General features: G+C 37.2%; 19 protein-coding genes, 1 long non-coding RNA gene, 4 other non-coding genes and 3 pseudogenes across 26 annotated transcripts; 12 read left to right on the forward strand and 15 right to left on the reverse strand.

Moving 5' to 3' along the window:
* Positions 1-4,022: 4,022 nt before the first annotated feature.
* On the reverse strand, positions 4,023-6,086 carry LOC113760655 (U-box domain-containing protein 1-like). The gene has a single exon (XM_027303327.1). It carries the CDS (start codon positions 6,084-6,086, stop codon positions 4,023-4,025), a length of 2,064 nt encoding a protein of 687 aa, XP_027159128.1.
* An 8,523-nt stretch (positions 6,087-14,609) lies between these two features.
* On the reverse strand, positions 14,610-16,464 carry LOC113762660 (transcription factor bHLH51). Its single transcript, XM_027306208.1, has 2 exons — positions 16,094-16,464; positions 14,610-15,444 (listed from the first exon to the last, which is right to left on the reverse strand). The coding sequence occupies exons 1-2, from the start codon at positions 16,415-16,417 to the stop codon at positions 14,974-14,976; spliced, it is 795 nt and encodes a 264-aa protein (XP_027162009.1). The 5' UTR covers positions 16,418-16,464; the 3' UTR covers positions 14,610-14,973.
* Positions 16,465-20,437: 3,973 nt separating this feature from the next.
* Positions 20,438-20,511, reverse strand: TRNAI-AAU. Its single transcript has one exon. It is a non-coding gene; the product is annotated as a tRNA-Ile (tRNA).
* Positions 20,512-20,633: 122 nt separating this feature from the next.
* LOC113762823 (LOB domain-containing protein 21) lies at positions 20,634-21,429 on the forward strand. Its single transcript, XM_027306438.1, has one exon. The coding sequence runs from the start codon at positions 20,663-20,665 to the stop codon at positions 21,188-21,190; it is 528 nt and encodes a 175-aa protein (XP_027162239.1). The 5' UTR covers positions 20,634-20,662; the 3' UTR covers positions 21,191-21,429.
* Positions 21,430-38,593: 17,164 nt separating this feature from the next.
* On the forward strand, positions 38,594-40,323 carry LOC113762593 (omega-hydroxypalmitate O-feruloyl transferase). Its single transcript, XM_027306107.1, has one exon. It carries the CDS (start codon positions 38,651-38,653, stop codon positions 40,037-40,039), a length of 1,389 nt encoding a protein of 462 aa, XP_027161908.1. The 5' UTR covers positions 38,594-38,650; the 3' UTR covers positions 40,040-40,323.
* A 3,376-nt stretch (positions 40,324-43,699) lies between these two features.
* On the reverse strand, positions 43,700-47,286 carry LOC113755331. Its single transcript, XM_027299366.1, has 4 exons — positions 47,198-47,286; positions 44,848-45,161; positions 44,114-44,760; positions 43,700-43,717 (listed from the first exon to the last, which is right to left on the reverse strand). Exons 1-4 carry the CDS (start codon positions 47,284-47,286, stop codon positions 43,700-43,702), a joined length of 1,068 nt encoding a protein of 355 aa, XP_027155167.1.
* Positions 47,287-49,286: 2,000 nt separating this feature from the next.
* Positions 49,287-50,348, forward strand: LOC113755341 (ethylene-responsive transcription factor ABI4). The gene has a single exon (XM_027299372.1). It carries the CDS (start codon positions 49,287-49,289, stop codon positions 50,346-50,348), a length of 1,062 nt encoding a protein of 353 aa, XP_027155173.1.
* Positions 50,349-59,103: 8,755 nt separating this feature from the next.
* Positions 59,104-59,185, reverse strand: TRNAS-CGA. The gene has a single exon. It is a non-coding gene; the product is annotated as a tRNA-Ser (tRNA).
* A 79-nt stretch (positions 59,186-59,264) lies between these two features.
* On the reverse strand, positions 59,265-59,337 carry TRNAK-CUU. Its single transcript has one exon. It is a non-coding gene; the product is annotated as a tRNA-Lys (tRNA).
* A 1,699-nt stretch (positions 59,338-61,036) lies between these two features.
* Positions 61,037-73,684, reverse strand: LOC113760741 (clathrin heavy chain 1). Its single transcript, XM_027303438.1, has 30 exons — positions 73,410-73,684; positions 72,827-73,031; positions 71,587-71,675; positions 71,339-71,417; positions 71,110-71,237; positions 69,921-70,019; positions 69,718-69,826; positions 69,282-69,361; positions 68,956-69,183; positions 68,797-68,862; positions 68,515-68,631; positions 68,158-68,355; positions 67,930-68,046; positions 67,673-67,732; positions 67,342-67,428; positions 67,110-67,193; positions 66,890-67,024; positions 66,739-66,801; positions 66,555-66,659; positions 65,832-65,944; positions 65,476-65,728; positions 65,255-65,391; positions 64,902-65,180; positions 63,822-64,824; positions 63,087-63,572; positions 62,809-62,979; positions 62,542-62,727; positions 62,059-62,181; positions 61,789-61,899; positions 61,037-61,636 (listed from the first exon to the last, which is right to left on the reverse strand). The coding sequence occupies exons 1-30, from the start codon at positions 73,452-73,454 to the stop codon at positions 61,472-61,474; spliced, it is 5,121 nt and encodes a 1,706-aa protein (XP_027159239.1). The 5' UTR covers positions 73,455-73,684; the 3' UTR covers positions 61,037-61,471.
* Positions 73,685-84,504: 10,820 nt separating this feature from the next.
* Positions 84,505-84,588, forward strand: TRNAL-CAA. The gene has a single exon. It is a non-coding gene; the product is annotated as a tRNA-Leu (tRNA).
* Positions 84,589-86,315: 1,727 nt separating this feature from the next.
* LOC113760452 (probable protein phosphatase 2C 2) lies at positions 86,316-88,582 on the reverse strand. Its single transcript, XM_027303030.1, has 4 exons — positions 88,033-88,582; positions 87,205-87,543; positions 86,936-87,115; positions 86,316-86,821 (listed from the first exon to the last, which is right to left on the reverse strand). Exons 1-4 carry the CDS (start codon positions 88,501-88,503, stop codon positions 86,630-86,632), a joined length of 1,182 nt encoding a protein of 393 aa, XP_027158831.1. The 5' UTR covers positions 88,504-88,582; the 3' UTR covers positions 86,316-86,629.
* A 3,712-nt stretch (positions 88,583-92,294) lies between these two features.
* LOC113755362 (em-like protein GEA6) lies at positions 92,295-92,708 on the forward strand. The gene is given in 4 exon segments (XM_027299385.1): positions 92,295-92,409; positions 92,529-92,590; positions 92,593-92,611; positions 92,614-92,708. Coding segments are annotated over 4 exon segments (291 nt in total).
* Positions 92,709-95,349: 2,641 nt separating this feature from the next.
* Positions 95,350-117,668, forward strand: LOC113763731 (anaphase-promoting complex subunit 1). The gene is made up of 37 exons (XM_027307641.1): positions 95,350-95,591; positions 95,809-95,872; positions 96,658-96,742; positions 97,299-97,585; positions 97,749-97,854; positions 97,947-98,107; positions 99,242-99,429; positions 99,501-99,570; positions 100,236-100,403; positions 101,767-102,257; positions 103,266-103,725; positions 104,214-104,552; positions 105,315-105,398; positions 106,541-106,633; positions 106,791-106,850; positions 107,095-107,193; positions 107,427-107,567; positions 107,884-107,964; positions 108,522-108,593; positions 109,063-109,134; positions 110,005-110,098; positions 110,176-110,258; positions 110,352-110,408; positions 110,557-110,634; positions 110,725-110,846; positions 110,931-111,091; positions 112,225-112,301; positions 112,377-112,490; positions 112,576-112,677; positions 112,938-113,078; positions 113,707-113,880; positions 114,124-114,187; positions 114,264-114,403; positions 114,490-114,635; positions 115,804-115,882; positions 116,064-116,162; positions 116,936-117,668. The coding sequence occupies exons 1-37, from the start codon at positions 95,365-95,367 to the stop codon at positions 117,329-117,331; spliced, it is 5,475 nt and encodes a 1,824-aa protein (XP_027163442.1). The 5' UTR covers positions 95,350-95,364; the 3' UTR covers positions 117,332-117,668.
* Positions 117,669-120,668: 3,000 nt separating this feature from the next.
* On the forward strand, positions 120,669-122,296 carry LOC113762396 (vinorine synthase-like). The gene has a single exon (XM_027305841.1). It carries the CDS (start codon positions 120,704-120,706, stop codon positions 122,045-122,047), a length of 1,344 nt encoding a protein of 447 aa, XP_027161642.1. The 5' UTR covers positions 120,669-120,703; the 3' UTR covers positions 122,048-122,296.
* A 6,255-nt stretch (positions 122,297-128,551) lies between these two features.
* Positions 128,552-131,264, reverse strand: LOC113755369 (endoglucanase 14-like). The gene is made up of 6 exons (XM_027299395.1): positions 131,067-131,264; positions 130,387-130,800; positions 129,755-129,841; positions 129,460-129,612; positions 128,998-129,279; positions 128,552-128,869 (listed from the first exon to the last, which is right to left on the reverse strand). The coding sequence occupies exons 1-6, from the start codon at positions 131,262-131,264 to the stop codon at positions 128,552-128,554; spliced, it is 1,452 nt and encodes a 483-aa protein (XP_027155196.1).
* A 7,495-nt stretch (positions 131,265-138,759) lies between these two features.
* On the reverse strand, positions 138,760-142,056 carry LOC113762108 (protein ESKIMO 1-like). Its single transcript, XM_027305387.1, has 5 exons — positions 141,216-142,056; positions 140,958-141,129; positions 140,177-140,376; positions 139,875-140,033; positions 138,760-139,399 (listed from the first exon to the last, which is right to left on the reverse strand). Exons 1-5 carry the CDS (start codon positions 141,830-141,832, stop codon positions 139,051-139,053), a joined length of 1,497 nt encoding a protein of 498 aa, XP_027161188.1. The 5' UTR covers positions 141,833-142,056; the 3' UTR covers positions 138,760-139,050.
* Positions 142,057-145,148: 3,092 nt separating this feature from the next.
* On the reverse strand, positions 145,149-148,507 carry LOC113762014 (putative FBD-associated F-box protein At5g56700). 3 transcript variants are annotated; one of them, XM_027305245.1, is made up of 5 exons: positions 148,403-148,507; positions 148,111-148,199; positions 146,667-147,575; positions 146,427-146,570; positions 145,149-145,711 (listed from the first exon to the last, which is right to left on the reverse strand). In XM_027305245.1, the coding sequence occupies exons 2-5, from the start codon at positions 148,141-148,143 to the stop codon at positions 145,403-145,405; spliced, it is 1,395 nt and encodes a 464-aa protein (XP_027161046.1). In that variant the 5' UTR covers positions 148,144-148,199; positions 148,403-148,507; the 3' UTR covers positions 145,149-145,402. The 3 variants fall into 3 exon arrangements, with proteins under 3 accessions (XP_027161046.1, XP_027161045.1, XP_027161047.1); XM_027305244.1 differs by having other exon boundaries at positions 148,111-148,223; XM_027305246.1 differs by having other exon boundaries at positions 148,111-148,268.
* A 2,194-nt stretch (positions 148,508-150,701) lies between these two features.
* Positions 150,702-153,763, reverse strand: LOC113762161 (gibberellin 2-beta-dioxygenase 1). Its single transcript, XM_027305469.1, has 2 exons — positions 152,855-153,763; positions 150,702-151,370 (listed from the first exon to the last, which is right to left on the reverse strand). The coding sequence occupies exons 1-2, from the start codon at positions 153,671-153,673 to the stop codon at positions 151,020-151,022; spliced, it is 1,170 nt and encodes a 389-aa protein (XP_027161270.1). The 5' UTR covers positions 153,674-153,763; the 3' UTR covers positions 150,702-151,019.
* A 6,583-nt stretch (positions 153,764-160,346) lies between these two features.
* LOC113761843 (60S ribosomal protein L35a-1-like) lies at positions 160,347-162,648 on the forward strand. Its single transcript, XM_027304998.1, has 4 exons — positions 160,347-160,477; positions 160,564-160,828; positions 160,926-160,968; positions 162,350-162,648. Exons 1-3 carry the CDS (start codon positions 160,446-160,448, stop codon positions 160,965-160,967), a joined length of 339 nt encoding a protein of 112 aa, XP_027160799.1. The 5' UTR covers positions 160,347-160,445; the 3' UTR covers position 160,968; positions 162,350-162,648.
* A 6,203-nt stretch (positions 162,649-168,851) lies between these two features.
* On the forward strand, positions 168,852-169,400 carry LOC113763986 (annotated as a pseudogene).
* A 7,747-nt stretch (positions 169,401-177,147) lies between these two features.
* On the reverse strand, positions 177,148-179,286 carry LOC113755392. The gene has a single exon (XM_027299404.1). It carries the CDS (start codon positions 179,284-179,286, stop codon positions 177,148-177,150), a length of 2,139 nt encoding a protein of 712 aa, XP_027155205.1.
* A 979-nt stretch (positions 179,287-180,265) lies between these two features.
* Positions 180,266-192,866, forward strand: LOC113755403 (annotated as a pseudogene).
* A 2,522-nt stretch (positions 192,867-195,388) lies between these two features.
* LOC113762841 lies at positions 195,389-198,794 on the forward strand (annotated as a pseudogene).
* Positions 198,626-200,147, reverse strand: LOC113762845. The gene is made up of 3 exons (XR_003467271.1): positions 199,997-200,147; positions 198,841-199,722; positions 198,626-198,710 (listed from the first exon to the last, which is right to left on the reverse strand). It is a non-coding gene; the product is annotated as an uncharacterized LOC113762845 (long non-coding RNA).
* Positions 200,148-232,924: 32,777 nt separating this feature from the next.
* LOC113762843 lies at positions 232,925-235,150 on the forward strand. Its single transcript, XM_027306461.1, has 5 exons — positions 232,925-232,944; positions 233,219-233,255; positions 234,002-234,100; positions 234,231-234,290; positions 234,401-235,150. The coding sequence occupies exon 5, from the start codon at positions 234,511-234,513 to the stop codon at positions 234,952-234,954; it is 444 nt and encodes a 147-aa protein (XP_027162262.1). The 5' UTR covers positions 232,925-232,944; positions 233,219-233,255; positions 234,002-234,100; positions 234,231-234,290; positions 234,401-234,510; the 3' UTR covers positions 234,955-235,150.
* A 165-nt stretch (positions 235,151-235,315) lies between these two features.
* On the reverse strand, positions 235,316-246,010 carry LOC113762839 (syntaxin-binding protein 5-like). The gene is made up of 13 exons (XM_027306459.1): positions 245,740-246,010; positions 244,722-244,852; positions 243,197-243,281; positions 242,664-242,717; positions 242,398-242,489; positions 242,185-242,288; positions 240,522-240,597; positions 239,443-239,893; positions 237,862-238,200; positions 237,564-237,773; positions 237,364-237,462; positions 237,191-237,263; positions 235,316-235,601 (listed from the first exon to the last, which is right to left on the reverse strand). The coding sequence occupies exons 1-13, from the start codon at positions 245,785-245,787 to the stop codon at positions 235,585-235,587; spliced, it is 1,779 nt and encodes a 592-aa protein (XP_027162260.1). The 5' UTR covers positions 245,788-246,010; the 3' UTR covers positions 235,316-235,584.
* Between the last annotated feature and the right edge of the window lie 3,635 nt (positions 246,011-249,645).

The following is a 249,645-nucleotide window of genomic DNA, read 5'->3' on the forward strand; positions in this document are numbered from 1 at the left end:
GTTTTAATTTAAATTATATTTGGTTTGGGATAAAACACTTTTATGGTGTTTAATTTATTTTAGATTTGGTTTGAAATTATTTATTTAAATTTTTATTACTTGATGATGTAATTAATTTTGTGAAAAATTTGATTTTATTAGAAATTACAGTGATAAATTAATAAATTAAAATTAAGTTTCGGGTCATTTCGGGTCGACCCGCCAACCCGAAATTTTCGGGTTCGTGTCAGGTACCCTGACCCGTTTCGGGTTGGCGGGTCGGGTTCGGGTCAACGGGTTCTTTGTTATACTTAAGCCTCAACCCGACCCGCCAACCCGAACCCGACCCGTTTGCCACCCCTAGTGGCAGGGCTGAAGCATCAACTAGTTGGGGCCTATAAAGAGGAGGAGCAATACTGGAGCCAGAAAGCTAGATTGAGCTGGCTGCAGGAAGGAGATAAAAATACTAGATACTTCCATGAGGTAGTTAAAGGGAAAAGGAGAAGGAATAAAATAGGGAATTTGCAGAGGGAAGATGAGTCTTGGACCACAAATGATGAGGAGACAGTTCATGAGATAACAGGTTATTACGAGCAGCTTTTTAAGTCTTCTAGAACAGATTGTCTGGATGATATACTGGATGGTATTCCTAGAACCATTACTGACCAGATTAATAGGAAGCTAACCAGACCTGTGGAGGAAAATGAGATAAAGGTAGCAGTTTTCTCTATGAATCCCAACAAGGCCCCTGGGTCTGATGGGATGACACCCCTCTTTTTTCAAAAATTCTGGTCGATAATTAAAGGGGAGGTGGTAAAGGCTATCCAAACATTTTTTCATTCTGGGCATATGCTCAAGTCTCTAAACCATACCATCATTTCCCTCATCCCTAAGGTGAACATACCCACTGATCTGAAACATTACAGACCCATCAGTCTTTGTAATGTTCTATACAAAGTCATCTCCAAGATTCTAGCTAACAGACTCAAACCTGTACTTGACCTTTGCATCTGCAAAAACCAATCTGCTTTTATCCCCAATAGGCAGATATTGGACAACATTATTATATCGCATGAATGCCTTCATTTCCTCAAAAACAAGAGACGAGGCAAGGACGGATTTACTGCTTTAAAAATAGACATGTCCAAGGCTTATGATAGGGTTGAATGGGAATATCTGAAAGCTGTTATGGAGAAAATGGGGTTCAACCAGGTGTAGGTGGAATGGATAATGAGTTGTATCAATTCAGTCTCTTATTCCTTCAATATCAATGGAGAAATCAAGGGATATGTGATGCCATCTAGAGGGATCAGACAAGGTGACCCCTTGTCACCTTACCTCTTCTTGCTGTGTTCAGAGGGCCTATCAAATTTACTAAGGAAAGCAGCAGGTCAAGGGCTTTTAAGTGGACTTCAGATCAGCAAAAATGGACCAGCCATTACCCACCTATTTTTTGCAGATGACACATTAATCTTCTGTAAAGCTGTAAGGGAAGAAGCAAGGAAGTTGAAGGAAATACTGAAGCAGTATGAGAGAGGATCTGGGCAGGTGATTAATTTGGAGAAATCATCCATTTGTTTCAGCAAGAATACTAAGGAGAAGGACAAGGAGGAGACATGTAGGCCTCTTGCAGGGGTAAGGGTAGTGAATCAAGGCAAATATCTAGGCCTCCCCATGGTGATTACAAGAACAAAAAGCCAGGTTTTTGGATTCATAAAGGACAGTATCAAAGCTAGACTAAGCAGCTGGAAGAATAAATTCTTAAGTGCAGCAGGTAAGGAGGTGATGTTAAAGGCTATCATTATGGCCATGCCAACCTACACTATGTCTTGCTTCAAACTACCAACTAAGCTGTGTAAGAAAATTACAGGGTTGATGGCTAAATACTGGTGGGGGGACTCAGAAGGGAAAGTTAAGGTGCACTGGTGTTCATGGACAAAAATGATGAAGGCAAAATTGGATGGAGGACTGGGGTTTAGAAATCTGCAGTGTTTCAACTTAGCATTACTAGGAAAACAGATCTGGAGACTCTTAAGAAACCCAAACCTGCTAGTAAGCAGAATGCTCAAAGCTAAATATTACCCCAAGACATCCATACTACAATGTGAATGCCCCAAATATTCATCCTGGTTCTGGCAAAGCATTATGTCTGCGAGGGATGTAGTGAAGAAAGGCACACTGAAGAGAGTTGGATCAGGAAAGAGTATCAAAATCTGGATAGACCAATGGATCCCAAATAGTCCTAATGGGGTACCTACCACAAGGAAACCAAACGACTGGGAGGAACGCACAGTAGATGAGCTGATTACCAACTTCAGGTGGAACAGAAATAAAATATTCAGAGCATTTAACAAAGAAGATGCTGAGAACATTCTGAAGGTTCCTATCAGTTTGTCAAGAGTGGGTGACAGGCACTTTTGGATCCATAGCCAACAAGGGGAGTACTCAGTTAAGTCCTGTTATCAAGCTCTGCTAAAGGAAGAAAAAAGCAAGGAACTGGCTGTAAAAGGGGAATCCGGCTCTAGCTTTGATGATTCTAACACACAAATGTGGAAGTCTCTTTGGGGGCTGAACATCAAACATAAGATAAAACTGTTCATATAGAGGTGTATAACCAATACTCTAACAGCCAGGGAGACAATATTCAGGAGAACAAGACAAGGATCACCATTTTGTTTAAGATGTGGGGATAAGGTGGAAACAGTTGAACACATTTTGTTTCACTGCACTCAGGCTCAACATGTTTGGAAGTTAGCTCCTGTGCAATGGGATGGAATCCAGAATCTAACAGGATGTTTCAAACAATGGTGGGCAACATTAGTGCAAGCCAAGTCTAGGAGAGAAGGAAAGCAGCACATAGCTCTGACGGCAAACATTCTCTGGCAACTATGGAAAGACAGGAATGAGCTGGAATTCGAAGGAAAGGAAAGAGAAGGAGTAAGAGTTGTTCATAAGGCTAATTCAGAGTGGCTGGAGTTTGAGGAGGCTAGCATTGGAAAGGAAGACAGAAGCACACCAGAAACAGATGCAGCTAATTCAAGTCTGGAGGAGGAAGAGTTGGAGGATAATGGAATAACAGAAGTCCAGGTTGTGACAAAAAAGGTAGGGGAGGGTCATAAGCTAGGAATAGGAATTGTGGCTCAGCAGGAAGGTGGACGAAGCATAGTGGAGTGGGCGCTAGTAGATAGGAGCTCATCAGTGACTATCCAAGATGAAGCCATAGGAGTAAGATTGGCTCTTATAAAAGCAAGTCAGCTGAGATGGCCAAGGATCAAAGTTGTCACTGCCAACAAAAGGCTCACCTCCTTACTAAAATATGGGACAGGAGATCATCCAAATATGGTCACGCTGGTGGAAGATATTCTAGCATTAGCTAAGCTGTTTCAAGTGTGCTCCTTTGTTGTAAGGGATACTAGTAATATGAATCTATGTAATCAGATTAGTCTTTATGCTCTAAGCATATGTATGGATGAGGAGAGAACCTTAGTTCCTCCTTAAGTGTCATGGTACACTTGGTACAATTAGTCGAGCCGTTGCTCAAATATTGTAAAGTCTCAAATTTCTATGAAATATCATCTATCGTTTCCGGAAAAAAAAAAAGTATAGTCAGCTCAAAGGTCAATTTTTCTGAACTGTTGCTTTTTAACGTCAGGTTCTTGATATAATTTTTCTCGAGCATGGAATTTTTGCTGTGTGGCTGGCGTTGATTCATGTTAATTGGTGATTTTGATCCTTTTGCTCTCATACGTACCCTATGCTCTGCTTATTGACTTATCAGCTTCACTTTATTGGCAATTAGTAATGCGTAACATATTTTGCTTCAGGTATCTTGATCTCAATCTCTGTTTCTATATTAATTGCTTTCTCATGCAGACAGAACCACTAGAGTTTGCGTTGACAATTTTGTTGGTCTAATGAGAAAATTACGAGGAGATTCTTTATTGAAGCACAACTGTAGGATACCATGTGATGAAGTTAAGCCGCATGGCAGTTTCGAGTCAACACAATTTACATTTTTGTTTAGCAATCTAGTTAAATCTGTGTTACCCAACAGGATTCCGAGATTGAGAACAGCATCTATTCAGTATCCTAAGAAGAGCGTCGGCTTTTCTTCGAGCTTTTAAAGATCCATCTGCAGCCAAGCTTTGGAGCGATGGAATGCTTCGCGGATTCATTAACAGCTTTCTCGCAACATCCTCGCCACCATCCTTGCATAGCCCGACCAGCAGAGTTATCGAATTCTCCTTTCCCTTGGAAGATCCAAATCTCAGGAGATCGATAAGAAGAGGAACCAAGATCCTACTCTTCCTTAACTCTTCTAATCCTTCACTGCATCCAAGCAGGAGGGCAAGCACGCCTAATGCATCATCGGTGATCCCAGCCTTGTCATCTAACAACAGGTCAATGAGCAGTGGAACTGCTCCAGCGAGAACGACACTGACCTTATTAACATTGTAAACTGCAAGGTTAAAAAGTGCTATTGCTGCATCTCTTTTCCCAGCTGTAGTCCCTTCTCCTAGGAGCCGAACTAAGCCCGGAATGGCTCTAGGACGGGCTCCAATGAATATCTTGTAATCGTCTACTATGGACAAACTGAAGATTGCTGCTGCTGCATTTTCTCTTGCCTCCATTGTTTTTCCTGATTGTAAAACGTCAATTATGTTGTCAATTGCACCAGCAGACATAATCAACGTCTTGTTGTTATCATATATGGAAAGGTTGAGCAGAGCAGTCACTGCATTTTCCTGGATTCTTGGATCATGAGAATTCATCAGAGTTACAAGGAATGGAATAGCTCCTGCTTCTGCTATGATCCTGCGATTGTCCATGCCAGTTTTTGCAAGTAGCCGAATCTCGTATGCTGCCTGTCTCTGGATATCTGGTGATCCTGTCGCTAGCTTCCCCACTAAAAACTCAGCCGTCATTTTGACTGCATCTGCTGCAGCTTTACTGGCAGAAATATGATCTACTGCATTTGCACATAATTTTCTTTTACTACTACTTCTTCCCAAATCTGAAGAGGATAATGCAGATTCCACCATTGGAATATTATTCTCCTGGCACCATTGATGAATCAGACTTTTCAACACGTAATTGGGTATGAGGGCCATGTGTATCAAGCGTTGCCCACTTTTTGGGCATGTATGATGACCTGAATTAATCCACTGTGCGATTGAACTTCGATCATAAGTATGGCCAGATGCGACTATGACCGGGTCCCTCATCAAGTCAAGTGATATTGGGCAGCGGTATTCATCAGGGATGTTGAGAATCAGTGATTGGGAAGACGAGGGCTGATCGTAACGGCTAGTAAGATGAGCAGTGGGTAGCTTTTGATCCTCCTTGATCTTCTGATTTTTTTCTTCGCTGAAGATCACAGTTTTTGATAAGGAGACCAGGGATATCAGATTCTTGATGTTTGAGACCACGATGAGTCCACCTGTGCCTGCCTGCTTCTCAGCTTCTGCCTCTAGCTTTGAAATCTCTTCTTCATAATCTAAGGGGCTTCTCAGCCCAATGGTGCCTAATATCTCTTTGACTTTACCATAATCAGAGGAACCTTTATTCTTGATGTTCTTATCAGCTCTATTGGACATAAGTTGAAGAAGCTCATCTCCTCTCTGAATCTCTCGGCGGTCAAGGAACAATTCAACCCTTTTTGCCTGTTTGTGGAGAAGCTCGACTTGCTCCCTGGTGTCCATTGTAAGATTAAGCAAGCTGAGGGGAAGGATGTCCAGTGCTCTTCCCATCTCCTTGACTACTACATAGAATTGATTCGAAACAAACTCCGTTTGAACTAGATTCCATAGAGAACTTCCTTCCTTGCAACTCTCTATCAAGAATTTCACTCTTCGTATAACAGAGAAAAGCTCTGTAAGGCATAAGACTGAGGATGGAGGAAGGGTGCCACTTGTTTCTTGAATCTCTTCAAACAAGGAAGAAAGAAGTCTGATCCTGCTTATCATCGTCGATATGTTTTTAACCTGTACAGAAGGAAATTTTTCGATCGAAGTAACCTCGTTAGAGATGTGGATCAGTGATTCCAGCAAACCCCCAGCGGGAAAAAACCCTGAGGAGACCATGAGAGGAGGTAGCGACCCATCCATTGCTTTGCAATGTTCTGAGAGTCCTGTTCATTCTTATTTTGCGCGATCAACAAATTGTCAGGCTATAGAAAAACTGGACGGAACATTCCCCGTTTTGGAAAACAATTATAATAATGCTATGGGATTTTGGCCATTTCTGTTTGTACTCATTATGTAGCTAACAATAAGGTGGCTGGTGGGAGAAGAAAGCAGTCTCTCAATTTGCTGCCACTTGGAGGGGGAGGGAAAACTGGCCTGCCGTATTAGTCATATTCCTATCTAATCTTTTATTGGGGGTTCAAACATGCTGATCTATTCAAAACAGCTTTGTCAAGGCCTTCGTTCGGTAGTTGGCAGCCATGGAGTCTTTCCAATACATTGTCAAGTTACCATATTATTTAATTAGGGAATGTCTAATTCCAGCTGCTTAGGGGTAAAAGTCCTTGGACTGTAATGCTTGTACTCTACTGCGTAACCTCAACTTATGAGGTCATGACAAGAACATTAGATATGAGATCATGATAATCATAAGCTTATGATGATCTTGACGTAACAGCAAAGAGACAACAGGGTTGCACTATGACGAGGGATGAAAAGTTGATTCTCTTTGTTGCTCATTGTTGATTCTCTTTGTTGCTCATTCTTTCGCAATTACTACTTGCTAGTAGTGGGATGGCACCTGAAAATCAGAACATGTATGGCTTCATGAACTCAGGGTTTTTGCATGGTGATATTGCGCATCTCCTAGCAGATTGTCTTAGATGAGCTGATAAGAAACTTGACGCTTTTAGCTGCTAAGTGCCCATGTCACTAGAGTCCGCTAAAAACTTCACAGAATCGGCCAGAAGCAGATTAGGGACACATCAGAATGCCCGTTTTGCAGTATACAGCAAAATTAACCGCATTGCCGAATGGATCTGCAATATTATATATTTCGGAAACGTATCCCAGTCATGAAGTTGTACATTTTGTATCTTCTCAAGTCTCAAGTAAAAAGCTTAAAGAAAGGAAAACTCATTTGACTTTGAGTGCAGCCGAATAGCAGCAGCTCTGGCAGAAGATGAGACAGAAATGCATGCGGAGGTTAAAAGTCTTGGAAGAATAAATAGGTACGTACAGTAGTTAGTACGAGTCTCAAAGTATGAACTGGATGTGATGATTTATTAAGCTATTGCACGCGTGGAAGAAGTAAGCAGGTCGTCTCAAATAAATTCCTTGATTTTTTGTTTGATCACTAGCTGCTTTTTCAGTAGTTGATCGAGTCCACTTCAAAGGATATGAAAAATTTATTGTGGAAGTGGGGAGGCTAGTTGAATGATTTTCTGTTGTTTTTTCAGACCTGAAAACGAATAAGAAACGTCATTTAAGACAGGCCAATCTGGATAAGCTAGCTAGAGATCTTGTATGATATCAGGTTATCATCACCGCTCACCATTTGGCTTCTGTCTATTGGATTTCTTGGTTGCTTTAGAGTTCACCAAAAAGAGCATTCATGTTTTCTTCTTCGTTGATCGAGTCCGTCAAAACCCAAAAGCCACTGGTCAACTCTTGAGGGTGAAAATTCTGGAGGCGCAGCAGAAGAAAACGGCTTTTATTATTCTTCCTTTTGCTCCATACAAATACGCCTACCAATAGAGTAATTTTATGAAATACGTTTTTTGGGAAAAAAAACACCTAATCAAATAAAATAGAGTAATTTTTTATACACTGTAAGTATATACACGAGTTGGTTTAAATATATTTTACGTAATCTAATTTCAAATTTGATATTCACTTTTTGGTATAAGTGACATTCGTTTACATCTGTCAGTATAAAAAAATATCCACTACACTAAATTCTAATCAGTAGATAAAAATTTAATTTAGCAAAATAATAATGCATTCACAAATGTATCTTTTAAGGAAAGAACGAACTCATCAAATGCAATTTTTCACTATTCAGGAAGAAATTCAGAAAACACCATTTTTGAGAATCGATTTAAAAAATCCCACATTTTGAGAATTCACTCTAAAAAAACGCACATTATCAAATTTTCATGCTTTGTCATCACAATTCATTTGCATTTTGCGACCAATGATGTACTTACAAAGGCCCTCTGTCTGTATTCACTATTTAGTCAACTAAAGAAAGACTCTTAGTCGGTAATACCACTTTGGCACTCCAATATTTTGATATATTTTTGTGTTAGACAAATTATATTACGATTTTGTCTGTATTAATTGTTATAAATATCATTACAATTTTAAAATACCCTTATCCAATCGATTTAAAAGCGCACACTTATTGTTCTCGTCTATCATCAATCTTCCTTGCCATTTCTACTTTTGCCGCCGCTGTCCCCACCCCAGACCTACCACCGTCCGCCGCCGCCGCCACCGGATGGAATTGTCCAATCCTACTCGCGATTCGCGAACCTGCATAAAGCGACGTCAGTCTTTGCCTAATCTAAAACTTGAGAGTAATTAACAATATCTGAAATGGTCAAACGAATTGCATTTTTTTTTTTTTTTAACTCTCAAACGACAGGGCCACCTGGAAGTCCAAAGTTTTGGGCCTAACAGCGTAGATGGTTCATTGTTGAATTATGAGGTACCACATCTCAAAAACCTGTAATGGCCCAAAAGTTCCCCAGGTCTAATAGCCCACAAGGAAAATTATTTCTACCATTTCTGTTGGCCTTGCTTAGCCATCAGACCAGCTCCTTGTTGGTTAAAGCAATGATCATTGCAAGGTTTTAAAATTTTTTTTCCTTTTTTCAGGCCAAAATATGTATTGGAAGGAAAGTTTCTAAAAGCATTTGGCTTTTTAGTGGAGTGTTTTTGTCCCTATTCTCTAAGGTAGCTGGTGAAAATTGGACACTTGCAAAAGGGCCCTTAGATTTCAAAGCTGAAATGCAAATGGTGGAGGGAACAATAAAACACTTTGGACCGACGAAAATGAAATCCAAGATGGGTCATTCCCTTCCCTTCGTACAATTGTGGGTCGGCCTGCAGACGTGTGTCTTTCCACAACTTTACCCACGTTTAAGATTCAAAAAGCAACCATAATAACAAATGATGACTTCCTAAAAAAATAAATAATAAATAAAACATTTTACTGTTTAATACTACAAGCTTAGGCAGTTTTATCATTTATGAGAGACTTAGGTTCCGTTTGATAAAACTGAATCTGAATTCTGAAATCTGAATATTGAAACAATTAATTTGCTGAATTTTAAGCACTGAAAAAAAATATATGAATGTCTGAATTTTAATGCTAAACCTATTTATGCTGTTTGATAAATATTTATAACTGAATGCTTAATAAGTTTAATTTGACAATTTTGTCCTTATATCCTTTCATTCAAAAAAGAAATAGAATCTATGATTTAATTAGTTTAAAATTGTTAGGTATGAAAATGACAATATTTATTTTTAAATCAAATTAATATAAAATATGAAATATATTATATTAGGAGTATGAAGAAGATGTGAAAGTCATTAAAAAGGGAGAAAAGAGAAACTAAAAATCGTTAGATAGAGAATATTATGTTGTTTAATTAGATAAGAATTTTGAACATAATTAACAAACAAGGGTAGATTTGGTAGATAAGATAAGGTAGTTGAAGTAATTCTATTGATTCTTATCAGAATTAAGCATTCAGTTAGGATTCTTGTGCTGAAAAAAATACACACAGATTCAGCACTGCTTAACAAGTTCAGCAAATAGATTTTCATTTATCAAACACTCAAAACATCTGAATGTCTGAAAAAATTCAGATTCAGCACTTTTTTATGTTATCAAACAGACCCTTAATTGTCTGGTCCCTGGACGCTAAAAGTTGTTTAACAAGGATGCATACTTCCATATACACAAGCTTTCAAGAAAGAGTTGCGGGTTTTAACAACTAAAAGTTGTTTTTTTTTTTAACAAAAAAGTTTTGATGAATTTGAATCTGATTATCATTACAAGTCAAAAGTATATCCCTAATCATAAGTTGCTTGCAAGACTGTTCTTACAAATCACTCATTAAAAGAGTCCTCACATCGGGCAAGAAAATGATTTTCTTTGCTCATTTTCCTTAATAGAAGAGAAGGTGAACTAATGGATTTCACCATTAATATCTGCACTAAAAAGAAATTTTACTTCTTGCTCGCAGTAACGAGTGATTTGTAAGGAAAAAATTTATTTTTTATCGTGTTCTACACTACAATTTTGTCGAGATTTCTAGTTGTCTTAAACCCAATACAAGACTAAATATTATAAAGTGACGAGAAGTCTCTTTAATGTTACAACATTTCCTGATTACAAGACTAAACATTCCATTGATTACAACATTTCCTGCTAATGACCGTTAAAAGGGGCAAATCATACAAACTCTGGAAAACATATGATTTTGCAAATAAATAAATAAACGCCATGGGAGTAGATACCAATCAATCAGTCGTCAAAATAAAAAAAGGGTGTCGCTATCAAATTCGGGGATGAACACTGGTATAAAATAATTCTTGCTCAACTTTCAAACAAGTAACTAGTAGTAATAATCAAGTACATGGTGGATGTGGCGTGTGGTTGCTGGCCTCCCTTCCTCTGGTCGTGGCTTGGGAAACGACAAATGATTATTTAAACACTTTCTTCCCAAGTGGGGAGACTTGCGGGGACGACCATTATTATCATCTTCTTCTACTTCTTTTTTTTTTTTTTTTTTTTTTTCTTTTCTTGTGCTTTCCACCTTTTGAAGTGACAACAAATTCTTTTCTTTTCCACCATAGCCACAATTTTTTCCCGTGTTGCACTTTCTTCCAACTTGTATCTGGATCCTCCTTAATTTGTCGGTTAGGCAGTTCTGAAATGTAGTACTAACTTACTGCAGAAATCTCCAATTAAATTCCTTTGAAGAAAGTTCTACCATGCAAAAAGAAAAGACTGAGAACAAAAATTTTCAAATCAAACGTATCACCAATCGAGCCTTTTTCTAATTTGTTCCAAATATATCAATCAAGCCTTTTCAGTTTTTTTTTTTTTTGTTGAGAATTGTGAACTAAACATAATTGTATATACGAATCTATTACCATAAAAAACAATTATGTCATTTTAGAAGTTATAGACATATTAATAAACTTCTCCCATTACTTTATATTGTTCAGAATTTTAAATGTTGGTGAAAGTATCTACAAATCAAGATAGAAATACCTAAAATATAAAGATAAAAAAAAATACTTACATGAGCAGTGTAGGAGTAGTTCATAGAAACAAACAAGGTACAACACTCAACGACACCGCAAGTCCTTTCAATCAGCTTTTTAATGGGATTCCCATTTCACGTAACTTAGCGGAACTGAAGTGACGATTGTCTTCTATCTCCCAAGAGGGCCCCTAAATCTTTATATCCTAGCCACATTTCAACTTCTTTATGGTGGATTTTACCTTTAAAAGCAAAGGTTATATATTACCACCAATCTCCCAGATACTCCAGTTTTTTGTTGCTTGGGATTCCATTTCAGTCTGGAGATAGTCTCATCATATGACATTATGGATCATCATTTTGGTACCTAAACTTGCTCAGCTGCCTTTGTGGATTTTGAGGTTGCTCAATTTCTAGTGATCACTGACCAGTAGTGTATTTTCTCCATGGTGCAGGCAGTCAAAGTTTCTACACCTAACAAGGGAAAAAGTAAATCATATTTAAGGAGTTTTTTTTTTTTTATAAGGATATTTAAGGAGTTGAACTTTCTTGCTTAACAGGAAAATTCTAACAGGATAGATGTCAGTGCAATTTTGATGGTGAAGATTTGCGAGATTTTAGTTTCATCCGTTCAAAAGATCCTACATCATCTATGAAGGAATTGATGTGAACCCTACCAATCTAACAAGTCTTTTCTTGAGGTAAAAAAGGAGAAAACGGTGTCCTAGCTGAACACAAACACGAAAAAAAAGGGGTAACATGTGCAGTGAATTATACTAAACTTTTGGATATTTTTATTTCATCAACTTAACTATTTTTTGTGTCAAATGGTCTACCAAAGTCCTAAAAGTATTTCATGGGCCACTTGATACGAAAAGAAAGAGATACCCAAAAAAATTAATGAATGCAATGAGAATCTTAAACAGTGTAATAACATATACTGCACATTTTACTCCCAAAAAAACAAAAATCGGACCGAAAGTCTGAAATTTTAGTGGCAATCTTCAAAGATCGACTTGTATTTGGGTTGAACTTCTATCCTACAAAATTGAACAGTCCAACGAAATGATTCCGGTTGAATTGGTTGAACCGGAAATTAGTACTACTGTACATATATCACAGCTTAAGAATTTCGAGGCCGGGTAAAATTGTGGCGTCTAGTGTTGCAAATAGGACTGTCAATGGGGCTGGGCCAACCCGAACTCGGCTCGTTCAGTCAGACAAAAAGTCCGACCTTTTAGTGAGTCTGTTTGAATTTGAGCCTAAAAATTAAGTCCGAATTAAATATGAGCCGAGTCTGGGTCTTATCAGGTTTAAACTCGATATAGGCGCAGCCCTTTAATTATCTATATATATATCTCTCTATATATATATATATAATATTGAAAAATTTGTCAAATTGATCCCTAACATTTTCACAAAAACTTTTTTAGTCCCTAACATTTAAAATCAGCTAGAATAGTCCCTAACATATAAATTAGGAGCCAGTTTGGTCCTAATGCTCGTATTTGCTCATTTCTCCCACTAAAAATAGCACACCTTTCTCACGTGGATATAATTTTAAGGGCAAAATCGGAAGACATTCGTTAATCCATGGTTTTAGACTCTAAAAGAAAGAGAATATTCTTTTCAAAGCTCAAGTTCTCAATAGCTACTCTTCCATAACTCCACCCGCTCCTTCTAGAGTCAATCTTGAGTCATTTTCCCTGCACCTACTCCATCAGATGCATTCCACCATCACCACTAACCCAAAGCTTGATGATCTCAAGAGAACTAGAAAACTTGAAGTTTGAAGAAGGTGAAATTTTGCATTTTGCAATCCTTCACGAAATCCCAAATTGTTGAATCCTTCAGGAGCTGCAATTGTCCATCCTAGCATTCTCCATACCGTTCTTTCCATCATTGATGACATCCCATCCTACCGCAAGATTTTTATCAAAAGTCTATGGTTTTGTTACTTTCAAGAATGTTGAGTCTTTCTTGCTTGCCCTAGAAAACCCCAACAACAAAATTGATTGGTTTTTCAGCAATAAAATTGGTGAAGAATGTGCCGACCAACTGAGATGGAGTTCTGAGACTTTGTTGAATTATTTTAAGAGATATGGTGAAATTGAAGAAGGGCTTGGGGGTTTGATATGGGGATAGGGAAATCAAGGAAAGTGCAAATGCTGCTTTGACTTAGAATGTCAAATTTGTTGATGGTTATCGGCTAGTTTGCAAAATGGTGTCGAGGGAAAGAGAGAAAAGTAATAGGAATCCAAAGGGGGTTTTGACTGTAAAATCATGGATTAACGAATGTTTTCCGATTTTGCTCTTGAAATTTTATACCCATGTGAGAGAGGTGTGCTATTTTTAGTCGGAGAAATAAACAAATAAGAGCATTAGGACCAAACTGGCTCATAATTTATATGTTAGGGACTATTCTGGCTGATTTTAAATGTTAGGGACTAAAAAAGTTTTTTGTGAAAATGTTAGGGATCAATTTGACAAATTTTCCTATAATATTTATATTTTGATATTATATATAATTATATATCCAAATATATTATTATTAAATACTAAATATACATAAATTACAAAATATAAAATACATCTAAAGACTTTTCCATGAGCTTTTTTTGAGAGTCAATAGTAGTAATGCATAACTGAATCTCTAACTTTTCTTATTGGTTGAATAAATTTTTGTGTTGGCATAATATTAGTTGATTTCTTTTTGGTTTACAAACACAAATCATCAAGCATGTTTTGATTCAAATCACAAGATTATAAAAAAAGTTTCAACTTTTAAAAATGTATTGGCTTATGATCGCATGTTTTATTACTATTTTTCATGCATTTTGAACGAATTAAATATAAATATTGTTAACAAATTGTTGGTTCATATACTTTTTAAGAACTATTGTTTGTTCATGTTTAGTTTTAATATTATAGTCTTGTAAATGTTAAATTAGTTTTACAACTTCATAGTTATAGTAATTATATTAAGAAAATTAAGAAGTAATAAGTGAACTTGGGCTAAACCCGATTAAGACTCACAACTCGAATATTATGTGAGTTGAGTATGAACTTCACATTTATAAATCCGAAACTCATAGCCCGAAACCCTAAAATGTTCCAAATTAAATAAGTTGAGCTTGAACTCATGGAAGCCCGACTCATTAGACTCGATTGACAGGCCTAACTGCAAAACGACTTTTCGGACGAAACGTGTAGAGGACTACCGGTCAAGCGTCAAAAACCGACCAAAAAAACAAAAGAAACAAAAAAGAAATTCATGCTTGTGTATATTTCATTAAATTGCTTTTTAAAAATTAAAAAAAAAATCACTCATTCAGGAAGTAGTACTGGTACAGTTCATACATGTATCTAAATATCTTACTAGTATCAAAAGTATACTATTGCATCACAAGTACAACTTGGTCTCCTGTGACAATTATAACTTATGAGAGTTAGGAGACATTGCCGGTCGGAAATGAGTAAATAAAGCAAAGCAATTCTAGCCACCCCAGCTAATATTAGTACGATCAACATCAAATTCTAATACAAGTGCTATTTCTGGCTGAAAGCAAATCTACCCATATGCATAAATATTTATTAATTAGCACAGCAATGTTTACAATGTATAATATATACGTACTATATATAATCAGAAGAAGGAGCCGCAGCAAATGTTGAAGATCCAAAGGCTGTTTTTTTTTTTTATTTAAAAAAAAGAGATGTTTTGAAATTAATAACGAATTAAATTAATGAGAAGGCAAGAAGAACCTTTGTCTTCTACTTTTAATACGATAGTTTGATCCAGTACTAGTGGTGCATGAGGCAGCAATCCTACTCAACACTAGTTTTAGTGACTGCTTGAGTGTGTTTCTGCAAATCCCTCCTTCCACACTACTACTAATGGGGCAAAGGATGAAACTACTTTTGATTCTGCCCCCCAAGCTGATGACATTTGCTTCAACTGTGGTCAGCCGGAGGCTTTTCAGAGCCCGATTCAGCTCCGAAAAGAATTCTGGCCGATCATCGCAGCAAACACAAGCCTTGAGCAAGATTTTCCGATCCTTGGCTATGGAGCTGCAGTATTCATCATCCACATAATCGATTGTTACTTCGTCAACATCAGTTGGGATCATCATGCAATTGCTGATCTCCGTCGTCTTGTTCTTCATTTCCTTCACATGCTCAACCACACTGCCCAGTAGAGCTGCCTTGTCCATCTATGGCAAGATAATTTTATTTAAACAAAAATAAATTAAACACTTCGACAAAGCCTAACTAAAGCAAAGTACTTTTAATCTGTTTATATATTCAGGATCATCCGCACACTCTTGTTTGATCCTTCCATTGAAATTGAACATTCCCTCTCTCACTTGTGCTGAAAAGGGCATAATTTACATCTAACGCTTCTCGTTGTTGTATCTTTTGCTTCCAAGGCATCAAACCTATCGAAGGAGAGAATTAGCTTTTGAAATATTATCCAGTGTTTTGGCTGCCTTGGTTTTCAAGTTACCTCAACCTTCTGACTTCTGTGTATGGCAGATTATGCACCGGAAAAAATTAGACATTGTTTGTTGCGATAACTGTTAGTATATCCGTGTACTGATAGTATCTGAATTGATGGACATACTATTTTCTTGAGGCGAAAATTACGTGCGGGATCTTCCCGGCCATGATCTTGCAAGTTAATTTGGAGAACTTAATTAGCAACTTAATAGAAGATGACTAAAAGAAGAGCATCTTGAGCTAGTCGATTAATTAAGCTTCAGATCACAGGGAGAGAATCAGGTTTTTTTATTTTTTCTGGAAGGTGGTGGTGGCGGGCCGCCCCGGGGGTGGGGGGGGGGGGGTTGGGGTAGTGCTAATTACCTTTTCAGACTTCGGAATCAGTTTCCTCAGAGTAGCAAGCTGCGCGTTAATCCGGTCCCTACGCCTCTTCTCCGCTTCACTATGGCTTCTAGAGGCACTTGCAGCCCTTCCCTCGGCGAACCCTTCAGCGGGAATCGACCAGGGATGCAGGGAGAAAGGATAGCCATCGAAGTTGAAAGATGAAGCTTCATCTGGAGTACTATTATTATTGAGCTGTGGAGCTAGAAAGGGCAAGTCCATGCTGTTTTGTTCAACAGCAGCTTGGTGACAAACTTTCCAGGCTGCATCTTCTTGTAAATCAGCCGAAGAAAAACAATTTGCCATGTCCTGTGTATGTGGTGATAGAAAAAGGTCTAGCAAACAGGATAATCTCTTTGCTTTTTATCCCAAATCTAGAGCTGCTATTTATTTTTCAATACTAGAAATGAAGAGAAATGTGTGATCTTCGAGAATTGATTGTGACTGGCGTGACATATAGTGGCCTTTAATCTGTCACATGAAAATCATTTTTGGACCTATCTTCGGGAGTCACCTAAGCATCAGAACTTTTGTGCATTAGGAAACAAACAGTTTCAGCCGTAAAGGATCTTAAATGCTCCACAAAATAATATGCTCTGTCAGGGCATTAGCAATAGGTGAGGCCAATGCTCTCGGCAAATCCTCTCTCGTCTTTGCGCGTGTGATGGATTTGTCCGGTAAGGTCCAAATTTGCGACAGCGGAAGTCAATGAATTGCTATGTAGCGTTTTGGTTATGGAGTGAAAATCTTCTCAAGCGGGCCCTTGAATCTTGTAGTAGCTCCATTTATATCTTGTTGGATTTCTTTTTGGCTTTTCAAATGATGGATTTCACTAATGGATGGACATCCATTAAGCGGAGTTTAATTATCAATGTTTTGACAAAAATATTTTTAATTTGTGAAAGATCCAGATGCTGAGATACATTAAATATGAATGCATGTATTCATATGATATATTTAGTAAAATGTTAAGTGTATTAATTAGGACAACACCTGTTAAAAAAAAACCCCTTAGGTCCCGTCTCGTTCATGGACTGGATGAAATAGAATGACTCATTCTTGGATTATTAATCCTGAGTTGAGTCATTTTCACATAAATAATCCAAATTATCTAGTGTTTGATTGGTTCTGAATTGGATAGGATATGTTGGGAAATAATCCTATCCTGTATTTGGTTGAAAATTGGATGAAATAGTATTAATATTTTAATGACCAAAGCACCCCTTAATTGTAGAATCTTGTTAATAAAAATTTTAATATTTTTATAAAATATTAATAAAATAGTTTAATATTTTTTATAAAATAATTTAACAAAAATTTTAATATTTATAACTTTTATTCAAATAGAGTAGTTTGAAACTTTAGAATTATAAAGTAAACCAACGATTTTGATATATAAAAATTTGCATTCACTGAAACTCAACCCATTGGAGCCATTAAAAATAGATTTTGACCAAGTTTTTGAACCTAAATTTGAAATCCAATTAAATAATGGGCTGAATTTTGGCTAAATTAGGGTTAAATAGATTAAAACCTAACCCATTTAAGAACTTTAAATGAGCCAAAATCAAGCTAATATAGAAGTTTTTTTTGGGCCAAGTTTGAATTTATTATAATCCTCATTCACAAAGTCCAATTGATAAGGTTATGTATGTGATGGCCCCGCCTCCCCCTCAATGTATCCCCTCAATGTATATATACAGAGTTTGGTTTAGAAAATAAGCTAAGTAAGGGTAATTTGGTTCATGGAAAATATAGTCTTCCTATTACGATGTTAGTATGGCAAATTAGTCAAAAAATTTAAATTAATTAATAGGCGTAAATTAGTCAACTTTTTAAAAATAATGAATAGGAGCAAATTGGTCAAAAAAATTTAACATTAATATTAGTAGGGGCTAATTAGTCCCTTTATTATCATATTATTATGTGAGAGTATTGTTAGATAATAGTCAGTATGAATCTAAATCATTCATAAGTGCAAATTAGTCCAAATATTGTTAATACTGGTAGTAAGGGCAAATTAGTCAAACAAATTTAAAATTAATTAGTAACGGCAAATTAGTCCATTTATATTATATTATCATGTAAAAGCAAGGTTATATAATTATAAGAGTATAAATTTATATTTTTTGTAAGGATAAATTAATTTAAAATTTTTTCAGCTGATGCATCCCGCGATAACTAATATCACCTCTTCCATGGGATTATTTTATCCCATAAACAAAAGATTAATTCAGTTAGGTAGGATGTATGATTCCATCTATAAAATGCTATTAGGATGATACAGAATGATTAATCCAATCCAGTATCATCCCATCCCATGAATTAACGGACACTTGACGATTGCCATCAAACGAAGTAATATCTCTATTGGACGCATACTGGATCAAGCCATTCTTTTACTTTGTTTTCTCTCTCTTTCGGTGGCTTTGCATCAGAGCAGGGAAAAGAAATATGATCTGATGATTGATTGATCTGAGAGGTCGATGATTTTGCTCCGAAAGATTTTGGTCAACTATCGGAAAGTAAGGGACCAAATTAGAAACTGTAATGCTCGATCTCAGCCCGATTTGCGCAAATTGCAACTTGGATCAGTATTAATTGGCCGCATGTGCAGCATTGCTTTCTTTCTCCTTACTCCTGGGCCATATTCGTATTAATTTGCAATTTGGATTTTGGAGAATGTACTCTTTTTTTTTTTTTCCGGTAACGGTAATATTGGTATTACTTAATCTACTCCATTTTACAGAAAGGAGAGTTAAATAGACTGTGTAAAGAGTTAGAAGATATACAGATCTGACTAGATTAAAAGCATGCTCTGACACATTCTTTGAATTTTTATCACTGCAGGTGAGTTTGAATCTGCGACCTATAACCCCAAAAAAGATTTAGTCCATTTTTTGTACGACCAGTGATCCAAATCTCAGTAGTTGATTTTGGAGAATGTACACATACCCTATTCTTCATACAAACCTATATGTGAACGTCATTATCATGTCAAGGCAACCATTTTGCGACACCTGTAATGGCGTGTTAATTTCAACGCGTGCAATTTGATGGACATAAAGCCACGACTTGCCTCTCAGACGTACATGGGGGGATGCCCAAAAATTCTTCTTCAATAGGAGAAGCATACAGCCAATACTACTGTTTAAACATCAACACTAGTGCAATATATAGTTGACTATCACTAAAGATCCATTTAACATTTTCCTTCTGGGGATCTTAATGAGTTCTAATCGAGCACAAATTGATGTGCCTAGATGTGATCAAGTGCAGGCTTAACCACCTAATCCCGTGGTACTATACTAGGAGAGAAAACGGCTCGATGCAAACGGAATGAAGATCCGAATTTGACGGAAAGAGTGACAATGGAAAAAGAAAAAAAAAAACCCGGATTCGAGCCCGGCGGTGGGAAAAATAAAAAGGGTTTGGCTAGCATTCTAATCAAGAGGGGTCTGGAATGTTAAATTTTTCTTTTTTTTTTTTATAAAAATGAAATTAATTTTTTAGTTAAAAGTGTCTAAATGCAGAATGTGCATTAACTATGAGCAGGTGCGTGTATTTACGTGTTAAACTGGGAGTGAAAGTTAAAATAAATGAGAAAACGAAAGGTTGAAAGAAGTTGTGTAATTTGGTCGTCCAGTGCCATCATGCATGTGTGTGTGTCAAACGTGAAGCAATATAAGTGGTGGGAATTAAATGCGATTTCTCATTGAAGGATTGTAATTCAATATGACCTTGTAAAAAAGAAGAAATAAGGCATCTCATCCTCGTCTCTTCTTCTTCTTTTTTTTTTTTTTTTTTTTTATCGCCCTTCCCTCCCACCCAATATGTGTACTGCATCCGTTCAAATGCAAAATGAATTGCAGATTTTGATCTGTGTTTAGGCCTTTATAGGTTTCCTTCTCATAGATGAGTCCAAATATGAACTATCTCGAGGGTTTCTTCTTTTGTGAAACTGAGACCCTTTTTCTCCAATTGAATTGAAACCCACTTTTGTTGACGAATCATCATTTCCCTATAACCTCATGAGGCCACATTGTGTAGTCTACTTTGTCTGTTGAACTATCACGTCTATTATCTAGTGCTGCATATGTCCTGCACTTGAAGATGCACCCCATGTCTAATTATTTCCAACATGCTAATTTCCCAGTCCCTAGAATTTGTTAATATGAGGAGGAAGCAAAACGGTCAATTCCTTTCGGTTGCCAAGTCCTTTTCAAAGGTCTATGTAGAAATGGAGGATCAATGATGGTTTCGTCTCCTCCTAATTTTGAAGGATGTAAAAGATCAATTGAGCACAAAAAGGTATCCATCCATAAATGGCCCATGCAGGTCTCGAACCTGCGACCTTCGCGTTATTAGCACGACGCTCTGACCAACTGAGCTAATAGGCCGAGTTGTCGCTAGGTTGTCTAGCAAAAGTTCTGAATTCATACCAGTCCCAGACTCTTTGAGCCCTATAAATAACGCAGGCAGTGGCAGTAGTACTAACATATCTTTTAGAGTGAACGAACAAAGGAAGAAAGAAAGAAAGAAAGACGAGCCATGAAGAACCAAGAACCTCGTTCAAGCTCTTCTTGTGCCGCTTGCAAGTTCTTGAAAAGGCGGTGCATCCCCAACTGTCAATTTGCACCGTACTTTCGGTCGGACGAGCCCAATAAGTTCGCCAAAGTTCACAAGGTATTCGGAGCCAGCAATGTGAGCAAGATTCTGAATGAGGTCCCTGAGGAGCAAAGAGAGGACACCGTGAATTCACTCGTGTACGAGGCCGAGGTACGGCTGAGGGACCCGGTTTACGGTTGCATTGGTGCAATAGCTTCTCTGCAGAAGAAGATGGTAGAGCTTCAACATGATCTGCTTCTTGCTAAAGCTCGTCTTGCCTACTGTGCCACCACTAAGCCAGCGCCCACTTCAGCCATATTCTTGGAGGGTCCTTCCAATATCGCTTCCAACATTGATTTTCCGGCTTCTGCTGGCTTGGAGTTGGAGGAGGCTTTCTATCACAATTCCTCGGTCATGGGTCAAAATGCCAATGGATGGATGAATGAATTAGGCCAGTTCCCGCTTGTGTGATGTGACACGCTCACATTCCTATTTTTGCTTCTGATTCTGTAGGGGCTGCAAAAACAAACCTCATGTACTTTGCTCTTTGATGATGTACTACTATAATTTCTAATCTTCCATTGAAGAGAATTTATCCTCCTTGAAAAGGCAAAGTACTATCTATACCTTTTATCTACTCTCTCTCTCTCTCTCTCTCTCTCTCTCTCTGCATATATATATGTATGTAATGGTGTCTATTTCTTGTTTTAGATTTTCAGAACAGAAGGTCTCTACCATTTTAGACTTCCTCTTTTATTGTGTGAATCTTGCGCCTCTTCTGAAAGTATTACTACTAGCTTGCCACTATTTGACGTGCTGTGAATAAGAAAAGTTATAAATATGCTAGTCGTTCACTTAATTATGTGACATGTTGATACATTCCAAACAGCGACATGTTTTCTTTTCATCTTTTTTCCAGTTCCAACTTTATGAGGGGAAATTTAACAACATTTTATTAGTAAAATTTATATTCATCGGTGAGCATGAAATTTCTCGAAATTTCAACTGCTTCTCCTTTAAGCAAAACATATACCGTGTGGTTTTTTAGTGTTTCCGCGCAGACTAAAAGAGCCTCTGTTCCATTTCACCTGTTGCCAGGGTACGACGGACCAATGCAAACCTGTAGTTGCCTTGGGAGACCGGATTTTACAAATACCAAACCACCAACAGAGATGCCATCTTCAGGACGAAACCAGAGTCCGCAAACCTGCGCCGCAATGCACTCACCATCGTCCCATGTGGTGACTACTGCAATTGATCATTGTTCCAATTGCATTTCTAATGTTTTGCTAATATTTTCTTGAAGAATTCTGCATAAACTGATCGTGTTTGGACTGATATTTTGTCCAAATAATGACCTGCCTTGGGGGTGCTGTAGAAAATGAGGACACATCGCCACCAAATTATAGTTTGAGAGGGTAAACAGTAAAAAAGAAAAACAAATCAAGGGTGAAAATTCTCTGGTTAACAACTACCTAACTCACCCCGTGTCTATTCCTTCCCATTTTGATTTAGCTGAAGCAACGTTGTTTTATGCCCAAAACTTTCTTCAACCGAGCTTCTCACTTCAGGGAAGTTGAAATTCCCTGCCACAAAACTGAGGACTGCTCGCTAGAGATGCGGACAAGTCTGTCTGCATTGTGGAAGGAATCGGCTGTTCCCATAGCATTGAAGTGTAGGTTCCACAACCAGAACTTTACGAGTAACTGTTTCAAAAATAGGAGTTTTTTATTAGAATCATGTAGTAAAAACAAAAGGGTAAAGATGTTTCTTTGTGACTCTGTGTTCAGATTGGTCAAGAAATCCAAAAAATTACCGAATACCAAAAGGAGGACATTAGAGATTAAATTCAACTTACCTTCTCATTTCTTTTCTCTTGTTGGACTATTTTATTTTACATTTCCCCAGGAGCAATTTTGTGCGTATTTTTTTTTCATTCATATGATATTTGATATATATCACTGTGTATTGGCACGTTTTGTCCCATTTGATGATTTGCTATATCGTGAAGGCCAGCCGAATACGAGGGTTGAGGGCTAGATGGTAGGTACCCTGTATCTTTTGCTCACAGATAGGCAATCCTCTATGTCGGAAAGTACAAACCTATGTGACCAAATTTGTGAAAATGATTTTGAATTGTGCCAAACCTGGGCGTTATATCCCTCAGCTCATTGTGCATAACATCGTTTCTTAAATGAAAGAAACAGTTCATTAGACTTTAATCTAAGCATTCAGCAACCAAAATCAGGCTAGCAATTACACCTTCTACTGCTGCAGATTTGTTGAAAGTCACATGAACATACTAGAAGTAAATTGAGTAATGTACAACAACTAGAGCAACAACAAATATTGACAACAGCTAAGACTCTGTAAATTCAATTGATGTTCTCCTACAAGCGCTTAAGAACTAAGCACTACTTTGCCAGTCTTTGGGGTGGGCTTGTAATTGCTCTGACTTCCGAGAGTTACATGTTGATGGCATCTCGGCTACATCTTTTTTCCTGTAAATTGAGTAGATCACAAGAAAAAAGCTTTAGCCTCGTACAAAACAGCCTCAATGTGATAAGAAGCCAAAAGTTACATTTACGGATCAACATTTCTGCTGTCCAACAGAGAGGAATCCTTTTCCTCCCATTGTACTGTCCATGACAAGCAGCTCGAAATGAGCACAAGGTTGTACCATAGGAATACAAATTACTGTGAGATCATGAAGTGGCAAGTGTTCCACGGTATGCTACAACCACTACTTGTGCTTGGGCACTATCATTAAGACGAGCACATTCACTATGTACCACAAGCATTACTTAAGCAGGCGATTTTGCTAAAACCCAACCAAATAGTATAGCTAGTGAATGTGAACCATGTTTGGTCAGGATTATGCACAAAACTAATACAGATTACCAATTAAGCGTGAGAAGAAAAGGATGCTCAATGGGGGTAATACGTTATTTAGTGTTAGACCAATGCAAAGAACACACTAAACCTAGAGTTTTGTCAGTGTTCTCACTCAGCTAATAACATATTACATACACATAACCAGTGCATGACTAGTTTGGGAGATATATTTCACCTTATTCCAGTAGGTAAACTTCATAAAAAGCATGGCATAATATTCCCGCACAAGAGGCCACACTCAGTACCTCGTGGCTTGTGCTTGCATGATACATACTACAAGATCAGAAATCAGAACTACTCGTATATTGGATATGTGAAGTATTGTAATACCCATTGATGGAGATGTCATCAAAGGTTCCGAAGAACCCTAGTTAAGCAATTCTCAAAATATTTCTAATAATGCATGTATTGACAACATTTTCATGAATCAACAAATCATTCATGATGCTTAACTTCAGGGAGAAAACAAAACCATCATTACAGAAGAAGGAAAATTGATGCTGCTAGAACTTCATTAAAAGATTCCAATGAATTACATTCAACAGCATATGTAGACACATTAAATTGGGGCCGTATTGTCAAATTTCAAAGGACCAGAATCTTGAAAAGGATTACGCACCTTAACAGAATCTACAATATGGTTAAGGAACTAATGTGAGCAACTCATTTCAAAATGATATTTGCATAGACTGCAGGCAGTTCAATGAACTAGAACTGACAAAAAGCAACCACTGACCTTCAAATAATCAGATCATAGTTTGATCAACTAGTTGTGGACTTAAATCATCAGTAAATCCCTAGCAAGGGGAAGAAGATCAGGACACCCAGTTAATGTAAGCCCAATGGTGACAAGGCCATCAGCAATAAAATTTTTGGTTTTTGTTGGTTACAAACTAGCAAACAAAATCAAAGAAGACATCAAAACAACTACGCAAACTGTAGAAAATCATCATAGAGTGTATACATTGGAGACCGTCCCAAACATAATTCAAAACTTTATGAGCCACTATAAGAACCAACGGTATGTAGCACAAAAGGAAGGACACTTTTAAGGCATCTTCGCTGATACCTCTAGCATACCTTACAATAAATCATTTTCCTCTTTGTAAGATGCAAGTGAACTTAGATGACCAAATGCAGGAAAATCATGACCGCAGAACAACCGCCTAGTATTAATATAAAAAATGTAAACGATCAATCGAGCCAGTTCAGCCAACAAAAGGGAAAAACTTCCAATCATGCCAATGTAGAAATGAACAACCGCCTCTTTCCTCTTTCAACCTTCAAAAAGAAGTCCGATAAAAAACTCGAGAAACTCTGTTAGTGATTTTCTACAACTCAATCCTGGCCCCATCAACAGATTCAACATAACCAAAGAAAACTATACACAATAAGATCCTAATAGTAAATGATGACGAATGTTTGGAACCAACGTGACATCACATTCTCCATATTCCAACCGAAGGCAATGCAAATCCATTCAGCATCCTCATAACAATAACGAATAAAAAATTCCCCAAAATGCGAGAAGATAATATGCTGAAATGATAAATCCCTGACTCTCAATCATTTGCGCAACTAGTTAAATTTACGTGATCAGGAAGCACTTCCGGAAGGCCGCTTCAAGTTCTCAAGCTAAAGCAGAGCCTCCAGAAACATGTTCATTTTCTCAAACTCCAAATCCTTCAATAAACTCAGGCCTCTGCTTCCCCAACCCCCATCAACTGCTGCTGCTTGGCGCTCTCAATCCTCTCGTAAATCTCCCCAAACTTCAGTATCGCCCCCGCCAGCTAACGGATGCTGCTCCGTTCTTTGCTTCATTCCATTTCCACCGCTGTACCTCTTCTATCAACGAAACACTTGCTTTTTAACTTCTAGCACTACTGCGACATGGACGAAAGGAAAACTGGTTTCCTGTCAATTGCAGGCTTCCGCCTTCGTGAACTGTAGGACTCCTGAGAGCATTGGCCTGGGGGCCGTTTGAATCAGTATGGGCTTGTTTGCCATAGGCCCCATTTTCCCCAACACTAGGCTAACAGTCCATAAATGGGTATGAAGCCCATTTGACTCGGGTTTTTATGGACCCAACACAAGCTAACTCGGACGAATGTTAAACACGGGGCACTCAAACTTCCAACGGTTTGTATAATCGGGGTACTCGTTAAAATATATTTTAAGTGTTATATTTTTTTAAATATAAAATTAATTAGAGAAAATAAATAAATACAAGGAAAGATAGGCAAGATTAAATAGGAAAAGTATATAAATGCAAGAGAAAATAATAATTGTTATTATGTGTAATAATTATAAGAGATGGTAGGCAAGATTAAATAGGAAAAATATTAAATGTAAAAAAGGATAATAATTATTAGTATATGTGTATATTATAAGTTAGGTGAATATTAGGAATGTTAACGAGTTACCTAAGAGCATCTGTTATAAAAAAAAACCAACTTTGAATTATATAGTAGTCAACCAACGGCCCTTTGAGCTGTTAGCCACCACAAAAGACTTTAAATCTTGGTGGGGTGAAAGGTCAAGATCCCATTAATGTGTCACTGTATGTTACTTTTTCTAAATTCTTACGGGTGCGTAATGGACTCTTCTTATCTAATGGTAGTTTAGCCTCCGTCAATTTTTTTATGGAGCCTTCCCCTCTAGTGTAGGCTTTTTTTTTTGGATAATTTTTGGTATCTCCCCTGAAATTTCTCACAATGATTTTTTTTTTTGGGATAATTTTAGATACCTTCCCTGAAATTTCTAATAATTTCACCTACTTTTCTTGATATTTGAAAGGGAAAAATGCACTTTTCATCCTCAAAGTTTGGACTGTTGACCAATTTTATCCTCAAAGTTTCACCCAAAACACATTTCATCCTCAAAGTTATGTAATTTTGGCCAATTAAGGACAATTGACGGGAAATAGAGAAATTGGCGTTAGACCCAACTGTAAACCCAACAAAAAATGGGTTAAACCGAATGAAGCCTTTTTTTTAAAGGAACAAAAATTGTTGCAACGGACCAAAACCAACATTCTTCTCCTTCTTCCCTCTGCCTTTCTGCAACCCCAAAATTTTTTTCCCAAAAGCCAAACCTTACACCACCTTGAAGCAATCAAATACTAAATTTCTATATTTTCAGATTCACATAAAGAGAGTTGAGACGTGACTGAGGGGGATAGAGGGCTTCCAACCATGGAAGATGTGATAGTGGAAGTCCTTCTATCTAATGAACGGGAAGCTTAGATTTTAGCTGCCAGAGAACTTGGTAAACTTGCAACCAAACTAAGACAGAAGTTAGCAGAAAGAGGGATCATTTCTCAGCTCGTTACGATGCTTCGTAAGCAAGTTTATGAAGCCACTGAAGCGGCACTCTGCTCTGCTTTGTCTAGCTTTTCACAAAGGTATTGTTTGCATCAGTTAAAATTTGCAATTTTTGAAGTTGCATCCGAAGGCATTGGCTGTAGAATTATTCCCCATCTAATTTTGCTATGATTTTGCAGAAACAAGATCCAAATTGCAAATTCTGGTGCCATACCAGTATTGCTGGAGATCATTCAATGCCAAAAAGAGTCATTGATTGACCTTGCAGCAGCAGCCCTCTTGGTTCTTTCTTCTTGCTCCGCTAACAAGTTAGCAATCGCAGCATCTGGGGCTGTCCGAATCCTGGTTGGATCTCTGAATTCCCAATTGGCAGAAGAACGCGGTTTCTAGAATCTAAGCGTGCAGGCTATGCTCGATATCATATCCATATTTCACAATCTCTCCACCCATCCTCAGATAATCCCATCTATTGTTTTGGGGTGGGGGAGGAGGCGGTGGTTGGGGAAGTGAGAGTGGAAATGGTCAACATGCAAATGATGGGAATGTGATTGAGCACCATAACGGTACGAGTTCTGGAAGTAAATGGCAATCAGGTTGCGCACTATGGAGGTAGTGGAGGAGAAGGAGGGGGTGGCGGCGCAGTGGAGGTGGAGGTGGAGGCGGTGGAAGTGGTAGTGGTTAGTGCTGTTAATCGAACCGAGCAGCTCGCGAGCCGAGCTCGACCCGGCTCGATAAGAGCTCGGCTCGGCTCGTTAACAGAGAGAAACGAGCCGAGCTCGAGCTCTAATAGGTACTCGTTTAATATACGAGCCGAGCAGGCTCGGCTCGTGTAAGCTCGGTAGGCTCGAAAAATAAGGGCATTTTCGTCATTTTAATGTGTATGGGGTACTCTAGTCAAAGGCATCTCCCGTCCGTCTGTAGCCCTAATTCATGCTTTTCTTCTTTGGTCTTTCATTTTCTCCTCCCACAGCCGTCACCCCGCAGCCTCCATTTTCATGCCACCGTACGCCGCATCCCTCAGCCTCCATTCTCACCACCGCCATTCTCACGTTCCACAGCCCTAATTTTTTATTTCCCCTTTCTGTCATCTATTTTCCCGTTCCACAGCCGCAGCTGCCATTCTCACGCCGCCGCACCCCGCAGCCTTCATTCTCACGCCGCACCCTGCAGACTTCATTCTCACCGCCAGGCGCCATCCCTAATTTTTGATTTCCCCTTTCTGTCATCTCTTTCCCGTTTCACAGCCGCAGCCACCATATGGAGCAGCGCCATACGGAGCCACCTGGGATGTCATGTTTATTTGCAGAGAGTCAAGTAAATTAAAGCAGGTGTCCATTTTGCACCAATTGCGGTTTTTTTAATTTTTGAAATGCAGATGGTTGCTGTTGCTGCGTTGTGCGTGCAATATGAAGCTGATTTCCGACCCAACATGAGCATCGTAGTCAAAGCATTGCAACCTCTGTTAAATACCAGGCCTGGAAATGCTGGTGAAACTGGTCAGACGTAGATCTGTGGCCAATTTTTGAGTTGCTAATGCTCCTCAGGCGAAAAATACAGGAGCTTGAGCAAAAGTCTCTCTTTCACTTTCACACTGGACAAGTGTCAAGTGTATATGATATATATACATATATATATATATATATATGCAGCGAGAGAGATTTATTTCCAAGATTTTAAAGTAAATTTTGTACTCGAGAACATCCATCCGTGTTCCTTTCTTCTTCTTATCATTATTATTATGACCATCGTTGTTGTTGTTGCTGTTGCTACTGCTATTTTTGCCCCCTCCAGTCCCTGCTCTGCTCTGCTTACATTTGTTTGTTCATGTTCATAATAATGATAAAATGTAGCAGGATGTTGTACTCAAAATGTGGTTAATGACCCCCTCGACAAAGTGATTTACATAAAGCATATGTGGGTTTACTTTTTTTTTTTTTTGGCTTTTGTTTTAAATAAATAAATAATAATACTACTGCTGCTACTAGTACTAAAATAGATTGGAGTGGTGCCAAGCCAAATTAAGAAGTTGAATGGCGAGCTCGAGTTCGAGCTTCGAGCTCGGCGGCTCGATTTCAAAACTCGAGCTCGAGCCCGAGCTCGAGTTTTCTATCAGCACATCGAGTCGAGTTCGAGCGCCTTGTAGAGCTCGAATTACTAATCGAGCGAGCTCGAGCTAGCTCGATTAGAGGTTCGAGTCGAGCTCGATTGTCCTATGCTCGAGCTCGACTCGGCTCGTTTAACAGCTCTAGTAGTGGTGGAGGGAGAGGTGGTGGAAGGAGAAAAAGGAGAGGAAAACATACATGCGGTAGAAGGAGAGGTAGTGGTGGCGGAGGTGCTGGCAGTGGTGGTGGTGGAGATGGACGTGGAGGTGCGGGTGGGGGTGGGGGTAGGGGTGGAGGAGGAGGCGGTGGTGGTGGAAATGGTGGAGGCTATGGTTGGGGTAGTGGGAGTAGTGGTGGTGGCGGCGGCAGTAGTGGAGGAGGAAGAGGAGGTGGTGGTGGAGAGGGTGAAGGAGACAGTTGGGGATAGGGAGGTGGAGGAGGAAGAAACCAAGGTGGGTGTTAGGGATGGGGATGTGGTGGAAATCAACCTCCACCAAGTAAATGAGACCTAAAATTGGATTTGGCATTTGCAAGCGCCTAAGAAATCCAGAGATTGGGAAAAAAATTTTGGGGTTGCAAAAGGCAGAGGGAAGAAGGAGAAGAATGTTGGTTTTCATCCGTTGCAACAATTTTTGTTCTGTTAAAAAATGGCTCCATTCGGTTAAATCCATTTTTTGTTGGGTTTACAGTTGGGTCTAATACCAATTTTTTTATTTCCTGTCAATTGTCCTTAATTGGCCAAAATTACGTAACTTTGAGGATGAAATATGTTTTGGGTGAAACTTTGAGGATGAAATTAGTCAACAGCCCAAACTTTGAGGATGAAAAGTGCATTTTTCCCTATTTGAAAAATTACACTACCCCCGGTGGAATTGTGAGCCTGATTGCTTACATCACACAAGGACATCTAGGGACTGAAAAGAACGCAAGGATATTATGAAAGCAGAACCTCCTAAATGAGACCGTTTACCCGGCGACCGACGTCAACTGGTGCTCGCTGTACCCTCCATGACATTAAGAACCGCAGAATTTGGTGTTGGCTGTTTGCAAAATTTTCAAAGAAAGAGTCGGCAGTGCCCAGGAGAAGATTAAAAGTTACAGCCTGGGCAATTACTTTGTGATGTTTTATGCCGTCCAGCAATAATGCCCAAGAGAAGTACTGCTACAGAGTCTCTCAGACTTTTTGGATTCATGCGAAGGTGCGCTCTATCTCCGTCTCTATCCCGAAACTTTTCAATCCAAAGTTTCAGAAATCGCTGCTGGATTCTTATGCCGCCTTGATTTAATATTGCCTTCCTTCCTGTCATGCCAGAAGAAAACTGCTCCAGCAGCTCCAAGAAGTCCTGATAGGGGGACCAACAGTATGAATTTGACCACCATTTTCATACCAAGACACTTTGACCACCATTTCGCACACTTCGAAGGCAAAAATTATAGTACATTTTGATTTTATCTGTTCCAGTCTTTGATACAGTCTTCATACAAGTAAATGAGGCGTCATGGATGGTACTCATATTACATGTTAACCCATGGGTGTATACGTACCAATCATGAACCGACAAAATAAACTAAACTTGCCAGATCAATTTATCCTGACATTGCCATGATCACAACAAATCATTATCGGGAACTTAAAAAATCTGCTATATATATATATGGGAACTTCACAGAAATGCCACTCAGTCAGGGGGCAAGTCCCTCTGATTTATGATCCAACTCAACTTTTGCATGCACTAATTCTTCATGAAGATTCCGGATAATAAATCATATAAAACATCGCATGTACACAGCGAATTAACGAACAAATTTCAACCACTTCTTGCATCTACAAGAGTAGTATTAAATGCTGATCAAGTGCCAACACATTCCGGAAAATCAAGGGTTAATTTGCACCAGAATACTAAGGTCAAGCGTCCTAGAAAGGAGGAGGTCGTAGGAAGGGCGGGTCAACTGCTTGCTTTCGGGGGATGTTACGTTGATAATTAAAATTGTCCAATGCAGTTTGCTTTCGAAGAACAATTTGGCTTGCAAATGTTTAATTAAGCGAACTTCATGGATGTTGTTCTCTCCCAAATGGCGAAACAAAAAGAGATGTTTAACTAAATATTCTTTTAACATAACTTTTGAATTACCAATCACTTAAATACGTTTCTGAATTCCCAATCACCATTGCATGTCAGTCACGCACGTATATTGATTGCATCACACGCAAAATGCTAAAGTATTATTCAATAAAAGTTTTTTCAAATAATCTCCTATCCATTCCATAAGAGCTCAAAATAGAGCACAAGGGATTTTAAGAAACTCTACTAATGTTCATAATATTCTAAAGTTTTTGATCAAATCAAAATGACTTGAGAGTCCAACTTCTACTCAACTTTGACACGCATGTTTTTCAACCTTTGCATTTAATCAAAAACCGAACCACTCTAAATGTGGTTAGGAATGACGCTTTTGAGGTGCATAGATCATTAGGCTTTTTAAGATTCATGGGACCTTTTTTTTTTCTTTGGAAAAAACAAAAAACAAAAAAAAAGTTAGGGCCTGAATAGGAGACAGAATCGTTCATCCCAGATAATATTCCCGCTAGAAATAAAGATCCAAAATCTGTGAAGTACACATCTTTGCTTTTGTGCTTGCCTTTTGTGAAAAGACTCGAAGCGTTGAATCAATTCCAGCTGCTACAATTCTTAAAGTGAGGGAGGAAAGCAAGATAGCGGTCGCAGAGTAAAACATGCAGATCCATGCATATCCATACATAAAAAAGGCAAACTAACCATTAATCTCTCCATTTTCTTATCTTATCCCCATTCCACTCAAGCTTTATACCACATTGTCCAGCATCTTAATGTTTAGCAAAAGTGTGTATTATGCGTCACTTTTGGTCCCCGCACGGCTGGGCTCCTCGTTTGACCTCTATGCGAATAGGACGCCCTGCAGCTCCGAATCTCTTAGTACATGTCCCTCTTTTGTATTCCTGGTTTGTACCTCGGGCTCAAGACATATATATATATATACATACAGCTTTTTACGAAAAGATTTTGGGTGATTATTGCCCGTAAACAATTCCGCTTGCTTTATGATTATCATTGCCATCAACTGTACGTGGTCTCCATGTTATGTGGTGCTCATGTTCCACTCTAAATGTCACTAAACACTAGGCATGTATTAATTTAATACAGCGCAAATTAAAACCGACTTAACTTGTAGTCTTGCATCTAGTGTTTTGGACGTTACATTTGTTACTTGCACCTCTTCCTTTGCATCATCTACGAAAACCCTCGCCAACTTTTGGATGCTTATTTGCTAACCCTGAAGTTGGAGGGAAACTGCAAATTCGGGGACCTTCATTCCAAGAGAGGGGCATTCTAATTGACTATCAGTTTTTTAAAATATTTTTTAAGGAGGGGAGGAGGGGGGGGGGAATATTTCTAATCGCTAATGGCCACGACAGAATGGTGTGCAGGTCTGACTGCATAAGATGGCCATCAAATGAATCATAAGACCATGAAATGAAGAATAGAATGCAGGTATGGCTGCAAGTTAGGGGTTTAAATTTTAAACTCCGGCATATTTAGTAAAATCCAAAGGATATGCAGTAGTGCACCCTTTTAGTTTAGAGGTTGGAATCCTTTCCCTTTAGTTTAGAGGTTGACCCTGCCAACGCGAAATTTTTGGGTTCGGGTCGAGTTCGGTTCAGTGGATTTTCTGTTATACCCGGATCTCAACTTGACCCATCAATCCGATTTGGACCCGATTGCTACCTCTAGCTGCAAGTTAGGGGTTTAAACTCCAGCATATTTAGTAAAATCCAAAGGATGTGCGGTAGTGCAGCCTTTTAGTTTAGAGGTTGGATATATCCTTTCCCTTTAGTTTCCCTTGCCTCGGTTGAGTCCTCTCCTAAAATAAATTAGAGCAAGAATAGGAGTGAGAGTAAGAGTTGATGATTGATAAAGAATAAATAAAAATAAAAACCACAGAGTGTGCAGCGGATCACGGGCCTTACAGTTTTCATCTGAGACCAGTTTGAGGACAACTTGGTTCTTTTCTAATTTTTTACGTCACAATACTACCCATTTATACCTTGTATAAATTTATTCACGTCATGTCACGACTTATTTATACCTTAACGACAAATTGATTTGAACGGGAATTTGTGAGGCCCTAGATCCTTGTGCAGCATTATCAACCTGAAACCCCTGACGTTCCCAAGTTTAAATAAATCAATGATTCCTTTTTCTTGCTCATTTTCGGCGTTACAGTTCTCTATGATTAGCTAGAGAGAATAAGGTGTCTTTTTGGGGTCAACTAGGTGCGTTAGTTTTGAATCCTCAAGATATCCACTACGTTAGCTACCAGCTAACTAATAGCCAGCATATATGACTGTTGCAAATCTTCCTACTTGTTCACGACAAAAATTTAATATCCCGCTTTATTTAACTTTTGCCGAATGACGATGACGCTGGCAAATCTTCCTATTTCTTCGTGAGAAAATAACTGATCCAAAACAATTGACGAGCATAAATCCACAGTAATAATGATAAAAAATTCATACAATAGACAAAGAAATGTCACTCCATTTATAAATAAAGCTGCGACTACTGTTTAACCAATAGCCGTTGGGCTCTTGGCCAGGGCTTTATGTTCTGTCTGACATACTAGAATTCGAACTTGACTGTCAGATTTGAAAATAAGGAGGGATTAGAGGCGGCATTTTTGGCCAAGGCTTTATGTCTTGCCTAGCAGACCAAAGTTCGATTTTGACTGCTAGGTTTAGGGGCAGGGAGGCAGTAGAGGTGGGGGAGGCGAGGATTAAAGAAAAAAATTTCTACAGCTACTATTTACATACATGGCACAAAGAAGTTGGAGGCTACAAACTTATAAGCACTGAGCAAATTACTTGGGTAGTTATTGAATTTTTTGAATAGTTAAGATTTGACCACTTAATTATTAACAATATATTTTCACCCTCTGAACTATCAAACGTGTAAATTTTGGACCATTCCGTGTAATATTACCGTTAAATCTACCAGATTTAAAAGTCTACATAATTCACGAGAAATACTATTAATAGTTAGAATTGACAAAGTTAACGGTAAAATCAGATGAAATGGATCAAAATTCATACTTTTAATAATCGAGTGGATAAAAACATACTATTAATAATGTATTGATCAAAATTCTACTATTCGAAAAGCTTAGTGGTTATTCTTATTCGGGCAATTTACTCTATAAACGCTGTGCAGCTTTAATAATAAGGGCTGGCAGCAAATTATTACTACTACTGAGATGAGAATAATCCCACGTAGCTACACTATCAAACCAACTTTATAAACCAATAAACTTATGACACGTGGCCTGAGGTGACTAAAATAAACAAACACTCTAATGCATGAGTTAATTTTCTCACAGAAAACTCTTGAATACGCATATTCTACACAGAGAAGCGATTAGCCTATAAATTTACAATATCTTATCCCGAGAGGACAAGTTGAGGATAAGTTTTGGACCAAACTGTTTGCTTTGGATAGAGGGTCTAGTTCTGCCACCGGCTCATCACCCTTGGATATATGCCGAGCGATCATAGATGACTCTCCTACGTAAGGATACCAATTATATCAAGACATTCTGCAAATGCTACAAACTTCTCCTCAATTATATCAACCAATATAGTTGACAGTTTATCAAACAAGATCTTTTTTTTTTTTCTTTCTTTTTGGGTCAAGTTGTCTTCATTAAGATTAATCACCAAGGTTTTGTACTTGGTTAATCATGATATGATATTCACCCATTAGCTTCTTTTCGATGTTAACAAAAGTTTTGCACGCCGACTGCATTAGATTCCCCTTTATGGTTTTACATTTATCTCCAGAATGGTTGGCGTTCATTAATTTAACTAAAGCATGATTACCAAGCATTTTACTTCTTGTCCCCAAGGGAAGAGAAACAAAACAAAACAAAAAGGTAAGACCGGCGATAAAGATAATATTCTTTGCGCTGCTGTTCTTGATCTAGGATAACCCAAATTCCAGAAATATTCGTGCTGTCTATATCTAGTACAACAATGGCTGAGCAGGAATATATGTGACGCAAATTTAATCTTGTGTACGCACTAGAGTTGGCTACGACCGCAGCCTAGAGCCCGACAACTCGTATGTGCTTCGACAATTCCTTGCTAGGCTTGATTCCCTCAAATCAAAATCTAGAATTTACAGTCACCATATAGGATGGTCCATCTGGTAGCGGCAGGTCACTAGCTTTTGCATCCCACAGCTTATTGGCTACAAATTCGCAACGCATGCACATTCATCGTCAATCCAAGTTGATTCAATTGGAAACAACAAATACTTTCTCACAAAAACAAAAGAATGTGTATTCAAATTCGCTGTCGATGATATAAGAACTGCGTTTGGGGATGATTTATAAGAAATTTTATACGCAACTTATGATTTCAGAAGCAGATCTTGATTAATGATAGTGATCAGAATTCGACGCATCCAAAATCTTTATTTTAAAAAGAAATCCATTAATACGGGCAATGTATATGTCGTGCTTACTGGATCATAAGGATGGTTCGAATTTCAAAGCATGACATACGAAATTTTCATAGGATCCGGAGAGTTTGAAAACAAGCACAGTCAAATTCCCCAAATTTCATGACGGGACTGACATAACAATAATCAAACCTGATGCTGTTGAACTGCAACCGTTTTAATCTCTTGCTTTCCAGAAGGCGACGCCCAAGTGCAAATCGTTGCCGCTTTTTGATTCAAATAATAATAACTAGTTACCAAGGGCCTCAAATTCTTGGGTACTTGATTAACAAGGCTAAAAATTTCCGGGGTCACAGCAACAACTTTCAAAAGGCGAATCCATTTTCTGATACTCGTTAGGTATTATCACAAATAAAGTAGTAGTAGTACAAATTTTTTCTTTAGATTTCTTACGACCCATTGGGCAATAGAATTTTGACAACAGTTGGAAGTTTCCTAAAGCGACAAACAGGAAAAAGGAAAAACAAAAAAAAAACAAAAAACAGATAAGATTAGATGGGGCAAGAGGTGTATAGCGTGATCCATTACAAAGGTGAAGCGATCGAGCATGCTTTTCAAACTAGCACATTATTTTCTGGCCCAGAAAATCTTTTGTTTTCGGAAAGTATTTGTACAATAACGACCTCGTGGACTCACCCCAAAAAAAAAAGTTCTTTAATTGTTCAATCAATCAGGTCATTTCTGTCCACATGATCTTAATCTCAATTTGTTTGTTGAAGCGAACAAAACTTGTTCTTGAGCTTTGATGAGAGAAAGACGGTTACTTTTAAGGCGGTCATAAAAATTTAGAATTCAGGGTCATTTCATCACAATAATATCAATTGCCTTAGATTGAAAACTTTCCAGATCATCCGAATTGCATACCGAAGAAAAGATTTTAATGGATCAGTCCCCCAAACATCTAATCTAAGATTAAACAAACATAAAAAAAACAGGATCAAAACTTTTCACACGACGCTTATAGATTTTTCATGAAAATGTCGCTTCCATCAGAAGCCCCGACTAGACGGGAGGCTAATCCAGGACAAACAGGTCCACATGCGTCCTTGAGCATCTGCGCTGTTTGGTGAATATCAATTGCAGCATCACGCAGGCGCGCTGGGTCCAGTCCTCCTCATTTCACAATTAAGGGAGGATGCGATCTACAGTACTTCTCTCTCTCTTTGTTCTTGGTTGGTTCCTTCTTTGTTGTTAACTTGAGGGCCATCAAATTTCATGCATGGCTTTAGATTCAGCCTCTAAGTAGATCCCAAAATATATATATATATATTTTAGGAGACGATATCATATCATGGATAAACACTAACTAGGTGTAGAGTGGTGGTGGTGGAGCAGCACTTAATAAATATATGGTTTATAAGTCGAAAAGGGGGAACAACTGAATATATGGTCTACCGTATGAAATCAAATCAACAATGCAATGCGGTGCGGTGCGGATCATGTAAGTAAATGTACTTCTGGGATAAGACTCGGGACAGGTATCAGCAACCGATATTCAATCCCACTATTTCATGAAAGCAGCAGAGGGAAAGTGAAAGATGTTTTTGTGATAGCTTTCACTCCCGGGAGCAGACAGAAAGCAAAGCCAACCTGTTCTCATTTGTTTTGTATTTCAATTTTCTCCCATAAAGTGATGCCCTCAGAATCTCGCACAAATCTTTCACAGTGGAGAGAGAGAAGGAATTATGGCCATGCCCTACAACATACATACATATTTCGCGGCTCGCATACCAGATTGTAGCTTTTGCACCTTGACAAAATTGATGTCCCTAATTAATGCAGTAAACGATTGTATGTATGGTGGCCATGCCCTTGTACGTATGGTGTCCATGAAACAGTCATATTATTATTATTATTATACTCCAACATTTTTTTTTTCCAAATACGATAACTGTTGTATAATCTAATCTATCCTACACTAAGGGTAGGGGCGGACCTAAGGAGGTCCAACGGTAATTCGAAGGGGACTGAATCATCATCAGATCAAACGATTGCATTACACACCCCCTGAAATTTTTTTTAAGCATTGTCATTTTTAATGTGGCAATTGATGAATCCTTACCTCCTACCCCACCAAGCTTTAATGCTTCGGTGGCGGTTACTCCAACGCAACAACCTGTTTAAATGATTGAGAAAGCATTTACCATTTCGTTTGTGGACCGGACCATCCAATACTACTACTTAAAAGTCACTTAACTTTTGAACTCAAAAAAATAGAAATACTTAAAAGCCACTTACAAATTCCTTCCTTTTGCTCATCATCTTACACTGCTATTTGTCATCCCTCCCACGCTTCCACTTGCCAAATTTTTCCTCAATGTCGTGCGAGGATTTGAACCCTAAAAATTTAGAAAATAGGCGAACCCGAATTATTATTCTACATCACTTACCATTACTCAGTTTTAATCATCATGCACAACCATGACTACATGATTTTAAGTATATCACATGTTCTGTGAGGTCTGGTTCTAAAATATTGATCGACAAGGATAATAGAATTTTTGAAAAATTTAATAAAACCAATAACAAAGCAAAAAAATCACACAGAATTTTACGTGGTTTAATCGAATTGACTTACGTTCATGGACGAAAGGGCAGCAGATTTATTATAACAAAAATAGAGTACAAAATGTTCAACAGTCCAAAGGCTCACTAAGTTGCTCATGAGTCTCCCTAAAACTCACTTGAATTGGTGTTTGTGGCACCATTGCTTGTGGCACTTGGATAGCACATTTAAATTCATTTAAGTCTATCATATTCATAATCACTAAATAATCACTAAAAGAAGAGATTTCTTTATAAAACTCCGAACGTGAAGTGCAAAGGCAAAATCAATGTGTTCTTCAAAGTCTAGAAGTATGCACTCACCTCAGATGCACCAATTAGCAATTACATTCAAATGATTAAATATTTGTTCTCATTATCTCTCATATTCGTATATATATACAGACACTCCACTTGGCAACCCTTTATATCTATCTACACATCATATCACCTTCCCCTCACAGAAACAACAACAACGACATATAGTAGTACTGATAGAGCAGGCAGACACTCATGATCACTCATTCCAAACATCACCACTCCAGCGACAACCACATGCCCGCTTCAGTCCAAGTGAGGAAAGCTGATGTCGTCACCCCATCGGAACCGACCCCTACTCATGTCCTCCGCCTCTCCGCCTTGGACTCCCAGCTCTTCCTCCGCTTCCCCGTCGAATATTTGCTTGTCTACAAGGCCCCCGCCCACGGCTTGGACAGAGCCACAACCACAGCCCGCGTGAAGGCTGCACTAAGTCGAGCTTTGGTTCCATATTATCCTCTGGCAGGAAGAGTCCGTGCTGTGGCCGACGGCCCGGGCCTGGAGGTTGTTTGTAGTGCCCAAGGTGCCATATTCGTTGAAGCATTCTCGGATTGTACGGCGTCGGAGTTTGAGAGAGCTCCGAGGCATTGCAACCAGTGGAGAAAGCTCCTGTCGTCACACGTGGACGAGGTGCTCAAAGGGGCCCCGCCATTGGCCGTGCAGCTGACGTGGCTTTCAGATGGCGCTGCCACCTTGGGTGTGGGATTCAGTCATTGCTTGTGTGATGGCATCGGCAGCGGCGAGTTTCTCAATTCGTTTGCGGAGTTAGCGAGTCGTGCTAAGAGTACAACCGGAGCAAATGAGTTCAAGCCTACACCCGTCTGGGCTCGCCATCTTATGGACCCGAGTCCATTCAGGATCCTGCCTTGTACTGTAAACTCTGCGCTGAGTCACCCCGAGTTCAAGAAAGTCCCCGACTTATGCGGCTTTGCTTCTCGATTTAGTCAAGAACGACTCACCCCTACCTCAGTCACATTCGACAGGAAATGCTTAAACGAGTTAAAGAGATTAGCAATGCGCGCTGGTCGGCTCAGTGAGTCATCGTACACCGCGTTCGAAGTGCTTGCGGCTCATGTCTGGCGGAGTTGGGCCAAATCACTCAACTTGGCTTCCAAGCAGGTGGTAAAGCTTCTCTTCAGCGTCAACATTCGCAACCGAGTCAAGCCGAGTCTACCCAGTGGCTACTACGGCAATGCCTTCGTACTTGGCTGTGCCGAAGTTTGCGTTAAGGACTTGATCGAGAAGGGTCTGAGTCATGCAACGGAGTTGGTGAAAAGAGCTAAAGAGACAGTGGACGACGGGTACGTGAGGGATGTGGTGGAGACGGTGAGCACGAGTCGGGCATGTCCTGACTCGGTGGGGGTGCTGATTATGTCCCAATGGTCAAGGCTGGGGCTAGAGAGGGTTGACTTCGGAATGGGTAGGCCTGTTGAGGTGGGACCGGTCTGCTGTGACAAGTACTGCATATTGTTACCGGTTCATAATCAAAGGGATGCTGTGAAGGTCAATTTAGCGGTCCCCACAAATTCTGTTGACCAATACGTCCATCTTCTTAGGTTAGGAGCAAGAATGCCTGAGGAGTAAGGACCAACTAAGGAGGAAGGGCTGGATCACCGCCTTAGTTGACTATTTGAAGATTCTTTTTTCTTAGATTTCTTAGCGTCGAATCTTATTGATTCTGCCCAAGACGCTGACAGAGATTTCCTCCGATCAATTTAGCTAATAAGGTTAATGACGCGTGCTATCTTGTGCTTAATTGCTACCATGCTTCCTCTCCCTTTTGGGTGGAATGGATCAGAGAAGTCTCATTGACGAAAAATCTTTTAACTATTCCCTTGCCATTTTGATCTATCAATCCAGCTTTCTAGTTCGTCTATCTTGCACTAGTTATTATGTAGATATTAAAAATAAAAATACTGCATGCTGAATGCTTCTAGGTTAAGAATAATGAATAAGTCGGGAGCATGTATCATTAACTGCGAAACTTACAAAAAGGGAAAAGAAAAAAAAAAACTTTTAAATCGGAGCAGATTGTGAGAACATCGACGGTAATTCTGCATCCTACTCTCTATCGCTCCAGCTTGTAGGTTGCATTGCAGATAGAAACTACTTATTCATGGTCTCGTGTTATTCTCTTCCAATTGAATGTGTCAAGTGCCTTGTGTTACCGTCTTTAAGGGCAATTTTAAAATGGAATGCTAATGGCACTGAGAGTCCTTCGACAGTTGTACGTTGCCCATATTTAGCTGAGAGAGGATAGTCGTTTTACTGCTAAAGCTGAACTGTGTTGTTTGTAGTGATATGTACTAAAGCATAAATGTTTCTTGTCACAACTCAGAAGATGAAAGTTACGTCCTCGTTCCTATTCTCCGCCGCTGCCGTAGCCCCTACAGTTCCCGTCTCCTAAATTAAAATACAAGCTAAAGTTCTGCTTTTGTTTCAATCAAGAAAAAGCTTCCCTACATGAAAAGTATCATCCAGAGTTTTCTTTTACCAACATTTGTTGTCAGAAACGAACATCCATGCAACCACTTACAGCATCTTTTTTAACATGTAACGTTTACCAGTACGTGCGAAAGTTTATAACTTGGAGCTATGAAGATATCATGGGCTTTTATTTCCCCATATGATGAGCTTTGAGCTTTTGGAACTCATCGTGTGTATGAATTTCAATGTTTTTAATAATTGAATATCTATGTAGAAAATATAGAAGTAACAATTACCTTCACTCAATCTATCCTTTTCTTCCCCCCCTTGTTAGAGGGACATTTAACATGTATTGTGCAACCAAGAACCAAAATGTCGAGATGTGATGCCGAGTTGAACTTCAGACCAATACCTGCAATACAAAGGGGAGAATTCCTCCCAATGTCGTCATGTCACTCCGATGTTTAAGTCAGTGCTACTCTCGAGTGTAAGCGTGAGAATTATTGCATACCCTTGGGAGAGCAAAATGGCAAAATGGGAGGTATTCACACCGGTGGAGAGAGAGAAGGAGAAGCAAATGATAAAATCTGTAGACTAACTTCATAATTCGAGATAGTTCAGTAATATAAAAAAAAATTAGGTTTGAACTCTAATGTATCAGACAACAACGCCTATCACATCAATCAAATCAAGTCCTCCTATAAAAATCGGATTTAGGCTACAACTCGAAAGCTCAAGTAATCTTGAGGAGTTCATCAGTTGATCGGAGCATGCAATCTAGTGGGTCGGTAGCCGGTGTCTAAGGTTGGCAGTGGTCCCCACATGTATCATATACATGAAGATCATCAGAAAAATAAGCCGAAAGGATGAAATCCTATGTCAACGTAATTGCCCAATCAATTGCAAACCTTCTTTGTCGGTGACGAATAGAATTAATTTGTAATGAAAGTACATAATTAAGCAGTAGTTATTCTCGCTTTCATCATTATCCTCGACGAAGTCGGCCGCAGTACAGTCGGTGTCTCACAAAGTGCAGTTACATTACGAAATTGAGCGAAGGCCCGGCCCTGCTCGGTCCACTTGAAGGACTCTGCATCTCAGTCGTCCCGGAAACAATGTACTGCTGATTCACATGGGCCGTTTACTCATGGCATGGCCCAAGGGTAACATGCTTAAAAGAATGGATTTTGTATTCTGTTCACGAACAAAAGGTTACCCTTTCAAGTTTGCTTAGTTGTATACTTTGTATCTGTAGAGTGCATTCTTAAACGGTTCCACATGTCCTACCGTACCAGATACACAGAGGATTAGTTTTGGTGTCCTTAAAGCGGGCAGCAAAAGGAAAAAAAAAAAGAACCCAAGAATGCAAAATTATATGCAACATAAGCAAAAGTAACTTTTAATAAATTTAGTGGAACGTGTGCGCGTTAATACAAGGTAAAAGTTCACTTAAGACATCATTAACCTTATTAGTAGTCGCAAATTATACTATTCTAAATTAAAATTGACCAAAATCTAGTTAAAAGTAATACGAACGTGATAAAAAAATATTCCAAACTTTTTGTGAGCTCTTTCTTTTCTTTTCTTTTTTTTTTAAAAAACAACTTTAACCATTAGACCAAAGGAGCTCATTGTTTTATAACCTAATGAATTTGTTACTATGTGGAGGTTTTGGTACTAAGCTTTTGACTACTAAAGGATAGGTGGAATTGCGCAATGGATCTTCTGTCACACATCCTGTGCCACTTTTTATTATATTGCTATTTCTCCTACATAAACATCATGTTTTAATTCTTTTTTGTTTCCTTAAAATCCAATAACTATTAATTGAGTACTACACAAAATTTAACAAACTGAAAAAACCAAAATGCATAAAAAATGAGATTTTTTATGAATTTTCTGTTGTATTTTTTAATTTTCTATTATATATTGCTTTTTTGAAGCTACTATATTTATTTTTTACTCAATTAATAGTTATTGGATCTTAAGGAAACAAAAAAGAACTAAAACGTGATGTTTATGTAGGAGAAATAGCAATATAATAAAAAATGGGATAAAAAAGTAGCACAGAGTGTGGGACAGAAGATCCGTTGCGGTGTAATTATCTACCTCGGGCGTGATTGACGGAGCGTGGAAACCAGGTCTACTAGGATTATATTTCAGAAGGAGTAGTTGGGTGGGCGTTGGGCATATGGCGTATGGTCTTAATGTCTATTTGTCCGCATCTCATTCCAAAAGTGGCAACTTGTCACTTGTGTGACTAATAAATAATAATGCCCACCAAACTTCAATCCAAAAGTAGGACTATCATTACGATTTTATGGCCCGAAGATAGATTAGTTATCAATAAATGGTCAAGTCACCCCTAGACAATTAAAAACAAACGTAACGAATCTGTAAACGCTGTGATAATCGGATGTTGCTGAAACCAACATTCTTTGCACGGTCCAAACAATTCAACCCTAGAGATGGGCTGGATCAAGAAAGACGGATCCAGTTCCAATCTCTCAAACCCAAAGTTGGCCCGGGTACAAAAATTGATGAACGTCCATTAAGGGGACAAAAAATTTATTACAGATGCTTTTTTACAATGTCGCAAGGCAAACCCCTTCGCTTTTTTTTATGAGTTTTTCCTTTTCCTTTTGGGGAATAAAAAAGAAAGGAAATGTACATTATACCATTTGGCCAGTGACGGAGGCAGGATTTTTTTTTTGGGGGGGCCAAAATTTTTTCCTAATAAAATTATCTTAATTATTATGTTCAAAATAATTTTCTTCTATTTAAATATATAACATCTAAAACTATCAAATATTAAATTTAATTATAAAGGCATGTCTATTCATAAATATACCGTACAGTCATAACAAAAAAGATACCCTTTGATTAAATATCTTATAACATCACAAACCATCCAATTTGCACATTATGAGAAGATGCTCTCCAATATGTCACCTATGCAATATATATATATAACCTTGTAATATAAATGTAACTATTTTCAATTAAAAAAAGATAAAAGTTATGTTATCATACTTTGAAATTTCAACATCTTTTCTTAGAAGTAAATTGAGCTCTAAGCTCTTTCATAAAACTAAATTCATCTATGATTGAATCACTGCTAAATTTTTCAGCAACCTTCTTTTCTATATACACAGTTAGACAATCATTCAAGAAATTATCTTCCATCTTGTTTTGGAGCTTTGTCTTGATTATTTTCATAATTGAAAATGCCCGCTCTGAAGTTGCAGTTGATACAGGAAGAGTAAGAACAAGTCGAATCAATCTATCAATAACATGATATATCACTGATTTTCTTGTCTTCACCAAGCCTTGACATAACTCATTAATACCAGATAATTCTTGCAATTCAGGATGATTTGGAATGTCGAGCTCAAAATGTTGAAGTTCTATTCTTAGACGTACTAGTTCTTGCTCCATAAACTCATTTGGATAGAACTTCTCTGCAAGTTTACAAATATCATCAATCTTGAACAGCATAAATCCATTTCTAGGATCTAAAGCAGTGCTCAAAATAAGCAATTCCACGGTATGATCCTTAAACCTGCTATGTAACTCTTGCAATTGATAATCAATTGTTGCAAGAAATATATCCACTCGATAATAATGCCCCACACTAATCTCATCATGATGACTTCGAGATCTACCACGTCTTGCAATATATTGAGCATTCATACATGGGATATCAATTTGATGTTGCTCACAAAATAATTTAACTTTCACCAAGAAATCATCCCATCCCGAATCTCGAAAAGTCTTCAGTAGCTTTGTTGTGCTTGAGACAAGATGCATTGCATTCAAAATATCTTGAGATTTATGTTGTAATGCTATATAAAGAAGATGAGTAATTTCCATAATGTCTTTCATAAGATGCAAAGTGAAAACAAACTTAAAGGATAACAACTGATTCAAAGCAAAATTTGCATCTCTACGTTAAGAGTATGAACCTCCATCTACTGCAATGTTACTTAAAACCACACAAGTAGCATTGAACATTTTCAGTAAACTAGAAATAGAATCCAAATGAGAACCCCAACGAGTATCTCCAGTTCGTTTTAAAGTGCCAATTTGATTAAGCTCCCTTCCAGTTTCAAGTTCACCATTAGCAATCTTAGTAGCAACTTCAATTGCTTGAGCCTCCTTTAATTCATCATTACGTTTGTTAGATGCAGTAACAATGTTGATAATGAAAACTAAATTGGAGAAGAATTGGTGAACAGAAGCTACTTCTCTAGAAACTGCAACTAAAGCAAGTTGAAGCCTATGAGCCAAACAATGAATGTAATAGGCATATGGACATTCATGGCAAATTAAAGCTTGCAGGCCATTCCATTCAAAGATGACTAATTCATATATATATATATATATATCAACTCTCATAATATAAACTAAAATTGAAAAAATTTAGGGGGGGCCAATTTTATTTTACACACATATTTACATATTATGAATTAAAATTCTCAAAACTTAGGGGGGGCCATGGCCCCCCTCTGCCCCCTTTGGCTCCGTCATTGCTTTTGGCAGTTATTCATTATATCTATAGACTACTTTTTGTACTATGTTGACTTTTCATTTAAGTAATTGTGACCTTCACAAACAGTCTCATTAAACTTGCAAAATTGGTTCTTCTTCCTACTGTTGTTTCCTTCTCTTACTGTGGCACTATAGCGAACACATTTCATTTGAAAGAAAGGGTGCATCTTATGGAGTTTGGCAATCATCTCATACTTGAAAGAACTTCTCTGTATTTGGCTACATCTTGAAGTTATTGAATGTGATAATTTCATTAGCAAATAGCGGTGGTCTAATCTAGTATTAGCTAAAAATTATGGCCAAACTAATAATGATCAAGGCTCTTCCAAATGCGAGTAGTGAAAGTTTTCCCTTGAGTATATATATATATATATATATATATATATATATATATATATGAAAATCTGAAGCCGTAGACCTACTGCTACATGCTGCCTCATCCGCATACTACGCCTACTGAATAGAGAACTAGGGCGAAAGGTGGAAGGCTGTAGGTTTTACCAAAATCAGACCAAACTGATTTTTGCTGTTCTTTTTTTTTTCTTCTTCTTGTTTTTCTCCCATGGATTCTGGGGCCCAACAACTTCAATTGAACATTTACTGCCCTTATTAGTATTATTATTGCGAGTTCCAAGACAATTGCAGGCTTCCCCCACATGCTGTTTGCTGCCAACACTTCTTCTGCTTTTGTTTTGCCTGCGGACACGTCAGTCTCTCCCATGCAAAACGGCAAACTTGCCTTTTCTTTTGCCCACCGTCGAAATTTTTGAATCTCCAATGCCGGTTGCTGCTTTTGCTTAGCGCCGCGGGATATCGTTTTTGTTGATAACCAGATCTTGCATTTTTCATTCATATTTGTTATTACTATATACCCTTTAAGTTTATGGAATGTCACATATAAAGTTCTTAGCACTGCTTTAAGATATATTGTGGCAAAAAGAATATGGTTCCTTCGGGAGGTTTAACAAAATATCTACCACTTACTGAAAATACCTTTTTTGATTATCATAGACACTTGGTCTTTGCGGCATTCCATTCTTGGCCCAAAAATGTGTAATTTTGTTATGATGGTTCTTTTCAATGATTTTCACAATAGAGGCAACAACAGTTTGGGCTATCATCCTCCTAGCAAGTAGTAACCCTATTTCATATGCTTCGAATCTATTCACTTACTTTTAAAGGGAGTTTAAGGGTTCATCTTCAACATCATATTGGTAAACAGAAGTATTTTTTTATTGTATCTGTGGAGTGATACAGACGCTCTTTTTTTCTTTTTTTTTTTTTAAAAAAATACAGTTGGTTATATGAGGGTTTCAGTTCTCTAGCTAGGCACGCAGAACAAATCTTCGCAAGAATTGCCTTTTCATTTCAGATACTTTTGTGCTTGTATTTATGTTGCAGGATGAACTGGGTAGGGGTTGGTTTTCAGGTACTGACGTCTGGAACCAGAAAAAAAGGAAATGTGAACCAAAACACAACTGTGAAGCAACTGTCATTTAGGAGACCAGCTTGGATTTTTAAAGAAATGGTACGTTGATTCTTAGACTGCAGTTCGTGCAGAGGGAGAAGGAAAAAACCCATTTCTTCATTCTTTTGTTTCTTAACTCAAGAAAGAAATATCTGTGTATTCTTTAGTAAATGGCCTCCTAAAAATCCCAAAATTTCAATAATTTTTTGCACAGAGTTCAGTTATGATATCCCTGCCATAGTGCCACCGTACCGTATAAAAATAGCGAAGTTGAAGCAGTGCGGCTATTTTTGTACGGCACACCCGTGATCCTGCAGGAGCACTGCTGGAAGCTCAACGTTTTACAGGTATACACAGCAAAAAGGGCTTCCGGCATGATGACCATTCTCTGAACCTGATCAAAAAGGGGAAAAGAAAAAGAATCAAATTCCTTGATATTTGCTCTTTCATCTATTTGGGTCCAAACAACCAAGGGCAACTGTGCTTTGAGAATTTCAAAACATATAGACTTTAATTACACCACAGCAATTAGTAAAATTGCAGCTTCATACACCTACCGTATCAAGCAACCCAGAATACCCCTAGCGGGAACCCTCCAACCGACTCAAACTAAAAAGGAGCATCTGAATTCAGCTAGATCGTTTAACGAAGAATACTCGGTCGGCGCATTCCGAGGAAATTTAATGACGGAAAGAGAAAAGGTCGTGTTTGTTGTTCGTTTCCGATGTAGTTATGCATTCTTGGAACAAGACTCCTAGTCCTAAAGCAATTTTATTTCCATTTCCAAGTAATATGTTTTGGTCAAATTTCATTCTCTAAATGCCTGAAAGCATCATCAGGGTTAAAAAAAAAAAAAGATTTTAATCAAGACCCGGAACAAAAGAATTACTGTACATACTCTTTACTTATATCGAAGGCTACGGCATTCTGGCACTGAGTCAAGTACAAGTTTCCCAATCTTTTGACATCTATCCTTGATTACAAATTTGCACTTGCAATCATGGGCATAATAAGATATAAATTTCATGGCTTTCATCGTTTATCGGTTAAATTGAGAAAAATAATTGTCTCGCGGGTTTAGTTTCTTAATTCTTCACCGTCATTTCCTGGTAGCAGCCTCATTTTGTCACATTTCTTTTGAGTTTTGAACGCAGGGTGATAAGTATTCCACCATCCTTCGAATTATACATGCTGTTTTTCGAAATTGCATTGGATTCATATTTCATGTTTTTTTTTATTTACCTCTTTTTTTTAATTATTTTCTGGATTAACGTCTTCTTCTACATGCAGTACATGGGTATACCTGGTCGTGCAAAGGATCGTTTTAACTGTTAGCCTAGAGTTGGGGCGCAATGGAGTTGAATCAAGTTCGATTTTGTTTTGTATCATTCAAATTCGAACTTGAGGTCATGCAAATCAAACTCAATCAAGTTTAGTTTCAACTCAATCGAATTTAATCGAATCTAATCAAGTTTAAAATAGATAAATTTATATATATATAATTTTAAAGAAAGGACAAAATAGACATGTTATACTCATTAATTAAAAATTAAAAATCATATATGTGTGAAATTCAATTGAACTCAATTAGATTGGATGAATTTTCGAGTTCACATATTAGGTTCGAACTCATACAGCAGTTTGAATTGTTCGAACTCAATCAACATAAGTTCAAATTCAAGTTTTGATCAAACAGAATTGCAAACTATTAGATTAAATTCGATTCATTTGCACGTTAGACTAGACTAGAGTCGATTAATCACTTGTCTTCTAATCTTAGGATCACGAACTGGTCTTTTAAGTAGTCATATATCTACTTTACTACGATTCTGAAGAGCTGTCCTAATTCCAGAAGCTCTAGCTGCACGCCACAATTTACAAAGCATGCATGCCCACGGTAACATGCCTCAAAATTTAATACTAGGTAATATTGAATTGGACTTCATATTTTATTGTTTTACCAAAACTCTTTTTTTTTTTTCCATATACAAGATCCCAATATCGATTTCTTTTCCGACATTTCTTTCCTTCCAAAATTCTAGTGTATAAAGGTTCCTTAACGGTGCAGCAATCCCTCTCTTGCTTCATAAGGTACACGTATATAAAGACATTAGTGGCGTTGTATTGTAATACTAGTACCATTCGTTATACGTAGAAAATAGCACCGCCCGGATCCACCATTTGCAGAGGTGTGTGCTGTGGTTGAAAGTTGAAACCAAGCCATCGTAGTCTTCTCTTTCGACTAATTGGGTAAACAGAGCACGAGGTAGCTGGCCACCACAGCACACAGTAGAGACAGCCCACAACCACCACAAGTTTTCCAATCTTTCTTTTTTACTAAGCACTTAAAACTTAGCCCCTTCAGTCCTTAAAAAAGCTTAAACTATGAGCAACTCCACTGCAGACCACCTCACTAGTCACCTTTCACAAGACACAGACCCTACCCTCAATTACTCAATTTCTAACAACGACAACGCCACCGCAGCCGCAGCCAATGCCACCACCACCTCCAGCGGCAGTGACCTCTCTAGTGGTAGCACCAGCAGCAATAACAACAAAAAGGGCAAAGGCAAAGGAGGACCTGACAATAACAAGTTCAGGTATAGAGGAGTGCGACAGCGTAGTTGGGGAAAATGGGTGGCCGAGATCCGGGAGCCACGAAAGCGCACGCGTCGGTGGCTCGGCACCTTCGCCACCGCAGAAGATGCTGCGCGAGCCTATGACCGCGCAGCCATTATCCTCTACGGTTCGAGGGCTCAGCTCAACCTTCAACCCTCATCGGGTACTGGCGGTGAAAGCGGCGGAGCACCCTCTGATCAGTCTTCATCAAGGTCCTCAAATTCATCATCTTCCACGCAAAGCCTACGTCCGCTTCTTCCTCGGCCATCCGGGTTCGGCCTAACTTTCTATTCTGCACCGGCTTCTTTGCCTGTTGCTGGTGGCGTGGTGGCGGGTTATGCTCCGTACGGATATTACCCCACTACCGTACAACAGTACCCTAACATGGTACAATGTCAGCAAAATCTAGCCTTACAAGAGCCACAACCGCAACGTCAGCAACCAGAAGATTACCGTACTAGTACTACTGCTAGAAATCATGATATGAATGTTGTTCTTGGGATTGTTGACTCCAGTAGTTATATCACTACTACGAGCGGTGCAAACCCTAATCATGAGCAGCAACAACAAGAACAACAATATTGTCATAATCCAAGTAAGTTATTGTACGATGAAGTGAACTCGCTCGTAGGGTCAGTTGGGTCTAGCTTGTCTCTTTGTTGCACCCAAACAGGGGCTGCAGCACCTGCACCATCAGTTTCGGAATGCTCAGATCCAACGGTGTCTGGATGCCCCGGATCTCCACCGTTGTGGCCTTTGACTAATGATGATGAATATCCGCCTACTAGTATTTGGGATTATGGCGATCCTTCAGTTTTTGATTTTTGACAAATTCGTTGGACCCGGTTTCTTTGTTCAAGCCCAGGTGTGCAGCCTGCATGCATACTATACCGAAATCAGCTATAAATCTTGCCATTGATGCTGTCTTATGTTATACGTACTAGTAATTGGAAGTTTCGGATTTCAATCGGAAGAAAGCAAGCATTCTGTTGATTGATGTGGTAGAGTTTGTGAAAAACGAGCTACAAGAGTTGCACCAATTGTCGGATGTTTGACAATTGACGTTGGACGACTAATTGGAGGGCTTGAATCTGAGAGTTCTTGACTTCCATTGAGATGAAGAAGCTGATCAAGTGATTATTCTGGGAGAGTTTTTTGAACTGCATGCGTTCATTGGCCTAAAGCTACGTCAGGTAAGCAAGGAGAATTAGGTTCTTTTGTGGTCTTGCTTTGAAAGGAATGACTAGTTGCCATTGCTTGGTTCAGATTTTAGAAGTAGTTATTAGATGCTTCCTGGCTCTTTCACTTGGAAAAATTAAAAAAAGATTGTTGTTGATTTAGTTTTGATCGTTTTTAATTTCCTTTTGTTTGTCTTTTATGTGAATAAATGCCATTTTCTTTGAAAATTGAAATGAGATCTAATGTCGTGTTTTCTCTGGGATGATGAATCTTCATACCAGTTGTTTGATAGACTTCTCTTCTACCAGTTTTTTTTTTCCGTTTTTCTAAAGAAGTTTTTCACGTTATGAAATGAGGGTAACTATGAAGATTCTGTAGAACATTCTATCATGGATCGAGAATTGGGACAAATGTTTTGGACAAATTGCTCATGGAATTAATTTTTATGTCTCTTTTGCATCATTAAATCCCAGAGTTCTCTTTAGTCCTTGGTAGCCTACAAAAATTGGAAGAAAAACTGCGGATGTCTATTGTCTAGTGCATTACATTTTCCTAGTGTTACACGAAATTAAATGAGAAAGAGAAAAGGAAAGAAAATAGATGTTGTGACATTCACTAATTCTATTGACCATCAATTTTCTAAGTTGAATTTGCATAATCTCCCGTTCCTATAAAATTTATGATAGGGGAAAAAACCACAAGGAGTTGGTAAATTTTACTACTAAGAAAACAGATTTCCCAATTGTAAATTGAAGACTGCATGAATGAGAAAATCCTACGTAAAACGAAAAAGAAATAACGAGGAGTGTTGTGTACCAAAAAGAGAGTTGAAAACTTGAAATGTTTTTGCACATTTGTCTCTGATGTGATTTAAATAAAAACATTCCTGCTAACGCTACAATGGAAGAGACAATCTAGATCCAGTCGAATGCTAAAGATGCAGTTAATTAAAATATAAATCAAGCTTTCAGAGTGTCTGAGAGGTATTTTTAAGCAGAAAAAATTTCGTTACCGTTGCTTTTTTTTGTTTCAAAGTTTCACCTCGTAATGGAAAAATGCTGTCATGCTACGGTTGTTGTTTAATCGGCCAATTTAGGCTTAAAGGGTAGGTAACTTATTGATTAGAGGTATTGAACTACCCTACCCCCAATCCTTAATGTTAAAACTTAAGAGTCAGCACCCAGTTTCCTGCTAATTACCAAGGATCAAAGGTAAAATGCGAAAAAATGTTTTTATTTTTCCCCTACTGGGCATTGTTTTTTTCAAAGTTACAAACAAGTATAATATACCTCTTCCAATAGTTACATTTTACTGCATTAGATTTTGAATTAATCTTTCAGTGTATATACTGGCGGGGTATGATGAATCTCATATCATCTGAATTTAAATTTAAACATCAAATTTTGTATGTGTAGCATGTATTTAGATCCGTTAATATATACACTGTCAGTGTATAAAAGATTTACTCTTAGATTTTAAAGATTTGTTGAAAGTTACAAACAAGTATAATAAAACTCTTCCAATAGTTACATTTTATTGCATTAGAATTTAAAGATTGGATTAACTCTACCAAAAACTTCCAAACTTATATGACCTTCTCACTTCGCATCCTAAAATCTTAATTTTAGATATGTCACATTCTAAACTTTTCAAATTTGTCTCTTTCAAATCCAATCAATGACAATTTTAGTAAAATTAATGGTATAGAGAACACAAAAAATTAATAATAATATGCTGGAAATGGTCAAAAGTGTCAGCGTATCATAGTAAAAGTAAAGCATATATTGTCATTAATTTATACCATATTTTATCTCATTAATTTTGCTAATAATAGCAGTGATTGAGAGTATAAATCAATGACAATGTCCTAAAGGCGATCAAAGAAATTGCAATCAGAACAAAATGGTACATTGTCATTAGCTTTCACTATCCTCCTTTATCTCATTAATTTTGCGAATGTAATTATTGGTTGAATTTAAATTGGATAAATTTAAAAGTTTAGAATATAAAGTGTGTAGAAGTAAGAGTTTAGAATGCAAAGTAGAAAAGTGATACATTTTTTTTTTATAGGTGTAAAGTGAAGTTAATACTTAAAGATTTTTTAAAGTTACAAACAAGCATAATAAAACTCTCCTAGTAATTATATTTTATCGCATTAGATTTTAAAGATTTGTGTGAGAGTCTAAAACGTATCCCTAAAATTTTGGGATAAGAAGATAGAATAATTAAACGTACTTTTCTAATTTTATTTCTTGCCTTTTTTTTAAACTTTTGGTGGTCAAGTTGAGGCTAATTAGCTTGGAATTATTTTTTTTTATCTTTTTAAAATAATTATTGTAACAATATTTATCAAATGATGTCTGAGATTAAAAAAAGTAATCAATAAACATGCTCTTCATATAAGTAAAATAATTTTTCAAATAATTACACATACAAACACCCACACAACTTACTTGTGATTACAAAATCAATTACAGAGGTATATAGCCACCGAGGCCAGTTGGCCCTACAAAAATCCAAGGACCTGCAAGCATTAAGACAAGAAAAGGAAAATGAAAACATAGTTGATCCCACCCAAGTCTGATACGAGGATGTCAGGTCACGTCACTCGAGTTTTGGGGCCTGACGTGTTTTAGTGGATTACCCTAGTGAGGCCCAGCCCCAGACCCGACCCAACCCAACCCGTGCGTTAATATTAATGCTTTTGTCATGCAACCGTAGAGGGCCATCGTCCCTTGCTATCTTCACATGCTTCTCAAAAAGCAAACTATTCCGTCTCCCTCTGTTTTAAAATTTCTTTTTCCTAGCATGAAATCCAAAAAACAGAGAGGAAATTTGAATTCAAAATCTCTAATTTTTAGACGTTCTACCTTAATAATTGGATCAAAACGTCCTTGATCCCTCTCCCTCCATCAGATTTTCTCTGATTAACAACCCAACGCGTTCATAAACAATTCTTGCAATTGTTGTACACTTTTTCTACATCTCGTCCTACTAGAGTGAATTTTAAGTAAAATATGATAATGTTAAATTAAATAATGAAGAAAAACATTTTCGTGGGTTCCAAAACTTGGATAGTACACGGCATTCTAATGAAGAGGAGATGGCCATATATTAAGAAGTTGGGCCTGAAATGAACTTTGCATGTCGTCATCTCGCAGAAAAAGTGCCATTGGCCCATTATTGAAACAGACCAAAAAAAAAAAACAGTTTAAAATATCTGAAACTTATAGTTTCTAATTTTATCACTTAAAGAGTAGTTTTTTCTAATTTTAATTATTCTATATAATCAGATTTTATAAAATCTAAAACAACCGATGTAAAGAGGACAAATTTTCAGCTAAAGTTATTTTTTTTTTTTGGGAATTGGGGGGGGGGGGGGTTAAATAGGAAGTACGTAATCAAAAAGTTCTAAAGTTGCTTTGCCAGAAGGACAGCTGCATTGCATTCCCCCAGATTCCTCTGGATTCACGAAAACTCCTAGCAATTCGAAGAAATTGGTCTCTTAGCTTTATAGTAGTGTATTTCCGCTTGGCCTCCTCCTCGGCTCCTCCCAGTCCTACGTCTTCTGTCCGCTCCAACGGCCGCCAAAGCAGAGTCGTCCTTCTCCCTTGTCTCCCGCAGATAAAAATTTGGTGCTCGTCATCTCTTTCCCGAGGCTCTAGAATTTAGGATTTCAAGTTCTTTCTTGAGGTGCTGCTAATTGGCTATGTATCTCAGCAAATTGAATTTGATGGTACATGGTTCCCTTGAAAATTCAAAATTTAAATTTGAATTTAGTATCAAATATAAATAAATATGTGAATAATATTATTTCAAAATATAAATAAATTTAGAATAGTTCAAAATAAAAAAACATGACATTTTCAGCAGCACTATTATATGACAAGAAAGAAAGCCTTAGGCAGCCTTGACTTTGATCATGAAAAGCATAAAACAAGCTACTCATTGGACCTCCTTTTCTGTAATTGTGGTTCGTCAGTTATCGTTGCTTTTTCAAGCAAAGCATCAAAAGCAAAGTGAACCCGCATCATTTTCCTTAAAGATCCCGTTTATGTCATTAATTAATTGTGCGAGCGAGGGAGAAAAATCATTCGTATAGACTTTTCATCTTTCTATTTTTCTATTTCTTTTAGCTCTCTTCGGAGAAGATAATACTACTAATACTCGTGTTTGGATTGTCAAATTATTTCGAATAATATTTCGCTTGTATCATAAATATATTCTTAAATTTATCATTTTTTATTTCACATACATCATATTATAAAAAAATACTACAGTAATTATTTCAAATAATATTTTAAACAATACTCTATCCGAACACAAAATATACAATTGCGCACACAGCATCGGATACAATAATTGACTAACGTTCTTTTGATAAGAAAACAAAAATATTTTTCTATTTATCCCGACGTTCCTTGTGCTTTTATCTTCCTCTCTCATCCCATAAATCTAAAAATCTCACTCAAGATTTCTAAAATACCCTTTTAGATGCTGTCATGTACCCACGCGCTCAAATTGCGAGTGGGCTTCTTACAATCATGGAAACAGCCGTAACATGTCCACGGAATCGGGACACCAACTCACAAAGAGTCACCACAAGTGTTTACTTCGTTCTGCTCGACACTTTGTCTATATACTCAGTACCCCACCCACACATGTGGTCGTTCCACGTACCTGCTACTGCCACTACTACTCGATACCCATCGCACCATTTTATTGCTCTCACTTTTTTTCCACCGCCATGTCTCCGCCACCCTCACGGCCGTTCTAAAACCATCGCCACAAAAAACGAAAGCTCCTACTGCCATGTCAAACCAAGACTCCCCAACATTTCACTGGCACTACTCAGATTTCGACGACAGTAACTTTCAAATCCGTGGCCGCACCCTCTTCTTCGCGGTGGTTCTCTTTTGCGTAATCCTTTTCATAACCCTTATTTACTTGTACGCCAGGTGGGTCTGCCGGCTCCCTCCCTTCAGTTCCCGCCCGCGCCTTCTTCCTCACGCGCCGTCGGGGCCGCCCGCGCCTCGAGGTTTGGATCTGAATGCGATTAGCAACTTGCCCATAATTTTGCACCGGGCGTTGTCGGCGAATCCGAACGAGGGAGAATGCGCGATATGCCTTGGGATTTTTCAGGACGGTGAAAAGGTAAAAGTTTTGCCTGATTGCAACCACCGTTATCATTCCGAGTGCATAGACGAGTGGCTCAGAAGTCAATCCAGTTGTCCGCTTTGTCGAGCTTCTCTCCGAGTTGACTCTCCTGTTTGAGGTCGCCTGAGTTCCTGCTCTTTTTCCTATTTTTGGCTCTTCTTTTTTTCTTTATCAAGGAAGAAAAAAAGAAAGAGCAGATACTAGTAGCACAAGTTTTCCTTTTGTTTTTTCCTCCTTTTATTTACTTGTATTATTAACTAGGAATAATATTTAAATATTTGGTTGCGTATATGCATATATATATATATATGGGATTCAGAGGCATAATTGTTTAAACGAATTATGTGCAGTTATATATATATATATTGATCTTTGGTGCTTTTGGACCGCAGTTGGACTTGTAAATATCATCACATGTCGTTTATCTGATTTGGACTAAAGTAGGGAGCTGGGGGGATAATTCAACACCACAAATTAATTCATAAAGAGCTGGGGAGTAATGCATCATTAATAATTGTCTGGGGGAAAAGGAGAAGAAGGCCAACATTGTATTGTATTGTATATTTGTATTGTAGTAGCAAATGGAGGATTCCCAACCGTCCAAATTTCTCAGATTCCTTTTGATTTTTCAGAATTCATTACCATGAAGCTACGCTGACGTTTTTGGCCTTCGAATTGAATTGACGCGGACAAAACTGTCGAATTAGAATGGCAACAAAGGCAACATCATTTATGTGACGTGACGTAATAAATTTGGATGCTTTTACTGTTTATGTTTTTTGAAGGATAATCATCATGTATGTAACCTTAGCTAATAAGGCGAGTGGAATTGGTTTCTTTTCAGCATTCAGAACTCGGAAGCGCACGGTTAATAATTAATGTCTCAGAATTTAATTTAACTGATACAGACAGACATTAAACAAATAAATAATGACTGAAATCGTTTATTCATTCGACTTCTTTTCATTTTTCATGTACAAGTTTCTTGTAGGCTAAAAAAGAATTAATTTGTTGACGGTAGGGTTGAATTGAATGAGAAGGCACGAAGGATTATAAAGACTTTAAAACTTTCCGCTTACAGGAAAAGCAAAAAAGCAAAGAAAGGAAAAGGTTGATGATAATTTTAATTGGTAGTCAGATATTGCTATGAAAGACTCGAAGCTTCCAAATTTTATAAGTGCGTGCATGATTACCGCCTAACCTACACATTAGGTGCCACGTTAGCTTCATAAGATAAGAGAGTGCTAACAAAAAATACAAATGAGGAAGGAAAAGCAAAAAACGGAAAGTACCACCACATTAAGCATTCTTTCGTTTTGATAAAGAAGATTGAGTGGGAACAAATTTGATTAATCTATTATGGGCTGAGGAAGATAACGTAATTGTCGGAAACCACCAATAATAGTCTTTTTGCCAACTGCCGACATAAGAGCTAGTTAATGAACCAACCAGTTCGACGATACAATAACGTCCCTTGACTTGGTTTCATTTTGTTTATGGCGTATGTTTCCACAATCCACGCGGCGGAGATTACGACACTTCTTCGTCGCATGGAGGAGGATAACTACAGAATAAACATGTATGCTTATCCTTTTCACCTTTTCTTCTTCTTTTCTTTCTTAAAAGCGGCAAAATGTGCTCATTTAAGCCGTACATGGTGATTTTCCTCTTACCTATATCAATAATACGTAATACTTCCTCCGTCCCACTTTGATAGTCCTGTATTCCTTTTTCATCTGTCCCAAATTATAGTCCACTTTTCAATTAAAGAATGTAGTTGTATTTTAATTTTCCTAAAATACCCTTATTCAATGTAAGTAGTTGTTACTATAAACCTACCCCATTTAATGAGAGTTGATTCTTTTTTTACCATCAATTCAAGTTCTCATAAAGTTGTACCATATTTAATGTAAGGGTATTTTAGAAAAGTAGCAATCTAAGTTTACTTTTCCAACAAAGTTAATTACTTTTTCTTAAACTGTGTGAAAAAATAAACAGGACTATCAAAGTCGGACGGAGGGAGTAATAATCTTCTGGAGAATTGTACGACTTTAGTAGGATTTTCCAATTTCAGTGGCTTCCAACTAGGGGTGTAATCGAGCCGAGTCGAGCTCGAGTATTGCTATACTCGAGCTCGACTCGACTCATATACACCAAAGCTCGAGCTCGACTCGAGCTCGAGCGAGCCCAAAAAATCGATACTCGAGACTCGACTCGAAAAATTTCCTTTAGGCTCGAGGCTCGAAAATTTTTTTCATTTTAGGTCTTTTTACAATTATGTTATTACTTTTTTGCCATTATAGGATTTTATTATAAAGAATGATATATTGTAAATTTCATATAACTTATACCCATAATGGTCATTTTATAATTATAATACATATATATTATTTAAATTATAAATATATTATTTAAATAACTCCGGCTCGTCGAGCTACTCGACTCGACTCGAGTTGGGCTATTTCGACTCGAAACTCGACTCGATTTTCATTCGAGTTACTCGAAACTCGGCTCGAACTCGGTCAACCCGAGTTCGAGCCGAGTCGTTGACCGAGCTACTCGCGAGTAGCTCGGCTCGCATACATCCCTACTTCCAACTCGCCTATGGGGTTGCAAGTGGGGTATCAGAAATTAGTGGTAATTAATTCCAGTCTACCACACGGGTCAATGCTGAAAAGGTTTTTATAAAATAATGTACACCTTTTTTATGCGGTTTCGTACATATGTTCTTATCTTTTCATTATTATTTGCCGTGGGCCTTCCTAAAATATGATTTTAGGTAGAAATAGAGTAAATTGACCAAAAATACATCATGATAATTGACCAAAAATACATCATGATGATCTTCTTCACTCTACTTGTCTTTCCCTCCCCCGTTTTACGCGCTATGAACTTGATACCTACAAAGATATATTATTATCTTTGTGATCTTTTTTATTGTTTTAGTTCACATATATACCGTGTGTGTTTTTGTTCTCACGTAGCTTTATCATTCACTAATATTATTTTGGTACAATAACCGTTTTAATCTCGTCCTCACTTATTTATACTTAAGAAACACATGCATAATAAAGTTGTGTTTAAACTCTTTAAAAAAAAAAATGCTTTGGCTAAAAAGTTTAGAAAATTTTCGGAACAATAAATAATCTTTCAAAAGATACAGCTCTGGGCATGATGTGTCCAGTGAACAACAACATCTTGCATCTCAGCAAAAGGAACAACACAACAGTTGACGGAAAGTACCATACGTCGACAGCAGGATTCGAACCTGCGCAGGCAAAGCCCAACAGATTTCGAGTCTGTCTCCTTAACCACTCGGACATATCGACGGTGTTCCAATTTGCACTCCCGATGCCTTTGTGCTCACATATATATCTTGCAACAAAATGTTTGAGAAACACCAAAAAGCGCCCACCGTGGGGCTCGAACCCACGACCACAAGGTTAAGAGCCTTGCGCTCTACCGACTGAGCTAGACGGGCACTTGTGACTAAATGTTGATGCCAACAAAAATCTTTTTCAAATTGCAATATTACAGCAGAGTTGACAGGCTTGGTGAAATGCGAATGAATAGTCCTCTTACTTTCTGCCCTTTATGGTCTTTTAGGGCTTAACGCCCACGGTCAAACTAAACAGTACTACTAGTAAATAACACTAAATTCACAATGCCAATCGCTTGATATATATATTACTCTTCACTATTCGTCCTGTTAAGCACGTTGACTTCCTTATTCAAGCGTCTTAAACAACTCTTTGGTCTTTTGCGGTCTCAGTTTTCACCAATTAATTTTCTTCACGGTTCTGCTAAAAACAAATGTACGTCTTTGGGACCTCAGCTGAATTATGAGCTAAGAAGCAGCAGAATCATCCACCTCACAGCCAGCCTAAGCCTAAGGATGAGGTTGGTACCCCCACAACGCCACTTTGACGCTCATGTGCCCATCAGTCCTGGAAAGGATTCCAGCAAAACATCATTGAGATCCTCACCAAATTCCTGCAGTCCTACTACATACATTTGCTTATGGGTGCTTCAATAGGAGTTTTTTTTTTCCCAAAATAATTCAGTTCTAGAGAAAATATTCCCAAGGTAACACAAGGCTGAAATAATATATCTTTTCTAATGTATTTGATGCCACATTGACTTTTAATGTAAAAATCTATTTCTACATTTACATGATACACCATCTCTATCTTTTACTCTCTTTTATTTGGCATTACGGGATAGAATTTATTATATGAGTTGCACCAAATCTACTTAAAAATAATATTTTAATTCTAAACTTTATTGTTCCAAATTAGCGCTCTTTATACAAGAATTTCAACACGGTTAATCATTTGCCTTTGTTTTACCATTGATAGTAGAACGATTATTTTTTTCAGGCATAAAAAGATTTTGAATTTGGGCATATATTCTCCTCTTCTTTTCTTATTAATCATATAGCATGTATTATTGTATAATCAAAGAAATTATTGACTTTTTCATTTTTTTTCTTTCCTCCCTCCTTACTGAGATATATACTTGAAAGAATAAAATTGCTGTGATAAATTCTTATAGGTAATTTGTTTGATCCTATTTTTAAGATGCCACATAGTTATTTATTCAGGTTTAGAAGTAATTTGGAAAAACTGAAGTACTAATAAGAAAGTATTAGAAGCCTTTTGTAAAGGGACACAAAAAAAAGTTTGAAAAGTCTTATGCGGACTAAGTAGTTTTTTTTTTTTTCCTTTTGAATACTAATAGGTTATAAAGCGAAGTACTATTACTGTGGGAAAATTTCGTAAACAAACTCACTTCGATAGCTTAAAAAGCGAAATCAAATCTGCATGCAATTCTTTATCCACTCTCTATTCTTTATCAGTTTTTTCATTACCCAGTGTCCTCTTAAAACACCCATATGGTCCGATCCTATTTCTTCCTCTATTTTCGCTGAACCTCCAAATCACAAATCCTGGTAGAACCATAACTTTAAAATGCATAAATCATAGATTGCTTTTTCGGGAAAATTGATCCTTTCCCTTGATTCACGTTGAGAGGAAACTTTGGGAGCAAATAACAGTGAATGTCGGGTGTATTAGCCCCAGTCCATAGCCATGGGTATCACCTTATTTTTGGCAGTGCATAGTTCACACGGTATGCCATCAACTGCTTCAAGAATGAGAAAGTAGCGAGGTGAGGCAGAATTAAATCCGAAAGCCAGTTTATAGAAAAATGCGTAGGACGCCTGCTAAAGAAACTTGAGCTAAAAATAACAGTATTACATCGACCCACATAACAAAAACAGTACAAAAATGTACTAACATGGACCACCACGTTTTCATAGAATACATATTATCCTCTGATTGCCGCCTACCAGCTGCAAAAAATTGCCTCCACTACCAAAGAATATTACAAAAATAGAAAAAAGAAATATCCACACCCTACGACAAACAACACAAAATGGCATTATTTTTATGTCAACCTTCATCCAGGCCCATGAACTTGCTTGGGAAATATCGGGACTAAAATGATAAAGAGGTGTAACCAACAAACTCAATGTGTAAAGGGCCCAATCTGTCGGTTCCCATTTCAGCCCAAAGCACATTGCATTGCGAATTTCAGACCACACATCTTCACCCTCAATAAGAGCCCATGGGAGGCATTCCAAAAGGTGGCATTGGCGGCATACCCATTCCACTCATTGGTGGTGGAGGGGCTGAAAAACCTCCTCCCATACCTGCCCCTCCCATACCCGGCATTGGTGGTGCAGGCAAAGCAAGTGGCAGCAACTGAGCATACATATTCTGCAGTAAACAGAGAGCAAATTAGCACCATTAGAGGGAAAAAGACACCGAAAACAGGCAGTAAAACGTTGTTAAGACGTGGAGCTCCCACTCTCAGGTCAGACTCTATCTCAAAAACAAGAGCATCTTCCTCATAAAGGAACAACAAGTACCTGCTGCTTAATAACGTCCTTCTCTTCATTCTCTTTTGCCCTTGCTTCATTCATAGCTTCAATTCTGTCCTTGACTAATTCATCAACTTTGCCAGTGTACTCACGGATAAACTGCATAAAAAGAAGCCCCAAAAAATTGACTGCTAAGCAGAAAGCAAACCACAGAAAATGCAAGCAGGTCCAGACTTTTTCAAATGGAAAACATAATTACAAGAAGAAATATAATCCAATTTCAGTTGCAATCCTATAGACACACAAAGAAAGTGAGACCTGCAAGAGATACGGGAAAGCAAAGTCGATCATATTGTTCATCCAAGCAAGCTCAAGAGCAACATCCGCACGAATCAAATCATAACAAACAAAGAGGCATGATGCGAAGCATTCCTTCTTTCCCTGCAGAATCACCAAAAAGTAATTAGATAATTGCTTCATGTATCAAAGTTCACAGGGGACTATTTTTGCTTCCTGACTTGCATGAGCATTGTAAAAAAGCCTACCAAAGTGAGGGGAAGCAAAAGAAAAGAACATGCAAATAGACCAGTGATGTGCATAATAAAAGGGTTCTAATCCTTTCTCAACATAGATCAAGAACTATTTTCCCAGAATCAACATCATGGGAGCTAGTTCAATGAAATATGGGATGCAGTGAAACAAGCTTGTACCGATTATTCACATGTTTACAAACACCAAACGCATTCCACAAACTAAAATTGCCAGCTTCATGGACATCATGAAGCTTCCCAGAAAATATACCTGTTCAATAAAGTAAACGAGCAGCTCCTCGGCAAGTTCACGATCTCCAGACTGAGAAGCCGTCTCCATTGCATCTTTGTACAGGTTGTCTTTCTTTGACAGTGCAATTGATTGCTTCCATCTACCGGCCTTCTTATAGATATAAGCAGCAACACGTCTCATCTCAAGCAACTCGTGTTTCTCAATCTGCACAAAAATAAGCAAATAGGCTAAGAAGTGATCAAACCCCAAATAAAAATTTTGTTAAGTGACGAAACAAAACATTACCTTCTGTGCAAGGCCAATCTGATCAAAATTATCATGTAAATCAATTGATTCACGTAATCTGTCATAGTCTTCCTCCTCAACATAGATCTCATTGAGTGCCTCATTAACAGCAGAAACATTGTTGCTCTGAACTGCAACCATGTATGGCTTCACCAGTCGTAAATGGCCAGCCTAATATTCAGACAAAAATGCTTCAGCAATCAAATGCCTGTTTTCTCAAAATTGAAGCCAAGAAAATATTTACAACAGAAAAATAACATTACTGCACGAAGACAAACCTTTCTCATTATATCCACCACTCTTGTATGGTCAACACGAAGTGCAAGGACATTCAGAAGATCATTTATGAGATCAGGATGCTCCTGCAAGTAGAAATGCACTGCTTTGTAGTATAGCTCAACGTTTGCAACTTTTACTACAATGTCTTTGAACTGCATATGATCCCAAGCATCTGGCGAATGGTTCATGACAGTAGTGGCAGCATTATCAAATTCATCATATTGAAAATACAAATAGGTAAGCTCTTTCCAGTGTTGCTGCTCATCACAAGCTCGGATAAGCTTGGGAATGTTAAGACGGGTAGAAAATAACTTGATATGCTCCATGAGCTTCTCATAGCGGTATCTTGCATAAAGGACTCCAAGTTCTGTAAATATGCCCATATGCGCACGCTCCAATCCCAAACCGCTTTCCATAAGAGAGATTAACTCGTTGAAGCATCCTCTGTTTTGGTAATACTCGCTGACTTCTTCAAGGTCATCCACCTATAACATTCACAAAAGAATAATTCTAAATTTAGATAAATTTTAATTTAATTGCAAGTTCTATTTTATTTAGGAGAGCTTTAACTGCTCCAAAAAAATTGAAAGAACTTCAATACATAGTCAACGCCAAAAGTCGTTAGGCCCCCGGATTTTGTTTTAGCATAGGCCCCCAGATGTTATGTTAAGTGGGTCCAGATAACAACGTGACTGCTATTAATAGGTTATCCAAGGAGCAGAAATCAACAATACCTGTACAATAATATTAAGCCCACAAATCTGAGCCAAACGGAACTCCTCAGCATCAACACAAGCAAAGCAAACTTCTTTCCATGTCTTTGAGCTATTGGCCTTCCTCGCCGCATCAACAGCACCTTGAAATTGCTTCAACTTCACAAGTGTACTTGCCAACTTGGCCCAGTTAGAAATGAAAGCAAATATGATCTTTGCAGCCTCATATAAGGCCTCATCATACAAGCGATCACCCACATTGGGAAGATTAGCAACATTTGGCATGAGAATAAATTCCTCAATATCACCCAATCTATCAATTTTGGCATATGCATAAATGAGCTCACTGTCCACCTTGGGCTCCTTTGCTTTCTGCCTAACCATCAGAAGATACTTCACCAAGTCATGGTAGACATCGGCATCTTCAGCAGCTTGTATCACCTCCAAGAATTGTGTAGCATCATCTGCACGGATGAAGGACTCAATTGCATCACTAACTAATCCCTCCCTGAGCTGGGCTTTAGCAACCTGGCTCCAAACGGTATCTTCTTCAACACGGAATGCAAACTCTACGGCACGGTTAATGTCTCGGATATTATCCAATAACACATTGACAGCTTGCACATTCAAATTGAACTTCTTGAAAATCGCAAAAGCCTCTTCATATAGTTGGCCCTCCACAGCCACTTCCCCCACTGCAGGTCCATCAAAGTTGTCAAGCCTGTTAATGTAGTCCATAACTCTAGAAGGATCAGCTTTGATGGCTGTCAAAATGAGTAGGTTTTGCAGATTGAAGTTTCCACTAAACGCAGAGTTTTGAAGCACAATCTTTTCAAGAAGCTCAATAAGTTCATGTGGAAGATCTGCTGTCATGAATGCTTTGACAGCAGCAGAAACTTGTTCAGGGCTCTTGCTTTCAGGCAAAGCAGTAGATACAACTTGGTCAATGAGTTGCCTCCTATATTCATTTTCAGGGTTCAGGACCTTCTCCCACAGATCACCGTCCATCCTTTCAACTACATACCTACAAAAAAACAAGTCAAAGCATTACCAACCAATCAGCAGACCAAACAGCAAATTAAGCACAGAAAACCAACCAACCTGGCCTGCAACTTAAACAGGGAGTTCTTATTTGTTACATTGATGAGTTCATCATCACACTGCCCTCTCCGATAGGCAACAACAGCAAGGGTAGGATCACGCTTCTCACAGTATTTGCCCACAACACGTGAATCATAATATGGGTTGGTAGTGAGAAAGTGCTCAGGGTTATTATTACTGTCTATAATGATCTTTCCAAGTGCATTGTGCACATGCACATCCTGGCTTCCTTCGCTCACAAGATGCTCCAAAAATTGGGTAAGTAACCGAAGCCGGTTCCTGCAATCAGAAGTTCACAGTTAATAAGTCCACCGACATGCTAAGTACAGGTTGTTTTAGCAACGAAAAAGCACCTTTTCTCACACTCGTCCACGAGAGGCTCAACAGGAAGAAGCGAACGGACAGAGAGAATCAAGCCTTTAATAAAATCTTCGGGACATTCATCGTCTAGCAGCTGCCCCACAACTAGTGGAGCATTTCCAGGATTGACCTATGTACACATGAAAAAAAGGAATTCAGCTTCAGAGTGTATGCACCATTTACTAAAAATTGTAGGTTCTCAAAAGCAACTGACCTTCTGCACATATCCTTCAATATACCGGAGCATGTTGTTTGTATACAGGTAGTGTGTAAGATCTGGAACAAAACCAAATCGATCGCACACATTTATTAGGGGTCTAGCATCCGGAAGCTTGGCTTCCATCAAGAAATTTTTAGTCTTCTCTGGGTCATAGAAATTTGATTCCCTTGTAACACGCTCAACCTCCTTGATCTGCCCTGTCTTTGCAGCTGCTTCAATATACTTAAAATGGATGTCAGGGTCCTCACTGCAACAACCAGAGTTTAAAATATGAAGGCAACAGACTAAAAATAGAGAAAATGGCCAAGTCAAAAACGAAGAAGAGTCACTTCATTTCCAACATATCTCACCTTGAGCTCAGATAAGACCCCAAGAAGAAGTACAATCCTTCATACGATTTGAATTGCTCAAAAATTTTTATACAAGGTTCAACACCCAATTGCTCACAATATTCTTTGGCAACCTGCAAGCACCGAGAGATTGGTAAGCTGCGTTCTAATGCAAGGTTTAGTTCAAGGAAAGAGCAGAGGAAGGGAAAGGAAGAAATCTACTGCTTGAAAGCAAGGAGTTGGAGACAAAGGTAACAAGAGAAACAAAGCAGCAAATCAACTACACTCAACCTCAATCCATTGCCCATTTATTTTATATTTTAAATCATTTAATTCAATTTTATCTTTTAATTATCCTCTCTGACAACCATCTCACACAATGGGAGTGTAAGCACTTGACAGTATTCACATCACCCATACTTTGCATTGTCCCAATCAAGCCCTCTTCATGGAAGAGGAACATCTGTCTAACAATCAGGACCATCCATCAAAAATGGAAATTAAATCCACCATCCCACCCCCACCCCCACTTAGAGAAAAAAGAAAAAATATATATAAAAACAGGTCCAACAACATTAACAACAAGAAGAAACATAATTTCAAGCAATTCCAGACAGTAAATCAACATATAGTTAGACATGGTACAATCACCTCAGCAGTTCACCATTGCCCAAAATTATTATTTTTTTTTTTAAAAAAAAAAAACCTTTCCTCGAAAAGTAAAACAAAGACAGGAATATTTACCTGAACAATAATCTGAAGGTTGCCCCTCAAATTCACTAAAAGAAGGTCCTTCATGCACTCCAAAGCCCATTCTCGAGAAAGAGTCCCAAAGAATTCTACGAGACCCTGGAATATAACAGAAAATATTACATCCAGTCCAACAATGCGCAGTTCATGTTGCTATCCAAAAAAAATAGTAACCAACCTGCGGCTCAATTGCATGAGTGTTCACAATAACACGCTTTATATCTGGCAATTCAGTGTAGTGCTGCAAAAACAATTGAATGTTCAGGTTGATAGAAAACTAGAATAATGTACAGCAATACAAGGAAAAAATTTCATGAATGAAAATCAACCTGAAGAGCTCGAATATAAAGGCCAGCTTTTTCACAGAGCTGAGCAATGCGAGGACGGTCATAATGGCTAAACATACCATTTGCTAAAATTGCATCAGCCACATTAGGAAAAGTGACAAGATTGATTTCCAGGACCTATAAAGAAGAAAATTTCAAACATGTGGAAACCTAAAAGGATAAACAAATGGAAATTGCTTTGATTAGATTGTACTTAAGCAACCTTAGTTTGAAGATAAGCATGTTCGGGCAAATTGGGCTTCAGAACATCCAACAGAAAAGCTGTTGCCTCACGAATCATGTTTCTCTGGAGAACATCAATAAATGTTACAGAGAGTTGGATATTACAATATTAAAGAAAGTACAGCAAGCAGAGCACACGAAGCAATTCTCTAATAAAAGAGCACAATCTGAGAAAGTTACACTAGATGATCAGAAATAGCACGCATTTTAACCTGAAGAAAGAGATCTGTTATAGTATTGTAGTCAACAGGACAACCTCCCTCCATTTGGGACATCATGAGGGCAAAATTAACAGCTCCCTGGAAAAGCAGATTAAATAAGTCATTCATCTTCACTACCATTGAGTACAACTACAGATGAATGATCTCATGCAATACCACGTTGACTAGAAGAAGAAATTTCCCAATTACAAACAAACAATATTAAGAGAACTATCAGAGAAAGACTACACATGGAACGTAACATCAGCCTGACACTAATTAAGTACATAAGCACTTGAAGAAACTGATGAACATAATCTCTCTATTACTATTCCATACATACCTGGGGATCTGAACGAAGAATTGTTTGCAGAAGGAAAAGATAATCGGGTGTATAGCCAACCTGTTTCAGCAAGATCAATCAATACATGAATCCTGCTAGCTAAGCATTATCATGAACATAGTAAAACAAAGTACACAACCAGTTACCATAACAAATCAATGACAGCAGTAAGAAACCAGCATTTGTCTGCTAGAAATCAGCAATATGGGCAAAGAAAGCATTCCATGCGTAAACATAAATTTAATAATGACGCTAACCTGCTTGGAGTAAATCAATATTTTGTCAAACTCCCTCCGTTCAGCAAAAGCTGCAACAACTTTTGGAGTTGCCCTTGCTTTTATATATATTTTAAGTGCAAGATCATTATCAACAGTCTACCAAAAAAATAAAATGTAAGTTAAAACTTACCAAAATGCTCTGCCAATATTAGACTGTTAACGACCAATAGATCATCAAAATTGCAGAATAAGCAGCAAATTGCAAACCTTCACAAGGTCACCCAGCTCCTCACTGCATTCAAGCTTATCCTCAGCCAACCAGTTCTCCAAAAGATTCTTCTTGTTCTGGTTGACAACAAGACGGGACAGCTCCAATGACTCAAATGCGTTCAGTTTTCCTCTGGTTAAAAGTGTCCCAAAGTACTGCAGCAAGGGTGGTGTTTGTCCAGCTTGGACGGGAACACTCTGCGAATAAGAAAAATTAAATGTTTGATATAATTTAGCATCTCCAATCAACTCCCCAAAAAAAATACCCATAGTTTAGATGAGAAGAGACAGTAAAATCAAATTGACATTACCAAAAAGCAACCAAACAGAGACCTATTCCATGTATGCAACAAGTACCTGAAATTTTGCAACAGTGTCAGGAGTACGAAGGATGCCTCGTGGAGATTCAGCAGCAAGCTCAGCAGCCTCCTTGTACTTTGTCTGAGCAAACAACTCCTGGAAACGCTGGACAACCTGAAACAGAAAATGCAAAAGTGTTTTCAGTAATGCATATCATCACAAATGAGTGGTGCTTATATCATATTATTGATTCAGCTATATCAATGAAGTTCTCCATCGACAGAGAGGTGCTACACAATGCTATAACACAAATACCCTTCAGAGGAAAAACTAACATACCAAATTCTCTGCACCAGGAAGATTCCCTCTTTTGGCAAGATTCACAGCAAGCTCTAGATTATTTAACTGAGAAAACAAAAGAAAGCATCAGAACTATGAATATTATATGGAAAAAAAGTTGAATCACTAGTTTTCATAGTATGCAAGTACTAAACGTACTTGGCCACTAACAAAAGGTACAATTGTTGCCTCATTCACAGTGGCAAGCAACACTTGGCCTCGTCTATTGATGGCATAAAAACCCCCCACAGATGTCGCTTCAGACGTCAAAAATATAGGATCTGGACTGATTCTATTTCTGTAAACTGCAGTAGCTGTTTCCAGATCGTATACAAAGAGAAGTCCAAGCTTTGTGATCACATATATCAAACTATATTTGTGGGAAATCTGTTATCAACCACCAATTTCTGTTAAACATGATATTTAAAACAAGGAAAAAGCGTCCAATCAAAAAACAAAATAAGAAAAAGGTTATTACAATATACCTGCATAGCTACTGGAAAGTCATCAGCAAAATCTGGAGGGAAGAAAAGATCTGCTTGTTTCTTTGTAAAAGATGGCTTCCCTGCAAGCACTAGAAACAGTTAAACCACTAGAAAAGCCAAATTAGCCCAAAAAAAATATCCAGCAAACATAATAGGCCCTAAAATCATGCAACACATGCGTAAACACCCAACATGCTACCAATCACCACCCCCTTTTGTTTTGTGTGGGGGGGGGGGGTATATATATGCAGCAAACTTAATTAAAAAGACAGTCCTATTCCCCAAAAAAAAAAGGAACACAGACATGACCATAGTTATATGAACTGCTCTCTTGGAGCCAAAGAACTCACAAATATCATACTGAATAAGCAAAACCAAAAAAGGCAAAGGAGGCAAAGTGTTCAAAAATGACAGGATCAAAGGTCAATTTAAACACCTGGCTGTGCTCCAAGCTCTATAACATGCAATTTCGAGGAAATCTGTCCAGCATTGGAGGTTTTTGTTGCAAAAGAGATAAGAATGGAATCCTTATCATTTCCTGGTACCTGTGTGATGAACAGAGAAAAATCACACACACATAAACCAACTTGCTCAGGGAAAAATCAAGGCAACTCTACCACGTCAAACTATTATCAATACCCTGAAAGAGGCAAATGATGCAGCATGAGCTTCAAGTGCTTGGCTCCGCTGCTGATCCACAGAATAGAGTTGCATACTTCCTTTTACCAGCTGAGGCCTCTGTTACATAGCAAGTGCGCCAAAGAAGGTAAAGAATCAAAGATGAGCCAAAAAAGGAAAAACCAACATGTTCATTATCCTAAAAGGCAAATAACAACAAAATTAATGTCGTCAAGAAGAACAGAAGGAACCAAAGGGAAGGAAAAATGAAAAGGATTGGGAGGAGAACTTGGCAAGACAGAGATCATAGAACAGGGCAAAGAGATCAAAAAAACTGGGAAAATATCACCGAGATAGCACAGAAACACCAGCTCAACTGCTGAAACCATACATTTAACTAGTAGCTTCCAGCACAAGCGCAAGCTTTAGATTTCACATACGAGATAAGACTACACACCCTTAGCAAGCTTGAAAATCACAAGTTAAGTGCCAAATTAATCTTTTGCTCAATTATGATTCATTTGGCATCTAATAACTGGTTACTCAGAAGACTTCGTCATCGTACCCCCAAAATTCACAGGCAGATATTTACATACAACTCACACTCCATAATTCCATAATATGATTGCCGACAAGATGCAGTTCACTCTCTCTTAACTTGGATGCTTGAGGTATGAAAGGTTCAAGTCATTAGTTCAGTAGTTGCAATCATTCAGTGGATACTCTTCACTACCACATTCTTTTAAGAATGCCCAATGAAGATCCTTCACGGCAATACTAACTGACCAAACATTAGAATGACACCTAGAATAACTAATGCAAGAGAAATAGCAGGAACAGGCTTCTTAAACCACAAGAGTTAAATCCATAAGCTTCGTAAAATAGTTGAAGGATAACCTCTAGTATAATAACACTTTCACTACAGAATCTCCATCACTACTAAAAGAAGAACAAAAAGAAAAACATACAAGAACCACATATGCACAATGTTGTGAGTTACAAAAGCAACAATAAATAAATTGAAAGAGGTAAAAAAAACATATCAATGCATTGGAGATGACAATCAAGATATTCACCACAACTTCCAAACCTAAGAAGAAAAGAGAAGTGCTCAAAATCCATATACAAGTTGCTTCAAAAACAAGAGACAACCTAGAAGCATGCCTAGTACAGGAGCAAAACAGTTTCCCAGTATGAACACAAAACAAACCTCAGGAGATCCAGGTGCAATTCCAATCAAAACCAGCCACTTTTCAGAAGGATCACATTTATAATTGATTATCTGATTGTTGGATAAATTAGCCGTTCTATCAAACATCTTTATAGGTTCAGTGTCACCTGCAAAGAAATGCACAAAAACCAAATAGATAAATCCCAAGAAAATTTGTGTAAGTTTAGCATGTACTACATGTACAAAATCAGAACGAAGAAAAGCATACCATCAATAGACCAATGATATACTGATGTTTGTGTGACCAAGCCCAACATCTTTGGGGTAATCCACTTCCAAAATACAACCTATGGAATAAAGTTCAGAGAATAAGCATGGTAACATCAAATGACTAGCACTCCTAATTATGACAAATCATAATGTAAACTAAAGGTATACAGCATATGAAGAACAACGTAAAAATGCGACATAACAAATGAAAATAAACTGCCAACATCACATAATAAAAGCAGTTACCTGCTCAGGCATCTGATATGATTTCATTTTTGCTTTTGCCTCGATGTTAAATATTTGCAAATGATCTTGAGTAGTTCCAGGAAGTTGAGCTACAGACAGGAAAATCTTGCATCAGTAAAACATTCAACCTGAATTCAAACTCTCATATTCCCACACATACTCAAGATACTGATGAAGTTAACAGGACACAGTACATGAAGAAATTAAAACAGGATGTAGTAGATGAAAAAATTTTAAACATAATACCAGGAACAGCGAATGTAAGTCATGGTATATGATACATAAAGTGTATTTAAAAGGTAGAAATTTCTAAAAAAAGAAAGTAAAAGAAACTTGAGCCTGTTACTTATTAGGATGGTTAAGTATATCAAAGTTGAACTATCTTGCACAAGGATACTAGTTAGATGATGCGTGTGACAGGATGTACAGTTCATTTGCTTCTACTATATAAAAATGAAAACCATCATACACGGGCTGATATATAGCCTACTAATGCATTGCCTGATCAGAGCAAAGCCATTTGTACCGAACAAAGGCAATACACCCTGCCATGCACTGAACAAAGCTAAGACGTATGGTTGGGAATAACTTGAAACAGGCAGTGCAAAATTGATAAAAATTATCACGAGTCCGTACACTATGCTATGCTGACAAGGGAAGTAATAAAAGACTAAAATTTTAAATTGCTGATGATCCTTTTTTTGAACAGAAGATGAACATAATATAAAATTCACCAAAATCTATATGCAAGGACATGTCCACGATAAGAATAAATATCATGCTAGAAAACGGATACTAAGACCATTAGAAGGCATTTCAGTTTCAGTTCCCATCTTAAATATGATACATGCCACTTATGCTGCCTTCAAAATATCAAGCAGCAGGGAGAGTCAAGCATGGACGCTGAATAAAATCACCCCATGCAACTTAACACTAATCATTGCATCATTTTTTTTTATTTTTAGAATAAGAATGAGAAAGATAACCTATGCCACCTCATGACCTATATTTCAAAATATCCTTCCATGTCAAACCTCTTTTAATAGTGAGTTGCCCTTTGTTAAGGAAAAATGTTGTAGGGGATAGAGGGCATACATACAGCCAAACCAACACACAGACCGAAAACACCTCCTCTAAGCTTTTCCGATGCAACATCAACTATGCTACTAAACAAGTTTGATTAAATCAACATAAAAAATGAATCAAGGTCAGCGAAAATACTTAAACATGAATTCCATACCTTTTAAAGCTAATATTCTAGTATTAGGATTCATAAGTGCTGAATCAGCAGTAATTGGCCTCCTCAAAGGTTGCATTGGCATATTCATATCAATAATTACAACAGAGTTTTGTGGCGAAGTCTCCCGTATGCATATATATTTATCAGATTCCATGGTGACGTTGGTAAATGTGATGAACTGCGGATTGATCCCTATGCTGGTCAACTGCAATTCCACGTCAAAACACAAGACAATTTCAACACAATTGATATTCAAATCCCATATTCTCAAATATAATACGCGAAAAGAGCTCAAAAGGCAAAAAAATTTCGCCTCGAACTACATCCTTAAAACGACCGATCTGAAAGCAAACAAAGCCAGACAGATCTAAGCTAAAATTGCCACAATTACAAGTGACAGTAAGCGAAAATGACAAACCAAATCGAGCAATTCTACATCCGATACTACAAACGTAAAACTGATAATTAGGCATGTGACCGTTGCAATGAAGTCTATAAGACTGAAATTGGAGAAATCAAAATTAAGTACATCGCAACTGATATAGAACTCTTCAAGAACATCAAGGCGGAATAGGAAGGTTACCGTAAGGGACTCTTTCATTGTGATCGGAGCGTTAGCGGCCGCCATGGTGGCGAAATCGAAGCTCCGAGATCAAAGCTCCGGATCTGAGAACGACGTAAATAAATCGCTAATCGAAAGCTTGTCAAACGACAGCGTTTTAGACCACTCAAAACGCTGTGAGATCTGAGACGGGGACGAAACCCTCGGACCCTCTCACAAAGCCAGCAATATTTTAGAAAGAAACACAGGGAGAACTGTTTGAGGAAACAAGAGAGATCTAGAGAGAGAGAGAGAGAGAGAGAGAGAGAGAGAGAGTGGAGGAGGAGAGAGGGTTCTTCTAAAGAAAGCAAATGAGTGCGCGATGGCAGTGCTCATATATTTTCCTTGGCCGTATAATTCAATACCATATATTAAATAAATTATTTATTCGTTGTTTGGAATTAAAGATGGGATATTTTTGTCGAAAATTAGAGCAAGCGAGATCCAATCTGGACCGAGCGGGCGAGGGGATGCATATATACTTATTGACAAAATAACAAAAAGGCAAAAAAAATCTAGGATTAGTGAAAAGACGTGCTGAAAGACTTTGAAGATTGACGCTACTGGCGCCCGTATTCGATTTCGCAGGTTCACCCGTGTAACTTTTACTATCTGTTTAAGGGCCTCAATTTTTTCGAAATGAAGTAAATTAAGAAATGTACGTTTAGGATTTTATTTAGACTACGTGATTAATTAGATGTCTTAACGATTAAGATACTTGTATTTAGGATGGCGATCATAACACGGATGCCCATCTATGTAGCACTAGTAAGTACTATGTAGTATGTCAGGAATTGTTATTGCTGCGTCGTCGTTTTAGACGAAATTGGATAAATAGAAGGAAGGGAGCCAACGTTTAAATAGGACGGCGTCATAATGGCTAGAAATCAGACGAATTAGGGCATAAGTGGGACGGCGTCGTTTAGCTAGCAGAATAGGAAATTAGTTAGTCGGTTAGCTTGCCTATTTGTACCCAAGTGATTGGTGGAGGTGGTTAGGAAAGATAATAACAGAATTTTGTTTCCTTCTCTCTCTTCTCAGATTTCCCTCCCATTATCTCTTCCCTCTCTCTCGTCTGAACTCTTCCCCAATTCTTCCCCAATCTCTGATTCTCCCAATTCTCTCTCAATTTCTCCAAGATTCGGGTCAGGTGTCTGACAAAGTGGTATCAGAGCTCCGATCCTTGGACAGAGCTTGGAAGCCAGCAGCTGTCGGAATCATCATTTTCTTCAGATAAGAAGCGAATCATGGCGGAAAGCACTCGATTCAAGACTTTGGAGGAGCAGATCATGAAGCAGGAGCTCAAGATTCAGGAAGTAATAGACTGATTGCATGGTACTCAATCGCAACAGCAGCAAATGCGGGAGGAGCTTCGCACTGAGTTGGCAGAAAACAACAGAAAGATGGATGGGCTGGTGATGGAGATGAAACAAGAATTCAGTGCTTTTATGAAGGCGGTGATGAGTAAGGAAAAGGCAATGCCAGTTGACGACAGGACTCTGACAGAACAAGCACCACTCCTTCCAACGCCACCACTTAGCCAAAGGCTGCAGGGTGGACCAGAAAACAACAGGACAGTAAGCAGAGAAGCAGATAAAATTCTGATTCCAAATCCTCCAAAAATTGATCTGCCTTTGTTTGCTGGGGAGAATCCAAGGGAATGGTTACGGAAATGCAATAAATACTGTTTGAATTATCAAATTCCTGAAGATCAGATGGTAGAGTTATAGAAATGTATCTGGAAGGAAGAGCTGACAATTGGTTCCAAGGGGTAAAATTGAAAAAACCAGAAATATCTTGGGCGATGTTTGGGGAGCTACTGTGTAAAAGGTTTGATGGTAGGAGTGGAAATGACGTAATTGAAGAATTTAACAAACTGCAACAGACAGGGAAACTGGAAGAATATCAGGAAAAATTTGAAGAGCTTAAAACTCTCATGATAATTAAGAATCCATACTTGGATGAGGAGTACTTTGTGTCTAATTTCATCAGTGGACTTAAGGATGAAATCAAAACCATGATAAGGATGTTGAAGCCTGCAACATTGTCAGAAACCTTTGAAATGGCCATATTACAGGAGAATGCCTTAAGAATCCACACCAGATCTCCCAAGGAAACTTGGAAAATTGCTCCTGAGAGCATATTTGAAATTTCCAGAAATTCCCCACAGCTTCAAGGCCTCAATGCACACTATAGAGTGCCTTCTCGCAACACTTTCAGGAGTACCCCATTCAAAGGAAAGCCAGTTGCTAACACAGAATCCGAGCCTAGAAGGATCTCAGCTCAGGAGCTACTGTACAGAAGCGCCAATTGCCTTTGCTTCAAGTGTGGAGAAAAGTTTGGACAGGGACATCAATACAAAACTGGCCGCCTGAATCTGCTAGTTACTGAGGAGGAGAAAGACTCTGAGTTTGAAGATGCTTTAGGAGAGCAAGATGAGTCCACTGGAAATCCAGGACAGGTCATGAAAATGTTTTTACATGTTCTGTCAGAGGCACTTCAGAGGAAAACCATAACATTAATAGGATGGCTAGATGGGGAGGAGATGTTGATATTGGTGGATACTGGAAATTCAGATAGTTATATCAGCAGTGAGAAGGTGATTACCTTTGATATCCCCTACAAATTAGTTGATCCATTTTCTGTAATTGTGGGGAATGGAGCTTGTGTGACCAGCAAGGCTATCTGCCCCAAAGTGGCCTGGGAAGTGAACCATCATAAGTTTTGTTATGATCTTAAGGTGATGGATTTGAGTGGATGGGATATAATATTGGGGATGGATTGGATGACTCATTTCAGCCCCATTATGTTTGAATTCCACCAACTGACTATTTTCCTGCACAATCAAGGAGAGATGGTACAGTTGAGAGACCAAGCAGAGAATTGTGATTTGGATCTTATCAGGGGTAGTGACTTGAGGAACTTTATTGAGTATAAAAAGCAGATGTGCCTAGCCATGAGGATGGGGCAAGAAACCTCATCAGGAGGAAATGTTGTGCCTATGAAAGTACAAGAACTGATTGAGAAGTTTACTGATGTATTTGTAACTCCCACTGAGTTACCCCCTGCTAGGGAAGTGGATCATGAGATTCCCCTGAAACCTGGATCACAAGCTTTTAAGTTGAAACCGTATAGGTACCCTCACTCCCAAAAGAATGAGATGGAAAAACAAGTGGCAGATATGTTACAACATGGAATTATAATTCATAGCAATAGTCCTTTTGCTTCACCAGTGCTGTTAGTAAAAAAAAAAAAAGAGAACTTGGAGATTCTGCGTGGACAACAGAAAGTTGAATGAAATGACTATCAAGAACAGGTATCCTATTCCCAATGTGGATGAATTGATTAATGAACTGACAGGATCAAAGTATAAAACCAAGTTGGATCTCACTTCAGGCTACCATCAAATCAGAGTCAAACCAAAAGACACTCACAAAACTGATTTTCATACCCATTGTGGCCATTATGAATTCCTAGTTATGCCTTTTGGCCTTACTAACGCTCTAGCAATATTTCAATCCCTTATGAACCAGATCTTTCAGCCGTACTTGAGAAAATTTGTATTGATTTTTTTTTATGATATTCTGATCTACAGCCCCACATTGGAACTGCACTTGGAACACTTGCAAATAGTGCTGACTGTCTTAAGGTAGCACCAACTGTTTGCAAAGGCATCTAAGTGTTCATTTGCTCAACAGACTGTGGATTACTTTAGTCACACCATATCTGAGAATGGAGTGTCCATGGACCAGTCCAAAGTGGAGAGCATCCTGAACTGGCCTACTCCCAGATCTGTGAAAGAGCTAAGGGGCTTTCTGGGATTAACTGGTTATTACAGAAGGTTTATTAAGCACTATGGGATCATTTGTAAGTCACTCACTGAGTTACTTAGAAAGGACAACTTCTCCTGGAATCTGGAAGCTCAGAAGGCTTTCACTTCATTAAAGCATATTATGTGCAAGGCTCCTGTCCTCAAGTTGCCTGATTTTCAGAAGACTTTTACCATAGAAACTGATGCGAGTGGGGGCGGAATTGGTGCAGTATTAATGCAAGAGGGTCACCCCAGAGCTTTCTTGAGTAAGGCATTATCTACAAGAAATTTGGGTTTATCAGCCTATGAGAATGAATTGTTAGCTTTGGTAAAGGCAGTAACCAAGTGGAAACACTATCTGGTAGGTTATCACTTTATTATCAAAACTGATCACCAGTCCTTGAAATACTTGCTTGACCAGAAACTTACTACTGCTTTACAGCATAAATGGCTAGCCAAGTTGCTAGGACTGGATTATGAGATCCAATACAAAAAAGGGACAGATAACAAGGTGGCTGATGCATTGTCCAGGTTACATGGTAGTAGTCTGAGCCCAACAAATGCACAGGGATCATGCTTAGCTCTCTCAACTTTCAAACCATTATGGACCCAAGAGCTTCAAGGGAGTTATGATTCTGATCTTCAGTGCCAGAGCATCAAATCACAGTTAATATTGGACTCTGCTGCTCACCCACAGTATGAATGGGACAGTGGACTGCTCAAGTATAATGGCAAATTTTATGTGGGGTCATCTAAGGGATTGAGGGAGAAAATCATACAAGCCCTTCATGCATCTGCAATTGGAGGTCATTCTGGACAAAGAGCATACTGGCAAAGGATAAAAACTCTTTTCTATTAGCCCTCTATGAGGCAAGATGTCATACGAGCTATCCAAGCTTGTGACATTTGTCAAATATTCAAGTCTGAGAATGTTCAATGTCCTAGTTTACTGCAACCACTACCTATCCCTTGCATGGCATGGACTCACATAACCATGGATTTTATAGAACATCTGCCTAAATCTCAGGGTTATGATACAGTGTTGGTAGTAATTGACAGGATGACCAAGGTAGGACATTTCATTGCATTAACTCACCCCTTCACTACCAAGGGAGTGGCTCAACTTTTCCTGGATCAGATCTTTCGACTGCATGGACTCCCAGAATCCATAGTGACAGATAGGGACAATATATTCACTAGTCTCTTTTGGCAGGAGCTCTTCAAACTAGCAGGGACAACCTTAAACTACAGCTCTGCTTATCATTCGCAGATAGATGGGCAGAGTGAAAGGCTTAACCAGTGTGTTGAATCATACCTCAGGTGTATGACTGAAGAATTTCCCCACAACTGGAGCAGATGGTTAGCCTTAGCTGAGTGGTGGTATAACTCCTCTTACCACTCTAGCCTACGAATGACACCCTTTGAGGCATTATATGGATATCAACCCACTCCTTTACCTCTTGGTCCTCACTTTGACTCTATCATACCAGCTACAACACAGTTACTCCAGGAAAAGCTGAGAATCTCTAGCAGTATCAGGGAACATTTACTCAAAGCTCAACAACGAATGAAGTTTTTTGCAGATCAAAGCCGTACAGAGAGAACATTTGCAGTGGGAGATTGGGTTTTTCTGAAATTACAACCTTACAGGAAACAATCAGTTGCTATCAGGAAATGCTTGAAACTTTCTGCAAAATTTTATGGTCCCTTTCAAGTGGAAGCAAAGGTGGGGTCAGTGGCATATCGACTCAAACTGCCCCCAGGAGCGCGAATCCATCCTATTTTTCATGTTTCTTTACTCAAGAAAAAGATAGGGCCATTGCAACCAATCTCAGCCACACTACCTGATTTTAACACTGACGACCAGTGTCCTTTACAACCAGAGGTCATCTTAAATCGAAGAGTTATCAAGCGTAATGGGCAGACCGTGATCCAGTATCTGATTAAGTGGAGGCAGCTGAGTGAAGAAGAGACGTCTTGAGAGGACAAGGACTTCATCCATGCTCAATTCCCTCAGTTTCAGTCTTGAGGACAAGACTCTCAAAATGGGGAAGGCAATGTGAGGAATTGTTATTGCTGCGTAGTCGTTTTAGGCGAAATTGGGTAAATAGAAGGAAGGGAGCCAACGTTTAAGTAGGACGGCGTCGTAATAGCTAGAAATCAGACGAATTAGGGCATAAGTGGGACGGCGTCGTTTAGCTAGCAGAATAGGAAATTAGTTAGTCGGTTAGCTTGCCTATTTGTACCCATGTGATTAGTGGAGGTGGTTAGGAAAGATAATAACAAAATTTTGTTTCCTTCTCTCTCTTCTCAGATTTCCCTCCCATTTTCTCTTCCCTCTCTCTCGTCTGAACTCTTCCCTAATTCTTCCCCAATCTCTGATTCTCCCAATTCTCTCTCATTTTCTCCAAGATTCGGGTCAGGTGCCTGACATAGTAACGAGCTGAATTGCAACCTTTTCTTCGCAACCTGTTGTAGATTACGTTTTTGATTAATTATCCCCATTCTTACGGAAAGTGGATAATTAATTTGCAAGTTATGGTATTTATTTGCAAGTTATGGGCCTTATTTTGCAGATAAGTTTTTTGCCAAATTTGTCTAGTACAAATTTTTTAAAAACTTTAGTTACAGTAACCTCAAAAAAAATTTAAAATTTTTTAAACTATACACTTCAAAATATTCAAAAAAAAATACACTTCAAAAAATATTTTAAAAACTTCTACAATAAGTTACAGTAAAGTTTTAAACAAACACCCAAAAAACTCACTTACCAAACAGGGCCATGATTTCGGAGCATCTTTCGTGCCCAAAACCGGTTGACATAAGTCATATTACGAATCATCCCACCATGTAAAAATTACTGTAAACAACCAAATGCCTATCAGTCATCTACTTGAAAACACATCTCAGTGCTCCAAAAAAGAAAAAAATTACCGCGTTCTTTTGAGTTACGTTATCAAAGTTTTTGTGATGTTTGTGGCATGAAATGATAATTTAAAATATATTTGAAAATTAGTTTTTTAAAAAATGAAATATATGCTTTCGCAAATGGGCAAGCATCATTTTATCAGACTCATGTTGAAATGGTAGAGACAAGTCATTTTAGCTAAGTTTAACCGGGTTGGGTTTTCCTTTATTTATGAGGGGATGGGTGTTAAGACAGTTTTTGCCGCTCATCATTCATGAAAATTGATATAGTCAATAGTAATGAACTTGGGGCCGAAAAGAACAATAACATGAGATTTCTCTCTATGTAGTAGTGGTCCCAATTTGAATGACCTACCACTATTCCAAACAAGAGATATCTTTACTCCACATAAATAGCTAGTGTAGTGTTGTATTCTCGTAAACTAGAATTTGTCTAATCTAACATTCCCTTGATTAGCGGCAAGCATTAAGATGCATAAAATTGCAATTTCTAATTAATACTATGGCAAGTCCTCTAAATATAAATAAGCACAAGCGAAAGTCGTTCAAAACATCTCTCACATGAAGAGGGGTTAATTTCATTGATAAGGTAAGAGAGATTCTATATAAGAGATTTTAGATTCAAAACTTTTTACTTATCAATATACATACACACACTCATCTCTCGCATTTTTTTAAATGAATTTTTCATTTCTTACTTTTTAAATATTAAGGCTCATTTAGCATTTAAAGTTAATGAATTTAAATTTTAACATATTCAAATGCATTTGATAACAAAAAATTGAACATCTGAACTAATTAAGTGGCACTGAATTTCCTAAATAAAATTTGTTCTCAAAATTAAGTGATAAACTATTCACTTATCACTAAATGTGATATACACTCAAATGTATTAAATTTAATAATTAACAATTCAATAACTTAATGATTTCAAATTTCAAATTTCAGTTTTCAAACTTTAATTTTATCAAATGCACCCTAACTTTAAAGGGCAAAAAGTTCATGTGTCACATTTTAAAATAATAAATAAATATGGATCGAGTCATTTGTTCAATTATGCATGTAAAATGAAATGTGGATCTAGTCATTCCTTTTTTGCCACTAAAAAAGAAAGATAGAGAGATCTGATTCTTTTGCCACTAAAAAAATTAGATTTGATCATTTTGTACTTAAAAAAATGAATACATGTGAATTACGTGATAGATTCAGGCTAAAAAATAATTAGAAGTCTAGGTTGAAACTAGATTTAGTCAACTTAATTTTGTTAGGAACATGAAGTCAATATTTTAAAAGTGAGGCAACATGAGCATGTTTCAATAGTAGATTATTTGAAATAATCTTTTGAAAAAAGGAAAACGCATTGATAATGTTTTAAAGTTGATGGATGAAAAATTCTTTTTACGAAATATGAGAAACATTTTGAACAATTTTCTCAAACTAAATACAAACACCACTTGTTTATTTGCTTTTTGAATATGTCATTGGTTATTGAAGCACGTTTGAATAAAAAACATCATTTAAAAATTGCAAGCAAATTTTGAAGCATGAATACCAGGCAAACTCGATGCTTTTATTCCTGTTGTTTAGAATTTTTGGATGCTTGTATGTTGTATTGTTGTATGCCGCTTCATCTAAAAAAGAAATTTGTGCTTGTGCTCGCTTTGTTTGGTAGTGATATAATTGAAGCCGCCATTGCATCGAACCCATTAGACGCTTGTAATAGGGCTAATTTTTATAATATACTTTAAACTTTAATTTTAAACACTTTATACTTTAAATTCTTAACTTTAAATATTTTATACCATAAATTTTTAATTTATTTCATTTAAATCCAATCAATGATAATATTACCAAAATTAACGAGATAAATGGCGTTCAAATTAATGATAATATATTGCATTGTTCTAGTTGCGATCCCTTTGCTATCTTTGACCACTTTCAACATGTTATCATTATTTTTTGTGGTTCGAATCATTGATAAAAGACAATATAAATTAATACTCTTTCTGTCTCATTTTGATAGTTTTTTTTTGACACAGTTTAAGAAAAATTAGTTAATTTTGTTGAAAGAATAAATCTAACTTACTATATTCCTAAAATACCTTACATTGAATGGAGTATGACCAATTAGCTTTATATTAAATAAGTTAAGTTATACTCAATAACAACCTACATTAAATAAGGGCATTCTAGAGGAATCACACGCTAATAAAATTCTTCAATTGAAAGGTGAGCTATAATTTGTGATGGATGAAAAAGGAAAAACCTATAAAAGTGGACTGGAGGGAGTAATAACATATAATTTTATTGTAATTGTGATATTTTGATTCCCTTCAATCACTTTCAGCAAACTATCATCAATTTATAAGGCCTTTTTATGCCTTTGATTTTGTTAATTTTGTCATTGACTAGAATTAAATGTTACAAACTTGAGAGTTTATGGTATATAATGTCCAAAATTGAGAGTTAAGAGTGAGAGACATTTAAAATTAAAGTTTAAGGTGTAAAGTGAAGCTAGTCCTTTGTATTGAGTATAGTATTAGCATCAAGCTCACATGCCACAGCGTACATAGTACTTGATTGTACTTCTTTCGTTCACTTACACGAGAAACCAATCGATGAACTTGCAATAATGCTCGTGGAGGTTAGCAACATAGCACAATAATGTAGTTCATTTAAGCATCAGAACAATTTTTCGAGTCACAACCTTTTTGAATATACAACATCAATCTTCAGCTTTCAATAGACATGTTTTCTCTTTTTGGCAAATAATTGCACTCATATTGCCGTGTAGCATCTTCTCTTCTTCTATTTTTTACTTGCGTTAAAAGGAGAGCACCCAAGTATTCGATAGTCTCTCATTTGCAAGGGAAATTTTTTTTTTCCCATACACGTAATAGTCTCTCTTTTGCTAGACTTTTAGTTACCAATTGTAACTACTCTTGAAAATTGAAAAAGAAAAATTCTATAAACACTGATATATTTTACGGATTAATCTTCTATACACTGACAGTGTATATACTTTCACTATTGAATGCATGATACATAATTCGAATTTGAATTTGAATCTCAAATTTTGCATAGATATTGTGTATCCAACCATAATAGTGTATACACTGTCAGTGTATATAAGATTTACTCATATTTTGTAGCAAAACAAATGAATGAAAAAAACCATAGTTTTTTTTACGTAAATTCTCCACAAAAAGGCATCATAATATTAAATTAACTATGTAATAATCAATATCCAAAGTGCACACATGTCAAGCATGCCTACATTACTATTCTAAGAGTTTTCACCTGACTGTAATGACTACTGGGCTCTGACTCTTCCAATGAAATAAGTGTTTCTAAGAAATTAATTTCATATTTTTATCTTTGAAAGTTTTGGTTTGGTTTCTAAAATTGGATTTCTCTTCTTCTTAATTTTGGACTTTAAAGATTTGACTCAATGTTGTTGTATGAGAACTTATGGACTTTAAAGTTTCGATGCAATTTGGTCTCGCACGAAAACTAAGGAGTTAACTGCATCCCTGAATTGGGCCGAATTAGAATCAGCGGTTCTATTGTGCGCCAAATTCTTAGGGATGGCGAAGTGATAAACTACATCCTACATTCCCAGCACATTTATTTGGCAAGTTAAAGCGAACTCCACCATAGCAGTTGGTTGTTTAAAAGGAATTTTGACGGGAAAAAAAAGTGCGTGCAAATTTTAAAAAATGATAAAAAAAAAAGAGCGGTAGTTATTACAGGCTAACATTAATTAATAATTATCTATATAAAAAGTTAATAATTATCTATGTCAAATCTTCCTTTTTTTTTCGGTGATAAGCTAACATTTATTTTGGCCAATAACGGAAATGAAATCTAAAAAGTGACACAAAAAACTAATGCCAAACTCTCTTATCTTTGTATGTTACATAGGAGCATTGATGATAATATAACACAAATTAATGAGATATTTAGAATTGGAAATAGAAAAGTAAAAAAAAAATCTAAAATAAAGACCTGAAACTGGATTAACTTTTTTTTTTCTTCTCTTTTGACAAGAGGTTCATAAACAACACTTAAATAGTGCTTGTGTTACTCCATAAACAAGAAGTTCATAAACTGGATTAACTTGGAGCATTTACTTTTGCATAGTGCTTATGTTACTCCACAAGAAATGATTGATGTGGTTCAGTGAAACTGATGTAAATCCTCCGTCTGGCCTTAAGACTACTGTTCATGTTTCTTCTGAGAGAACAAAAGCTATATGCAAGAAAAAGGTTGTTCTAGTGCGCATAATTTGCCTTGCTATGCTATTATAAGTATTGTGTTGTCACAACTGGCCCGTCAGTCAGGATGGCCGAGTGGTCTAAGGCGCCAGACTCAAGTTCTGGTCCTCGTGAGAGGGCGTGGGTTCAAATCCCACTTCTGACAACCAACCGATTATTAGTAGAGTGGTAGCGTAAAATTCGGGTATGGTTTTTAAGTGTTTTTTTTCCAAACATGGCTACCATGACCGCGCAAGTGAAAGGACAAAAAGTTGGATGAGGTTTTTGAGTTCGCAGGATTTTTGTGTCACAAGGACAGTGGTGGGCGGACATGCAGTATCGAATTATTTGGAAAAAATTATCTGCATCAGCAGAACAAAATTTGATTTTTTTGTTTTGTTTTGCAAATTTTGGTAACCAAACAGCTGCGATTCTAGGCTAAAATGTGCTCAGGAGATGAGTAATGAAGTTAAAATTTTACAATTAATTAACCTTTTCCTAGTGGGCTCTCACAGGAGGATGCAGTCTTTTCATCTACTGATCTACGCATTTGCCGCAAAACCTAGTGGGAATCAGTCACTAAGTGACAAACCCCAAATGTGTATTTGTGGGATTCCATCCGCTAGAAAGCAATAAGCGGATAAGATTGTCAAAATTTCTGGGATCAATTGCCTCACAGCCTACCAAAATTCCTATGTACGTTGTTAAAGTCGTCCCAAGTCCTGTTGAATAGTGAAAACATTGACTCGTCGTCCATGTGAATTACTACACTGTTGTACCCAAAGATCGGGTCCAGATCTGCAAAAGCATACTAGCATATCAGAAAGATTGCTCTGCAGAAATAACTTTTGGTATTTAAAATTTTTGGAGCAATGAAACCAAAAAAAAAAAAAAACTTTTTTTTTTGGTTTTTAAAATTTTATTTGCAGTGTTGCAGAATGATAAGCCCAAATATTGTAAATTAGTATTATTTTTTTTTTTGTCTTTAAAATTTTATTTTGCAGTGTTGCAGAATGATAAGCCCAAATATTGTAAATTAGTATTAACCACCACCACTAATTCGAGTTTTAATTTCTTCAATTTTCCCTGTTTCCTCAAATCATTCAAGTTGAAGTTTAATTCCAGTGGGTCTTCGTGCATGATTTTAGACGTGAAACGTGCGTCTGAGGTCAACAAGCTGCACATTACATCATATAAATTTTTTAGATGGAAAGAGATGAAAGGTGCGTCAAATGCATCCCTAATACACAAACTAGTTGGTCCGTTTCGCGTTTTTACTTGCTATACGTCTTCACAGGGCATCCATCAAAGCTCGTGCTTCAGACGCACGGATTCGTCCAGCCGCCAAGGCTGACCAACGCGGCCCAACCGTCCGTGGACCAATGAATCAGAACCAATTTGTACATCTAGACTTCAGAGTCAGACAAAACCAACAAGAAAACGATTTTCCCATGAGATGGAAAACGCGAAAACGTGCTTAATGGGTTGCTTAATTGCTAAGGTCAACCTGGAGACTGGAGTAAGGAATCATGATCATTTTCCTTTTTTTTTTTTCATTCTGAAACGTGAAAGTGCAACTAACGATAAGTCAACGTCATTCCCACGTACATGCATGCTAGGACCTTATCGAGCCTTCAGAAACCAAAAAATGGCATGCTGTACCAAATATTTTAATTACATAGAACAGTTAAAGGTGGCAGATGGGCAAATTTAAAATTGGATGGTGCGCATTAAATTTCGGAACACAAATTTTTACAAGTGAAATTTTTTTTTATGTTACTGTTTTAAGGTTTACTTTGGTTATATTAGCGTTTACATGCACTGTGCAATTATCACTGATAATAACTGATACATTATTGTGTCTGGAGAGAACCCCCAAACAACGACCAAAGGGGAAAAAGAATCAACTGATAGCACATTTATCTTAGCGGACAACTACAGAAACCAAAAAAGTCAAATGACCAACTGAAGAAGAGGCAAATTTCTCTTCTCCGACTGTATGTACTATAAAATTTGGAATTTGTGTACAGTTGCATAGCTTCATTTACTTGCAATGGAGTATAAAAACAATGGTGGAAATCCAAATGTGCAGTATATACACGGTATGACCATCGTTGTCAATGTACTAATTCCAGACCTCAATGGTTCCCATGGTGGCGCACCGCTTGATCTCACCCATGTGCTTAATCACCTTGCAGTTTCTATACTCAAATCACTTCGGCCCCTTGCATAACTGATGGAATAAAATGACCTAACTGAATCAACATGACACTGATGTCATCCGTAGAGCCTCTCTCCACTGACAAATCGACAAGCTTTCTGCAAGCAGCATGTCGATCTGAATTGTCAACATTCATACATAGAGGTCGAACTACATCTACAGCCTCTTGGTTGCTAACCTGAAAGTATATCCATAAAGCAGAATTAATATCCTAATTTTTTGACATCACCAGTTTACAGCTTTTAAATGTTGTACAAGAAAACATCATACGAAATCCATTTTGACAACTTACCTTGTCCCAAAGGCCATCAGAGGCCATGATTAGAAATTCGCATTCCGGTCTGATCTTTACGATCTTAGTATCTGGTTTTGGTATCACCCACGGTTTAAGATGGCGATCACCGAGTCCTCTTGATACAGCAAGAGATCCCTGTATTCTCCAAACACCATGGCAACAATCCACATAGCCACCCTACAAAGAGGACATTACAAATAAAATGAGCGAACACATGGAAGATTTTATGTTTTTCTTTATTGAAGAATTATGATTGTTTGACTTACCAGGCCCTCAATTCTCTCTCTTTCGTCCTGCCTGGAAGGCCTGTGATCAACTGTCAATGCCTCTGCAACTCCGCCCCGGCTCAAAACAGCACGACAGTCTCCAGCGTTTGATACCACAAGATTGCCTTGCTGTATCAATGCTGTCACGCAGCAAGTCCCCCCACTGATATCTTCTTTCAAACATTCTGCATCTGTAGTGAGATACCCCTCACTAATAGCCACTTCAATGCATTCTCCACTTCTCCTAGCCACTTCATTCATGATATTCTTGTTTAAATTCTTAGCTGCAAATTCTGCAGCTTTTGCTCCTCCATGCCCATCAAATACTCCAAAGATAGCCTGAAACAGCATTAAGCATCGTTCAGAATCCAGTTTGAAATGTAAAATACATCCTAGTACATAGACATCCTAAGGTGAAAGGCATAATATTCCTACCAAGACCAATTGAGTAAAACTGCATTCATTCACAACTATCCATTCCATCACATATTAGAATCCAATGCCACATTTGCAAACAACGCGTAAGACTACTATTGTAAAATTCTCCAGTTCATCTTCTGCCACTAAATTGTTCTAAGCTTCCTTTATTCAACAAGAATACTAATTCTAGAATATACAACAACCGAATTCTTCCCTCGCTATCTACCAAGTCCATCCGATGTTGGACTAATCCAATGATCTGTTCCTGAATATTGAATTCTAATTCGATATTAATCGGCTTAATATCTGGAGATTGCAAAAGACTATATTCTATACAACTAACAACAAAATTCCCCAAACAAAAACTACCCAATGCAGTAACAGAGTTTTCCGAGGCATATACAATACCTGCTTAGGGTCTCCTAGGACTCCAGAAGCGGCAGAGTGGCGATCCTCCATAGGGGCACGCCTTTTCCCTCTTTTGCAATAAACAGCGTATCCTTCTCCTTCGGCCTCCACCTCATCGATCCTCTCTCCATCCCCGGGTGTCGAATCAAACCTCAATGGTTCATTAGGAATATCAATCCTGCCAGGCCGTTTCCTCTTCAAAAAAGTCGTCGTCGACGCCGATGACGTGGAACAGACTGCCGCCTCGCTCTTACTGATATTTGTATTTCCATATCTATTAGTACTACTGTAATTAAACAGGTTGGTCGCTTGTTTCTGAAGTCGGAGGGTGAAGGGAGACAAGGGTGATGGAGACGACGGCGAGGGAGATGGTGAAGAGGAGGTGGCCTTGCAGAAGATAGGAGAGAGTCTGGGTCTGGGAGATGGCATGAAAACCGGTGAACTTGCTACCACCGCTACAGCGCCAGGCATGTTTTGTTCTCGGCTTCTTGCTCTATACTTGCTTTCTTCTTCCTCTTCTTTTGCGCAAATTCGATTTTGCCTCCAGCGGTATCGGTAATTGATTTGATGAGGGTGAGGGTGAGGGCTCTGTCTTTATATAGTGGGTACCTTGATGCCAATTGCCACTTGCCAGCTAGCTGCAATGCTGTTAATATCTGTGACTTGGTTTTTTGTAATCGAGAATTCCAAAGAGTTTTGCTATTTAAATCCTTCACGCTCTTACCCGGATCGTGCCGTTACTGCTTATAGAATATACACATGCTGATGCTTCGGCTCATCAATAATCAATGGTGAAAGGAGAACAAGTTATGACTTATGAGACAGTCCCTTGTGAGTTAGAAAACGGGGAACAGTCTCTTTGTGCTTATTTTGGGTCTAATCATTGATTACTTAACTCATGTTTTAGCAAACTTTGTTTATTGAGTTATTAAAGTGAAAATTATTTTGTTTTGAAAATAAATTAAAATTATAGAGAATAATTTAAATTATTTCACCCTTTATATATTGTTAATCTGTATCAATTCGTAGATTTTAATAGTTAACTGCTTGATGAGGTGTCCAAATTTTGTCAAAATAATGGGTTTTGTTCTAAAAGTAAATACTACTACCTAGTTTTGTAATACAAGATGACTTTTAGTTAAAATATATGTATACAACTACAGACTAGTAATTACTAGCATTATTTAATTAATATTAAGAATCAAATACTACTATGTATGATATTTTAGGATGGCGCAACGCCACGTCCCTCGCGTGGGAGTGGAGAACCTCACAACATGTTGATGGAAATCGTGGGTTGGGAGGTGTTCAATGACTGACTGAACCGTGTCAACGGTCAAACACGTTAAATTAGCTTTTTCTTCTCTCTAGTCTTTCTTTAGTAAAACCTGGGAAACTCTCTCACATAAGTCACTAGTCTTCGTCCTCCTGGCGCTTGCTTGTAGGAATGGGTCTCTTTTGATTGCCTGTCGACTATCCAGTCGTTTGCCCGCTGGCTCTCATTTTTTTTATTAGCTATATTTGTAATTGCATTTGCCCGCCGTCTCCCGCAAGATGCTGGCCCCATTGCCTTTTACTATTCTCTGGAGCCGACAACATCTCAGAGGCCCAGCAAATTTTACACAAGTCCAATTTCGCAATTCCCTGGTCACAATATCCCCCATGCATTTGCACATGTACGCTCTGTCCACTTAAACATTCCATTAAAGTTGACTGAAGCTGTCGAAATTGCGTAATTCCTGAGGCACATCCCTATTTTCTCGTAATTTTGTAGTTACGGTTAAGAATTCGGTAAACGATTTTGTTTTCAGGGTAAAATGTAAAAGAGGCAAACGGCCGAATGTGTTAACCAGCACAGAAAGCAAGTTTAATATATAGATAGATTAATCTTATATAAATTATCAGTATATATATTATTATTATAATTAAATATATGATACACGTGTAAAATTTAATTTTAAAATTTTAAAATTTGATAATGTATATACTAACAATTTATCCTAAAAAAAATTATATTATTGTTCTCTTCATTTACTTCATAGTCAAAGGTATATTCGACTGCTTTGACTCGATTTGTTTGTTGTCTTTCGCTTTTCTTTCGAATCTCTCCTGAGCAATTTTTTAAAATTGTTTATACAGCACAAACTTGCCTTTTACAAGTAAGCTTGTTTCTTTTTTCTTCTTCTTCTTTTTCTTTTTAAAGTACACTTCAAGCCACCTAATTGGAAATTCCACGAGGCATAACACGGGTCTTCCATTCCGGATTCTGGAAAATTTGCTCGATCTAGAAGGACTATATTTTAGTGCAAAGTTCAAGATTTGAAAAGAGAAAAGTAGGCGTTGTTTTTAGTCTGTTGATATGGTAAATTCAGAGTTTATATTTTGCTACAATTATTTTCAGCAGTTTGCATGCAACACCAATTTATGTTTGTGATTCAAATGTTCATATGCATTGTCACGAATAATAACCAACCATTTAACATAGTAATTTTTAAGCTCGTTGTACCAATGCGTCGTCACATCTCCAATCTCTTCTGTTGTGTTAAAGACATTTTTGGTGCGAACTTAATAATGTATTAAACTTGCAGTATATTACTTAAATCACATGTTAACATGGAATCATGTTCACTAAGTCGTTGCTATTTTAAGATTTGAAGAAAAATATGGAGATGACTTTAAAATCTCGAAGGGCATTTCTCATGCAATTCATGAAAAGCCAAAGCATCTCTACTGATGCTATGTGAGCATGTATCCTCATGGATTGGTTTGCTTGAGATTTTAGCTGATTCCCGCCTTAGCAATTTGATTTTACTATTCAAATATTTTCTTGATGAATAAATCTTAACTCGTGTATATCGGCATTTATCAAGAACCGCTAGCTTTCTAAGTCATTTCATCAAAAAAAAAAAAGAGTAAATCTTATATACACTATTTGGATTGGATATACGACACATGTGTGAAAATGTATACGTCATGCATCTAATGATTAAAATATATACACTGTCGGTCGGTGTATAAAAGATTAATAAAAAAAAATGGTAAGCTTGCAAAAAAATGTCAATTATATTAAGCGCGGGGACCATGAGGCCAGACTTTTACACCCGCATGCAGACCTCAAATGCGACCTAGAATCCTGTTTTGGAAATCGCAGGTCGATAAGAACATACTAAAATATCAGGTTCAAAACTTTTCTCTCGCCCAACCATTCAGTTAACCAGCACGATCAACCATCCTCATAACTCTTGGTGCATGAAGCCCCACCTTCTTATTCCGAATACTTCATCAGCTGCGTCATTCTATAGGGGAAAAATATTAGGTGCAAAGTTGTAGTACCGGTCTTCTTCTCAAAGGCACGCTTTTGATGACCATTTTGTTGGTTGGATGAGATCTTTGCTTATGAGTAGATCGTCAATACCAATAGAACGACGACTGCTTTTTTCGCGAAGCTTATTTAATAAAGATAAAAATGTACTGAAAATGAAAAAAGAGGAATATGGAAAAGACAAAAGACTTGGTGGTCTAATGATCATAAAAATTCAGCTACATTTATACAGCATATACAAACTACAAAGATGAGTGACAACATTATTGATATTCAACATGTTAATGTACTATTAGCGTTGAATGCAGAAAATTATTAGGCTCAATTCCATTTTGAATCCCCAAATTAGACAATTGAGTATTTTGTCAATTTAATCCTTTGGGTAGGTATCAATGGTCTCCGCCTTCCATTTTTTAAGCTCTTCAAGTATATCAAATTTGACCAAAACCACCGATTACTCTCCTACCAAAAAAGAAAATTACTGATCGCTCTCTAATCTGAAAAATAAATTTTGACCATTGAGGACGTTGATTCACCCAGGTGTTTGACAAAGTAAAGGTTGTTTGATTAGTAAACGCCATCTCGTAATGTCTGTCGAATGGGTTTGGGGGCGTTAAATTTGAACTTATGCCTCATCATTCCTGGAATTGAGGGCGGAAAAAAGGTCAGTCACTACGTGTCAGCTAGGTAGACATATCCAGCAGGCGGTAATTGCACGTGTCACCCTACGACATCATTTGTTCTGCTACATCAGCAACCACGTGGCATCTAGTCATTAATCTGGTTAAAGTTAGCTCCAAGTCCAACGTGTCGAAACCATTTGAAGCTCGATAACATTAACAGCACTCTAGCTGAAAATCGCGATCATCATTTTAGTGCTGTTGTCGTTAACAAGTAAGCTACTGTACTGACAAGCGTGAGACGCAAGGGGGACAATGCGATGTCTACTGAACAAGAAAGAGCTGAACTGGATGCCAGGGCAAGGCAAGGGGAGACGGTTGTTCCGGATGGCACGGGAGGTAAAAGCCTGAAGGCTCAAGAGCACCTTGCTAAAGGTAAGTAACTTTTTCTTTTTAATTCATTAATTATACGAAGAGAGTTAAACTCAATTCTTGACGTTTGGTGTCTAAGCCAAAAAGGGTTAATATACATGCAACAAATTTATCGTGGGAAGGGAGGAGCCGAGGGGGACAGACGAGGAGGGATTGGGAACAGCTGTGAACTGAAGAATACCAAGAGAGATGGGGCGTAAGGGTGGATTAAGCCTGGCGGAGAGCATGCTGCCGAGGAAGGAATCCCTGTCGAGGAGTCCAAGTTTACTTTACGACCAGAAGTTGAAAAAGATAACAAGTGAAGTAAATCATAAAAAAAAGAAAGAAAAAGATCAGGGGATAACAATTAGCTTTCTAGTTTCCACTTTCCGCCGCCTGTACCTGTAGAATGTGAGTTGACCAGGTTCTACTGTTACAGGCCATGATGTTTTTTATTCTCTCGTGTTTGATGGTTAGTTTTGGGTGTATTTTGGCGTGTTGGATTGTACCTCTTTGTAGTAATGTAATACTACTATCAATTTATCTCTCGTCTCTACGTCGTGCTTTTTTGTTGGGTAATACTTAGCATGATTCGTCAAATTAAGGCAAGTAAAAAGGAGTGAACGGAAGTCTACGTTAAGTTCAGAAGTTGGACAACGGTTTTCACGCCGCTTTGTGCGCGCAAATGTGTAAATGGTGTATGCCTGATCAAATGCGCAACGGATCCTCTGTACCACACCCTGTCTCACACCCTGTCCCATCCCTTCTAAACCTACCAAGTGTCCTTTTATAAACCAAATCCTGAAACAACCCAACTCAAACCATGTTTAATCAATTAACCGAGCAATCGGGCTGAAAAATCTTATTCCATTCCGGATAAACCCTAGCTATTAAGTCCTCCGACTTCTCATTTTACACAATTCGCACAACCCTGCTGCGTTGCGATGAAGCTTTTGAGAAGGAGACCAATCTGATGGGAAACCAGAATCGAGGCCTGCTGCGTTGAATTGCACTTTGTTGTCCTGCATGAATTTTGTGGTTTTTTTTTCCGGAAGTTTAATCTCTAATTTTGTTTTTCGATGAAGCTTTTGAGAAGGAGACCAATCTGGTGGGAAACCAGAATCGTGGCCTGCTGCGTTGAATTGCACTTTGTTGTCCTGCCCGAATTTTGTTTTTCCCGAATTAAGATTTTTCAGCCCGATTGCTCCGTTAATTGATTAAACATGGTTTGAGTTGGGTTGTTTCAGGATTTGGTTTATAAAAGGACACTTGGCAAGTTTAGAAGGGATGGGATAGGGTGTGAGACAGGATGTAGCACAGAGGATCCGTTGCGGATCAAATGTGTACCCTTACGTGTTATGCGCGTTAGTGGCTCTGTTTATCTATTTTCTTGTTCCTTAATGCCGCCATGTATCTCGAATTAATGGCTTCTGCAAAACATGCTTCTGCAAGAAGAATGCAGTCATGTAACTCAAATTAGTTTGCTCGGTAGGTATGGACTAATATGCCTCTAAAACAGGAGGTAGCATGTAAGGCTTTAAACAAAACGACCAATTTCACTCTCTTTGAATTTGATTTTCAACCTTTATTAAGGTTATGGTTCAAGTTTGATTGAACTCGATTTTTAACCTTTTTATCAAGATTTTGGTTCAAATTCGATTTCACACACTTTGGTGATTTTTAACTTTTATTAATATCTCTATTTAAATTTGAATTTTAATATTTAAATCAAGTTCAATTCGACTTGATTCGATTACATTCTTTTCTTCAGTAATAATTTGAAGAAATCCATACGTTGTTAGTGATCATTAGTATGTATCTCTTTAATTGGTACCCCTTGAGATTATCTTGTGTTACATTCCGTGCTTGGAAACCCTGTCAATATTACTTACAAATCGTGTGTTAGGACTTAGAAGTGCCAATGAACCTTCAATTCACACTTAGCACACTTTTTATGGATTAAGATTTTATCTTTTTAATACACATTATTTTGTTTAGACCCAGCTTTATAAGAGATTCATGGATCTCGTGGAATATGATTTTTTATATGATTTATACCAAATTCAAGTTCAATCTCACGACCTACCCAAATTCATACATATACGCGCGCGCGCGCAAAATAAAGGGGTTTTATGCAAGTTTCAAAAGCACAAGGAGTTAACTTGAGTTTTCGGTTAACTATAAGGATGTTTTTAGTATTTAACCCCTTATATAGCTAAACCGATGTATGTAGCAACTGTAATTGTCAACGGGGTATTATCTCGTCACAATATTTGGAATTCCAAATGAGTTCCTTGTACATTTGCCAAATTAAAGAATTCAATTAATGTCTTGAATTCATAAGTTTGCAAATTTACGGAGTGCCGTGCTTGTAGTTCCAATTTAATTCCAATCTCATGGAACCAAACGCTGTCTTTAATTAATGGTTTTTCAAATCTTATCATTCATTGATTAGTCTTTTTTTTTAAAATTTATTTAATGCAGGTGAAAGTTTTTAAATCCAGTTTTCTCACTTATACTCCATTTCCTATACCACATCACCTATTCCTTCCCGTACTATTAATTAATCTATTTTCCTTGGTCTTGCCATTTGTTCCAATTTAATTCCAATCTCATGGAACCAAATTGCAGCCTTAAATCAAATGATTTTTCAATTTTTTTTGTTAAAGTAAATCATTCGTTGATTAATCAATTTTTAAAATTTTAATTTTTATAACATGAGTAAAAAGTCTTAAATTCCCTCTTCCTACGTGCCACGGCCACCAACCTGTCGCTCCCGCACTATTGATTAATCCGTTTCTTGGCCTCGCCATTCTCTTCTACCACTACTAGGGCAGTCATTACAATTCCAAACTCACCTGAAGCTACTCAATACCAAAACGCTAAAAAGAGCGGGAGAGCCAAAAAAAAAAAAAAGACTATCCTTCAACGGTTCACACCCTCACCCCCTTTCTGCCACTGTTGGCTGACCCTACGGCAATGCCTGTCGGTGATCGGCAACTGAATGTGCTTGGCGAGTTCAAACCATTCGGCTCGGTCGCCGAAGCTTTCGACGGCAAATCTTCTTCTGACAATCCCCAGGATGATTACTCATACTTCTTGTTCGACCCGGAAGTTGCCCGACAAAGAGACGACGCCGAGAACACGGTCTGCACATCGTCGACTACCGATGGGAGTGAACACGAACTCTTCATCAGAGGAAACCGGTAATATTATCAAATAATGTTCTGGAATGTTTATCTAATTTCTGATTAGTTCAATAGAATTTTCAAACTGGGGCTGCACTCTGTGGTCAATTATGAATATATGCTAAGGACATCAGACTTAGCTGAGATAGCAAGCTCAGAAAGCAGGTTATGCAATGTACTGTCAGGTGAATTTGATCAATTTAGCTTGATCGTTTATGTTTGTCAACCATGACAGGATAATATGGAGCATTGGTGCCAGAGTGTACAAAAGATTCAGTTTTCCGTCCAAAGTCTTGAAGGTGATTGTGCTTACTTTACTTAATAGTTTCATCTTCAACTTCTTCATTGGTTTTACTTTTGATTAGTTTAAAGGTGCTTGGCCTGTAACTGCTATCAGAATGGGATGAATTAAGACGTCTGTGTATTTGCTCAGCTTCAATAGGAATCTGTTTAGTGCTCATAAATTGATTTATTACTCGAATAAGCCAGAAAACCAATTTGCAATTATAGTGGGGTATGGCGTGATTCCTAAGAGTCTTCTATTGCTGAAAGCTTTGCTTGTGTTGCCTTGGCATCAAATTTTTTTCTAGAAGGAAATGATTAGTTTAATGCATTAGCCTCTCCAAATTGATTTAAATTTCTCGGCCTTTCTTCTATAAGTCGACACTACTCTACATTGTGAAAGTCAGTGGCTAACAGAAGGATCCTGTCTAGCGGCTTTAAATTTCCTGAATCACTGCATGTAAAGAAAGATGATATTGAGGGTTCATATCCCAAACATAAGATGCTGTTATGGAGAAAGAAATGAAACTTCTGAAACTTGCTAGAGCTATCAGTTTTGAGCATTAGCTTGACAAGTTGCAGTTTAGGTCGTAACTCATGGAGCCTTTTGTATATTGCACCCTATGAGTTGCCTCAGTTTTTTCCATACACATGTTAGTTCTCTATACTCCCACGATCTCTTACCTAAAATAGATTTTGCTTTAGAAATTTCCTTGAGCAACTTTAGTGTCTATGACTGCTGACCTGTCTTCCTTATTTCCAAATGGGAAATTTTAACAATCATTTCGCTGGCAAAATCTAGGCATGTTGGTGCCGGATGGGTGATTTGTCGGAGGCTCTTCTTTGTGTTCTTCAGATCAATAGTTTGACCATCTACAATACATCAGGTACATATTTCATTCTTTTGTGTACTATTCACTTCTTCTGGATTCTTTAGCATGACTGCTGTTACTTACTTCTCATAAAAGTTCTTCCGCTGTCCTACTTTCACCATTTTCTTTGGCCCACTTTTATTCGAGATTCCTGGATCTGATGAGCTCTCTGTTTTACACTAGCATTAAATGCCTGCTGTTACAGTCTTTTGATGATTTACCTGTACTTTCTTTTCTTAAGACCATTGATGATGTCATTTTTGAAACAAAGACTGGATCCGTGGTCCTGCAGAATGGGAACCAGACATTTTCAGTTTCTCTTCTCTCCTTTTCTTTTCTTTTGCCTAGGTTATCGAAGAATGTTATGGAGCCACTTGGTTCTTGAAGGACTCGTGATTGCATGTTTGCATTTTCTGCATCCTAACAGTAAACAGTGAATTCAGGGATGCTTAGAATAATTGCCTATGCAAAAAACCTGTGCCATTATGTTTCTTTTTGTTCTTGTGCTTCTCATGCTACATGCATGTTCTTGATTTAGATTCAATAAGAATGTTGATGATCTTGTCCACAGGTGAAGTTGCATCTGTTCCTCTTCCTCACAGCATTATATCAGTTTGGCCTCTTCCATTTGGTTTACTCTTACAAGATGCACCTGAAGGGAATTTCTCAGTGCACATTCCATTTTCGTTTCCTTCTGCATCTCTAAGCACTCGTGATATTGCTCGTTCAAGAAGGGAAGTTGGATACAGCTCTCAAAATAACTCTACTGTAACTCATGCCTTTGATTTTATCTACAAGGCTGATGGAACTTCAGGATCCTCACATTTGATATTGAAGGATCCACTGGAAGAACCTCAGGCATGCAAAACGTTTTTCTATTATGAATCTTGCATATTTTATTTACTTTTCTGGTTCTAGGTGAATACTGTTAAGCTCTCTTGCTGTTCTCATTTGATTTGACGAGAAGGCTGTGCTTTTTTTTTTTCAGTATAATATCTTAATATTTTCTTGATTTTCTCAGCCAACTTATATTGAGGAAAGAGGAAAACTAAACATCATTAAAGAGTTTGATGAACGAACAATATGGACCAGTAATTGTGTTCCACTGATGGCATCATATAACAAAGGTAGCTTGTTGTGATCTCTACAAGCTATCACTCCAATTTCTTTGAAATCAAATTGAACACTAATTTTCCATGTTTGACATCTCCATTTGAAGGAAAGATGCAACATTCAGTGTGGGTTGCAGAAATTATCAACTCTAACCTCGAAGTGGTAAAATCTGGATTATCTGATGTAGTGCCTGCTGGGGTGCTAACAAAACAAATTTCCTTCCGAAGGATATGGCAGGGGAAGGGCTCACATGCTGCTGCTAGTAAGGTGTTCAACTTGTTGTTATATCACATGGTGCTTTCAAAGTGAAGTCAAGAAAATCAATTGGTGCTTTTTGAAACTGTTAAACTGTTTGTCATTTCTTGTTTGTCAGTTTTTAGTTCTTTATCAAGGCAATTCACATTTTTAAACATGAATAAAATTACTTTAAAGAAATACCATGCACCAGATTTAACTTTGGGCTTTCCTTTCACTTGATTTCTGCTCTGGTGATGTGGTAATTGTATAGGCTAAAAGATTAATTGGACAAGGCTCTTGATGGTTTGATGGAAGTCAATACTCACATGCAGCATTATGGAGTGATACACTTTGAAATGAATATTTTAGAGAACTTGTAGCTTATCTGTTATTTGTGTTATGGTAATTGTAGTAAGTATTGTTATTATGTAAAGGAATTTTGTGGGGAAACTTCAAATAGAGTAGAGCAACAATGCTTTTTGTATGCCTTTTCTCTTATGTCATAATCAACATGGAAAATTTCTGGTATTTTTTCTTAATTATGTTAGCCTAGGCCATCAGCAAGGCGGCTGTTAAATTATGACATTATTATACGTGTATATGTTATTTGTGCAAAAAATTCATAATTGCTTTCTAAAGATGGCATATTAGGTTAAGTTTTTTTAAGTTGTCATAAGTTACACCTTCCTGGAAGGTCAAGACATATCATTGGAAGCTCAATGCTCCTGTACACCGGTTGCTTGGTAGTGGATGAGCTGTGGAACTATACGAGGCTTAAAGCTCACTGCATGGCCCTCTTATACAGTAAAGATTTAAAAGACTTGTCATCCCCTTTCCACTATGAAGCATCGTTGTCATAGCTCTTTTTGGTTTTTGAAGATATACTTCATTTTCAATCTTGGTTACTGTTGCCTGTAAATTATTTATTGATAAGTTAGTCCCATAGTTTTGACTTTAATCACTCGAAAGCTGGATTGTTTATTGTTGTTTTAAGTACCTATTGCACTTTCCCATGCCATTTTAATACTTCTTTGTCAATAGTGGTATGAACTGTAATATATATCTAAGTAACTCTGTTATGTTCATCAAGCATTATGCATTATAGATTGGTTCCTATTTTTTCCTAGTGTATTGTAACTCCACTGGCTGAAGTTGTTTTACCAGGTGTTTTTGGCAACTGATGACGATGCTGTGCAAATTATTTGCTTTCTTCTCCATGACCAAAAAAAGTTGCTATCAGTCCGGCTTCATAGTGTAGAAATAGATGATGAAATTGTTTATGATATTAAACCTGACATGAGCTGGAGCATTCCGGCAATTGCTGCAGAACCTGTTATTGTTACCCGTCCTAGGTATGTTTTGTTTGCTCAATCTGCGTCACTTTTTGTTGTTTACAGACTCACATTGTAGTTACCTCTTCCAGAGTGAACATTGGCCTGCTTCCATTTGCAGACATCATTGCTTTAACGTTAGAGAACAGCCTTCTTCTCTATGTAAGTTGTTCAAGTTGGCAACCCCTCATTCGCACGAATTGTCTTCACATTTAAACAAGAGGAAGTTATGCAAAGTCATTCTTGATAACTTCTTCATTTTTCAATATTGCATCAAACCAATTCCATTTTACCAGTTTTTTTTTTTTATGGAAGCAACTGTATATAATCAGTGCCAATAGTTGTCAAGTTTTTAAACAACTTAGGGGGTACTAACGTCTTTTCAGGTTGTTTGCAGTTTTGCTTAATAAATCTGCTTGTTAGTGTTTATTTGTTTTTGTTCCTTTGAATCAGATACCTTTCCCACTTTTTTGGAGTCTGTTCTAGTTTTTGTCGTATTTGAGATACTTTAGTCATGTCTTTGCACCAATCGTTTGTCCATTTTTTTTTTTTAGAGTTTAACATTGACTTCTTTGCCAGAAACGAAGAAAAGATTATCAGGCGCAAGTTTCCTCCTTAATTTTGAAAAAATAAATATTTTGGCACATTACCTTACTTTTTCTTCATACCACACAAGATAACAAGAAAGAGATAGGACTGCTGATTGAGTGGCCCTGGTCTGGCACTTTCAATCTTAGTAAATTGGCTTTTTGGTGGAAGTTGTCTATATGTTTGTTCCACCTATGATGTAAAAGTTTGCTAACCTTGTTGATTTTGTACTGTTGCAGTCTGGGAAGCAATGCCTTTGTAGATACACATTGCCTTCATTTTTGGGTAACCATCAGCTGTCGTGGGTTACAAAGTCTTCAGAGACATCCATTATTCATGAAATAAAAGCTACTGGGTTGACTGATGCTGTTCAAGGGCGTGTAAATGTTGTTGTAAATAGTGGAAAGGTATAATTGTTAAATCACGTTCCCCACTGTCTAAAGTTTAAGAAGTATTTTGCACGTCTTTTACTTGTTCTGGTTACATTTAAAATTGCCCATGTACTAATTATTGCCTCTTTGAGTGGCTATGGATGAATTGCTATTTATATTTCCTGCGACTTAGTCCTTTTCTTTTGGAAGATTAGTTGCTATGGATGTCTCAGCGAATTTTGGGTCAATATTGTGGTTGGGAGCAAATTCTAGTAGAAATTGTGACTGATTTGTTGTCTATCACATGTGAGTCCAGACTAACACGATGATATGACACTTAAAGGTGGTGTGCTTAGTTGTTAAATAGGACCTATTGGAAATGATGCAATCAATCAAATAGAGTATATATGCTAACCTGTCTGATTAGGATTGCTTGATTGCACCACTGTACATTTCCCTACCATCCGCATGTAGAGAAAGGTGTTGTACTTATAGTTTTGCTGGAAATATCCCATAGCTTGTGTGATCATTGACAGAGTTGGCTGGTCAATGGTAAAATGTACAGTTTTCTGATCGGTGGTTTTCAGATTGAATTAAAGATGTGCTACTCACCTCCAGTGTAATAATTTGATGAAATATACCAACAAAGGAGCGACAAGACTTGAAATAGATTCAAATATGTAATTTTATTTCCTTTGGCTGAAGAAAACACCATTCCTAGGGTGAGGGAGTAATTTCTGGAGTTGAATTAATCCTCTCAAGTCACAAGTCTTGTTCTGAACGTCTCTCATTGTAAAAAACTTGGGCAAAGTCAAATTTAGATGCTATCAGTATTGTTTTCCACCTGCTGTACAAGATCTTATGCCTGATATGAGGAGCCGCCTTATGAAAGGTGAAATTCCTTACCTTGAACATTTACCTTTTGAAATGATGATCATATCTTGAGTCTTCTTTCACTGGCCTTTTAGCTGCCTAATTCTCTGTCACTCTGTTGATTAATCTAACATTGATTGTCAATGAATTTGTTGAACTACTGATGCTTGTAGTGGTTATAATAAAAAAATTTCGGTCTATGGGAATTATTTCTTGAGCACTAATTTCATTTCCAGTAATTCTGTAAGCTTCATTCTGGACTGCAGTCATCAACTTCCTAGGTTTGTCGCTTGATGTTATTTTGAGTGATCAACTGCCTAGGGTGATACTTGGCTAATTGGGCATAAAAGCTTAGTCGTCTTGTTTGCTAGTAGTGTAGACCCAGCTTTTCCTCTTCCAAACATGCGTCAATCGTTTATACTTTCTGGTTGTTATTTCGTGATTCTGCATAGTATGTTACCTCTATGGGTCATGTTTGTGGCTGACACTTAATTTGTTTTTGATGTCTTTTCTCTCCTCTCTCTAGATATACCGATGTATTCTTCGGTGTAATCCTTCATCATCACTAGTAAATGATTGCATCACAGCCATGGCTGAAGCACTTAACCCTAGTTTCTACAATCGCTTTCTTGTTTTATTATGGGGTGATAGTGGTTCAGCTTTTATGGCAAAGGTGGATTCAGCTGTCAATTCAGAATGGGAGTCCTTCTGTCACGTGGTTATGACACTTAGCAGAAGGTCTAGTGATGTCTCTCTAAAACTTTCGTCTTCTGATTCACATTCATCATGGGAGTTTCTGATCAACAGCATGTATCATAAGAACTATGGCAAGCATAAGAGTATTGCTGGAATTCCACCTGTGGCATCGTGTAACCTTCAGGGATCAGACTCATCCCGGTCACTTCTAATGAGAACAGACAATCATGAAGAATCATTTTACATCGAGTTATTAAAGGAGATTCTTGATTCACTTCATGCAGTATATGAAAACCTGAAACTTGACATTCTCCGCAAGCGGTAACCTCTTTGTTTCCTAAAAATTATCAGTTAGTGCCTGTTCAGATCCACTTCTGATTCTTTCTTGCTTTTTGCTGACCACTTTTTCTCACCCTTGCTCTCTTGCCCTCTCTGTCAGTATGTAGGTGTGCATGTATATATATACGTTTCCCTTTTCAATTTCATTCGCCTCCTAATATGCATATATACAATAGATATATACACACATATTCACATGCTGACACGCTCTCACGGAGTCTTGAAAATATAAACATGTTGTGATTTGCCATTGGTTTTCTTGAAAGAACCACAACTATATTACTTGAGCTGGAATATTGGCACTTTAGGAGTGTTATGTGCAAATCAAAGGTGGTCAAGTTACCATCAATCATGGGCTTATGCAGAATGATGGTCAGCATCTCACTTAGGACAATAGGTTGGCATCTACTTTTATTTTTCTCAATTGCGGTAACCTTAGAGATGTGCACGTTTTTGGGAGGCCAAGTAATTGTTCTTGCATTTACCAAAAACTGACCTTTTTGTTTTATCATTGGTTATTTCTGTAGTGGGATATCATTAGATTCATATAGTTTGTAACTAAATGCATTTTATGAGTTTACCCTGAAGTTGAGTCTCGACAGTGCAAGCTTGTACTTATTTGATTGAAGCTTCTTCTTTTAGTAGTTAATTTCCATGTCTGGTGCTTTTCAAGGCTTGATGGACAAAAAGGGGAAAAAGGATAGAAAAAGCTTGATAAATCAGTATGCATTCACATAAACAGTGTAAGATGTTGATATGCATGAATTCTGCAGTTATTTGGATTTAATCATAACTTGTTGCAGAGGTTCATGTCCATGGTTAATTCTTTAGCTTGGTTAAATAATTTTAATTTGCAGACTTTTGCTTATGTAGTTGTTGTGGATGGTATTATATTTGACTAAATTTAACATTAATTAACGAAATTTATTTTATTCAATTTTACTTGTCTTTTGAGTGGTTTATTGACCTTTAAATTAAATGTTCTTGTAGGGATGTAAGTCTTCTTGTAGTTTTACTGTGCAATATTGCTGATTCTTTGCGTGAAGAAGGCTATTTGGATTATTATATGCGCGATTTTCCTAGTCTTTCAAATGACTTTGGAATGTCCCAGTCATCATTGATGAATAAAACTCCTCCTAGTCTTTTTAGATGGCTAGAAAGCTGTTTGCTACATGGATATAGTTCAGCTAAAATTAGTGATCTTCCTTTTCTAATTCGTAAAGATGGGACTTCGGCTGTTTGTTGGGCAAGGAAGATAGTATCCTTTTACAGTCTATTGTGTGGTGCGGAACAATTGGGAAAGGGGCTGTCATCTGGTGTTTGCTACACTGTAGCATCTGGATCACATTCTACTAAAGAGGAGCTGGTCGTTTTAGCCATGGTTGGAGAAGCATTTGGTTTGCAAGAATTAGACTTGCTGCCTGTTGGTGTCTCTCTTCCATTGCGCCACGTAAGTTGACAGCTGAAAGAGTTTTGTTTTTTGTTTTTTACAACCTAATTAGCTAAGAGTGTTTTCCCATATTCCGGGGTCACCTATATCAGTTCTAGATTGTCTGATTCTGCTCATGTAGGCTGACTCCTTTGATAGATAAACTTGACATGTCTAACTTTTGCTTGATTGTGTGATTCAAATTAAGGAGAGACATAATGAGCTTAGATTCCATCTAATAATAAAAGTTCTTTATCCTTTTCTTTAGGTGATTTCTTCTTAGTCGTACATGGATACCTGGTACAAACTTTTAATTTTAGTCATTATCTGCTATTCTGTTCTTACTTCTTTTGCTTTTACGGACCATTTGGTGGTTATTTGTTGTATTCCTCTGTCTTACTGTTGCTCTGGGTCTTGGTTGATAAAAATCTCCTCTAGATTGTCTAGATTCTTTTTTGATCTTTTAGGCTTGAAATCCATTATGTAATTTTCTTTCCTGCAATATTTAGGCACTAGCTAAGTGCCGTGATTCTCCTCCCACTGACTGGCCGGCTGCTGCATATATTCTCCTTGGGCGGGAAGATCTTGCCTGGTCATGTCCTGTTCATCCAAGAAAACCCAAGGAAAATGAGCTTCATACAAATGGAAGTTTGACTTTTCAGTCTGCCCCTTACATGGCTCACCTGCAGCCTGTGACAATTCCTTCCTTAGTTTCGGATACAATTGAGTTGGAGAATACTAAGCTAGAGGATGTTGATTCAGTTGATGGATCTTTGATGGATGGAATGGAGCATATTTTCAATTCCAGCACTCAATTGCGATATGGTCGTGATCTGCGTTTAAATGAGGTTTGTTGGTTTTGACCATGTCTAATTGATAATATATCCTGTCCTGATGAAGTATTTTGGAATAAAGATCTTAAGTCTTCATTCTAAAAATATCATGGTCTACAAATATATTGCAACAACATTATGCGACCCTCTGCGTTTATATGCTCTACAAGACATGTTCACTAATCAGGTTTCCTCTTCAGAATTTCTTTTGTATGTGCTTTTCATCATTTTCTTTACATTCGTTGTTATCCTTCTGGATTCAACATCTTCCTGTCATTCTCTTTTTGTGATTCTGTTTGTCATGAGGAAGCATATATGCTTTGCTTTAACTGCCTGGCTTAATTTTGTTGCCTTTGTATTTACCTAGATGGAAAAAAAGTTTTTTGATTCTGGGATGCCATAGTCATGCCTTGAAAATTGGCATACCTCTACGAAAACAAATTGTACTCCAGATTGTGCTATTTTCAACCATGTGTTTTACTTGTTTATGAAAGTTTACCCGGAAAATCTTATATGCAATTCTAAAGGTATACAGTCGTTATTGCTCCAAAATTGCAAGAGGTGCCAATTGACTTGGTTTTATTATCTTATTCCAACATGAGAGTATGCTTTTTTCTTACACATAGGTGTTGACACAAGCTGTTGCAGTCTTTTGCTGGTGGCTTAGTTTCCCCTGCGGTCATCCAATTTAATAGGCTTTCTTTTGTCTGCCAAGCTATAGCCTATTGAAACAGTTTTTTGATTTCTTTGCATGACGGCACCTTTGTTTTATTGTAGGTTAGACACATATTATGTTCTGCAAGGGCAATAGCAATTCAAACACCGGTTAGTCCTACAGCATCTGATCAAGACCTCCAGCAGGTACGTTGATTTCTTTAGCACTTCATTGATGCTACCTCTTGTTCAAATGTTTGAAAGGGTAAATCTGTATCTTTATGTAAAATATGAACAGCTTGTCTTCTTTTTTTTTTTTTTTTCTTTTCCCATAGTTGAGTGAAACCTGGATCTTACCAGTGTAAGAAGTGCATAAACTGTAGACTCTTGTGTTTTCTGAAACACCATTTGGTTTAAAAGGTTCTTGCTACTTCTGTTATGCTTGTCTTCGACTGTTCCTTTCAGAATGAGGTCCTCGCCTTTGGGTTCAAATACTTTTATAACCTAAAGCTTCTATTTTCAATTACTGCAGATTTTAAATTTTGGTGTAGTTTTAGGAACTGCTTGTGGATTTCAATTATATACTTTATTCTTTCTTGTACAGCCTGGTGATCCATGTTTCAAGTTGAGTTTAATCTATTAACCTTCAAGCTAAAATAACCAATTTTCTTTTGATGTAATTGTGTGAAATTTGGAATTTAAGATGCTTTGACATGTATCATGTAAAAGTAGTAGCTTGCGGAGTTGGGTTTGACTTTTTAAATAGCCTATTATAGATTAAGGCCCCGCTGTATGATGGTTTGGTTGGTTATTAATCATCTCCACTCTGACTTGACATAGGCTTCTTGGTGGTATTGCTTGTTTTTCCCTTGCATGCTTAAGTGTGGATCTTGGTTCTTTGGATGCTTTCAGCAATGTGTGCTGTCAAATAAGAATATGGAAGAAATTTGTCCTTATATTGTCACATAAAGTTTAAATAGCAATTTGTCAGTTTCAGTGGGATTAGGGAAGATAAAATATAACGCAGGAAGGAAAGAAGAAAAAGCTACTACTAGTAGTCTTTTTTTTTTTTTGCTTCCTTGAACTGCATGAACTAAGAGTAAGTTTCTTACCTTTTCCTTGCCTTCTCTCACACCAGGCATTCACTTTCTGTTGTATGGTGGGGAAAAATATGAGTTATAGACAATTCTTTTTTTAGTTAGGTACATGTTTTTTAAACACTTATGGGAAGAAAAGCATACACGACTGTACTACTTGGTTTCCATCGAATTTCTTTTGATTTGGATGTTAGAAATTTGTACTGTACCTGTGCAAAATTTAGCTGCTTATAAAATTTATAACATGTATAGGCGCAGTTGTGGCAGCTTGCTCAAAGGACTACTTCCCTACCTTTTGGTCGTGGTGCTTTCACACTTGCCACGACATGTACTCTTTTAACAGAGGTATTTACATTTAGTTCTTGTGCCCCTTTCTTTCTCTTTCCTGCAGGTGTGTGGAATTTTTTTTTTTTTCAAATTCATGCTCTTGCATGGAATTTTTGTGAGACTGTTGCTTATCGAGAAGTCTTGGTTGTATTGATATGCCTTGAACACTGTGCAGGCACTCACAGTCCCAAAGCTTGTTTTAGCAGGCCGGTTACCTGCACAACAGAATGCAACAGTATGTTCAGTTTTTAATCTGTGAAGGATTTGCTGTTTTATTTTTTTGAATTGTAATGCTTATTTGCACTCTAATTGAGAGAGTAGGAAATTTGGTTTGATCAAATGCCTTAAACCGCTCAAACTTGTCATGCTTTTCCATTTGTATTAAGTCTTTGCAAAATTGAGCGGTAAAAGTTCCTGTCGAATTTTCTGTTGAGGACTAAGAGAATTCCCGACTTATTGTAAACCAATTTGCTTGGAAGGTAAATTTGGATCCAAATGTTAGAAATGTACAAGAACTCAAATGTTGGCCTGAGTTTCACAATGCTGTTGCTGCTGGACTGAAACTTGCTCCCCTGCAGGTTTGCTTTTGGTTTCATAATTTGTTGTTTGTCTTCCCGATTAAATAGTTGCATCAATTGATTTGTTTGTTCGATTTTATTTGTCTTCATAATTTGTTGTTTGATTTCAGTAGGTAGTTAACATCAAGTTATATCTGTTTTACATTAGATAGTGGAACATGCATCTCTCATTTACTTTTTACTATATTTTACCTGACCACAAGCTTTTTTCAGAAGAATTTTTTTCCTTGCAGGGGAAGATGTCAAGAACATGGATAGTATACAACAAGCCTGAAGAGCCCAATGTTGTCCATGCCGGGCTCCTTCTTGCCTTGGGGTTACATGGGCATCTTCGTGTACTGACCATAACAGACATATACCAATACTATTCCCAGGTGAAAACTGAATCTGTATCTTGCATCAAATAGTAGTGATCACATTAATCTCTATTCTTCTTTTTTTTTTTCATTAACTTTTGATATTCCAATTAATTTGGCCTTCGATTTTGCAGAAATGTATTGCTTCTTTTGTTGTGAATTTCCTCTTTGATATCCTATCAGCCTCTTCTCTGTCTATTGCTCAAGTGCCTTTCCTATTTTCTTTTTTCTTTTTTTTTTCCCTGGATGCTATTGGTGATACTATTTCTCTTGTTGAATACATGCTTGTCCCTTCAGCTCTGAGCACTGTAACGTTTGTGACCTTCTCTTATAGGAACATGAAAGCACAACTGTAGGGCTAATGCTTGGTCTAGCTGCATCATACAGGGGAACTATGCAACCTGCTATTTCTAAGGTGGAAGAATCTATTTCTCTCTCTCTGAGTTCCCAAATTTAGTTTTGTCCTTCTAAATGTTTGTTGTGTTAATGAATTGACTTGCAATATTGAATCCTGCGAAGATTGTGATTTTATGGAAGTTGATTTATTTTCAAATTTTTTTCTCCACTCTGGCATTGAAGTGCATTTATTATTTGTCATAACAATGTGAACTGAAATTTGATAAAAAGAGTTTTAGCTAGTTCTTTTCTGGTTCTTTCACTGAATACTGCTGTTCCCAGTAGGTTTATGCAAAAATCATTTTTTACATTAAAGAATATGTACGTCATTCAGACAGTTCCCAAAACAATCTTCTGGTTCTGGTTCTGGTTTTGAAACTATTTCTCGTGTTGATGATACTTGGATTGTTCTTGTTAGTTTTTTACATTGTCTATCCCATTTTAGAGTAAGATTGAACTGGCACTACAAATCTTTGTTTTAAATGGTAGGGGCATCTCATGCTATTGTTGGATATGATGCTAAAATGTGCCTTTTTGCTGCTAATGGTAGTTGCTGAATTGATCTGTTTTGAACAGTCTTTATATGTGCATATACCCGCTCGGCATCCCTCTTCCTTCCCGGAACTAGAATTACCAACTCTTCTACAGGTACTGTCATGACATCTACATGAGTTCTCTGTGATCTTGGATGTTGCTACATCTTTATCTTCATTTCCGTATGGGATTCATTAAAATAACCTTCAGTTGTACTTATATTTTGTTATGCATTTCAAAAAGCATACAAGCATCATGTTGCTAACATGTTTCTCTATGTTTGAAATATGATTTTTGCTGAACTTGCTATGATATCTCTGATTTTTCCAGATCTGTCGCGATTCCTGTGTCAACTTTTTATTCATTTCTTACCATATATCTTCTTCCCCCCCCCCCCCCCCTCTTTATGTCGTGTTGTTTAATGTCATGATGATCAATGTTTCTCTTTTGAAAGAATACATCTGCTAGTAAAAGTGTTACCCAAAAATTTTCTTGTTGATCTACCGGGAGTTGTTTAAGCTGGTTACTATGGTATTTACACCCTGATTCTCACTTGGAGTTGTGATTTTCATGAAACATTCAGTCAGCAGCACTTCTGTCTGTTGGGCTTCTTTATGAAGGTTCGGCACACCCACAAACAATGCAAATTCTTCTGGTACTTTTTCATCCTTTATTTAGTGGCCTTTTATGTGTTCTGAAGTATAAATGTAACTGATGCATCTGCAATTCTGGTAAATATATAAAATGTATAAGTACTAGTTCTGTTGGTTTTTGCTCTGAGTTTAAACATTGAAAACTGTCTTATGTTTTTAGTTTGCTGATCCAATATTGTAATAAGCATTTTTTAAAAACAGTCCAAATGCTCTTTTTCGGTGTTATGTTCCCACATAATAGTTTGATAATGGTGCTGTCCTTCCATGATTCAGTCGAAAAAAGTCTTTACATGGGAAGCATGCACAGATTGTCTACTTTTTTGTCAGTTTTTATACTCATGTACTTTTTAGGTCTTTTTTTGGGTAAGTTAACTATCATGGCCTCACAATGCACATTGTCTGATGATCTTTATCGACTGGTTGCAAAGGATACATGCAGTGATTATTATTATTGTTTCCTCAGTTATATTTGAAAGTTTGTAAGTTCTCATGGAGAGTGGATAACTGTGACCTTTTGATGCATATTGTTCAGTGATATTTTGTTCCTCCAAGTATTGCCTTGCTTTAATTTTATTTTCTTGGAAGTACAATTGATGGGGCCAGTTGGTTTGAAAATGATTTTAACATAATATGAAGTGGAAATCATCTTTTCTGCAGAATTACCAGCCTATAGTGGTAAAGTTGTCAGCCTTAGGGATACTTGAGAGCCATTGAATTATTGGGTTCAAGAACTTCTTCCTTTACCATTTGAATTATCGTGCCCTTAGATATTGTTGTGTTCTTGAATGCAAAAAGAGTGGTGATATGATGTTGTGGCAAATGCTCTCTTATTGTGTAATATTTCTATCAACTTTAATCTTTGACCTTTTCAGGGTGAAATAGGTCGGAGAAGTGGAGGTGATAATGTGCTTGAAAGGGAGGGCTATGCAGTTTCTGCCGGATTTGCTTTGGGGCTCGTTGCCTTGGGTATGGTACTCTATCTCTCAGGTGTATGGATTTGATAAAGCTAATAGTTTTAGCTGACTGTTATATTTTGACCAAAGGTCGTGGTGAAGATGCCCCTGGCTTCATGGAAAGTTTGGTTGATCGGTTGTTCCAATTTATTGGTGGCAAAGAACAGAAAACTGTATATCCATAGTCTTTATTTACTCCCAAAAGTGCTGCAAAATAATGTATATTTTATAAAATCTCCTTTTGAGTTTGTTGATTTCTTCTTCAGGAAAGATTCTATTTTCTTACGCAACCAGTTGATGAGCACCAGCGAACTGTTGGACAGGTTGTGCATCACTTTTCTTTCTTTAGTACCAATTCTTCTGGTTATATCAATATTTACACAATCTAGTTGGAAATATGGTGCTAGTTATCTGCTGTTTTAATGGCTCATTTTCACCATTTTCTTAAATGCTGCTTCCACTGTACATTAGGTAATGGATGGGACTTTAGTAAATATTGACGTTACTGCACCTGGAGCAATAGTTGCTTTGGCTCTAATGTATATGAAGGTAATTTTGCTCTCTGAGAATTGGCTATTATAAACAATATTCTTAGATATTCTATTTGAAAATCACTCATTTTTCCCACTTGATTTACAGACAGAATCAAAGCTAATACTGTCTCGGCTGTCTATTCCACAAACACACTTTGATTTACAATATGTCAGACCTGATTTTATAATGCTTCGTGTCATTGCACGGAATTTGATACTTTGGAGCAGGTAGCATCATTTACTTAAAATTTCAACCAATGGGTTGTTGGTTTGATTCCTTCTGTAGTTTGACAGTAACGATTTGATTTTCAGAATTTATCCTTCTGAAGAGTGGATTCAGTCCCAGGTCCCCAAAGTTGTCCAACATTGCATTGATGGCCTTGCAGATGAGATGGATGATGCCAATGACATGGATGCCGAAGCTTTTGTTCAGGCATTCGTCAATATAGTGGTTGGAGCATGTATTTCTCTTGGTAAGCTATGCATTTTTGCACCCAGAAAGTATTTCTCTTTGTTGTTGCCTGTTGTTTCATATCTATGATTAGTTTTACGTACACTGGATGAGCTCGTTACTTGGGGCTTACAATTTGAAGCATTCTTTATTTCTTAAGCTATGTCTGTTATAGGGGTCTATACTTTGCTTCCTTCGTATGAATCTAGAAAACATTAGTCTGGTTGCCTTGCCTATGTGATGTTTTGTGTGCTATGTTGTTTTAAAAGCATTTTTTATATTCATTACCCAATATGTTCTGTTCTTTTCATAGTTTTGTAGTTGTTGAGAGGCTCCAAACTGTTCTCGTAGCCTTTCTTTGTTAATTAATAATTAATTTCTTTGTTGCGCATGTACCACATAGCCACTGATAAGCATTCCTACTTGGAGTCAATAGTGCAGAAGATGGATTTTACATGTTGGAGAGTCTTGTCTGATTTGCTGTGTTGATAGCTTCTGGCACAGTTTGCAGATTTCCGTGTCTCGACAATTGAGCTACTTATCATAGTTTTACTGAGAAAGAATATGAAAGCAAGATCTACATTTTATAGTCTTGTCATGGGCTAAACTGATAGCTTATGCCAAATTGTGTGTGTGTTTTATTTTTTTAACTTTTTTTTTTGCTTAATTAAAAAAAGTAATTTCCTCCTTCTAAACTGTAATGCCCACCAGCAAAACTTTGAAAAGATGGTTCAAAGTTTGATTAGTACTTTTTGTCAGGAAAGTTGTGTATATGGTGTTCCATTGGTAATTTGCTGTTCTTCTTGCTAATACTGATGAATTTAACTGTTCTCTTGAAGCTTTACCACTGTTATCTTCCGCTGGGTATGCAGGTTACATACTCCCCCCTTCCTTGATGTACTATATTTAGAATTTCTTAACTTCTGCTTCACGGACTTTGTGTTTGATATGCATGGTTGATTTGTTTCTTCACAGTTTTCTTTCTACAAATATCTCAGTCCTTGGATTTGCATTTGGTATTGTATTCATCACTGTTGGTTGACAGACTGAGTAAAAGATGTAGCATCTTTGAGTGGTAGATTTTTTTAGTTGAAAGTGTGTCATTTAAAATTCTATGGTTTATATTGAATTTTGAGTTGTTTTTGATGTTTGTAGGGCTGAGATTTGCCGGTACCCGGGATGGAAGGTCACAAGAGTTGCTTTATGATTATGCTGTCTACTTCCTGAATGAGGTCTGTCCTTTGTTCTGGTGTCCCACTATTTCACGTGTTTGTCAGAGTGTATCAAGTTCATTTCTATATTTGCAGATAAAGTCAGTTTCTGTTTCAAGTAAACATTCGTTGCCAAAAGGACTGTCTAATTATGTTGATCGTGGCACCCTTGAGACGTGTCTTCATCTCATTGTTCTCTCCTTATGTGTGGTCAGTGGCCCTTTTTATGCATGTTACTTGTCTCTGTGATCAATATATCAACAGCCAGTGTCTAAAATCTGTTGTATCAGAGCAGGTTATGGCTGGTTCAGGACATCTTCAAACTTTGAGATTATTGAAATTCCTTAGAAACCGAAATTCAACAGAGGGGCATTCTAATTATGGTGCTCAGATGGCAGTAAGTAATTTTGCAATGTTAGAATGTTATTCACTCTAACATGCTAGGATCAGCCTATTTACCTTCTACTGATACACGTGAAAACATATGCCCAAATATTTAAAAATGGCAAGAATTTGAGAAGGTTTATAATCCACAGTTTACAATTGGAACACTTAGAGATGTATCTCTGGATATCATGGATGTGTATGTTTATATACACAAAGAGACGTATATATGTACATTCTGGTTTTATGGTTCGAGCTTCATGATGTTTTCAGGTTAGCTTGGGTATTGGTTTCTTGTTTCTTGGTGGTGGAATGAGGACTTTCTCAACGAGCAATACCTCAATTGCTGCTTTATTAATTACCCTCTACCCACGCTTGCCTGCTGGACCAAATGACAATAGATGCCACCTTCAGGTGAACTTTTTTTTTGTTTTTTTGACAGATGTTGGTTTTTTGAAAGACCAAAAAAAGTACCCACATGGATGGGACTTCTTTTTCTGACAAAATTGTAGGAAATATGTACCAAGTCATCTACTTTGTGGAGCAACATTACTTTTCATGAAGTGCTGAACATATATCAAATATGAATTCTTAGTTCTGCCCAATAATTGAAATTTTGGAAAAGGCTTGTTTCTTGTTTGAGATTTTTAGATTATCTCAAATCTGTGAGTGCTCTTGTATTCTCTTGGAAGAATACAATGTTCTACGGCCTTATTTGAGAATCAAAGTACCTGATAATCAAAGTTCACTTTTGTTACAATATCACCAGAGGGTCACCCACCTTAGATGGGCTATATAACTCTGTATTATATAAAGTTGTATGTTATTATTTCCTTCCATTTACTGCTACAAAGCTCTGCATGATATCACTCATCTGCATTTATCTTTCTATATGGATTCCTGGTTCCTAAAATAGCAAGATTTATCCCATTTGGACTCTCATAAAATTTGTCTCCCTGATCAACCTCATAATAGGATTAAAAGGGGTATTCTTATGTTGAATTGTTCAATCCTTAATTTGTTGAGGGCGGCGTCTTTACAGGCATTCAGGCATTTATATGTTCTTGCAACTGAAGCTCGGTTGGTTCAGACAGTTGATGTTGACACTGGTATGCCTGTTTACGCTCCTCTTGAAATTACTGTTCGAGAAACTGAACACTATGCTGAAACAAGCTTTTGTGAGGTCACCCCTTGCATTCTCCCTGAATGTGCTGTTGTAAGTTATCTTCTTGATTTTGTGCTTGTACTTGAGTATATCATTTCGATCCTGCTTGACTATAGAAGATGATTTAGAGAGACTTTAAATGGCCCTTAATTGCCTAATTTTCTTGCCTACTTAATCAATCCTGATGTCATAGTTTTGCTCTCTAGTACAAGATGTATGATTAACATACTGCAAAACCTTTTTCATTGTGTATGTTTTTCATCCATAATGCTCATGAAATTATTATTGCTGCAGTTAAAGACAGTTCGTGTTTGTGGTCCACGTTACTGGCCTCATGTCATAGAGCTCATTCCTGAGGGTATATAATCGTGTATGTTTCTGATGAAATATCTTATGATTATTGGATGTTCCTTATATTTGTAATATTTTCACAGAAAAACCTTGGTGGGCTTCTGGAGACAAGGATGACCCATTCAATTCTGGTTTTCTTTACATAAAGAGAAAAGTTGGAGCATGTTCATATGTGGATGATCCTGTAGGATGTCAGTCTCTGTTGTCACGAACAATGCACAAGGTTGATTCTCCAGTGATAGCCTCATTAATTTGAATTTATAAAATATGGTCCAGATTGTGATGTTGACTGGAGTATCATTAGTACAGGTTGGTTTAGCATGTTTACGAACTTCATCTACTAGAACAGAGCGCATGGGTGCAGTTACTTTAGATCAGTTGATCAGTACATTCTCATCTGATCCAAGCTTGATTGCATTTGCTCAACGTTTTTGCGAGCCGTCCTGGAACAACAGGTAAGGATGGGCATCATCCATGTTTGTCATCCCTATTGAATTTGTCCGCTATTCCGATGGTAATGCTTGTTTGTTTCCATTATTCCAATTAATTGACCTCTGTGCTAGACCGAACATGCTTTAATTCTCAATGAAGCTTTAGGGTCTTATGTTATTCTTGAGTTGAACTTGTCTTCTATCTTGTTTTTCATTTCTTTTTTTAAGATTTTATTCCCTGGGAACAGTTTTATGATTGAATGGTTCAAGTCCTGAGCAACTGTGGCAACATGTGCTGAGGCACCAATAAGGAAATAGATACCTAAGAAAATTTGGAAAATGATAATTTTGGTTCCTGTACTTAGGAGCAAATGTGGTCAAGGGCACAAAATATAAATTCTCATTTAGATTCAACATAGATTCAATGTTTAGAATATTGAGATAGTTCATTCAGTGAAAGACTGCACCATGTCTGGAGCTGCTAAACTAATATTGACGAATTTTGATTGTAATCACTAGAGTATAATCCTTTGTCTGTAGGAAATCTTACAACTAACATCCCCAAAGTATAATCCTAGCTAAGAGTTGCCAGAAATGAAACTTTACTCTCCTGCTAAGCTTAATAATTCTTGGTTTCTGGGTAATACATTTTTAAATTGTGGTCCATCGTACATTGGGTTAATAGATAGGCTACAGAAGACATTGGGAATTTGCTGATCATGAACCAAAAATCCCTGAAAGTAAATCAGTTTTTGTAATGCTTTACTAAAAGTATGAATATCACCAGTGCTACTCATTTGGTGTATATTTATTTACTAAAGAGATGCAAGAGTTCGGATGACTGTGGAACCTTAAACTTCCTTTTGTTTCTTTATGCCATTTTTAAAAAAGGGTCTTCATGCCCTATCTGCCAGTCCCAACTCCCAAAGAAGAAAGCCCAAGAGTAAAATTAGATGCAGGATGTTGGATTGATCATACTACAACCTTTCCGGCAGTGGCAGCTGACACCTGAATGTGCTACTGGTCGTTGCTTTTTGTTTCTCAGTATTTTGTCTGTCTTGTTTTCTTCATATGGGGCCATACCTTTTTGTCTCCCTGCACTTATGCACTTGACTGCTGGGGTGGTGACCATGCAACTTGATTTATTTTTATGTTGGAATACTTCATATTTTTCCTTTCAAATCTATTGCAGTTCTGACGTTGACTTCCAGGAGTTTTGCCTTCAAGTGTTGTTTGAGTGTGTGAGCAAGGATAGGCCCGCTTTCTTACAGGTAACTATATCATGCATTCATATTTGCATTGTACTTTGGCCTGGTGTATGTTGGTAGTAGAATTGTAACTCAAATCTCTAGTACATGCAGTATCTGTTAAACATTAAGCTTTATTAGATATTTGTTGGTTAATACTCTTTTTCGCGATTTATTAAAATTTACAATGCTATGATTGTTGTAGGTGTATCTGTCATTGTACACAACCATTGGGTCTATGGTTGATGAGATTACTAGTGCTACTTGCTCTCTAGGAGATTCGCTTTCTCTCTGGAGTATAAAGGTACTTCAAATCTTTATTTTCCTTGCAAATTCCTCAAACTTTTTGTTGTCAAGCAAACAAGTGCTTTTAATACCCAGTTATGATTATTCAACGACAAGCAGCATTTTTATTAGGTCTGATGCCTTTATGTTATGCTTGCAAATTGCAATTTAGAATGCACTAACTTGCTTAATTTTGAACTAAACTACCTTTGTTGATTCTTGTAATGTAGTATTAAGAATAGGTGCAAAAAGTGTTTCATTGAATTTCTAATTGGTCTTTTACATGTTCTATCTGTTGTTAGTAGCCTAGGGTATACATTAAGATTACTTCTCTTCTAGGATCTTCCTTGATAATATAACAACTACTACGTAGTTATATATATTGAGATAACGCTGCCCTTGAAATGTTGGTTAGAAGGATGCATATGAGAGTAAAAGTCAGGCCATTTTGGGTCTTATCATTCGGTTGCTTTGTGTATTCAATATGTCAGATAAATGCATCTTCCTGGTTTAGAAATAAGCGCAAAAGCAATTGCACTCTTGTGGCTGTAATATCACAATAAATTTACTTATCATCAGTCCATGTTTATATGGAATTTCATTTTTGCTTGAGCACTGTCTTTACAGCAGTTAACATGGAAAAGTGACTCGCACAGAAGAAACTAAAAACTAAAACAACAAAAAGGCATAAGAGTCAATTACATTGCAGAAGTTAGGGTTTTGTGTCACTTTCAAGAATTAGTTTTCCATTTGACTGTCATAGTGTCTCTGCTCCTTTTCCTTGTCGTACAGCTTGCACTTGCCTATAATGAAGCTTTGCTCAATGGGAGATTGACAATTCCGAATGGGGGCATTGTGCAATCCACTTTTCTTGGGTCGCTTAAAAAGCGGTTGGAAGAGATTCTGAACCTTTCTTTATGCGTCACAAATGATTTCCATGAGTACCTATTGTCGGGGAGATGGCCAAAAAAAGATACCACGGGATGGAAGCGATCAATACTTCTTTCTTGGTATCTACAGTGGCATGGTGTACCGCCTTCAATTGGAGTTAGAAGTGCTCGAGAGAAAATCAAGCTTGTCAACATATCCTCGTCAGTTCCTTTGTTGCATTTGTTGTTTCCCGGAACTCATGTCACTGCAATTGGTGAGATCTACAGATGCTGGTTGTCTTCCCGGGTTGACAATTGATGCAAGATATGAGTGCCTTTTGGAAGGAGGTTAATGCAGAACAGGCCTCTATAACACCATGAAGTTGGAGCATTTACGACTTAAAAGAGCCTGCAGGCTGTTCTTTGGCCATTAGCAACAGTAGCTTCCCGTGTTGTATTTCGCAAGTCTAATCTGGGATCATTTGAATGCTCACTCTAGGCCAGGATGCTAACTCTGTGCCACAGCGATAGACCCCCAACAAAAAAAAAGGGGTTCAAGTCATGGGATCTTCTTGTATCCCCCAGTTTTAAGTACCGAGTCTGCATCAGTGATAACAGGTTATTGCATGGTTGCCAACTGAGCACCGTTGTTTTTTTCGGATCTAAGGTAGAGAGCTCTTATTTTGAATTTCTCCAGATGTTGTGAAGGGCAGTTGATTGGGAAGTTTGATTTGGGCTTTTCCAGCACCTCTTCATCTCTCGCCCAGCCCAGAAAAGCTTACACAGGGGCATCACATTCTGGGCTTGGTTTTGGTCTTGACTCTGGCCTGCCCCAGCTGTTAAGTGATAAGGCCTATTTATCATAAGATGTTATGGAAGCTTTTTATAGTAGATTTGTTGCGTGGTGACGGGCGTTTGTCCTCTGTGTGACTATTTGTCGATATTTCTAATTAAATCTTCTTTTTCCGAGATTGTCTATAATTATATATAAGAATAAATTCTTATTCTGTTCCTCCACAGAGAAGGGTTTCTTTCAAGTTACAAGATAAGAGCCTTTTCCACTCTCTCTTTGATTACATACTTTCTAGCTATATAAGTATGTATATTTGGATGTATATTTGAAGAGCAACGATTCTTCCCGCAACGAGATTGTAGTTGTATTGGCCTGTAATCAGGCTGAGCCTAGTCTTGACCAAGCTCAGCTCACAGGGAAATTGGGCCTCGTATTCAAGTCCCAACGCCAGCCCAGCTCGTTTAAGATTATTGGCAGCTTTTTGACACCGGGTGGGCTGACTTTGGCTCGGCTTATTACAACGGACTTGATGTCCGAGGGGTTGTCCGATGGATGGGTTGACGATTCTGTTTAGTGGCAAATTTTGTCATTTCTGGCGAACATTTGTATTTTGTTTTGTCTGGCAACTATTAATGACTTGAACGCCAATTGAGGATATGACTTTGTTGTTTTACCCGCATGAAGAGAACTTCCTACCAATTTCAATTTCAAAAATACTTTCCACCTACATATTCATCTGGCAATGGGAAGAAGATATTCTTAACTCTGGAATTGTTGTAAATATCGATATCCATGTGTGATAAATTTTGATCTAATTCTTGTAAGTTGGGGCTACGGATAATCTTCCGCTAAAGTTAGAGGTTTTATTTGCATATCAATGATAGCGAGGTCGAAATGAGCTGGCTACATTTCTTGGGTCTTCACTGTGACGACCCATCTTCCACCGCTCAAATATTTTGCATAAATTAAATGTTAAAATATGCAAAAAGGAAAAATTTATTTTCTAGTATGTTGATCTAGAGTTCAAAATAAAAGTAATGACACAATCGCATAATTTTATGACATTATATATAAATTTAATTATAAATAAATAGAGAGACTAATGGAGAGAAATCTAATGAGGAGGATGCTAACCCTATGTGGTATATAACGCAAGTGCAATCCTTGACCATCAGATTCCAGCTTTAATGATATAATGCTAGGTTACCCTGTAAAATGCTTGAGGCATTTTACTGTAGCCATTTATGATACTAGTAAATTATATCCTAATTATAACATCAAGAACGGGAAAAGAGAGAAAAAGAAACAGCGAATTGATAAGTCTTGCCAGTCTGCTTGAACTGACTTAATTAAGTCTTAGAGGTGGTTCAGCATAAAATTAATAATATCCATATCTACACTTATCATTTCAATGAATTAATATTACAAAAAAAATAAAGAAGAAATACTGCCAATTGAATCCAATCTAGAGAATTTACATAGTTCTACTTGTGACATAAAATTGATAATTGCAAAAAGAGCAAATTCACACGAAGAAAAACCAGAAAAGGGCTAACTACGGAGACATCTCACCATGGAGGTACTTTTGCACTAAACAAAAGCTTATTATTCAACACTCACAAGTCACAACAGGCTCTGTTTGGATTAGCTTTTTTTGAGAGTGTTTTTGAAAAATTTTACCGTAGTAGTGTAGATGAGAAATTTTTACTATAAATTTGTTTTCAAATATTTAATATATTGTATGGATGAGATATTTTTTGAATTATTGTGTATTACTATAACATTGTATTTGAAAAACTTATTTTTGAAAAAATGGCCAATCCCTTGCACACGGATTGCTTTGAAGCTTTGCTATAATCTGCAAGGTAAACGTCGTGGGAACAATTCCTTTTACGGAGTCTGAAATTGGAAATGCGAGCTGTTTTATGTGGGGGATATTTGATGACTGATGTAGCTTTAACGCATGAACATAAATGCCCTGTATTTGTTTTTTGTACTTGAGAGCTCTAAGTTTATGCCCTGGCCCTCTACTTTTCTCTCTCTCTCTTTTGGCGAGGATGTCCACAGCTTGTTCCTCCAAGTACTGATTGGTTAGGTGCCTTGCATTTGATACGAAAAGAACAGGGATAGATATATCTCAACTCAATGTCGAATAAAGTTGTCAATAGGATGCATCTTTTCTTCATTCTGGGAAAGCGATGGTACGTACCCTTGGCTTCTTCAAGTAAATTTTGCCCCCAAAAGGAGAGAAAAAAAAAAATCAGTTCAAGCCATGACCAACAAATTGAAACAAACGGTTTAGAAGTAGAACTAACAGCTGAGTCTCCTTCACATGTAGCCGGTGGACAGTTGGAAACCCGCAAGACCAACACTCACAGATTAGGTATACTAGAATTGACTCGGACACCACACACATCTTGATCAGTAAGTTTAGTCGATTCTTCAACTGCATGTTTCCTTTTGATGATGTTATTAGCAAATCAAATCGTCCATGTGGCTCAAATAGCTAGTGCTAGCATTAGCGAAGGGATCGAGAGGTTTGAGTTTGATTGCTACTGTTTTTAAAATGTTGGCATCCGCAGGTAAACCAGACGCAAGTGCTGGACATATTTTTTAATTATTAACCTGACACGGATGGTGTTAGCTCTTACCACAGCAGTAGAATAACTTCAGCGTCTCAATTACCACTGACGGTTCAACAAACATGCATTGAATACAGATGGATGGGCAATCTTAATTGACGAGCGTGGTGATCTGATGGCCACGCATGTGCCCTCGTACATACACATATAGTCCTATAAAACCATTCCGAATCCCGGGAAATGGCAGGGCTTGTAGTTGTAGAGGCAAATGCATAGACAATTTTTGCTAACAGAAGCTCCCTCCAAATCTTGCAAGATGAACGTCAAAATCCTTTCAGAGGAAATAATCAAACCCTCCTCACCAACTCCTCATCATCACCCAAACACCTATAAAGTTTCCCTCCTCGACCAATTTTCTCCATCGTCCTACATGCCATTCATCCTTTTCTACAAGAACAAGAACAACAGTCTAGACCATCAAGATTCTGCTCAAACCCTGTCTCACCTGAAGGAATCTTTCTCTAAAACTCTAGCGATCTACTACCCTCTAGCGGGAAGATTCAGAGACGCTGCCACCATCGAATGCAATGATGAGGGAGGGTTGTACGTAGAAGCTCAGGTAAATGCCACTTTACCCGAGTTTCTCAAACAGCCTGATGTCCAATTCCTCAATAATTTCCTCCCGTGCAAAGCCAACGGCCTGGAGAAGGACCGAATACCACCTGTTGCTGTCAAAATAACGCAATTCCAATGCGGCGGTCTTGTTGTCGGAGCCTGTCTATTCCACAAAGTTGTAGATGCAGCTGCTTCCGCTGCTTTTCTCAACAGTTGGGCCAGAGTTGCTCGTGGTGAAAAAGTTGTCGAACCAGACTTCTCATCAGCATCAGCCCTTTTCCCTCCCAAGGATCCGTTATCCGATGATTTCGTAAGATACTTCGATAACTTCTTCTTCCAGGGAAAAAAATCCTACATGAGAAGATATGTTTTCGACGCAACAGCACTAACGACTCTCAGGGCAAACGCTGCCAGCGAAAAGGTCCCAAATCCGTCCCGCGTGGAAGCATTATCTGCCTTCGTGGCCGAACGCTTGACTTGGGCCTCTACATCAGCAAAATCTGAAAATTTCTCGACGCTGATGATTACTCATCCCGTCAACCTCCGACAGAGAATTGAGCCACCTTTGCCTGATAACACTTTCGGGAACATAATCTGGTTGGCCTTTGCCTTCTACGAAATCGACCCTTCCAACACCGAGAAGAAGATCGATCTTGCTGATCTGGTGAAAATATTGAGGGAAGCCTTTGCCGGTTTGAACAAGGACAGTATTGCTGAGCTAGATGCCGATGAGGCATTCAACGCCCTCAATGAGGTGCTGGAAAGCGTGTATACCAATGAAAATATAAAGATCTTCCGGTTCACCAGCGCAAACAACATGGGTCTGTATGACGTTGATTTTGGGTGGGGAACGCCCAGTTGGGTAGCTCATATGGGGGATATGGTTGGCTATAGGTCCAAGCAACAATTCGTGTTCTTGGAAGCTACTACTGGTAAGGGGTTAGAGCTGTGGTTGGCCTCTGATGAGGCTGAACTTTCCATACTGGAAAAAGATCCTGAGTTTCTGGAATATGCGACCCCCAATCCAAGCATTTGCATTGAATAATTTGCGTGAGGGTTTGATTGTCTCTATTGATCGAAAAACAGTTCATGTGTTACTACTGCTCAGAAACAGTAGTTTGTGTATTATTACGTGTTGTATGTAACAGTGGCTGACTACCCGATATAATTTTGTCAAGAGCTAGAATGCAATAAATTTGTATGAAGGGCAGTCGTACGTGCTCGAAAAATTCCAGAATACTATGTTTGTTTTTGTTTTAGCAATATGGGAAAAGGTTATAAAAGTGTTTGGATAGTTTATTATTTGCACAATTTTATTTTTTTTATATTATAAACACATCTTCTAATTACTTTTTTATCTCACATTTATCATAACAAAAATATATTACAGTTTTTTAATAAATTATCTCAAATAATCTCCTATCCAAACGCACTAGACGAATGACACTCGCATCAAACCTTTGATTTATCTTGTGACATAAAAATTGAATTGCATTCGAAACTTCAGATTGAACAACTTGACGAGTTTAAATTCAAGCTCAAAAGCTCATCAAGCTTAATTAATTGAGCTCATGCGACTTTCGCACACACACACATATTAATATTTTTAATTATTACATGTCTATTTTATCTCTTATTTACTATTATAAATTCAACTGGTCTCCATTAAATTTGAATGGACTCAATTTGATCAAACTCGAGCAAAGTAAAACAAAATATGCGGTCTTCTCTCTCTCTCTCTTTCATTTTTTTCCCATTCTTATCCAATCTGTAGAGAAAAATATCCAAAAATGTAAAATAGGGATAAGACTATATAATGCCTACATCAGGCAGCCAAGGGTGATGTTATAGATCGACTATTTAACAACATAGAAAGTTGCTGATGAATAAGAGAGGTACGCTTCTATTGTTTTTCTTGGTCACTTTCGGAAACACTCAAAAAATCAGTAAACAAGATGAGGAGGGACGTACATAGCTTTGCATATTGCAGTTGCAACCTTCGATCTATGTGGGCAATTAATAAATGTAAATCATGATATCGTTGTCGATGGCCTCTTGCAAAGTCTTGTGCGGACGATTACGGAAAGAGATTAGTACCATAGAATCATAAGAAGATTAAAAAAGCAAATGGTTTCCAGCAAGCAAAGGACACATGGGTCTTTTTCATATTTTGGGAATACTTAAAAAGTCCATTGTTGGAGTTGAAAGCTTTGAAGTATGATGGTTAGATCATCAACATTTGTCGATGACTGACGCTCTTATGACATATCACACCTATAATTTATTGTTATGACATGAAACATGAGCAGGTTCCAGACTTCTGGTTGAACTACTTCTAATTGACTGTCCGAATAATAAAATCCAGTGGAAAATACATGATTCGCAAGAATTAACTCCTTGAAGCAAGACTTATCGCGAAATTAGTTGTTAATTACGTCATATTGCTTGCTCAAAGTGGGAGGAGGAAGGAAAATTTTGCCAAGGAAAGATAGATGGCTCGAGAAGATGAAACGGGGTCAGAATGGAACAAAGGGTGATAACTTAGTCCATGGAGAAAGAAATACTTAACTAAACTGACCTACAAAGAGAAGAAAATGAAGCACATTTAACAGTAGTATTAATGCCTATCAATGAGTGAGCATTAAGTTTTAACAACCGCGTTGTTAGCCACACATCTAAAAAGCTAACTTTGCACCATTCTACTCTATATAATTCTTTTACATCATTATGACTGTGAAATACATTGGCCCTATGCTATGTTATTATTTGCCCTATGCTGTGGATCTCTAATAAACTATGGTGTTGATAACAAGTAAGAACCTATTTGGAACGCCGAAATAAAGTATAAATAAGAGGTTTCAGATTCAAATTCTCGTATTTATATTAAAAAAATTATTTTTATGAAAATAATACGAAGTCTACTTTGGCTTTTGGGGGGGGGAGTGGTTCCCCCTTTCTTATTCAAGACCTCTTTCTGACATTTTCTTACGAAAGCAAGAAATTTGTTAGATAAACCTAAACCCCGAGAATACCTTCAAAAGCCGGCAACTTTTGAAGGCTCTCGGGAGATTTATCTACCCAAACCCCAACCCCGAGGTCTTATTCAAGGCCTCGAACAAGTGAAATATGGATAAGACTATTTAATACCTACATCAGGATCAGGTAGCCAAGGGTGACGTCAATGATGGAATATTGGACAACAGTCATTAATGTAGTTGACAAATAAAAGAGACCATTTATTTAACGAGTATGACGTCTAGCTTGGCTCTTTTTCTTGTTCACACTTAGCCGTGAACAAGGAGAGGCCTATATAATAACTCTACTAATGAGCTCGCTAATGTAGGTTATGCTGCAGTAAAGGAAGGTAAATGCGATAATTGTCCTCCTGCTAATGCATTCCAGCGAGCAAAGGTTACATAGTACTGCATACTAGTTAGAGCTCGTACTTTGCGACTCCTACCTATCACAGATTTAATTCTTGCAAAATATTGGGGGTTTTTTTTTTATTTCGGTTAGTTTCAGGACAAAAACTAATTTTATATCAAATAATTTTAGAGTAAATCTTATATATATATATTAAAAATATATACACTACTACCACAGTTAAATACATGACAAAGAGAAGAAGGAAGGGAGAGGAGAAAGTCAGGAAGGGTAAGCATCAAGAAGAAAAAATGTGCTCAACAACCCAAAAATCATAAATGCAACAGAGATTGCAAGTATGAGGCAGAGATTGGGAGGGCAAGTTGAGACTAATAAATTCTCTTTGGCTTCATGGTTACGAATTGATCGGGAACCAGAATCAACCCCATCAACAAGACAGTGAAGCCCTTTAAGCTAACTCTCCACTACCCCACAAGAAGTAAAACTCCGCAACTGTTACCCAAAATAAAATAAATGTAGACAAGTAATTTTAGCATTTTGGCAAATTCTTTTAAGGTCGGATCTTTAAAGTTTCATCAGATTGGTAGTTCCAATCCTCCGATCTACAGAAATACACACATACAAAAGGAAAAAAAAAAGAAAAAAAGAAAGCCGAACAAATATATTAACCCGATGCATCGTTTGTCCCTAGAGATGACGAACAAGGCTCTATATATCACACATCTGGTTTCTCACTCTTCACTGGAACAAATATATATATATATATATAACAATTGAAAAGTATCGAAATATATTATAGTAGATAGAAGAAGTTGGGAGGAGGGGAAGGGCAAATTTGCAGAGAACCTTGAGAACATCTGCAGGCCACTCTCTATTACGTGGTATTGTAGTACATCAGTTTTTTATTTTCTTTTTCCCTTCTGTGAGGACGCTTACGGACTGATCGGAGAGGATGGAGGGCTACTCCCCGCCCCAGAACCCCTCTTCGCTTCAAGCCTCCAGAGGAAGGAATGATAACTCATAAGGAGGGATATGAGGTGACTATGTCAAGTGTGAAGCAGTGATTCTTAAAATAAAAAAAAAAGAAAAAAGTGTTAAGTAGTGAGTGGCTGTTTTCAGAGATGAAGGTGGTAGCCCAACTTGGCCAATTAGGTTACGAAACCTGTGAGAAAATCTTGGTGGAAATTGGAGGACAACAAAAGTCATCTGGAAAAGTGGAGTTCTCCCATTGGATGGATGCACTTGGACATCATAATTTGATAAATATTTTTTTCGGGTCACAGGATATTCTTATGTCGTTAAGACCAGATGAAATATAATGCTGTTAACAATGGGCTCAGATCCAGAATTTGGGCGGTTACAGTTGGACTGGATTTTCTGGATAGAGCACTTATTATGTTCAGCAGATTGTAAGAAAAGTTTTGATTCAAGGAGAGCGTTTAAATGGACAAATGTTGTCGGGAACGTTCAAGGGGACAAATGGTGATAATTTGTCCTTACGTGAGCATTTTGTTCATATGAAATCAACCAATCAACAAACATCAAAGTTGTGTCTGCCATTTCCGGCTTCAAGTAAGAAGTCCCATATGAGTTTGATCACCTTCAAAAGAAACACAAAAAAAGGGCAAAAAAAATAAGGCTGCCAAAAAAAAAAAACACACAATCATAATTTTATAATCCTACAATTAGGTGGTAAAATTATGTGTCTACCTGTGCTCGCAATTAGAAATTGAAACACTGATACAACCTTCAAGTTAGGGTTGTAAACGAATCGAGTCGCTCACAAGTCAATCGCAAGTAGTTTGAGTCAAAGTTTGACTCGATTTTAGTCAACACCGAGTTGAGTCGCTCGTGAATAAGTCGAGTCAAAACTCGACTCAAGTTCGATCAACACTGAACTCAGGTTCGAGCTCAAACTCAAATTCAAAGATACTCAATTCGTTAACTCGCAAGTTGACTCGATTTTATATATATATATATATAATTTTTAGTTTTTTATTTTAATAGTGAAATTACATATATATCTCTAGTTTATTATTATATGTTAAAAAAATTACTATTTTATTTATTTATAAAAGATAAATAATTATTTTTTTAAAATTTTTAAAATTCGAGTTCAAATTCGACTCGACTCGAATTTAAGATGAAGCTCTAGAACTCGTCAAACTCAACTCATTTGCACTCATACTCCAAGCTTGTGACGAGTGAGAGTTTCAAGTAAATGGAAAGCTAGCTCAGCAAACCAATTAGAAAGGCTGCCATGATGTTCCACAAAATCGCGGATATTACAGCTGGCCAAGTGGGTACGCTTGGCCTTGACCTCATGAGCAACGGAACCACCATATCCAAACTGAAAAAACCAGACTTGCACAGTTGCATGCATGTGTCTGATATTAGTACATTATTGTTTGTTCCTGCTCCCTAGAGTAAATGTACTGCACTACCAACCCTAAAGAAAACTATATGATAAATGAAGGACATGGCAATGCCACCTGTGACTTTGATTGAATCAATTCAATACCCTGTTTATTCCGCAGGTTCTGATGATCATATCCTGCAAGCATCAATGCAGCCCCTGGTCAAAGTAAAGCCCTCATCTTTGTCTAATTGTCCAATTGCTACGCCTCACTTCTTGTTGTGTGGCCAAGACCCATCTCCGCAATACAAAAGAGTGTACCTTAGCACAAAATCTATGAATGACCGGATTCATTCATTCCTCTTCATGGAAATGTTCAAAGCAAACGTACTAATCTTATGATTACATCCATATTACTGCATTCCAGAAAAAAGAAAGAGCACACAGGACACAACAAGTTCAAGTTGCATAGAGTAGCGTTTTATCTGATCAACTGTGGTAGGGCCAAAAATGGATATAATTTTAGTACAAAGAGCACTTATCAACCCAAAAAAAAAAAAAAAAGGTACAAAGACCGCCGGGGATCTAGAGTAAACTTTATTGCTTGTTGTGAATCTTTTAGAAGTGGAGAAGAAATGGGGACTGGGTTGATACTATTGAACTCGCCGTGCATGTACTGATGTCACCATGGGCAGGCTAAGTTTATAGTCATGTATCAGCTTCTTCAGCCAAGTACTTAGCTATTGCCCACAGTCAGTAGCCCAAGCAGGATAAACTTTTTATTTAACTTGGCACGAGTAATATTAAAAAAGAAATCAGTTGACATAATCTGGAAAATTGATATGTCAGCAGTTAAGAAAAAAGTCAAAGTGCTCATGAACTAATCAATTCGGTAGAGTAGGAAGGATTTGTTGCCAACTAAATAGATGATTTGGATTATTCATGAATTATGAGTTTTCAAAATATTCTTCCTTTACCAGCATGGCCAAACAAACGCCTTCAAAATGGTAAATCCAGTGCTTCATTATATTCTCTCTCTCTGTCTTTTTTTTTTTTTTAACGTAAAGATACTTAATTTCTTTTGGCTATTGAACGAACATACAGCCCCAAAAAAAAATAAAAAGAAAAAAAATACTTAGATGAAGACCCTGAGTGCGTCCGTTTTTGTCTTGTTAGCCAAATTCTGAAGAAAAAAAAATGAGTTTACACCCTTAGACTCAACTAAAGAACTACATAGGAAAATACTTATTATTCTTACTTTTAGAAGATTATTTGGGCTGGTGACATTAAGAAAAGTGAGCGGGGTTTGTCCTGTTCAATTGTAACTTTGTAAGCACTTATTAGACTGAACTTTCCATAAAAACGTATTCTTTCTGTTCTCAGGACAATCTTTTCCTCGACTATAGTTCAATCATTGTACTATCATTAATATCATTTGCAATCCTTTGACCCCAAAGAAGAAGAGTATATTTTCTGTCCATTTTGATGCTGAATTGTATTACATATTAAATTGCTGCATTCAATCCATCTAAGAAAATTCAAATAAAGATGTTGCGACACAGAAGATACTACTATATGCTAATAGAATTTATTTGTGCGTTTGTGAATGTATAGGTTCATGTGCGTCTGACGGACCAAACAGTTGATCAATAAATTTCCTTTCTTCTTCTGGCTGGAGGGGCAAATCATCTGTTAATGTAATTTAAATCGAGTAGTTCTAATGCGACATTAAAGAGAAGTTCACTATTATGCTCCTCGTACAAATGGCAAGCTTATACTAGCTTTTACAATTGACAAAGGTAAAAGTATTCAAGCCAGACGAGCCAAAACTCCAACAAGGGGAGCGTTGTTGGCCGTTGCAACCTCAGCTTGATAATAGTTGCTTCTTTTGTCAGTGTACTGGTCATTTTGGTCTGGTCCTCCAACTATTGCACCATCCAGGACATTAGGATTTGGTGCATTCTTGTTGAACCAATCAGAAAAACCCTGCTGGCAAGATACAGGAGTTTTGTCTTCCTTAATCGACACAATTGATGCTCCTCTGTGGTGGACCTGCTGTGGGTAATTTGGTCCAAATCCCACCATGTAACTAAACCCCTTCGAATTTGAACCAAGTATGTAATCCACCTGCACAATAAATTCGGCCGGAACAACTTTAAGTTGAAATGATAATTCAAAAAAGGCACTTGAATTTTTCGTAATATTTGTAGTAATTTTCCACGACTGTATAATGATACGATCTTGTTATAACTTACCTGTGATTGGACAAATGTGATTAGCTTATCTGGAGTAACAGAAGCTGCTGGGCACTGAAGCGTAGTTTGGGCCCTGGCAAGGGTGTCTGCATAGGTTGAAATGGTGAAAGCTGCAGTGGTTACGTATTGGAGATTATTCCAAAAATCAAACCAAAGAAGCCCTTCGCTGGTCTTCTGAACATTGCTGCTTCCTTTTTGGATGCAATTGCAGATAAATTGCTCAGCGCTGTTCTTGTACTGACCAAGGTTCCCGTATCCTGAAAATCTACCCTCCAGCAAACCCTGATATAGTTGCATAAGAACAGAAAAAAGTATCTTTATTTAGGTGCGTTTAATTCTCGTTTTCATCGCATACCATATAATGATTGAGAGAATAATAATGCAGCACGCTTCATGCTGTGGAAACCGTACAGCGTTTTGACGTGAGAGCAGTCTAATTAGAGAGAATCGTCTTCGACTTACCTTTGCAACGAGGACTTGAGATCCGACATATTTGTCATCCCAAGAGAACATGGATCTGGTTCCACCTGAACTTGCCGCTTGATTCAGGTACTCGGCGTAGGTTTTGCCTTCCGTAGCTCGCTCTAGCCAGGCTGCAGCCCACAATAGTTCATCCTGCATGCGTGCCCAACGAAATTAAGGAGGTTCTTGGGAGTTTAATTTATATTACCAACTACATAGGAATACTGCATTATTTCATATTAGGAATGTGCTGTGCTGTGCCAAATAAGAGTGTGACTGCTTAATTGGATTCCACCTCAAAGCCGCTGCTGCTATAAAGCTGCCGGAGGTCTGGGATGCTGTCTGAAAACTTGCCTGGGAATTTCGTGGCGAAATCGAACAACTGCAAATCGTGGTGAAATTTGTTAACGATCCTCAGTTTTAAAGTGTTCTTATTTAGTTAGCGGAGGCTGTCCAAAATATTGACCCTCCTCATTACGCGGCTACATAAGACGTGCTAATCTTGGGATGCAACAGATGGATAAAGAATAGAAAAAGGGACAGAATTAATTGTTTCTATGTCAAAAAGTATCTTGTCAGACATTAAAATGGCCTTCTCAATTAAGTGGACATGTTTGGCCTAACCCCTTTAATTTAAGTGCTATCGGAGCAGTGATTAATTAGCATGCACCTCAGCGTGATACTTATCATCAAGGCAAACTGTGCCCAAGAAATTACATTTGGGATTTCAAGTTAAACTCGTACTCATTTAATCACCCTGCTGTATGAATTAAGAATTAGTAATTAGGGATAGAACGCGGGAAAGAAGAATAAAAAGGTAATTATATATGCACCAATGAAAATGAACCCCTCTTCAAACAGTTGACTGTAGATTATGGATTATTGACATGCATGCAGACAGAAATGGAAGAGTGTCTATTGTTTTGCCTGTTTTGCGTGAGAAATGAGTTGGGAAGAATAAGCAGGATCCGATCCACGAAAAGCTATTGCCGCGGCAGCCAAAGCAGCGGCTGTCTCTCCAGCCAGGTCGGCTCCCGGGTGCTGTTCATCGAACCTGTAGGCAGTTCTAAGCGTCGTCATGTCCTCCGGCCTCTCCCAGCATGAATGATCTGAACGACCGTCTCCCACTTGACCGTAGAGCACATAAGGCTCTGGATGCGCTTTCATCAAGTAATCGGTTCCCCACTTGATTGCTTCCAATGCGTTCGATAGCTCTCCCTTGGCTACCAGTTGGGACTCAAACTCCACCGCGCTCCAAGAAAGCATCGTCACCGTAAATGCCATTGGGAATCCGATTTTGATGTTATCCCCGGCATCATAGTATCCGCCCACTAAATCCACCTGTTTATATATATATATATATATGTATGTATATATTTATCATCATGAATCATTGTACTATATATACATATATTTTTTTTAATGTAGAAAGCCTGATTTCTAAGTTACTGAGCCTACAGAGACACACGCATATATATACGTAATTTGCCTGTTTATAATGTAAAAAATGAGAGGAACAAAAAAAGGAAAAAGAAATTAAAAATTCCTAGTGCTAAAATAAATGAGCTTTTGAATGAAATCTGTAAGGAGGGATGGTGGTGCATTACTCCAACATCGTTGCCATCACGAAGGGCTGAATCGCCTCTCCACTGGGCACGCTGGTTTGGGGGCAATTTCCCGGACCTCTGGGCTTCGAAGTACAACAAAGATTTCCTAAGTGCTAATCCGTAGTCGATTGAAACAACATTGTTCGCAAAAACTAGTAGAAGATATAAGATGGAAGCAAAGAGGGTCACTGAAGACATAATTGCGGGAGAATGTGAACTAGGTAGATATATGGTGAGAATTCCTAGCTTCTCTCCCTTTTTTTTTTTTTTTTTTTTTTTTTTAAATCTTTCCAATCGAGCTCTTTTGGAGGCAATGGCGTTTGGTTGCTCTATTTATAACGTTGGAACTGGCTTGGACTTAGAGATTATCCATTCCAGTAGTTATACACACTAGTAGTAAATAGCAATATCCTCTCTAACATCTCTGCAGTGTATCGAATATTTATGAGCAATAAAGTTGGATGATATGAATAAGCTAAGTATTTAAGAAAATGGGTAGTCATTAAAAAAAAAAAAAAAAAATGAAACGAGCTTACCATATATAATCGAAACTGAATCCACTAATTCATTTGGTTACCAATATATATGACACTTACAATTATCCTGATTGTCACTTAATTTATGGTTTCTTTTCCGTTGCTTAATCTTTAGTCTTTATATCCGTAATCTCGAAAAATTATACTCCTATTGATCATAGAGGTCTGTAGTCCTTTTCCCTCATTTCCAAATCCCATCAACACTATTCGAATCACAGCTATAATTATACTCTCTTTTGTTGTCTATTCAATAAGACATATGCTTGCTTAGAAACCTTGCCACAGTTATAATTAAAAGCTGACAAAGCACAGTAGAAATTTTAATGGGTCATCGTTCATCTCGAATAGCCAGGCAAGTCTAATTGGAGGGTGGAAAAAGAAATCAGCTGTCCCAGCCAAAGCAAATCTGAAAATGTAATTCAAGTCTCAATATATACAAGCACATGGATTGTTACTTGGGAGTTTTGATTTTTCACGACTGATTTCCTTTGCCGAATTTTACATACCGGCTTATAATTAGTTTGACTCGTCTCAATCACGAACAACTGAAAGTTGATCCAAATTCGTAGTATTAGAGGGCCTAAATGAGTTATTTTACACACCATTGACTAGCCTGCTGTCAATCCTGAACGACAGACAAATCGTCGATCCAAGTTCTTAGTATCAGAGGATTCAATGATTTTCTTTTAGGCTTGAGGATGACAAACGGAAAGAAATTTCATCAAAGCAGCAACCTTAATCTGAGAAGTTTCACAGCCGCAGGCATAAGCTGAAGTTTCATTTGCATTACAGCTTTAACCAAACAACTCACATGATGCGCCGACCTACGTACCGAGTGGGTTAATAGAAACAATAATATTGCGTTAATAAATTCAGAAATAATGCAATCATTGATGCAAAATCCATCAGTTTGTGCTTGTTGGGATATTGATGCACAATTCTCGCACACTTTCCTAATGGAAGGTATTTTTATTCACATTCACATAATTAATTAAACCAAAATCTTTGAGAGTTGAAGTTTCCTTTTATTAGAGTAGTTTTTATCCTCATAAAATTATACAATTTAGTATATGTTTGTTATGAAACAATTAAAAGTATGGATGTCCCTTTGTATTCCCAAGAGGATTAATTCATGATTTATGGTTACATTATGTATAGAAGTTACAATCCATAAATCTATTTATGTAGTGGAAGAACCGTTTCATAGGTTTCTTCATATTCTTGTAATAGTGGGTGTTTAATAAGATTGATGTACCTTTAATCTTGTAGTACCTATATATAGAGGTACATTGACACCCTTTGGAATGGACTTTTGTATCTTATTGGAATATAAGAATATCACTTTCCATTTCTCTACTTCTTTCTCCAATATTTCACTTGATATTATAGTAGCTTATTTTATTAGTTTTATAACACGTTATCAGCACGAAATCTCTACTTTTGAGCAAAAGGTGAAAACGGGGGCTCTACCTTGAACAAAGGTGAAGTACAAGATTTTGTTGAAATTCTGTCCATATTTCTTCAAGAAAATTCTGAGGTAAATTTCTAACTCAAAAACTTATTTCAATTTCTTATGGCTAATATTTGAATTATCGCAAAATACAAGTACCTACTGTTGAACAACCACTAAACACAAACATATATTGTTTGATATCTTTGAGGTAATATTTCTCCTTTTAATTTTACTTATTTATCTTTATAATTATTTGTTATAAATAATTATATTCTGATGCATTGAGTTTTGGAGATGTTATTATAAAAAATCAATTATATTTGAAGATCTACTTGTCCTTTGAAATGCTTAAAGAAAAAGATTCGACCACCTGAAGATGGTCGTTGTTTAACGAAAATATTTGTCACTAGAAGATGGTCATTATTTCAAAAGCCTGGTATGATAAATTTACCTGTGGCTACAAGAACATAATTATGCAATTTTTAGAATTACTTCTCAGTTGAAATTGTGTTGAGAAAATTTTACTCATAAGATATATTAAAAATAATACTCTCCACAATTGATTTCTCAAATATGCTCTTGTAGTAGCAATATTGAGAGAAATTTTGAGAAGTATTATGTACTTATTGCATGCTAGTTCTAGTTCATTCCCAGAAGTGAATGCGACTAAATTTCAATTTACTAGTTATGATTGCTGCCATGACTATGATTTTGATAAATATATATTTTACCATGATAAGAGAAAAAGTTACCACTTGAAGTGGGATAATAATGATAAGGACAAGAAAATAAAGGTCCTAAAGATAAATGTCGCGAAGTACATTTGACGAATCAAAATTATAATAACATTTTCATATAGCCAATTTCTTTAAATGCCCTAAAGGTGTATAATGATTGATTTAATTTATGATAGTAATTGAACTTTCTTCCTGAAGAAGAAATGGATATTAAATATTTGGGATCAAAGGATTATGGTGATGATATTTGTCCCATAAGAATTATGGTAACAATGATATGTGTCTTATTAATAAGTGTTACTATATCTACTATATTCCAATGAGAGAGACAAACACAATCAGTTGTAGTGTTTAAGTGATTGAAAGCTCCAGAAGAGCCACTATTATATTTCTCCCTGTAGGAGAAAAGTTTATCATAAATAAAACACTACTTTTTATGATGTCTGGAAAAATTTATTGAATTTGAATATCCGTCGAAATGGATATCAAATTGAGACACTAAATGAAACAATAATAGAGATCATGTTTAGAAATCAAGTGAGATAAAGGTTAATTATATCATAATAACCATTCGAGAGAGAAATGGTTATCGATATAGTTGTCTTCATTCTCATTTGATTTATAATCATCACCTGTAGTAAATCAGAAATTTACTGATCCCAATGAATACATGATTTGACGAAAGTGAGAATATTTGAGAGCCGACAAATATTTATACATATCCCCTTTATATTATATATGGCTCCAAAAGAAATTTAAATTTTATGTTGGGTATGAATCAGTTTTTACGATTAAATATCGTAAAATATTGATGGGTGATCTATTGAATGATTTATTTATTCTGATGAACTACGATTCCCGACATTAGGGAAGGAAAAATCAACCGAAAGGAAATCATCTGAAAAATTGGATTTCCTCGATCCTCAATAACGTGAACTGAAAGTTTAAGAAATTGTTCATTTGCAGAAAACTGCAAACCAATTGTCAGATATATTATCGACTCCAGAAGAGTCATTAAATCAACTATTCCTGCAGGAAATACTCTGGTTAAAATTGATGTCCCTGAAGGATATGCACAAGTGCTACAAATAAATTTAAGACCGGCCTACCTAAATAAGGTATAAATTGATTTCGAATAACTCCGGAGATTAAATCAATGTCATGACAAAATTCAACCTCTTGAAGAGGTCGCTCCCGAAGAGCCAACTCCTGAAGAGAATGAAATCATAGAAAATTTAATTGGACCCTAATAAAATGTAGCACTTGATATTATAGAAGTTGATGAGGATTATGAATCTAAATCGGTTGATGAATGTCGGTATAGAAATGATTGGTCAAAATGGAAAGATGTGATTCAATCTGAATTAGACTCACTGGTTAAAAGAAAAGTTTTTGGATTACACACCTGAAGGTGTAAAGCAAGTAGCCCAAGAATTTTCACAAATATTTGGATACCAATGATCCAATATGTCCATGCGTTTTTATCAAGAAAAATGGATCAAATTTTGTGATAATTGCTGTATATGTTGATGATCTAAATTTGATTGGAACTCCTGAAGAGATTCAAAATAATGTTGAATATTTGAAGAAAGATTTTGAAATCAAGAATTTTGGAAAAACAAAATTCTACCTTGATTTACAAATTGAGCAATTGAAAAGTGAAATTTTTGTCCACCAAACTGCTTATACCCGGTAGGTATTAAAGCAATTTTATATGGATAAGGTACATATATTAAATACTCCAATGGTCGTCAGATCATTAGATCCTAATAAGGATCCTTTTAGACCGCGAGAGGAAAATGAAGAGATACTTGGTCCTGAAGTACCATATCTCAGTGCAATTGGCGAAGAATATTGGAATGCAACGATTAAAAGATCTCAAATGATGTTTGCATCAGGGGGAGAAATTAATACATAAGAATAGTGTACTCTTTTTCCTTCACTAGGATTTTTGTCCCGATGGGTTTTTCCCTAGTAAGGTTTTAACGAGGCATATTCTTTGTGTAATGGACATCCAAGGGGGAGTGTTATGAAACAATTAAAAGTATGGATGTCCCTTTGTATTCCCAAGAAGATTAATTCATGATTTATGGTTACATTATGTATAGAAGTTACAATCCATAAATCTATTTATGTAGTGGAAGAACCGTTTCATAGGTTTCTTCATATTCTTGTAATAGTGGGTGTTTAATAAGATTGATGTACCTTTAATCTTGTAGTACCTATATATAGAGGTACATTGATACCCTTTGGAATGGACTTTTGTATCTTATTGGAATATAAAAATATCACTCTCCATTTCTCTACTTCTTTCTCCAATATTTCATTTGATATTATAGTAGCTTATTTTATTAGTTTTATAACAATATTAGGATATTGAGTACTTATTTGGTGGTTATGAGATATTACATTTTGTAAAGACAATTATGCCTAGAACTCTATGCTAGTTTCAATGTTAAATAACGAACTTTTTTTTGTTCCACATAGGTTTATAAGTGTCAAACATTGATCTTTTCCTTTCTTATCTTTAATTTTTTTCTGTTCAAACGCAACTAAATGATTTATCAAAAGTTGACATTTTGAATATCATCAATTAACTTTAACATTCTCTAATACATGACTCAAATGATTGCTAAAACTTCAAGCAATTTAAACTGTTAAAGAACGTCTTAAATAAACTCGACCAGTACTCTGATGACTGAAATGATTGTATCATTTTTAAGAACTAAACATTTAAAGCCAATTTAGATAATGTTTTTCCTAATTTTCGTGCTTACAGAAAACGAAGGCAGCCCTCAATATGCAGCCCTTTTCAGTTTTTCAGTACCAATTTTCTTCTTTTCAAGGCGTAGGTTGTGAACTTCAGCTAAGCCCACCCAAACTTGACATTTGTATGTTTCTATCCCGAATTTTTTTGTCCTGATCTCTTCCCACAATCTCAAATAATGATGCCCCATCTCAATCTGTTCCATGGGGGTCTAAGGACCTTTGCAACTTCCGCACAGATAATTTCACCGGGTGATAAAATTCAGAAGAATTGCAGGCTATACTAGAATACATGGGAAATTAATTTGGAGATTGTTTTTCTTGTCTGATATCTTTAGTAGGATCTAGATTTTGATTTACTTTATTATCATTAAAACGTGATTGTACGTCTAATATCAATGACCACCAATAGACCCAAAGAGTTTGTTTTAAATGAGTGTACTAATTTTATAGTCAATCCATGAACTCATTAGAGAAGGAAATCCAAGAAGAGGCACATCGCTTCTATTTTGATACGATGAAAAATCACCAAAAGTAGTGACTAAACCCAATTACTCATTTTGAAAAGAAAAAAAAAATCACACGACAAAGAAACACTATTTTATTAATCGACTTAAAATGAAATCCAAATTATACTAGACAAATAAGTGGTAAAGACCACTCAATAAATGAAACTGCCTAACTATGGGAGGAGGATTGAATGGGAGGATAATGATGATTCATTATTCCTCAGACTGGCTATCTTAAAGGACGAAGTAAGTTTGTACAGCCGCATATGAAGCAAAACCTTAATTAGCAATTAAAGCTATAAATAAACAACTCAAATAATGCGCGGAACTTCTTGTTGCATGGCTTGCTTAAGAAAATAAGATATCATTGAGTATTACAGAACTAACGTACATCAGTTCCCATGGTCAACCTCATGAATTAAATTTAGTTATTCAAGTTCGAATAACTAAGATATATGCCATATATATGTTACCATAAGCCCTAAGGTGAAATACCCTTTTACGTGCAAGGTTGGATTCGACGGTTTTTATATACCAATTATTTAATTTAGCAATTCATAAATGCTTTTTTTTTCACATATAATACTATATTGAATTGATTAAACTAGCTATGAATTTTTCTAACGAGTGGCTATTAAAATTCACCTAATCTATCATGTGTATATATATACTACAATTATTACCCCATTCATTTATATACATTCTCTATTTAATTTTATTTATCCTCCCTTATATTTCTTTACTTTTTTAATTAATTTTATATTTTTAAAAATATAACACCTGAAATATCTATCAGCGAGTGCACCCTTGAAATTTCTGGCTGTGCAAAGTTTTCATTCATGCCGACATCTTGTTGGTAGCCGAGCACAAGGACCTGAAATCAGCATTCAAATTTACTGGTTAATCGTAATCTTCTGTAAGCCATTAGGCCTATTACCTCCTACGAGTTTCTAATTCTGTGTTGATAATCAGTTGGTCAACGCATTCCTGTTAATTATTGAATGTTTGGGGATAACTGTTTCTTTTTTTTTTAAGGTTAAAATAAATGATAGTTCACCTGGCTTTTTTTTTTTATTTATTCACCGCTAACTTTTCTGGATTTTAATTGATAGCTAACTTAATTTCCATAGCCAATAAATAAATAAATAAAATGACATAAAGTATTTATCCTCAAAATGAAGAGCTCAACACGAAACCGGAAAGAAAAATCGAATTGGAAATTCACTTAACTTGTCAATAGCAATGATTTGTCTTAATTCCTCAACCCAAAAAAAAAAAAAGACTTATTCTTCATTAAAACATCAATATAAAGACACCTTGCAAAATATAAATACATAAAAACGTTCGCAACAAATTGTTTCGTGAAATTCGTAACAAATATAGTTGACCAGCCAGCGTCCTGGCTTGCGTATAACTTATTACATATATATGTCTTGCTTCATACTAAAGTCTAGTAGCAATTTGCTACTGATCAGTGCCTAACTGCGGAATAGAAAGTTAAACAAAGTGTTAAGAAAGTGAGAAGTCTTAGCTGGGTCCTTTCTAACTTGTTCACTTTTTGATTTAATCTCATTCTAAAGGAACGAGATTTGATAGGATTTAGTTTTCCAAATGAGTCATATCATAACCAAACTAAACTAAACCCAACTTGACTCAAATATTAAGGCATGGATAGAAAACTACATCTGGAGATACTTACAATCTACGCGTGTTTATTGTTCATAAAAACTAAACCAATATACATTTCAAGGCATCATCAAGAAACATTAGCCATGATCGACTTTGTCTAATCGGCCGGGCTAGATCTCGTCCACTTCGGCGAACTGCCCACCTTACTCGCATGCATGGCAAAGATGGAATAATAAACAAAGATACTAAAAAATAAACAGCACTAGCAACGGGAAAACTGAGGAGGGCTAGAGGGTATCTGAGGTTGATCCCGGCCATGAGAAAAATAAAAATTGGCCGGTTGCACAAAAATTGTCAAGAGCGAGAAATAATTTTCGCATACACAAACTCGTTCCAGGTATCAGGCACTCCCGGAAGGCACCAGTGAATACAATCAGCATAAGTGGCGGGGTCGGCCTGTTGCTCCGGGGTCAGCATCTTGCCCTGCCGGATGGTGTGGACAGAGGTGTGGGCATCTTTGCGGTATTCCGAGAGTTTGGTAATGTTGATGAAGTTGACAGGGACTTTCATGGAACGAGTCACATTTGCTGCAATCACAAACAGTCTGCGGTCGGTGCCAACGTTGAGTGGCATAGACGTGTTCAGCAATGGCCTCGTCTCCTTTGCACATTTGATTCCGTCCGGATTGTCCCAATCCAAACTCCTGTACAAATTAATATATATATATACATTGCGTTACTTCCAACTTCCATGCACGTTCAACAGGAAACAATAACTGATGCAATGGAGCATAATCTTTTGGATAGACTTCTAGCTGGAAGATAACAAATTAATTTCTCGTTGTTTTAGCAACGTACAAATTATATAGAAAGCGACGGGATTTTATGGAAATAAATAAAGAACTGATCTGAGAAAGTGTAATCGTAGTTTAGATTATTGGATTAGTGGTGCTTAATTTAGGATGGCAATCATGGCTGTAATGGTTTTTTTTTTTCCCCACTCAGATTTAATACTAGTTGATGCACTAACCGAATCCGCTAAAAGTTGTATAAAAGTTTGAATGAAAACTAGAAGGGGAAGGTTAAAAAAATCTCAAATGCCATCATAATCCCTCGAGTGGAGTTGACTTTCAATTCAAGCGAAGAAAAGAGAGACACGGAACTGAGAGAATTACTAACTTGATATGAAGAGGGGACATGCTCATAAAGAACACTTTGGTGCGATTGGGATCAATGTTTTTGTTGACCCACTTGGACCACGTCTTCAGAACTCTACCATAGGCTACAGGCCTCTCTATCTCATCATATTCTGTTGCTCCTTCATCAAATGATCCTCGTCTGCTCGATCAATCACCCAGAAATTTGGGGGAAAAAATGAAAAAAAAAAAAAAAAAAGTTAACCAATTAATAATGATTTATTTAATTGATTCAGTCTTTCACACGAGTTGAAGAGAACGCCTAATTAATTAAGCTGTACTTACAGAACTTTCATGGAGAAAGTGTTCATCCACCAAATGTACGTATTGAAGATGAGGTAGTCCACCTTCTTCCAGTTCTTGCCATGCTTCTTAATTGATTCAGGCATGATGATACGATTCAAGATGCTATGCATATTTGGATCATCAGAATTCGACTCCACCAAGAACGGGGCCCAGTAAAATTCCACTGTGGCATTGTAATCCTACAGAATTAACCCCAAAAAAAAAATGCAACTAAGAATTCTAGACCTACAACCAAGGAAACCACGAAAAAAAAGGTGTTAAGCTGCAATCATTTAGGAGTTAAGTCATTATCCACCAAATCCATGAATCTTAGACGTGGGTCTATCGTTGTTAATGAAGACCACCCACCCCACCAACATTAGGTGAACTATTGCTCACACGGCAACTCCATATCCAGGCTGTCTTTTTTTTCTTTGTTTTTGGGTAAAATATCCAAGCTGTTTGGTGCTTGTGACTCAAGCATTAATATTGCACCCATGCATTACAAAAGTCGGCCATATTCTTCACCTTTGTTTTATTAAGAAGAAGTCAATTTTAGTATACCCAGCGCGATATATTCATGGTTAGAAAATTAATGATATATATATATATATATATATCAACTTATTAACTGCACCATGGAGTCCTCCCCTTCCTCGAAAGCACAGGACAAAACATAAAATCCATGTGTGGACAAAATGATAGTCAGGTAGGAACATTGATAGTAATATTAATTATCGTTAAATCAGTTAGTGCTCATCAGAGGGAAATTAAAGAAGACCTCGATTCTAAAAATAGATAAAGAGCCCGTTTTGTTCAAGCTCTTTCTGCCCGGAGGAACGACTGATTGCACTAGACAAACCATTGATTCCCACTGGTTTCGGTTCAATGAATCGCCCACGAACATAAGCCTCTTGTTCCTCAACTTCTGTAGGAGTAACCTTGCTTTAAACCTTAAACATTAAAACGATGTTAAACAAGTCCTGATTAGAGTAGGAAATGCAAAATGCTGTCTTGAGACTGGGACTTTTATTCTTACTTGGGCAAAGAACAATCTCGAGGCTGCCACCGCCAATTCTGGAACAAAGAATCATGCCTTCCATTCCTGAGACAAGTGACCTGGGCCGTAAGGAATTCACATTCAGGTTCTTTATATATTGGATGGGTGGTGTTATCAAGTACCCATTGTCCGGTGAATAAGTCGCAGTCTTCAGGCGGCAATTGAATCTCATCATCATCATCGGCATCATCATCATTAGCATTACCACCATTATCCTCCTCCTCCTCCTCAACTGGCAACTCTATCTTCTTCTGCTCCACTTGCTCTATTGCGATACTATTTTGTTGTTGCGCATTATCATCATCTTCCGTCGAGCTCTCGACTTCTTTCTCAACTATCGTTCTTGAACTTTTCACTATTGGGATTTCCACATTCTTCAGCTCATCCGCATTGCTGTTGCCGTTGTTAATTTCTTGATCGGGTTTCGGCCGAGAAAAAGGGAATTCGGCAATGGACTTCACATCTTCGTTGTACATGAAGCATCCAAACAGGAAGACAGAGAAAACCACAACAAAGATGGAGAAGTTGTTGTTCTTCCGGCCACCGTGCTTCATGGTAAATGCTTCGGAGGAGAAGAGTGGTGTTTTCCGTGGCATGAGAAGGAGAAAAGCCCAGATGATTGCTCCTGCAAAGAGCCGAAATAGTTGGAGATATAGAGAAAGAAGAAGAAGGGATCTTGTATAAGGAGTAGGATATTAGCATTGATCTCACTAAGTAGTTTAACCTAAGGAACAGATAAAATTCTTTAATACAGGATTTGGTGAAATGGGGTTTTCTTGAATAAACTGCCGTTGTTTGGGGAGCTGGAGGGTTGTCTTTCTCACATATATTTGGCTTTGCTATCTTTTTTCTAACTACTTTGCTGCAAGTGGCATCGGCTCTCTTGCCTTAGCTTAGCAGACGACCACGAGGGAGACAAAGAGAGGGAAAGAGTAATTGAAAAGCCTTCCCTACGTCGGCCCCTCAGCTTTCTACTCCATCTAGATTCCAGCCCAGTAGGGTCCTAATTTTCAATGTTGTGATTAATTAGATTAACAGGATATTTAAGAAAGATATTAGGAGCAGACGAAAACTAATCCGTTAAGAAGATCATATATTACCAACACTTGGTGAGTACAGACTAATGACTTAATAAATAATTTATGAAACTGAGATGTACCATTAGCATTAGGTGGTTTACTCATTCGCTACTTTATTAATTAAGCTAGTCTTTCCTGAATTGGTTCCATATAACCTCTGGAGTTGCTCAACTACATTCATTCCAGGGCCGGGCACAAGAAACTTGAAATGTGGCTTCTGGTACCACCCCTTCAATATATTTTGACGTGTTAGTTATAAGGTGTGGTGGTCCTTATCTCGCTCAGAATAGAGGATGAATCGTTGCAATGATAGGGAAACCTGGATATGCAAGAAAACACGCATAATATTCCACCACAATTTACAGTAGAGGTCCCGATCATGCCAAGTCTTAAGACTAAAAACATGCAGGGCTCATATATTAGTTAAAGTCTGAGGACATTTATTTCTCAGAAAAGAAATGTTCTAAACAATACTTCAAGCCACATTTCACATTAGTTGGGTTTTGAAATCTGCTTTCGCTACTGTCAAACAGAGTAAAAAAGAAGTAAAAGCCCCACGGACTTGACGCTTTGCTGTTGGAGCAACGTTTTTGAATCAACGACTAGAGTCAGGAAATTTTTAATTTATTTGACTCAATCAATAATGCAAATTAATAATTACCAATAATGCAAATAATTTATATATATCGACATGTGTCATGAATCCGATGGTGATAATGTATACACTGTCAGACAGTATATATAAGATTTACTCTTAAGTAAAACTGCAAAATTTTATTGATAGAGAACCGAAACATGTACAAAGTAGCAGAGACTATCCATACATCAACGAATCTGTACAAATATTTACAACCCAAAAATCTATGGGAAATAATTTATATATTAGAAGTACTTACTACAATAATATCCAACAGTGTGATGTCAAAATCTGATTCATTAAATAAACACGGTGGGACACCGTATTGACTGCGGTTTACGTGATAAAAATACGCAAGGGCTAGCAATACATATGTACTAGTTCGCGGGTTAAGTATGTTGGAGTATGATTTTAGGGAGCAAATGATGGATGCAGAAGATAGGTTTGTTTGGATAGTCACTCTTAATCTGATCTTCTAAAACACGGATGATTGGTAAATTCTTTCTTTGTCACCACCAACCCAATAGCCCTGTTCTGTTGATTCACTCCTAATTAATGCTCTTAATAATCATTATAGAGGTCAAAGTATATCAATTATTGTTAGCTTTATGTTTGAGAAAAGTAGAGCCTACGGAACCCTTTCTATCCAAATATCTTTTTGTGCCTCAGCAGTTGTTGATTTCAGCTGTAGTGGGCAAACCTTCGCTGATGGATGGCACATCGCTTTTTTTCGAAGTGAAGATAACAGTACAAACTACTGCATAGACAGCAACGCATCGAAATCTGCTTAGACAGAGAAATATATAAATCTTATTGGCTTATATCTCTTCTCCGTCTCTAAATCTGTATGGTTCCGGTCTCTTCTCAAAGACAAGAGTAGAAGGAAGAGTTTTTATATGGAGTTGTTTCTTGGACTGTTTGACAGGCATCCAATTTTTTGCATTTGACCCAAAAAGTAGAAGGGTTGCTCGAGTAGGTGATCAACGATACCTGGCTCTTTCAGAGAATTTAAATTAAGCCACATTTAGTCATTTATACACAAAAATTCATGAATCTAAAAATTTTTGTTAGCATTCTTGAACAATTATGCAAATACTCTGTTGTTTAGAGGTAGTCCTTGTGCGAATTTGAGCTGGCAAAATAGACGGTAATTAATTTGTACTACGCGCGTAACATATGTTATAGGCTTTCCTTAAAGTGAAGCCTAATCCCTAAAGCCCCCTTACCCCCCCCCCCCCCTTCCCCCCTCAATAACTTATGCGTACCAAAACTCGAATTGTAAAATTCAATTGACACCTCTAGATGCTTGTGAGTAATTTGTTAAAACTTTAAAAACAGGCAGTTCCAAATGATAGCATAAGCTGCACATATGGGGCGACGTCAAAAGATGGGGCAGCGGATGAGTGGGAGTTTACCATTGAAAGATTAGGAATATCAATGGAAGCTCCAGTGGAGTGCGCTGACTATCTGAGACACAAGACGGTGATGAGAATTATTGAATTACTCAGCTCTTCCCAGGCCATGAGATTCTTAGCCACTGCTGCTTAATTTCAGCTCACCATCCGGAGATATGGGCTGCGTACAGACACCGACAGCGCAATGCATAATAGGGCCGCCTAAGGTTTCCGATCCGATCCTCATATAGTATTTTTGTCACTACAAGCAATCGGAGATTGTGCCCTAGAGAAAAGCGTGTTGAAAAAATAACTTCTTCTCTGTTGAAGAGGAAGATTTGTTGTTTGCTGTCAAGTTATTCTTTTCTTGCTGTTGGTTATGTTTCCTGTTTGTCTTTTCCGCTGCCTTGTGGAGTTTCACTTTTTCCTGGCTATGTTACATGGATTTGGAGTGAATGAGAGGTGGCCCAAATTATTACAAGCTTAATAGACGGGTCTCATCCTCTTCCAAATTAGTCCATCATACGTTTCTTTTTTTTTCGCCGGGGCCCAAAGCTTGAACAATCCAATCAGATCCACACACACACACAAAAAACTAGCAACTATTTTTTCTGGGCGGACTCCATAGCCAGTCCACCAGGTGCTATAGTTTGTCTTTGGGTGGAAGTTAAGAAGGGCCGGACCAAAACCGACGAACAATCTCAGAGCATGCAAGAGAAATACCAGTGTAGACAGTAGACGAGGCGAAACTCATTGGTGCAATGCAGATGAGGATCATGCACTAATAGTCCAGAAAGGATAATGTCACAACCAGCAGTCTCCCAATCATTTTAGGGAAGACTAAAGTAAACATTGTACGACAACCTTTAAATAGTACCCATCTATTTAGTAGTATCCATGAATTTGCTTCCTAGTATACAAAGAATTCAACTTATTACGAATAACTCTATTCTTGCCTTTTTTTTAAATTTCTTTTTATTGAGAAATGTGTGCTTATAATCTATAAATACACAATTTCAATCACAGTGAAGTTAAAAGACACACACTACGATGCATTCAAAGGATTACCAGTTCAACGCCTGGAGGCCTTTTCGCTTCAAGTTGCTTCTTTGCAGCATTTCTTGCAGCAGCTTCCTCCCGCTTGATTTTGTCATTCCTTATCGGAGTTCTCTCCAAAATTTGGTGTCGAGGATCAATAACTATTTTCTGGAGGGCAATAGCATTCTCAATGAAGTACATGGCAAGTTCATCATCACTAGTACGGCCATAATATCCAACAATCTCCACCAATTTGAGGTATTGATGAGGACATTTAGCTGCCCGCCTTATTTTTCTTCGTCTTTTTGATGGTGACATCCATATTAACTGCAACAAACAAAGCTTAGCATCTGTTCAGAAACAATACAGATAGCTGTAGGTTATTCTCTCTATCTAGGAGCGGTGAGGAAGAAATGTCAACTTTTAGTCCTCTGTAGCCTTCAGAATTATAAATAATCTGTTTGCAAAAGCCTATAGTACAACAAGTAGTAGCCTTCCCATTTTGTAAAGAAACTACAGGTTGACAAACCAATTTGCCGACTAGAAGGAAAAGAAGCAACACAAAGGGAACTCAATCAAGCACTCAAAGATATAGCTAGAAGAGGAAATACTGCAAGAACATTGCAAATATACCAACAATAAAACATCCTGATGGATCAAAATTTTTCGAAGCCTACAACAGTCTAAATTTGGACATGTCCAGCATAGGAAGAGAGCCAAAATATATTCCATTAGAGTGCTTCAATTACAGTTCCCACAGGAAAAAAAAAAAATTACAACTCATTTGAAGATAATAACTGACTCTCAGGAAAAGGAATTTAAAGAGTTTCAACCCGGTAAGCTATAGGTAATAGAGAACAGAATACCGCCGGTTCATAGCGTATTTAATTATTATTGAAGCATGCAACCAAGATCCAACAACACTAAATACTTGTCATCAAATTTTGAGTTCTTCATTCATCTTCAAGTTGCAGGATATTAATGTCAGAGATACAAGTATCACAGTAAAATGATCAATCTAGTGATAACATTCAGTATTTACCTGTAATACAAATCTATACAAGTTAGGGCATGCCCTTACTAAGGAAGTGAATTGAAGAAGAGGATCGTCATCCCATGCTCCTATTTTCAGTATCAATTGCTTAAGGTTGGGCAATTCTGGAAAAGCAAACATCTTTATATTTTCCTGAAAGAAAAATACAAAGGCAACGAGAGTGATAGTGCGTTCGAGTAGTAAAAACAGAAAAAACAAACAACTGAAAGGTGGTTTTGACTTCCTAACCTCGGGCCGGTAGATGTCCAATGTAAGAACCTCAAGCTGATATAGGCAACTGGAGAGCTGGTTAAAGACATCATTCTCTAGTCCAGAGTACCCCTCACCAATAGATATCTCATCCAGCATAGGCACATTGTCAATACATAAATTGATGTTGCCCCCCAAATAACTGAAGGAAACAAGGTTTGTGTCGCAGATCTCTATCGTTTTCACACCCAAACAGAAAATAATCTCTAAGTATCTCAATTTTAGGGACACACCCGTCACTTTGACATTCTCCAAATCTCCGGAGCCATGTATGGATAAACATTGAAGAACAGGACAGTTGGACAAGAAGTACTGCAGAGCTTCATCATTGACATTTACACACTTCAAAGAGAGGACCTTAAGTGCCTTAAAGCCAACAGAAGTAAATGACAGATTGCTAGGAAGATTACCATACAAGCGCTTCAAAGAGGACCGTTTAGTTTCAGTCAAAAGCTTATATGGAAACGTATAGTTACGCAAAGATTGGCGAAGAGTTTCCCCATTTTCTAACAAATCCAGCTCAAGTTTCTGAACCATTTTTGTCATAGCAAACTTGACCCAATTATCAATAGCAGTTTTAGAACCCTTCTCCAAATCAAAGCAAATCCTGAATGCTTCCAAAGTCAAACCTCTATAATTTCTGACAACACGATTCACCCAGTTTATGTATTTTGATCTTTCACTGCTTTTCAATTTTGGTTCTGCTGCTATTTTATTTAATTCATCATCAGCATCAAAATCTAACCCAGTTATACCCGTCCATAAGTGCCTCCATCGCCTTGATAAACAGCTAGTAAGTACAGCCTCTTTAAGTGACAGACGAGATAGTATGGAAACTAGAATATCATCTGGCAGCGAACTAATACAGTCCTCACTATAGCAGCTGGCCTTTAATGCATAATTACCCAGAAACAACAAGAAAAAAGGAGGAATAGAGAAAGAAAAGCGGTTAGCATTAGCAAAACAACTTTTCCATATGCACAACAGCTACAAGCCTACAACTTAAATGAGAAATTCCATACAAGTATGCTAATAAAAGAGCAATCTTTCTGTTCAGATATATAAACTTGTTGGAGTGTAGACATGCATGTGGACGCACCCACATATAACATCCTTGATTCCCCAACCATCTTCCCGCTTGATGCCAAATGTTTTTTTTTTTTTTTGGGCTGTTGGGGGGAACCTTTTAATCGGACATAATATATTTACCTACTTTGCTAATATAGTCAAGGACAATTCTCTAAATGAGCTTATCAGAGTCCCATTCACATACAAGAGATCAATAACCGCAATACTGTACTGAACATGATAAAAGAAGGATTAAACGATCACTAATATAACGAATTCAACTTATAAAAATCAAGATTTCAAAATTATTGCAGATCATAAATGAAGATTTGTTTCCATCAGAGAAATGCCCAACCTTGTGCAGTGTCAAGCGAGGCCTTTTCCTCATTTCTGTGGGTAGTACTAATTCCGTTTAGCCGTTGTCAATCGGAGCCCATTTACCAGCTGGAATCAAGCAGCAAACAAGTACTGGGAATAATCCAAAGTTAAGCAACAAATAAGTATCGTCTTGTCCTTAGAAAAAAATAGAAATGCGGTAAGTTCTGTTATTCATTAGAGGATACTACAGCTCGATAAAAGATTGATTACTTTGTGCATTAAGTACCCTAATCATGGATTGATTTAGGATAAGAAAAAATATTAATTACCTGAGATGGGATGGGTTAGGGTCTTAGGGAGGAGAAGTAGATAGTGGTTTTGGAGCCGGTTCTCTTAACCGGGAAGGAGAGGAACCCCCTTTATTGCTCGACGCTGGCCGCTGGCTGGGAAGTGGGAAGCTTTGGATGCTGATGCCGCAGTACTTATTTACATTTGGCCCTTTTCTTTTTGGTTGATCAATCCCATGTCAAAGGACAATTTGTAAAACTCACCACGAATTTTAGCATACTGTGAAATACAGCCCACATAACATAAGAGATTAATTTAGTATTAATTTACACAGTTACAAATCAATTATCATTAGCTTGAACGAAATGTGTTTTACGAACTTTATTTGTTCAACTCTAGACTGAATTGAGGATAGTGTTTTCCCATCAAAAAATGGAGTTTTTGGAAAAGATAATTACTACTTTTTTTGTCAAACAAACAATTATTACTAAATATTGTTGAAATATGCATCTATGCAAGATTTTTAAAAATTACAAATATGTTTGCAAAGTTTTTAAAAGTATTCATTCGAGACGGTGTCTTAATTTTTTTAAAGGGTTATTATCACTTTACCCTCCTCAATATATCACTACTATTAATTTACTTTCTAATGTTATCTTTTAGTCACTTCACTCCATAGGTAATTCAACTCAGCATATTAATAAATTTTTGAAAAAAATACGCTTTCATTTTATATCATTACTACGTTATTGTTATCACTTTATCCTTTTAAATTATAGTGATATAATCACTTTACTCTCTAACATTATTTTTTAGATATTTTACCCTATCATTAATTTAAAAAGTATGTTAAAATTTTTTTAAATATATTTATCTTTTTTATATATAATTAAAATAAAAATTTTGAAATAATTATTCTTGATTTTTTTCACTCTAAGATTCCATAAACATAAAAATAAAAGGGTTTTCTCAAATTTCTTTCTTCACACTTATTAACACTAGGAAATAAAAAGAGATAGGATAGAAGGAGACAGAAAATTAAATTTTACAAAGAAAGAAAATAAGAAAAAATCTAATATTATCGTATTACTTTAATGTCCTCGGGATTAAGATTGGAATTGGGTAGTAAACAAATAAGTAAATTAATTTTAAAATAATAAAAATATTGAATTCTTTCTTATTTGTATTAAAAAAAAAAAAAGAATTGACACCTCTCTCTCTCTGTCTCCTCTATTTTTCTATTTTTTTCAATATTAATAAGATTTCCAAGAAGAAAGAGATTAATGTTTTGACTTTTTTTTTACACTAAAATGGAGAATAGTCACTCTAAATTTTTATTAAATAAAAAAGAGGGTATTATGTTCTAAAGTTTTTTAACTTGTTAAGTTGGTTTAATAGTGAAATAAATTGCCTAAAAATAACTTTAGAGGATAAATTGATAATAAAGTTATAATTTGTGGGGGTAAATGGATAATGATTTTAAAGGTTAAACATGTCTTATCACTTGAATTAATAAATTTCGTTAAGTTTGACCGTTAGTTTTGAAAATAAAATAACTAAAAAATAATGTTAACGGACAATTAATAGTGACACCAAATATTAAGGGGATAAAGTGATAATAACCCTTTCTAAATGATTCAACTACGTGTGCCCCTAAAGAAAAGTTGTTCCCACCAAAACTAATGTAAAATGCGTCACTTCCTGGTTAGATACGAGGAGCAATTAAATTATAACACTTTCAAAAGATGGTGACATCCTCACTTGAGGAGGGGTGGGGAAAAAAAAAAAGGTGCATGACGAACGGAGGCTTACCATATTAGTCAATCGAAATTGAGTGGAGGGACGACGGATGCAACACAACATTTCCTAACTCTCTTTCGTATAACTCTCTTTCGTCCTTCAATATCTAAAGACAAAAATTATATTCTCATAAAGAAAAATAAACAAAAGGGAGTACCAAAATTATCGAGGGCCTATACGCCATTGGACTGCTGTCATCACAAATTCGTTACGCTTAGCCCACTAGAAGAAAGAGCAAATTTGTATAGAAATGCTTGTTAAGATAGTATCATCACCACTCAAGTGTTAGTTCTTGCACGACACGAAGCACGTCCAAATTCCATCAAAGTTTGAGGCCCAATTCCATTGAACCAACGGCCTGATAAAACTTTAGCTAAAATAGATATTTGCAGCTAGTTTATTGTTACCGCGTTTTTCACAACTCCAAGTCGAAAATTGGAAAATGAAGACATGTCTATGGACGACGAGGCATTCACCGGAGCATTACCAAGATACTAGTATTAAGTTTGGAAATAAAATTCAACAAATGCTCGGATCGAATGTCAAGACAAACAGGCCAAACCATCAATACTTCATAGCAAAAGAACAAGAAGAATTTCTCCTCCAAGTCTCAGTACATGACCAAACAAGATACAAAATGCCTAAAACAAAAAATTATAAAAAAAAATAAGCAACATCCAACAAGAAGTAAAGCCATGAACTTCTTAATTCCATGAATGTAGGTAAAACATTTGTTGGGAGGCTATATAAATGGATTACCCAAAGAGTTGCAAGCTCATAGGAAGATGCAGATTGCAGCAGCTTGCGGATCATCACAAATGACCATAGATAGATAAATGGGTTGTGGATCGGAGATCGTTATGCATCATTAATAGAAGTGTGAAATAACAGGGGCCGTTGCAGCTGAGCTCGGTATCTGAGAAGAGGGTCCTTTGAATGAAGACGTTCGTGATAGATTCTCCACGCATAATCCTCAAATGAGAAGGAGTTGAATATCCTCTCTTCTTTCGCGGATTTGGAGCTGCAGTCGTTTTCGGGGTTACTTTCTTCCCCGTTGCCACTGTCCAGCTTGGGAAGCAGGGGAGAGATGGTGGCGTCAACGGGCAGGGTGATCAACAAAGTCATCGATACGCAGTCTGAGTTATTGGCGCCAGACAAATTGGGCCCTGCTCTTCCTCGTGCTTTCTTTATCTTCCCATTGCTCCATACCTGCCAATATGTTTATACATTGATCAACTCCTCTAGTTGCGACATGAAATGATGTCGCAGCAGAACTGTTTGATCGTAAATTTCAGAGCTCAAACCATCTGCTAACAATATGAGATTTTTTCCCCTTTTTTTGGTCAAATTTCCACGTGATAAGAAACTAAACAACGTTCATCTAGGTATGGCGTATACTGATAGCAATCGAGTAAGCGTCCAAGGATTCAGTCTCTCCTTTTTTTTTTTCTTTTTCTTTTTTTACTGCAACAATAACATCTACAGAGAAAGGAATCTAAAGAAACTGTGTATAAGAGACTAGTAGATATAAAAACATGACTAGTCAAAAAAGCACTCTAATATCTCTTTGTGATTTTTTTTCTCACTGCAAATAAGGTTTGAACTCCCCGACCTACTATCCAAAGAGGGACTAAATCCCTTTTTGATGGCCAACTTAGTGGTTCCAAGGATTCAATCTCTCAATGCAGTAAAAATTCGTCCTTTCCTCCTCATAGAATGTACTAACATTTTTTATTTTTCCACATAGGATGTACTCCGCATTAAAAAACAAAAAGAAAATATCTTCCAAGAATCAGTAACTTAAAAACTACCATATGAATTCCGAATGTGCATTGCATTAAGTACTCATGCGATAACTTAAAAAGCTGGACTTGACTCGTGATTCGTACCCTTGCTGAAAACTATGGAGATTCGCATCAAATTCATATCTCGCATGTCCCCAGCCAACATGGTGGTTTCAGTTGGTGGCCCCCCCCCCCCAAACAAAATGTCTTTCTTTTGTCACTTTTTCTTTTTTATCATCTTCTTTCCTTTTGGAATTGAGATAAGTTACTAAGTTAGTAGTCCTGTAGTAGCAGTGATGTGCTCAAAATGTGGGAAACAGACTTGATTTAACCAATAAAAAGTAAGGCCGTAGGCCAAATCGTTCATAAGAACTTTTCCTTTCTCTTTATCCATTTGAAACCCAACCCCCCGCGCGGGGGGGGGGGGGGGGAATTATGGTAATCAGTAGAAGATCTTAATTATTTTGTTATTCTGACAAAAGTATTGAGTTAGTGGCATAAATAAAACTGAAATTTAAAAACTAAAATCTAAACACACATCATGTTTCATGTCAACACACATCTAAACACAATTAATTTCCCAGATAGATTAGGTTCAGTGGGGTCCTTTTGGCGGCTATCACGGCCATCTCGACGTATTATCACACACCCAAAAAAAGAAAAAAAATCTTAACAAAAAATCATACACAGATACGGTTCCCTACCAAATTAGCAAAGGCAGAATAAAAATGTTAAACCAGTATTCAATATTCATCCTACCATTCTTTGAAACGAAACCAAAATGCGTTTTACCTCTTTTTTTTTAAAAAAAAAAAAAATTTATGCATTCAGGCCAGAAAAATTAAACAAATTATCGATATTTTCTATGACTTTGGGAAACTGAAAATTATGGCTCGGTAATTAGCTTACTTGAGCGATGTCTCCAAGCGTAACTAAAATGGTATCCACATTGGGCGAGACCACGGTCCAACCCGAATCCGTCAATATCGAGTACTTCTGGCATCTAATTTGGTACTGCAATCCGATAGCATACGGGTAGATCCGACCCGACAAAGCGGGTTTATTGCTCGAAGTCCCCCTTGAATCTGATATCCACATCAAAGAGCAGACCTTATTGGGGTCCGGACGGGCCGGGTTGTCAAACCCGAATGCACATGACAGCTCTTCCGTTAGCTGTAGTCCAAGTTTAGCCATATCAGCCGTGAACTCACGAAGAGAAGTCAAGTTTAACTCGGTTGACTCGGAAGAACAGGCCGAGTCCAGGCAGACGGATGACTCACCAGAAATCGTGCTTTCTTCATCATCATCGTCGCCAGCGTCATAACCCAGTGGCCAGTTTTTGGGGAAATGGAGTTGCTTTTCGTCGGGGGAGAGATTGAACAAGGAGAGGGCGTCGGACTCGGCCGAGGCTGCGAGTTGGGAGGGAATAGAGTGGTTAGTGAGTTGGAAGAAGCCGAACTGGGAGCCGGCAGAGAGGAGGTTGGAACGGAGAGTTTCAGCAGGGTCGGAAAGAGAAATAAGTGGAGGGGTGGTCACAACGGCGGTCGCTGGTGGGGATGAGTGGCGAGTGGGGAGGGAGAGGGTAAGATTTGGCGTGAGGCGGTGAAGGAGACATGAGAGGGCGTCGGCTGCCTCATTGGGTTGGGTTGAAGGAGTTGGCGGCGGAGCTGCGGTGGTGGCGTAGGGGTTAGGAAGGTGGTGATGGTGTTTGTGAGCTGAGGATGCCATGCTGTACTGCCTGTGGCCTGTCGATGTATTCACTCTCAGAGAATGCGTGTGTCGCAACTCACGAGAGAAGTCAGGCGACGCAAGAAATGGCTGTTTCGTGTGTTTTGCTGTAGTATTCCATTTGTAGCTCTAAACTTTGTTGAGGACTTTGAGATTAGGACATGACCCAAATCCCGCTGCTCCAACTTGCCTCATGGAACGGTTTTTCTTTTTTTTCTTTTTTTTTTGTCAATCATGGAACGGTTATTCAATTAACCAAATCAGATAGAGCAACCAAACTCTACTCCGCACTTGCTTGGCTAACTATTTAAACTAAGATTGGGCAGCATTTTATATTTGTAAATTCCACTCGAATTTAATTTGATTAGCACAAAATTGAAATTTACTTATAAGAAACTCAAACAGCTTGAGTTTAATTCTATAAAAACTTCCTTAAGTTTAACTCATTAAATAAATAAGTCAAATTTAAACATACTTTTAACTTAAGTAAACACAAAAAGATATGTTCCACCCTATCATTTATTAATTAAAATTAAAACATCTCTTACTTGCATACATAAATTAAAATAACTCTATAAAACATCTGCAAATTGGGTGGGATCGCAACAACTTTTGTGCAATGAAATTTCCCTTCATCCAATTGAATATAAATTTTTTCAAAAGTTAACTTTTATTCTTATCAAAAGAAAGAAATAAAAAAGAAAAGTTATCCCGAGATGGAAAAACTAAAATAGGAAAGGTAACTTTCAGCAGAAATTTTCTACTTTGGGCTTTAATTTGTGTTAATTAAATAACTCCATGACATATGTGTTTATATTTGTTCCGAAGTTTAAAAAGAAGGGACAAGGACAAGTATTTGATACTTCTAATATATAGATTTGAAGCTCGGGTAGTCTTCGAGTAATCTAGAAGTACCACGAAGTTTTCCAGTAATTAAGTTAATTAATCAGGATTATACGTCAAGAAAAATGGCTCATTTTTTGTCCTTTATTCCGATTGTATCTATTGGTCCCGATAATGGACATCAATGACTGATAGCAAAGCATTAATGCTTGGTAGAATGGAAGGTCAAGATTCAAATTTTTCCTTCAATTAATTGTCGCGTTATATAGATTTGCTTAAAAAATTCATATGCACCCATTTGAAAAGAATTTTTCCTTTTTTTGTGCGTTTACACCTATTGATACTCAAGAAGGGATGGGACTAGGATGTTCACTAATGATAGTAATTTTGTCCTGGTTTTCCGAATTTGTGTTGGTCCTTTAAGATGCAATTTGCTTAACAAAATCCGGATGAGACTTTTAAAAAAATTCAACTTGGTTGGCAGATCTAGAATGTTGTGCTAAGGCATGCACAACCAAGTTGGTTCTTTTAGGGTTCAAATTACGCGCACAATGTGTTGTTACGTGAAAGTTAAGTACACAACTAATTCATATCGAATTAAAATTTTAATAAAAATAGATAAAATGTCACAACACAATATAATAGTGGGTTGCTAATTGAAAGTTAGAAAAGATAGAAGTTATTCTTTGATGGAGTTGTTTTAAGAAATATTTGATAAGAATATAAATGAAAATCTAAAAAAGTAACACCAAAAAATTTTGCTACTACTTTACAATTAGTACAGCACTTCAATTATACTCCATCCGTCCTATTTTGATAGTCCTACTTTTTTCATACAGTTTAAGAAAAAATAGTTAATTTTATTGGAATAATAAATTTAGGATGCTTTTTTCCTAAAATACCCTTACATCAAATAGACTACAACTTTATATTAATTATTCAATGGAAACTTAAATTGATGGGTTATGAGAACTTGAATTGATGATCAATAAAGAATCAATCCTCATTTTACATTATTTCATATTTTGGCTTGAAAGAATAACAAAACTGGCTTTTCATATATCAATATGTTTTAGAAAATATAAATGTATTAAATGGGATAGGTTAACAATCTATATTAAATAAGGTAATTTATACTAATAACAACGTACACTAAATAAGAATATTTTAGAAAAATTAAAAGATAACTACATTCTTCCATTGAAAAGTGTACTACAATTTGAGACAGACGAAAAAGGAAAATATGACTATCAAAGTGAGATGTAAGGAGTACTTTGTAATGCATTGCAAGTATCAACTCCGGTTGATTTGCTGGTTGGTCAGATTTGGATTTCGGCGTTATGTCTCTTAGATTATTTTTTTTATTTTTTAATTTTTTTAGCTCATACTTGACCAAATGCTCTTGTTATACATTCTTTTCAAGTCATGCATTAACAAGTGAGGCAATTACCATCATGTCAACAGGTTAGAATTAAGATACGTTAAAAATTGATTCGTGAAGATAATTCACTATGAACTCTCAAAGAAAACAATGACAACAAAAATTTCTGGAGAAAACGATTTGCAAACTAATGGTAGAGTAAGTATTTTGTAGCATATTCAAAGTAATAATACTCCATGAACTTAGCTGGTCATTCATGCATGAGCCAAGAGGTGAGGATTTTAGATCATTTGTCACAATACGTATTTATTCTTATTAGTACAATGCATGTGTTTGCCTTTTGTATAGTCTGAGACTGTCCGAGTCTAGGGCTTCCTGCTTACTCATCCCTTGGACTTCTAAATCTTCTTGTAGAGCATCGTTTGCAGATCAGAATCCATGTACAATATCGAATTTGGTTTTGTCTTTTTAGTTTTAAGACTCTTCTTCTGATCTTCTCTGTGCAGCCCCAACTAGGCCCATCGACTGGTTGGAATTGAAAACTTAGAACTCAAACCCATTTTTGTGTAGTAGACTTTGAACCTGACCTGTATTACTTGACAGGTCTTGACCTTAGAGTCTTGGAACGGGATCCAGATCTACCCAGAAAGAAAAGGCCCAAATTTGAATATTTCAAAATTAAATTCAAAACTAATCACAAATCCAACTTTCAGATTTAAACAAATCAAATTAAAAACTAAATCACAAATAATTTGTAATAGTCAATCCAAAACTAACCACAAATCAATCTACAAAATCAATACTAAATTGTTAATTTGATAAAAAAATATATTTAAAATATTTATATTTTATAATTATTAATATATTGTTCTGATCCGGATCAAATACATGATGGAATCTCCGTATCTGACCTGTTTTTGTTAGAGTAGGTTTGGATCCGAGTATTGGAATTATTTCTCAACCGATACCCCAAAAAAAAAATCAGATCCGAGTCGGGTTCGGATCCAAATCCGACCTATTGACACCCTTAATCCCAACTAACATTTATTGCATTAAAAAAATTTCTTTTTCTGGCTCATGCATTACTTACACTTCTAGGTAGGCGTATTTGCAATTTCCTCCTTGATGACTAGCCAGACTTACATTTGCATGTGTGTCTTTGTACCATTTCGTTATACTAATACACTCAGTCTTTTTTCTTTTCATTTTCCGTAAAAATTAAATAGGAAATGTAATGTCAATCTCAATCTATAATATATCTTCTCAAATACGGTCTTCAATCAACTTTTTGATTTTTCTCAATCTCAATTTTTTTTCACCAAATACGTTTATCAAAGATTCCAGTCGCCAATGAATGCTTTTCACCATAAGCGAGAAACTTTCGAGGAGTGATGTCTACAAGATAAAGTTATTAAGGGAATATGGATAGAGGCAAGGGCCGTTCACGAATCGAACCGCTCATGAGCGGCTCAAATACGAGCTCAATCTTGTCAAGTTGAACTCGACCTCGAAAACATTAAACTCGTTGGCTCGCGAGCTCGATTATATATATATATCTATTTATATTTTTTTTCATTTTAATAGTAAAATTACATATGTATTCATAATATTTTATTATTTATTAAATAAATTATTATTTTATTTATTTTTAAAAATAAAATAATTATTTTTTTAATTTTTAAGCTTGAGTTCGAGTTTGCCTCTTTATTTCTTTTCCATCCTCAACATGAGTGTAATAGAATTTAGTAACAATGACTATTTTTCATAATACTACATAAAATAGCAAAATCAAAGTATTGGAGAAGAAAACTTATTAATTTGGAATCAAGATTTACGTGAAAAATTCCTAAACTCTTATAGCTAGTTTGAGAGCTATAATTCGATAAGAAAATAAAAGAAAGTGACAAAAAAGACACTCTTTTTGGCATTTGGGAGTTTTTGAGAGGTAGAAATTGATGGCAAGCATTTGATTTGGATAAATGAACTCCTACTATTATGGTTACCAAAATTTTCCGCCCAAATGTGAGTGGAAAGCATCGAAAAAAAAACTAAGAATGCCTAATAAAATTTTTCTAAATACCAATTTTGTTCTCAAATATGTGCTGAATAAATTTTTATTAACATATATATATATATATATCCAAAATCATCACTTATCCTACCTTAGTTCACAAACAATATTAAAATCCCATTTTTTTCCTTTTTCTTCTTTTCTTTTATTTCATAATTTAGCATTTTCTATCATTTGTTTTCTAATCTAAACATCCAAACTAACTATAAATATTAGAATTTGAAAGATTTTGAAAAGAATTGAACAATACAAAGTATGATTTTGTAAAGAAAAAATTCACAATAGATGGCTAATGATAAAAAATAGGAAAAAATTGTTCAAAAACGTACCTCATATTTTATAAAATAAATTTTTTCCCTCAATTAAAAAAGTGTATTTTTACGTTTCTTACAAATTGATATTGATCAAATTTGATCCCTACTTAAATTTTTGACTAGTTTTTTTTATCGAAATCCACCGTGTGTATTTTATGCGTGATCAATTTTGAAGGATTCAATGGCTTTAAGCTGACACCTTTTTGGATTGAATTGTCTGGTAGCCTGTCTGCTCAAGTGATGTTCTGCTGTTGGGGCACTGATGTGTAATGTTTAGACTCGCAGAGGGTTTCTCATATGCATGTATGCTACATTTTACGTGTTTGACCTGTTACGTATTTTTATTTGCTTTCATCTAAGTAGACTAATTGTAGTTATACACATGCTATTCAATAGATATATACATTGGTTTAAAAATAATAATTTTATTTTAAATCAATATATATTTTTATTTGATTTCACCATATGAATCTATTCAATATTTATGGCTTTTTCTCTTTTGTTACTAATTCATTTATTGAGTTATATAATAAGGTCATCTAATTAATCGGTCCTAAATCGAATTCTATAGTCATGCTAACAAATTGTATTTTAAATATGAAATTTTGGCTCGCCACTTTTAAGATCAACAATTGAATTAATTGGTTTGTGATTGTTTTAAAATTTGAAAGTGTCAATCACTTACTTCTTTTGTCATACTTTTCCTTCGTTTCTTTTTTCTGTTCAAATTTAATTCAATATAAACACTTGATAATATTGAGAATTAAATGTTTTCTTTGTTTTCAATTTTTGAATAAAAGTAAAATGAACATGAGTAGAAAATTAACATTTTTTTAAACTCCTTTATATATCTATTTAATTTCACTTGAATATTACATTCAGACGAAATCAAATAAAGATATATTATATGCTATTTATATTGTTCATGTGAAATTAAATAGACATATATACATGAGTTACTTTTTAAAGTTATTTGCATATATGATCAATGATGGATAAAAAAATTTAATTTATAAAATATGAGGGTCGAAACAATTCATTTTGTGAAATGTGAGATATTATCAATCAGATTATGTAAATTTTGATTTGCTAATTTTGTCTTTAAAAATGATTATGTGCAAAGCACGTGGTGGATTCCAATAAAAAACTAGACGCAAATTTAGGTAGAGATGAAATTTGACAAATATGAATTTGTAAGGCACTTAAAAATACACTTTTAAAAGTGAGAAACAAAAAATTCATTTTGCAAAATATAAGGGGTGTTTTGAACGATTTTTTGTAAAAAATATAAAATATGCTATGTTTTATTGATTTATTTCTGTAATTTACGGGTCTATTATTTCACATGTTTTACAAGAAATTTTCATCATTTGTAATTAAAAAAATCAAATCTCAAGCAACGTTTGGATTAATAAAAGGGTGCAATTTTAAAGGAAAAGCAAATAAATTAAAGTAGAAAAATTTTTTTCTAACCATTTTGTTTGCGTTACTTATACAAAAAAAGAAAAAGAAAAAGAAACACCGAATATTCTGAAAAAGAAAGGAAAGAATAGATTATGTATAGTTGCATTTTATATGTAAATGAATAAAATCTAATTGTAAACATACTTTAATACTTTATTTATTTTTATGTATTTTCACATTCATCTTGTTATTGCTATAATAAATTTATGAAATAATAATATTTAAATGAAAATTTTAATCTTTTTTTTAAGAGAAAGAAATTACAAGAAGTATTAAAATATTAAAAAATTTTAAAATGTTAACAATCATCGTTACGAAATATAGTATTCAAGATTTTCAATTTTTTCATGTTCAAAATCATGGTTAATTTAGTACAAATGACTAAATTGTTTCTCTCCATGTAAATACGTAGTACTTCTTAAGTTACAAGCATAGTAAAGTTATTTGATCATTCATGAGACAAGTATTGGGCCCAAATGACTTACAGGGAAAATAAGTGCAATTTTCAAATATTCCGGGGAGGGTAGCGAAATTGATAGAAATCTAAAGGGGGGTTTCTGAAATTATACCTATCACCAACACATATAACCATCATTGACTCACCTAGGGTTTTAACGCAACTGTTCTGGGACTCCTCCATCGCTAGCTACAAGCAGCCCCATCACCCATTCCCCGCCGCCCCTCATCACCCATCAGAAAATGGTTAAGGGACGCCAAGGAGAGCGCGTCAGGTCATCTAATTTTCCGACTCCATCTCCATTTTCCCCTTATTCATTAAGTTGATTTTTGTCCCGATTTTTTGGGTTTAACCCTGCAGGCTTTACGTTAGAGGAACAATTCTGGGATACAAGAGGTCGAAGTCCAACCAGTACCCGAACACTTCGTTGATTCAGATCGAAGGAGTGAACACAAAGGAGGAGGTGGCTTGGTACCTCGGCAAGAAGATGGCGTACATCTACAAGGCTAAGGTTAAGAAGAATGGATCTCATTACCGCTGCATTTGGGGAAAGGTTTGCCGGCCTCACGGTAACAGCGGTGTGGTACGTGCTAAGATGAAGTCCAACCTGCCCCCCAAGTCAATGGTAATACTAACTGTACTGATGTTCCTTTATTTATTTTTCCTATTTGGTTTGCTATTTGTTTTTCTTAAATGAATGTTTCTGTATTTTGATATTTCAGGGATCAAGGGTTCGGGTCTTCATGTACCCAAGCAATATTTAAGGTATTCTTTATCCGCTTTTTTGAAAATTTTCCAAGGTTATGTTTATGGTTGCTTTTTGGTGAAAAATTTGTTACCTATACTTTTCAGTGAGATGTTTCTTTTGCGATATCTGAATTAGAGTTTAATAATTTGGGTCGTTTACGGGATGCTCTAACTTGTAGAGTTTGGTATTATGAGTAACTTCAAGGTTGGTCGATATTTGGAGTTGATTGTTTGGGTTGGATTCTGTATATATAGATATGTGGTCGCAATTAATTTTTGTTCCTCATATTGCTTTTATAAGTGGTTTCCCTTTCACAATGATGTGTGCTTGTACTATTTTTTGAAGCTTTCTTTGTTAGAATGGTTGTAAGGAGGAGCTGGTCTTTGTGAAGAATTTGCTTGAAGTTTTACACATCCGTCTTTATGCAATACTAAAATTTGTAGGCTATAGAGCTCAGCTTGAGTAGCGGATGGTTTTACCAGATTTCTTGTGTTGGAGTTGAGTTTTACCAGATTTATAGTTATGGCTTAAATTTTCAGACATGCATCATTTTAGTGAATGATGAGGTAATATGGAGAAGTTTTTCATGAGAACAGTTTGTGTGGTTACTGGTGAACATGACCAAAAAATGTGGGTGGAGGGAGAGCGAGCAAGATGCGGATCTTAAGACTATACGGAGGATGTCAATCATGCTTAAAATTGTTTGTGTTACACAATTCATCCAAAATATGGCTGTTAGATATGCAGAATTGATGGAGATTTGTGTGCACAACATGTGGGGGGTGAAAGGGACAGATTTTGTTAATTTTCATGAGGGGACTTTGATTTGTTAAGTAATATCCCCTCCACATTTCAGGAAGCATGTTAGAAAAGACGGCACTGTGGCTAGTTTCCAAGTATTTTGAAACTTCCCCAGTGTAAGTTATCCAAAGTTACTGCAGACACAGTTGAAAGCAATTTTGTTGATCGGCGCAGATTTATCCTAATTTAATATAATGAGTTAGATTAGCATTCAATAGCTTTAAGTTGACTTCTTTTTGGACACAGTTTGATGTTCTGCTGCTGGGGCACTGATGTGTAATGTTTAGCTTGCGGAGGGTTTCTCATATGCATGTATGCTACATTTTCCATGTTTGACCTGTTCCATCTGGCTATGACTAGATTTGTGCAATTTGTTGGAGCTCCTGAAATTTGATAACTGCGTCCATGCTGTGGAGTGGTACACTAGACATTCAGAAGCTACTCCTGATTTTTGTGATCATTATCGGTTTCTACTGTTTCCATTCTTAGTGTTGCCTTGAATTAGGTTTTGTTAAATTGGTATTGAGTCGTTTTTGACTATTTGCTTGGCTACTAGTCATTTGTTTGGACATTTACAGTTTTCTTATGTTGTTGCAGTGTTCCAGCAAAAGTAGGAGCAGACTGCTTGAGGTCATTGGTGGCTTTAGAAGGTCATTGGTGATTGAAGGACGGTATTTAGAGTCAAAATATACCCCTTTTTTTGTGGACTTACCCTGGTCTCTGAATTTATCATGTTTGTTTAATACTATGAATTGAACATGCAATCTGATGAGACAAATTTTGATTGTTTGGATTTATCCTTTTTCACTTGGGTGTTTTTGATCGTTAGTCAACCAGAATTATTGTTGATTCGTCTCTTCATGATGTGACTGGGAGTATTGTTTGAGGTTAGCTTCCTTTTGATTGTCTCGGTAATTTGCTGTCGATCAAATCAGTTGGGGACGTTCCTACCCGGTTCTTGTTTACATCTGGTACGCGAATCTGTTAACGATAGCTCTTCTTCCTCGACTTTTTCCCAAGAAAATTGTTGAACTAAAGAGACTCTATAGTGAATAATATGTGCGGCTTCTTAATTCTTATACTGGAAGGTATGTCTGCGTCGGTAGGAGGTTTTTTTTTTTTTGGTTGGCCCGCTTTCGAACTCTTTTACCTCTTTCTTTTGACAATTTCTTAACAGGTTAATTACCTTCACCTCCCTCAATTTTTTTCTGTATTTCAATCAGCCCCTTAGGTGTGATCAAATTACAAATTCATCCCCCAAGATCAAAATTTCAAAAGTATCACACCCTTACCATTTGTTCTATAACGTTGACCACATAATCATGTTTCCAATAAATGAGCAAATATTTATCATGAAAGTCCTAAAATGTTCATGTAAACCCGAAGTTCTTCTTTTCCTGTGTTTTCATGCGCAATTAAGTGGGCCTTGGAGATAAAAATTATGGAGGCGCCTCCAAGCCAAATGCTTCGATTTGGCACTAATACAACAAAATTTCAAAGAAATTTCAAAGAAATAGATCACAATTCTTCTAGGAAATAAAGAAAAATTAAGTTTATCAAAATTTGAGAAGCCCAAAGAATTTGTTCCAAAAATTTATGAAAATATAAAGAGGAAAAAAATAAATGATTCACAAAATAAAGGACAATAAGCTATTAGTTCTTTAGAGCAGGTCTTAAACGGTACATGCAAACTAGGGAATAAGGATAATCTCAAGGGAAAAAAAGGAAAAGAGGAATGAGGTTTAATAGATGATTTTTGCAATTTCACCGAAATATGCATACCCAAGCACTCAAATTGCCGATCTACTATAATCTTCATCATATCCATCTCAAACACCATAAAATCTTCAGAACATTTAGGGTGAATTAAAAATAAATTCTAACAGGCTTTCAAATTTATCCAAAATTTAGTTTATCGTGGTATGATTTCTCAATATTGTATGCTTTTTTGGGTCTTGTGTATTTCAATGGAGGCTAGAAAGACACGGGAGGGCAGAAGGTTAGCGGGTGTCTTGGTGATTGGTGAAGCATACTTTGCAATCAGATTTTGCAGCATCCCAGGCTACAAGGGCTAAGATCGAGGGGCATGAAGGTAGGATCTTGAGAGCTTGGACAATGCATCAAGAATTGTAGGGATGGAAGAATTCTTTCGTCTTTCTTTGTTCTTTCTTCCTCATTGATTTTTTCTTCTAGCCCCTGCTTGTTTCTTTGAAGCAAAATTCTCTGTTTTTGGTTTCTGGTAGCTCATTTACCAATTTCATTTTTGGCATGTTTTAGATGACGGTATTGTTATACCTTTGTAACATCCGTTAATTGGGTTTAAACAGTGTCATTTGTGTGGGGTGATCGTTATTTGATTAAAACTCAAGGTTTATTTTGTAGTTTGGCTGAACCTCCGAGGAGTTGTATGTAATTAACCCTTCCTTAACCTTAATCTTTTCTAGTTACTATTTCGTTTCCTTAAAAATGATGTTAAAAATCAAACTGTTTGCATTGGCATCCAAGAATGTGAGAATATGGGGTTATTTTGATGGTAAAAACTCGAGTAAATTTCGTTTTAAAAAATTCAATGATTCAGAATGCGTCACTTTTCCAATTATTGCCATTCGCATCAAAGAATATGAGAATATGGGGTTATTTTGATGGGTAAAAGTTGGGGTGAATTTGGTTTTCAAATATTCAACGATCAAGATTGTGTCATATTACTTGGTAAGCGAGGTGACACAATCTAGATTATTGAATTTTTGAAAATTGCAAATGATTTAACATAATTTAGATCATTAAATTTTTTAAAATTGGATCTACTCAAGTGTAAGTCATTTTAACATGGATCAATCTTCTTCTTGTGGAACGACTTGCAGGGGTATCTTGGTTCTTTATTTTTTCTTCTTTTGGATAAGGGTTAAATGCAGAAAACCCCCTGAACTCTCATATGAGTTGCACAATACACCCCTAAATATGTTTATAGGCACTTTGCACCCAAGCTCCACTGAAAAGTAACGGATATTTATACACCGTTTGTTTTATGACCCAAATGACAACTTTATCCTCAGATAATAACTGAACAGACAAAAGCACCCTTCTTCTCCTCCAAACCGATTATGTCGGGCGGAAAGTACAAGGTAAAGCTGAATCTTGAGTTTGCCAAAATCTTTTGCCTTTTACTTGTGATCGAGGAAGAACCAAAGCCGAATGACTGCAGAGGGTAACTAGAAGTGGGCAAAAGACGGTTCGAAGAATTTAAAACAAATGGAATATTTAGAGTATCTCAGCAAATCAAGTAATATGCAAAGCCCTAATTTTTTCTTTATTTAATCGACTTTTTACCCTTTTTGTGTGGATCTGGATGTCCAAACTTATAGTTTTATGCCCTCGTTGTATTGGTAGTTCATTGTTGTTTTTTACTAGTTGGTTTTATGTTCTCCTCGCCATGATAAATTAATGATCGAGAGCAGTGGTCGGCGGTAAACCGTGAAGCTTGCAACTTTTTCCCTTTTGTTCGCCGCTGCTTTCAATCAGTAGTAGAGTTCAAGTTGTGTTGTTTAACGATTGCCACTGGGTTTGTTCCGACATCTAGCATTCATGGGTGAGTTTTTATTTTTACATTTTTTTTCTTCATTGTTGCTTTCTGAATGTGAGATTTTGACTGTTGAGTTTTGCTATGCTTTTTCCTTTATTGTTTCAGGCTTTTATTTTTTTGGTATTTCAAGTAGCTCAGAAATTTGTTCATTTTTCTCTGTAATTTTTTTTTTTAGTCTTTCATTTGGTTGTTAGCTAATTTATTGGGTTGGCTTTGGTTTTTTAATTTGTGGCTTTGCTCTTGCGCATCTTCTTTTCACTTTTTTTTTTCTTTTTGTTCACTGTTGGAACACAGCTTTTATCTGACTGCACTTCCCTTGGTTGAGGCTTGAGAGACCATTTGTATTGCTTGTGCTAATTTAGAAGTTTTTGCTTTTATGTAAAGTATTTTGAGTCAATTATTTTCACCATGGTCAAATCATTGTTCTACGGTTGGATGAAATATTTTTTGAGATAAAGATAAGCCATATTGAAGGATTAGATCACTTGAGCTGCAACTATGTGGACTGTGTTCCATGTGAGTAGAAGAAGAATTGTGCATCTGTGAAGAAGAGGAAATACAAGGGGGGAAAATGAGAAGTGATGGTAGGTGGTTCTCATTTATATTCACTGGAAGGAGGGCAATTCTGTCAGCAAATTCAACGGACAGAAAGTGGCTTCCACGCGTTTTGTTTCACCGTGAAATGTGTGAACGGTCGTTTTCTCAGGGTGCAAAATGCCTATAAACATATTTCGGGGTGTTTCGTGCAACTTCCATGAAAGTTCGTGGGTGTTTTCTGCATTTAACCCTTTGGATAATCGTCAAATTTTGCATTTTCGACTTTTTTATTGTGCTTAAGTTGTCTATTTATCCTTGAATCGTTTTACTTACGGAGCATTGGCCGTCCCTTAGAAAAAGTCCAGCACCTCGAGAACTTGGAACGGCAAAATCCCGATGGGACGTGCGGAATGGTAGGCCTTTGATGGATGAAGGCCCCGTCATCCCCAGCACACAAAAAAAAAAAGGGAAAGAAAAGAGCAACAAATGATTTGAAGAGAAAAGTGAGGAAAGGAAGCGCGTTAAAAGTGACATTATGAAAGAGGAAGCATTACCAATTTGTTTCGGGCCAGATTTTAATACCAGTATGAGCCCTTTATGTGTTACTCTGTTTATCCCGTCGCGTTCTGATGTTTGTTGGAGTAAAATGAAAATTGGTTCACAAAGAATCAAGCAGGCACGACACATTTTACTATTTTAGCCAGTTGTTGTTATTTACACACATCATCAAATACCAAAACCAAAAAATAAAAAAGGAAAAAAAGGTGATTTGATAGTGATTTTCTATCATAACCATCCCCATTTATTTGATTGAGTGACGTATTTTTTATTTTAAGTTTTAACTGGCTAGTTTTTTGATTAATTTTTGCAAAAAAAAAAAAACATTTGGAATTTTACACGAGGTCTCTTTCTTGCCATAGGAGTTAAGCTATACTAGTTAGGTTATCTTTAGATTTTTTATACAATATTAATATAACTATTATTATTATTAGTAGACAAGATGTGTGATTTTAAATTCTAGCCTCTGAACCTTAATCGCTTTGAATCAAAAGGACATCTGAATCATGACCTCTTATCCTTAACCCCCTAGACCAAGGAGTTTGAACTCTAGTTTTGATATAAATTTTTGTTCATGGTGCCCCTATATTTTACCTTGAAAATTCATCGGGCAAATTGTATTGATTTTTTTATCTAACAAAGTTGCCCCTACACTTGCAACGAAGAACCAAATTTAATTCTCTCACTAGAAGTTTAAGCGCATGTTGTTATAATATAACCATCATAAAAATTGTAACTAACAAAATAATTGTAATTTGATAGAAACAAATTTTACAAGATCATAGTTTTGCCTCTTTGTCAAATCAATTATAAAAGGACACTATTTATACGCATAGTATGTAAGCCCTTAACAATATTCTAAGTAAACTGAAAAAGGTAAAAGCGTCGTCTTGAAATAATGTTAAGCATAAGCATGATAGTTTACTAAGAATCAACTAATTAAATTAACATAATTTGCTAATGAATGTAATGTTTCTCACGTTTTAAAAAGAACAAATCATGTTAGTGGCGGGTACCCGACTCGTGCCCACCCCTAATTGCAGATGTTATTATTTTGAGGAATAAAGGCTTCTAAATTTTTGGTATTAAATATTAACGATAAGAAAATATCAACCAGCAACCCTATTTGTTCTTTTTAAAACGTTACATTCATTAGCAAATTATGTTAATTTAATTAGTTGATTCTTAGTAAACTATCGTGTTTGCACTTAACATTATTTCAAGATGACGCTTTTACCTTTTTCAGTTTACTTAGAATATTGTTAAGGGCTTACATACTATGCGTATAAATAATGTCCTTTTATAATTGATTTAACAAAAGAGGCAAAACTATGATCTTGTAAAATAACATCTGCAATAGCTAATAGACAATTTTTTATTCCACAAAGCATGTGATTTTGATATTTTAGGATTTTTTTTGTCAATCATTATTTCTACTCTTACTCTATCATAATCTATTTATGATACGAATCTCGTTGGTGAGAAGATTCGCGACCCAAGATCACTTGTTGGATTTGACTTCGAACGCAAGAACGGTAGGCAGCGGAAACCCTACGACCCCTCTAATCCCCGTGACTACGAACTTGTTGATATTATCTCAACCCGTAATCAAACGAATTAGTGAACCTCAGGCAAGTGTAGAAGGCGCCACAATTCAAGTGCGATTCTTGAATTGATAAGCCGAACAAGAACACTAGAGTATAACTCTAAGTTGTTCAAGGTTTGCTCGAAAGCTATGGAGAAAACTCTCTCAATATTTTTATCATAAAAGTGTCTCCCTTTTAATGACGTAATGTGGTGCCTTATATAGGCTACAAGTAAAACCCTAATCTAGTAAGGAAAAGGAACTAACTAATGACTCTCCAATCACAATCACAATTAAGGCTAACTAATGGTCAGCTTATAAAGCTGGCCCAACATAACCCAATAAAAGCTAATTCACCAACTTAAGTAATAGTGAGTCTAGACTCTATAAATCGGATCCAACTCAACATGAGGTCTTGGACCGAACTTATTCCTACCAAATAAAATAGAAATCTGAAAAATAAACTACTAAACTATTACTAAAAGATTCATTCTCTTGCAACCCGAAACATGGCCCATATTTCATATCAATTTATGTGGAAGGTTTAACTGGGCCTATGAAGGACTGATAGGAACAGAACTACTACCGGATCGGATGCACTGTACAACCTTCTCAATTTAAAGAATCACATGATGTGGTAATTGGTGGAAATCAACTTCTAACCCTTGCCCAATATAAATTGGAAAATGAAATGGCACCAGAAAACAAATGATTTGGAATGAAGACCTCTTGTGCCCCAATATGGTAAGTTTCACCGCAACTCTTCTCGGACACCTCCATAACTAGCTACAAGCAGCCCGATCCCCCAGTCCCCGCCGCCCCTCACCACCCATCAGAAAATGGTAAAGGGAAGCCAAGAAGAGCGCGTCAGGTCATCTAATTTTCCGTCTCCCATCTCCATTTTCCCCTTATTCCGTAATTTCACTGAATTTGATTTTTCTCCCTATTTTTTGGGTTTAACCCTGCAGGCTTTACGTGAGAGGAACTATATTGGGGTACAAGAGGTCGTAATCCAACCAGTACCCGAACACTTCGTTGATTCAGATCGAAGGAGTGAACGTAAAGGAGGAGGTGGCTTGGTACCTCGGCAAGAAGATGGCGTACATCTACAAGGCTAAGGTTAAGAAGAATGGGGGCAGGTTGGACTTGAACTTAGCTCGGACGACGCCGTTGTTACCGTGCTAAGTTCAAGTCGTGAGTAACAGCGGCGTCGTCCGAGCTAAGTTCAAGTCTGCCCCCCAAGTCAATGGTAATATTAACTGTACTGCTGTTCCTTTATTTATCATTCCTATTTGGTTTGCTATTTCTTTTTCTTAAATGAATGTTTTTGTATTCTGATATTTCAGGGATCAAGGGTTCGGGTCTTCATGTACCCAAGCAATATTTAACGTATTCTTTATCCGTTTTTTGAAAATTTTCCAAGGTTATGTTTATGGTTGCTTTTTGGTGAAAAATTTGTTACCTATACTTTTCAGTGAGATGTTTCTTTTGCAATATCTGAATTAGAGTTTAATAATTTGGGTCATTTACGGGGATGCTCTAACTTGTAGAGTTTGGTAAACTGACCAATTGGATGCGACCGCCAAGAACGCGGTCCGAGCCGAGCTGGAGGGGCCTGGCTACGACGAGAGGAAAGAGCTGCACGGGTTTTCCTGTGAAGAGAGAATACCGGCGGGACTCAAGTCCCCGGAATAACTCCGACGGTCAAGTCAGTAGGGCTTACGGGTAAGACAACAGTAGAGGGTACTGTGAATGGCATACCTTGAATTGTCGAGTAGTGACGTATTTATAGGCTTGATCAAGTAGTAGTTTCCATGTAGAAATAGGAGTCCCCTTAGGGTTCGGAGTCCTCTTAAGGTTTCATACGATAACCCCTGAAGATTCGGAGGCGGCGGCCCACCAGGCCCATCATACGGAGAGGAGGCGGCCATGGCCGAGCTGCTCTTCCCTTAATCCGAGCTGATATGCCGGGGCTGCGGGATCTCTATTACCGACCTGGCGCGTGCCGTTGGCCGAGCTGACACGTGTCACGCGTGGATTTGCCCCACTACACTAGCCCCCCTTTGAGTCTAGAGCCACTATGGAGTCACATGGGTCTGGACCAAATTACGAAGCGTCAGGTCGGCTGGACGTGGGACCCACGATCCCATGATTACACCCCCCCATTCCAGTAACTGCCACGTCTTTTGTTGTAACTGTCGCTTCATGGGTCACGTCTTCCAAAAATAGCGGTTGTCAGCTCAACTGTCTCCAAGGTGACAGTCTCTCAGCAATAAATTTAAAATTTCAATTCGGGACTCTTCGTCTTCCCGCCCTGATGGCCTATAAATAGGCCCCACCAAATGTCATTTTCACACTTCTTTCCTCATTTCCTCTCCTTCGAAAGTTTCATCAACTCGCTCCACGCTTAGTGAGTTCATCGGAGAGTAGCGCCTCCTTCTAAGCACCCATCAGCTCCTCCTCCTTGTCCGCTAGTAAGTTTTCTTTTCCCTTTTATGTCTTCCTCGTCCACACACTCAGACATCACTAGCTCGGCACCTATGCGTAGAGTAGCCCGACCTACTCCTATAGAGATAATTTCTTCTTCCCCTAGCTTTTCTTCTTCCAGTTCGTCTGGATCTGAGTACCTTCCTTCCCCCGTACACTCTCCAGCCTTAGACATGAACCAGCCCGGTCAACCTGCTCAGCCTGATGCTGGGGCTGCTGTCCCAGGGATCCCCCTGGAGGTGGCTCCAGGTCGTGCCAGGGCAGGACCCTCTAAGGGGCCAGATATTGACTTTGGGGAAGTCGAGATTATCCCCTTTCTCCTGGACCAGGGGAATGTTGACGAACTGGTGGGGAGGTATGACATCCCCCTCAATTCGAGGCTAGGGCTGCTCAACCAGGGGAGTACGCTTGCCGACCTCCTCCTGAGTTTGTGGCCATATACAGAGATCAGCTCGTGGCTGGTCTCCGTCTTCCCATCCCTCAGTTCCTTTACCAAATTCTGACCTTCTGAGGAATTCGGATAACCCAGCTCGTTCCCAACGCCATTAGGTCGATTATTGGCTTCTTCATTATGTGCTGTGTCCTTGAAATACCTTATTCTTTGGACATGTTTAGGTCATTTTTTCAAATGAAAGTGAGCGGACCAGTTCATGGCTGGTTTTACTTTGCTCGCAGGAGCGGGGGAGAGCTCCCAACCCGCGAGCTGTTCACGCAAGCCCCGTCCTCCATTAAGGGCTGGAAGACTCAGTTTTTCTATGTGAAGAACACGGGTTTTCCTCCCCTGACCTGGAGGGAGGAGACCCAGGTATCCGACCCCATTCCCTCACCTCTTCCAGCGGCCGAGCTAGATCGCCTGGTCAGCTCGGGTGCTCGACTGTCAGTGAAGAAATTTAGTAATGCCCAACTCCGGTTGGCGGGGCTGATTCGAGCAGAAGTGAGCGACCCTGCACCCGACCTCCGACCCCTTACCCCCGAGGAGCTGACAGCTTGTAAATCCTTGATCTTCTCTTTTTTTTTTTACGAGTTCTACTACGTTACGCGAGCTAACTCTTTTTCCTATCTTGTATTGAAAAGATTTTCCTAACTGCGGAGCATCGGAGGAACTGGAGGCTCGAGCACCTCGGCTCAGGAGCCTTCTACTGCTCCTGACGGCACTGCTCCCCTTCCTCCACCAGTGCCTACTCCTCAAGCCGCAGCTCAGCCACCTCCTGGGGAGGATCCCAAAAAGAAAAGAAAGAAGATCGTGGCCAAGAAAGCTCGGACCGAGGAGACTTCATCCGCTGCCCAGACGCCGCAACCAATTCCCCTAGACGCCTCCCTGGAACACTAAGGGGTAAACTCAGCCGAGCAGCAAGCCTCGTCGGAGTCGCCGCCAATCATGTGGCGCATGAGGAACGTGATTCCCCTGAACCCTCCCACTGAGCTGAGCACGCACCCGCATCTCCTGCATTTTTGCCCGAAGTGGGGGTTATCAATGAATGATCGAGCTCAGTTCCCAGAAGCTACTCGGGAACTCATCAAGGGCTCGGTGCTCCTTCGCGATCATCACTTCATCCAACTCGCATCCAACTCCGAGCTGTTAGAGCACTACTACCTGAGTGCAGCTCAGGTAGCTTCTCAACTATTCGATATTTTAGTAAAGTTTCTTTAGCTTGTAGTTTTCTCACTGTGTTGGACCTGCAGCTCAACGTTGCAGGTGTCGAGCTAGCCCAGCGGTATGAGAATATGGGGAAAAATCTCTCCCAGGCTGATGCTACCAAGAACAAGCTGGCCAGTCAGCTCGAGGCAACCGAGGCGGAGCTGGAGGCCACGAAGAAGCTGCTCGCCGAATCTCAGGCCGCCTGCGAGCTGGAGAGGAAGAAAACCGCTGAGCTGACGGCGCAACTGGAGGTCGAGCAGAAGAAATCCGCCGAGCTGCCCGGCGAAATTGAAACAGCCCGCGAGGAAGGTCGATTGCTGGGGGTCAGGGACTTCAAGAAGTCTGAAGATTTCCTGAAGGATTTGGCCATTCTCAATGGGCCAGTTTTGTAGGTCGGTTATGCCCAGGCTATGCACGATGTGCAGTCTCTGAACTTGCTTGGGTTCGACCTGGGCAGATGGCCTGACTACAACCCCCAGGCAGTCCACCAGATTGACAGGCTCGTGGAAGGATACACGCGGGGACGCGACCTGGCCGCGCTGGTTGCCGACCCTACCCTGCCTACAGCTTTCCCCGAGCCCGATCAAGAACAACAAGGGGAGAACTAGGTGGTGCATAACATAGGCGTAGATAGGAATTAGGCCTAGGTTGGAACCGAGCTGGCCAGCTCATTTTTTCGAAAAGGGAATAGATGGTCTTTTTGTCCAACACTTAGTAAAAATTCTTTATTTTTTCTCTCAAATACATTCTCATGAGGCCAAGTGCTGGGCTAACAATTTGCCGAGCTGACCTCTTCAGCTATTACCTAAAAGCCTTCCGGCTTACCTCCGAACTCTAACGAAAGAGTCTTAAATTCAAATTGTGCCAGGTGCGCGAAACTTCATCCCCATTGAGATGAGCTAATCTTCAGTACCCCACTCGATCAGCTTCCCTTACCACGTAGGGGCCTTCCCAGTTGGGGTCTAGTTTGCCCGTGCCCGCAGCTCGGCTCACAAAATTCCTTAGCAGCACCATGTCCCCTGGTTTGAAGGAGAAGTGCCTGACCCTAGCGTTGTAGTATCGTGCGACCTGACCCTTGTACTTAGCCATTCTTATGCATGCTTCTTCCCTACGGTGCTCGAGCAAATCTAGGTTAAGCCGCATCTCCTCCTCGTTATTCTGGGCCACAAAATGCTGCACCCTGCTCGAGGGCACTCCGATCTCCGCCGGGATTACCGCATCGGCCCCGCATGCCAGGACAAACGGGGTTTTCTGAGTGGCCGTCCGGGGTGTAGTCTGGTAGGCCCATAGAATGGTGGGCAACTCATCAAGCCAACCCGTTCGGGCAGACTCTATTCATGTCTTCAAGTCGTGCAAGATGGTTCTATTAACGTTCTCGACCTGTCCATTGGCTTGTGGATGCCCCACGGAGGTGAAGTGCTGCCGTATACCCAACTCGGAGCACCAATCCTGGAGGGAGCTATCCTCGAACTGCCGGCCGTTATCCGAGACCAGGACTTGTGGTATGCCAAATCGGTGAACTATGCTCTTCCAAAGAAACTTTTGGATCGACCTGCTGTTGATCGTCACGAGTGGTTCGGCCTCTACCCATTTAGTGAAGTAGTCAATAGCGACTACCAGATGCTCATGACCTCCTGGAGCTCGGGAGAATGGAGCTAACAGATCTATTCCTGATTGGAAGAATGGCCACGGGCTATAGAGAGGAATCATCTCCTGAGTTGGGGCGTGGTGAATTGAGGCGTGCAACTGGCACGGCTTACATCTCGTCACCAGCTCGGCCGAATCCCGGAAGATGGTGGGCCAATAGTATCCAGCTAACATTCCCTTCTTGGCCAGCACCCTGGGCCCGACGTGATTGCCACAGATGCTCTCATGCAGCTCGCGCAAGATGTAACTTCCCTCTTCTGGCGTTACGCACTTAAGCCATGGCTGCAAGTAGGACTTCCTATAGAGCACTCCCTCCGTGAGCACGTATTTTTGTGATTTGAGAAGGACTTTACGGGCCTCTGTCCTGTTCGGGGGGAGCTCTCCATGAGTTAAGTATTGGACAATGGGGTCCATCCAAGAGTTTACCACCTGAATGACAGTGGCGTCCAACCTCTCATAGGCACGTTCCTTAATGACCTCCACCAATATTTCTCGATTTAAGGTGTTAAAGGAGGTAGAGGCTAGTTTAGACAGGGCATCAGCTCTCTTGTTTTGGCTTCGTGGGATCTGCTCCTGGACGACCTGCTTGAACTGATCCCTCAGCTCGCGTGCCTTGGTGACATACTTCCTCAAAGGCCCTTCTTTGACCTCATAGCTTCCACATACCTAGTTCACTATCAGCTGCGAATCGCTGTAAATTTTTATTAATTCAACCCCTAATTTCCGTGCTATCTCCATCCCCGCAATCAGTGCTTCATACTCGGATTCATTATTGGAGGCTCTAAAATCGAACCTTACAGCGTAGGCCAGTTCCTCCCCCATGGGGCTGACCAGAAGGAGACCTGCTCCACATCCTTCCCTGCTTGATGCACCATCTACGTATAGTGTCCATACCGGATCGGGTCGTCCTACAGCCTCTGTAGCTCCTCTGGTCTGGGTAGCCCACCTGGCTGTTTCAGCCTTAACTTCTCCTCTAGACGGTGTGACCTCGGCAGCATCTTCGACCTGTTCGACATCAGCCGTTTCTCTGGCCTGTCCGGCCTCGATAGCTTCTCCGGTCTGCTCGGTCTCAGCTGCTTCTCCGGCCCCTTTGACCTCGGCAGCCCTTCTGGCCTACTTGGCCTCAGCTGTGTCTCCGGTCCCTTTGATCTCGGCAGCCTCTCTGGCCTGCTCGACCTCAGCTGCGTCTCCGGTCTGTCAGATCTCCGCTACCTTGTTGGCCTGGATAACCTCGGCAACGTCTTCAGCCGGCAAGGCCTCGTCTACCTCTTGGGTTTGTGCGGCCTTGGTAATTTTTTTGGCCTGTAAGGCTTCGGCTGCTTGTCTGGTGTGTGTGTCGTCGGCGGAGCCTTTGGCCTTCACGGCCATTTCTGCTTCCCTGGTTTGATCGACCTCAATTTCGCGTGACGCAAGGGAGACGTCTTCTGCTATGAAGTCCGCCAAAGCTTGTGCTTTAATGGCCGTCCTCGGCTAGTATCCGAGATCGTACTCTGACAGTTCTACAGTCCACTTCACCATTCGTCCCGAAACGTCGGGCTTAGAGAGGATCTGCTTCAGGGGCTGGTCCGTCACTACCACTATGGGGTGAGATTGAAAGTACGACCTGAGCTTTCGAGTTGCATGGACTAATGTCAAAACATACCGTTCCACCATTGAATACCTGGCCTCAGCCCCCTGCAATGCTCGGCTAACATAATATACAGGTTTCTGGACCTTGTCTTCTTCTCGTACCAGCACGGCGCTAACGGCCTCTTCCCCCACAGCTAGGTAGATGAACAAGGTCTCACCCTACTCGGGAGAAGTTAGAGCTGGCAACCGAGCCAGGTGGGCTTTTAGTTCATCGAACACTCTCTGACACTCGGGACTCCATTCAAATTGCGGGGCTCTTCGCAAGGTCTTGAAGAAAGGGGAGCCCCGAACTGCCGATTCAGATAAGAACCTGTTCAGAGCCGCCATCCTTCCCGTCAGGCGCTGAACCTCCTTGATGTTTCGGGGAGGAGCCATGTCCATGATGGCCTTGATTTTAGAGATGTAATCGAGCCGAGTCGAGCTCGAGTAGTGCTATACTCGAGCTCGACTCGACTCATATATCCCTAGGCTCGAGCTCGAGCTCGATCGAGTCAAAAAAATTGATACTCGAAACTCGACTCGATGTACTCGCGAGTAGCTCGAAACTCGACTCGATAAGGCTCGATAACGAAGGATATTTTGTAAATTCCATATAACTTATACCCATAATGGTCATTTTATAATTATAATACATATATATTATTTAAATTATAAATATATTATTTAAATAACCCCGGCTCGACGAGTAGCTCGACGAGCCTCGAGTCGGGGATTTTTGACTCGAAACTCGACTCGATTTTCATTCGAGCTACGAAACTCGGCTCGAATTCGGTCAACCCGAATTCGAGCCAAGTCGTTGACCAAGCTACTCGCGAGTAGCTCGCGAGTAGCTTGGCTCGCGTACACCCCTACTTGATTTTGTCCGGATTGGCTCTCACCCCTTCCTTGAAAATCATGTAGCCCAGGAATTTTCTCGACCTGACCCCGAAGGTGCATTTCTTGGGGTTTAGTCGCATCCGTGAGTTTCGAAAGACATCGAAAATTTCCCTAAGATCTGCGATGAACTGCTCCTGAGTCCAACTTTTCACCAACATGTCATCCACGTAAAGCTCCATGTTTCGGCCGATCTGGTCTTTGAACAGTTTATTAACCAACCTTTGGTAGGTCGAACCTGCATTCTTTAGTCCAAACGGCATGGTGACATAACAATACGTGCTGTTTTCAGTGATGAACGAGGTCTTCTCTTGATTCTCCTCATCCAGGGCTATTTGATGATACCCCTTGAATGCGTCCAGAAAACAGAAAATCTCGTATCCCGAGATTGAGTCCACGAGCTGATCAATTCGTGGGAGAGGGTAGCAGTCCTTTGGGCATGCTTTATTTAAGTCAGTGAAATCCATGCACATCCTCCAAACTCTTTCTTCCTTCTTGACCAGCACGGGATTAGCTAGCTAGGTCGGGTAGTAGACCTCTTTCACGATCTTGACTTCCAACAGCTTGCTGACCTCACTCCTAACGACCTCATTTCGTTCGGGTGCGAAGCTCCTTTTCTTCTGTTTCACAGGTCGGGCGTTAGGGTCTACGTGTAGCTTGTGAACTGCTAGCTCGGTGGGGATTCCTGGCATGTCATCTGCGCTCCAAGCAAAGATCTCCGCGTATTCCTCTAAAAGGGATTCCAGAGAGTTTCGGGCCCGTTCATTGAGGCAGGTGCCGACCTTGACCGTGCGCTCAGGTCGGTCAGGCCGGACGGGCTGCTCAATCAGCCCTTCATCCGTCTCTAGTCTCTCTCTTTTCTACTTGGGCTCCCAGGACTCTAAGCAAGCAGTTTGGGCTACCAATTTCTCATTGTCCTTGAGAGTTGCAATGTAACAGGTCCTAACCACCTCCGGATCTTCGAGCACCTCAGCTACCCCAGTTGGAGTAGAAAATTTCATGCTGAGATGCAAGGTGGAACAGACAGTCCGGAGGGCGTTCAGAGTGGACCGTCCCAGAATCATATTGTACGATGAGGGCTCTTTCACCACCGCGAAATTTACTGGCACCGTTCGGCACTTTGGCGACACCCCCACTGTGACCATGAGAGTTATCATTCTCTCTGGTCTTACCGGAGGGCCAGCAAAGCCGATCAATGGACTCCGAACAGGGACGAACTGTCTGTCCTCGAGCTGCAACTCTTTAAAGGTCTTGTAGTACAGCACATCGATGGCACTGCCATTGTCGATGTATACCTTCTTTATCTTGTAATTGCAAGTGATGACCTCTATTACGATAGTTTCGTGGTTGTTGGAGGCCAAAGGCACTACATCTTCTGGTCCGTAGACAATCTCCTCGTACATTTTCAGCCGTTTGCTCGAGCTTTCTCCGCTGGGAGGGGGGCGGTTATGCCACCGAGCTGTATGACTATCCCCTCCAACCGGTCCTCCTGCAATAGTATTGATCACCCCAGCCAGATTCTGAACTTCCTGCTCGGGAGTTCGGCCACGAGGCCCTTGAGGTCGGTCATGGGGGTAGCTCAGATGATCTGATTTGGGTCTTGCCCGTCGCTGGTCAACTCGTTCGTCACGTATGAACTGCCCGAGGTGGCCTCGCTTGATCAACTTCTCAATGTCCTTCTTGAGGTGACGACAATCCTCCGTATCGTGTCCCACATCTCGGTGATATGTACAGTATAAGCTCTGGTCCCGTCTGCTTTTGTCCCCGGCCAAAGGTCGGGGAGGCCAGGAGAGCCCTTCTTGCTCCATCACCGTGAGGACGCGAGCTCGGGGCGCTGTGAGGGAGGTCCAAGTCTTATCTCCCCCCAGGCTCCGACTCCTAGGCAGGCGGTCATAGGTATTTTTCCGTCCTTGGTCACACGGCACGTCCCCCTGGTCGGCATTCCTCCTGCGTTTGTCGTCCCTCTGCATTTCCTGCGCGCTCTTCAAGCGATTGGCTTCCTCAGCGTTGGCCTTCTCGTGAGCTCGGTCCAGCATCTCCCGAACTGACTTGGGAGGTCTCTCTACGAGCTCAGTGTATAACTTCTGCTTTCGCAGCCCGTTGATGAAGGCGGCCATGACCACCTTGTCGTCTCGGTCGCGGACCTGGAGGGATTCGTTATTGAATCGTACCATGTATTCGCATAGTGACTCCTCGGGCCTTTGCTGGATAGTCATGAGGTGAGCAGTGCTTTTAGAGAAGGCTCGCGAAGAAACGAACTGTGCTGAGAACAGTCGTGCGAGTTGGGTAAAAGACCGGATCGACCTGGGGGGAAGTCCCTGGAACCACTGCCGGACTTTTCCCTCCAGGAACATTGGGAAGGTCTTGCATCTGACCGCATCCGCGGCCGTTTGCATGCGCATCTGGGTCATGAACGCGAACAGGTGGTCCTCCGGATCCATGGTTGCATCGTAGGATTTCATGTGTGGAATTTTGAACTTCGCGGGCAGCGGGTAGTCCTTAATATCGAGCACAAAGGGGGAAGCAATGTACCTGTCAGCCTCAGGATCCAACAGTAGGTCCAACTCATCCTGTACCTGTTGTCGCTCTTCCAGGGGAGAGAGCTCTCCCCTTGAGAATCTCCGGACGGGCTCCGGGTGTTCAGTTCGGGAGTTCTTGTGAGAGGGTTCTACGACCTCGACCTGCTCACGCGTGAGTTCCCGGTGCGCCCGCTTGGCCCCGGGCTTGGGACTCCCTGTTCGGGACTCTGACAGCTCTACTCCCTGGATCTTAGGTTCCTTGTCCTGATGACCTCCCGACTGCCCTTTGAGGTAGTTCATGATTGCCTCGAAAGTGGGCAGGTTTTCCGCCACCGTCTGAACCAGCTGTTCAGGCGGGATTCGTGAGGGCCCCGTTCCTCTTTCTCTAGGTGTTGGACCTCGAGGGGGGTTTTGGGGGCGGCCACTTCGTGCGGTCCCTTTTGATCCGTCAGCGTTCCTCTGAGACCTAGTCCTTGGCATGATTCGCGAAAGAAGAGTTATACGTGTTTCCCACAGACGGCGTCAATTGATGCGATCGCCAAGAACGCGGTCCGAGCCGAGCTGCTGCGATCCGAGCTGGAGGGGCCTGGCTACGACAAGAGGAAAGAGCTGCACGGGCTTTCCTATGAAGAGAGAATACCGGCGGGACTCAAGTCCCCGGAATAACTCCGACGGTCAAGTCAGTAGGGCTTACGGGTAAGACAACAGTAGAGGGTACTGTGAATGGCATATCTTGAATTGTCGAGTAGTGACGTATTTATAGGCTTGATGAAGTAGTAGTTTCCATGTAGAAGTAGGAGTCCCCTTAGGGTTCGCAGTCCTCTTAGGATTTCATACGATAACCCCTGAAGGTTTGGAGGCGGCGGCCCACCAGGCCCATCCTACGGAGAGGCGGCGGCCATGGCCGAGCTGCTCTTCCCTTAATCCGATCTGATACGCCGGGGCTGCGGGATCTTTATTACCGACCTGGCGCGTGCCGTTGGCCGAGTTGACACGTGTCATGCGTGGATTTGCCCCACTACAGTTAGATTATGAGTAACTTCAAGGTTGGTCGATATTTGGAGTTGAATTTTTGGGTTGGAGTCTGTATATATAGATATGTGGTCGCAATTTACTTTTGTTCCTCATATTGCTTTCATGAGTGGTTTCCCTTTGACAATGATGTGTGCTTGTACTAATTTTTGAAGCTTTCTTTGTTAGAATGGTTGTAAGGAGGTGCTGGTCTTTGTGAAGAATTTGCTTGAAGTTTTACACATCCATCTTTATGCAATACTAAAATTTGTAGGCTATAGAGCTCAGCTTGAGTAGCGGATGGTTTTACCAGATTTCTTGTGTTGGATTTTTGTTTTACCAGATTTATAGTTATGGATTAAATTTTTAGACATGCATCATTTTAGTGAATGATGAGGTAACATGGAGAAGTTTTTCATGAGAACAGTTTGTGTGGTTACTGATGAACATGACCAAAAAATGTGGGTTGAGAAAGAGCGAGCAAGATGCGGATCTGAAGACAATACAGAGGATGTCAATCATGCTTAAAATTGTCTGTGTTACACAATTCATCCAAAATATGGCTGTTAGATATGTAGAATTGATGGAGACTTGTGTGCACAACATGTGGGGGGTGAAAGGTACAGATTTTGTTAATTTTCATAAGTAATATTCCCTCCACATTTCAGGAAGCATGTTAGAAAAGATGGCACTGTGGCTAGTTTCCAAGTATTTTGAAACTTCCCCAGTATAAGTTATCCAAAGTTACTCAGACACAGTTACTGCACTCTCATTTTTTAAAAAATTATTCCAAATAATCTTCAATCCGGAGGCATTTCAAAGTAACTTAGCCGGTTCAATTAAACTGGTATACTTGAAGGAGGCATGGACGCAGAACTGAACCAGTCCACCCTCACCAGGTCAACTATAGGAAAGCCGCTTCATGAAAAGGTTCTTCTTTCTCTGCACATAAAACCTCTTCACCATTTGCAGTTGAGGTGGGAAAATAACTAGGGTTCACTTGCCACATCTGCAGTAATTACCCCCAAACAAGAAAAGGAAAGAAAAATGCCATTCATATAGAAGATAGAGAGGCAGACGGATTACAGCCAGTTCGATTCAACTGTCCCCATCGTCATCGACAATGGCGGTTCGTATTTCCGCATTGGGTAACAAAAGCCCTGATTCTTTGGTTCGCTTAGATTAATTTGCGTTGTGAAGTTGTGTTTTGATAAAATTACCGATAAATTACACCCTTCAATTATGATTTGGTCTTATGATAGCTGGGCAGGATGAGTCTCGGGTTATATTCCGAAAAATTGTAGGCCTCGTCATAAAACCACTGGTATCTCTTGATATACATATGTTCACATATATTTGTAATTTTCACTAGTGTAATTTTTTCGGCATTATGCCAATGTTAATCTCTCTGCCTGTGAAGTTGGATTTGAACTAAATATGCTATTGTGCTAGATTTTTCCCCAATCTTCTTCTTCTTCTTTTTTTTTTCTATTTGAGCATGACATGAATGATGGAAAACTTGTTTTTAACCAGTAGGCTGGATATCACTTGTATATACTGGCTCAATATAAGCAAAAAATCATGGGTCATGTGCTTGCCAAATTTCTTTTACCAAAGTTTTGATTTTTGATGAAGATGAATGAGCTTCAAATGTCTTCCACCCTCAATTTTTGGTGCTTTCCTGTAATTGAATTCTTTTATTTTTTTTATTATTATTCGTATAATTGCATGCTAGGTCAGTATATCTGCTTCTTTGTTTTTGCTGGAGCACTGGATTGAGTATAATTAATACAGTCAAATGATTTATGTATTTACATTTGTGGCCTTTCCTGTTCCACTCAACCTATAATTTATGATTTGAATGGAAAGAACAAAACCTCTGCATTCACATGTTTTAGATTGCAGAGGTTTTGGACTCATGGGTTCAAAATGATAGCTTCACATGTTTGAATCTACACGTAGTTCCGAACTTCAACTTTTATAATTTGATTTTACATCAATTAAAAGTTTTTTCTGCATTCTTTCTAATGCAGGTGAAACAGTCACAGTTGTTGGTGATCATAACCCAACGCTGCTAAGATATTTTGATTGCACACGTTCAGGACCTCGTTCATCTTTTGATGGCAATGTTGTTTTTCAATTTGAGATAATAGAATATATAAGTTTCGTTAATTTTGAGTAGTAACTGGGTTTCAAGTTACCTTGCTGAAACTTTTCACTCTATATTCTCCAATGAATACTCTTTACTATAGAATGGTGATCAACTTGTTTCATAATTCTAATAGGATATAAAGCACACCCTCTGTGTCCATATGCGTCACACAGCAGTTACTTTCACCTTGTCAATGGTGAGATACTAAAAGTCGGTACTTTGTTAGACTCCTAAGAAACATGTGTTATGTGTTACATATTGATAACTTGCTTTCTCAATCTGCATCACAAAACTTATATCTGTCATTTTGTAGAAATGTTCTCAGTGAATTACCATCTTGATTTTATGAGTATTTACTAGCCATATGCCAATCTTTGGAGTTTGTTAAGAATATAAAAGCCCCAAATCATTCTAGCCTTTACTGCTTTACATAATATTACCTGCGGTCATATAAGCAGTATGTTTGATATTCAAGCAGTTTCCTCTGAAATCCACCTTACTCTTTATACAAGTCTGAACTGACTAATTAACGCCTAAACGCTTAGCTTCAGTCATAGCAATTGTATATCTTACAAAACGTAAAGTTTAACATAACAAAGAAACTCTGATTGGGGCTGTAGATGAATGTAGAATAAGGCAGAATACATGACACATAATGTAATTTTCCTTTTCTTTTTTCAGCTTTTCGTTAATCCAAATTTTTGGATATCTTAATATGTTCCATCGTTTAATCCAGGCGGGTGTGTCGTGCACCCATCTGGTCCGGTAGTGGTTCAGTCCCCTCCATGTTACCCCTGGACCTCCTTAGGTCCGCCCCCTCCCCGTTAGTGTAGGATAGATTAGATTATACAACAGTTGTTATCTCTGAAAAAAAAATATATGTTCCATCAAGTTACCTTCAACATGTTTGTATGATGCTATTTTGCATTGATTGGAAACTGAAACATTTTCGTTTCTTACATCTACTTTATGTTCACAGATCAAGTTGCTGAGTTGTGTGTTTTTTCTTGCATGTATAGATTCTTGACTTCGGTTTTGATCGATTAGGTGCTGATCAGTCGCAGGTACTGCTACATCACCTTTCAATTCTTTACTCGGCTATATCAAAGTTCTTTTTGGTATGATCTGATGTAAAATGCAATGTGAGGTTTATCAATTTGGAAGCTGCTGGTTTTTCTTACTGTCATCATATTTTATGTGATTATTCGATTTTGCTTGCAAAGCTATATATGTTGTATAGCGTGAATAGATAGTAGCTTTATTCCTGGAGATCTGTTTGTCATTGCATCCATCCCCCCTAGTTTTACTTATTAAACTTTTGTGACATTTCGTACAGACCTAATGTTTCGTGTTGACTTTTTGTGTCATAAGCAGTTGAGATTCTGATTTGCACTTTATATATAACTAAGGTAAATATTGTGGGCTCAAAGCATTGAATGTCTTCATTGATCTCTTTAAAGAATTTACAAGCTTTCTTTGCAAGTTCAAGCAGGCAATAGTTGACATCCCAAAAATGCTGTGGTTTACAATAAGCTTTTTATGTCAATTTGATTCATTTCTTCATGTTTATTTTTGTGCAGCTTGTAGATGTCTGACTTCATTTATGTTTTTTGCAATATTTATCGCTTCATATTTGATTACTGAATTTCTTGATTTTAGATATCAGCATTGGTAATATTCATGTAGTTGATTTGATGGCAGAACGGATTGACCATCCTGTTTTGATCACTGAGTGTGCTATCCAGTCTCGTTGTAGAATGGCCGAACTTCTTTTTGAGGCTTATGGAGTTCCTTGAATAGGTATGCTTGCCAGTTGTTAGTTAACTGAAGCTTCTGCTTGTTTGGGCAAATATTTTAGTTACGGTGAAACATGGATGCAAACTCTTAATATTATTGTCAACTGCATGTTTTATCTTTGTATGGATGTAGTATGATTGACACACGATGGTCACAGCGTATTGTACTTGTATTTCTCGTTTTATATGGTCCGATGCCATGAGTGCTTGGATTGTTGCTATTTTAATGTATCACTTACTTTTTACTTTCCCTTTAGCAGCATTTGGTGTCGATGCCACATTCAGCTACAAGTACAACCAACAACTTGGAATATGTAATAGTGATGGTCTTGCAATTTGCTCAGGATTTATGACTAGTGATGCTATTTGGGTATGCTTCACTTGTTTTTACTGAAGTTCATAGGGATTTTGTGGATAATTCCAATTTCATGGAGCAGTGAGTACAGAAACATATCCATCACAAATCTCAACTATGCGTCACTGCCACAATTCTTTTGCTGTTCCATTAAAGGTTAGGTTAGTTTATTCTAAAGTTCAGTGCCCATACCAAGTCACTATCTTGATCTGGTGCCACTGAGTCTACTATTGGTATTAAGTATGAAAAGACCAACATTGAATAGATTATATTCTTCTGGAAGAAACATGTTGTTCATGTAGGGTACACCCATCCTTAATAATTTCATGAATTTTACCATTAACTTTTTGTAGGTCAACACAAATATGCTTTGCCTATGACCTATTAAAGAATTAGTTATCTATCTGTATTTGTCGAATTATTCGTTGGATATGCACAACCTGTAGGCCTGTCCTACAAACCAGCCAAACACCTAAGCTTGAGCTTGGCATCATGGATTCAGCCAAGTACAGCATCATGTAGTTCGCATGTTGCTCATAGGAGGATGCTGAAATTTTACTTTTAATGGGCAACCTATAATTGACTTGTGATAAATATTCTCAAACTATACGGGGGCAATACTTTAATTTTGTAAAGGAGTATTTTGAAGAATTCCAAATTTTCAAGGGGTGGAAAGGTAATATCTTGGATAAGTAGGGTGGTGGTGGTCCCCTACACCCCTGCAACAACAGGTCTGGGATGGATTGCTGGAGATTATTTGTGGTGCAAGGTTTGCAGAGTTTGGTGTTTGGCATATGTAGCGCCTTGAATATAATATTTTAGCTCAAGATGCTTCTTTAAGGCTCAAGCTAGAAGAAAATGAATCACTGAGCTAAGAACCAAATTGAGCAGCATCCTTCTCACTGGGGACTAGGAATGTTTGATAGCTGAGCAATGGTTTACTGTGGGCAATTAAGAAGCCAGAATAACAAAGTGAAACATTAACACCTGCATGTAATACCAGTTAATGTATTCAGTCTCTGATACTTATCCTAGTGTTATATGAAGTACTGCACCTTAACAACTTGCAATGGTCTACAATGTATATGTGTAAGTTTGAATTCTTATCCATTTTTCCTATCACAGTTCATAAATGGAGAACCTGCTTACGAAGCATGTTGCCGAACTAGTGTTGGTGGATACCATGTTACCGATTATCTGAAGCAGCTTCTTTCACTTAAATATCCCCATCACATGTAAGCTTGAGAATGCCGGTCCCTCTGTAAATGCAATTGGAACTTTTCTTCATTTGTTTTGTAGTCTTGATCGCTTATTTTTTTTAAACAGTTCTAAGCTCACATGGGAAAAAGTTGAAGACCTTAAGATGGAACACTGTTACATTGCACCAGATTATACATCAGAAGTCCGAATATTTCAGGTAGTGTCGTTTGGTCTTTTTGACTTGTCTGCAACTATTCTGCTTTGCTTCTGCAATCATCTACGCAATTCTTGTAGCAGAAAGGGGATAAAGAAGCTGAAGAAAAGACCAGGTACAGGCAGCTTCCTTGGACTCCCAACTGAAGAACAACCTTCAGAAGAAGAGCTAGCTAGAAAGGCTGCTCTAAAGGAGAGACAGGGTCAAAGACTAAGGGAGATGGCTGAAGCAAAAAGGTCCTCTCGAATTAATGAGCTTGAAAATGACATTAGAGGTTTGGAATTCCTCTTAAAGCAGCTGAAGCTGGTTGAAGAGAATAATGTTCCTGCATTTCTCAGAGAGATTGGCTATGCCTCTAAATAGGAAATAGAATCTAATCTGGCAAAGGCAATACAATCTTTATGCAAAGCAAAGGGCGAACAAGTTGAAACTGAGGAGAAGATGGACGCTTCCACGGCTGACAAGTATAATCTTGTCAATGTGCTTGACAATGTGTTGACACCAGAGCAGGTGTGTGTTCTGATTCCATGTGTTCTAGCAGATCTTTGTCTTATAGTTTCTGTTGATTTTGGTATTTTCTACTGCACAGCAATTTCTAGTTAAACAAGATACAAGAGCAGTGAATGGCTGCTAAATTGGAACCACAGTATTGTTTTCATATAATGTTCGTAACTTTCAGAAATTTTTTGGATTAGCTGTTTTTGGGGGTGTTTTTGAAAAACTTTGCTGTAACAGAGTTTTTAAAGTATATTTTAAAATATTTTTAGAAAATATTTTGAAATATTTTTTATTGGCACTTTTTTTGAGATATTTGATAAAATTTTAAAAAAATTTAAACTAATTTTTAGATTATCTTTTTAGAATACTTTGTTGTAACTTTTATTGTATTTGAAAAACTAGTTTTTGAAAAACACTCAAAAAACAGGAGATCCAAACAGAGCCTAAATTTTTCACTCTTGTTTCCATGGCAGCTTAAAGAGAAAAGGAAGCAGTTGTTTCTCAAATCCACAACTGAGGCCAGACAACGAGCTAAACAGAAGCGGATTGAAGAGGAATTAGAAAGAGAAAAGCAAATGAAAATGGAGGAGGAAAAGCGCTTGTATGTTTGTGATTCGCAAGCTTAACTTGTCTAATCATTGCTTGATGATATTGTAGATATGTGGTCTCTTTTACGTTGTATTGTCATTACATTATGCTTTGTTGCTGAATGTAGAGAAAAGCCAGACGTGATTTGGAGGATTTACGTGCTAAATACCCAGAGCTTTCTGAGAGAGTGGAGCAGCGAAAACGTTTGAAGACAAATGGCAACAACACAAATGGGAACCAAAATGGTTCTGGAGGTGTGGGCCGCGGTGAAAGATTGAATGTTGCTCAAAGAGAGATGATGCGCCTCCTGACAACAGCTGCATTTGATCGAGGGAAGTACGAGGGCACTTTTGGTAGCATTTGGGAGTTTTGTGGGGTAGAAAATGATGGAAAGCATTTGATTTGGATAAATGAACTCCTACTATTATGGTTACCACCGAATGTGGGCGGAAAGCATCGAAAAAAAGCTAAGAATGCCTAATAAAATTTTTCTAAATGCCAATTTTGTTCTCAAATGTGTGCTGAATAAATTTTTATTAACACACACACACACACACACATATATATATATCCAAAATCATCACTAATCCTACCTTAACTCAAAAACAATATTAAAATCTAATTTTTTTCCTTTCTCTTCTTTTCTTTTCTTTCATAATGTAGCATTTTCTATCATTTGTTTTCTAATCTAAACATCCAAATTAACTATAAATATTAGAATTTGAAAGATTTTGAAAAGAAATTGAACGATACAAAGTATGATATTTTTAAAGAAAAAATTCACAATAGATGGCTAATGATAAAAAAATAGTAAAATTTGTTCAAAACGTACATCATATTTTACAAAATAATTTTTTCGTCCTTCATTTAAAAAAGTGTATTTTTACGTTTCTTACAAATTGATATTGAACAATTTTGGTACCTACCTAAATTTTTGACTAGTTTTTTATTGGAATCTATCACACGCTTTACACATGATAATTTTTTAAGGACAAGATTGTCAAATTAAAATTTACATAATTTGATCCATAGTTCCTCATATTTAACAAAATAAAATTTTGTCTCTCATATTTCACAAAATAAATTGTATCATCTCTCATATTTTATAAAATAAATTTTTTCATCCCTTATTGACTATGTGTACAAATAATTTTTTAAATCTAATTAATTTTACCTAAATAATATGAATAGCATGTAATGTATTTTTATTTGCTTTCATCTAAGTAGACTAATTGTAGTTATACACATGCTATTCAATAGATATATACATTGGTTTAAAAATAATAATTTTATTTTAAATCAATATATATTTTTATTTGATTTCACCATGTGAATCTATTCAATATTTATGGCTTTTTCTCTTTTGTTAATAATTCATTTATTGAGTTATATAATAAGGTTATCTAATTAATCGGTCCTAAATCGAATTCTATAGTCATGCTAACAAATTGTATTTTAAATATGAAATGCTAACAAATTGTATTTTAAATATGAAATTTTGACTCGCCACTTTTAAGATCAACAATTGAATTAATTGGTTTGTGATTGTTTTAAAATTTGAAAGTGTCAATCGCTTACTTCTTTTGTCATACTTTTCCTTCGTTTCTTTTTTCTGTTCAAATTTAATTCAATATAAACACTTGATAATATTTAGAATTAAATGTTTTCTTTGTTTTCAATTTTTGAATAAAAGTAAAATGAACATGAGTAGAAAATTAACATTCTTTAAAACTCCTTTATATATCTATTTAATTTTACTGGAATATTACATTCAGACGAAATCAAATAAAGACATATTATATGCTATTTATATTGTTCATGTGAAATTAAATAGACATATATACATGAGTTACTTTTTAAAGTTATTTGCATATATGATCAATGATGGATAAAAAAATTTAATTTATAAAATATGAGGGTCGAAACAATTCATTTTGTGAAATGTGAAATATTATCAATCAGATTATGTAAATTTTGATTTGCTAATTTTGTCCTTAAAAATGATCACGTGCAAAAGCACGTGGTGGATTCCAATAAAAAAACTAGATGCAAATTTAGGTAGAGATGAAATTTGACAAATATGAATTTATAAGGGACGTAAAAATACACTTTTAAAAGTGAGAAACAAAAAATTCATTTTGCAAACAATAAGGGGTGTTTTGAACGATTTTTCCTAAAAAAAATATAAAATATGCTATGTTTTATTGATTTATTTCTTTAATTTACGGGTCTATTATTTCACATGTTTTACAAGAAATTTTCATCATCTGTAATTAAAAAAAAATCAAATCTCAAGCAACGTTTGGATTAATAAAAGGGTGCAATTTTAAAGGAAAAACAAATAAATCAAAGCAGAAAAAAAATTGTCTAACCATTTTGTTTGCGTTACTTATACAAAAAAAAAAAGAAAAGAAACACCGAATATTCTGAAAAAGAAAGGAAAGAATAGATTATGTATAGTTGCATTTTAGCTGTAACTGAATAAAATCTAATTGTAAACATACTTTAATACTTTATTTATTTTTTGTGTATTTTCACATTCATCTTGTTATTGCTATAATAAATTTATGAAATAATAATATTTCGATGAAAATTTTAATCTTTTTTTAAGAGAAAGAAATTACAAGAAGTATTAAAATATAAAAAATTTTAAAATGTTAACAATCATCGCTACGAAATTTAGTATTCAAGATTTTCAATTTTTTCATGTTCAAAATCATGGTTAATTTAGTACAAATGACTAAATTGTTTCTGTCCATGTAAATACGTAATACTTCTTAAGTTGCAAGCATAGTAAAGATATTTGATCATTCATGAGACAAGTGTTGGGCCCAAATGACTTACAGGGAAAACAAGTGCTATTTTCAAATATTCCGGGGAGGGTAGCGAAATTGATAGAAATCTAAAGGGGGGTTTCTGAAATAATACCTATCATCAACACATATAACCATCATTGACTCACCTAGGGTTTTAACGCAACTGTTCTGGGACTCCTCCATCACCCATTCCCCGCCGCCCCATTACCCATTCCCCGCCGCCCCTCATCACCCATCAGAAAATGGTTAAGGGACGCCAAGGAGAGCGCGTCAGGTCATCTAATTTTCCGACTCCATCTCCATTTTCCCCTTATTCCGTAATTTCACTGAATTTGATTTTTCTCCCGACTTTTTGGGTTTAACCCCTGCAGGCTTTACGTGAGAGGAACTATATTGGGGTACAAGAGGTCGCAGTCCAACCAGTACCCGAACACTTCGTTGATTCAGATCGAAGGAGTGAACGCAAAGGAGGAGGTGGCTTGGTACCTCGGCAAGAAGATGGCGTACATCTACAAGGCTAAGGTTAAGAAGAATGGGTGCAGGTTGGACTTGAACTTAGCTCTGACGACGCCGCTGTTACGGTGAAGAATGGGTGTAGGTTGGACTTGAACTTAGCCTTGATAACGCCGCTGTTACCGTTAGGTAAGAGCGGCGTTGTCAGGGCTAGGTTCAAGTCTGCCCCCCAAGTCAGTGAGCGGCGTCGTCCGAGCTAAGAGGTAATATTAACTGTACTGCTGTTCCTTTATTTATCATTCCTATTTGGTTTGCTATTTCTTTTTCTTAAATGAATGTTTCTGTATTCTGATATTTCAGGGATCAAGGGTTCGGGTCTTCATGTACCCAAGCAATATTTAACGTATTCTTTATCCGCTTTTTTGAAAATTTTCCAAGGTTATGTTTATGGTTGCTTTTTGGTGAAAAATTTGTTACCTATACTTTCAGTGAGATGTTTCTTTTGCAATATCTGAATTAGAGTTTAATAATTTGGGTCATTTACGGGGATGCTCTGACTTGTAGAGTTTGGTAAACTGACCAATTGGTTAGATTATGAGTAACTTCAAGGTTGGTCGATATTTGGAGTTGATTTTTTGGGTTGGAGTCTGTATATATAGATATGTGGTCGCAATTTACTTTTGTTCCTCATATTGCTTTCATAAGTGGTTTCCCTTTGACAATGATGTGTGCTTGTACTAATTTTTGAAGCTTTCTTTGTTAGAATGGTTGTAAGAAGGAGCTGGTCTTTGTGAAGAGTTTGCTTGAAGTTTTACACATCCGTCTTTATGCAATACTAAAATTTGTAGGCTATAGAGCTCAGCTTGAGTAGCGGATGGTTTTACCAGATTTCTTGTGTTGGATTTTAGTTTTACCAGATTTATAGTTATGGCTTAAATTTTCAGACATGCATCATTTTAGTGAATGATGAGGGAACATGGAGAAGTTTTTCATGAGAACAGTTTGTGTGGTTACTGATGAACATGACCAAAAAATGTGGGTTGAGAGAGAGCGAGCAAGATGCGGATCTGAAGACAATACAGAGGATGTCAATCATGCTTAAAATTGTCTGTGTTACACAATTCATCCAAAATATGGCTGTTAGATATGCAGAATTGATGGAGACTTGTGTGCACAACATGTGGGGGGTGAAAGGTACAGATTTTGTTAATTTTCATAAGTAATATCCCCTCCACATTTCAGGAAGCATGTTAGAAAAGATGGCACTGTGGCTAGTTTCCAAGTATTTTGAAACTTCCCCAGTATAAGTTATCCAAAGTTACTCAGACACAGTTACTGCACTCTCATTTTTTTAAAAATTATTCCAAATAATCTTCAATCCGGAGGCATTTCAAAGTAACTTAGCCGGTTCAATTGAACCGGTATACTTGGAGGGGGCATGGACGCAGAACTGAACCAGTCCACCCTCACCAGGTCGACGCTAGGAAAGCCGCTTCATGAAAAGGTTCTTCTTTCTCTGCACATAAAACCTTCTCACCATTTGCAGTTGAGGTGGGAAAATAACTAGGGTTCACCTGCCACATCTGCAGTAATTACCCCCAAAAAAGAAAAGGAAAGGAAAGAAAAATGCCATTCATATAGAAGATAGAGAGGCAGACGGATTACAGCCAGTTCGATTCAACCGTCCCCAGCGTCATCGACAATGGCGGTTCGTATTTCCGCATTGGGTAACAAAAGCCCTGATTCTTTGGTTCGCTTAGATTAATTTGCATTGTGAAGTTGTGTTTTGATAAAATTACCGATAAATTACACCCTTCAATTATGATTTGGTCTTGTGATAGCTGGGCAGGGGAGGATGAGCCTCGGGTTATATTCCGGAAAATTTTAGGCCTCGTCATAAAACCACTGGTATCTCTTGATATACATATGTTCACATATATTTGTAATTTTCACTAGTGTAATTTTTTCGGCATTATGCCACTGTTAATCTCTCTGCCTGTGAAGTTGGATTTGAACTAAATATGAGAGTGCGAAGGCAATACAATCTTTATGCAAAGCAAAGGGCGAACAAGTTGAAACTGAGGAGAAGATGGACGCTTCCACGGCTGACAAGTATAATCTTGTCAATGTGCCTGACAAGTGCTGACACCAGAGCAGGTGTGTGTTCCGATTCCATGTGTTCTAACAGATCTTTGTCTTATAGTTTCTGTTGATTTTGGTATTTTCTACTGCACAGCAATTTCTAGTTAAACAAGATACAAGAGCAGTGAATGGCTGCTAAATTGGAACCACAGTATTGTTTTCATGTAATGTTCGTAACTTTCAGAAATTTAAATTTTTCACTCTTGTTTCCATGGCAGCTTAAAGAGAAAAGGAAGCAGTTGTTTCTCAAATCCACAACTGAGGCCAGGCAACGAGCTAAACAGAAGCGGATTGAAGAGGAATTAGAAAGAGAAAAGCAAATGAAAATGGAGGAGGAAAAGCGCTTGTATGTTTGTGATTCGCAAGCTTAACTTGTCTAATCATTGCTTGATGATATTGTAGATATGTGGTCTCTTTTACGTTGTATTGTCATTACATTATGCTTTGCTTCTGAATGTAGAGAGAAGCCAGACGTGATTTGGAGGATTTACGTGCTAAATACCGAGAGCTTTCTGAGAGAGTGGAGCAGCGAAAACGCTTGAAGCCAAATGGCAACAACACAAATGGGAACCAAAATGGTTCTGGAGGTGTGGGCCGTGGTGAAAGATTGAATGTTGCTCAAAGAGAGAGGATGCGCCTCCTGACAACAGCTGCATTTGATCGAGGGAAGGGCGAGGACACTTTTGGTAGCATTTGGGAGTTTTGTGGGGTAGAAAATGATGGAAAGCATTTGATTTGGATAAATGAACTCCTACTATTATGGTTACCACCGAATGTGGGCGGAAAGCATCGAAAAAAAGCTAAGAATGCCTAATAAAATTTTTCTAAATGCCAATTTTGTTCTCAAATGTGTGCTGAATAAATTTTTATTAACACACACACACACACACACATATATATATATCCAAAATCATCACTAATCCTACCTTAACTCAAAAACAATATTAAAATCTAATTTTTTTCCTTTCTCTTCTTTTCTTTTCTTTCATAATGTAGCATTTTCTATCATTTGTTTTCTAATCTAAACATCCAAATTAACTATAAATATTAGAATTTGAAAGATTTTGAAAAGAAATTGAACGATACAAAGTATGATATTTTTAAAGAAAAAATTCACAATAGATGGCTAATGATAAAAAAATAGTAAAATTTGTTCAAAACGTACATCATATTTTACAAAATAATTTTTTCGTCCTTCATTTAAAAAAGTGTATTTTTACGTTTCTTACAAATTGATATTGAACAATTTTGGTACCTACCTAAATTTTTGACTAGTTTTTTATTGGAATCTATCACACGCTTTACACATGATAATTTTTTAAGGACAAGATTGTCAAATTAAAATTTACATAATTTGATCCATAGTTCCTCATATTTAACAAAATAAAATTTTGTCTCTCATATTTCACAAAATAAATTGTATCATCTCTCATATTTTATAAAATAAATTTTTTCATCCCTTATTGACTATGTGTACAAATAATTTTTTAAATCTAATTAATTTTACCTAAATAATATGAATAGCATGTAATGTATTTTTATTTGCTTTCATCTAAGTAGACTAATTGTAGTTATACACATGCTATTCAATAGATATATACATTGGTTTAAAAATAATAATTTTATTTTAAATCAATATATATTTTTATTTGATTTCACCATGTGAATCTATTCAATATTTATGGCTTTTTCTCTTTTGTTAATAATTCATTTATTGAGTTATATAATAAGGTTATCTAATTAATCGGTCCTAAATCGAATTCTATAGTCATGCTAACAAATTGTATTTTAAATATGAAATGCTAACAAATTGTATTTTAAATATGAAATTTTGACTCGCCACTTTTAAGATCAACAATTGAATTAATTGGTTTGTGATTGTTTTAAAATTTGAAAGTGTCAATCGCTTACTTCTTTTGTCATACTTTTCCTTCGTTTCTTTTTTCTGTTCAAATTTAATTCAATATAAACACTTGATAATATTTAGAATTAAATGTTTTCTTTGTTTTCAATTTTTGAATAAAAGTAAAATGAACATGAGTAGAAAATTAACATTCTTTAAAACTCCTTTATATATCTATTTAATTTTACTGGAATATTACATTCAGACGAAATCAAATAAAGACATATTATATGCTATTTATATTGTTCATGTGAAATTAAATAGACATATATACATGAGTTACTTTTTAAAGTTATTTGCATATATGATCAATGATGGATAAAAAAATTTAATTTATAAAATATGAGGGTCGAAACAATTCATTTTGTGAAATGTGAAATATTATCAATCAGATTATGTAAATTTTGATTTGCTAATTTTGTCCTTAAAAATGATCACGTGCAAAAGCACGTGGTGGATTCCAATAAAAAAACTAGATGCAAATTTAGGTAGAGATGAAATTTGACAAATATGAATTTATAAGGGACGTAAAAATACACTTTTAAAAGTGAGAAACAAAAAATTCATTTTGCAAACAATAAGGGGTGTTTTGAACGATTTTTCCTAAAAAAAATATAAAATATGCTATGTTTTATTGATTTATTTCTTTAATTTACGGGTCTATTATTTCACATGTTTTACAAGAAATTTTCATCATCTGTAATTAAAAAAAAATCAAATCTCAAGCAACGTTTGGATTAATAAAAGGGTGCAATTTTAAAGGAAAAACAAATAAATCAAAGCAGAAAAAAAATTGTCTAACCATTTTGTTTGCGTTACTTATACAAAAAAAAAAAGAAAAGAAACACCGAATATTCTGAAAAAGAAAGGAAAGAATAGATTATGTATAGTTGCATTTTAGCTGTAACTGAATAAAATCTAATTGTAAACATACTTTAATACTTTATTTATTTTTTGTGTATTTTCACATTCATCTTGTTATTGCTATAATAAATTTATGAAATAATAATATTTCGATGAAAATTTTAATCTTTTTTTAAGAGAAAGAAATTACAAGAAGTATTAAAATATAAAAAATTTTAAAATGTTAACAATCATCGCTACGAAATTTAGTATTCAAGATTTTCAATTTTTTCATGTTCAAAATCATGGTTAATTTAGTACAAATGACTAAATTGTTTCTGTCCATGTAAATACGTAATACTTCTTAAGTTGCAAGCATAGTAAAGATATTTGATCATTCATGAGACAAGTGTTGGGCCCAAATGACTTACAGGGAAAACAAGTGCTATTTTCAAATATTCCGGGGAGGGTAGCGAAATTGATAGAAATCTAAAGGGGGGTTTCTGAAATAATACCTATCATCAACACATATAACCATCATTGACTCACCTAGGGTTTTAACGCAACTGTTCTGGGACTCCTCCATCACCCATTCCCCGCCGCCCCATTACCCATTCCCCGCCGCCCCTCATCACCCATCAGAAAATGGTTAAGGGACGCCAAGGAGAGCGCGTCAGGTCATCTAATTTTCCGACTCCATCTCCATTTTCCCCTTATTCCGTAATTTCACTGAATTTGATTTTTCTCCCGACTTTTTGGGTTTAACCCCTGCAGGCTTTACGTGAGAGGAACTATATTGGGGTACAAGAGGTCGCAGTCCAACCAGTACCCGAACACTTCGTTGATTCAGATCGAAGGAGTGAACGCAAAGGAGGAGGTGGCTTGGTACCTCGGCAAGAAGATGGCGTACATCTACAAGGCTAAGGTTAAGAAGAATGGATCTCATTACCGCTGCATTTGGGGAAAGGTTTGCCGGCCTCACGGTAACGCGGCATGGTCCGAGCAAAGATGAAGTCCAACCTGCCCCCCAAGTCAATGGTAATACTAAACTGTACTGCTGTTCCTTTATTTATTATTCCTATTTGGTTTGCTATTTGTTTTTCTTAAATGAATGTTTCTGTATTTTGATATTTCAGGGATCAAGGGTTCGGGTCTTCATGTACCCAAGCAATATTTAAGGTATTCTTTATCCGCTTTTTTGAAAATTTTCCAAGGTTATGTTTATGGTTGCTTTTTGGTGAAAAATTTGTTACCTATACTTTCCAGTGAGATGTTTCTTTTGCGATATCTGAATTAGAGTTTAATAATTTGGGTCGTTTACGGGATGCTCTACTTGTAGAGTTTGGTATTATTATGAGTAACTTCAAGGTTGGTCGATATTTGGAGTTGATTTTTTGGGTTGGAGTCTGTATATATAGATATGTGGTCGCAATTTACTTTTGTTCCTCATATTGCTTTCATGAGTGGTTTCCCTTTGACAATGATGTGTGCTTGTACTAATTTTTGAAGCTTTCTTTGTTAGAATGGTTGTAAGGAGGAGCTGGTCTTTGTGAAGAATTTGCTTGAAGTTTTACAGATCCGTCTTTATGCGATACTAAAATTTGTAGGCTATAGAGCTCAGCTTGAGTAGCGGATGGTTTTACCAGATTTCTTGTGTTGGAGTTGAGTTTTACCAGATTTATAGTTATGGCTTAAATTTTCAGACATGCATCATTTTAGTGAATGATGAGGTAATATGGAGAAGTTTTTCATGAGAACAGTTTGTGTGGTTACTGGTGAACATGACCAAAAAATGTGGGTGGAGAGAGAGCGAGCAAGATGCGGATCTGAAGACTATATGGAGGATGTCAATCATGCTTAAAATTGTTTGTGTTACACAATTCATCCAAAATATGGCTGTTAGATATGCAGAATTGATGGAGACTTGTGTGCACAACATGTTGGGGGTGAAAGGGACAGATTTTGTTAATTTTCATGAGGGGACTTTGATTTGTTAAGTAATATCCCCTCCACATTTCAGGAAGCATGTTAGAAAAGACGGCACTGTGGCTAGTTTCCAAGTATTTTGAAACTTCCCCAGTGTAAGTTATCCAAAGTTACTGCAGACACAGTTGAAAGCAATTTTGTTGATCGGCGCAGATTTATCCTAATTTAATATAATGAGTTAGATTAGCATTAAATAGCTTTAAGTTGACTACTTTTTGGGCACAGTTTGATGTTCTGCTGTTCGGGCACTGATGTGTAATGTTTAAACTTGCGGAGGGTTTCTCATGTGCATGTATGCTACATTTTCCATGTTTGACCTGTTCCATCTGGCTATGATTAGGTCAATTTGTTGGAGCTCCTGAAATTTGATAACTGCGTCCATGCTGTGGAGTGGTGCACTAGACATTCAGAAGCTACTCCTGATTTTTGTGATCATTATCTATCAGTTTCTACTGTTTCCATTCTTAGTGTTGCCATGAATTTGGTTTTGTTAAATTGCTATGGAGTCGTTTTTGACTATTTGCTTGGCTACTAGTCATTTGTTTGGACATTTACAGTTTTCTTTTGTTGTTGCAGTGTTCCAGCAAAAGTAGGAGCATACTGCTTGAGGTCATTGGTGGCTTTAGAAGGCCGTAGGTGCCAGAACAGTATTTAGAGTCAAAATATGCCTTTTTTTTGTGGACTTACCCTAGTCTCTGAATTTATCATGTTTGTTTAGTACTAAGAATTGAACATGCAATCTGATGAGACAAATTTTGATTATTTGGATTTTATCTTTTTTCACTTGGGTGTTTTTGATCGTTAGTCAACCAGAATTATTGTTGATTTGTCTCTTCATGATATGGCTCTGGGTTTTGTTTGAGATCAGCTTCCTTTTTGATTGTCATTTGCTGTTCGATCAAATCAGTTGTGAACGTTTCTACCCCGTTCTTGTTTACACTAGGTGTTGGACCCCGCGGGTGTCGCGGGGTGCCCATATTATCTTGTTGTTGAGTGTTAACTGATGGTTTTTTTGTCAAGAAGATGTTTGTGTTAGAGATGGATTATAAACAGGAAAGTAGAAACCATGCATTTTTTATATATACATGATCACTGGGAATTGCAGCTTAATACAAAAGTTAGTTGTTATTTGTACAGAACAAAATTCTAGAAAGCTGCAGTGATTCGTAAACAAAAAGTACAATTTTTTGTTTTACATCCAACTGGAATGTAAACTGTCTAGTTTAGTTTTTGATGCTTTGTGCTTTCAGAGAAATCTGCCTCAAGATTGGATTTTCATCAAGTATAGACCTCAGCTGTTGTAGAATAGACTCTTTGAATTTGCCTGAGATAGCCATTCTATTTGCTAACTCATGTTCTGTATCATAAAAATACAGTTGCAAGTTTGATGCCTTGTCATCATCAGAAGGAAATAATGAGTTCATAAAATGGTATATCTGTCCTTGCACCCTAAAAGTATAGATACCATCATTCCTCTTGCTGAGATCTTTATCATAATGAACCCCCAGAGATGTGAAAACAAACATGTTATTATAACTCCTAACACATTGTCTGAATTCTTTTGATTCAAGAGTGTTTGCTTTATAAAGCTGTACTAATCTATCAGGCATTTTGGTTGGTGCTAATTTAATCTCTCCAGAAGCGCAGCAGAATCGAGGCGGCTCCATGTAATACCGTTTAGCATGGCAGTGAATACAATCTGGAACAAATGGCAATATACTTGGCTCTGATTGTATATGCTCTATGAGCGGTATATTTGTTCGACGTCGATGATTACCTAAAAGTATACAGCATGGCCAATTTCTGGTTATGCAAGAAATAAAAGTGTATTGACCAGTATAAATAGGATATAGGATATAGGAGCAAGATTGAAAATTGATAAGATACCCGGTCGAAGGTTTGAAGATGTTGCTATATTAGATCCTTCGTTTATGGATGAGTTTGAGGCTGAAAATTCACAGTTTCAAATGCAAGTTGAATATTTTATGGAGAAATTAAGTGATTGAGTGAGCTAGCATGTTTCTCTGATTTCATATTGATAGTCAGTGGATGATTTAAAGAACGATATCATTACTACCTGAATGAGGAGGAAGAGGAAATTGGTGTACATGAACATGTGACGAAGCTGAATTAAACAAACTCTGTGAAATTGAATCATCGTTTATAGCTGGACAAACTATATGAATAAAAAATTAACAAGATGATCAAGCCTGCTATAGGTCAGCAAAAAAACGACACAAAAAAAAAGAGCACATAAGAATAAGGGAAGAATAATACATGGATCAATGCTAGACACAGTTGAAGTTGATGGAATATCTATGTTATCTGGAAGTGAAAACACAGGCAAATCCAAACAGAAACAGCCGACTGCATGTTTAGCTGGCAAATCATGATGAACAGGAACATCAAAAAGATTGTGCTCAGTTGTCTGAGGAGCAGTGGTCATAGGTAAAACCTGCGTTACTCTGGGGTTCAATAGGCAAAAGAGCTGCCTTTTTATGTCGAACTATTTTTCTAATATATCTTGTCTGAGGAGCAGTGGTCATAGGTAAAACCTGCGTTACTCTGGGGTTCAATAGGCAAAAGAGCTGCCTTTTTATGTCGAACTATTTTTCTAATATATCTTGTACGATCACGACGGCTTTTTTCTAAACGATATTCATTTTCTGAGGAAAATTTACGTTTCCGACCCATATGCAATTGTAGTTAAAATTAAGAAAATTCTGTTATCCATGACATCCAACAATAACAATCAAATCATCTAAAGTTTCTCGAAGCAGACAAAACAAACGTGAATGAAAGAGATGATTACCATTTAATAAGCAAAACGATAACAAACATAGAAAATAAAACACAACGAAGTAGAATAGACTAAGCACTAAGCAGATGAGGAACAAATAAGTAAAGGGGAGATTGCTTTACCTGAACAATAAGCTTCGAATAGGATGGTTGAGCTGAGCTGCATGGAATAAACCGATAAGATCACAGAAAAGATAAATATAACATGGAAGTAGCTTACATAAGAAAAGTCAGAGTCCATGCAAACTAAAAACTTGCAACAAAGAAATGGAAATGATGGGGAAAAGAAAATGATAAAAGCATAACTTGAAGCATACGAAACAAAAATAAGCAAACACAATGAAAGAGCAAAAAGTTCACCGAAGGAACAACGTAATAAACAGCTATATTAGGCGCAAAAGTGAAGAAATACAGTAAAGGAAAACAGGCAGCACCTGATTGAAGCGAGCGAGAACGAGGAAACTGGAAACAAAAAACACCAAAAGCTGGCACAAGATGGAGGCTTAACAGAAAGACGCAGGACAAAAGAGAAACATCTCTAAAACATTATAATAGTTGCTGTTATGCACGTAGAGAAAGTCAAAGCAAAGAAACTGTGGGTGGAAAAGCTAATGTAGATATAGCACACAGAGTGCTTAACTATACAAAGAGCCTGTGGTTTGGTAAAAGCAAGCACATGCATGCATTAAATCCATGTAATGATTGCAAGTCCACTATGATAAAAGAACCAAACGAAGCAAGCATATCTATAATCACCGAACGAACCAAATATAGCTGTAATGCGTAAGCTGTAAGCACGTAAGATGAAATTTGACCCAGTGCAATCTGCAAGGTGTAATCTGTAAACATGCAACACGTAAGGCAAAATTTGACTGTGTAATTTGTAAGCATGCAACACGTAAGGCAAAATTTGACAGAGTCAAAGGAGAATTGCGCCACGTAATGTGAAAGTAACAGAGAAGAACCACGTAAGATCTGATGAGTAGCTTTAATTTAATAATCGAGAGAGTTTAATTTAATGGATTTAATAGGGTAGACAACTAATTATCATTTTGTATTGAGCACATATATGTTATGACATTCAATCTTTTAGCTAACAATAGCTAACAAATTTTATCAATCTTATCTACTCAATCTTAAAACGCAAAAGCTTTAATTTAATAATTGACTATTTTAGTGTAATATTTTTTGAATTTTACTTACAAATATTTATGTTTTTAACATAAATTAAATGATTTAAAGTAAAATGTCCATAAATAGCTAGTACTTTGTTCATGTAATGAAAAAAACCAGTAAAGAGCCGGTATGCTATGGGCAATTTTTTTTTTTTTTTTTTTTACATATTTAATTTATGTTCAATACAAAACCTATGAGTTTCCCTTTTGTAAAAATATTAGTGTAACACTTTTCCAATTTTAGTTACAAACATTTATGTATTTTACACAAATTAAATAATTCAGAGTAAAATGCCCATAAATAACTAATATTTTGTTCATGTAATGCAAAATACCCATAAAGAACTGGTATGTTATAGGCAATATCTTTTTTACTTTCACACATTTAATTTATGTTAAATACAAAATCTATCAGTTTCCTTTTCTGAAAAATACGAGTGTAACACTTTTTCAATTTTCGTTATAAACATTTATGTATTTAACATAAATTAAATGTGTGAAAGTAAAAAAGATATTGCCTATAACATACCAGCTCTTTATGGGTTTTTTGCATTACATGAACAAAATATTAGTTATTTGCAACGGGCCAACCACTAAAAAATATTATTTGCAATAAAAAGACGAAAAAGGCCAAAATCTCTAGAGAAACAACAACGAAACCAGTGTAAAAGGGTAAAATTGGAATAAGGCGACCAAAATTTAGAATTTTAGTTATAAATATTTATATATTTAACATAAATTAAATGTGTGAAAGTAAAAAAGATATTACCTATAACATACCAACTCTTTATGGATTTTTTGCATTACATGAACAAAATATTAGTTATTTGCAACGGGCCAACCACTAAAAAATATTATTTGCAATAAAAAGACGAAAAAGGCCAAAATCTCTAAAGAAACAACAACGAAACCAGTGTAAAAGGGTAAAATTGGAATAATGCGACCAAAATTTAGAACCTGTGGCCGACAAGCATGAAACAGAGATGACCCCACAATGAGTTCCATCACACCTACAAAGACAAATGAGGACAAAATCAACCCTCAAATTACAAAATAACCAGTGGAAATCACTGTTGCCAACCCTTCGGCGCTTTATGTAATTAGAGATATGCGAATCTGTTAATAATAGCTCTTCTTCCGCCGACTTTTCCCCATGAAAATTATTGAAGTAAAGAGACCCTATAGTGAATAATAAGCGCTGCTTCTTAATTCTTTTTTTTTTAAATGATAATTATTGGATAACCTATGTATCGGGATGAGAGCCTAAAGCCACTTTATATTAGGGGTAGTAGCTACATTTGTGTCGGTTGCTGGAATCCCCCCACCCCCCCCCCCCTCTTCCTCTTCGGGCGAGCTCTTTTACCTCTTTCTTTTGACAATTTCTTAATTTGTTGATTACTTTTACCTCCCTAAATGTTTTACTATATTGCCAATCAGCCCCTTAGGTGTGGTCAAATTACGTATTCATCCCCCATTTTCAAAATTTCATAACTATCACACCCATACCATTTGTTCAGTGACGTTGACTGCATTATTATGTTTCCATGAAATGTGCAAAGATTTATTGTGAAAGTCCTAAAATGTCTATGTAAACTGTAAGTTCTTCGTTTCGTAGGTTTTCATGCACAATTGTGGGGCTTGGAGATAAAAATTATGCAGACACCTTCATGCCAAATGCTTCAAGTTGGCCATGATACAACAAAATTTCAAACAAATTTCACTAAATTATATCACAATTCTTCCAGGAAAGAGAGAATTACATAAATAAAAATTAAGTTTATCAAAATTTGGGGGGCCCAAAGAATTTGTTCCAAAAATTTATAAAAATATAAAGAGAAAAACTTAAATGATTCATAAAATATAGAACAATAAGCTATTAGTTCTTTAGAGCAAGTCTTAAACGGTACATGCAAACTAGGGAATAAGGATAATCTCAAGGGGAAGAAAGGAAAAGAGGAATGAGGTTTAATAGATGACTTTTGCAATTTCACCAAAGTATCCACTTCAATTGCAATGTATATTTGTATGTTTCTCTTGTTTTTATAATTTGGGCAATTGCAATGTTGTTTATAATTTCTAATTTTTTTGGATAATTATCATTTCATTTTTTTGGAAATGAATTACCGCAACAACTTATTTAATAAAATCGTACATGTCACTCGATTTGCTTCAATCGATGTGAAATATGGATATTCATGAGTCTGATTTTAAACTACAATCAATACATTAATATTTATGATGTATATGAAAAGATTATTTGTGTGCTTGGACAAGAAATTATTTGAAACAATATTTAGAATAATCGCTCTAATATTTTTTTGGGTATAATCCACATGATAAAAAAAGATAATTGAAAATTTAAAAATAAATTAAAAATTATATTTGCGATGCAATAAAATAATATTTTGAATGATTTACTATCCAGACATACAGGTGACGGAGTTAGTTAATTTAGTGGTGGGAGATCCATGACAAAGAGAATATGTGTGTGTGTGGCCTTGCGCATGCTCGTGCTCGAGAGGGGGGAGGGAGTGGGAAGGAAATAATTAACTTTCCTTAACTTGGAACAGAAGGAATGGATGGGTGGTACGGAGGAGCAAGTGTAAGTAAGGAATTTCGAATTCGACACCTCCTAATAAATTGGAAAAAAGATGGATAATTTTTTGAAAAAAAATTTGGACATATTAAAAGTAGAATTTGGACTATACTAATTTTGTTATACCAACTCTGTTATTCTTATTAGTGTATTAATTGTTACGCTATTTCTCTCATTTTGTTGGGTCTACATTAATACAAGTGTAATTGTTATTATGTCTCGTGTCCCAGAAAATACATAATATCCTATTCAGGTGGATACGTGCAACAGATAATCAAATTGATGGTAAAAATTTAGAATGAATAAGTTGCTTTTGCATAACGGTTGTAAAGGTTTCTTGAGACTTTATGAATTAGGTGTCTTGCGTTTGCAAAAAGAATTTCAGAAGATTTTTTGTATTGGAAATGGAGTTAAAACTTGCTATAGGTGTAGACACCAAATTTTTAAATAATTTGTATGTTGCATCTAATTCATGATTCTGTTTTAGATTGTCTGCATTTTAGTTGTTACCTTTTTATTTGTTTTTTATTTGCTAATTATTTGTCATGTTAATTTTGTTCACGTTTTAGTTTTAGTTTTAGTTTTAAGTTTTAACGTAAAATTTGTGAAAAAAAAAGGAAAAATGATGAAAAATGATGAAAATGAAAGAAAAATCGAAAATGGTAATTTTGTTATTTTAGTTTGTTTACTTTGATGTGTTTGTAGTTAAAATTGTTGTTTTTATTTAGTTTTACTACTATTTTTGTTAAATTATTAAGTTGAGAAAAAGAAAAAAAAATGATGAAAATTGATGAAAATGGAAAATTGTGTTTTGTTGATTCTAGTTTATTTAGTTTTTACCCATTGTTAATTAAATTACTTTTTTTTGTTGTTTTTGTTGTTTGTTATTTATTTTTATTATCAGTTTTATTCAATTAATTTCAAAAAGGAAAAATCAAAATCAAAATCAAAAAATCACAACCCCATTTCTGCCGAATCCATTTTTCCACTCCATATACTAGCACCTTCCATCCTTCTGCCGGTTCCATTTTCCACTTCACATTCCAGCGCCTTCCATTCCAAGTGCCGACTTAGCTCCACTTCAAACACTTCAATATATACATTCCACTACCTACACACTCCACGGGGGGATCATTTTCAATCGACCACAACAGCGCACTTCCATTTTTTTTCTTTTCTGCCGTGAGCCGCGAGTGGAGAGCAAGGGAGGAAGAGCCGAGCCTTTTCATTTTTCTTCTTTTTTGTCCGAAAACTAGAGAGGGAAGAGAGGGACTTGCGGTTCATTCTTCTTTCCAACGGTGAGCTGGTGAAGGCTGAGAACCAAACTTCCTCCATTCTAGACGCAAGCTTGAGCAAAGGAGAGGAAGAGTTGCGGGCTGCAATTTCTGGACAGCCGAGAGGAGGGAAATATTTTTTGCAGCTAGCCGAGGGTGTTGAGCTCCAAACTGAGGTAATTTCTGGACCTAGACTAGATGTTTATAGGTTGATGAAGTTGTTTAAGGGCATGCATGTGAGGATTGTGTGGTTAGATGATAACTTAAGTTATAGAAAAATCTGTTTGTGAAGAAAATGGTTGCCGAGAGTTTAAGCTGGAAATTTGCAGCTTCGGTTGACCAAGTTTGGGTGATTTGAGCTATATGTATGTTTAACTAACCAAAGTCTGGATGATCTAGCTCTGCATGAAACTAATTAACTTGGATTAAACAAGAAAATTGAAGGAATACCAAAAATCCGGTTGCATGCATGTCAATCGATAGAATTGGGATGAATTTCTGGTTAAATGGCGATCTTGATGACATTTGAACTTGATTTTGAATCCAATCTGATAGATAGTTTGTTATTTGGTCTTGCATGTGATCTTTATGGCTGGGAATTCGGTTGTATGGCTGGAAAATTTTATTGGATGTTGCTGGATTGTTAAACAATTTTTCCAGTTTAGCCGTTGAAGTTGTTTTGGAAATTGCATAGGTATTTTAGCATGAATTTTGCTGGAAAAGTGTTTGATTTTCACTTGGTTAGGTGTTTGACTAATTAAAATTAGATGATTAAGCTTTGCGGGAAGTCTTTTGGTTCGGCTAAGCAAGAAAAAAAAATGAAATAGTGGGCGGCTACATGCAAGTTCATCCAAGAATGGTGAACAGAATTTCTGGAAATTTTGATGGTTATGGATATTATTTGAACTTGATTTCTGAGCTGGAATTATTCATATGCTAGCTTGATACGTGCATAAGGAATTTAAGAGTTTATAAGCATGTCCAAACCAGAAAATGAAATAAAAATAGTAAGCTCTTAACATAATTATTCAACCGAGGTAAATTCGGATTCATGCCCAAGCACTTGCTGGAAAATGCATTTCAACTTGCCAAATCAGTTTTATATGTTCCAGATTTTTCAACTTGCTAAACGTACTTTATTTGTGTTTGCACTGGATTTTGCTCAGTTTTTCTTTCTATTTGTTTGGATGATGGCTTGCCGCCTAGTTTAAAGCCTTGTGTTTGGATTTGATTGTGTTTGAAAGCTGGATTTTGTAAATTGCCGAATTGCTGGATTTTGTAAATTGCTGGATTTTGTGTTTGCACTGGATTTTGCTCAGTTTTTCTTTCTATTTGTTTGGGTGATGGCTTGCCGCCTAGTTTAAAGCCTTGTGTTTGGATTCGATTGTGTTTGAAAGCTGGATTTTGTAAATTGCCGGAAAAAATGTTTGCTGTACCTTGTCTTTTGTTTTTGCTGTTATTACCTGCTTCCTTTGAGTGTAGTGGAGAAAGATACTTGACTCACAGTAGCGAATTGGTCAAACTTGATTTTAATAGGGATCTATTGCAGTCTACTTTTATCGATGTTATTTCATCTATTTTCTTCTCAAAAGGTCCTAAGGAGGTGTTAAGATTCTTCATTTTTTGACACCCTTGTTGATGGAAAATCTGTATTCCGAGGGGTTTAGTGTGTGTTTGGAGGATTTTTATATACTAAAGAAACAAGTTTCCTTCGTAGGTTGCATGTTTTTGCATGAAAAGGGTTCTTATAATAGCTCTTTAACCCCTCAAGTCCCTTCTTATTCTACCATGGCCTAAGCAATTGAAAAGATTAATCAATTGGGTCCTTCGAGTTTCCTTTCCCTTTTAACTTGGAATTTCATTTGATGAATATGGACTTGTTTGATTATCTAAAGAGATCTAATGGTTCAATTTCATAGTTATTAGTGGTTCTTTAATTTTTGTTTTTGAAGAATTTGTGTTGTTTGATTTACTATTAAATTGGTGCATTAATCCTTTGTTTAGTGGTTGTAGCTCCAATTTAGAACCTTTTCCAACTTATTAGTACCACAAAAAGGGACGGTATACTTTCTTTTATCTTTTTTGTGTATCTCCCTATGTGATCCAACTTGCTAAATGAAAATTGCATGCCTACTTGGTTTTCTTAAATGTTTATTAATGCCTTTCATTTATTTACTTTTATTTCATTTTTAAATCTTTCTTTTATTTTCATTTATGGGGTATGTGTACACCTCTTGGCCTGTAATAGATAGGGCATAGCAAGTAATTTGGTCCATTTTCCCTTTCCTCTTTGTTTTAGCTAGCAAATGTAATAGTTAGGGCTTTAATCGTCTTATTTGTCTTGCATGCTTAGTTACTATGTGTTAATTTGCTTTATTAAGCTATTGCATCTAGTCGAGCATGCTAAGTGTTATGTGCTACATGTTATAAGTGATTTTGCATGTCTACTTGCTTTCTATATTTATAAATGAATGTGATGGATGAATGTACGTTTCCGCTAGTCCAATGCTAGTCGGAATTCGTAGAATGGGCTAGTCCAACGCTAGACCCTTAGGGTTTTCCCCTCGTTAGTACATGTTCGCATGCTCCACTACATTTCATGCATTTTTTTAGTTTTTATGGCATTTGGCATGTCCCTCTAACCTTTTCCCTTTCATTTTAGGCCTTTGCATTTCATGCTAGTTATAGGGTCCATTTGCCTGAGAAACCCCCTTGGGTAAGGGAAACGAGCGAGTGTGGCTTCAAAATAGCCTTAGCACGCTAGTTTTTCCTTCTAATCAAAGGGAAAATTAAAATCACAAAAATTAGAGGTCATTCCCGTACCCGACCTGATGCATTCCTCTAAGTTCATGCATTTTCATATCATTTTCTCACTATTTTCCTCACTAATTATATATTTTAAATCCACATGTCATATTCACACACTTATTCACTTTCTTTACTTTTCATTTCACACATTGCACCTATTTTACTTATATATTTACTATTTTCATTCACTTGCACACGAGCATTTATATTTTTATTCATTTGCACACAAACATTTTCAAATTGCACACATGCGCTTTTTTCTACACTTTGCACACTTACACTCTCATTTGAGTCCTCATTTGCATTATTCATGATTTTCTATGAGGACTTTCCTTATTGGCCGTCACGACTCGTGTGAATGGGACCAAAAGCCTCATAAGAAACATTTCTTAGATTTAGGATTGCATTTCTCATTCATTAGTCAAATCCAATTTGCAATACATACTTTGGGTAGAAAATATAGGAAAATAAGGGTTAAATCACGCAACTAGCCTTGGTTAGGTCGAAGGGGTGCCTTGGATTTTTATCCTTGCCTTCCCCTTCGTCAAATGTGACTCCCGAACCTTTTTCTTTGTTTTACGTGGACTAGGAGTCGTTTAAAAAGGGTTTTCTTACTTTTTTTCTTTAAAAATTTCATTTTTTGGGTGACTTGGTACACCCTAACTCTATACCAAGTGGCGACTCCATTTTTCATATAAAAACCCTTTTTGAACTATTTTTCTTGGGTCAAATCGTCGCATTTTCAAAAGTCCCATTTAGACCCATTTTTGTTTTTATCAACAAAATTCATTTTTCCCAAATCAATAAAATTCAACAAAAAACAATTATTTTATTTTTTACCAAAAAGTGGGGCGCGACAGTTGGCGACTCCACTGGGGACTTCCTAAGTGGGTCCAAGCATTTGATTTAGCCATTCTTTTCCTTTTTTCTACCCTTTTTATGTATAGCATTTGGATATTAGGATTGCATTTTCCCTTTCTAGGACTTTTTGCCACGTACGCGCATATCAAACTACTCCCTCACTCACGTATGTATGATTGGACGATTGGATGTATGATTGTACTTGCTTTATCTCGCGCTTTGCATTTGCATTTTGGGGGGGTGTGTGTCACCCTTAGAGCCACGCGTTGGTTCTTGATCCCTCCCCTCCAAACGAGCACTAGCATACGTGCATACGCTTTAGTTTTTTCACCCTTCATTTATTTTTCTTTTAGTGGCTTGTCACGCCACTCCACCCTATTAGGATTTTAGGCGACCCACTTGGACATGTGATCGTATCACGACGTGTGCGTAGCATGATCCGAGGGGTCACTCGATCTTCCGCTTTAAACTTTAGGTTGATGACCTATTAGTTTTTAGTCGAAGGTTGAGGATTCTTTTTAGATTCGCCCAGACGGGTAGCCGTAACACGACGTGTGCGTAGCAACGTCTGGGGAATCGCTCGAGCCACCGACAAGGAACCTTGGGAGTGATGACCTTTGGTTTCCAAGTCTGAAGGCTCGGGGGCCTATGACCTATCGAGTCTAGATGCATTAGTGAGCCCAAACCTCATGCATCCATTTTAGAATTACCTAGGGTAGAGTCGACCTTACCTTATTAGGTACACCATTCACGAGGGGAGGGGTCCAACCCCTTTTTCCTTTTTATTGCTTTATTTCCTTGTGTTGATTTCGTTGCTACAATGTGTTATATGTATTTATCTGACTGAGCTAACTTTTCTTGGTTTTGTGCCCCCATTACATTCACAAACATTAGCAAATAAGAGGTCTGGCATGATCCTCTTTTAGGACCTACCCTTATAGATAGGCTATTGCACGTTTAGAAATTTCGGTATATTTTGTTCATAAATTAATGTCATACCATTTTAGGCTTACCCTGGCAAACAAAGGGCTCCTTAGGTCACGTCTTATTTCAAATCGTATTTTTCCCTGCTTTGATAAGAATGGCATCATGCATAAGCCTTAGAAAGGGAATGCCACTTAGGGAATCCCGCATTAGGGACAAGCCAACCTAAATCCCATGGGTATTTAACTCAATTTTTGGGATTTGCACGTTTAAATTCCTGTTAACCAGAGAAATGGGACCTGTAGGTAAGGTATTTAACTCCGGTTTTGGTTTCTAGATGGAAAGCCCTCGCCGAGTGCAACAGATGTTAGTAGTGCCGCCGGAGGTACAAAGATGGCCCACGTTACTCTCACCCAATGAGATTAACCAAATAGCTGATCGATTAGGACACATCGGGGATTTCAAGGACGTTAAGTCCGATGGATATTTGGTAGAAGCTTTGGTGCATCTATGGGACCCCACTTGTTCTGCTTTTAGACTTGGAAAAAGGGAGATGACCATAACGATTGAGGAAGTCGCCGGATTTCTCAATTTGCCGATTCAAGGAACTGCCGTGGTATTGCCGCTAGTATCTAACAAAGCTGAATTTTGCCGTTTCACTGGGTTAAAGGAATCAGTACTACAAGGGGCAGACCAAAATATAGAGGTGAAGTTCTTATTTGATCGATTTGCGCTAAGAGATGGTTTTGAGAGGCATCGAGGGGACTTCTCGTTTACTTCCAAGGAAGCGTGGGATCGAAAGAGAGTCTGGGTATACGGTTTAGTCATGACGGGAACCTACTTTTTTCCTAGGAAAGACAAAAAAATAGCCTTCAAGCTCACTAGAATCCTGTATGACTTGTTTCTCGGAATTAATGATAGGCCGTGTTCCATTATTCCTACCATTTTGGCCGACATCTTCATAGCCTGTACTACCTGTCAGAAAGGGAAAAAGTTCTTTTGTGGTTCAAATTTGATCTTACATATATGGGGAATGGAGCATTTCATGAGGCGACCGACTATTTCATCGAGCCTACCAATGTTCGCATACAACTGGATAACCACGCATCACAAGAGAATTAACAGAGACAGTTTGCCGCGCAATGCATCTGAGTTTGTGGATTTCTTGAAGAACGTGACCGATCAAAGTATTAGATGGGTGTTGGATTGGACCGATTGTACTAAACCTGTTCTTGGCACTCAGGCATCCGAATTCATTCTCCTACTGGGTACTCAAGGGATTACCGCGTACGTCCCAAAAAGGTTTCTCAGACAATTAGGGCGTACTCAAGAAATACCACCCGTGCTTGATATGAGCAAAATCACCGTTATTTTTAACTGGGGAATGTGCCCAAATCCAATCCCTATGAAAGATCAGATTATTGACGCCTGGGTGACGCTATCTGATGATGTGAGTTTTAGATACATCCCGGAGCTCAAGCAGAAGGGTTTGACGACTTCACAATACGAAGACTGGGTAGGAAGATCCGTTGCGCAAGAAATTCAAGATGAGCCATCTGAGGAGGTGAAAAAGTTGAAAGCCATTATCGAAGCAAAGGATAAGGAAATTCTGCAGTTAAGTAAGTCTGCCGAATCATACAAAGGGATGGCCGAGCAAAACAAGCAATTGTATGAAAATGAACGAGGAAAGCGTCAAGAGCTGAAAAGGAAATGTGCAGAATTATATGACCAAACTGAATGTGTTAGAATTTCATATGCTAGGGAAACAAAGGACTCTGTATTGGATAGGTTCAAAAGTTTTGGCAATCTTGTACGGAATCGTCTTCGTGACATGATGTAAATATTGGCAGGTTTATCAATGAAGATGATTTTTCTTTTGCTCTCATTTTGGATTATTGTCGAAAACAGGTTTGTATTACGGGTCCCATTTCAAAGGTGTTGCATCATGCTAGGCCTACCCTTGGCACAAAAAGGGTTCCCCAAATAGGACATGCATCCGAATTGTTTGAATAATTACTAACTCATGTCTTTTTCTTTTTTCTCTTTCTGAATAAATTGCAGAAATTCAGTAATCATTGGTTTATCTAAAGGAGTTCTTTCTTCATTTCAGGTAAAATTTCAAAATAGCTTTTCGAAAAAGCCCCATTATTACGCGATCCCGAAGTAGAGCCCAAAGGAATCGTGTAGACATGAGTACTCAACCAGAATCATCCGAAAAGTTCGTTGCAACTACCCAGCCGGAAGCCGCAAGTCCTGGGGTTCAGTTGACTGAGTTACTCACAAAATTTGGGGAAATGGCGTCAGAAATGGCCACTCAGAAGAAGTTGATTGACGAGCTCGTTAGTAGCGGAGTGCAACCTGAGCCTGTACCCGCTACACAACCACAATCCGAACCATTTGTTATTCCTCCATTTCAAACCACCTTTGAGGGAACTTTTAACCCGCAATATGCTTTTACTCAAAATCCTCCTTTCTACCCTCCTTATGGTCAAGGATTTCAGCCTCAAAGCGACCCAAACATGCATCAGAACCCACCAGCTTTTTATCAAACCACCGCGGAGCCCGTGGTGCCGGAGCACACTTTTCAAAATAAGCCAGAAATGGGAGAGTCGTCTGCCCAGATTAATATGAAGTTACTTAAACGCTTGGATCGTTTTGATGAATTTATCAGGAAAAGCCAAGGTTTAAGCAAGCAAGGGGTGCTGGATTACGATGATTTGTGCCTATTTCCAAACGTACAACTGCCGGAGGGGTTCAAGACTCCGAAGTTCAACAAATATGATGGCACGGGCAACCCAAAGACGCACTTGCGCTTGTTTGCTAACAAGTTGGGCAAGCCAGTGGATGACGAGAATTTGCCGTTGAGATTATTTCCAGAAAGTTTAGAAGGGGATGCTCTCGACTGGTATTCCAACCTAAAGCCGGAGGAAGTGAAGACCTGGCTCGATCTGTCCAATGCCTTTATTAGACAATATGAGTATAACTGTGAGCTAGCGCCAACTCGGACTACTCTGGAAGGAACGAAAAGGCGACCATCTGAAGATCACAAGACCTATGCCAAGAGGTGGAGAAAAGTAGCTGCGAAGGTGGAACCACCGATGACTGAGGATGAAATTATTCGCACATTCATAAAGGCGCATGATCCTCCATATTTCGAAGAAATTTTCCGTATGACTGGTTGCTCATTTGCTGCCATTGTGAATAAATTGGAAGAGTTTGATGACTTTGTAAGAGCCGGGAAAATTGTCAACGTTTCTGCTCTCAAATCCCAGTTGGATGCTTTACAAGGTCAAGGAAGCAATGTGAAGAAACCGCCATTCAAAAAGAAGGAGGGGGATGCAACCTTTATTTGGAACCAAAACCCTTCACCCAGACCCCGATACCAACACAGCCCAATCTACCAACCACATTACCCTTACTATTTAAACCCGTATCCTGTATATACCACCAACATCCACCACCCTCGACCTCGCCCAAGCTATCCAAACCCACCTTCAGCCCCTTTTCAAATTTCCCAACCAAATCCACCTCAAAACCGACCTCGCCCTCCATATAACCCAAGATTTCCTCCACCAAATAGACCTGTTTACAACCATCCTCAACCTCTTGAATCTTACAACCGACCACCTAGCCGTACATTCACCAATTTAGGCAGGCCTCTGGACCAATTGTATGACCAGTTGAAGGCCGCCGGGAAAATTGGTACAGTACCCCCTCCTACCTACCCATATGGCATGCCCGCGTGGTATAATCCACAAGCTGTCTGTGCTTATCATTCTGGGGCCCCCGGACATGCCACCTTTGATTGCAAGGCGCTTAAGCATAAAATCCAAGATATGGTTGAAGCCGGGGAGATTGTAATCCGGAAAAGGGAGGCGCAAGGGCCGAACGTAAATAGGAACCCTTTACCGGAACATGCCAATATCATTGGGGTTATTCTGGATGATACGGAGTATGTGGAACCAGTCAAAGAATTGGCAAGGGAAGCTGAAGTGTTTGGGGTCACAGACCAACCTTTTGTCATAGAATTGCCATTTGAAGAGGACGAGAAACCCTTTATCTTGGATCTCACGCCAGCTGAGAGTGAGTCTTTGGAGCCGGTGGTTATTGAATTCCCGAAGCAGGAGCCTGTCCTGAGCCTGCAACAAGTACCATGGAATTATGATGAACCTACTGTACAGATTGGGGAAAGGTCAATTGCAAAGAAGGAAGTATTAGTGGTCACAAGATCGGGGAAAATTGCAAGCCCGTTTGAAGCAACCATTCCGATTCAAGCAAATAATTCCGAGCCACCCGCCAAACCAACAATCACTGAGAAGGAAGCCTTGGATTTTCTTAAAAGGCTCCAGAGAAGTGAATACAATGTGATTGAGAAGCTAAGCAAGTCACCTGCCCAGATATCCATGTTGGATTTACTTTTTTCTTCAGATGTGCATAGGGATGCGTTGATCGAGGTATTGACTAAAGCTCAAATCCCTAGGGACATTTCTGTTGATAATTTTTCGCACGTGGTTGGGAGTGTGTTATTCACCAAGCAAATTACTTTTTCTGACGAGGAATTGCCGGCGGAAGGCATTGGACATAACAAGGCCCTGTACATAGTTGTGAGGTGCAACGGAAAAATGTTGCCGAAGGTATTAATTGACAATGGATCTGCTCTTAATATCTGTCCTTGGAGCACCTTGGAAAAGCTGGGATTACAAGACATCAAGCTGAGGCCTTCAGGGACCGTAGTTCGAGGTTTTGATGGAGCACAAAGAGAGCCAATAGGAGAAGTGGATTTAGTAGTTGAAATGGGACCCGCCCAGTTTCAAATAACCTGCCAAGTCATGCACTTTCCTAGTGTTTACAACGTTTTGCTTGGCAGGCCATGGATTCACAAGTCTGGGGCGGTGCCTTCTTCATTACATCAGTTGTTGAAATTTGTAGTAAATGACAAGCTGATAACTATATTTGCCGAAGAGGATTGCCTTGTAATCACCGATTCCGAGTCCAAAGAAGAGGGTAGCCGAAGCTCCACAGTGACCCCTCATAGCACATCTGATATTGTCTCCGTCAGTTGGATAACAAAGGAGGAGCAAGCTCTATCAAAGGCCAGTGTCATGATGGCTAAAGAAATGATCCGTGGAGGCTATGAATTTGACAAAGGGCTGGGACGAGATCTGCAAGGAATTTTGAAGCCAGTGGAGATTATTGAGAAAAATGATTCGTTTGGTTTGGGTTTCCGACCAACTGCTAAGGATATCAGAGAAATGAAGGAGCGCAAGAAAGCGGAGAAAGAAGGAAGGCAAAGGGCTCTTGACATTCCACCCCTGCACTATACTTTCCCACGACCAGCCGAGGTGATCATGTCAGAAATCAACCCAGTTGACGAAATTGAAGCTAGTTTGGCCCAATTGTTCGTTGGGGCAACATTTGAAGATAGTGTTCCAGGCGAAGCTGAATTTCCTGACATCCCCGAAGGATCAATTCCCAATTGGACAGCCGAGTTCCTGCCCGTTCGGAAGGAGTTTCGGTAAACTGAAAGGGGTTTATCATTCATGTGAATTCATGAAAAGTTGCATCTGTAAATAGGCAATGAAAACAATTTTACTTTTTGACTAACATTTTCGCATGTAAATATTGTTAAGTTTTCATTTCCATTTGCTTTCAATCAATGGTCTTTATGAAAATGCACAAGTTGTTCTTGTCATTGTTGTGTTGTTTATTTGCTTGTTTATATTCATATTGCTTGATTCATTTGTTTGTTGTATGCTTATTTACTTATTATCCCACATTCGTTAATTCTTTCAGATGGCCAAAAATAAAATTATTTGACCCTTTGGATATCACAGTTCTGGAATACGATAATGGCAATCTCTATATCACTCACGACTTGGAGATCTGTGAATCCGAACTCCAAAGCGAGAGTGATAATGAGGAGGTATTCGATTCTTTTGCAAAGGACCTTGAACAATATGAGGAAAAACCAAAACCGAACCTGGAAGAAACAGAAAAGGTTAACATTGGCACTGAGGATGAGGTTAAGGAGGTGCAAATTAGTATTCATTTGAATGAAAGGCAGAAAAAGGAGATGCTTGAATTTTTGACTATGTTCCAGGATGTATTTGCGTGGTCCTATGATGATATGACTGGCATTTCAACTGATGTGGTGGTGCATAGGTTACCCACAGACCCTTCTTTTCCACCCGTAAAACAAAAACCCAGAAAATTCAAACCAGATATGAGCCTCAAAATAAAAGAGCAAATTGAAAAACAACTCAAAACCAACATTATCATTGTTTCCCATTACCCAATTTGGCTTTCAAATCCTGTCCCTGTTCCAAAAAAGAGTGGAGAGGTAAGAGTTTGTATTGACTATAGAGACCTTAATAAAGCCAGTCCTAAAGATGATTTCCCTCTACCAAACATTCACATTCTCTTAGACAATACGGCCGGACATGAGATTGAAACCTTTTGCGATTGTTTTGCTGGCTACCACCAAATTTTAATGGCAGAGGAGGATAGGGAGAAGACTGCTTTCATTACCCCTTGGGGTACCTTTTGCTACCGAGTCATGCCTTTCGGTTTAAAGAATGCTGGAGCAACATATCAGAGGACCATGACAACCCTATTTCATGATATGATCCACCGGGAGATGGAGGTCTACGTGGATGATATTATAATCAAGTCCAAAAGGGCAGAGGACCACTTGGTTGATCTGAAGAAATTATTCGAGAGGTTACGGAAGTACAATTTGAAGCTAAATCCTGCAAAATGCGCCTTCGGAGCACCTGCGGGTAAGCTGTTGGGATTCATTGTTAGCAAGAAGGGCATAGAAATAGATTCGGCGAAAATCAAAGCAATTCGAGATATGCCAGTGCCGAAAACTCAGAAGGACGTGAAAAGCTTCTTAGGGAAGATCAATTTCATTGGGAGGTTCATCGGCCAACTAACTGCCACATGCGAGCCGTTGTTTAAATTATTGAGAAAGAATGTGCCGTTGTATTGGAATGAGGAGTGTCAACAGGCTTTTGACAAGATTAAAGATTATTTGTTGCATCCACCAGTTTTAGTGCCGCCCAAACCGGGCCGACCTTTGATTATGTATTTATCTGTACTCGATGGAGCAGTAGGGTGTGTTCTGGGTCAGCACGATGAATCCGGAAAGAAAGAACAAGCCATTTACTATCTAAGCAAAAAGTTCACGCAGTACGAGGCTAATTATTCATTCATTGAGAAAAGCTGCTGTGCATTGGCCTGGGCAGCCCAGAAGTTGAGACACTATCTATTGAGTCATACCACGTATCTTATTTCCCGATCTGATCCTTTGAAGTATCTTTTGGAGAAGCCGATGTTGACTGGGCGTTTGGCGAAATGGCAAATAATTCTCTCAGAATTCGATATTGTTTTCACCTCACAAAAGGCGGTCAAGGGGCAAGCTATAGCTGATCATTTGGCGGAAAATCCAAGGGATGATGATTATCAACCACTCCGTACTTATTTCCCTGATGAGAGGGTCCTATTTGTAAGCGCTGCAGATGATATAAGTGAACAAAGTCCTGAATGGAGGCTTTTCTTCGATGGAGCTTCGAATTCTCTCGGAGTTGGAATTGGAGCTGTTTTGGTGTCACCCGAAGGGAAGCACTACCCTGCCGCTGCCAAATTGCAATTCGCTTGCACGAATAACATGGCTGAATATGAAGCCTGCATTTTTGGTCTCAAAATGGCTTTGGAAATGGAAATCAAGGAGTTGATAGCTTTTAGTGATTCAGATTTGCTCGTGAACCAAACTTTGAAGCAGTGGATAACCAAAGATTCAAAAATTCTACCCTACCATTGTAGTCTGCTCACTCTGGCCAAGCAATTTCAAAATTTGGAATTCAGACATCTCCTTCGAGCCCGAAACGCATTTGCTGATGCTTTGGCCACTTTAGCTTCCATGATCCAGTATCCAGATGAATTAAAGATCGAACCAATCCAAGTTCAACTTCAAGACAAGCCTGCCCACTGCTGGGTTGCAAATGAGTCTTTTGACAATGTTCCTTGGTATAGTGATCTTAAGGAGTTTCTTAAAACTGGGTCTTACCCTCTGCATGCTGGTACAAAAGACAAGAATTTTCTGCGTAGAATGGCTTCCAAATTCTTCTTAAATGGAGAAGTGTTATACAAAAGAACCTCGGATTTGAACCTTTTAAGGTGCATTGATGAGGATGAGGCTCAATATATGATGAAAGAAGTGCATAGTGGCGTTTGTGGACCTCACATGAATGGCCATTTGCTAGCAAAGAAAATCATGAGAACCGGATACTTCTGGCTTACTATGGAGCATGATTGTATAGGCTTTGTCCGGAGATGTATAAAATGCCAAATGCATGGTGACATTATACGCGCTCCACCCACTGAGTTGCACAGCATGACCGCCCCGTGGCCTTGTTCAATGTGGGGTATGGACGTGATTGGTACAATCGATCCTCCTGCTTCAAATGGACATCGATTTATATTGGTGGCAATCGAGTACTTTACCAAGTGGGTTGAAGCGGAATCATTCAAACATGTCACGAAGAAGGTAGTGGCCAATTTCCTGAGAGATCACATCATCTGTCGTTTCGGAGTACCCGAAACGCTTATCACGGACAATGCCAAGAATCTGAACAATGACATGGTAGATGGACTATGTGAGCAGTTCAAAGTCAAACACCGCAATTCTGCCATTTATAGGCCTCAGATGAATGGAGCTGTAGAAGCCGCAAATAAGAATCTGAAGAAAATTATCCGCAAAATGACAGAAAAGCATCGCGATTGGCATGAAAAGTTGCCTTATGCATTAATGGCGTATCGGACTTCTATCCGGACATCGACTGGGGCAACGCCATATTCGCTTATGTATGGGATGGAAGCTGTATTACCAGCTGAGGTTGAAATTCCGTCGCTACGAATCCTTATGGAAGCTAAATTGGAGGAGGCCGATTGGATCAAGCAGCGCCATGAGCAATTGACGTTGATTGATGAAAGGCGATTCAACGCTATCTGTCATGGTCAGTGTTATCAAAAGCGTGTGGCCCGGGCTTACAACAAAAAGGTCCATCGGCGGGCATTTGAAGAAGGTGACAAAGTGCTAAAGCGAATCTTGTCGATGCAAGATGAAGCTAAAGGCAAATTTGCTCCAAACTGGCAAGGGCCGTTCATTGTCCAAAAGGTATTACCTGGCGGAGCCCTTATTTTAGCAGAAATGGATGGACGAGCATTCCCTCAACCCATCAACTCAGATATGTGCAAAAAGTTTTTCATTTGATAATGCAAATTTTCTTCAGAAATCCATGCAAATGGCGAAATGCAAGTCAGGCCATCTTCTTTTACACTAAAAACATTTTATCTCTACTTGTCCCCTTTGAGCCATCAGAATTGACAAATTTCGTTTGATAACCCCTGAGAATTGCAAACCCCACACTGGGGCAAAATTTTAATTTTGAAAGAGAGATGAGCAAAAGAAAGGGAAAAGAACCCCACACTGGGGCAAATTTAGTTTTCAAAGAAAAATGCAAAAGTGAGGAAAATGCAATGAAGAAAATGCAAAGAGTGAAAATCCGATCAAACTGGGGCAAATTTTCCCCGGTTTCGTTCAAAATCGGAAATGATTTCAGAATAGGGCAATCTCAGTTTATTTTACCCCTGGCATCGAATTTGCTTTCAAGCCTTAACCTTTTGGAAAACACCCCACCGGACCTCATTACAAAGCCCAAAGTCCTGGCTTCCGTCATTTGTTGCATTTCTATTAGCAAAATTTGATAATCAACTGGCAGGTGATGTCCGTAATGTCTTCGCCTAATCTTATAAGGGAAGTACATTTTACTGATGCCAGAAATCTTCAATTCATATTTCTGAGCCGATAATGGTCGAGATATTTCATGGTTCTCTAGGTGAAAACCCGAAAGGGCGCCTCAAAAAAAAAAAAAAAAAAAAAAAAAAAAAAAAAAAAAAAGAAAAGAAAAAGAAAAAAACAACAAAAGGGTGGGGGCAACCTTGGTGAAAACCCGAAAGGGCGCCAAGGTAGGTTTTCTCGACAGACAAGCTCAAGAAGGAACAGCCGGTGACCTGGTTCATTTGGGGTTTTCCTCATACTTGTGATACTTCTGCCAATATCGGATTCCGAAGAGAAAATATCCAAAGTTTTGAATATGATTTTCGTTGGCTAAATTTGTATTATTCTTTACAAATATTCTCTTGCAAAATGTATCTTTATAAACCTCTTGGTTATTCTCAATTATTTGTGTATGAATGCTTATGATTGTATACATTCTTTTGCATGCTCATTTTTGTTTAATATAGGAAATCATCTTGCATATACATTGATTTTTATATGACTAATTTTCATGCATCATTCTTTCACCATTAAATTCAAATGAATGATAAACCCTGAGGTTTGTGCAAAGATAGGGGATTCAATCATCAGTTACAGGGAGTAACATATAAAAAGCTACCACCTGGATTGGGTGACGTGGTAAATCTGCATTTTATCAGTCTCAGAAATTGAAAGGTTTAAGCTAGACACCGCGGAACAGAGGCAAAAGTGTCACAAGACTCATGTCTACACGATTCTCAAGGCAAATCGGATCAAATAATGGTGGCAAATCCATTATCATTTATTCTTTTCTTGCAGGAACACTGCATTCACAAATAAAAGCGATCATTCTCTTTTCAAACCTAAAGCAATGTTATCCGCAAAGTTGGATTATAAGGACCAACGTCAGCCATCGCTTCAGCTATAGAGATCCAATCTCTCTTTAGGTACAAAAATTTGAATTACTCTCAGGTAAAAATGCAATTCATCGTTTCAAACTTCCCCAGTGAAGTCCCGTTTTAAATTCCTTGTTCGGGCCAGCCCCGTTTTAACTTCCTTGTTCGGGTCAGTCCCATTTTAAATTCCTTGCTCGGGTCAGTCCCGTTTTAAATTCTTTGTTCGGGCCAGTCCCGTTTTAAATTCCTTGTTCGGGTCAGTCCCGTTTTAAAATTCCTGTTCGGGTCAGTCCCGTTTTAAAAATCCTTGTTCGGGCCAGTCCCGTTTTAAATTCCTTGTTCGGGTCAGTCCCGTTTTTAAAATTCCTTCGGTCAGTCCCCGTTTTAAATTCTTGTTCGGGCCAGTCCCGTTTTTAAATTCCTTGTTCGGCCAGTCCCGTTTTAAATTCCTTTTCGGGCCAGTCCCGTTTTTAATTCCTTTGTTCGGCAGTCCCCGTTTAGAAATTCCTTGTTCGGGTCAGTCCCGTTTTAAATTCCTTGTTCGGTGCCAGTCCCGTTTTTAAATTCCTTGTTTCGGGTCAAAGTCCGTTTAAATTCCTGTTTCGGAGGCCAGTCCCGTTTTAAATTCCTGCGGGCCAGTCCGTTTTAAGTTCCTTGTTCGGGTCAGTCCCGTTTTAAATTCCTTGTTCGGGTCAGTCCCGTTTTAAATTCCTCGTTTGGGTCAGTCCCGTTTTTAAAAATTCCTGTCCATTCGAATTATTTTGCAGCCGAATACCACAGGTAAGTATTTGGTGTCTACTTCTTTGTCTCAAGTTTTTTCAAAACTCAAAAAAGAGGGGCAAACTGTAGACACCAAATTTTTAAATAATTTGTATGTTGCATCTAATTCATGATTCTGTTTTAGATTGTCTGCATTTTAGTTGTTACCTTTTTATTTGTTTTTTATTTGCTAATTATTTGTCATGTTAATTTTGTTCACGTTTTAGTTTTAGTTTTAGTTTTAAGTTTTAACGTAAAATTTGTGAAAAAAAAAAGGAAAAAAAAATGATGAAAAATGATGAAAATGAAAGAAAAATCGAAAAATGGTAATTTTGTTATTTTAGTTTGTTTACTTTGATGTGTTTGTAGTTAAAATTGTTGTTTTATTTTAGTTTTACTACTATTTTTGTTAAATTATTAAGTTGAGAAAAAGAAAAAAAAATGATGAAAATTGATGAAAATGGAAAATTGTGTTTTGTTGATTCTAGTTTATTTAGTTTTTACCCATTGTTAATTAAATTACTTTTTTTTGTTGTTTTTGTTGTTTGTTATTTATTTTTATTATCAGTTTTATTCAATTAATTTCAAAAAGGAAAAATCAAAATCAAAATCAAAAAATCACAACCCCATTTCTGCCGAATCCATTTTTCCACTCCATATACTAGCACCTTCCATCCTTCTGCCGGTTCCATTTTCCACTTCACATTCCAGCGCCTTCCATTCCAAGTGCCGACTTAGCTCCACTTCAAACACTTCAATATATACATTCCACTACCTACACACTCCACGGGGGGATCATTTTCAATCGACCACAACAGCGCACTTCCATTTTTTTTCTTTTCTGCCGTGAGCCGCGAGTGGAGAGCAAGGGAGGAAGAGCCGAGCCTTTTCATTTTTCTTCTTTTTTGTCCGAAAACTAGAGAGGGAAGAGAGGGACTTGCGGTTCATTCTTCTTTCCAACGGTGAGCTGGTGAAGGCTGAGAACCAAACTTCCTCCATTCTAGACGCAAGCTTGAGCAAAGGAGAGGAAGAGTTGCGGGCTGCAATTTCTGGACAGCCGAGAGGAGGGAAATATTTTTTGCAGCTAGCCGAGGGTGTTGAGCTCCAAACTGAGGTAATTTCTGGACCTAGACTAGATGTTTATAGGTTGATGAAGTTGTTTAAGGGCATGCATGTGAGGATTGTGTGGTTAGATGATAACTTAAGTTATAGAAAAATCTGTTTGTGAAGAAAATGGTTGCCGAGAGTTTAAGCTGGAAATTTGCAGCTTCGGTTGACCAAGTTTGGGTGATTTGAGCTATATGTATGTTTAACTAACCAAAGTCTGGATGATCTAGCTCTGCATGAAACTAATTAACTTGGATTAAACAAGAAAATTGAAGGAATACCAAAAATCCGGTTGCATGCATGTCAATCGATAGAATTGGGATGAATTTCTGGTTAAATGGCGATCTTGATGACATTTGAACTTGATTTTGAATCCAATCTGATAGATAGTTTGTTATTTGGTCTTGCATGTGATCTTTATGGCTGGGAATTCGGTTGTATGGCTGGAAAATTTTATTGGATGTTGCTGGATTGTTAAACAATTTTTCCAGTTTAGCCGTTGAAGTTGTTTTGGAAATTGCATAGGTATTTTAGCATGAATTTTGCTGGAAAAGTGTTTGATTTTCACTTGGTTAGGTGTTTGACTAATTAAAATTAGATGATTAAGCTTTGCGGGAAGTCTTTTGGTTCGGCTAAGCAAGAAAAAAAAATGAAATAGTGGGCGGCTACATGCAAGTTCATCCAAGAATGGTGAACAGAATTTCTGGAAATTTTGATGGTTATGGATATTATTTGAACTTGATTTCTGAGCTGGAATTATTCATATGCTAGCTTGATACGTGCATAAGGAATTTAAGAGTTTATAAGCATGTCCAAACCAGAAAATGAAATAAAAATAGTAAGCTCTTAACATAATTATTCAACCGAGGTAAATTCGGATTCATGCCCAAGCACTTGCTGGAAAATGCATTTCAACTTGCCAAATCAGTTTTATATGTTCCAGATTTTTCAACTTGCTAAACGTACTTTATTTGTGTTTGCACTGGATTTTGCTCAGTTTTTCTTTCTATTTGTTTGGATGATGGCTTGCCGCCTAGTTTAAAGCCTTGTGTTTGGATTTGATTGTGTTTGAAAGCTGGATTTTGTAAATTGCCGAATTGCTGGATTTTGTAAATTGCTGGATTTTGTGTTTGCACTGGATTTTGCTCAGTTTTTCTTTCTATTTGTTTGGGTGATGGCTTGCCGCCTAGTTTAAAGCCTTGTGTTTGGATTCGATTGTGTTTGAAAGCTGGATTTTGTAAATTGCCGGAAAAAATGTTTGCTGTACCTTGTCTTTTGTTTTTGCTGTTATTACCTGCTTCCTTTGAGTGTAGTGGAGAAAGATACTTGACTCACAGTAGCGAATTGGTCAAACTTGATTTTAATAGGGATCTATTGCAGTCTACTTTTATCGATGTTATTTCATCTATTTTCTTCTCAAAAGGTCCTAAGGAGGTGTTAAGATTCTTCATTTTTTGACACCCTTGTTGATGGAAAATCTGTATTCCGAGGGGTTTAGTGTGTGTTTGGAGGATTTTTATATACTAAAGAAACAAGTTTCCTTCGTAGGTTGCATGTTTTTGCATGAAAAGGGTTCTTATAATAGCTCTTTAACCCCTCAAGTCCCTTCTTATTCTACCATGGCCTAAGCAATTGAAAAGATTAATCAATTGGGTCCTTCGAGTTTCCTTTCCCTTTTAACTTGGAATTTCATTTGATGAATATGGACTTGTTTGATTATCTAAAGAGATCTAATGGTTCAATTTCATAGTTATTAGTGGTTCTTTAATTTTTGTTTTTGAAGAATTTGTGTTGTTTGATTTACTATTAAATTGGTGCATTAATCCTTTGTTTAGTGGTTGTAGCTCCAATTTAGAACCTTTTCCAACTTATTAGTACCACAAAAAGGGACGGTATACTTTCTTTTATCTTTTTTGTGTATCTCCCTATGTGATCCAACTTGCTAAATGAAAATTGCATGCCTACTTGGTTTTCTTAAATGTTTATTAATGCCTTTCATTTATTTACTTTTATTTCATTTTTAAATCTTTCTTTTATTTTCATTTATGGGGTATGTGTACACCTCTTGGCCTGTAATAGATAGGGCATAGCAAGTAATTTGGTCCATTTTCCCTTTCCTCTTTGTTTTAGCTAGCAAATGTAATAGTTAGGGCTTTAATCGTCTTATTTGTCTTGCATGCTTAGTTACTATGTGTTAATTTGCTTTATTAAGCTATTGCATCTAGTCGAGCATGCTAAGTGTTATGTGCTACATGTTATAAGTGATTTTGCATGTCTACTTGCTTTCTATATTTATAAATGAATGTGATGGATGAATGTACGTTTCCGCTAGTCCAATGCTAGTCGGAATTCGTAGAATGGGCTAGTCCAACGCTAGACCCTTAGGGTTTTCCCCTCGTTAGTACATGTTCGCATGCTCCACTACATTTCATGCATTTTTTTAGTTTTTATGGCATTTGGCATGTCCCTCTAACCTTTTCCCTTTCATTTTAGGCCTTTGCATTTCATGCTAGTTATAGGGTCCATTTGCCTGAGAAACCCCCTTGGGTAAGGGAAACGAGCGAGTGTGGCTTCAAAATAGCCTTAGCACGCTAGTTTTTCCTTCTAATCAAAGGGAAAATTAAAATCACAAAAATTAGAGGTCATTCCCGTACCCGACCTGATGCATTCCTCTAAGTTCATGCATTTTCATATCATTTTCTCACTATTTTCCTCACTAATTATATATTTTAAATCCACATGTCATATTCACACACTTATTCACTTTCTTTACTTTTCATTTCACACATTGCACCTATTTTACTTATATATTTACTATTTTCATTCACTTGCACACGAGCATTTATATTTTTATTCATTTGCACACAAACATTTTCAAATTGCACACATGCGCTTTTTTCTACACTTTGCACACTTACACTCTCATTTGAGTCCTCATTTGCATTATTCATGATTTTCTATGAGGACTTTCCTTATTGGCCGTCACGACTCGTGTGAATGGGACCAAAAGCCTCATAAGAAACATTTCTTAGATTTAGGATTGCATTTCTCATTCATTAGTCAAATCCAATTTGCAATACATACTTTGGGTAGAAAATATAGGAAAATAAGGGTTAAATCACGCAACTAGCCTTGGTTAGGTCGAAGGGGTGCCTTGGATTTTTATCCTTGCCTTCCCCTTCGTCAAATGTGACTCCCGAACCTTTTTCTTTGTTTTACGTGGACTAGGAGTCGTTTAAAAAGGGTTTTCTTACTTTTTTTTCTTTAAAAATTTCATTTTTTGGGTGACTTGGTACACCCTAACTCTATACCAAGTGGCGACTCCATTTTTCATATAAAAACCCTTTTTGAACTATTTTTCTTGGGTCAAATCGTCGCATTTTCAAAAGTCCCATTTAGACCCATTTTTGTTTTTATCAACAAGATTCATTTTTCCCAAATCAATAAAATTCAACAAAAAACAATCATTTTATTTTTTACCAAAAAGTGGGGCGCGACAATAGGTTACTTTCCTGTATTTCAATCTTATCGTAAAGGGTAATTTGCTGTTGAACCTAATTTTTTTTCTGATTATATCCAGCTAATAAATTAACTTAAGAAAATAGATAATTTATGGAGGAAAGCTATAAGTAGCTGGTGCTTATTTTGAAAAATAGATTTATTTTTATTTTATCCAATAAATAAATTAGTTTATGAAAAATGGGTACTATGTTCTTATAATGGAGGAAAGCCATAAAGAGCTAGTGTTTTATTCAAAAAGGATCTATTTTTATTTTATCCGATAAATAAAATTTTTGTATGCATAAATGGGTACTCTATTCTTATAATGGAGGAAAGTCAGGAAGAGCTAGTATTTTATAAAAAAATGTGTTCATTTTTAGTTTAGCCAATAAATAAAATTTTTTATTTATAGAAAAATGGGTACGCTGTTCTTATAATGGAAAAAAGTCATAAAGAGCTAGTGTTTTATTGAAAAACGGGTTTATTTTTATTTGATCCGATAAATAAAATTTTTTATGAGAAAAATGGGCACTGTGTTCTTATAATGGAGGAAAGTCATAAAGAGCTAGTGTTTTATTGGAAAATGGGTTTATGCAGAATTTTATTTTATCCATAAATTTTTTTTACGGAAAAATGTGTACTCTATTCTTATAATGGCGGAAAGCCATAAAGAGCTAGTGTTGTATTCAAAAACAGGTTTATTTTTATTTTATCCGATAAATAAATTTTTGTATGGATGTCTAGATAAAATTTATTGATCGGATCAAAAGAAAATTTATTTTAACACTCATTTTTCCAAAAACAAATTTTCTTTTCGAAAAAAAAAGAAAATAAGCCCGTTTTCTAATAAAACAGTCGATGTTTATGGCTTTCCTACATTATAAGGAAAGAGTACCCATTTTCTCAAAAACACATTTATTTATCAAAATAAAATAAACATAAAGGCGTTTTACAATTAACCACCCACTATTTACGGCTTGCCTCCATAAATTATCCACTTCACTATATTTCATAAGTTAATTTACTAGTTGGATAAAATTGGAATAAAATTAGGTTGAACAGCAAATTACCCTTTAGGATAAAATTGAAATACAGGAAAGTAACCTATAGCAAGTTTTAATTCCGTTTCCACTACAAAAAATCTTCTGCAATTGTTTTTACAAACGCAAGAAGAATAATTCATAAAGTCTCAATAAACCTTTACAACCGTTATGCAAAAGCAACTTATTCATTCTAAAATTTTAGCATCAATTTGATTACCTATTGGACGTATCAACGTCAATAAGATAATATGTATTTTCTGATACACGAGACATAATAAGAATTAAACTTGCATTAATGTTGACCTAACAAAATGAGAAAAGTGGCGTAACAAATAATACAATAATAAGAATAACATATTTGGTATAACAAATTTGGTATAGTCTAAAATTTTATTTTTTTTCTGCAGATAGTTCACGAATATAAGGTGCAACCACTAAAAAGAATGACATGCATATGTAATGTAAAAATGAATATAAAATGAATGTAGTTACATTGTGTCATCCGGTATTCGGGTCCATAGTGGAAGCCGAACTTCAATAATGGAAAGCCAAAGTTGAAGCTTACTTCAGACGCTATGGGGAAGAAGTGGGGTCACCAAATATTTGGTACAAAGGAAAGACTTGCAATAACATAGTACGGAAGTCAGTCTGCTGTTTGCTTCCATCCGTACACGCTTCTACTTGATTCCCTATGCACGCGCTCTCCAACAATTTAACGTCTCCGTTTGGACCATTTTGCCCCCAACACGTGTCGCTCTCTGCCGGCATTCCTACCATAGGCAGGTTCCTACCATAAAGGTTTCCAGATGAGAAACCCTCCGCAAGTCTAAACATTACACATCAGTGCCCCAACAGCAGAACGTCACTTGAGCAGACAGGCTACCAGACAATTCAATCCAAAAAGGTGTCAACTTAAAGCCATTGAATCCTTCAAAATTGACCACGCGTAAAATACACGGTGGATTTCAATAAAAAAATTAGTCAAAAATTTAAGTAGGGACCAAATTTGATCATTATCAATTTGTAAGAAACGCAAAAATACACTTTTTTAATTGAGGGAAAAAATTATTTTATAAAATTCGAGGTACGTTTTTGAACAATTTTTCCTATTTTTTGTCATTAGCCATCTATTGTGAATTTTTTCTTTAAAAAAATCATACTTTGTATTGTTCAATTCTTTTCAAAATCTTTCAAATTCTAATATTTATAGTTAGTTTGGATGTTTAGATTAGAAAACAAATGATAGAAAATGCTAAATTATGAAATAAAAGAAAAGAAGAAAAAGGAAAAAAATGGGATTTTAATATTGTTTGTGAACTAAGGTAGGATAAGTGATGATTTTGGATATATATATATATATATATATATATATATGTTAATAAAAATTTATTCAGCACATATTTGAGAACAAAATTGGTATTTAGAAAAATTTTATTAGGCATTCTTAGTTTTTTTCGATGCTTTCCACTCACATTTGGGCGGAAAATTTTGGTAACCATAATAGTAGGAGTTCATTTATCCAAATCAAATGCTTTCCATCATTTTCTACCTCTCAAAAACTCCCAAATGCCAAAAATAGTGTCTTTTTTGTCACTTTCTTTTATTTTCTTATCGAATTATAGCTCTCAAACTAGCTATAAGAGTTTAGGAATTTTTCATGCAAATCTTGATTCTAAATTAATAAATTTTCTTCTCCAATACTTTGATTTTGCTATTTTATGTAGTATTATGAAAAATAGTCATTGTTACTAAATTCTATTACACTCATCTTGAGGATGGAAAAGATAAAAAGAGGCAAGCTAAAACCCTAACTGAATGAAGGAGAAACGTGCATTTACATTCGTTGATGATATTGGGTATGGGATTTCAAGTGGGACTTGGGTCTACATTCACAAGATATTTAAGTGGATCTGTTGGTTTTGGCAAACCATGGGTCACGGTGAATTTTGTACCAACTACGCGCATTATTTTGTTGGACTGCCTTTTCTTTTTCTTTTTGCCTTTTGAATTTTGACAAAATTGTTTAATAAAGGTGACAAGACTGTAGCGGATTAATATATTTTTTCATAATTTTATTAAACCAACAGTTCTAGGCCTTAGTTTTGCTGTTGAAATTAAAATCCAATGCCCTTTCTGTATAGCCTTTTGAACTTTATATATATATATATATATATATACACACATACATATTATTATTTTAGAACATTTATTATTTTAAATCAACTTTTTTTTGAATGGATATTTCGTGTAGAGCATTTTGATTTCCCTTCATCGTCTCCTCTAAGATATTTTTCCGCACTAAGGGCGTGTTTGATAAAATTAAAATCTGAAATCTGAATCAATTAAATTATTAAACCGTTAAATATTAAATCAAATATATTTGAGTATATATTATATTTAGTGATAAGTGAATACCTTGTCACTTATTTTTTGGAACAAATATTGCCTAAAAAATTTCATATCACTTAATTAATTCAAATATTCAATTTTTTGTTATCAAATACGTCTAAATATATTAAATTTAAAAGCTAAATTGAGTTTTTAAACAAGGTCTAAGCGTTTGTTTGCAAGGATAAGTGTAGAAAGTGAAGGAAATTAGTTTTTAATTTTAAAATAGTGTGAGTGGAAAGTTTCCAAAACATCCGGCATTGCAAACAAATAGAGAGCCCTCACCCATTTTGAGCAGCTGTGAGCCGAAAAGTGTATCAATCGTTTGAGTTCATGCCCGAGAATCAAAAAAATTGGACTCGACACTGTTCACGAGAATTGGTTAACTTTTTCATTTTTGATTACTCAACACTGCATGCCCCCACGTGAATGGGCTGGTGGTTGGCGCCTCCTCCTCGGGACCGTTAGGTCCTGGGGTCGAATCTCCGCAGCAACATCAGTTTGCCGTGCATTTAACGTGCTAGGTCTGGTTGGGGCGCTGGACCGGGCCGGAGTGGGGATTAGTCCGGCCGCCTTTACGGACTTGACCCGGACACCCCACTCCGTCGACAAAAAAAAAAAAAAAAAAAAAAAAAAAAAAAAAGATTACTCAACACTGCACAAGTACAAATTCTACTTTTAATATGTCCAAATTTTTTTCAAAAACCCGAGAATCAAAAAAATTGGACTCGACACTGTTCACGAGAATTGGTTAACTTTTTCATTTTTGATTACTCAACACTGCACAAGTACAAATTCTACTTTTAATATGTCCAAATTTTTTTTCAAAAAATTATCCATCTTTTTTCCAATTTATTAGGAGGTGTCGAATTCGAAATTCCTTACTTACACTTGCTCCTCCGTACCACCCATCCATTCCTTCTGTTCCAAGTTAAGGAAAGTTAATTATTTCCTTCCCACTCCCTCCCCCCTCTCGAGCACGAGCATGCGCAAGGCCACACACACACATATTCTCTTTGTCATGGATCTCCCACCACTAAATTAACTAACTCCGTCACCTGTATGTCTGGATAGTAAATCATTCAAAATATTATTTTATTGCATCGCAAATATAATTTTTAATTTATTTTTAAATTTTCAATTATCTTTTTTTATCATGTGGATTATACCCAAAAAAATATTAGAGCGATTATTCTAAATATTGTTTCAAATAATTTCTTGTCCAAGCACACAAATAATCTTTTCATATACATCATAAATATTAATGTATTGATTGTAGTTTAAAATCAGACTCATGAATATCCATATTTCACATCGATTGAAGCAAATCGAGTGACATGTACGATTTTATTAAATAAGTTGTTGCGGTAATTCATTTCCAAAAAAATGAAATGATAATTATCCAAAAAAATTAGAAATTATAAACAACATTGCAATTGCCCAAATTATAAAAACAAGAGAAACATACAAATATACATTGCAATTGAAGTGGATACTTTGGTGAAATTGCAAAAGTCATCTATTAAACCTCATTCCTCTTTTCCTTTCTTCCCCTTGAGATTATCCTTATTCCCTAGTTTGCATGTACCGTTTAAGACTTGCTCTAAAGAACTAATAGCTTATTGTTCTATATTTTATGAATCATTTAAGTTTTTCTCTTTATATTTTTATAAATTTTTGGAACAAATTCTTTGGGCCCCCCAAATTTTGATAAACTTAATTTTTATTTATGTAATTCTCTCTTTCCTGGAAGAATTGTGATATAATTTAGTGAAATTTGTTTGAAATTTTGTTGTATCATGGCCAACTTGAAGCATTTGGCATGAAGGTGTCTGCATAATTTTTATCTCCAAGCCCCACAATTGTGCATGAAAACCTACGAAACGAAGAACTTACAGTTTACATAGACATTTTAGGACTTTCACAATAAATCTTTGCACATTTCATGGAAACATAATAATGCAGTCAACGTCACTGAACAAATGGTATGGGTGTGATAGTTATGAAATTTTGAAAATGGGGGATGAATACGTAATTTGACCACACCTAAGGGGCTGATTGGCAATATAGTAAAACATTTAGGGAGGTAAAAGTAATCAACAAATTAAGAAATTGTCAAAAGAAAGAGGTAAAAGAGCTCGCCCGAAGAGGAAGAGGGGGGGGGGGGTGGGGGGATTCCAGCAACCGACACAAATGTAGCTACTACCCCTAATATAAAGTGGCTTTAGGCTCTCATCCCGATACATAGGTTATCCAATAATTATCATTTAAAAAAAAAAGAATTAAGAAGCAGCGCTTATTATTCACTATAGGGTCTCTTTACTTCAATAATTTTCATGGGGAAAAGTCGGCGGAAGAAGAGCTATTATTAACAGATTCGCATATCTCTAATTACATAAAGCGCCGAAGGGTTGGCAACAGTGATTTCCACTGGTTATTTTGTAATTTGAGGGTTGATTTTGTCCTCATTTGTCTTTGTAGGTGTGATGGAACTCATTGTGGGGTCATCTCTGTTTCATGCTTGTCGGCCACAGGTTCTAAATTTTGGTCGCATTATTCCAATTTTACCCTTTTACACTGGTTTCGTTGTTGTTTCTTTAGAGATTTTGGCCTTTTTCGTCTTTTTATTGCAAATAATATTTTTTAGTGGTTGGCCCGTTGCAAATAACTAATATTTTGTTCATGTAATGCAAAAAATCCATAAAGAGTTGGTATGTTATAGGTAATATCTTTTTTACTTTCACACATTTAATTTATGTTAAATATATAAATATTTATAACTAAAATTCTAAATTTTGGTCGCCTTATTCCAATTTTACCCTTTTACACTGGTTTCGTTGTTGTTTCTCTAGAGATTTTGGCCTTTTTCGTCTTTTTATTGCAAATAATATTTTTTAGTGGTTGGCCCGTTGCAAATAACTAATATTTTGTTCATGTAATGCAAAAAACCCATAAAGAGCTGGTATGTTATAGGCAATATCTTTTTTACTTTCACACATTTAATTTATGTTAAATACATAAATGTTTATAACGAAAATTGAAAAAGTGTTACACTCGTATTTTTCAGAAAAGGAAACTGATAGATTTTGTATTTAACATAAATTAAATGTGTGAAAGTAAAAAAGATATTGCCTATAACATACCAGTTCTTTATGGGTATTTTGCATTACATGAACAAAATATTAGTTATTTATGGGCATTTTACTCTGAATTATTTAATTTGTGTAAAATACATAAATGTTTGTAACTAAAATTGGAAAAGTGTTACACTAATATTTTTACAAAAGGGAAACTCATAGGTTTTGTATTGAACATAAATTAAATATGTAAAAAAAAAAAAAAAAAATTGCCCATAGCATACCGGCTCTTTACTGGTTTTTTTCATTACATGAACAAAGTACTAGCTATTTATGGACATTTTACTTTAAATCATTTAATTTATGTTAAAAACATAAATATTTGTAAGTAAAATTCAAAAAATATTACACTAAAATAGTCAATTATTAAATTAAAGCTTTTGCGTTTTAAGATTGAGTAGATAAGATTGATAAAATTTGTTAGCTATTGTTAGCTAAAAGATTGAATGTCATAACATATATGTGCTCAATACAAAATGATAATTAGTTGTCTACCCTATTAAATCCATTAAATTAAACTCTCTCGATTATTAAATTAAAGCTACTCATCAGATCTTACGTGGTTCTTCTCTGTTACTTTCACATTACGTGGCGCAATTCTCCTTTGACTCTGTCAAATTTTGCCTTACGTGTTGCATGCTTACAAATTACACAGTCAAATTTTGCCTTACGTGTTGCATGTTTACAGATTACACCTTGCAGATTGCACTGGGTCAAATTTCATCTTACGTGCTTACAGCTTACGCATTACAGCTATATTTGGTTCGTTCGGTGATTATAGATATGCTTGCTTCGTTTGGTTCTTTTATCATAGTGGACTTGCAATCATTACATGGATTTAATGCATGCATGTGCTTGCTTTTACCAAACCACAGGCTCTTTGTATAGTTAAGCACTCTGTGTGCTATATCTACATTAGCTTTTCCACCCACAGTTTCTTTGCTTTGACTTTCTCTACGTGCATAACAGCAACTATTATAATGTTTTAGAGATGTTTCTCTTTTGTCCTGCGTCTTTCTGTTAAGCCTCCATCTTGTGCCAGCTTTTGGTGTTTTTTGTTTCCAGTTTCCTCGTTCTCGCTCGCTTCAATCAGGTGCTGCCTGTTTTCCTTTACTGTATTTCTTCACTTTTGCGCCTAATATAGCTGTTTATTACGTTGTTCCTTCGGTGAACTTTTTGCTCTTTCATTGTGTTTGCTTATTTTTGTTTCGTATGCTTCAAGTTATGCTTTTATCATTTTCTTTTCCCCATCATTTCCATTTCTTTGTTGCAAGTTTTTAGTTTGCATGGACTCTGACTTTTCTTATGTAAGCTACTTCCATGTTATATTTATCTTTTCTGTGATCTTATCGGTTTATTCCATGCAGCTCAGCTCAACCATCCTATTCGAAGCTTATTGTTCAGGTAAAGCAATCTCCCCTTTACTTATTTGTTCCTCATCTGCTTAGTGCTTAGTCTATTCTACTTCGTTGTGTTTTATTTTCTATGTTTGTTATCGTTTTGCTTATTAAATGGTAATCATCTCTTTCATTCACGTTTGTTTTGTCTGCTTCGAGAAACTTTAGATGATTTGATTGTTATTGTTGGATGTCATGGATAACAGAATTTTCTTAATTTTAACTACAATTGCATATGGGTCGGAAACGTAAATTTTCCTCAGAAAATGAATATCGTTTAGAAAAAAGCCGTCGTGATCGTACAAGATATATTAGAAAAATAGTTCGACATAAAAAGGCAGCTCTTTTGCCTATTGAACCCCAGAGTAACGCAGGTTTTACCTATGACCACTGCTCCTCAGACAAGATATATTAGAAAAATAGTTCGACATAAAAAGGCAGCTCTTTTGCCTATTGAACCCCAGAGTAACGCAGGTTTTACCTATGACCACTGCTCCTCAGACAACTGAGCACAATCTTTTTGATGTTCCTGTTCATCATGATTTGCCAGCTAAACATGCAGTCGGCTGTTTCTGTTTGGATTTGCCTGTGTTTTCACTTCCAGATAACATAGATATTCCATCAACTTCAACTGTGTCTAGCATTGATCCATGTATTATTCTTCCCTTATTCTTATGTGCTCTTTTTTTTTGTGTCGTTTTTTTGCTGACCTATAGCAGGCTTGATCATCTTGTTAATTTTTTATTCATATAGTTTGTCCAGCTATAAACGATGATTCAATTTCACAGAGTTTGTTTAATTCAGCTTCGTCACATGTTCATGTACACCAATTTCCTCTTCCTCCTCATTCAGGTAGTAATGATATCGTTCTTTAAATCATCCACTGACTATCAATATGAAATCAGAGAAACATGCTAGCTCACTCAATCACTTAATTTCTCCATAAAATATTCAACTTGCATTTGAAACTGTGAATTTTCAGCCTCAAACTCATCCATAAACGAAGGATCTAATATAGCAACATCTTCAAACCTTCGACCGGGTATCTTATCAATTTTCAATCTTGCTCCTATATCCTATATCCTATTTATACTGGTCAATACACTTTTATTTCTTGCATAACCAGAAATTGGCCATGCTGTATACTTTTAGGTAATCATCGACGTCGAACAAATATACCGCTCATAGAGCATATACAATCAGAGCCAAGTATATTGCCATTTGTTCCAGATTGTATTCACTGCCATGCTAAACGGTATTACATGGAGCCGCCTCGATTCTGCTGCGCTTCTGGAGAGATTAAATTAGCACCAACCAAAATGCCTGATAGATTAGTACAGCTTTATAAAGCAAACACTCTTGAATCAAAAGAATTCAGACAATGTGTTAGGAGTTATAATAACATGTTTGTTTTCACATCTCTGGGGGTTCATTATGATAAAGATCTCAGCAAGAGGAATGATGGTATCTATACTTTTAGGGTGCAAGGACAGATATACCATTTTATGAACTCATTATTTCCTTCTGATGATGACAAGGCATCAAACTTGCAACTGTATTTTTATGATACAGAACATGAGTTAGCAAATAGAATGGCTATCTCAGGCAAATTCAAAGAGTCTATTCTACAACAGCTGAGGTCTATACTTGATGAAAATCCAATCTTGAGGCAGATTTCTCTGAAAGCACAAAGCATCAAAAACTAAACTAGACAGTTTACATTCCAGTTGGATGTAAAACAAAAAATTGTACTTTTTGTTTACGAATCACTGCAGCTTTCTAGAATTTTGTTCTGTACAAATAACAACTAACTTTTGTATTAAGCTGCAATTCCCAGTGATCATGTATATATAAAAAATGCATGGTTTCTACTTTCCTGTTTATAATCCATCTCTAACACAAACATCTTCTTGACAAAAAAACCATCAGTTAACACTCAACAACAAGATAATATGGGCACCCCGCGACACCCGCGGGGTCCAACACCTAGTGTAAACAAGAACGGGGTAGAAACGTTCACAACTGATTTGATCGAACAGCAAATGACAATCAAAAAGGAAGCTGATCTCAAACAAAACCCAGAGCCATATCATGAAGAGACAAATCAACAATAATTCTGGTTGACTAACGATCAAAAACACCCAAGTGAAAAAAGATAAAATCCAAATAATCAAAATTTGTCTCATCAGATTGCATGTTCAATTCTTAGTACTAAACAAACATGATAAATTCAGAGACTAGGGTAAGTCCACAAAAAAAAGGCATATTTTGACTCTAAATACTGTTCTGGCACCTACGGCCTTCTAAAGCCACCAATGACCTCAAGCAGTATGCTCCTACTTTTGCTGGAACACTGCAACAACAAAAGAAAACTGTAAATGTCCAAACAAATGACTAGTAGCCAAGCAAATAGTCAAAAACGACTCCATAGCAATTTAACAAAACCAAATTCATGGCAACACTAAGAATGGAAACAGTAGAAACTGATAGATAATGATCACAAAAATCAGGAGTAGCTTCTGAATGTCTAGTGCACCACTCCACAGCATGGACGCAGTTATCAAATTTCAGGAGCTCCAACAAATTGACCTAATCATAGCCAGATGGAACAGGTCAAACATGGAAAATGTAGCATACATGCACATGAGAAACCCTCCGCAAGAAAATCTTACTCTTAGCTCAACAGGTTGTCCAGCAAATTATTCATTCACTCTTGTACATTTCATGATGTTTTATTTCTATATTGTCATAAGCTCACCATACGATGCTCTCATAATGTAGAAACCTAAATCCTTTTCACTTAGTTTACGTGCTAAGTTTCAACAATCAAAATTGTTCAACCTTTTATCCCTGATCTTTCTTTTTTTCTTTTCTAATTCAGGGGATATGGTCAAAGCATGGCCGCCCAGAAAAACATAATTTGGATCACTGATCAAGGGATCACTCAATTTTTTAATGCTAGGAGATGGGTTCTTAGGTACACAATAGTTCTGTTTGCTTTATCCTGGCAGCAATACTCTTCAAGTAAGACTTTTTCTGGCAGGCTGCCAATACTCTTCAAGTAAGACTTTTTCTTTGAAAATTCATTATATCATCTTTGAAAATTAAAGTCAAAATTCATCATTAGAACTGCTTTAAGTATTTCCATCACCATCTTTATCATTTTTCATAGAGTATTTAATCCAAACAATATAACAAATTCTTGGATTACAAATTTTAGCAATCTAGGATGCTAATATATGTGGATTATAATATCAACTTGCAATTCATTCGGCTGTTAGCATGCCCTGGTAACTTAATTTCAAATTACTGCACACAAAAGACATTCCACAGCATATCCTGCCTATAGCTTTATAAAACGAATCCACACCTCCACAAAAGGCGAACTATACATATTGATGATGGGGAAACATAAAAACTTTATTCTTTATTAGCACGAAAGAGTACAGGAAAAGAAAACTAATGCAATTAAAAAAATTCCATTCAATTCAACTGCCAAGTGGGTAAGGTTAAGGGTTGGCAATGTTATGTTCCTCAATCAGGTAGCATAGTACCACTTACATACAAATGAGTGGCACCCTTTCCAGTTCAAAAAGAGCTCAATTGATCAAAAGTACACACTCCCTTTTGCTCCTTTAACACCTTCACAACTTCTATTTCAGTCCCTAAAAAGGCAAGCTCACGGGAAAAGGCTCCATCCAGAGCAGGGTTTGAGACTAGGTTATCTTATTATTTTCAGGTAACTAACAGTAAACTCCTTCAAAAGAGTATATATGTTAACTCCCAACCAAAAAAAAAAAGAATACTGGTGTAGCATGGAACTCTGTTAAGTCGTTCACTTGAGGCAACCAAGTTGCTAGGAACTATATACCTGAAAATTATGTTGTATGACAGGAGAAAAGCACGGCGTAAAAGCAATTATAGTTGATAAAAGGACGTTACCTTGCCGTTCTGTCTGTGTAACCAAGTGAATTCCAGATTTATCTTTAGTTCCATCTAGACCATACAACCAAACCTACATCATCCCAAGATAGGATCAGAAATTGCTCAGCCAAATAATAATATTCACGGAGTAGAGAGGAACTTTATATTCTGGAAATAGTATCAGATCTTACAAGACCATATTCATTGCCAATAGCCAAAGACAAAGAAGTGGGAGAAAAATCTAAAGTAGAGATTGATGCACTTGCACCAGCAACATCAATACCCTCCACCTGTGCATCACATGGTTTTTTATTAGTTTTCATTTGTTCAGCTAAGCAACATTTACCATTTTTTCATAGAAAGAATCACGAGTCTCTCAAATTCCACAAACCTGGAGTAGAAAAACAAGCCTGAGTGATAGAACAGGAAATGTCGAATCCCATACTCGAACACTTCCGTCTTGATAGCCTGCTACATATATTCTTTCCATTCCACCATCTTCAGCTATAGACAGTTCACCAGGAACACCACCAGTCAAAGGCCATCTGCTACTCCCTCTTGTCATAGTCTGCTCAACTTCAAGTTTTGCAGCTGAAACCGTCTAAGGAAACAATAAATGATTAAAGGAAGAATATTACATGAAAAGTGATTAGATGACAAAATTCTGCGTGCTAGATGGTAAATTATACCTCTGCAAGAACCCTGGAAGAATTGGCCTTTGCAACCACTGAATATAGTTTTCCCACAGTCATTATTGGTTCAATTGTAGGTATAGTTGCAGGATATTCTACAGCAAGGACTGAATGCTTCTTATCTGGCTCGAACCTCAGCGTGGACAAACAAGAGTTATCATAAAAATGGAGTTGACCTGGGTTGGTCAGAACCAGCAGTGAAGCACTGTCAGTTTTCTCCATTTCATGAGATCTTGCAATGACAATCATATCCGAGAAAGACCCATTAAGGGGAAGATCAACACGGTTGACGCATGTTAACTTTGCTATCCCAGATGACCAGTCAAGATCGAGAATCTGCCAAGGGAGAGAAATGTCAAAGTCCAAGGGCGAATTAAATACACAAGCCACGGAGCAAAGAGCTCCACCCCTTGCATCTTTATTTCCTTTTGCATTAACAATATGTTATAAAGATGGAAAAGTCGGCTTTACTGGTAATTAGAAAATTTTTAAAATCACAAAGATTGCATGCAATGTAGAAAAGTGCAGAAGCAGCAGCCTAGCATCAAATAATTATTTATGCCCTACGCTCCTCCAGAGCTTCAATTTCTTACCCATTTCATTAAAAACCATTTTCAGCATGCATGGAAGGGAGTCCATGCATGTGATTCAGGTTAGAAGGTGCAGAATTAGCTACAAATGAATACTGAGAGTAGGAAAATACAACTTGTAATGTACTTAACAAGGAGATTAATTCCGCTCTTAAACATCAATTATTTTAGTAATGATCCAGCAAATTTGGTATATATAAAGAAAGTAAATGCAAATAAATGACTGATACTTTTTATTCACAGAAATGAATTCATGTAATAGAACTCTACTAGAATTGCTTTGAACAAAATTTTGGTCAAGGAAACCGAATCATGCATATAAGTTGTCCATAATGTTATATTATCTAGAGAACCTCATTAATCTTGAAAAGAAATATAATATAGTTTAGCAACCTGCAGTGATGTTCACATAGAGCATGTCTTAATTGATATTATGAATAGCAAATTCATGATCCAAGACATTTCTCAGCTTTGATAGCTAGTACAATCTAAGTAGATTCATATTTCACCTCAGCTTGGAAACAAGACTTAATATAGAGATTAGCATCATTCCTATGATGCAGTCAAATTTTGAAATTCAGAGATTTGGTAATCATATACCTCAAACCAGTGGAAGAACTGAAGACTTTATTGTCTGAAATCACAAACAAGCCAATCCAGGAACTAGGATGGCACAAACTTATGATGTACTCGTTATGAAATCATTGAATAAGAAATCTCACTATCTTGTAAGTAGAATACAAGACTACCGAGCATTACTAACCAGATGACAGAGTTGCATTGATTAGATAAAGAAAATAAACTAGAGTCAAACAAAGAGACTTTGAGCCAGACTTCGGCTAACATTTTTAGACTTTAGTTTGCGAAAAAGAAACTCCAAGTATCCACAAATGAAATTTCCATTTCTAGGAAAAGGTTCTTTGCACCATATTTGTTATACAATTTAAAATATTGAGACCACTAGGACAAAAATAGACTCACAGCATACCGTCAAGACTTCTTCAGATCCAATTTCTTCACCGCCATAAACAAAAAGCTGACCTCCAAAACCATTTCGTTTCTTGTTAGCAGACCAGTGCAGAACAATGACAGGAAGCCTTCTTTCTGCAGATGACAATTGTATCTTAACCACTTTATCAGATGACTTTTGAGCTCCGTGACCTTTAATATGATCAGAAGCAGACAGATTCCACAGGAAAATGTCTCCATCCACATAGCCAACAGCTAGCAATGAACCATCAGCAGACACCCAACAAAGAGAGCTTATTTCCTTTTCATGGTCTACTAAATTATCCAAGGGCTCATGGCTCCCATCACTCGAAGATTCAGCCAGTATTTCATCTTTTAGTTGGAGATCCTTATTTCCTCTAACAAGAACAGCTCTATCTTCAGTAACATCCCAGAGAACTATCAACCCATCCTCATATGCAAGAACAAGCCTGCAAATAGTTTCAATGATTGGAACAGAAACAGTAGAAAGATAATTTGACCACTGGTTGGTATTTTAAGAATAAGAAGCCAGAAAATTTCAGCTAAGAAAATAAAGTCGAGATATCTCATATCTTTCTAATCAACACATATGCTAGAGAACAAACAGGAAGAGATTGATGTATGGCCCTTCTGCAGATATGGGAAGCAATAGTAAAAACCATCAGACTAATAAAAGTAGTAACAAAAATTACGTTAAGTTAAAACATTCTCCATTTTAACCCTCCAAAATACAGCTTAATGAACTTTGAATGGATCATAAATACTTGCAAGTTACAAAATAGGCTACAAAATTTGAATACTAAAAGAAACTATCAAGAATGAAGAAATGCAAGTAAATCTAAAGTTTCTAAGATTAAGAAGCATAACTGCATGTTTAAAAATGTTTTCTCAGCTAATCATGACAACTACAATGCTGAAAAAGAGTCCATTCATGATAGAAGCTAAAATGCAATGGTGGGAAAAACAAAAGCGTATGATGAAGGCTAGGGTAACATAAAAACAACTTGACATGTAAAAGAAACCCGTGTTCAGAAACTGTGGAACTGAATAGAGAAAATGAGATATTGTTTTCCTTACCTATTTCCAAATGATGAAGGCTGAGGTAGCACACCCACTATCGATTGGTTGAATGGCAAGGAAATCTCTGCTGCTTCTGCAAAGAAAACACATCAAAAGCCATCATAAACAGACAATACAGAGTCAGGAGGTCAATGTTAGCCTCTTTTCCTTCAAAAAAAATCATAAGTGGCTTTCTTTCATTATCCATTTAATTGTTGAACATTTCAGAGCTTTCTTATTATGTTCGCCTAAACACACAGGCCTGAAGAATTCAGAAGTTCCCAGCAAATGGTACACAACAGCAGCAGTTTTCTACACCCAGAAGAGCAGTACCTCAAGCTTCCAAGTTAGTACACGAGAATGTGCTTGCTTTTGACATAGAGGAGCTTGAAGATGCATCAAAGAAATTTAAAAGAACAAAAGTATGGCTACGCTATTACAAAGTACTGTTGAACTTGAACAAGAGTAGGATCTGAAATATCCCTTTGCTCTAGTTTCAAAGAGTTCTAGGCTACCCAGACTTTTTATATTTCCACTCAAAAACATTGGCACTGTCTCAAGATACATCAGGCTTACAGTATTATCATTTGTCCCTCAACTTTAGAACACAATTAACGTCTGACAATAACCATTACACAGTCCTTTCTCCTTAAAACAAACAATTCAAAACAAAAGGCAGGACATATATAAAAGGTGATAGTGGCGTACAGTATTCCACAATCAAGCTTCAAATCATTTTTTCCTCATGCAGACTCTCATTCTGCATGCACAAGAATGTAGCTTTTGGTATTAAATATGCTGAACATCAATTCATTTTGACAAAGAAAAATGGGTTCAAATCAAGAATGATATTGCTATTGCTTGCCTATTTCTTTTGCCCAAAACTCTTGCCTTATTATAGATGTAGACTAGTAGCCAACTCATTACTCTCGTCACAACAATGGATGGGCTCCATCAACTATTGCAGTCAATTTATTAAACACCAATAACATTGGACTAGTGACCCTTGGTGTAATTTAAAAGGATGATCCAAAAGAGTTTTGTTTAACAGGCTAGAAGATGGACTAGATCATGCACATCTCCAGTCAGTCACAGATTTTAAACCAGAAAGATAACCAATAACAGCCTAACTATTCTGCAATCTAGAGGCAGAGTATTCTCAAAGCACATAAAGTTAAGGTTCAAGCCAAACAGACCCATGGCTTGGTAGGGCTGGTATGCATTTTAGTCTTGCCAGTTCAACCCCTGAATCAGTCAATAAATATGGGTTCTTATTTACCCATGTATTAGTTGCAAATTAGGGGTAAAATATCCCATCAAGAGAGCTTTTGAAGCCCAGAGAAAAACATGGTTCAATGTGAAGTGGCTTTATTCAGTAAAAGAGTCATAATTCAATACAAGCAGCTGCTCCTATTCTAGGGAAACTACTGACTTCCCATGAATCCACAAGATGAACTTAACCAAAATTTGATATAATGATAAGTCAGCATCACAGGCGGGGAAAACGTTCGATGATTCAGTTATTCAGTGAACTTCCAAAAAACAAACAATGGAAAAGAGGCACAACATTCTAGTTCACAGATCAAACAAAATCAAAGGGCTATTTAGAAAATGTAAAGCTAAAATAGAATACTTAAGGACATGATAAACAGTATTTACCATCAATGAGCAATTACATTACCAGCTACAAGATTAGCAGGAATATGGTAGGGTAATTGAAGAATGGTTTGTTCCTCAGCATCATACTTCAGCACAGACAAAAATCCATATTCGTCCCCTATATACCTGCACGTATGCATAGAGATAAAAGTCAGGCCTATCTCAACTATGTTACTTTGATCCAGCCAATAAGTGTAAAATTGAAGCCCAAAACATTACTCCTTTAGTTCTTTACATGAATTGAGTGCCATAAATAACAGAGAAGGCAGTTATATTGGATTCCCATTGTAAACTTGTAGAGATACTCCTGCTTTCTAGATCCCAAACCTGTAACAGTAAATTCCAACTAAGTTAATCAGAGGTATGGCCACTGCATCCAGAATGGGGCAAAAAGAGAAAATAGAGAAGATAGGAGGGAAGAAGGATAATGAAAAGATGCACTTGAGGTATTTGTGGCTCATAAAAGCAATAAGTCACAAGATGATATAGCATCAAGTATACCTGAACTTCATTTTCATTGGAGACACTCACAAGATAGCCTTGATTTTGAAGAAACTGAAAAGAGGCAACAAAAGTTTGCAACATAAGCTTTAGTCTTGTCCTATCCAAAAGGAAATTTCTGCTGATTTAAGCAAAAGAGGGCACATCAATTTGGAATTGATAAAAGATTTCCCTTCTCATTCTTTTAAATGTTAAAATTACACCTGTTTTGGTGCTTTGACCATGTCTGAGCACATGATTAAGAACAGGTAGTTTATATTAATTTGCACAAGGAACATATAAACTCAAAGCAATTGAATTTAAGAAATACAAACATTCTCATGTTCCTACTACACAAGACCTAAAGGAAACTTATTATATGAATAAATAAATTTTAGAAACTATCCAGACCCAATGACAGGGAGGCAAAGAAGGTGAAGACTAGAGAAAGAAAGGTTTCCATCAAACATCTCAGTTCTTCATTTTCACAAGTAAAAACATTCATCAAATGATGCCAAAAGGGGCATGCTGCATATGAAGGTTTTTAAACAAACCTCCAAGTTCTTAAAAGGTATCGGCTTAGGAGACATAAGAAGGCCTTCAATGCTGTCACCACCAACCACTTTAATCCTTCCATCCCTGAGAGAAAACAGGAAATGTTTCCAATATTAAGAGGATAATAAGGAATTCTACAATCATTTTTACCCACTCTGTTCCTAAATGCTAGGCCACTACGAATTCTTGTAAAGCACTTTTCCCCTGCAAACACCTATTACCTGAAGAGTTGGAAATTTCAAATTTTAACAGAGATTAACAGCCACTATTTAAAATGGTTTCAATTTATTAGTAGCAGGGAGAATATCTATGCTAGAACCCCTTAAAAGATTATACTCCCTCCGTCCCGTTTTGTTAGTCTTGATTTTTTTTTCACACAGATTAAGAAAGTGTAATTAATTTCGTTGGAAACATAAATTTAGATTAATAATTTCCTAAAATACCCTTATGCTAATCACGAAGAGTGCCAATTAATATCAGTTACAGCTAATGGTGCCAATAAATATCAGTTACCGCCAATAGTGCACCCTGATTGTTTCAATTACTGCCAATAGTGCCAATAAATAACAAAGATAGACTTTTCATTTATCTATGTATTGGAAAAGCTCAATGTATTCAATGTAGTGGGTTAGTATTTAATAACAATGTATTAATAACAAGATATTTAATAAGGGTATTTTAGATAATTTGAAAGATTACTACATTCCTTAATGGGAAAGTGGACTACAATTTGGGACAGACGAAAAAGGAAAACAAGACAAACAAAACGGGACGGAGGGAGTAATATCTATTCAAAATGATGTTTGGATTAACAGAACATTGTTAGCAAGTTCACTTGCGCATCTTTGACATAAAAGTGTTACACTTTGCTAGATGTCTCTTCATTGACAAACTATTGCCAGAAGTTAATGTCTCTTCATTGTTTGATTAGGCAGATCCTTTCAAGAATGTAAATTAACAACCGAATCTCATGTTATCTCAGAGACAATTGCTAAAGGGTAAAAGTTTGGTAGATTCCTCTTCTTTGACAAACTGTTGCCAAACTAATGTCTTTGTTTGACCAGGCAGATCCTTTCCAGAACGTAAATATGGCAACTAAATCTCATGTTATCTCAGAGACAAGTAATGAAGACATGACTCAGCTTGTGGCAGTCCCATTGCTCCACACCCCCCCCCCCCAACACAAAAACAAAGCCATGAACAGTATCATATTGAACATTCTTATGTCAATCAACCTTCTAATCACATGACAAGAATGGAAATAGCATAACTTATTGAGTGCCTTCACTCTCCAAATTACAGGGTTTGACTCTCACAAGAGAGCCAAGCCTCTCCCCTCTCCTGTCCAGATAGACTATGACTTCAAACAGTGAAAAAGGAAAAAGTAAAAAACAATCACAAGATCGCAAATTACATGAATATAAAAGTATCAGTTCAGTATTTGTAAATGTAATTAACAGATCAATCATTACCCCAAAGAAAATAGAAGCAGATCAACTTAGAGAAGAGCCAGTGTTCACTCACAAGGTTCCAACAGCTAGTAGTTGCTGAACGGAGTCAAAAGCCAGGACTGAAGCAGTAGATGGGATACCATAATGAACTACAACAAGGGGTGCCACATCCGAGGATATAGGGCTTTCTTGCACTTCACTTTGCTGAAGATGGATGCCATCACCCAAAGTTGTAAGAAGCTCAGAAAACCAGTTTTCCAGAAGCAATATTAACGAACAGGTTAAATTATTGACAAAAAACTAACCAAATTAGTAAATCAACACCGTAAAAAGGTTAATAAAATTTGAATTCACATGCAAACAGGTAACTATGCCCACCCTACCCATTGGCACTCTCTTAAAATCTCATCCTTTAAGACATTTAATACAGAATTCCACAAAGAAAAGGAATCAATAACCAGAAGAATCCAAAACAATTAGGCAGAATATAAGCCTTAACCACAAGAGCCATAGTTTCCTTGTGACGGTGAACAATGACCGGCAAGGGAAATAAAATTTCACAGTTTTATTACTCCTCGAACAAAATTTAACCTTTTCTTTTACCACAAATGCACTTGGATCATGAAATGGGATGAATCAACCATACTTGAATGCCTTTGCCTAAGCTTACTATTTGACAATTGTTCAAGCTGGTTTAGGACCCCAGGTCTATGACAATATCAAACCATTATTCTGAAAATCAATTTACTAGCTGCTTAATTTGTTGGGCATTCCCGAATAAAAAAGAAGTACGTCCACGCAAGAAAAAAGGTCCTCCGGAAAGCAGCAAGAACAAAATATCTTAATCCTTCCTAGCATATCACAGTAAAATCAGCAACGGCGTCAAAAGAAACACAAATTTCACAGAAATCTTGACCTTCATCACGGCACAACTCCAACAGCCACGAATGATGATCAATCACTTAATAGTTTGATTAACTGACTTAAAAAAAACCATTTTTTTGATTAACTTGATCACTGAAACGTACAGCAGTGAATGTTTAATTTGCAATCAGAAGGAGAAATACATTTGGACGGATTAACGAAATTACCTGAGGCGGTGGACGAGGGCTGGTCTTTTGGAATAATTTACCGAACATTTTTACAAAAAAAGAAAGAAAGAAAGAAAAAGATTGATACACTTTGCCTTATAATTTGGCTTTAGAAATTTCCTTGTTTTCTGCGGATGAATTTAGGCAGGGCAGGAGGAGGAAGAACTCGTCCGGGTGGAGATGCGGGTCGTGGTTCAAATTTCCGAATGGTACCTTTGCGTGTTCAGAAGTGATCGCGGAGATTTTCGTAAAATTGAATGGGAGAAGTGTCATTTGCCAACAAACAGAAACAAAAATTGACCTTCCCAAATACATATTCTTCTTCTTTCTTTCTTTCTTTTTTTTTTTTCTTTTTTCTTTTTTCTTTTTTGCTTTAACTATATTAATCATTTAATTTAGCTGTCATTTATATAATTAGTTTACTACTTGAATTAAGTTAATGAGGTTTGAGATGCATCAAACTACAAACTCATAAATCCTCCACCTGAATTGATTAGGGACGTTATTAGGTTGTAATATTAGGGAAATTATTTACCAATACTTTAGAGCAAAAGCAGTCAACAGCGAAATAAGCAGCTTAAGTAGAGCAAGAAGCTTCCTATTATGAGGCTGTAATGGCTGATTAAGCCGCTCTCCCGGTATCACTCCTATCACTTTAATCCATTATATCCATTATTTCGTACAAGGTCAGAAACTTCTGCTAGCACTTTATTTTGTAGGATTAATTTTTCCTACATTGATTGTATATATACTATAGTATTTAATAAATGATAATTATGTAAAATTTAAATTTGAAATTCTATCATGAATTTAATGATGATAGTGTATACAATATCGATGCATATAAAATTTACTCTTATTTGTATATCGAAGAAATATCTACTTATCCATGGGTTTATTTGCTTAATACATTATACATCCACGCTCTTGTCTAAGTTTAATACCTTTGCTTCGTTGTTGCCTGTCTTTCCTTGCTTTTCCTTTCTATTCTATTTTATTTTAAGAACAGTACCTCTAACTAGGGGTACAAACTAGCAGAGTCGAGTCGAGTTTTGATCTAGTCGAATCGAGTCGAGTTTTGACCTAGTCGAGTCGAGTTTTGACTTAGTCGAGTCGAGTCGACTGTTAATTTTATAAAACTCGAACTCGAACTCGAGTTCGACGAGCTCAAAATGTCAAATTCGAGTTTAAAAAATAAAATAATAATAATAATTTTTTTAAAAAAAATTATTTTTAAAAATAAATAAAATGATAAAATTTTTAATAAATAATAAAATATTATGAATATATATGTAATTTTAATATAAAAATAAAAAAATATATATGTAATCGAACTTGCAGCCAACGAGCTTAATGTTTTTGAACTCGAGTTTGAGTTCGATTTGATTAACTCGAACTTGATTCGAGCTTGATATTGACCGAGCTCGTATTCGAGCGGCTCGCGAACAGCTCAATTTGTAAACAGCCCTATATGTGTTGATGATAGGGATAATTTTAGAAACCTCCCTTTAGTTTTCTAACAATTTCACTGTCCTCCCTGAATATTTGAAAATAACACTTATCTTCCTTATAAGTCATTTGAGCCCAATACTTACCTCATGAATGATCAAATAACTTTACTATCCTTACAACTTGGGAAGTATTACATATTTATATGGAGAGAAACAATTTAGACATTTATACTAAATTAACCATGATTTTGAACATAAAAAATTTGAAAATCTTGAATACTAAATTTCATAACGATGATTGTTAACATTTTAAAATTCTTTTTTTGTATTTTAATAGTTCTTGTAATTTCTTTATCTTAAAAAAAGATTAAAATTTTCATTTAAATATTATTATTTCATAAAATTATTATAACAATAACAAGATGAATATGAAAATACACAAAAAATAAATAAAGTATTAAAGTATGTTTACAATTAGATTTTATTAAGTTATGGATAAAATGTAATTATACATAATCTATTCTTTTCTTTCTTTTTCAAAATATTCGGTGTTTCTTTTCTTTTTTCGTATAAGTAATCCAAACAAAATAGTTAGAAATTTTTTTTTCTACTTTGATTTATTTTCTTTTTCATTAAAATTACACCATTTTATTAATCCAAACATTGCTTGAGATTTGATTATTTTAATTACCAATGATGAAAATTTCTTGTTAATCATGTGAAATAATGGACCCGTAAATTAAAGAAATAAATCAATAAAACATAGCATATTTTAGCATATTCTATATTTTTAAGGAAAAATCTTTCAAAACGTCCCTTATATTTTGCAAAATGAATTTTTTTGTTCCTCACTTTTAAAAGTACATTTTTATTTCCCTTACAAATTCATATAAGTCAAATTTCGTCTACCTAAATTTTCGACTAGTTTTTGGTCAGAATCCATCACATGCCTTACATGCGATCATTTTTAAAAGGCAAAATTATCAAATCAAAATTACATAATCTAATCTATAATCTCTCACATTTCACAAATTGAATTTTTCCGTCCCTCACATTTCACAAAATGAATTATTTCGTCCCTCATATTTTATAAAATAAATTTTTTATCCATCATTTATCATGTATACAAATAACTTTAAAAAAAACTCATGTATATATGTCTATTTAATTTCACAAGAACAATATAAATAGCATATAATATATCTTTATTTGATTTCGTCTGAACGTACTATGTAAGTGAAATTAAATAGATATATACAGGAGTTTTAAAAAATTGTTAATTTTTCACTCATGTTCATTTTACTTTTATTCAAAAATTGAAAACAAAGAAAACATTTAATTCTAAATATTATCAAGTGTTTATATCGAATTAAATTTGAAAGAAAAAAGAAACAAAGGAAAAGTATTACAAAAATAAGTAAGTGATTGACACTTTCAAATTTTAAAACAATCACAAACCAAGTAATTTAACTGTTAATCTTAAAAGTGGCGAGTCAAAATTTTAGATTTAAAATGCAATTTGTTAGTATGACTATAGAATTCGATTTAGGACCGATTAATTAGATGACCTTATTACATAACTCGATAAATAAATTATTATCAAAAGAGAAAAAATCATAAATATTGAATAGATTCACATGATGAAATCAAATAAATATATGTATATGGATTTAAAATAAAATTATTATTTTTAAACTCATGTATATATCTATTGAATAGAATATGTATAACTACAATTAGTCTATTTAGATGAAATCAAATAAAAATATATTACATGTTATTCATATTATTTAGGTGAATTTAATTAGATATATACATGAATTTAAAAAAATTATTTGTATACATGGTCAATAAGGGATGATAAATTTTATTTTGTAAAATACGAGAGACGAAATAATTCATTTTGTGAAATATGAGAGACAAAAAATTTTATTTTGTTAAATGTTAAGAACTATGGATCGAATTATGTAAATTTTAATTTAACAATCTTGTCCTTCAATCACCAATGACCTTCAGCTGGCACCTACGGCCTTCCAAAGCCACCAATGACCTCAAGCAGTATGCTCCTACTTTTGCTGGAACACTGCAACAACACTAGAGGCATAACCTGCAACAACACTAGGAGGCATAATCGCAGCGTTGCGGGGTGGAATTAGGCCTGTCAATCGGACCTAATGAGCCGGGTTTTGATGAGTTCAAGCTCAACTCATTTTATTTGAATCATTTTCGGGCTTCGGGCTATGAGTTTCGGGTTCGTAAATGTGAAACTCATACTCAACTCACATAATATTCGGGTTGTGAGCCTTAATCGGGCTTAGTCCAAGTTCACTTATTACTCCTTAATTTTTTTAATATAATTACTATAACTATTAAGTTGTAAAACTAATTTAACATTTGCAAGACTATAATATTAAAACTAAACATGAACAAATAATAGTTCTTAAAACGTATATAA

Source organism: Coffea eugenioides, chromosome 2 (genome assembly GCF_003713205.1).
Source record: "Coffea eugenioides isolate CCC68of chromosome 2, Ceug_1.0, whole genome shotgun sequence".
Classification (NCBI taxonomy): domain Eukaryota; kingdom Viridiplantae; phylum Streptophyta; class Magnoliopsida; order Gentianales; family Rubiaceae; genus Coffea; species Coffea eugenioides.

Bases quoted from the DNA above. Each gene is read 5' to 3' on its own strand.
- LOC113760655 (XM_027303327.1), bottom strand. From the start codon at position 6,086: ATGGATGGGTCGCTACCTCCTCTCATGGTCTCCTCAGGGTTTTTTCCC.
- LOC113762660 (XM_027306208.1), bottom strand. From the start codon at position 16,417: ATGGCAAATTGTTTTTCTTCGGCTGATTTACAAGAAGATGCAGCCTGG. The intron at 15,445-16,093 runs GTAATTAGCACT...ATCTTGCCATAG, and splicing joins TGATTCCGAAGTCTGAAAAG to ATGGACAAGGCAGCTCTACT.
- LOC113762823 (XM_027306438.1), top strand. From the start codon at position 20,663: ATGAAGAACCAAGAACCTCGTTCAAGCTCTTCTTGTGCCGCTTGCAAG.
- LOC113762593 (XM_027306107.1), top strand. From the start codon at position 38,651: ATGATCACTCATTCCAAACATCACCACTCCAGCGACAACCACATGCCC.
- LOC113755331 (XM_027299366.1), bottom strand. From the start codon at position 47,286: ATGGTCATCATGCCGGAAGCCCTTTTTGCTGTGTATACCTGTAAAACG. The intron at 45,162-47,197 runs GTACAAAAATAG...TTTGGCTCATAG, and splicing joins TGCAGGATCACGGGTGTGCC to GCTTCAACTTGCTTTAGTTG. The intron at 44,761-44,847 runs GTTCATACTCTT...ATCTTATGAAAG, and splicing joins TAACATTGCAGTAGATGGAG to ACATTATGGAAATTACTCAT.
- LOC113755341 (XM_027299372.1), top strand. From the start codon at position 49,287: ATGAGCAACTCCACTGCAGACCACCTCACTAGTCACCTTTCACAAGAC.
- LOC113760741 (XM_027303438.1), bottom strand. From the start codon at position 73,454: ATGGCGGCCGCTAACGCTCCGATCACAATGAAAGAGTCCCTTACG. The intron at 73,032-73,409 runs GTAACCTTCCTA...GTGGAATTGCAG, and splicing joins CAATGAAAGAGTCCCTTACG to TTGACCAGCATAGGGATCAA. The intron at 68,047-68,157 runs GTTTGCAATTTG...TTTTTTTGGTAG, and splicing joins AGCTGGGTGACCTTGTGAAG to ACTGTTGATAATGATCTTGC.
- LOC113760452 (XM_027303030.1), bottom strand. From the start codon at position 88,503: ATGCCTGGCGCTGTAGCGGTGGTAGCAAGTTCACCGGTTTTCATGCCA. The intron at 87,544-88,032 runs GTATTGTATATG...ATGCTGTTTCAG, and splicing joins TCCTAGGAGACCCTAAGCAG to GCTATCTTTGGAGTATTTGA. The intron at 87,116-87,204 runs GTAAGTCAAACA...TCCTCTTTGTAG, and splicing joins GAGAGAGAATTGAGGGCCTG to GGTGGCTATGTGGATTGTTG.
- LOC113763731 (XM_027307641.1), top strand. From the start codon at position 95,365: ATGCCTGTCGGTGATCGGCAACTGAATGTGCTTGGCGAGTTCAAACCA. The intron at 110,409-110,556 runs GTTGTGCATCAC...ACTGTACATTAG, and splicing joins ACCAGCGAACTGTTGGACAG to GTAATGGATGGGACTTTAGT. The intron at 112,678-112,937 runs GTAAGTAATTTT...TGATGTTTTCAG, and splicing joins ATTATGGTGCTCAGATGGCA to GTTAGCTTGGGTATTGGTTT.
- LOC113762396 (XM_027305841.1), top strand. From the start codon at position 120,704: ATGAACGTCAAAATCCTTTCAGAGGAAATAATCAAACCCTCCTCACCA.
- LOC113755369 (XM_027299395.1), bottom strand. From the start codon at position 131,264: ATGTCTTCAGTGACCCTCTTTGCTTCCATCTTATATCTTCTACTAGTT. The intron at 129,280-129,459 runs GTAAGTCGAAGA...CAACTATATCAG, and splicing joins CTCAAGTCCTCGTTGCAAAG to GGTTTGCTGGAGGGTAGATT. The intron at 128,870-128,997 runs GTAAGTTATAAC...TTTATTGTGCAG, and splicing joins TCACATTTGTCCAATCACAG to GTGGATTACATACTTGGTTC.
- LOC113762108 (XM_027305387.1), bottom strand. From the start codon at position 141,832: ATGCCACGGAAAACACCACTCTTCTCCTCCGAAGCATTTACCATGAAG. The intron at 140,377-140,957 runs GTCTTCTTTAAT...TTAATTCTGTAG, and splicing joins TATCTATTTTTAGAATCGAG to GATTACAATGCCACAGTGGA. The intron at 140,034-140,176 runs GTAAGTACAGCT...TTGATCGAGCAG, and splicing joins ACTTTCTCCATGAAAGTTCT to ACGAGGATCATTTGATGAAG.
- LOC113762014 (XM_027305245.1), bottom strand. From the start codon at position 148,143: ATGAGGAAAAGGCCTCGCTTGACACTGCACAAG. The intron at 147,576-148,110 runs GTTGGGCATTTC...TATGCATTAAAG, and splicing joins CTCGCTTGACACTGCACAAG to GCCAGCTGCTATAGTGAGGA. The intron at 145,712-146,426 runs GTAAATACTGAA...TGTTTGTTGCAG, and splicing joins TGTATAGATTTGTATTACAG to TTAATATGGATGTCACCATC.
- LOC113762161 (XM_027305469.1), bottom strand. From the start codon at position 153,673: ATGGCATCCTCAGCTCACAAACACCATCACCACCTTCCTAACCCCTAC. The intron at 151,371-152,854 runs GTAAGCTAATTA...ACATATTGGCAG, and splicing joins CGCTTGGAGACATCGCTCAA to GTATGGAGCAATGGGAAGAT.
- LOC113761843 (XM_027304998.1), top strand. From the start codon at position 160,446: ATGGTTAAGGGACGCCAAGGAGAGCGCGTCAG. The intron at 160,478-160,563 runs GTCATCTAATTT...TTAACCCTGCAG, and splicing joins CGCCAAGGAGAGCGCGTCAG to GCTTTACGTTAGAGGAACAA. The intron at 160,829-160,925 runs GTAATACTAACT...TTGATATTTCAG, and splicing joins ACCTGCCCCCCAAGTCAATG to GGATCAAGGGTTCGGGTCTT.
- LOC113755392 (XM_027299404.1), bottom strand. From the start codon at position 179,286: ATGCCAAGGACTAGGTCTCAGAGGAACGCTGACGGATCAAAAGGGACC.
- LOC113762843 (XM_027306461.1), top strand. From the start codon at position 234,511: ATGGAGCCGCCTCGATTCTGCTGCGCTTCTGGAGAGATTAAATTAGCA.
- LOC113762839 (XM_027306459.1), bottom strand. From the start codon at position 245,787: ATGTTCGGTAAATTATTCCAAAAGACCAGCCCTCGTCCACCGCCTCAG. The intron at 242,718-243,196 runs GTTTGTTTAAAA...GCCTCTTTTCAG, and splicing joins TACCTTTTAAGAACTTGGAG to TTTCTTCAAAATCAAGGCTA. The intron at 239,894-240,521 runs GTAAGGAAAACA...AACTATTTGCAG, and splicing joins CCTTCATCATTTGGAAATAG to GCTTGTTCTTGCATATGAGG.